This window comes from Mesoplodon bidens (assembly GCF_964165515.1).
Source record: "Mesoplodon bidens genome assembly, chromosome: 4".
Lineage (NCBI taxonomy): Eukaryota > Metazoa > Chordata > Mammalia > Artiodactyla > Ziphiidae > Mesoplodon > Mesoplodon bidens.
Window position 1 is genome coordinate 42,134,217 of NC_138160.1, and position 288,358 is coordinate 42,422,574.

At 38.6% G+C, this 288,358-nt stretch overlaps 2 protein-coding genes across 4 annotated transcripts; both read left to right on the forward strand.

Moving 5' to 3' along the window:
• Positions 1-22,092: 22,092 nt before the first annotated feature.
• Positions 22,093-28,706, forward strand: FST (follistatin). 3 transcript variants are annotated; one of them, XM_081230806.1, is made up of 6 exons: positions 22,093-22,596; positions 24,503-24,694; positions 25,121-25,339; positions 25,659-25,883; positions 26,572-26,799; positions 27,536-28,705. In XM_081230806.1, the coding sequence occupies exons 1-6, from the start codon at positions 22,512-22,514 to the stop codon at positions 27,616-27,618; spliced, it is 1,032 nt and encodes a 343-aa protein (XP_081086932.1). In that variant the 5' UTR covers positions 22,093-22,511; the 3' UTR covers positions 27,619-28,705. The 3 variants fall into 3 exon arrangements, with proteins under 3 accessions (XP_081086932.1, XP_081086933.1, XP_081086931.1); XM_081230807.1 differs by having other exon boundaries at positions 22,098-22,596; positions 26,569-26,799; positions 27,259-28,706; XM_081230805.1 differs by having other exon boundaries at positions 22,103-22,596; positions 26,569-26,799; positions 27,536-28,704.
• A 58,542-nt stretch (positions 28,707-87,248) lies between these two features.
• NDUFS4 (NADH:ubiquinone oxidoreductase subunit S4) lies at positions 87,249-211,690 on the forward strand. Its single transcript, XM_081232898.1, has 5 exons — positions 87,249-87,361; positions 142,709-142,787; positions 174,910-175,082; positions 185,894-185,967; positions 211,476-211,690. The coding sequence occupies exons 1-5, from the start codon at positions 87,264-87,266 to the stop codon at positions 211,577-211,579; spliced, it is 528 nt and encodes a 175-aa protein (XP_081089024.1). The 5' UTR covers positions 87,249-87,263; the 3' UTR covers positions 211,580-211,690.
• The last annotated feature ends 76,668 nt before the right edge of the window (positions 211,691-288,358 follow it).

Sequence of the window (288,358 nt, forward strand, 5' to 3'; positions counted from 1 at the left end):
TGGTTATCATTTTAAAACAATTTCTCAATAGAGTTCATTTCAAATAAATAAACTTGATATTCTAAGACCTACTCCTTACTTTTTAGAAAAGCTGTAAACATTAATAAAATGTACTCCTAGAACATTATTCTTTACAAATTCAGGGACTTACAGTTCTGCTTAGGGGAGCTGGAAGGAAGAGCAAAGACTCTCTGGGACATTTCTGTTCCCCCTTTCTACAGACTCCAGGGAGTTTGAATGAGCGCAAGTCTTAAAAGATGCTAAGATTCTCTAATAGTGTATTCATTTGAGAAAGGAAACCCTGTGTAGCCTCCACCTGTCAACAGAAAATCAAGAAATCTTTAATGTCTCCTTGAATTGAATCAGGGTTCATTCACTCATTCAACAAATACTTATTCATTACTTCCTATGTGCCAGAATGATGTAAAAGAATCCACAATGCATTAATCAAACAAAATTGACTCCATCCTCATCTTAAATTGGTTGAGAAAGAGTTTGGGACTGTGATCAAACTAATTCTGAAACTAAACGTTCATAGGTTAAAAAACATTGTACTTTTAAAATGTTTTGTCCTCTTGGTAGTACAATGAAATTCTATAACATGACTTTGGTTAGACACTGAAAGTTTAAACCATGACCCCACACTTTTTATCCCCAAGCTTTTTACTCCAAGGCAAAACCATTCATCTATCCTTGGAGATGTTATAAAAATGAACTGGGACAGGGATTCTAACATATTTGAAAGGAACTATAACGTATTATACAATTATTTCTCCCAATTCTCAGGGCCTAGCTCCAACTTCATCTCATTGTTGAAATCTTACACAAATTTCACTAAACTCTTACAAATAACCTTTACCTTTGGGAGCTCTAAAGCATTTACCACATGCTCCCTTAGATCATGATCCAGGTGTGCAGTTGTGCCTTTGTTTACCTTCTACTGAGTACCTAATATGTTAGAAGCAGTGCAGTGCAGTGGTTGAGAGTGAGGACTCTGACCCAGATTTCCAGAGTTGACTCCCTTTTCTGTGTGACCCTAGTCTTAGTTTTCTCATCTTTAAAAATAAATGATAGGGACTTCCCTGGTGGTCCACTGGCTAAGACTCCACGCTCCCAATGCAGGGGACCCAGGTTTGATCCCTGGTCAGGGAACTAGATCCCGCATGCCGCAACTAAGACCCAACACAGCTACATAAATAAATAAATAAATAAGTATCTTAAAAATAAATAAATAATAATAGTCCTACCACATGGAATTATTGTGATGAATAAGAACACTACTATAAACTGTCACAGGAAATAGGAGCCTAGTGGTAATATGGTATACTGGATGGATTCTAGAGCGAACAAACAAACAAAAATTAGGTAGAGACTAAGGAAATTCAAACCAAGTATAAACTTTCATTAATAATGAGGTTTAATATAGATTCATTAATTATGCAGATGTAATACTAATGTAAGCTGTTAATAATAGAAGAAATTGAGTGTGGGGTATATGGAACTTTCTATACTATCTTTGCAACTTTTCTATTAATCTAAATCTACTCTAAAATAAAGTTTTTAAAAAGTAAAAACGAGAATTAGAAAAAGTTTCAAATGTTACTATACGTAAAGCATTAAGAATAATATATAGACTTAATATGGTCAAAATGTCCATACTATTCGAAGCAATCTACAGATTCAATGCAATTCCTATCAAAATCCCAATGGCATGTTTTAAAGAAATGGAAAAATGTTCTACAATTCATATGGCACCACAAAAGATTACAAATAGCCAAATCAACCTTGAGAAAGAACAACAAAACTGGAAGTACCACACTTCCTGATTTCAAACTGTATTATAAAGTACAGTAATGGTAGTGGCATAAAGACAGACATGTAAACAAATAGAACAAAATAGAGAGAGCCCAGAAATAAATCCACACATGTATGGTCAACTGATATTCAATAAGGAAGTCAAGAACACACAGGGGCGAAAGAACAGTCTCTTCAACAAATGGTGTTGGGAAAACTGAATATCCACATGTAAAAGACTGAAATTGGATGCTTATCTTACACCATACACAAAAAATCAACTCAAAACAGATTAAAGACTTCAACATGAGACCCAAAACTATAAAACTCCTAAAACATAGGAGAAAAGCTTCATGACATTGGTCTTGGCAATGATTTGACAGCAAAAGCACAGGCAACAAAAATAAATAAATAAATAAATGCACAAGTGGGACTACATCAAACTAAAAAGGTTCTACACAGTAAACAAGCAACAGAGTGAAAAGGTAACCTACGGGATAGGAAAAAATATTTGCAAACCATCTATCTGATAAGGGGTTAATATCCAAATTATATAAGGAACTTCTACAGCTCAATAATTTAAAAAAATAATAATGCAATTAAAAATGGGCTAAGAAGGACTTCCCTGGCGGTCCAGTGGTTAAGACTCCGAGCTTCCACAGCAGGCGGCGTGGGTTCGTTCCCTAGTCCGGGAACTAAGATCTCACATGCCATGCGGCGTGGCCCAAAAAAAAAGGCCTAAGATCTTGCATAGATATTTCTCCAAAGTAGACATACAGATAGCCAACAGGTATATGAAATAATGTTCAACATCACTAAACTAATCATCTGGGAATTGCAAATCAAAACCATAAGGAGAGGGCTTCCCTGGTGGCGCAGTGGTTGAAAGTCCGCCTGCCGATGCAGGGGACACGGGTTCGTGCCCCGGACCGGGAAGATCCCACATGCGGCGGAGCAGCTGGGCCCGTGAGCCATGGCCGCTGAGCCTGCGCGTCCGGAGCCTGTGCTCCGCAAAGGGAGAGGCCACAACAGTGAGAGGCCCACGTACCGCAAAAAAAAAAAAAAAAAAAAAAAAAAAAAAAAAACCATAAGGAGATATCACTTCATACCTCTCAGGATGACTATTACATATACACATAAATAAATAGAAGTGTTGGTGAGGATGTGGAGAAACTGGAGCCCTTGCACACTATCGGTGGTAACATAAAACGGTGCAGCCGCTATGGAAAACAGTATAGAAGTTCCTCAAAAAATTAAAAATAAAACTACCATAGGATCCAACAATCCCACTTCTGGGTATTTTTCCAAAAGAACTGAAATCAGGATCTCAAAGAGATATTAGCACTCTTATGTTCACTGCAGCACTATTCACAATAGTCAAGATGTGAAAACAACCTAAATGTCCTCAAGACAGATGAATGGATAAAGAAACTGTGGTATGGAATACTATTCAGCCTTAATGAAAGAAAGAAATTCCACAGTATGCAACAACATGAATGAACCTTAAGGACATGACACTAAGTATAGTAAACCAGCCACAAAAGGACAAATACGACGTGATCCCACTTACATAAGGTATCTAAAATAGTCAAATTCATAAAATCAAAGAGCAGAACAGTGGTTGCCAGGGGCAAGGGCGAGGGGGAAATTGGGAGTTAACTAATCAACGGGCATAAAGTTTCAGTCAGGCAGGATGAATGAAGCCATAGAGATCTACTGTACAACACTGTACCTATAGTCAGCAATAATATACACTTTAAAATTCGTTAAAAGGGTAAATCTCATGTTAAGTGTTCTTTCCAGAATAAAAAATTTCTTAAAAACCTCTGAAACAGAACAAAATAATCTGGCCCATAGCAGGCACTCAATAAAAGGTAAGTAGCAATTGTGTGTAGCAGCAGTAATAATAGTAGTGGGAAGCCAACAAAAGCTTTTAAGTAAAACTGTGAATTTCTTATTCCTTATGCTTTTTGCTTTGTTTTTTGTTACTGCTTTGGGGGTTTTCTTTTTCATACAACATTTACCAAAAAGCTATAACTGTAAAGAAAATTATTATTTAATTTTTCTATTTTATTGTTTTAGCACTGTATAGGAAACGGTTTAGTGTGCCAAAGACTGTATACATTATAATGTCTTTTGGTCATAATCATATGTTGTGTGACTAAATAGACAGGCCTGAAATGTCAACAGCACCTGCTTGAGAAGCTATGAACTTATTTCATAGGCTTGCCATCTGAACTGTTGGGGTTTTTTGTTTGTTTGTTTTTATTGTCTGATTCCATTTACATGAAATGTCTAGAACAGGCAAATGGAGACAGGAAGTAGATTAGTGGTTGCCCAGGGCTAAGGAGAAGGGGGAATAGGAAGTACCTGCTAAAAGTCACAGGGCTTCCTTTTAAGATGATGGAAATGTTCTGGAATTAGATAGTGGTGATAGTTGCACAACACTGTGAATACTCAAAAACCCACTGAATTAGGCCCTTTAAAATGATGCATTTGTTATATGAATTTTATCTCAATTTAAAAATTGCTTAAAAGAAAAAAAACGCACGTAAAATGCTTAGAACAGGGCCTGGCCTTGAGTAAGCACTCAATAAATGTTAGGTATGATTAATACTAAAACTTCCAGCACAGTTATTATTTTCTTCATTGTAATAAAATGACTCTTTTTTTTTTAATGTCTGACTACTGATAGCTTTTAAGCCTGGCCCTCCCTCTTCCCCACCCACCCACATCTGGGCAAGCTGGTAAGAAAGCCTGGGTGTTCCCTGCTTTGGTGCCTGTGGAAGATTCAAACTATGTGAGGCCCTGGCCCATGTGCTGGAACCCTCACCTCAGCCCCAGCCCTCAATCACAATAAAAACCAGACCGGGGGCTTCCCTGGTGGCGCAGTGGTTGAGAGTCCGCCTGCCGATGCAGGGGATGCGGGTTCGTGCCCCGGTCCGGGAAGATCCCACATGCCGCGGAGCGGCTGGGCCTGTGAGCCATGGCCGCTGAGCCTGCGCGTCCGGAGCCTGTGCTCCACAACGGGAGGGGCCACAACAGTGAGAGGCCCGCGTACCGAAAAAAAAAAAAAAAAAAACCGGGTTCCTTCCCTGTTCTCTCAAGGCATTTCAGAACTGCTCTCCCCAGAGACCTCAATTTTGCGAGCAATAAATATTTCACACCCTCTTGTTCTGTGTTTGAAATCATCGGTCTTTACATCCAAACCAAATTGGGGGTGGGATGGGGGTCCATCCTATCTCTGCAGGGTGGCTACAACGATCATCATCATCCATTATCAACCAGCCACACTGGGGCCTGCACTCCAACACGACAACAGTAGCTGGAACTGAAGAAGCGTGCCCTCCTTACACAGGGCACATGCTCTCCACCACTCCCAATGGCCCACTCTCAGACTCCAGCACTCAGTTATTCTACCTGCCTGGCCCCTGTAGGTGGGTAGGTTTGCAGTCCAGAGTCTAAGAGGTTGCCTAGAGGCGGGTCTGCAACTGGGATATGGCTTTCATTCCCATTCTCAGAAAGGGGTCCCCCTCCCCTTGCCCCGGCTCAAAGACGGCCCCGCCCAGCCCAGCCCCTGCAACACTTGCGAACAGTGTACCTTCAGAGAATGCCCTGGTCATCCCCGGTCCGGAGGAATCCCAGCTTCCAGTGCTGCCCACTTTTGTGTGTCAGCACCGTCCCTGTGGGCAAGGCCTCAGGCGTGGCGATTACCGGGCTCCACTTTAGCGTCTGAGGGCTTCACCTGGTTGTATGCAGGCCGCTTGGAACGGTTGGAGTCTGCACCAGGTTCCTTTGAGTCTCTCATTGGGACTGGAGGTGTTTTCAGACCCAGAACTGTCACGGTCTGAGAAGGTGGTTAACGGGGGAGAGGAGACAGAGCTGGCCCATTTCACTTTCTTGCAAGAGGTTTTTAGAACCGGCATTCGGCTCTCTCCCTGAGCCTCAGAAGCATGCTTCCAGCGGTCTGACACAAAGGTCTGGGACGCCTCACGCTCCCCTGTAGGCAAAGGTTCTCCACAGTCGGGGCAGAATTTGAACGCTTCGATATTTCTGCCATGGTCTGGACAGAGAGTATCATGCTTTACAGGGCCGCACTCCGGCCCTCAGATCCTCCGAGCTGGTAACTCCATCTTAGCGTCCTCCCCAGCTGCCCCGCAAATACATCCGCTGAGGGCGGAAGTGGGGAATTACTGCGCGCGCATCCTCTGCCTTGAGGCAAGACTGCACCTGCGCAGGCGCAACTTGTTTAATTTCTGAATTATATCTTTTTAGGTATGTCACAGTAACAATTACAGATCTAGTCATGACATACGGCCTTTAATGGCTCTACACTGTTTACAGGATCAAGTTTAAATGCCTTAATATGTCATTCTAGGACCCGCACAATTTAATCTTTCCAGACTCATCAGCTACAGTACCTGCCTCACAATCCTAGACGGCTCATAAATTTGTGCTATTTCTTCTGCTTTTGCCTGGAATATCCATGTCTCCATTCTTCTCGTAATAAAATAATTCTCTTTTGGGTCTTTCCCATATATTATGACCACTTCTCTGACGTCTTCAGAAATTTTAATTACTGATTCCTCCTTCCTTCAGTAGCATTTTATCTATAAAATTTATAAAAATTATTATCTCGGCTTCCCTGGTGGCGCAGTGGTTCAGAGTCCGCCTGCCGATGCAGGAGACGCGGTTTCGTGCCCCGGTCCAGGAAGATCCCACATGCCGCGGAGCGGCTGGGCCCGTGAGCCATGGCCGCTGAGTCTGTGCGTCCGGAGCCCGTGCTCCGCAACGGGAGAGGCCACAACAGTGAGGGGCCTGCGTACCGCAAAAAAAAAAAAAAAAAAAGAAAAGAAAAAAAATTATTAGCTTCTGGGGAACACTAAGTATGATTTATTAATCTTTATATTTATTTTTTGAATTGGATTTGTTCATTTCAAATGATCCTTTCCTGGAAACATAATGATTGTTATCGGCTAAACAGATCCACACAAAATATTTTCCTATCTTGAATTCCTTTAGAAATTATGTATACCATGTGTACCGCATGGTCATTAACTTGCTTTTAGGTTGCTTTGGGATTAGTCCATTGCTGATCAGGTCTTCACTCTCTACCTTAATTAGACAATCTTTAAGAAATGAGATCACATCTATCTTTTCTTTTGTTCCCTTGTTTGTCAAAAGCATCAGTCATAGTAGCTGTGTATAATAAAGTGAATAGCTCCATATTTATGGGTACAGGCAACTTTCATTCGTTATCCAAATAATTTAACTCAGTGTTTATTCTCTTCAATTTTATCTCTGAGGATTGCTGAACCCCAATACTCAGAGTTCTCACATCTGACCAAGAGTCTGCCTGCATATATCTTTTATCATAAGGCACCTAGGTATCCATAAAAATGCTGCTTCACTTTAGAGAGGGCTGGGGTTCTCCTCAAAGTAACCAGAGTTGACCGATAAGTATATGTATTTTTTTCTTTGCAAAATTAATATATTGATTACAAAAATTTAAATACCTAAAAGTAAAAAGGCAAATCCTTCCTTAATCCCCCAATATTTCAATTTATTTCATAATGTATAAAACACTCATTCCTATCTCCACTAAATGCCTTGTATGTTAAATGTATACTTTCTCTAATTTTTACACCCATAAATCATTTTATATCAACCGCTCTACTTAATAAATAATAGAAATCTTCCTATATCTATATAGGAAGTATATATCTATACCTCATCTCTTTTATTTTTATTTTGACCAAGCCATATAAACCTATTTTAAAAAGAGTAGTTTCAGGGCTTCCCTGGTGGCGCAGTGATTAAGAGTCCGCCTGCCGATGCAGGGGACACGGGTTCGTGTCCCGGTCTGGGAAGATCCCACATGCCGCGGAGCGGCTGGGCCCATGAGCCGTGGCCGCTGAGTCTGTGTGTCTGGAGCCTGTGCTCCGCAACGGGAGAGGCCACAACAGTGCGAGGCCCGCGTACCGCAAAAAAAAAAAAAGAGTAGTTTCGATAAGAATCAAAATATAGAATATGGAAATGAAAACAAGTGTCCAAATGTCACACCTGTATACAGAGAGGCTTTTTTCATCAGTGAAGCAAGAGAGTCAAGTTCTGTGGTATCAGAGATGATCCTCAAAAAGCACAGAACTTAATTCCTGAATTTGAACTTAATCCTGACCCACTTCATTTCCACATCTTTGATATATTGGTTCAATGTATTTGTGAGCCTAACTTGGACTCTTACACCAGAGTCTTAACAAGTAGGTATCTTGACAAGAAGATTTCCATGAACTCCTAAAATAATGATGAAGCCAGCATGTTAGATTTGGTGGCAGACTTTACTAAAGCTATGAAATCTGCTCTTCACCACCAGTTGAATTTGGGTACATCTATTTGTGCAGTGTGCTAGACAAAACCGTGATTCTAAAAGCCAGAATCAGACTATGCCCAGCATCCTCTTAAAAATCAAGCCAGCACAGAAGGCAGGATCATGCAACATTGGTGTAATCATTCAGGAGCTTCTCTATATTCATTGACTGTACTTCTAAGCCCAAAGCACAAAAAAATACATGTGATTCCACGGAATTCTGTCCTAGATGATGCAAAATCATATCAATGCAAAAATGTAATCCAAAGCCTGAGGTGGTGTTGCCATCCTCACAGAGGAAACTTCTAGAAATTCATTGGGGAGAACTAAATGCAAATGCCATCTCCTAGGCAACTTGTTGTTCAGAGATGCAAGGGCAGCCTTAAAAAAAAAAATCAGGGGCTTCCCTTGTGGCGCAGTGGTTAAGAATCTGCCTGCCAATGCAGGGGACACGGGTTCGAGCCCTGGTCCGGGAAGATCCCACATGCCACGGAGCAACTAAGCCCATGCAGCACAACTACTGAGCCTGTGCTCTAGAGCCCACGTGCCACAACTACTGAAGCCCATGCGCCTAGAGCCTGAGCTCCACAACAAGAGAAGCCACCGCAGTGAGAAGCCCACGCAGTGCAATGAAGAGTAGCCCCCGCTCGCCGCAACTAGAGAAAGCCTGCATGCAGCAACAAAGACCCAACGCAGCCAAAATAAATAAATAAACTAATTTTTTTTTTTTTTAAATCAGGATGCTTGTTCAAAAAAGCTCTCTTCTGGTGGACATCTCCCCAAAAGACAAAGACATGGCGTCAGGCAATCAGCCAAAGTAAACCTCTGCACTGTATATATCTCTCCAGAGGAAGAACGACAGTAACTTGGATTCCCACCTGCTTCCTCCAGCAGTCTCCACAGCATCACCCATGGGCCATAATTAACATCAGTGGAAACTCAAGAGTGCCGAAAACAAAGATCCAAAGTATAGTCACTCCATCAGCATCTTAGCTCTGCTCACTGAATCTCTGCCTCTGGACATGTGCACTAAACCACAGCAGCTGCACCCACCACAAGCCAAAGGGGCTTGATTAGAAGCAGGGTCAACAGAAGAAAAGTGGGAAGAATGTGTAGAAGCTCAACAGTTAGCCATGCAGCATATCCTCTGACTCTGGGAAACCATAGCAGTCAGCAGATCGGTGCTGCTTTCTTCAAACCTGGAGAAGCTCTTTGTTAACTGAGACTTCATGCAGCCCCAGAGGTGAAGAGGGAAAGCCACCAAGGGTGACAGACAGCCTGTCTACATGTGTACTCAGACAGGATTGAACTGTGCATCATTAATTGGTCAGTTTTGAGCCCCACTCACACACATGAATAGTAATGCTGTCAGTGGCAGTATCTCCTAATACCAAGGACAAAAATAAATACTTAATGTGAAGTATAGGCACAGGCCAAGAGAAGCCTCTCTTGAGTTTTGAATTCTCATCATAGACTAAAGATGATTGATGGTGATGGTGCTGTGGTTAATGGACGTATTACTGTATTTCCCATCACTTTTCCAGTATATGGTTCTGATCCCCTTGATTATATTCAGACTTCACAAATGTTATCCTTCCTGAAATCCGCACTCTGCATTCTCATTGCCTCTGCTAACCAGTGGTTTCACTGAGCCATCTGTGTTCTCCCTTTCCTTTCTGTCCGTGTAGCATATAAGCTTTCATTGTTCAGCTACCTGGGCATTTCTCCTTTCCCCAGCACCCTCCCCTACCATTTCACCCAGACTGTACTAGTCTATCAAGATGAAAACAACACTATGACACTCAGAACAAACTTCTCCTGTCAGATGCACACAGGGACCCTCTGTTGCACAATCTGCACTCGTCCCTCATGCAATAGAGATTCAGCTCACAGATACGAGATCCAGACTGCAGATCAGAGGGGAAACTGACTTCTGCCCCTCATTTGGGCCAAAGAATACTTATCTCCTTATTTCCAGCTTCTTCTCAAGTTGCAGCTAGACCTGGGGAGATGTAAATATGTAAGTAAAACCCAAGACCATACTCACAGGTTATCCTTTTCAAAAATGCCAGCGCTTCTCAGTTGCCTTATCACAGGCTGATTCAACTCCTTATTCATAAAGGGCCAATAGCAAGAAAAGGCATCTCAGTGTGCTGGGAGGACCGCAGAAGTTACCACCATATACTGATCTTTTTGTTCTGACACATTGGTGTGTAGGATTGGGCTGTGGGCAAAGTTTCTAAGTCTCTCTTTCTTGCAGCCCCAGACTATCCTTAAACTGTAGCTCTACTGAAGAAGTCCTTTCAGGGATGGACATAACACAGGAAACTTCACAGTTGTTGTTAGTGTTTAATATTTATGAAAATGCACGATTGAACCAAGCACTCTACTGATGTATAGCTTGTATCTTATTAAAACTTTCTAGGGAAAAAAAAAAAACTTTGGCTGAAAGCTAAAAGCTGTCTAGCTATTGTAAGGGCAACAAGAATACACATTCCTCGAATATCCCTAATTGCTTTCCATAACGCAATACAATTTTCTGCTTCTTCCATTAAAATTTTCATTAACGTAATATAGTCTATGATCAAGCTCTATGATACTTTTTTTTTTTTTTTTTTTTTTTTTTTTTTTTTTTTTTGCGGTATGCGGGCCTCTCACTGCTGTGGCCTCTCCCGTTGCGGAGCACAGGCTCCGGACGCGCAGGCTCAGCGGCCATGGCTCACGGGCCCAGCCGCTCCGCGGCATATGGGATCCTCCCGGACCGGGGCACGAACCCGTATCCCCTGCATCGGCAGGCGGACTCTCAACCACTGCGCCACCAGGGAGGCCCTCTATGATACTTTTAAATATTCAACTAAGCCCACTGGTAGCTTGAGCCAAGAAAAAAGATACCATACTAAAACATATTTTTAAAGATTTCTTCTTTCAGAAAATGTGTATTATAATTAGAAATAAGACTCATTTTCAACCTGCACAATGTTAGTCTTTGCCTTGGTTGCCTGCCTTTGTCTTCCTCAGAACCCAAGGTGTCAGAGCCTCTGATGAGCTCCTTCAATAGAGGCCAAGTCTATCCCCTTTCCTGAGATAGTCCTAACAGGAAAAAGAGGTACAGAGTAGCCATAACCCTACCATTCTTAAAGAGCTTGGCAACAGGTCAGTTTCCCTGGACCCAGGAGCCTTGCATCCAGTCCCCTGTATCTTCTTCCTTGGCAAAGAGATCTGGAACCTTGCTTGAATCTCAATCTGCAAGCTGAGAACCCTGAACCCTGTCTACATCCTACCAGTCTTCCTTCCCAGAGATAGACTCTGCATGTTGGCAGGAATCCTGAAAAGTAAGAAATATTTCCAGAATACCTACATCTTTGTTGGCGAGGTTCTGCTTGCCCAAATGGACTGGTATTGGTGCTCCTCTGAATCGTTGCTTTTATACATAGAAAAAAATCTGGATGAATATACACCAAAGCATTAATAATCATTATCTGGATGGTAAGGAAACACATGATTTCAATTTTCTCCTTTACTGTATTTTCCAAATGTTCTTTATTACTTTTGTACTCAGGGAAAAAAAGAAGTTTTGTGTTTTGCTAAGTTACCAAGACATACCATTACCCTTCCCTTGTGTTTCTGCTTCAGTAAATTCTCTCTTCTTTTTTCCAAATGCAGCCTGATGAAAAAGAACTTTCTCTCCACAAAGAAGGCCAAAATCTAAAGAACAAATTCTGAGAGAAAACATTTTTTAAAAAGGTTTTAAAATCTTTTATAACATTAAAAAGCAAGGTTTTGAAACCATACCCTTTAAAACATAGAAAAAGGAAGATAAGTGATTTATTAATGATATAAGAAATCAAGATTTTCATGGCACCATGAAAATTATAAAATTTAAGTTAAAAATCACAGAATAGGGCTTCCCCGGTGGCACAGTGGTTGAGAGTCCGCCTGCCGATGCAGGGGACACAGGTTCGTGCCCCGGTCCGGGAAGATCCCACATGCCACGGAGTGGCTGGGCTCGTGAGCCATGGCCGCTGAGCCTGCACGTCCGGAGCCTGTGCTCCGCAACAGGAGAGGCCACAACACTGAGAGGCCCGCGTACCGCAAAAAAAAAAAAAAAAAAAAAAATCACAAAATAAAAAATTAAATTAATGTAATGTTAAAACTGAATTGGAAAATGTGACTCAAAGCCACAAAGAGAGGGAAGCAGGACATGAGGAATTATGCCTTAGATGCAAAATCAAATGACCTTCAGCTTTGGGAATTTACTCTTCCCCTCTCTCCCCCCATTCCATCCAGTGCTTTAGTAGCAAGACTTAGATCTTTCTGTGTTGATGCGGAGCTGCCTTCTTGTAATCTCACAGTTTTTCACTCTACCTGGGAAATGCGTTCTCTTCCTTAATTGATCATTTATGTTGTGCTGCAGGTTCTATAAGCTACTTTCCTCAGTTGCATGCATGAGTACAAAAGTTCTCTGTTGTGCGTTTGAATTTCTTTACTTGAAATGTACAGGCTTCTGTCATTTGTTTCCTCATTACAAAATCTCTTTATATGACTTTAGCTTCAAGTAGAATTTATTATTTTTGAAAAAAAAAAACATGAGCTACCACTTCACATCTATTAAGATGGCTATAATCAAAAAGACAGTTAATAACAAGTATTGGCAAAAATGTGGAGAAATTAGAACACTCATACTTTGCTGGCGAAATATAAAATGATATGAACAGTCTCCAAAGTACTGTTTGGAAAACAATTTGGTAGTATCTCAAAAAGTTTAATATGCAGTTATCTTATGATCCAGTAATTTCACTTCTATGTATACATTTTGTTTGTTTTGTTTTGTTTTGGCCACACCAGTGCCTCCTGCAGTGGAAGCATGGATTCTTAAACCCTGGACCTCCAGGGAAGTCCCACTTCTAAGTATATTTATATGTGATATTCCTAGGTACTCAAGGTAAATGAAAACATATGACACATAAAAACGTGTATGAGTACGTTCACAGCAGTATTATTCATAATAGCTAAAGACTGGAGACAACCCAAATATTGGTGAGGATGTACACATATTGACATAAATGTCAATTCCCCATCAGTCATTCATCTAATGGTTTTGCTATCAATTGTTACTCAGTTGTACTCAATTAATTCTGTTTACGAAATAAATATTGTTTGATGTATGAATAAATGTCCAAGGTAGCTGAAGATGGATTGCTCATCTTCTACTCATTCTTTCCCCTCTCCAGGAACTAGATCCTGAATGGCAATGCCTTCTAGAGACTGGAATTGGTTTACACAAGACAAAGATTCCCACATGGTTGTATATCTTAAGAGAGTGCTTGGGCCCCTTTCATCCTATCCTCATGTAAGTTTTATATATTGAGTTGCTGCTATACTTTAAAGTTAGTGCTTAGAAAGTACATAGGGGAATATTTTCTTGGAACTGGTTTATGAAACAACCACCCATTCTCATTCATTTGTTTGGTTAGTTCAACCCAAAGTGTTTTGTGTTCTTGGTTGTAACTGGTCATATCTAGGTAGATGTGCCTGTTTCCAGAGTCAGAAAAGAAGACTGTCTTGTGTTAACTGTAATAGATTTATTCATAAAGATGACCCTGGCAATTCAAGGCATTCAAAATTTCTTGAATTCCCACAGGCTCCTTAAAGACAAGTCCCAAACAGAAACCTGCTCTTCCTCTGTTATTGTTTACCTCAGGAAATGATACCACCACCCACTCACTTATTCATACCAGAAACCCAAGAGTCATCCTCATCTCCTCCTTTTCCCTCATCCCCCTCATTCAATAAATCAACAGAACCTATCAATTCTACCTCTTGTCTCTTGAATCTATCCTCCTCTTTAACCCAAGTGTCACCCCCTGATAGAGTTCTGCTACTGGGATGGCATCCTAAAAGATAGCCTTTCACCAATGCTAGCACCTTGCAAATCTATCTCCACAGTTCAGGCAAAGAGAGCATTTCTAAGTGAAAAATGGCTCATGCCCCCCCCAATTATAATATTCCCATGGATTTCCTCTGGAAAACCAATGAACCCATGGTTTTTATAAGAGCTTATATAATCTGCACCATCAACTTCTCCCATTACTCAGTTTCCACTTTTCCTCTCAAAGTAAGTGCTTTGGTCATTACTAAACATCTTTTGGTTCCTCAAATGATTTCTCTTTTGCCTCCTGGGTTTCACAAATACTCTTCCACCATCTCTCCAAGCACCACCTTCTCCTGGCTAACTCTCAAACGTAAGGTCTCAGGTAAATGTCACTTCATTAGGAAGACCTTACCTGGACATCCTCATCACAGTTTATTATATGGACTTATTTAATATCTGCTTTCTCTGTTATCTCAAAAGTTCTAAGAAAGCTGCAACTAGATTTGCCTTGTTTCCTTCTCTATCTCTATCACAGAGTCTGGAGAATATCATAGATATTTAATAAATATGTATTGAAATTACATTGAAAATTAAGCCACAGAAAGTCTACGGGCTATTTATGCTAGCGTGCCTCAAAACTGCAGATTTTATGCATAACAGTAGAAAAACATTATCAGTAAAAGTATGTTATATTGTTTAGAATATAGTAGTAATTACAGAGCTGTTTCTTTTGCTCATTACCCCCTGGAATGCCTAAAGTACAATTCCTTCCTAAATGCTAGGCTATAACGTTTTCCTGGCTCAGCTTTTTCCAATTTTGTGGAGAGATCTAGGAAATGGTGATAATAATGTCTATCTGGAAAGGAAGCTAAGAAGATAGAGATGATGTATTTCATGTTCCTGGCATGGAATAGGTACTCAATACATGGTAGCTATTATTAAAGGACAAAATAATAGATAGATGCATATCAGTGTGTGTGTGTGTATGTGTGTGGGTGGGTGGGTGTGTTTTGAACGCTCTCAAGACAATTGCTCTATTGGTGACATTGGTTAATTTTGTAAAACACACTAATATATGGAATTATTCCAGGGAGGACACTCTAACTGAGATCTGAATGGTTCTTACAAAGCAAGTAGACAGATTGGAGTGTATTGGCAGAATAATCAGAACACCTAGCAATTGTATCTTTCAGAATCAGGGGTCTTGACCTGGGTTCCATGGAACCCTGTAAGGATCCATACATGGATTTCAAAATGCTTAGGACCTTCCTAAAAATGAATGCAAAACTTTGTGCAGGTGTATATGTATTTGTATCTGTGCACTATTCTGGGGAGATGGTTCATATCTTTCAACAACTTCTCAGATGGACTGCAAATAAGAAAAAATTAGGAATCACTGCCTAAAGGTTTCTTCAGGAAATCTGGTGCTCTGGCAAAGATGAAAATGTTGACAGTGTGATGGTTGTGTCATTTGGCTGGCCAAAGCAATGTTTTCTATTAAAGCAAAGATTAGAAGTCTTGGGGCCAAAATGATCTCAACTAAATAGTTCTTCTCCACTATGTTTCCATCTGCCCAGCATGTGAGCCATTAACACATGGTTCCTGTTGATGATTTTCATATCCTTATTTGCGAGGAAATCACACTGAGGCCAGCTCAGAAGAATCATTTAACGAATGTATTGGAAAACCAAATAAATGAGCCTCCTATACATACTAACAATTTTATATTGCTAAAAGAATGACTATTTATTGGAGATTAAGCACACACTGACCAAAACTACCTCTAAGTCATTCATCTACTAGTCTTCATAATATACATATTCCTATTCTAGTCCAAAAAAAAAGCAAGGCTCGCCATGTGTTGAAATAATTTATTTCAACACTTAATGCATCATCTGTTCTGTATTTCCACATGTTGTGTCATCATCATTTGACCTCAACCCATTGTTAAATATTTAATAGTACTGTTGGATAAACAATACAAAGTATAGTTTACTTTTGAATGTAGCATTTACATGAAAAAAATAAGCCAATATATGTTGCAAAAGGTACAGTTTTGGGTTATAGTGCTAATCCTTCTGGTGGATGGAAAATGAGATATAAGAGGAAAGGAAACCACAGGGAGGATGAATGAATCAGGGAGAGCAATGACAAACGAAAAGATGACATAACTCTCCAATAAAGGACACAAGCAGAAAGTAACTACCACCTACATGTTGGCACAATGGGAACTGCATATTTCCACCTCTCAAAACTTAAGCATGATGATGGATTGTTTTGAGTAGGAATCTAGTCACGTGAAAATTATGAAATACTACTCAACAAAACACTAACCAATAAAGGATAATTTTAAACTCTCACTGGGTATAAATTTCATGGTGACAGAAATTATTCATTCAAAGAACTATCTGTGGTCTGAAAGAAACAACAAAAGAATGCATGCAAGAGATTTTGATGAGTTAGCACACCACTCCTGAAAAGTGTGCTCAATACATTCTTTTTGACTGACCATAGATAATCAGCCTTAGGAAGTATGAAAACATAATCCTGCACCAGGAAATCTCTATAACTCATCGAGTTCCTCTGAGATAAAGAGTTGGAAACTGCATTTATTATCCTACTTCAGCATGTTTTTCAATGACAGTTAAAATACAAAATGGGTCTACAAACCACAGTTGAGAAAAATTAAAGAAAACCTAAGTAAATGGAAAGATATACCATGTTCATGGTTTTGAAGACTCAATATCCTTAAAATTTCAATTATCCCAAAATTGATTTATCCCAATCATAATCCCGTCAAGCTTTTTGTGTGTATTTATAGAATTCAACAAGTGGATTCTAAAATTTAAATGGAAATGCAACTAGAATATCCAAAGCAATCTTGAAAAAGAATAAAGTTGGAGGAATTGCACTACCTGACTTCATTACTTACTATAAAGTCCCAGTAGTCAAGATAATGTGAGACTGACATAGGATCAACAAATAGATCAGTGGAACAAAGCAGAGAACCCAGAAATAGATCCACACTTATAAAGTGCAAAGGCAAAGTGCAAATTAGATTTGGAATGAATTCCCTTTTCAGGAAAGATGATTAATTAAAAATCTATATGGGGCCTCCCTGGTGGCGCAGTGGTTGAGAGTCCGCCTGCCGATGCAGGGGATACGGGTTCGTGCCCCGGTCTGGGAGGATCCCATGTGCCGCGGAGCGGCTGGGCCCGTGAGCCATGGCCTCTGGGCCTGCGCGTCCGGAGCCTGTGCTCCGCAACGGGAGAGGCCACAACAGTGAGAGGCCCGCATACCGCAAAAAAAAAAAAAAAAAAAAAAAAAAAATCTATATGGACTTCCCTGGTGGCGCAGTAGTTAAGAAGAGCCTGCCAATGCAGGGGACACGGGTTTGATCCCTGGTCCAGGAGGATCCCACATGCCGCGGAGCAACTAAGCCCATGTGCCACAACTACTGAAGCCCATGTGCCTAGAGCCCGTGCTCCGCAACAAGAGAAGATACCACAAAGAGAAGCCTGCGCACCTCAACTAAGAGTAGCCCCCGCTTGCTGCAACTAGAGAAAGCCCGCGCACAGCAACAAAGACCCAATACAGCCAAAAACAAATAAATAAATTTTAAAAAAAGAAAAAGAAAAAGGCTGTCCATGATTGACTGACTCTATATAACATAAAAGCACCACTGAAACGAGAAAAGTTCAGGTAATCAATTGATTGTTTTCTTAGTACTATATTTTAAAAAGACATATATTCTAATGACATTTTTAAAAACTTAATCACCTGATGGTTTGGACCTCTTGGATAAACATTGCTTTTATGTACTCACATTTCTTAACTTTTTAGTTCTGCAACAATTCAGCCAATACAGAACTATTACCCCCCACCCAATCCTCATCTAGCCCATGAAGTTACACAACACCAAAGACTATGACGCATTAAGTAACCGGTTTTGTACCTAGAAGAAAAAAATCTGATTTTAAAAACACTTCAGCGTATTTCTCCAGTGCTTAAATTCTGTTGCTTAATCAAGATTGATTGTTTGCATTTGAAATCTTAGTATCATTTTGGAAAATACCTAACTTCAAAAAAGTTTGACATTTAATTTTAAGGCAAAAAAGTAAAAGCTACTCACGTCCTGACTTCCAAATTGTCCATATGTAACCTCACCCACCCTTTCCATATTCTTTTTTTAGGGACTAAAATTTAACCAGGTCAGTTCTGGTTCAAACAACAATTTCATATGATTTCAAATAGGTATCTTGGGAGCTAGATTGAATCATTTGCTAAACTCTAATATTTTAAATTTATAAACTTTAGAAGGAAGATAGCTTTTGAAGCTGACAAAAAAACAATCAGAGAACAGCAGTCTTTTTGTGTGCTGCCCAGAAAGTCAGTTACAAAGTGGTCCTATTGTGTTTCTCATAATTTACATTTACTTTTTTGGCAGAGCAGAAAGGAAAAAAATAAGAAGTCCAACTTGGAAGCATACAGCAAAAATGAAAGAAGGCATTTTTATTTTAAAATGTCCCCTTGACATTTAGACATCTACAAACCCAATATTTAACATTTACAGGAGATAAAACAGTAAAAGAAATAGCAGCTGTTTTTCTGTGATGTCACTGAACAGGTGTGATACCATTTCATACCCCAGAAATTGGATGGATCTCTTGCTGATGCTCAGAGGAGGCCCATATGAGACCAATATTGATCTGTGTCTCATTTCCTCCAATTGGCCAGAAAACAACCCAGGCCAACAAGAATCCTGATGACTGATCTGTGCCGATTCAGGGCAGACATTTTCCCAAACAGATCAATACTATCCAAGGTGCAGCTGAAAAACAGGATGAGCTTGTATCACTAAACAAACACCAAACTGCTTATTCACAAAGGCAAAAGCAACACAGCACTTATGTTTTCCACATTGTGTTTGCCTGTGACCTCAACCCTGACCCCTCAGAGCCACCCTCTCTGCAGAGAAAAGTAATCCTGTATTGGGTCTGCCTCTGGTACTCCTCTGGTACTCTGGGTCATTCCTGTGAGTGGTGGCATTTTTACAATAAGAGCTACTGTGTCTGCTTTGGCCTAGCCTAGACAATCACATGATGCCAAAGCAACTAGTCAATGCAGTCAATTTAGTCAGTTGACTGGTCTGAGCACTTGGCATTATGTAGACAGATAATAAAGTAGCAACAGAATTTTTACTTTTTACCCATCATATTGGAATTGTGTGGTCATACCTTGGATTAAGTTAATTCTGAAAGTTCTGTGACATGAGTTGTTTCTATATACACAAACTAAAATAACTATCTGAATAAACCAAAAACTCAAAAGTCCAGATAAAATATTCTTTTGATTAAACCCTCAAAATTGCCTTTATTCTAATTTTCATTTAGCCACATGGACCACAACCCCCACCCCCCGCAAAGTCATATCGGGTATGCTCTTTTTATATCAATATATTCTAGGTGCACATGCAAATGAATAAGTTAAATCATAATGAGAACATGCAGTTTACATCACTATTTTCATTGCTATATGGTTATAAAATATGAGGATTTTATGGTCTTTAAAACAATCTTCCCAAAAGTATTGAGAAAATAAACTGTGCATTAATATATGACCCCATGTTCCTCTAGGCAAGATGACTTCATATACAATCAGGCATGAGCAAAATTTAAATGTTTTGTATGGTCCTAAAGTGAGAAATTTCAGCTTCCAGAGGCTACAGAAGACTCAGGACCAATAAATGTGTCTAAACTGGGGACAATATAAAATAATATAATCACATTTGGGTCTTAAAATGTTTAATGGCTATTGGTAACACTGCCATGAAATCCAACCACCTACCATCTAAGATAATTTGTGTATTTAGAATATTGAATTTATTTTCCAACCCTAGATACACGTTTAATAAACTTTGATAAAACAGAAGCTGTGTCTCTTGCTGCTATTAAAAGAAAAATCTATACCGCCCCCCCCAAAAAAATGATCGAGTAACAATAATTGTTAGCTTTCCCCTTTCCTTCAACTAAGTTTTCCCTGGGAAAGAGGATTTGAAAGGGAGAAAACAAACTTTCCCTCAGCACATTACTATATAAGCACTATATCCATCTGCCTGAATAAAGAAGAAATAAATTCAACTTTGGAACTCTGCCATGGAGTGTCGGCTCCTGCAAAGGGGACAGTTTGCTATTAATTGTTAATGTCGTCGGCCATTAGAGGGCACTAAACAACTCTACATTAATGCTGCATTGGAGGGAAGACTGGAAAAGCTAGAGGGGAGGGAGAAGGGGGGAGATACGAGCAGAGTCGGGGAAAAGGGAGGCAAAGAGAAAAGAGGAGAAGGGTTGGGCGGACGGGAGGGAAAGAGAGAAGAGGGAAGACACAGAGAGAGAGAGGAAGAATAAATCCGAAAGATAAAGAAGGATGTGGAGCCCCCAGAGCCGTCTGAAGTGAGCAAAAAGCCAGCGCCACCCCGCCCCGACCGCCCGCGCCCCTCCCCTCCCGTCCTCAGGACGGTAATTATAAAGCGAAAAGCAGCGGCGAGGTCACCCGTTTTTACCAGCCTGCTGCACCGAATGCGCGCGGTGCAGGTGCGGCGGCCGCGGGGCTTTGTGATTCATGCCCACTTTCAAGGGGGGCTTGGGCCCGTCTGAGAGGCACCCAAACAACTGTCTTCTAATATTAGCACGGCTGTATTTCGGGATCTATTATAGTCTGTCCAGACAGATCCCATTGTAATGGGATCTTTTATTAAAAGATTAGCACTATCTCCTGCAGTTGGTGGAAAAAAATCTGTTATCACTGAGTTATTTGCAGTTGTGGAGGGGGTGGGAGGGGTGGTGGAAGATGGGGGGTGGGAGGACGAGAGGAGGCGTGGGGGGCGGCGATCTGGCGGGGGGAGGTTGGGGGCGTGAAGAGGGGCGGATTTGAAATCCGTAGGAGAACAAATCCCAGTGACCTGCGAATGTCCAAGAATTTTGTCTGCATACTTCGCTGTCTGTTGTCCTTCGGGCTCCAGAAGCGAAAAGAATAGAAATTTAAAAGGCAGCTTTGGAATAAACAATATAGCATTTTCCGTGAAGTAATCGTTTTATATAAAAGGAAATATCGCCTCCTCAGTTTCATTCAGCGGTGCCAAAAATGTTATAAATGAGAGACCCGCCAACTTTCAGCGAAGAATGCCAGGCACTGTGCTTAATAAACTGAGGCTACAGAAGTTCATTATCGATGTTGCAATCTTTTTTATTCCGCGAACGGAGAGAGAGGGAGAGGGAAAGAGGGAAAGAGGGAGAGAGAGAGAGAGACAGAGACAGAGAGAGAGAGAGATGCTGAGAAGGAGACTGGGAGAGACGGAGACACACAGGACGGAAACTGGGGAGCCTCCGAGCCGGGGAAGGGGGGTAGACCGCCTGCGTCGGCGCCCCCGCTCCGGGTTCCGACTCCAGAAGCGGCGAAGTGAAAGGGGAGAAAAGAAAACGAGAGGGTCGAGACTGACGGGGGGGAGAGGCCGGGGCTGAGGTGTTCAACATTTTTGTTCGCCTCTGACTCGTCGAGACCCAGGGCCGCGTTTCGGCCCGGCTCAGCCGGGGTGGAAGGTGCCGGGGCCGGGGTTCCCAGCCACACCTCTGGGCTCCGGGTGGCCGCAGCGCTCAGCACGCGCAGACCCAGACACAAAACGTCTCGGGGTCCCGCGCCCAGACTGCGGGGGCCTAAAAAGGCAGCGACCCGACCTCAAGCGGGATATTTCTGCAGCTCGGGCTCTCCGGGCGTTTTGCAAAGTCTTCCTGGAGCGGAGGAGCGCCGGTGCGGAGACCAACTCCCGCCCAGCCGCCCAGCTCCGCTCCGCCCGCCGCCGCCTCCAGAGCCCCCAGCGCGCCCCCCCCCGACACACACACACACGCACGCTCTCACACACACACGCACGCACACACACACACACACACGCCACCCCCGGCGCGCCGGCGCTACCAGCGAGCGGCGGCGTGCAGGACTTGAAGTGGGTGTTCTTCCCCACTCCCCCGCCCCGGTCGCCTGCCCCCTCCCTCTCGCTCCTACGCAAATAAGAACTCGGCGATTCCCCTCCTGCAGCTTTGATTTCGGGCACCTCCACCAGATAATTGGGAAGGGTTTCCAGAAGGTGGGAAATGTCACCTGATTCACACTGAACTTTTAGAAGCTCCCCACCCCCAAGGAGCCGCGCACACCCTCGCTCGCGGCCGCCCTCCCACTGCCCCACACACTGGGAGACCGCCCACCGCAAACCGCGGAGACCCCCGTCTAGATTTAAAGCGCGGCTGCGCCCGGCTTCTGACGTCCATTGAATCGCGCGGGCGGCCGGCGGCGAGCGCGGGGCTGCGCCGGGATCGCTGCGCCCTCCGCCGCTCGCCTCTGCGACGCGCGCCGCTTGCCCGAGCCACCCGCCGCCGCGCCCGCTCCCCGCGCCGCCGCGCTCCTCGCCCCGCGCCTGCCCCCAGGATGGTCCGTCCCAGGCACCAGCCCGGCGGGCTCTGCCTCCTGCTGCTGCTGCTCTGCCAGTTCATGGAGGACCGCAGTGCCCAGGGTAAGCGAGGGGGGATGCGCTGGGAGGTTCGGCAGAGGGCAGGGGTTTGTACTTTTCGGTCGTCTCCACTGGGTCTGTTCTGAGCAACGCTGCTCTCGGAAGATGTTGGACCAACTTGGCGAGTCCAGGATGGAGAGGAGTGGGAAAACTAAAGGCAGTGACACTTTAGGACCTAAAGCCGAGTTTGGAGCGCGGTTATCCTTTAAAAGGAAAGGGGGTGAGCTGGGTCTCTCTCAGTAGGTAGGGTTAGATGCTCCAAGTTCTGGACATAATGAGTTCAGATGTTATCTCCCCTGTTTGGCTCTGAGGAAGGGGACAAGCATCAGTAGCCTGGAGATTTCAGTCGACCCATTTGCAGTCTAACCTCCCTCCCTCCTACGTCTTTTGGACACCTTAAAAAAATGACTGGGTGGGGAGGGGGGGATACTGAAATTTCTTCGGTGGCTGGGGGATGTGGTTTCAGAAACTTTGCCCAAACTTGGAAATGTGGGTGCCGAAAATTTCAGAGGGAAGTAGCTTTCTGCCTAGTGGATGCTTCTTCCAACCTCCTCCCCCCAACCCCGCAAAAAAAAAAAAAAAAAAATTATTGCCCCGGACTCTTGAGTAGTTTACAGTTTTTTCCCCTTTGCCTCATTCCTCTGTTAACTTTCTGTAGAACAGTGAGGAGCCCACAATTGATTTAAATTCTGAGATGCAAATTTCTAAAGTTTTTTAAAATTAGATTTATTTCTATTAGTCTTTGGGCAGAATTTTTTAAAAATAATAATAGCAGCTTGCGATCCAATTATTGTTAAAGTTATATGGATGATTAATGAGAAATCTTCCTGACCAAAATCCGAACATTAAAAAGGAAGAAGGGGGGGAATTTACTTGCAAAGATTTCTTGGTAGGTATGAGATAGGGGTGTGTGTATACACACATACATGTATATAAAACCATGAAACAGTAGGAAGTCCCCCCCCTTTTGTTCCCCCCCCCCACTCTTTTCTAGAGGCAGACTTGTAACTTTCCTGGCTTTAGCGTTAACATTTTGTGTGTGTTGTAAACTGTCCCCCGGGCACTGCCCCTAGCCGTCTGCGACGCACTACTCTGAGTTGCCCGCCTTTCGGGACGAGGCGCTGCCGGGGTGCCGGGGAAAGCAGCCCTGGGAGATTTCGAAAGATCGCGGTGGCCGCGGGCGTCCTCTGGGTCTGGCGGATTGCAAAACGGCCCGTCGGGCGGGCTGCGCCTCGAGGCCGCGCGGGGCAGCGCCGGGCAGGGCCCGGTTGCTTTTTTGCTTTCATTTTTCACAAGTGCCTTTTGCCTGATCTGTTCTTGTGTGTGTGTGTGTCTGTCTGTCTGTCTGTCTGTCTGTCTGTCTGTCTGTCTCGGTCTCTCTCTGTCTCCCCCTTTCTTTTTCTTTCTCTCTCTCTCAAGTTCTCCTACTTTCTTAACCCCTGTCACAAATAATACTCGTACCGCCTACATGAATGCAACATGTAAAAACACCCGTCGCATCCTGTTTTTGTCAGGTTCTTTAATCTGCTCTTCGAGTCGCTGCAGGTTATGAAATGGGACGAATAAAAGTAAACAGTCTAGTAAAAGTCAATGCAAGCTGCACGTGTTGTGTCTGGGTCACTGGTAACTGACATTGATATGGCTGGGGCGCTCTGGCTTCTCGCTCTCGCCTTCCCTCCCCCTCGCCCACCTCCCACCTCTTCAATCTGGTTTTTTCCCCCTCTTTCTCCACCCCTTCACTCCCTCCGATTTGTTTCCTGCTTTTCTGCTTTTCTCTCCCGTCTCTCCTCCTCCATGCTCACTCCCTCCCCATCCCCGCCGGGTCTCCTTCCCTTGCCGGCTCGCCGCCTCTCTCCCCCTACCCCGCCACTGCTCACTCGCCCATCTCCCCGCCCCTGTCTCCCCGCAGCTGGGAACTGCTGGCTCCGCCAAGCAAAGAACGGCCGCTGCCAGGTCCTGTACAAGACAGAATTGACCAAGGAGGAGTGCTGCAGCACCGGCCGCCTGAGCACCTCATGGACCGAAGAGGACGTAAATGACAACACGCTCTTCAAGTGGATGATTTTCAATGGGGGCGCCCCCAACTGCATCCCCTGTAAAGGTAGGGCTCTTCCTCCCCAATTTGTAGGCCCTCAGTAGAGGGCGTCTTACCCTCCCAGTGCCCAGCTGGGGTGTGGGACTGGGAGAGCTTTGTTCGTGGGATCCACTTAACTACCCCCAGCCCTGGTAAGCCATTCGGGTTGAATCTTGGGTGTCACATACTACAGGCAAAACAAGGTCGACAGAGGTTCTCGGACTTCTTAGCCAAATGTAGTAGTGAAGCCAGCCAACCCGTGCACTTTGAGAGAGATCTGGGTATGGGATGCAGCCCACTGTCCCCCACACCTGCCCCTCCTCAACTTCTGGGTGAGAGCCCCTTGGGCTCGGACTGCTGGCAGCACGATTGCGCGAGGCACCCGCAGCCCTCCTGGCTGACCTGCATGGTGCCTGGCCCCGGGTTTAATCCCTGCATCTTTCCAACTGCTAGAAACGTGCGAGAACGTGGACTGTGGGCCCGGGAAAAAATGCCGAATGAACAAGAAGAACAAACCCCGCTGCGTCTGTGCCCCAGATTGTTCTAACATCACCTGGAAAGGCCCAGTCTGTGGGCTGGACGGAAAAACCTACCGCAACGAATGTGCACTCCTCAAGGCCAGATGTAAAGAGCAGCCGGAACTGGAAGTCCAGTACCAGGGCAAATGTAAAAGTAGGTCCTACCCGGCCCCTCCCCCAGCTTTCTACCTGAGATAGACCCACTGCAAGACCCCCAGGGGATGGTGTAGTCTGAAGTAATAGCCTAATAATAATAATGATGATACCAAGTAAAGGAACCCTTTCTAACTCCTAAAGACTCCTTAAAACACTGAAGGACCAACCTAGAGTCATAGTTTTCTTTTGAAAACCACAGGGCTCCCAGAGTATGTTTCTGAAAGCTGGATGCTTCATGATTTCCTTGATACTATCAAATGCTCAGTCCCTAAGGACCAGAAGGTGCCTATTAATCTGTGTTTCCCTCTTTGTTTCAGAGACCTGTCGGGATGTTTTCTGTCCAGGCAGCTCCACATGCGTGGTGGACCAGACTAATAATGCCTACTGTGTGACATGTAACCGCATTTGCCCAGAGCCCACCTCCTCTGAACAGTATCTCTGTGGGAATGATGGAGTAACCTATTCCAGTGCCTGTCACCTGAGAAAGGCTACCTGCCTACTGGGCAGGTCTATTGGATTGGCCTATGAGGGAAAGTGTATCAGTAGGTATTCTGGATTGAGGAAGGAAAAGAAAAAATACGAAAAGAGAAAGAGGCTAGAAATGGTGTTAAAACTATGAGGTTAACTAATAAATAAGGCCAAAGCCTCCCCAAACACATAGCTTCACCAAAGAGAGAAATACTCTCCAGTTTGAGTAAATTGTCATGACCACAGCATTCCTTAAGAAAACCATTGTCTTCCGGAAGCATTGGGATATATATTGAAATGCCAGCAAGACACAGGAAACAATTTTCCTCCTTAGAAACCAAAGAACTCACTCAATTTTACACATTTTTTTAAGTGCTAGACTTGCTGGAAGCAAGAAATAATTAACAGTTCCTAAAATCTGTTATCAGATTCTGATAACTGATAGAATTCTTTCTTTTTTTTAAAAGATCCCACTTGTGGGAAATAATCAAATACATATTTAACTCAAGGATACTGTGAAATTCTGTTCCCAAAAAACGCTACAGTATTTTCATGTACTAATATAGTATGTAGAAAACTGGGGTGTGTGTGTGTGTGTGTGTGTTTTGGTTTTATTATAGAGCATTTTTGCACAATGTCTCCATTACCCCCATGAGTGAGTAATAAGATATGTTATATGTTTACATTTAATGATAGGAGACTAGAGAAAGGGGGCGAGGGGGAAATGGATTTACTCATCACAGGTGTATTATATCCTAGAAGCAAAGTCCTGTGAGGATATCCAGTGCACTGGTGGAAAAAAGTGTTTATGGGATTTCAAGGTTGGCAGAGGCCGGTGTTCCCTCTGCGATGAGCTGTGCCCTGAGAGTAAGTCTGAGGAGCCTGTCTGTGCCAGTGACAATGCCACCTACGCCAGTGAGTGTGCCATGAAGGAAGCGGCCTGCTCTTCAGGCGTGCTGCTGGAAGTGAAGCACTCCGGATCTTGCAACTGTAAGTGCAATTTCTAACCTTGCTGCAATTTAAGGCTTTCCCAGGCAAGCCCTAGGGAATGGAGACGTAAAAAGCACGAAAACCTCCCCATATAAGCCCACTTCTGTTAGGTAGCTGCTAAATTTTACCAGCAGTTCCGCGATCCACAGAAAAATTGCCTAGAATGTTTCTGGGCTTTTAGGATTTGTCTGATGATCATCAAGGGGGTTGCCTCTAAAAACCTATTTCCAGTCATTTGCCCCTAATTTCTTTTGCTTTAGTAGTGTGCTTTGCTGTTTGCTTTATTAACACTTGAATCTAAACTAACTGCCTCAAAGGTTGTTTTTTTTTCTTTTTCAAAGACAGCTTTCTATTATCACACATGGGCTGCTGCTTTGCGCAGCTGCCTCTACTAACTCTGAATTAAGGACCCAAAGCAGTTATACCTAGAACACAAGAGCGCTTTTTATCTAATTTCAGGAATCTGCCCGTAAAACCTGAGCCATTGATTCTTCAGAACTTTCTGCAGTTTTTGACTTCATAGATAATGGTGTTTTTTTTAAGTTTTTTTTTTAAACTTATTGCATAACAGCAGATGCCAAAAACAAAACAAAAAAAAGCATCTTACTGCAAGTCACATAAAAATGCAACGCTGTAATATGGCTGTTTCAGAGGGCTTTGAAAACGTACACTGAGCTGCTTCTGCGCTGTTGTTGTCCATATTTAAACAGCAGCTCCCCTGTATTCCCCCATCTAGCCATTTCGGAAGACACCGAGGAAGAGGAGGAAGATGAAGACCAGGACTACAGCTTTCCTATATCTTCCATTCTAGAGTGGTAAACCCTCCACCAATGTTCAGTGTTGACATAGCCTTTGGGCAAAAAAAAAAAAAGAAAGAAAAAGAAAAAGAAAAAATATATTGTCCATACTGTAAATAAGTGTATGCTTATTTATTTGGGGGGAAAACTATACATAAAGGACCTTTGTCCTAAAGCTCTCTCCCAGGCCACCTTGTTACTCACTGGACCCGGAGAGGCAGTCATTGTGAGGTCTACTGGATGAGGCCCATAGTTGAGACTTGTAGACATTTATTTATACTGTGTCATGTTTTATAATTTATACATAAAATGTCTGGTTGACTGTACACCTTGTTTTTGAAGAAATTTATTCGTGAAAGGAAGAGCAGTTGTTATTTATTGTGAGGTCTCTTGCTTGTAAAGTAAAAGCTTTTTTTTTTCCTTGTAAACCATTTAAGTCCATTCCTTACTATTCACTCACTCATCTGTCTCCCTTCATTTCACTGTTGTTAGACTCTTTTCCATTATAACAAACTTGCATGTCAGTTTCTGTCATGTTTATTTATTGGATTCTCTGCTGCCTGTTCTGTACATACATGATCCCTCGGGTTTTGTTTACAAGGAATCTTGACTGACCAAAAGGCATTATAACTCTGACTCAGATAGAAGGTACACAGGATACATCTTTGAGGAAATTCCTACTTCCGTTCTCTTGTTGTGATGAAGACATTTGTGAGAGGGGCTGATAGCAATGTTGGGTTTCTAATAATGTACTTTTAAGATGTTACAGATCCAAAGAAATTGAATGATATGGGTGTCAGGAGCCTGAAGGAAGGGGAATGCTACACATTCGACCTTTTGTTAGGTGTTTCCTTTAAGCTAGTCTGCTGTACCTTTTAAATTAGTCCTTTTCACCCAATGTGTCATGAAAAGTTATATCAAAGCTTTATCAGTTCAAGTTTCTTGCTTTTCATAATACTTTTTTCTGATGCAATTTTATATTTTCAAACATGGCAAGTTAAATATAAATTCATTTAAATATATAGTTTTGTACTTTTCTACCATGTAAATGTGCAATGTATATAAAAGTTATAATGTGTATTTGTAAATAAATGATGAGTGAAAAAATAAAAAAATTTTAAAAAGCCAATGGTCTCAATTGCTGATGACGTAAAAGAAGTTATGTGGGCTTTTGAGTAAAAATGTATATGATACATTTGCTGAGAAATAGAGTTATCACTGAAATGAAGTGGCCAGGGCAGTAGGAACTCCAAGGTAAATTACAGATCACCTCAGTGGAGCTCAAAAGATAAAGGAATCTGAGGTCCAGCCACCCCTTTGTAGGAGTGATAGCGTACCTACCACACAACCCTGGAGGACACTGTAGCTGTTCTTCCTTGCAATGGACCAGGCCTAAAGTTTCCTCTTTAAAAACACCATCTTCTTAGCTATCCTTGTTCCAAACTCATCTCCATAGCCAGACGTGCCCTTGATCTTTCCTCATCTAAAGACAGTGGATCTTAGATCCTTAAAAAACAAAGCACAGGGCTTCCCTAGTGGCGTAGTGGTTGAGACTCCGCCTGCTGATGCAGGGGACATGGGTTCGTGCCCCGGTCTGGGAGGATCCCGCATGCCGCGGAGCGGCTGGGCCCGTGAGCTATGGCCGCTGAGCCTGCGCGTCCGGAGCCTGCGCTCCGCGGCGGGAGAGGCCGCAGCGGTGAGAGGCCCGCGTACCGCAAAAAAAACAAAACAAAACAAAAAAAAAAACAAAGCACATCACAAGGAAATGTGAAAATAATATGACAGCACATCCTAGAAGTCAGAATATCAACTACAGAAATAAAGCCAGTATAGTGTTGGAATTCTAGAGACTTGGTGAAGTAAGGGTGGGGCAGGGGTGGAGTTCCACAATGATGTCCATGGTTCATGGAGAGTAAATAATGACAGTTTCAAGGTAAGAGGACATGTATTAATATTTTGCAGTTTACATTAGACAGCCAAGTCACACTATCAGAGTCTCAGATTGGCATCTGGGGCATCAATTGGTTGTCCCTGTAATACATTGTACTACATAGTGATACGTAACTATATAATCACAAGTATGATTAGGAGCCTGTCGGGTTCATTAGCCCTCTGCCCCCGGTTCCCAGAGAAAGGGGGAAAAGAGGTGCAGAAGACAAACAGGCCACCATTAACCGAGGAAAGACAAGGATTGTAACTTCTGTAGTGCCCAGGAGCTGCTGGCTTGCCACTAGGGTTGGGCTCTTGGGTAAGGAAACAGCAGGCAGACATGGTTTCACATCCCTTCCTGGAACAGATTTATTACCTCATCCTGGGATGCTACTGATGCTTTAAAGCTGCCATTGACATCAGAGTAAAAACGTCAAATTTAACAGGCACCAATGTGTGTCTTGGCAAGGGGGAGTGATAAAATCAACAGCTTGCCTTTTAAACAACATCCGGATTATTTATTTATAATTTTTATTTCATACTTGTCAGCATCAATCATTCCTCTCAAACACCAGACAGTATCTCATTTTCCTTCTTGGGGTTTCTGACTTTTCCAGTAATCCTGCATTAGGCTAATTAGTACCAAAAAATAGAAGTCTCTTTTAAAATTAAAATTAGATTAATACCATTAGGCTACTGTTAGAATTTCAGCTATGACTCAAAAGAATCTAATTCGTTTAGGTATATAAAGTAATTAATAGAAACAGTTGCTAGTAACTAGCTTTAATTAGTATGAGTTCATCCTAATCATCATTAGGAATTTCAAAATATCAAGTAATAATGAAAAATCTATCAGGGGTCTAATTTTCATCAGAGGTCCACTTCAATTAAGATTTTTACATGCTGTATGGGTATAGCAAAAATAAAATCTGGCATAATTAGAATCATTCTCAAACAATGCAGCTCAATATAGTACCTGGCCTTAGACTGGATCCTGTACCCAAGGTGGAAAGCCCTGTATATAACATTATTGTCCAACTAACAAAATGAGAATACTGTCCATAGATTAAAGCATTGTATCAAATCAAATTTACTGAAATTGATTACTGAAATATACACGTAAGAGAATATGCCTATACTTAGGAAAGACACACTGAAGTATTTAGGGGGAAAGACCAAGATGTATGTAATTTACCCTTAAGTGATTTAGAAAGAAAAAATGTAGCTTTATATAGTTTTTTCCCCCCATATGTAATCATAGAGAGCACACAAATGATAAAAGAAGTAAAATGTTAATTAACAATAAGTGAATTTGCGTAAAAGGTGTATGGGTATCTTTAATACTATCTTTATTTTTGCAACTTTTCTGTAAGTTTGGAATAATATCCAAATAAAAAGTTTAAAGATTTAAAAAGTCATTCTCAAGGAGAGGTGCACAGTAGACTGCTTTTCCCAATCTCTAGGAAAGCAACTGAAATAGAGTCATTTAAAAAATCATTTTGTATGACCAAAAGACTGGAAAATAATTCCGGTGACTTTGCAAGGGCTAAAGAATCAAAACTGGCAATGGGAGAATTTCTGACATCTAAACCATACCTGAACTGAGAAACAGCCTTTTCTTTTCCATAACCATCTTAAAATTTAGAGTAATTCGTAGCTTTGATAAAACACTTCAAACACCAAAACCCCAGTTCTCCCCACTGCTTGCTATATATTAATTAGACAAGGAATTTAACCTCTCTAGGCCTCAGTTTTCCCATGTATGTAACCAGGATAGTGAAAGTGTCTCTCTCATAACAATGTTCTGAAGATTAAAAGAAATAAAATGTGTAAAGAGCTTAGATCTGTGCCTTGCACATGAAAAACAGCCAGTGAATAAGTGTCCTCTAGGACTGTAATAATTGTTATTAATTAAAGAAAAAAGAGGGACTTACCTGGTGGTCAAGTGGTTAAGACTCTGCTCTTCCACTGCAGGCTGCATGGCCTGGACAAAAAAAAATAAAAAAGAAAGAAAGAAAAAGAAAGAGTGGGATTGTAGCTCATCAACCAGCCTCTACTTTGAAAATGCAATGAATAAGGAGTGGCACCAATCAGGACCAGAAGCACAAGTGTAAACAATTTATTTAAAATTTTAAACTATTTTAGCCACGTTAATATTTAACAGAGTTTCAGGAAGTTCTAGGTGCTATAGCAAAAGTTCACAGTTCAAATAACAAATTGAGATACATCATTTTTCATGGAAATTTAGAAAAAAATCAGTCAACATTTCCAAAGCCACAAGACATGCATTTTGTCTTTTCATTCACACACCCAACACAATCCCTGGTAGTAAACTAAATTAAATCTGTCTTTAATTTTGATAGGATTTCCTACATGAGGGCCATAGGTTTCTAAAGATAGTAATAAATTATTTCCAAACTAGCAAAAATCTTAATGTAAATTGTACAATTACCAGATACAAAAAGGTGATATATTATTTAATTTATAAACTCATTTATTAAAAAACATTTTTCAAAACCTGCATCCTAAGACAGACACATTTCTCTTCTTCCCATTCCACTTTCCATTCAGATCAACAAACAATCATTCTTCAGCCAAAAGTTGTCATGTAAATAGACTCCAGGCATGCCTGCCCTGAGTATTCAGCAGACCTGCCCGGACATGTCCAAATCCCAGCTTCTATTTAGCTGGAATCCCCCCATGAGTACTGGATGGTCCCTGGGTTTTGCCACCCTTGGACCTCAGATATCTTGGCTGGTACCATCAAGATTCCTGTGGCTGATTCCTTCAGACACTTAAACACATATTCTCTGGATTATACCAAACGTAGTCCTGGCAGAGCTATAATTTATTTTTCTATTTTAAGAATATGGCCCAGGAACCAGCTGGTACAGTCGGGAGCCAGATATACTACCACCAAAAGTCTGTTGTATTAATTCCCTAAGGACTCAGGTCTCTGGCTAAAGAACAAGTATAAGCTTTTCTCAGGGATTTTGGGCAAGCAAGAAATCAGAAGCAAAGTCACAGTCCTGGTGAATCAGAGGAGCTGTACATCTATTAGAGTTCTAAGAGATCTTCATAGATCTCTATCTTTTCTGGCACACACAAAAAATTGATGGGATGATTTCCTGGTCATGATGCATCCCATAAACAGTGGTGGCAGTGAAAGACCAAGGCACTGGCCAATCTCTATAGTTTCTTAAGACTGCTGTGGACTTATGGGCCAATGACAAGGGAAGAATTGGATTACTCAAAAGGCTACCAATACTTGAAACTCCTAGAGTCTTTTGTAGACCCAGTGACCCAGGAAAAGTTATCAAAATAGATTGAGGGCACTTTATTTATTAGCTATGCAGAATCAGGACCCAGTCAATAAAATTCCCAAATATAAACAGTGCTATTCAGGGTGTAGTGCCTGGACCAGCAGCATCAGAATTACCTGGGAGCTTGTTAGAAATACAACTTTTTGAGCACTACCCCAGAACCACTGAACAAAATTCACCTGCGGTCCAAGAATCTATGGTTTAACAAGCTTTCCAGGTGATTCTTGTGCACGCTAAATTTTGAGAACTACTGCCCTAGAATCAATTTAAGCTCTGAGTGAGCCCTGGCTCCCTGATGTTCGAAAGGCAGCCAGAATACCCATACGTGGGTCTCTGGTAGGGCTACAGAGAAACCGTATTCAATTCTGTTCTGCCAGCCTGACCTGGCCAGAATTCCCACGCATAATTGGCCTTATTTGCAGGAGTGTACCTGCTGGTAGTAAAGATACTTGGCCATAGACATCACAAGGCACATTTTTCCTAAGAATATTCTCAGCCTTCACTATCTTAAGGGAGATCTTCCCAATGAGACTTAAGCTGGACTGGCTAGGAGTTGTGGACTTGCTTTTACCATCCCTTCCAGGCATATGTATTGAGTGGTAAGTTTATCAAGAAGAGACATGAATTTTAAATGAAGAGTAGTGACATTCCAACCCTGGACCTCCCTTAAATTGACATTTGTTCCACTTCCCTTCCCTAGCACTTGCCTACAACTTCTTCCAGGTGTTCTACATCATCTTCTTAGAGAGTAGAACTTCCAGCTTCATCCACTGGTCAGGAAGCCAAAACTGCTACTCATCTGATCCACCTCTTCTAAGAACAGGGAGATCTAAGCAACCAGATGGAATAGACGTGCGGGCTCAAAACTATAATAAGTGATATCCTCCTAGGAATGCATCCAGAGACAACCACATCCCAAGGTCCATAGGCTGAACCAAGAGTGAAAGGGCCTCTCTCACAATTTTTTGACATTCTATTCTTCCTGGCCTCATATCTTCTCCTACCTCAATCATCTCAATGATTCTCTCACTAGAACCTCGGTTCTATGAATTCCTGTCCATTTCCCCACACTCTCTGGTCAAAATCCTAACTATGGATCAGTGAAATCCACCTTCTCTACAACTATACCTATGCTGCTGAGCAAAGATGAAATCCTCAAAAAGTACCACTGGGTGCCCTTACACAAGTAAGGAATCTAATCTCAGTTGGGTTCTTTAAGAGCAATATTTTATACATCTGTCTTTTCCCATTTCCCTCTCTGGCACTTCCAAACCACTCCCACTCTCCTCACTTTCAGTGAACTTTATCTCATCTACTCAACTAGATAATTGCTGCCATCAGGAAAGAATTATGTCAGCTTCCTCCACTGCCCTAAGTTTGCCCTATTCCATACAATTTGTAACAACCTTCCCTCCAACCTCAAAGAATCTCATTTTCATTTCTGTGTTTTCTACCACACCCCCTCCCGTCTCTTCCAGAAATTCACTCTATGAACAGAGCTTTCCCTCCATCATTTAAAATTTTTCCCTCTATGGTGGTTTTATTAACCTGAGCCTATAAATATGTTTCATAAAAATGTTTTTAGGGCTTCCCTGGTGGTGCAGTGGTTGAGAGTCCGCCCGCCGATGCAGAGGACACGGGTTCGTGCCCTGGTCCGGGAAGATCCCACATGCCGCGGAGCGGCTGGGCCCGTGAGCCATGGCCGCTGAGCCTGCACGTCAGGAGCCTGTGCTCCGCAACGGGAGAGGCCACAATAGTGAGAGGCCCGCGTAACGTTAAAAAAAAAAAATGTTTTTAAATAAAGATAGGAAAATTGAAATAATTAGTAAAGTTTGCCTAATTAAAGACACACACACACACATACACACACACACATAAATGCTTCAGACTTGGCTAGCCCTTTAAAAAAAAAAAACCTTCTTGTGTGTTCCTCTAGACACAACCTGTGGCGTAATCTCCATTCTGTCTCCACTAGCTCACCTCTCCCTCATTCCTCAACCTTCTGCAATGTGGTCTTTCCTCCTATTCTTCATCTAAACACGTTTGGCAAACATTATCAATGACTTCCAAGCTCCCAGTACAATGGACAAAATGGATGACTCCGTCCTTACCTAATGAATCACTCTTTGGTTTGTACATTGTCAGCCGGACTCTGCTCTTCTCAATTCCCCTGGTTTTTAAATTTCCCCCACCCATTATCACACCATTCTTATGGGACTTCCTTATGCACCGTGTTCTTCTCACCAGTAAAGTAGGATCAAAAGCTGGCAACGTATGGACTGTATCCAATTTATATTTTATTTGATCACCCACACCTGTAAAATAATTTTGAATTGGTTGACAATATTTTAAAATTAGGAAATCCCACCCCAAAATCTGGATTTCTACTTTCTCTTGAAAAATCTGAGAACCAGATATCACTGGGCTTGTGATTCCACACAGTCACCAGGAGCAGAACGGACATCAGCAGCTCTTTCTTTAGATGGGTACATGCCTCCTAGTTCACTGCACCTCCCACGTCGCCTGTTGTCCTTCACCTGGTTTGTTTCACTCATCTACCTGATGTGACTGCCCTTTGTTGGCCAAGAGTTCCATCCTCCACTCCCTCGCTTTTCAGTCCATACAGTCTTCTATGTATTCCACAATATTCCACTATCATCAGATTGTCCTGGTTTTCACTGCAATCCAAATGCTGTTGACTGAAGATTGCTATGACCTGACATTTGATTGAGCTTCAGATCATACCTTTTCTTCTACAATCAGGAAATTGCCCCTTTACCTACTGCCCCTAACAAAGGGATGCCCCTCACTCTGCTTGTTTCCTCACACAGATTCCTTCCACGTCAGAATTTTTTTTTTTTTTTTTTTTTTTTTTGCGGTACACGGGCCTCTCACTGCTGTGGCCTCTCCCGTTGCGGAGCGCAGGCTCAGCGGCCATGGCTCACGGGCCCAGCCGCTCCGCGGCATGTGGGATCTTCCCGGACGGGGCACAAACCCGTGTCCCCTGCATCGGCAGGCGGACTCTCAACCACTGCGCCACCAGGGAAGCCCCTTTATACGATCTTGATCTTTTGTAAAATCCTCCAATCTTAACTCAGGTTCTTATTCTTGAGTTAAAGTTAGGTGTGTGCTTTTTTTTTAAAGATTTTAATTTGATCATTCGATTCCTTTGGGGAGAGGGATTTGAGAATTTATGCAAACACTTTCTTGTTTATCTAGAATATTAATTATATATCTCAAAATATGATATACAACATACTATGGCAATGATGCATATGCATATATAATGAGAGAATCTTCCCTTAAAACTCTACTTCAATTCACATAGGGTTCCCATAATCACCCAAAGCTAGTTGGGGTTGGGACTGACAAAGGTTACTGATGGCTTACCTGTCACGAGAAACACTTACACCTTTTGCTCTATCTTGGAATTTGCCCCGAGGATTTTAAGGCAGGAAACACTAAGTATGCTGATTATCCTTTTTGCACTTCCACTCCCACCCAGTCTCCATCCTTTTCTCTCCTGCTCTGTGTCTTCGAAGGCTGAGCCCTACAGAATGCCCCCGTGGGGGCTGGTTTACCTCTAGGTCTGGCCAGGTCAATGAGAAGAAAGCAGAGGATGGGAGGAAAGAGATGTGGGGTCCGGGTTCCTTGCTCGCTCCCCGTTTCAGCACCAGCTCTCTGGTAGTCGCTGCTTCCCTCCGTGACCCTCCAGGAGAAGCAGGGCAGCCCAATCTATACATTTCCAGTTCCCTTTGAGTCCAGAAACTCTATTTCTTGCCCTCATTCTTCTCTAAGGAAAGTAAGGTCTTCCTATTTTTACTTGTCTAGGTGCCATTGCTTGCTTATTCCCTTACCCCTGCACCACCACTGTGACGAGTCCTATCCTGTGTGAAGGTTCTGATCAAACTCTCGGGCCAGGGACCAGGCATGGATTCTCTCTTCCTGCCTCAACCTGACAGACACAGGAGTCTTCTAAGACTTCCTATTCAGACCTGATTTTTGGTTGATCAATCCTGAATTCATATAGGAAAAGGGGGGAAGAAAACACTCAGGAAGAGAAGAGTTTCTCTACCACAGCCTGATATGACTGCTTCTCAGTTTGATCTGCCTCGCTTCATTGAAAAACACTGCTTTTGCTAACACTGCTTCTAAACTTCGGATCCTTTACCCAATACACGTGAACGTGTGCATTTTTAGGGTACATAATTCAGTGAATACAGCAGTTTGACACTCTCAAATTGGAATAGCAGCAAAGACAGGCAACTTCCACTGAAAACCGAAAGAGGTTTCTTGAGTCCCCTTCACTTGTTATATCAGCACACTCCAGTTTTAGGGCTAAAGCAATCTATTCCACCACCCTCTGTTCAGACTTGTGTCCAGGACCATGGCACCAATCTGTTTGAAAGCACAAGTTTTTCAATTGTGTTTCTGATAATGAGCCTGCTGTAAGCACTGCTTTATTTCCTTGCTCAACTGAGGAGAAAATCCTAGACTCAGAATCTGCTACATTTTTGGATTAACAAAGGAGCTTATCTTATTTAAATAATGGAAAGAATCATTATAATAAAACCAGTGAGGTCATAGTCAATGTAGTAATTACCACAAGTAGGTTAAATAAATTCAAATTACTAAGACAAACGTATTTATTACTTTAAGTGAATAAATGTAATTTTGTACAACAAATATTCTAACACATACAGTTTCTTAAACGTGCCTGGAGATGAACATAACCTGAAGTTTATAGGTTACAATTGTTAACCGAAAATCTTTTATATTTAGAAGCTGCATATCACAGAAGATTTCCTTATAAATGTTAATGACATTTATAAAAAAATATAATTGTGTTTAAAAGAGACAAAATGGGTACAAATTTAAAGTGGAAGAGCTTTGCTTCTCCTCCCACCCACCTTAGGTTGAAGGTTATTTGTACATCATGTTCTTAAAACCACTTAAGCACTTTTTAAAAAAAAAAGTCATGTGTGTTTGATTCAAATAAGAAGTGCATACACGTGTTAGTAAATTCAAAGGGAACAAAAGGATATCTAGGGAATAGAATGTTTCTCTCCCACCCGTATATCCTGGTCACCAAGTTCCCCTCCTCTGAAGCAATGAATGGTACCAGTTTCCTGTATATTTTTCAGAAATACTCAGTGCATAAGCAAGCATGTACCTGTATTTTTGTTTTGTTTTGTTCTGCATAAAAGGTGCCATACTGAAATTTTTTGTGCAGTTTACTTTGTCCACTTTTTATATCTTAAGATATAGATTGTTCCATATCAGTATAGAGCTGGCTTAGTTTTTAAAAAAAGAAGAAAAAGTGTTCAAAGACAGATGTACCACAACTTAGGCTATTTTTTAGGACCTTCCTTGTTTTGGGTACCCTGTGCTAGCTACTCATCAACACTTTATTTTTCCTTCGCCTTTTATTTACTATTCCCCTTCTTGATTGATTTGTTTGTTTTCACTTCTATAGCGGAAAAGGTAAGAACAAACGTGGTGATGATGATGACATAAGGATATAGGAGGGTGAAGAGACAATTTGCTTTCATGAGGATTTTTCAGTGGTGTACTGGGAAGTGTGATTTAACAATAAGTTTTCCAGGGAGAAAAAGCCCTGCTTGGTGGCATTTGCTGATCATTGTATCATAGTCAGTTTCAAGCTACCAATGTGATGCCACTGAACCCAGAGGTGGGAAGAGATATGTACCATTCTATAGTATTTTTACTGAACAGATACAAGAGAATTAACCTCATCATTTTAGATAATAGTAAAATGATTAGGAAGTGATGGGTTTTAAAATATGTATTACTTTTGTTTTGGTATAATTTAACTAATACACCTATACGTACATAGCTTAATTTTGAATAACAGCTTGTTAACTTCTAACAATTGGCTTAGAAAATTCCTGAAAATATTACAATCAGCTCTAGCATGCCTCTAATTGTGTTTACCCTCATTGAACAGGGACCCACATTAGCATATGTCTAAAGATATCTTCTCTTGACTCATAATCATCTCAAATTTAATATGTCCAAAAGGAAAATCCTGACTACCCCCTGTGCTCAAACCCCTTTCTTCCAATTGCTCCAGTCAGAAACCTTGGAATCATCCTTGACTCTTTTCTTTCGTACACACTACATCTAATCTGTCTGTAAATCCTGTTGGCTCTACTTTCACAATATGTCCAATATCCAACCACTTCTCATCGCCTCCACTGACACCACCTTGGTCCCTCTTGTATGCCAGCACCTAGGATGTTGTCTAGCACATAACTAGAACTGAACAAATATTAATTGAATGAATAAAGGTATGAATGCAAGGCAGAATATTTTGAAAAAAAAGTAATCTCATTTTTATGTGTTTTAACTTTCCTTTGTCATTACCCAATCAAAAATCTGCAATGGGCCCTTATTTTCTAGAAAACTGCTTGCAATTTGTAAGCCACTGACTTTTCACAAATCCACATACGCACCGAACATTATAATATGTCTGGTAACAGATGAACATCCTTTTTTTCCCTATGTCTGTAGATGCTTTGGTGGTAAGTAGAACACAAATTTATTTTAAAATGCTATTAAATTTATCGTAGCTTTTTTGTCATTATACAGTTTTTCAGAAAAATCCCAAAAGTATGATTACAAAGGAGTCCTTGTACTGGAAAAAAAAAAAAAGAAAGAAAAAGAAAAAGCTAACCTAGGGGAAGAAGTCCAAAATCAATTGCATTTAATTTTAAAACTCACTAATTAAAATTGTGCTGGGTGATACTTATAGTACAAAGAGGTGTGCCTGACTTTGTGAATGATAACATGAATAGGACATATCCTTGGTCCTATAAGAATTTTAATCTACTTGGGAGATAGACACAATTCAAAATAATTCTACCATGAGTTCTACTGTGAAAAGAATACAAAGTACTATGAGACTATCTGAAAAAGAGATCAATTCTACCTAGAGGAAAAAGGCTTATCATCAGAAGAGGAGGAGACAGTCTGAGCTGGGCCTTAAAGGATGGCTAGCTAGAAGGTAGAAACACATTCCAGGCAAAGGGAAAAGGTTAAGTTAAAGAATGGGCATGAAAGTGAAGAGTGTACTCAGAGAAGCCCTGTAGAATGGTTTTTATGGCTAAAGGTATATGGCTGTAAGGCGTGGAATGGTAGGATAAGCTAGAAAGATAAGTTGCAGTCAAATTGCTGTGGGCTAGGCTGATGAAACTGATCTTTGTTCTGCAAGTGAAAAGCAGCCATTAAAGTTTTTCAATTGCATTCATCAAATATCTATAAGTACCTAATATGTAACTAGCCATGAGCCAGGTACTAGAGATGCAGTGACCACCAAGAGAGATAAGATATTGTCTACCCTCAGCCTTTGAGCAAGAGAATGATGTCACCTGATCTATATTTTTGGAAGATAAATCCACAGAAAAGATTGACTAATTTCTTAGTTTTTCAGTCACTTGTAAGGGAAATTATTTTGGACAGATAAAATATATTCACTATAAACAATTCCCCTCACCTGTAATTCCCTCCAACCCCTTTTATAGGGAAGATAGAGTCAAAAAAGAGTTTTTTCTTATAGAGAGGGATGAGGAGCAGGAGGCTTGTTATGAGTTGAATTGTGTCCGCTGAAAATTAATATGTAGAAGTTCTACTCTCAGTACCTCAGAATGTGACCTTATTTAGAAATAGGGTCACTGCAAATGTAATTAGTTAAGATGAGTCCATTTAGGGTGGACCCTAATTCAATATGACTTGTGTCCTCATAAAAAGGGAAATTTGGGGCTTCCCTGGGGGCGCAGTGGTTGAGAGTCCACCTGCCGATGTAGGGGACACGGGTTCGTGCCCTGGTCCAGGAAGATCCCACATGCCACGGAGCGGCTGGGCCCATGAGCCACAGCCGCTGAGCCTGCAAGTCCAGAGCCTGTGCTCCGCAACGGGAGAGGCCACAACAGTGAGAGGCCTGTGTACCACAAAAAAAATATAAATAAATAAAAGGGAAATTTGGATGGAGATGCACACCGGGAGAACGCCATGTGAAGGTGAAAGCTGAGACTAGGGTAATGCTTCTACAAGACAAGGAATGTCAAAGATTGCCAGCAAACCACCAGAAGCTAAATCCATGGAACAGATTCCCCACCACAGCCCTGAGAAGGAACCAGTCCTACCCATACCTTGATCTTGGAGTTCTAGCCTCTAGAACTGTGAGACAATAAATTTCTGTTCTTTAAACTACCAAGTTTGTGGCATTTATGTCAGTTCTTGCAAGCTTATAGAAGGATGAAGGCTATAATGTTCCACATTAGAAAAGGAATAGAGAAATATCTCTGTTGGCTTGGTGAAATCAGAGTGGTGAAGGCTGAGTCTGTAAAGCTGGACACGGTTCTTGAAAAGTAAAGAGGAATAAAGCAGAAACTAATAAAAAAAAATGTTATTATCCAGACAAAACACACAGAAGGCACAGAATAAATTTTGCTGTTTCTTCCTAAAAAAAAAAAAAAAAAAAAGTAAAGAGGAAGACAACACACTAAAAAGGAACTTTGAGGGGAAGAATAGAAAAGGCTAATAGGAATGTTCAATAAAACTTTGCTGTGTGGTATGTGATGTCATTCTCTTCTTCAGCTCCCCCGAAAGCATTCAGTAAAATCTACATTACTCACGTTCTTAGGTGATTTAGATTTGAACTTTTAGATGAAGCAAAAACCATGTTCACCTGGTTCAAGGTGAACAGTCAATGACAAGGTTTCCCACTGAGCCCTCTCATAACTACAACAGAGCCTCATTCATTTCAGAGATACTGATAAAGCACCAACTCTGAGTCAGGCACAGTGCAGGTACGTAGAATTCAGTAATAAACAAGATAGGCACAATCCCTGCCCTCATGGAGCTTAAAATCTAGTGAGAAAGAGACAATAGGGACTTTCCTAGCAGTCCGGTGGTTAAGACTCTGTGCTTCCAATGCAGGGGGCACAGGTTCAATCCCTGGTTGGGAAACTAAGATCCCACATGCTGTACTGTGTGGCCAAACATTAAAAAAAAAAAAAAAGACAATAAATAATTCATCATGTTTCTATTAAAATTACTATTGGTTTGAGTAGTTTCACTTATACAAGTAGTATGTGTAAAGGCAAAGTATAGGGTACTGTAATAATATGTAGCCTAGGGACTTCCCTTGTGGTCCATTGGTTAAGAATCCATCTTGCAATGCAGGGGACGACAATTCGATCCCTGGTCTTGGAACTAAGATCCCACATGCTGTGGGGCAAGTAAGCCCACGCACCACAACTACAGAGCCCACGCGCTCTGGAGCCCGTGCACCACAACTAGAGAGAAGCCTGTGCACCACAATGAAGAGCCTGTGCCCCGCAATGAAAGATCCTGTGTGCCGCAACTAAGACCCCATGCAGCCAAAAATAAATAAATTAATTAAAATAATAATAATATGTAGTCTAACCTAGGCTGGCGAGCCTCTAAAGCTGAGACTTGAAGGTTGAGGAGGAACTAGCTGGCAGTGGTAGCCTGGGGAGGGCTGCGGGTGGTAATGAAGATTTTCCCACACAGACGGAAACAGTGATACTCTGAAGGATGACAGAGCTTGGTTTATTTGACAAAGAGCAAGCAGGTCATTGAGTTTGAATCTCAGTGGGGAAGGCAGAGAAAGGTAGAAAATGAAGCTGGAGAGGTGAGTGCCAGATCATGCAGAAATTTGTAGGATTTTAAATTTTATCTGAAGAGCAATCGCAAACCATTAAGGAATTCAAGCAGGTCAAGGATACCATCAAATTTCAATTTTAAAAATTCTATTGTCCACAGAATTGGGGAAGAGGGATTGAGGAAGAGGGAAGAGAAATAGGGGAGAGGAGGGACATGACCACTGTTGGCTTCTGCTTTAGGTTATTTGAGGAAACCCCACAGCCTCCTTGTGTTCTGCCTACATGAGGGTTGCTGCTTCCCATGCCAGCCATACTCTAAGATGCTGAAGAAACTCCTTGGTTGTTCTCTTTGGAGAAAGTAGAAACAAGGAAAATATATTAAAGAGTGAGATCTTTCTTGTAAAGTCTCCTTATTCTCCTTTGTGTTTTCTTTCCACACCTAGGTCATGATTTATGCCATTTCATTTTCATTGACTGGAGAGCATTGCTTATTAGACTCAGATCCAGTTGCCTTTGGTAAGGAGAAACAGTTGACGTTCATTTATTTTTTATTATACCCTTACTGATGTTCCTTCCATTTGCCTTCTTATTTTTTTCAAGATTTGATTCTAGGGGCTTCCCTGGTGGCGCAGTGGTTAAGAATCCACCTGCCAATGCAGGGGACACGTGCTCGAGCCCTGGTCCAGGAAGATCCCACATGCCGTGGAGCAACTAAGCCCGTGCGCCACAACTACTGAGCCTGTGCTCTAGAGCCTGCGAGCCACAACTACTGAGCCCGCGTGCCACAACTACTGAAGCCCACGTGCCTAGAGCCCGTGCTCCACAGCAAGAGAAGCCACCACAGGTAGAAGCCCACGCACCACGACAAAGAGTAGCCCCCACTTGATGCAACTAAAGAATGCCCGAGTGCAGCAAGGAAGACCCAATGCAGTCAAAAATAAATAAATCAATACATTTTTTTAAAAAAGGAAAAAAAAAGACTTGATTCTACATAGAGCATTATTTAAAAACAAAAAAACTTCAAAGCAGTAACTTTTGCAAACGTGGAAATTTTTCTTTAAAAAATTCTAAATGTTTATATTTGTTCTCTGTGCTGACTTGCAACATGCTTCAGATTCAAATGAAGGTCATATCCACGGTTTATCTGGACTATAAAGAAGATTATAAAACTAGCAACATTCTTAAGAGATACTTGTTATCTACTTGCTGTATGGACATAACATGCTCCCTCAACCTCATATTTGATCCTAGTCAATATTTTAGTTGTCCGAGGGTTTCAAAGAATCAAGACTTAAAGAAAAAAAATCTCATGTTTTCTTAATACTTAAAAGTTTATCTAATGTTTCTAGGAATGTGTGAAGGATGAGATATGAGAAGGAGTATGCACTTTCCCCAAGCCTAATTTTGACAGTTTAAAAAAAGAGAAGTGTCTCTTATAAAGCATTATTTAGACTGAAAAGGAATCCAAACAAACCTTCAAGCCATCAGTCTGCACTTTAAACCCCTAAACTACCCAAGGACTTGAGATTTTATGCTTCCTTTGTTGTGAAGCTAAATATTATGGGATGTAATATTATGGGATGTAATGTACCTGACTCAAACCTTCATTTCCATTTACATGGAATTTGAAAAAGGAAACTAAATTAATGTTTTATTTGCCGCACTCTAAGGAACATTGCATGTACCAGCAAACCGCCGGTCACCTAAGATAAGAGTAAGAACTTTATTTCTCCATTCAGTTATCAATATATTAGTATCTGCTAAATTCTCAACTCTCAACTTTAGGAACAATGTCTGTCTTTTTCTCTTTTTTTAGTCTTGCCACGCAGCATGTGGAGATCTTGGTTCCCTGACCAGGGATCCAACCCCTGCCCCCTGCAGTGGAAACACAGAGTCCTAACCACTGGACCACCAGGTAATTCTGTAGGAACAATGTCTGTCTTGTTCGTCACAGCTCACCTACCATTTAAGAAACTGCTGGCACATAATAAACCCTCAAGAGATATTTGTGAAATGAATAGCTGCATAACATAACATAATTAACTATTATGTTAATAGTTTTAGCATACTCCATTATTATATATATTTTTTGTATATAGTTCTTCACTCCAAAACATTGCCATTTACCTGCCTAATCTACCAGCCCATATTATTCCCCATTGTTGAACCCACATAAAGAAATCATTCAGCTTTTAGGGACTTCTCTAGTGGCCCAGTGAGTAAGACTCCACACTCCCATTGCAGGGGGCCCGGGTTTGATCCCTGGTCAGGGAACTAGATCCTGCATGCATGCCGCAACTAAGAAGTCCGAATGCTGCAACTAAGAAGTCTGAATGCCACAACTAAGACCCAGCGCAGTCAAAATAAAGAAATAAATATTTTTAAAAACACATTTAAAAGAAATTACTCAGCTTTGAAATAACTCCTTGAAGCCTCTAAGAAGTTCTAACTCTGTGGATCTATAGATATCACAATTACTAAAGTGTCTATTTCTTTGACCAAGCACAGTTCCCTTTGAACTGAATTCCCCATCTAAAGTGTACAAGCCTTTCTAGTCAAAGAATTATTATTTCAGCACACACACAAAAATAAACAGCATAAAGATGATTTTAAATGACAGAATATCAACATCAAAATTCTCAAGATGAAACGAGAAAAAGCCATGTGCCTGACAAATGTTAAAGGACTATGATTAAAAACAAATGATAAACTCAAGGTTTTGTGAAGTCATCCAAAATCAGAACTGAGGCTATAAACTTATTTAGATATCTTTATTATCTTACAATGTGCCAGAAGGACTTAAACGACTCCCCAGAGTATTAGACGCATACTTCCTTGAGCACTGCTTTGAGTAGCACTGATGTATTATAGCACTGTTGTCTCTGAAGTATTTCATATTAAAATGTGTGTGTGTATGTGTGTGTGTGTGTGTGTAAAACACATGGAATATTGCTTTGGTAGGCATATTTCTCCTGATGAGTCAATTGTAATACATCATCATATGCCCTACTTACTTTGCCTCCATTTGCGTGGGCACGCCAAACTCTTTTCTTGAGCATGGTAAAAGTGAAGACAGGAATTCCCTGGCGGTCCAGTGGTTAGGACTTGGTGCTTTCACTGCGTTGGCCCGGGTTCAATCCCTGGTTGGGGAATTAAGATCTTGCAAGCTGTGTGGTGTGGCCAAAAGAAAAGTGAAGCCAAAAATTGGGAGTGAGCCTTTATTTCATATCATGGTGAACGGTTTCAGCCCATTGTCATTGATAAAAGATGTGCACATTGTAGTACTGGAAGTGATCCCATTAGACTCATCAGGAGAAATATACCTACCAGAGCTGTACTCATTTGGATATTAAAATACTTGAGGAGGAAGAGCACATTTTAGGAACTAGTGGAAGAAATAAATGACAAATAGCAGAACCATTTACGGATGGTGATCATTGTTTTTTCTCACTGCAGCTAAGAAGAAATGATCAACAGTTTTATGAACAATGATTGGAAGAATGTAAGTCAAGAGCTTTTCTCAACTCAGGATATTCAAAGAAGATAGAATCAAAATTGTCTCCGCAATGGCCAGAATATTAATTCCATATAATTATCTGTTTGCAGTTAGCACTCCCCATTCTGTAAATGCATCTCTATGCTAAGAGAGTATGACTACACTTGGCTACTTTAATTTTCAAATTGAATCATCACAGACTATTTAGCTGATTTAATTCAAGTAACAAGTATATTTTGAGGATTAATCTCAAGCCCAGCACTTTTTGAATGCATCAGATATATAAAAGAAAGAAAAGTTTCTTCCCATAGTAGATCAAGAATTCAATGGTGAGATGAGAAATTCACAAAGAAAACAACTAGAAAATAATACAAAAGAGTATATAATTAAGAGCTAAGCCACTTAATGTGAGCCACACAATAAATTTTATTTACATTGAACAAGTTCCAGCATGATTCATGGCAAGGAGAGAACATACATTGGTTTGTGAAGTGTGGATAGAATCAGGTGTCAGAACGGAGGGTAGAGGTATTTTAGACAGGGAACATGGAAAGTAAAGGCAGAGAAGAGAGAGCCAGCCTGGTGGGTACAACACTGTAGTAAAAACAGCTTAAAGAAGAGCTTTTCTAAAGCATTGCATTAGTGCTGTTTGAAATCATATTAGCTATGAAACTTCTGTCCCGCAAGGAACCCCTTCCCAAAGATCATGACTTGCTTGTAATGACCAGTGTTACGTAGTCTTGGCTATAGGTTACAAGCATCTGGAGGGTTCAAGCAATACTGCCTTACTTGCTGTAGAACCATGCCTAAATCCAGTGAGATGAATAGTGACTTACTTTTTCAACATGCTTAATAAGGTCTAGGTTCCCAGACAGCAAAACAAATTCTCCAAACTTTTGTAATATGGGTTGAAATGTACCCAATACTACTTAGATGTACAGCAGATTATACATTTCTTTATTTCAAATAATCTCATCTTGTCCTTGAGTCCCCACTGCCACTGATAATTGAAGAAAAACTTAGTCTCTAGATAAAATTAGAAAACCATAATTCAAAAAGACACATGCACTCCAATGTTCACTGCAGCACTATTTACAACAGCCAGGTTATGGAAGCAACCTAAATGTCCACCAACAGAAGAATAGATAAAGAAGATGTGGTACATATACCACATCTTCTTTTTTTTCAAAATGAGCATTTATTTCACAGAAGCCTTAGCACAAAGAGACTGGGGTGAATGTGGTTTTAGTGATTGTTCTTGGTTGCCTCCTTTACTGCTGCAATCAGTGGAGGGAGACTGGAGAGGGGCTTGGCAATCTTCAGGAACTGATGCTGCAGCATCTCTTTAGCTAAACTTCTCTTCTCCACATCCATTTCAAGACAGCGGTTCAGAAAGTCTCGGAAGATAGCTGACAGCTTCTCTGGGTTTTGAAGCTCCGGGGTCCCATTGGTGGCGATGGGGTACAAGGCTCTCAGAGGACTTTCACTGAGGTATGGGGGCTCCACTTCAATCATTTCTATGGCCATGATGCCCAGGGACCAATGTCAACCTTAGGCCCATAGACCTTCCGTGTCACAACCTCTGGTGCCATCCAGTATGGTGTTCCCACCATGGTGCTCCGTTTGCTCTGCTCTGGGGTGATCTGGGTACAGAATCCAAAATCAGTTAACTTGACAGAGCCATCCATTCCCAACAGGATGTTGTCACTCTTGATGTCTCTATGAATAACTTGGTTCGAATGCAGAAACTCCAAAGCCTGCAGGCACTCACAGCACACAGCTGCAATCTGGCCTTCATCCATGCAGGTTTCTGTTACCACGTCTGTCAAAGGACAATGGAATATTACTCAGCCATAAAAAGGAATGAAATTGGGTCATTTGTAGGGATGTGGATGGACCTCGAGAGGGTCATACAGAGTGAAGTAAGTCAGAAAGAGAAAAACAAATATCGTATATTAACACATATATGTGGAATCTAGAAAAATGGTACAGATGAACTGGTTTGCAGGGCAGAAATAGAGACACAGATGGAGAGAACAAATGTATGGACACCAAGGAGGGAAACCGGGGGTGGGGGGAGAGGAGTTGGGATGAATTAGGAGATTGGGATTGACATATATACACCAATATGTATAAAATAGATAACTAATAAGAGCCTGCTGTACACTTCACTGTACAGTAGAAACTAACACAATATTGTAAAACAACTATACCCCAGTTAAAAAAAAAAAAGAGACCCCAGAGAGCTCCCTACTCCTTTCACCATGTGAGGACACAGCAAAGAGATGGTCGTCTATGAACCAGGCAGTGGGCTTGCACCAGACACTGGATTTGTCAGGGCCTTAATCTTGGATTTCTCATCCTCTAGAACTGTGAGAAATAAAATTCTCTTGTTTATAAAAAAAAAATTAACTGTTACCTCCAGTTAAAATTCTCTTAATCAATCCATAATTTTAACTTCCTATCAAAGACATTTCTTACAGCCAGAGGGGTCTCCTCTCCCCACTCTTCCTTGCTAAGATTGTTGCTGAGTAGAGAAGGAAGCTTCTATGTATTAATGATGGTGGGAAGAAGGGCCTTTAGTCTACCTCCTATTCTCTTGATCTGTGCCATCCAATACAATAGTCACTAGCCATGGGTGGCTACTGAGCACTGGAAATGTGGATGGGCCACATGGAGCTGTGCAGTAAATGTAAAATACATACTGGCTTTCCAAGGTGTAGTACCCAAAAGTACATACATAAACTATCTCCTTAATATTTTATATAGATTTCAAGTTAAAATGAAAATATTTTGGCTTGTATTGGGTTAAATAAATGTTAACTATTCAAATTAATTTCACCTATTTTTAACTTTTTTAATGTGGCTGCTCGAAAACTGTAAATTGTATGTGTAGCTTGCTGCTCTGGGTCTTCTCCTACCTCCAGTGTAGTGTGTCCTCAGTCATCAGCCCTGGCATCTGCTGAGGACTGTCTGGTCCTGCATGGTAACTACTAATGATGGCTACTGTGCCCATTGCGGGGACAATCCTCCAGGTGTAAGTTCTTCACCAACTACAGCTTTCTTTTCCCAGCCCAAGCCACTTTGATCTTTCAGTCTGTGATACTGTGATTTATAATAAGAAATACATATTTGTTCTTTGTCCTGTTTCTGGCACAGAGCTCCTAAAACCCTTGGCATTTCCTCTGACAAGAGCAGATACAGGTGTGTCTTGTTATGTTAATGAGGTGACTTTGTGAAAGCACTGAAGGGTGGGGCTGGTTGCCAGGGAACCAACCTTGTGAGTAGAGGGTTGGAATTCTCAGTCCCACCCCCGTGACCTTCCCCTGGAGGCTGGAAGTTGAATCAATCGCCAATGACTAATGATTGAATCAATCATGCCTGTGTAATGAAGCATCCACTAAAACCCCAAAGGACAGGGTTTAAAAACCCTTCTGGGTTGGTAAACAGGTGGAGATTTGGGAAGCGTAGTGGGCTCAGAGAGGGCATGGACCCTCCGAGCCATTTCCCCATAACTTTCCCTATGCATTTCTTCCATCTGGTTATTCTTAAATTACATCATTTTATAATAAACCAGTAATCTAGTAAGTAAAATGCTTCTCCGAGTTTCATGTGCTGCTCTAGCAAATTAATTGAACATGAGGGGGGTGGGTCATGGGAACCTCTGATTTATGGTCAGAAGTACAGATGACAATCTGGACTTGCGACTGGCATCTTAAGTTAGGCAGAGAGTTGGTGTGAGGGACAGTCTCGTAGAAATGAACCCTTAACCTGTGGAATCTGACACTGTCTCCAGGTAGATAGTGTCAGAATGGAGCTGAATTGTAGGACATGCAGCTGGGGTCCAAGAATTGTTTGCTTGGTGGTGTGGTAAACTCCCCCCAACACATGCCCACATTCGAATTGGGTGTAGAATGTTTACAGTCCTTGCAGCATCTCTGCTTTCTACCATTTAGTAGCATATAGGACTTCCCTGGTGGTCCAGTGGGTAAGACTCCATTTGCGGGTTCCATCCCTGGTTGGGGAACTAAGATCCTGTATGCCTCATGATGCAGCCAAAAAAAAAAAAAAAAAAGTAGCATATGAAGGCCATAGGCTTTGAATAATACTGTATCTCAGGCCCATTGCTCTAGAGTCCTCCCAGTGCCCTTGTTAATTTATCATTCCAGAGCTATGATAGATAAAGCCATGAGGCTGATTACAAGCCTGGATGTTCTCAAATTCTCCCTCAAGCTATCTGGGTTTACTATCATCTTGCTACACCCTCCTTTGCCCAAGGCCGAGAATGATGGCTCATCAAATTCCTATTCCAGGATTCAATTATGCTTATCTTCTCTCAGGTTGCAGCCCTCCTAATCTGTCTCGTTTTCTCTTATCACGTAAAACTTTCTCTTTCCTCTTCCTGTCTGAAAGGTCTTTCCTATCCATCATGTTCTGCATGCTTCTTACACTATGCGTGATGGTAAAACTCTATAATCTGAGTTCATGAGATCGGCTCTTGATATTCAAAGGGGAGCGTTTAGAAGACAGACTATAGAGCCACTGAGCTCTATTGGAGATCATCACTAACTTCGGGGACATAAATGCATGAGTTCCAGTTTTACCTGCACTGTCAAGGATTTGCTGAAATCCTGTAATTCTCTATATAACAATTGCTTCTAACCTTCACATAAACTATTTCATTTCTTCCTTTATAATATGTTTTTAAAAAGTTGTACTTTAAGTAATTACTATACTTACAGGTATCTGCAAAATATATGTATTTTGTAAAAGTACACATATTCACTTTAAAAATTCAAAAATAAAATAAAATTAATTAAAATAGAAATTAAAAATTCATACAGCACAGAAAAAGCCAAATAAGAATAAAAGTACCCAAAATACCCCAAAAATGATAACTGCTGCTAACAATTTTGTGACTATCTTTCCAGATACTGTGATTCCAGATTATTATGCTTAGTAACCAATTTTAACTCAATGGGATTATTCTATACATGCTATCTTTTTCACTGATAGATCTTGTGCATATATTTCCACATGAATTAATATAGAAACATATATTAATTTTAATGGCCACAGAGTATTCCACCGTAGGATTGTATCTTAATTTTTCTGTCTAGTACCATATTAGTGGATTGGGAGGGGGCTAAAATAAAGCCAGAAAGGGACATCCTAACAGATAAAACATTTTGCATTTGTGCAATTACTCCTTACAATAAATTCTAGAATTGGGATTGGTGGGTCAAAAGCTGTATACATTTTATATTTTGATACAGTGTCTCAAATTGCCTTGTAGAAAAGTTGTATTGATTTATATACCCACAGTAAATTAGCGGGTCTGTTTTCCTTCACTTCCTACAACAATGGGTCATATCAATCTTTTTTTTTCTTTTTCTTTTTTTCTTTTTTTTTTTTGCGGTACACGGGCCTCTCACCACTGTGGCCTCTCCCATTGTGGAGCACAGGCTCCGGACGCACAGACCCAGCGGCCATGGCTCACGGGCCCAGCCGCTCCGCGGCACGTGGGATCCTCCCGGACCGGGGCACGAACCCACGTCCCCTGCATCGGCAGGCAGACTCCCAACCACTGTGCCACCAGGGAAGCCCCATTTCAATCTTTCACAACTTTATAGATATGGAAATTATATTTCACAGTTGTGTTTGGGTTTTTTTTAGTAGATTTTTTTTTTTTAATTTTTTGGCCACACAGCATGAGGGATCCTAGTTCCCCAACCAGGGATAGAGCTTGCGCTAGCTGCAGTGGAAGCACGGAGTCTTAACCACTGGACCGCCAGGGAAGTCCCTTTCACAGTTGTTTTTAGTTCATGTCTTTGATTATTAATAAAGCCAGAAGTATTTTTATATTTATTTACCAATATGTTTCTTCAGGGATCATTGGCCTGTTAAAATCTATCACAGATTTTTTCCTATTGAATTGTTAATTTTTTTATAGATTTATTCATTTGTACATTATGGCTATTAATTTTTTGACATGTGTTATGAATTTTTCCTAATTTTTTAATGAATCTTTTAGCTCGTTTATGGTATTCTTTGCCCTAAAGATGTTTTAAATTATAATGTAGTTTCCAGTTCCTGTGATAATTTCGAAACAACAAAATATAAATATATACACTTAGATTCCCTTCAAGTTCTTTTACATTTAAATCGTTGATTTATCTTAAAGTTTACAGGTATCTAAAAGTAGGGATTTAACTTATCTTTTCTAAATCACTAGCCAGCTGTTCAAAAATATTATTTGATGAATAATTCATCTTTTGTGCCACTAGTTTGAATACACCTTTACCATATAATGAATGCCATATTTAACTTGGTCCTATTTTTAGACTCACCAGCTTTTTCTATAACCTATTTCTGAGCCAATAATGCACTGTTTTTCTTTTTTGGTAGCTTTATGGTACATTTTTACATGTGGTAAGGCATATTATAATCCTCCAAATTCATTCTTCCCCACCCTACTCTATTCCTTTGCTCTCTGGCTTTTGGTTGGGTTTGGCCAACAAAGAAAAGGGAAGGATTAGGGATTGTGAGGTCTAAGTATTTATCCTCCCAGCTCCCCACCTGTGGGTCTCTATGAATGGAGGTGTCTCTCATTCTATCAAAAGTCCCTGTTCCTAGAAGCCAGCCTCTTCCACTCAGCTTTCTCAGTTTCTAAGTTACTGAGTTCCAGTAACTTTCCTCTTTTTCCTACTTCGGTCCTGGGAGTGGTAACAGTGTCCTGGGTTACTAATCCTGAGGTGTTGCACTAGATCTTTCAATTTCCCTTATATGCTGCCAAAACTTCATCAATAGCCCCTCTCCTCTCGGTACCCCGACTTGATTGTGTCATCTGTCTCTGGCTGGGAACCGTACTGATACAAGTGGTAATAGTGAATATCTCTATCTAATCCTGGCTTAAACTGGAATGCTTCCAGTGTTTCACCATTAACCATCCTTCACTACAGTTAACATCAAACCATCTCTACTGTCCTTGGACATGCTCTATCACCTCTTCCTTCCCTCTCAGCACATGGTCTCACCTGCTACTATATCTGCAAACTTATATGCAGTCCTTTCTTCCTTCCCTCCTCTCACAGTGGGAGAGAGATTTCTCCTTTTGTCTCAGCTGAATTCCTCTGGCTATTAAGCTCAGGATTCCATCCTTTCATTTTTCTCAGGGATCTTGGGCTATCACCCCTTCCACTCACTCAAGTTACCAGATCGAAATATTTCATGACTGTCAATTCTTTTTTTTTTTTTTTTGGTCACACTGCACAGCATACAGGCTCTTAGTTCCCCAACCAGGGATCAAACCTGGGCCCCCTGCAGTGGAAGCTCAGAGTCCTAACCATTGGACCACCAGGGAAGTCCCCATGCCTGTCTATTATTAAAGTGAAGTCCCCAATGACTCGAGTCCCACTCGTTTCTTCCCTCGCTCTTCCTCTTCACCACTGAGTTTCAAACTTTACTGGGCATTTATTCCTTAACTTCCTCTAATTCCATGGAAACGTCTCCTGCAAGATCACTGTGTCAGAAGTGGACACAGTGAACAGTGTAAGAGGTTTCTTTGGGAATAGCACCTGTGAAATATGAAAGGGGAGGAAGCAGGATTGGAACATAGAAGGCCTTCAGATGGTGATGCAAATCTGAGAAATTCTTGGTCAATCCAACAAGAAGTCCTGGGGCAAAAATTGCTCCTTAAAGGAGCCCTGGGCTGGGCAGAAGTGTCCTTACTTACTCAATGTTCTTGATAAGCTCCATCGTTTGCTGTGGGCTGTCCAGGAAGAGCTTGGCCTCAGTCTGAAAGCTGAGGCAGATTTGGGAGGTACTAAAATCTGGAATCTGTCAGCTCCAGGACATGGATCATTCTGTCCTTAAAAAACATCCTCTGATTCTTCCCTGTTACTCTCTCAGCTTCTTCTCAATCACATTTGAAAGACTCTTTCTCTGACCATCCACTTACGCTGTTCCTCAGGGTTTGGTCCCAGGTCTTGTTTGTTTTGTACCCTGAATACTCTATCTAGAAAAGACTCACACATGTCAATAGCTTCAAAATGCTGGTGGCTTACAAATGCACGGCTCTAGCCACGATCTCTGTCCTAAGCTCTAGGCCTGTGTAGCCAACAGCCCAGGAGACATTTTCACCCGCATGTCTCACAGGCACCTTAAGTCTTCCTAACTGAATTCTTTACTTTTCCTCCAAACCTGCTTCTTCCCCTCCAGCATTTTGTATCTCAGTCACCTTCCTGGTTGTCCGTTATCCTCATCTCCTCCCTCTCTACAATCTTACGCAATCCAATCGATAAGTCTTGTCTTTTTAAAACTTTAACCGCCTCTCCAATCTGTGCTGTTCATTATCACTCCACTATCTTATCTCAAGCCAGGGTATTTTTCTCTTCTAAAATATTGCAGCAGCCTCCAAACTGGTTTTTTTTTTTTTTTTTTTTTTTTTTGCGGTACACGGGCCTCGCACTGTTGTGGCCTCTCCCGTTGCAGAGCACAGGCTCCGGACGCGCAGGCTCAGCGGCCACGGTTCACGGGCCCAGCCGCTCCACGGCATGTGGGATCTTCCCGGACCGGGGCACGAACCTGTGTCCCCTTCATTGGCAGGTGGACTCTCAACCACTGCGCCACCAGGGAGGCCCCCAAACTGGTTTTTTTACCTTTCTGCTTTCTGTCCTAGCTTCATCCAACCTTATTATTCATTAAATAAATAAAAATTTTAAATAACCATGTGTCTGGTGAGGGAAATGCTGGTTAAAGCAACACTGGAATATAATTTTGACCAGTTGTATTCACTTCTTGTACTTTTCTCTCTAAGAAATCACCAAAACTTGGTGGCTTAAAACAACAGCAATTTATTCTCTCGCAGTTCTAGAGCCCCAAAATCTGAAAGCAAGGTATTGGCAGGACCACATTCCCTCTGCAGACTCCAGGGAAAATCTGTTCTTTACCTCTTCCCTCTTCTGGGGACTGCCGGCATGGCATCCCTGGCTTGTGTCCCCACCCTCCCATCTCTGCCTCTGTCTTCACATTGTCTTCTTCTCTGAGGGTCTGCCTCAAAACTTCCTCTGCCTCTCTCTTTTAAAAATACACATGATTGGGACTTCCCTGGTTGCACAGTGGTTAAGAATCTGCCTGCCAATGCAGGGGACACAGGTTTGATCCCTGGTCCAGGAAGATCCCACATGCTGTGGAGCAACTAAGCCCATGCACCACAACTACTGAGCCCACGTGCCACAACTACTAAAGCCCACGTGCCTAGAGCCCGTGCTCCACAACAAGAGAAGCCACTGCAATGAGAAGCCCTTGCACCACAACGAAGAGTAGCCCCCGCTCACCACAACTAGAGAAATCCCGCACACAGCAACAAAGACCCAATGCAGCCAAAAAAAAAAACCCCAAAAAACATATGATTGCATTTAGGGCCCCCTGTATAATCCAGGATAAAACCTCCTCTCAAAATCTTTAACTTAATCACATCTTTTGTCATGTAAGGTAATACTCAGACTGTGAATATTAGGACGTAGACTTATCTTTTGGGGAGTCTACCATTCAGTCTCACTACACCTATCAAATTAGCAAAGCTTTAAATAGAATGAACATTCAGTGCAAGCAAAAGTGACAAAAAACAGTATGCATACACATCCGCAGCTGGTGAGGCTACAAATTGGTATAAATCTGTTCAAAACAATGTAATAGTATGAATTAAAGCCATTAAAAATATTGATACTCTTGGACTTCCCTGGTGGTCCAGTGACTAAGACTCCATTGCTCGCAATGCAGGGGGCCCGGGTTCCATCCCTGGTCAGGGAACTAGACCCACGTGCTGCAACTAAAGTGTTCGCATGCTGCAACTAAATGTCCGGCACACGGCAACAAAGATCCTACCTGCTGCAGCTAAGACCCCACACAGCCAAATAAATAAATAAATATTTTAAAAAATATTCATACTCTTATCTAGTAATCTCACATCTAAGAATTTGTCTTAGACAAATATATTTAAATATGGACAAACAGAAGATTCAAATTTATATATCTATATACATTTATATACATATGGAGAAAAGACTAGAAAAAATGCATGAAATGCCTGTCATAGTTATCTCTGGATAGTAACATTATGGACATTCTTATTTAAATTTGCCTAGGATTTTAAAATATTTTAGGATGAGCATGCATTACTTTAATAATCATTTAAGTCGATTTTCAAGTTTAATCATATGAAATGTGGATTGTAGTTTGATTCACCATGAAGGAATATATGACCAGCCATAGAAGACTTGTGAATTACTTTCCAAAATATTTAAAAGCCTATTTGGGGAAAAAAAAAAAAAAAAAGAAAGCCTATATGGCTATACCTCAGGAGCCAAAGCAAGGCAATAAAAAGTGGATTCTGGAAGTCAAACTTTTGAGATTTGTGATTATACACCCAAATATTCCAGGGTTCATTTATCTCTGGAGAAATTTTAAAATAAGAGAGAGATAAGTGAAGCTGGGATGGCACCTATTATGAGGCTAAAGGGGACCCAAGAAGTCACCTTGTTTATTTTATCACCTGAAGGCAGGCAGCTGCTCTAGGGAAATGTAAATGTCTCTTGTTTTAAAAAAACGTATTCTAAAAAAAAAAAAGTATTCTATGTCCTGGCTATTGTAAATAGTGCTGCAATGAACATTGTGGTACATGTCTCTTTTTGGATTATGGTTTTCTCAGGGTATATGCCCAGTAGTGGGATTGCTGGGTCATTTAAAAATTTTAAACTAAATTTTTAGTTTATTAAGGAACCTCCATTCTCCATAGTGGTTGTATCAATTTACTTTCCCACCAACAATGCAGGAGGGTTCCTTTTTCACCACACTCTTTCCAGCATTTATTGTTTGTAGATTTTTTGATAATGGTCATTCTGACCGGTGTGAGGTGATGATAACTCATTATAGTTTTGATTTGCATTTCTCTAATAATTAGTGATGTTGAACATCTTTTCATGTGTCTCTTGGCCATCTGTATGTCTTCCTTGGTGAAATGTCTTCCGTCCATTTTTTAACTGAATTGTTTGTTTTTTTGATATTGAGCTCCATGAGCTGTTTGTATATTTTGGAGATTAATCCTTTGTCCATTGTTTCATTTGCAAATATTTTCTCCCATTCTAAGCATCGTCTTTTTGTCGTGTTTATGGCTTCCTTTGCTGTGCAAAAGCTTTTAAGTTTCATTAGGTCCCATTTGTTTATTTTTGTTTTTATTTCTGTTACTCTAGGAGGTGGGTCAAAAAAGATCTTGCTGTGGTTTATGTCAAAGAGTGTTTTTCCTGTGTATTCCTCTAAGAGTTTTATAGTGTCTGGTGTTACATTTAGGTCTTTAATCCATTTTGAGTTTATTTTTATGTATGGTGTTAGGGAGTGTTCTAATTTCATTCTTTTACGTGCAGCTGTCCAGTTTGACAGATGAATGGATAAAGAAGATGTGGCACATATATACAATGGAATATTACTCAGCCATAAAAAGAAACAAAATTCAGTTATTTTTAGTGATGTGGATGGACCTAGAGTCTGTCATACAGGCAAAGTAAGTCAGAAAGAGAAAAACAAATACTGTATGCTAACACATACATATGGAATGTAAAAAAAAAAATGGTCCTGATGAACCTGGTGGCAGGGCAGGAATAAAGGCATAGACATAGAGAATGGACTTGAGGACCGGGGGGAGGGGGCTGGGGGGAGGGGAAGCTAAGGTGAAGTGAGAGTAGCATCGACATATATACACGACCGAATGTAAAATAGTTAGCTAGGGGGAAGCAGCAGCATAGCACAGGGAGATCAGCTCCGTGTTTTGTGATGACCTAGAGATGTGGGATAGGGAGGGTGAGAGGGAGGCTCAAGAGGGAGGGGATATGGGGATATATGTATGCATATGACAGAAACTAACACAGTATTGTGAAGCAATTATATTGCAATAAAGATCTATTTAAAAAATTTTTTAAAATAAAATAAGTCTTCATGTGGGGAAAAAAAAATATTCTAGAAAGAGAAATCCTGTATCTCCATTGGGCTTCCATGTTCTTAAATATATCAATTATATTTGACAAAGTTCTGCAGGTTAAGTAAATGGAGGAGAGATGTGAGTCTAAGAATTTTCTTTTGGGAACAATGAAAGAAACAAAGGAGAGACTGTTCCTTTGATTCTATGCTAAATCTAGCTACATACGACACAAAATTATTTTATGATTTTTTTAAATAACAGTTTCCTGTATGAATTATGATTTAAGATCCAGATATTGATAACAAAATAATTATTAAGCAAAAGGTTATGTATATGTAAAATATCATGAAAAAAATTCCCCCTATAATAAAAAAATTTTTAATGTGCCAAATCCAGCTAGAAGTAAGGTATTCAACCCTCCTCACCAACTGAAGAAATCACTTACTTCAACAAGACAAATGCCTTTTTCATTATGAAATGTTATCACATACCATTAGATATAACCTGAGGGCACCAAATAACCTTAAAATATAGTTACAGAGAACTTATTTAACATACGGTTATTTAGTAATAATTAACTTTGTCTATTCAATGCATTACTCAATAAAAGCACCGAGAGGCAAATATCTTGCAGATACTGTCTCAGGAAGCCTTAGAAGAAATGATGGCTTCCCATTCAGGACACACAAAACATCTTAAGGATTAAGACAATTGTAGTAAAAGGACTGTCCTCTTCCATTATGTACAAAGATCCTCAAAGCTTTTAACCTCAAGAGATTATGCAGAAAATGTGCATACAGTTTCCCCAGAGGAAATTTAGTTTGGGTGACTAACTCCATGAGAAGATGAAGCACATGGAAAAGGACAAGAAAAACCAAGAAATACTTGCCGAAGTTGTGCAAATATACTGAGAATTAAGATCCAGTTAGGTGTATTCATTCTCAGGATAGTGGTTACAGTTCTGAAAGACATCCTTCAAAGGAAATGACTATGTTATCAGCAGGGAACTTACGTAGGCTTGATTTGCAAATAAACTATTATTTGATGAAATTGGTAGATATGTGCATTTTCTTATAACCTGTGAAGGAAATAATTTTAAATGCAGAGACAAAAATAAATAAGGCAAAAATAAATTCATGTCAAGCCTACATAAGTATTTCAAACAGACATACATATGAGAATATATAAACTCATAAACATGTACAAGGACTGTCTTTTGCATTCTTCAGTTGAAAAATCATTAAATGACAGAAATATTCATTTTTGGAGTAAACTTGAGAACATTTCAGTCTCAAGAATTGGTGTAGGGATGAGAACTGAGAAAGACCATAACAATGGTCAAGTAACTAGCACTGCATAGAGAAATACTAGACAACTATTAAAAATGGTGATATAGATATTTGTTGTCTGTGATGTATTTTTTATTATAAAGAAGCAAGTAATAGAATAGCATGTATGGTATGTCCCTATTTACGTAAAATTGTGTGTGTGTGTGTGTGTGTGTGTGTAGAAAGATGTCTCTGTCATACAGTGAGCATCGAATACATATTTTGTTAAATGAACAGGGTTAATCTCAGGGCGATAAGACCTGAGGTGAATTTTAGTTCCTTCTTTTTCTTTTTCTATTTATATTTTGAGACAAATATAGTTAGAAGTAGACAAATATTTTCACTTTTTTAAAAAAAGGAAATAAACAGAGAAGAAAACCCGTAATTACTTCCCTACGTGTGACTCAGTAAGGCAACTATCCTTGAAATACCATTCATCCCTCAATTTGGATTTCAATAGAATTCATGCTGCTGTTCCAGGTCTTCTCTAGTTCAAAAGTCCTGACTTCAGAGCCCGGGGGTTTTCAGAGATTGAAGACTTTGGATGAGGAAAACTCATTGAAGATAATGGTGTATATATGCACTACCATAAAGTTAGGAAAAGAAAAAAAAAGATTGCCCATTTTTGTGTGTTAATTCAGTGTTTTTCATACTTCTCTACGTGGGCACCCTAACTGTGGAGAAAAGAATCTGGAAGGCCTTCATAATCTTGAAATTTCTTTAAAGTCTTACATTTGATCCAAAAAATCATGAGAATTTTGCATTGTATCCATAATATATCTGTAATATTAGTGCAAAATGAGGTTTAAATTATTTAGCCTAGAGTAAAAATGATACTCCATGAGAAAGCTGGTCACGTTTTTTCTTGCGGTTTTAGTGCCTGGTGGGCTGAGTGTGCGGGGGAGGAGTAACATCCCAGCAGAGAGGAATTCAGTCTAGAAAGCGCTCAGTTCCTAAAATCAGTATCACTGACAGACCAGCTGCTCTTGCGAAATAAGCCTCCAACTTTGCGCAGGGTGTCTCAGCACTTGATGGAAATCACAGAACGCTGAAGAAAACACGTGATGCAAATGTCATAGGACGCATTGGATCGTACTGTTACTTTAAAAAACGTTGTTCATTTTACCAGTTCTCTTTAACTTTCAAGTCCTAAAAACTAAAATAATATTTAAAAAAGTAAACTATGGACTGGTAATAAAGTAAGACATATTTACTAAGTATTCATATCAGCACATCAAAAAATCGGATAAAGCTAAAGTTTTTATTTCAAAAGGTTTTTTTGTGTGTAATAATCTTATTAGTATTCTGACAATATTATACCTTTACTACATATGTTTTGTAAAATTTAAAATGTTTACAGATGCTTATTAGAAAATGAATAAGCCCCAGATGTTCAGAAGCCACTCAGAATGTCAAATTTAATTTTAAAATAAACTGTTTTCTTCTCCTCTTCCAGGACAACAAAAGAAAATTTATAGTACATATCTATCCTCTGGATAATAATGTTATCGTTTAAAATGTGGTATTTTTCTCTCTTAAGAAAACTGTTCTGACAATCCTTGAACTTAAGAAAAACTGTTGATAAGCATTTAATAACTCAAAATTTATTTATCATTCTTCTTGTTTACAAAGGAAAAATATAATTACCCAGTGTATCTCAATAAGAGGGAGGCATGGAGTAATAAAGATACCAACTGATGAAATTAAAACCATGTGGAAGCTTGGCAAGAAGATCAGGACAACCAAATTACAATTTAAAAATTAATCTTTTTTGAATTTTTGGTAATTGAGCAATCAAGAAAAATAAATTCTATGTTGTTATAAACCAGTTGCTGTTCAAAACTTTAAAATAATGTCTTTTTGCAAGAGAATGTTGCTGGAGCTGACAAGGTCTGGGACGGTTTTCAGTGTTAAATGAAACTTAAAAGGCTTCTTTTTCTTTTGCAATTATTCATTTCTTGGGTTCAGTGAAACGTGTTGGGTCACAAAGAATGATCTTATTTTATTTTCCTTTTACCCCCAAAACATAGGGTTATAAAATAAAAGTTACAGAAAAAAAAAATCTACTTCTAACAAAAAGGGGCATTTTAAAAAGAGCTACAAGTAGTTTTTTACATTAAAAAGAAACTCAATGTAGTAAATTACTGTATCTGAATATCTTATTTTTGCACCACATTTAAATCATTGGAGCCAGGAAAAGTAAATGCCAACGCTTGATTCAAAGAGATATTTATCACATTCTCTAAACTGATGGGAAGAATACACAGACACAATAGGGATTACAACTCTCTTTGATGAAGTCTCCCTGATTTGAACCTGTTTTTTCCTCTTTCATGGAACAAGAGACAATCTCCCTGAAATAAATATTTTCCCCTTTGAAAAATGATTCAAACAAAAGATAACTGGGCAAAATAAGGTGCCGAACACATAGTTAAGGTGGGAAATAATAAATAAATATAAACAGATGAAACACTAAGATTACATCTCTCTACCGTATTTTCTAAAGAAAAAATGTAATGAGCAGACAACCACTTGTAATTTACAAGCTGAAGTCTTCCTTTGACAGCCCACGGATCAATTAAATCCTCTTCAAATTAGTTTTGATGTGTTAATGTGTGAGTTCCCCACCTCCCCAAGATTCCATGGACCATTACTGGGGTTTTATGCTGGCTTTCCTTTGAATTGTTTCTAGTGTTTTGTTGCATGTTAATACGAGGTCATTTAAAGCTATGTAAATACAGAGAAAAATAACTCTAAAGCAGATTATTCTCTACTTTGCTTTATTTTCTCACACTACCTTATGTCTTCTAGCTAAGAAAAGATAGAAAACATTTGAGCCTTGCTTAGTTTTTCTCTTTGATAGCTGCATGTGTAATCTTTAGCAATACTTAGATTATCAAGATACAGCAGGTGGCCATATCCCAATTTCCACAACCTGTTCAAAAACACCTAGATTCTCAAAATTGTTAACCTTAACCTGTCACAGATACTTAACTCTAATACAGAGTGACTAACAGGTAAAGAAAGAAAATTTTAAATTTATGACTGGGTAATTCCTTTCACATATGATGGGATCCAAAACAATACCTCAGTTTTATCTGACAGGGAATTACTGTCACGTTTGCCTCCCCAATGCTTCCTGTTGGGGGTGAGTGGTCTATTCTTCAGCATGACAAAGTCTGATTTCTGAATGGCTGGTAGTGTCAAAGGGCCATTAGTATGCTAAGCCTTTTAGTGGCATGGGATAGCTCCATCCTGCTTTCCTCAATTGTTGCAATTGGGCCACATGACTAACTGATGATTTCAAGGCAAGCTTTGGAATCTTGCTGTCTTCCAGAAATTAATATTCCTTCTGGTAATATAATCTATTGACTCCTCTTGCCCAATTCTTTAATGCCTGAATGGAGGTACAGTCCTAGTGAAACTCCGGAGCAATGAGAAAAAAGAAGACTCAGCAAATAAAATCGCTAGATTCGCTCATGATTAGATTTTAAGAGTTTAAAAAGACAAGTCTAATCTGTTTGGAAAACTGTTGACAGCTTTTATCATCTCCATTTTAAAAATTCTACAAATAATGGTGACAGAATTTGAAAGCAATTTTTCAAAACTGAATTAACTACAAAAATGTTTATAGATCTTATTTTATTTTGTTTAGTCAACTCTCTATTGCCCAGCACTGAAATTTCTTTTGCATTTCTTGAAAATATTCTTTTCATGCTTATTAACTGCCAGCACCCACAGAAAGGATGGTAAAATAAACACAAAATAATCATCTGAAAATTAAACAAAGTGGACCAGATGATTTCTGATTCTATACTGACTAGTTACCTATTTTATTATGTCTTATTCTTACTCAACAGTTAGCCTGCAAACCAATAAGGAAGTTTATTGAAATACCACATTTAGCTCCAAAGAAGATTTGAAAGATGGTACGCTGTAGATTTGTCTTTCAATAGTTCCAGAGGAAGAGCCGAGCAGGGGAGACTAGATAACAAAACTGATCAGTTTCTTGGCCTTGCAAGAATGAAATCTTTATAGCCCATGTTATTTGGTTAGAGGGGCATTCCAAGAATATCAGCCACATACATAGTCAAATGCAGAGAGAAAATAAACTACCGAAGTCCAATGCACAACATGTTTTAGATTATCGACCTACACATTATCCACAAATTTGCCTTTATTTCTAAAGGGTGAAAAACTGAAAACTATGAATATCTTGTCACTCTGTGAACTGGTATAGCAGAGACAGCCTGGCTTTTCAAAAAACTTTTTTTTCCCTGGGGCACAAAGCTAGGCCATACATCCCTGCCTCCCTTGCAGTTAGGTGTAATTATTTGACTGTGTTTCAGCTGTAGGATGTATTTAGCTAATAGGATGTGCTTCACTGCCAGGCCTGGCCCATGAAAGTCTCCCACGAATGATCTTTTATACCCTTTCTCCACCTGCCAGCCTGACTCAGACCATGGTGACATTGAAAACTTATGATGAGGAGGGCAGACCCACAAGATAGAACTAGCCTCCATTCTAGAAACACTGCTTACAGGAAAACTCCACACCAATCAAGAATACTTTTATTGGACTTTACATGAGTTAGAAGTAAATATATGAAGAAATATTTATTGTTTTTAATAAAGAAATAAATATTTTTTTTAATCCATTGCATTTTTCATACTGGAAGTGGAGTACGGCTGAAAATGACAACTCTACATTTGTGACATGGGTTTAGTGGTTGAGCATCAAGCAGTAAGGAAACTGATATTGGAGGCTGGAAAGATAGAGGATCATAATGCCTAGAAGCAAAACATATGATAAAACTGTCTTCAATGATAGTTTAAAGTGTTACCGCTCCCCACATGTCAGGCCAGTACATCGAGAGATGAGTTGTTAGGGCAAGGAATAACAACTTTATTCGGAAAGCCAGCAAACCAAAAAGATGATGGACTCGTGCCACAAAGAAACATCTTGCCTGAGTTAGAATTCAGCCTTCTTTTATACTAAAAGGGAAGGTGTAAAGTCAAACATTTCCTGGTTCTGGTCAGCCTCCGGAGGGTATACGTTAATTTCTTCCTCCCTGTAGTCATTCACAGGTGGGTTTGGTCAAGATGTTTCCTGTGAAATAAACAAAGGTATTTTAGCTTAATGTTCATTACCTGGGAGGCAGGCAGGGTTCCCAGAGATGGGCCATTATGTATAAGTTAAGCTTATAGGCAACATCCATTTAGTGATTAACTTGTAATAGAATACAAAAAGTTCTTCCCTGTTACAAGAGGAAGACCATATAACCTCTGAACCTGTAGCACTAGTGGAAATGACTGGAAAAAGTAGGGGTAACTGCTTTCAGCAAGCTATCACAGAAACTGATGTACTCGGGAAAAAAATCACAGTTTCCAAACAGAGATGAAAGGGAATAAAGACAGTCCAGAAACTTAGTTCCTCAAAGGATTGGAAAAGTCAACTGCTTCTAAATCCTATGGAATAGGAAAAAAGACTGAAAAAAAAGTTTTCAGCAAAAAAGGGCTACACAGCAACTGTATGTTCCAGTTTTCCCAGGATAATCATGGTTTATGTCTCTTGTTTCTGCCTAAATACTGATAGTATTATTATGACTCATTTTGGCAAAAATCAGATTACAGATGTAGTCTTCCTAACCAAAGTTCAGGTGCCCTGAAGGTAGCTGGCTAGATAAGAGAAAAAAAAGGCATTGAATTATGTAGTTATCTACTACTGTGTAACAATCCCAAAATCAGTAGATTAAAACACAACCATTTACCTACTCATTATTGTGCAATTGTGAAATAGCTCAGAGGGATGGATGTATTATCTCTGCCCCACAAGGAACTAGGTTGGGTCACTCAGTAGCTGCATTTAACTGAAACAGTATTTATCATAAAAGGCAAGGAGGCAAAAAATAAATGAGGTTTGAGAGTTATATCTATAGGTGTGGTTACTGACATATGGAACTAAAAATACATCAATCAGAAATCTACTCTGATTTTGAAGGAATTGAACTATCAAACACAATTAAAAGCCCAAACTTGCATGTTGAGAGCAAGCAGTAAAAACTGGGCAGTTCCCAAGAAGGGCATACTTCATATGTATCTATGGAGAAAAGATATTTGGTGATCAGAAGAGCAGACTGGGGGGCTTCCCTGGTGGCGCAGTGGTTCAGAATCCACCTGCCAATGCAGGGGACACAGGTTCGATCCCTGGTCTGGGTAGATCTCACATGCTGCGGAGCAACACAGCCCGTGTGCCACAACTACTGAGCCTGCAATGTTGTAACTAGTGAAGCCGGTGTGCCTAGAGCCCGTGCTCCGCAACAAGAGGAGCCACCGCAGTGAGAAGCCTGCACACCTCAACGAACAGTAGCCCCTGCTCACCACAACTAGAGAAACTCAGCAAATAAATAAATAAATAAATAAAAAGAAAAAACCTACAGGGAACTCTGGCAAATTAAAAAAAAAAAAAAAAAAAAAAGCAGACTGGGCTAGAGACATTTATGTGTTAACCAAAGTCCATTTCCGTTTCCTTCAAAGTACATAGATATGATACTATTCCCAGAATCCCCCTTTCAGTTAAGTGTAACTGTATGACTGAATTATGACCAATGGAATGTGGGAAAAGTGATGTATGCCACTTCCAAGTCTGATCCATTAAAAACTTTCCACATTATCTGCATGGTATCTTTTCTCATCCACCTATTGAAGGCAAAGTTCCCTACGGATCTTGAGAAGAGTGGAGCCTGGGTCCCTTGTCTGACTGGGAACACCTTATTTTACTGATATGTGAGAAATAAACTTTTATTTTGACGAGCTTCTGAGAACTTAGGGTTTATTTGTTAAAGCAGTCAGCATTATTTTAACTAACACAAGGAAATTAAATGTACCAGAAATAAATGTTATTTGATTCACAAATTACTATACAGTCAGCCTTATTTATGATCAAGAAAATGAATTGTATTTATTGTAAAAACATATTTTAAGTTTTTATTTTCTTTTATGGGTTCAGGAGGAAAATAAAGCCTATATTTCTTAGGCAAAAGTTGGGATTTCTACCTGGCTCACACACTTTCCTTCAGAATTTGGCTCTTCTGAAGGGATGGGCAAAGGCAGCCATCTCTAGTCCATGTAACATGGCCACCCAGTCCAGCTGATTGGCAGAGGTGGAGATCTGACCCAAGATGGACCAATCTGATTCTTCTTTCATAGGAATTTGGTACTAGGAAAATACTAAGTAGGAATTGAGCATAACTGAATAATTTTAATGGTGGGATTGTAGTGTGAACTTTATAAATTTCTGTTGATTAATAAGTAAAATATATGATGGGATGTCCAAGATTTGTTTTAAAATACTCCAGAAAAAAAAATTGAGTAGGATGTGTGTTTATGGGTTTTAATGTTTTTACAATATCAGGGTAGTATAATAAATTCCCATGTAATCACTAGCCAGTTTCAACAATTATCAACATTTTGCCACTCTTGGTTCTATGTGAACACTTTTTAAAAGCAGTATATCTCTTGTATGGTTAAAAATTTAGATTCTGAGAGAGATCTTCAAGATGGTGGAGGAGTAAGATATGGAGATCACCTTCCTCTCCCAAATACATCAAAAATACATCTACATGTGGAACAACTCCTACAGAACACCTACTGAAAGCTGGCAGAAGACCTCAGACTTCCCAAAAGTCAAGAAACTCCCCATGTACCCAGCCGTGTGGCTGACAAGGTCTTGGTGCTCCAGCCGGGTATCAGGCCTGAGCCTCTGAGGTGGGAGAGCCAAGTTCAGGACACTGGTCCACAAGAGACCTCTCGGCCACATGTAATATTAGACAGTGAAAGCTCTCCCAGAGATCTCCATCTCAATGCAAAGACCTAGCTCCACTCAACGACCAGCAAGCTACAATGCTGGACACCCTATGCCAAACAACTAGGAAGACAGGAACACAACCCTACCCATTAGCAGAGAGGCTGCCTAAAATCATAATAAGTTTACAGACACCCCAAAACACATCGGTGGACGTGGTCCAGCCCACCAGAAAGACAAGATCCAACCTCATCCACCAGAACACAAGCACCAGTCCCCTCTACCACGAAGCCTACACAACCCACTGAACCAACCTTACCCACTGGGGGCAGACACCAAAAACAACGGGAACTACAAACTTGCAGCCTTAGAAAAGGAGACCCCAGTAAGTTAAGCAAAATGAGAAGACAGAGAAATATAGCAGATGAAGGAGCAAAGTGAAAACCCACCAGAAAAAACAAATGAAGAGGAAATAGGCAGGCCACCTCAAAAAGAATTCAGAATAACAATAGTAAAGATAATCCAAAATCTTGGAAATAGAATGGAGAAAATACAAGAAATGTTTAACAAGGACCTAGAAGAACTAAAGGCAAACAAACAATGATGAACTAAAGAACTAAAAGAGCAAACAGGGCCTCCCTGGTGGCGCAGTGGTTGAGAGTCCGCCTGCCGATGCAGGGGATACGGGTTCGTGCCCCGGTCTGGGAGGATCCCATATGCCGCGGAGCGGCTGGGCCCGTGAGCCGTGGCCGCTGGGCCTGCGCGTCCGGAGCCTGTGCTCCGCAACGGGAGAGGCCACAACAGTGAGAGGCCCGCATACCACAAAAAGAAAAAAAAAAAAATAATAAAATAAAAGAGCAAACAAACAATGATGAACAACACAAAAAAATGAAAATTAGAAATTCTCTAGAAGGAATCAATAGCAGAATAACTGAGGCAGAAGAACGGATAAGTGACCTGGAAGACAAAATAGTGGAAATAACTACCACAGAGCAGAATAAAGAAAAAAGAATGAAAAGAATTGATGACAGTCTCAGAGACCTCTGGGACAACATTAAATGCACCAACGTTTGAATTATAGGTGTCCAGGAAGAAGAAGAGAAAAGAAAGGGACTGAGAAAGTATTTGAAGAGATTATAGTTGAAAACTTCCCTAATATGGGAAAAGAAATAGTCAATCAAGTCCAGGAAGTGCAGAGAGTCCCATACAGGATAAATCCAAGGAGAAAGACCCCAAGACACATATTATTCAAACTATCAAAAATTAAATACAAAGAAAAAATATTAAAAGCAGCAAGGGAAAAGCAACAAATAACATATAAAGGAATCCCCATAAGGTTAACAACCAATCTTTCAGCAGAAACTCTGCAAGCCTGAAGGGAGTGGCAGGACATATTTAAAGTGATGAAAGGGAAAAACCTACAACCAAGATCACTCTACCCAGCAAGGATCTCATTCAGATTTGATGGAGAAATTAAAACCTTTACAGACAAGCAAAAGCAAAGAGAATTCAACACCACCAAACCAGCTCTACAAAAAATGCTGAAGGAAATTCTCTAGGCAGGAAACACAAGAGAAGGAAAAGGCCTACAAAAACAAACCCAAAACAATTAAGTAAATGGTAATAGGAGCATACATATTGATAGCTACCTTAAATGTAAATGGGTTAAATGCTCCAACCAAAAGACATAGACTGGCTTAATGGATACAAAAACAAAACCCGTATATATGCTGTCTACAAGAGACCCACTTCAGACCTAGGGATGCATACAGACTGAAAGTGAGGGGATGGAAAAAGATATTCCATGAAAATAGAAATCAAAAGAAAGCTGGAGTAGCAATTCTCATATCAGACAAAACAGACTTTAAAATAAAGACTATTGGGGCTTCCCTGGTGGCGCAGTGGTTGAGAGTCCAACTGTCAATGCAGGGGACATGGGTTCATGCCCTGGTCTGGGAAGATCCCACATGCCGTGGACCGGCTAGGCCCGTAGGCCATGGCTGCTGGGCCTGTGCGTCCGGAGCCTGTGCTCCGTAATGGGAGAGGCCACAGCAGTGAGAGGCCCATATACCACAAAAAATATATATATAATAATAATAATAATAATAAAGACTATTACAAGAGACAAAGAAGGACACTACATAATGATCAAGGGTTCAATCCAAGAAGATGATATAAAAATTGTTAATATTTATGCACCCAAAATAGGAGCACCCCAATACATAAGGCAAATGTTAACAGCCATAAAACGGGAAATTGACAGTAACACAATAATAATAGGGGACTTTAACACCTCACTTTCACCAATGGACAGATGAAAATGAAAATATATAAGGAAACACAAGCTTTAAATGATACATTAAACAAGATGGAATTAATTGATATTTATAGGACATTCGATCCAAAAACAACAGAATACACTTTCTTCTCAAGTGGTCATGGAACATTCTCCAGGATAGATCATAGCTTGGGTCACAAATCAAGCCTTGGTAAATTTAAGAAAATTGAAATTGTATCAAGTATATTTTCCGACCACAACACTATGAGACGAGATACCAATTACAGGAAAAAATGTGTAAAAATACAAACACATGGAGGCCAAACCATACACAACTCAATAACCAAGTGATCACTGAAGAAATCAAAGAGGAAATAAAAAAATACCTAGAAACAAATGACAATGAAAACCCAACGACCCAAAACCTATGGGTTGCAGCAAAAGCAGTTCAAAGAGGGAAGTTTATAGCAATACAATCCTACCTCAAAGAACAAGAAACATCTCAAATAAGCAACCTAACTTTACACCTAAAGCAATTAGAGAAAGAAGAACAAAAAAAACCCCTAAAGTTAGCAGAAGGAAAGAATCATAAAGATCAGATCAGAAATAAATGGAAAAGAAATGAAGGAAACAATAGCAAAGATCAATAAAACTAAAAACTAGTTCTTTGAGAAGATAAACAAAATTGATAAACCATTAACCAGACTCATCAAGGAGAAAAAGGGAAAAGACTCAAGTCCATAGAATTAGAAATGAAAAACGAGAAGTAACAACTGACACTGCAGAAATACAAAGGATCATGAGAGATAACTACAAGCAACTATATGCCAATAAAATGGACAACCTGGAAGAAATGGACACATTCTTAGAAAAGCACAACCTTCCAAGACTGAACCAGAAAGAAATAGAAAATATAAACAGACCAATCACAAGCACTGAAATTGAGACTGTGATTAAAAATCTTCCAACAAAGAAAAGCCCAGGACCAGATGGCTTCACAGACAAATTCTATAAAACATTTAGAGAAGAGCTAACACCTATCATTCTCAAACTCTTCCAAAATATAGCAGAGGGAGGAATACTCCCCAACTCATTCTTCGAGACCACCATCACCCTGATACCAAAACCAGACAAAGATGTCACAAAGAAAGAAAACCACAGACCAATATCACTGATGAACTAGATGCAAAAATCATCAATAAAATACTAGCAAACGGATTCCAACAGCACATTAAAAGGATCATACACCATGATCAAGTGGGTTTTATCCCAGGAATGCAAGTATTCTTCAATATACACAATTCAATTAATGTGATAAACCATACTAACAAATTGAAGGAGAAAAACCATATGATCATCTCAATAGATGCAGCAAAAGCTTTTGACAAAACTCCACATCCATTTATGATAAAAACCCTCCAGAAAGTAGGCATAGAGGAAATCTACCTCAGCATAATAAAGGCCATATAACACAAATGCACAGCCAACATCATTCTCAATGGTGAAAAACTGAAACCATTTCCACTAAGATCAGGAACAAGACAAGGTTGCCCACTCTCACCACTATTATTCAAAATAGTTTTGGAAGTTTTAGCCAAAGCAATCAGAGAAGAAAAAGAAATTAAGGGAATCCAAATTGGAAAAGAAGTAAAACTGTCACTGTTTGCAGATGACATGATACTATAAGAGAATCCTAAAGATGTCACCAGAAAACTACTAGAGCTAATCAATGAATTTGGTAAAGTTTCAGGATACAAAATTAATGCACACAAATCTCTTGCATATACTAATATACTAATGATGAAAAATATGAAAGAGAAATTAAGGAAACACTCCCATTTCCCATTGTAACAGAAAGAATAAAATACCTAGGAATAAACCTATCTAAGGAGACAAAAGACCTGTATGCAGAAAACTATAAGACACTGATGAAAGAAATTAAAAATGATACAAATAGATGGAGAGATATACTATGTTCTTGGATTGGAAGAATCAATGTTGTGAAAATGATTATACTACCCAAAACAGTCTACAGATTCAATGCAATCCCTATCAAATAACCAATGTCATTTTTCACAGAACTACAATAAAAAATTTCACAATTTGTTTGGAAACACAAAAGACCCCGAATAGCCAAAACAATCTTTATAAAGAAAAATGGAGCTGGAGGAATCAGGTTGCCTGACTTCAGACTATACTACAAAGAAAAAACACAAAAACAGAAACAGAGATCAGTGGAACAGGATAGAGAGCCCAGAGATAACCCCATGCACATATGGTCACTTTATCTTTGAGAAAGGAGGCAAGAATATACAATAGAGAAAAGACAGCCTCTTCAATAAGTGGTGCTGGGAAAACGGGACAGCTACATGTAAAAGAATGAAATTAGAACACTCCCTAACACCATACACAAAAATAAACTCAAAATGGATTAAAGACCTAAATGTAAGGCCAGACACTATAAAACTCTTAGAGGAACTCATAGGCAGAGCACTCTTTGACATAAATCACAGCAAGATCCTTTTTTACCCACCTCCTAGAGAAATGGAAATAAAAATAAAAATAAACAAATGGGACCTAATGAAATTTAAAAGCTTTTGCACAGCGAAGGAAAACATGAGACAAAAAAACATTTCTCCTCAGAATGGGAGAAAATACTTGCAAATGAAGCAACTGACAAAGGATTGATCTCCAAAATATACAAGCAATTCATGCAGCTCAATATAAAAAAAACAAACAACCCAATCCAAAAATGGGCAGAAGACCCAAATAGACATTTCTCCAAAGAAAATATACAGATTGCCAACAAATACATGAAAGGATGCTCAACATCACTAATCATTAAAGAAATGCAAATCAAAACTACAATGAGGTATTACCTTACACTGGTCAGAATGCCCATCATCAAAAAATCTACATACAAGAAGTGCTGGAGAGGGTGTGGAGAAAAGGGAATCCTCTTGCACTGTTGGTGGGAATGTAAATTGATACAGCCACTATGGAGAACAGTATGGAGGCTCCTTAAAAAACTAAAAATAGAACTACTATACAACCCAGCAATCCCACTACTGGGCACACACCGTGAGAAAACCATAATTCAAAAAGAGTCATGTACCACAATGTTCATTGCAGCACTATTTACAATAACCAGGACATGGAAGCAACCTAAGTGTTCATTGACAGATGAATGGATAAAGAAGATATGGCACATATATACAATGGAACATTACTCAGTCATAAAAAGAAATGAAATTGAGTTATTTGTAGTGAGGTGGATGGACCTAGAGACTGTCATACAGAGTGAAGTAAGTCAGAAAGAGAAAAACAAATACCATATGTTAACACGTATATATGGAATCTAAAAAAACCCTCATGGTTCTGAAGAACCTAGCGACAGGACAGGAATAAAGACACAGATGTAGAGAATGGACTTAAGGACACAGGGAGGAGGAGGGTAAGCTGGGATGAAGTGAGAGAGTGGCATGGACATATATACACTACCAAATGTAAAATAGATAGCTAGTGGGAAGCAGCCACATAACACAGGGAGATCAGCTTGGTCCTTTGTATCCACCTAGAAGAGTGGGAAAGGGAGGGTGTGAGGGAGACGCAAGATGGAGGAGATATGGGGATATATATATGCGTATAGTTGATTCACTTGGTTATATAGCAGCAAATAACACAACATTGTAAAGCAATTATACTCCAATAAAGATGTTAAAAAAAAAAGAATTTAGATTCTGGAATGTGATGGACTAGGCTTCATATGTTGTTTTTGTCACTTTCTAGTAGTATCCAGGTTGTGCAAATTACTTTGTCCTCTGTAAAGTGCAATATTCTTACATGCAACAGAAAGAAAATGTAGTACTTCATAGGGCTGATTAAGATTAAATGAAACATGTAAAGCACTTAGCACATTATCCAGTACAGAGTAGGTTCGTAAGATTTACTTTTTAATTTTTAGTAGTGCCATAGCAGAAATTTGTACAAGGTAGAGTGGTGGCATAAAGAAAGACTGATATCTACCCTTTGCATGGTGGGGGGAGGGGTGACTTCAAATGAAAAAGAAACTGAGTTGGATCTTGAAGGTTGCACTAGACACTTGTAAAGGGATAAGATGGTATAAAGGGTATCCAAGAGAGAAAATTCACAGTAGTTTTGGATACATACAAAGATACAATGAATGCTTATAATTTTTTTTGGCTGCCCAGGCTGTAAATCTCCTTTGTATGTTTGGGAAATTACTACCTTCTGAATATTGATAAAAGGTGGAGACTGCCTTTCACCAAGAAATCTGAAAATAACACATACCCTTTCCCAGCCCTCTGTGCAGCTAGGATATAAGCATGTGACTCAGATTCAGGCATTCAGACACATTTGCCCTGGATTTTAGAGAGGAAGTCATTGAGACCAAGAGCCCAGGGCAGTGGAGAATCCATTACGGAGACAGGTGGCAGTACTAATGGCAGTGATACCCAGTTTTCATGAACAGCAGTGGCCATGCTTCCAGCAGTGGGATCTAGTCTCCAGTGATATACAAAACAGCTGTGCATCTGTATCTATCATGGCCATGGTAGGGTCCTCAGTGGGCTAGTTTCTGGGGCATGTTCTGTTTTGGTCCTGCTTTCTGCCTAGTTTTCTGTGCTACTGGCCGTTTTTAATTGAGCTCAGTTCTCCAGGCCTCCTGTGATTCTATCTGCTACCCCACATATTTTCAACAATTTCCTCTTCTAAAGTCACAATAGGTTTCTGTTCCTTCCAACTAGGAATCCTGATAGACAAGACCATAGAGCAGGGTAAGAGGGAGTGTGTGGTAGATGTGGGGTTTGGGACCTTGAAATTGTAGAAGTGTGGTATGCTGAACTTTTTCCAGCTTCTCTTAGATTTCTTCCTTGACTTCCCTGCTCTGCCATTTCATAAGGAACAACCTCTCCCAGGTTCTCTTGACTTCGAGCTTCCAGGTGGGTTCAGTTAATGGGAGGTACTGGCAGACTGGAGGGCAAGTTGGATATTTATCTGCCTCCCCTCTCCAGCTTGGGGGTTGATGTCTGGCACTTTTTCCATCATTCTGTTCCAGTTCCTGTTGGATTATCTCTCCCTCCCTGGTCCCAGCTCCTACTCAGCCTCCCTTGCTATGGTTTCAAAGCCCATGGGTCACCCCAGCTTTGGAGCTCTGGTCACACCACTTATTCCCTGTGGTCCTTAGCCCTAGGGGTGACAGCTGCTCCTGCTGATTCTGATATCTGAGTTGTCTCATAATCTCCCTTGTTGGGCTCCTCAGCAATTCCATCACCTGTGTAAACAATTCCCTGAATTAAATTTCCTCTGTTTGAAACAGTGGTTTCTGTTTTCCTGGCAGGACATTGACTGATATGTATGTCAAGGAAAGCCTCCTTGAAAGGTGACATTTGATCAAAGACTTATAAGAGGAGGGAGTTAGCCATGTTGTTACATGGGGGGGAGTGAATTCCAGGCAGAAGGAACAATCAATGCAAAGGTCCTATGGTGAGAAAATGCCTGGTATGTTGAAGAAAAGAGCAGAGTGAAAGAGAGAATACTAGTAGGTGAGGTAGGAGAGCTCATGGAGCCCGATCATCTCTGATGGAGGGTTTTGATCAAGGGCATATCATGAATTGCCTGATATTTTAAAAGGACCATTGTGGCAACTGTGTTGAGAATATACTATAGGGGACAGAGACAAAAGGAAGTCATGCTCAAAGACTCTAGCAGCATTCTAGGCAAGAGATGATGGTAGCTTGGACCTGTGAGCTAGCAATAGAGGTAGTGAGAAGTGATTATATTATAGTCATACTTTGAAGGCAGAGCCAAAGGAATTTATTAGGGTGAGAGAGAAAGAGAGGAGTGAAGGAGGACTGTAATGATGTTGCAATGTCTAGCTAGGGATATACAAAGTGACCAGAAGTCTTCTGGCATGGCAGTGAGAAGTTATCTGCCTGTGTTTCTCTAACAGCTACACAAATTTATTTTCCTTAGGTTCTTCTGGACCTCTTCCAATGTCAATGGACATTGAACAGTTGTTCAACTGTTCTTGAATCTCATGTAGAGGGACTTTGTGGCCACTCTGTAATGTGGAACCATCTTCCAGAAATATTCCAAGATGTTTCAGAACTAGTGTTCCAAAGAGAGAGAAGGGAGTTAAGGATAACTCCATAGTTTTTAGCTTGAACAACTAAAAGGATAAGGCTGCTATTAGTTAGGATGGGGAAGGCTATCAGATTTGGGGGGGAGATCAAGAATTCAGTTTTGGACATTTTTAGCTGGTGATATCTATTAAACACCTAAGTGAGAAAATCAAGTAAATAAGTGGAAATACAAATCTTTAATTCATGATAAAAGACAAAGCTGGAGATAAAGGTTTGGGAGCTATTGGTAAATAGATGACATTTAAAAGCTATGGGGCTGAATGAGGTTGTCAAGGGAGAAGAAGAGAAGACCGAGGATTGAGTCCTAGAACACCCCAACATTAACAAGTTTGGGAGAGAAGGAGGAATCAGGAACTGGAGTCTGAGAAAGAACATATAAATGAAGTGGGAGGAAAACCAGGACAGTATGGTGTCCTGGAAAGCAAGTGAAGCAAGTGTATTGAGAGATGAGAAATCAATGTGTCAAATGACATGAAGTCTGAGAATTGATAATTGGCCTTAACAACATGGAGGATACTGGTGATTTTGAAAGAACAGTTTTAGTGGAACCAAAGCATTGAGAGAATAGGAGAATTGCAGACAGTGTATAGAGACAACTATTTAGAAAATTGTTTCAGAGATGTGGCAATAGTTTGTGGGATAAATTGAGTCAAGATAAGTGTTGTTTTTGAAAATGGGAGAAATGGCGACATGCTTGGGAACTGAGAAGGATGTTCCAGGATATAGTGAAATATTTATGGTGTAGAAGAGAAGAGACAGAATTACTGGGGCAATGTCCTCAGGTAGGTAATTCAGGATGGATCCAGTGCACAGGTCGAGGATCACCTTTAGATAGGGGCAGGGATAGTTCATCTATGATAACCAAGGGAAGGCAGAGTATGTAGGTGCAGCTGCTGATAAGTGATATGTTGATGGGTATCTGGAGAATGGCTCTTCTGATTAATGAAATTTCTCAGTGAAGCAGGAAAGTTACCAGCAAGAAGTGAGGATAGGAGAAGAGGTAACAGAGGTTTGAGGAGAAAGAAGAAGGTGTAAAAGAGTAAATGGGTTAAAAATACATGAATATAGAACATAGGAAAGTTTAATATGATTGGCAGGTAACATTAAGAGCCAACTTGAGGTTTGTGATAAAGTGAGACAAATCAGTATAGGTTGGTGCTTTTCCCCAGTTGTGTTCAGTTGTGTGCAGGGACAGGATAGAAAGACAGGTGAATTTAACTTAGGTGGCAGTTTTGCTGAGTATAAGAAATAGAGAGAGGGGCAAGGGAGTTGTGAGTGTAAGCAAGAAAATATTCATAATAATTGGCCGTGGAACTTAATCTGGATAAGGGGGGAGAGCCACCATCAAGGGAGTGGTGATAGGATCAATGGGTCGGCAGTTCTTATGGAATCAAAGGATGGTTGGAGTATCCAGGCTCCTTCCACCTCATTATTTGCTCATCACAGGGCTCTTGTTTTCATGGTCTGAGTCTTCACATTTGCATCTACATAGCAGGGTGATAGAAGAAATAAAGAAAAAGGGGGAGGGAGGGGCAAAGCGGTGCAACTACTATCTATGTTTAAAGGAGGTTTCCCAAAAATTGTCACATGATACTTTTTTCTTACGCTTCTTTGGTCAGAACTTGTTACATGGTTATTCCTAGCAATAAAATAAAATCTTTATTCTAGAGACCAATAAATAACGGCTTCTATTACTAATGAAAAAGAGGAGGAAATAGGTTAGGCAATTAGTATATTTCTTTGCTTCTAAAATGTGCATTTCCCTATATTTTACCTCTCTGAAATCAGGATATATAATATAGTTGGTATTGTGTCATGGTTTAATTGTTGCATTTTTTTGTACTTAATAGTACAGAAAATAACGATGTATTTTACAGTTGATGACATCCTATATTGGAAGAAAGATAGGAGTATTTTGTCAAGACAGAGAATACTGGATGGGACAGACAGATTTGCTCTGGGTGAAAGAAAGGGAAGAAATATAATTTGTTTGGTTTTCTTCATGTTAAGTTTGAGAATGACCCATAAACAGCTGAAAATTTCGGATTGGAGCTCTAGATTTTGATGGGGCATGTGATCAAATTTATGTGGGAAAATTCCTCCAAATTTTTTGAATTTTGATTGTTTGTATCCTTTGATTTCCAAAAATAATTTCAAGTGGTATTTCTTCACTATAGGTAGAAATTATTTCATTTGTTGCCAAAGCCTCAGCAACCCTGCCAGATGTCATAATAATTTTATAAGGTAATAAGGTATTAATTCAAGATTTTCAATTAAATTAGCAGTGAGAAATAAAATGTGATTTAAAATATTAGTTTGTAGCCAATAAATGATGGTGGAATTTTTTCATGTCTATAGTGATTGCATGTGAAACTTCTGATAGAAATGTCTGGTTTTAATTTATTTTCTTCTGGATGCTTTACTGAAGACCCATGTGTAAAGGGAAAAAATTAAAACCAGACAACTTCAGATCCACTGTAAATTTCACATGGCCTCAGAAAGACTAAACTAAATGTTTCTTTTGGCCACCATGCTTGAAATGCAAGCAAAAAGTAAAATCAATTCATATTTTAACACTCCTATTTGAAGTAATAAAATAGTATTTGGACCTAGATATTTATTAAGCCTAGTGGTAGAACCTATGGTTTGGGTGAAATTGTTAAAAAAATAAATGCACACAGCAAATTATTTGTATTCCAAGCTCAGGCCTATATCCTGTATTTGAAATGTGAGAAATAAGGAAATGAAAGGGGTTATTAAAATTCTTTTTTTAAATGCAAGCCTAATAAATGGTAGATTTATGGTTTCAGGTCTTTTGCCAGCAACACTGGGCCCCTACCCCTAACATCCCAGGAAGGTCTTCAGGAAATGGCGCTTGATGAAAGATGAAATATTAGAAACCAATAAGATCTGTAGACCTGAGTGAAAAATCCCTTAAAAGCAATTTGTACAAGCTTTTTATGAGCAAAAATAGCAAAAAGAAAAGGCTCTCTCTCCTGATTTTTGATACATATTTTTAAAATTTATTATTTATTTATTAGATTTTTGATACTTTTATAGTTCCGATTATCTTCATTCATTCATTCATTCATTCATGTATTCTATGCTTTCTTTGGGTCCTACTGTGTGTCAGGAACTAGGCTAGGTACTGGCAAAATGATTAGGAAAAACAGATATGACCCTTGTCCTCAGAGAACTTACTTTATATTCTAGAGAAAGAGATGATTACATTGCATTAAAATCACAGCATGCAATCCAATCCAAAAATGGGCAGAAGACCTGAACAGACATTTCTCCAAAGAAGATATACAGATTGTCAACAAACACATGAAAGGATACTCAACATCACTAATCATTAGAGAAATGCAAATCAAAACTACAATGAGGTATCACTTCACACCAGTCAGAATGGCCATCATCAAAAAGTCTACAAACAATAAATGCTGGAGAGGGTGTGGAGAAAAGGGAATCCTCTTGCACTGTTGGTGGGAATGTAAATTGATACAACCACTATGGAGAACAGTATGGAAGTTCCTTAAAAAACTAAAAATAGAAAAACCATATGACTCAGCAATCCCACTACTGGGCATATACCCTGAGAAAACCACAATTCAAAAAGAATCATGTACCACAATGTTCATTGCAGCTCTACTTACAATAGTCAGGACATGGAAGCAACCTAAGTGTCCATCAACAGATGAATGGATAAAGAAGATGTGGCACATATATACAATGGAATATTACTCAGTCATAAAAAGAAACGAAATTGAGTTATTTGTAGTGAGGTGGATGGAACTAGAGACTCTCTTAGAGAGTGAAGTAAGTCAGAAAGAGAAAAACAAATACTGTATGCTAACACAGATATATGGAAAAAAAGAAAAGGTTCTGAAGAACCTAGCAACAGGACAGGAATAAAGACGCAGACGTAGAGAATGGACTTGAGGACACGGGGAGGGGGAAGGATAAGCTGGGACGAAGTGAGAGAGTGGCATGGACATATATACACTACCAAATGTAAAATAGATAGCTAGTGGGAAGCAGCCACATAGCACAGGGAGATCAGCTTGGTGCTTTGTGTCCACCTAGAGGGGTGGGATAGGGAAGGTGGGAGGGAGACGCAAGAGGGAGGAGAAATGGGGATATATGTATATGTATAGCTGATTCACTTTGTTATAAAGCAGAAACTAACACACCATTGTAAAGCAATTATACTCCAGTAAAGATGTTTAAAAAAATGCATTAGATAGAAAAAGAAAAAAAAAATCACAGCATGGGAGGTGCTCTGAAGGAGAAAGATATGGTGCTAGGTGGGTCTATAAAAAGAGGAATTGACATGGTCAGGGAAGTCAGAGAAGTAATTCTTGTGTAAGGGCATCAGTGACAATATTTTTGGTTGTAGGATATCTAATAGATGTAGGGTTAAACAATTTTTTCCCTTTCTCTGCTCTTCCATCCTTTCTTGTTGACTAGGCTCTTCTCTGTCTCCTTTTGCTGAGATTCCACAGCTCTAGGCATTATGTCCTCATTCAACTGCATCCAAATGCAGGATAAGAGACCTTTTCCATTGTGTGTCTCTTTTTTTCATAAGTCTTCTTTTCCCAGAAGGAATTTCAGGTCCCTTGGCCTTGGACATGTCCATGTGCTAGCTTCAAGTTGATGGGAAAGCAAGTATACAACATTTTTTAGTCTCTATAGTAGGAATCAGGCTCTGTCATCAAGGAAGGGGGAGGTGGGAAATACTTATAAGATACCTACATTTTCAACCACAGGGAGTGACTCTCAGGCTGTGATCTGAAGGGCAAGGAGGATGACTAGAGAAGAGGCAAGGAAGAGCACTCTAGTAGATGATCATTTGTGAAAGGCTCTGGGGCATTACAGAAAGCCAGTCAGTGGGCTAGAGAGGAAGGAAGGTGGGAGACGGACCATGTGGAGCCTGTCAGATCAGGTGAAGGGATTTTGTCTTTATCCTGAGGACAATGGTGAGCCACTGGAGGGATTTATACAGGGGACATGACATGTGTTCACTTCCAGAGTGGATATAAATTGGAGGCCAGAATGAATGTGGTAACCCAGTAGGGGTCATTGCAGATCTCCAGGTACAAGGGAGAGTAACATTATATAGTTCACTAATTATTGCAAGCTAAGTAAAAATATCTTCATTTGATTAATTGCAGAAATAGAATAATTGTTCCCAGAAACAGTACTGTGAAGGTAAGAAAAAGTTTGCGACCATAAGTGGAAGGAGATTGACCTTATTTACTGGAGGATTTTCTCCCGTATTTTATAATTCATATTTATCATAAGAAGTTCATAAAGTGCTGAAACTTACAAAAACGCTAAGGAGGAAAAATAAAGTGGGGAAGATGTATAGAAAGCGTTGGAGTGGGGTGAAAAGTTTAGACAGGGTGCTCAGGAAGGACCTCACTGAGAAGGTGACATGTGAGCAAAAATGTGAAGAAGGGGAGAGAGAGAGATAGAAAGAGAGAGATAAGATTATTCCAGATACAGGGAACAGCATTCTAGCCACAGAGAACGGCAAGCACAAAGGCCTTGAGATAGAAGTGGGCCTGGTGTATTCTGAGAATATCAAGGAGGCCAGTGGGTCTAGAATGCAGTGAGTGAAGGGACAGCAGTAAGAAGTGAGGTCAGGGGCTTCCCTGATGGCGCAGTGGTTGAGAATCTGCCTGCTAATGCAGGGGACACGGGTTCGAGCCCTGGTCTGGGAGGATCCCACATGCCGCGGAGTGGCTGGGCCCGTGAGCCACAACTACTGAGCCTGCACGTCTGGAGCCTGTGCTCCACAACAAGAGAGGCCGCCATAGTGAGAGGCCCGTGCACCGCGGTGAAGAGTGGCCCCTGCTTGCCACAACTAGAGAAAGCCCTCACATAGAAACGAAGATGCAACACAGCAAAAATAAACAAATTAGTTAATAAACTCCTACCCCCAACATCTTAAAAAAAATTAAAAAAAAAAAAAAAGAAGTGAGGTCAGAAAGACTTTAGGGTTCCTAGTATACAGGGCTTTATATGTTATAATAAGGCCTTGGCTTTTACTCTAATTGAGATAAGAAGTCCCTGGAGGGTTCTGAACAGAAGAATGGCATGATCTGACTTTTGTTTTAATAGCTTTGATTGCTATGTGGAAGCAATTAGAAGCCTTGTGCAAGGATCCATGAAAGAGGTGATGGTGGCTTGGATCAGAGTATTAATAGTAGAGGAATGAAAAATAGTCCTATTCTGGATACATTTTAAAGACTGAGGGACTTCCCTGGTGGCACAGTGGTTAAGAATCTGCCTGCCAATGCAGGGGACACGGGTTCGAGCCCTTAGTTGCCGCAAAGCAGCTAAGCCCGTGCACAACAACTACTGAGCCTGCGCTCTAGAGCCCGCGTGCCACAACTACTGAGCCTGCGCGCCCTAGGAGCCCGTAATCTGCAACAAGAGAAGCCACCACGATGAGAAGCCCGTGCACTGCAACGAAGAGTAGCCCCCACTTGCCGCAACTAGAGAAAGCCCAGGCCCAGCAGCAAAGACCCGATGCGGCCAAAAATAAATTAAAAAAAAAAAAAAAGATTGAGCTGAAAGGTAAAAGAAAGAGAGGAATTAAGAATGCCTCCAATGTTACCATGTGATCCAGCAATTCCACTTCTGGGCTATATCTGAAGCAAATGAAATCACTATATTGGAGAGATATCTGCACCCTCATATCTATTGCAGAATTATTTATAATAGCAATGACATGGAAGCAACCTAAGTGTTCACCAATGAATTAACGGATAAAGAAAATGTGATACACACACACACACACATACACAATGGAATATTATTCAGCCATAAAAAGATGGAAATTTTAAAATTTATTGCCATTTGTGACAACATGGATGAAACTTGAGGGCATTATGCTATGTGAAATAAGTCAAACCGAGTAAGATAAATATTGTATGAAACCACTTATATGTGGAATCTAAAAAAACCAAGGGACTTCCTTGGTGGCTCAGTGGTTAAGACTCCACGTTCTCAACGCAGGGGGCAGGGGTCAGATCCCTGGTCAGGAACTAAGATCCCACACAGTGCAGAAAAAAAAAAAAAGATAAAAATCAAAAAAATAACAAAAAACAAAAAAACGAACTCAGAAACAGAGTAGATAGGTGGTTTCCAGGGCAAGGTGGTGCTGGTGAGAATGGGGGTGAGGGTGGGAATGGATGAAGGTATTCAAAGGGCAAAAAGTAAACTTCCAGTTATAAAGTGATTAAGTTCTGGGGATGTAATGTACAGCTTTGTGACCATAATGAATGATACTGTATTATATACTTGAAAGTTGCTAAGAGAGACGATCTTAAAAGTTCTCAGCACACACACATACACAAAGGTAACTGTGTGAAGTTATACATGTATTCACTATTGTGGTAACTGTTTTGCAATATATGTGTATATCGAATCGTCCCAACGTATACCTTGAACTTATACAATGTTGTACGCCAGTCATGTCTCAATAAAGCCGGAGGATAAAAGTGACTCCAAAGATATTATGAATATCCAAGTCTGGAATCTTAATAGCATGGGATCAATTTTTAGGAGCATCTGTTAAAGTCTTCCACAATTAGTGTTCTCCCCAGAATATCATTTGGTAAGTGAAGTAAAAGACATTGAGTTAAAAGCTATGCCAAACTATTGAGGAGTCAGATAAGGTTGGATAGTGAGTACTAGCTGGTATTAAAACAAGTGTTTTAGGTTGCTATTTTGTTTAGCAATGATGAGCAGCTCGGGAGAATTCTGGTCACTATGCATGAGATGCCAGCAAAAGTTACCATCAATTCATATTTTAATACTCCTATTGCAATAATAAGATGGTATTTGGACCTAGACATTCTATTAAGCTTAGTGGTAGTCTATAGTTTAGGTGAAATTGTTTTAAAGAAATGCACACAGCCAGTTATTTCTGTTCCATTCTCAGACTTATATCCTGTATGTGAGGTCAGAAAGAACTCATGTATGGGCAGATGAGGGAATCCAGGGAATCAGTAAAACCAGAGATTCTATAGGAGTGTATTATTGGCAATGCTGGTTTTGGATCATGGGCTGAGTAAAAAGGCAAAAAACGCAGACAGTTGGGTTTTGCTGAGGACTGCAAGCTCATAGAAGGAAGGGAGTGGAGTAGGTGGTAGGTGGAGAGGTTGGCTTTCGATCAATAGGACTAGAAGCAGGGCTATAGTAAGTTGTCCTTGTGAACATTCGGATGGATCGTAAGTTTCTCCTTAAAAAAGAAAACATATTTATAAAAATTTAATCTAAAATCAAAGCCACCTTGGCCTTAAAATCCCCCCAAATAGAGAACCCAGAAATAGCCACACATAAGCTCCGCCAACTGATTTTTTGACAAAGGTACAAAAGCAATTCGATGAGAGAAGAACAGTCTTTTCAAAATATATTGCTGAAACAATTCGATAACCACAGGTAAAAAACTGAACTTTGACCTACAATTCACACCTTATTAACTAAAAACTTAAAAACGAACTCAGAGAGGATCATAGACTTAAATGTAAAAGGTGAAGCTAAAAACCTTTAGAAGAAAACACAGGAGAAAATCTTCAGGACCTAGGGTTGGTGAACAATACCTAGACAAGACACCAAAAGCACAATCCATACAAAAGAACAAGAAACAACGTGTTGGCATGGGTACGAAGAAAAGGTAATCTTTGTGCACTGCTGGTGGGAGTGTAAATTAGAAAGCCACGGAAAACAGTATGGAGGTTCCTCAAGAAACTAAAAATAGAACTACCATATGATCCAGCAATTCAACTTCTGGGTATTTATCCAAAGAAAATGAAAGTGCTAATTTGAAAGGATACATGCACCCCATGTTCACTGCAGCAAGATTTACAATAAGCAAGACATGAAAGCAACCTATGTGGCCATCCATAGATGAATGGATAAAGAAGATGTGGTCTATATATACACAATAGAATATTACTCAGCCATAAACAATAATGAAATCTTGCCATTTGCAATAACATGGATGGACCTTGAGGGTATTATGCTAAGTGAAGTAAGTCAGACAGAGAAAAACAAATACTATGTGATTTCACTTACATGTGTAATCTAAAATACAAAACAAATGCACAAACAAAACAAAACAAAAACAGACTCATAGATACAGAGAACAAACTGGTGCTTGCCAAAAGGGAGTGGGGAGGGGGAACAGACAAAATAGGTGAAGGGGATTAAGAGGTACAAACTTCCAGCTATAAAATAACTAAGTCAGGATATAATGTACACATAGGGAATTTGGTCAATAATATTCTAACAACTTTGTACAGTGACAGATGTTAAGCGGTCTTCTTGCTATAATCATTTCATAATGTACAAAAGTATCGAATTACTATGTTACACACTTGAAACTAACATAATATTATATGTTAATTATAATGCAACAAAAATACATAAGTAAAAAACATGGAAGCAAAAGAAAACATAATCCATAAGTTTAAAAATGACTAAACTGGACTTCATCAACATTAAAAACATTTACTTAGCAACACACCCTGTAAAGAGGATGAAAAGACAAGCTACAGATAGGAAAAAATATTTATGAACCACATATCCGATGAAAGAGTCCTATCTGGAATATATAAAGACAAAATGTAACAGTAAAAAACAAATAATGCAACTAGAAAATGGGCAAAATGAGACATTTAACTGAATAGAATATTCATAAAGGCAAATAAGCACATGAAAAGATATTCAACATCATTAGCCATTAGAGGAATACAAATTAAGACCATGATGACATATCACTACACACCTATTATTTATGTTAGGTGAACTGAAATTAAAAATAGTGACAATACCAAATGCCGGCAGGGATACAGAGAAACTGGATCTCATACATTGCTGGTGGGGATGAAAACTGGTACAGCTTTTCTGGAAAATAGTTTAGCAGTTTTCTTAAAAAACTAAATATACATTGCACTTTTGAGCATTTATCCCAGAGAAATGAAAATTTATGTCCACATAAAAACCTGTACATGATTGCTCATAGCAGTTTTATTTGTAATAGCCCCAAATGGGAAACAACCAAAATATCCTGCAACAGGTGAATGGTTAATCAAATTGTGGTAGTCCAGATATATATACTACTAGTTTTGTTTTTTGGCAGCATCTGGACTAATACACCATGGAACACTACTCAGCAATAAAAAGGGATGAACTATTGTTAAATGCAATAACTTGGATGGATCTCAATGGCATTATGCTGAGTGAAAGAAGCCAATTTCAAAGTCATATACTGCAAGATTCCATTATATAACATTCTTGAAATACAAAATTATAAAAATGGGAACAGTAGTGGTGGCCAGGGATTGGGAGGTGGATACGACTGTGAAAGAGTAGCACCAGGGGAAATTTTTGTGGTGATGGAATAGGTCTGTATCTCGATTGTGTTCGTGGTTTCATGAATTGACACATGTGATAGAATGACATAGGACCATATAAACACTTTATATCAATGTCGGTTTCCTAGCTTAGATACTGTACAGCAATTATATAAGATGTAATCAATGGGGGAAACTGGGTGAAGGGCACACAAGATCTCTCTGTACTGTTTTTGCAACTTCCTGTGAAATCTATTTCAAAATTAAAAGTTTAAAAGAAAATTCCCTCTGAGACATCTCTTCTTTCATCTTTCTGTGCATTTCCTCTTTTCCTGGACATGGCTTTCTCCCTCTTTGGTGCCAGGTGCTATGGTGCTCAATCTCTTTCTTTTCCCCTTTTCCCTATGTATTGAGTTTTCTTGTAATTGGCCTTAATGCAAAACCAAGGCATTCCCCATCCTCCTGTTAATCCTATTCTTTTAATAAAGGTTATGTTTTAACTTGCTTAATTTTAAAAGCAGCAACGTTCTAACTCTTAAAAAAAATCTTTTAAATAACAAATCCCACAAAGTAGTCTGCTTTTCATTTCATAATCCACAGTTAATCATTGTTCTTAAGGTCAGTAGCCCACAATACAAACATGTTTCCAACAATCGCCTCAGAAGATAATTTTTGTTTTATATGTCTGGTATCTATGGATTATGATCACACATTCAGGATTTACTGGGAAAAGAGTGATATAAAATATTATTTTCCGTTAGTTTTTCATATAAATACACAAGTCAAAAAAATAATCCTTTGCCAGGCCATGTGTCTAGATTTTTCATTTGGAAAATATGATCATTATAGCTATCAACTACAGAACACCAAACTGAATACAGCCCTTTCCTGAGGTCTTGCAAACTTAATCTGGCAACACTTTGGAAAAGTACTACTTAAGGTTCTCAAGAACCCAACGAGCCCTCTGGCTCTTCCAGTGGGCTCAGCCCTAAATATTGAGTCCTTTGAAAAAATTATGAGTTGCAGGTGTTTAAACTTTCAAGTGTTTTCTTTTGGTCTCTTGATTAACTGCTAAGTAACCAGTCCTAAACAACAAAAAAGGATTTTACTTTATGAGGATAATCTTTACACTTAATGCACTTCTGCATTTTTCTTCCGTCCACTTTCCTTCTTATCTCTTTCAACCAAACGTTTCACCTCTTTTCTAAACTCCATTATTTAACAAAACACCAAACAAGGATAAAATTAACCAACCCAAAAAACCCACTCCGTTGCATTGCGGTTCCATTCACTTGAAAACGAAGGAAGTTTGTCCCTTGCGGTGATCCGTCCTAGTGTTTGCCTGAAGCAAGATGGCGGCGGTCTCAATGTCAGCGGCGCTGAGGCAAGCGTTGCGTGGGAGAAGGGCAGCGGCTGTAGCTGCCGTTTCCGTTTCCAAGGTTCCTACCAGGTAACAGCATTGTGAGGCTTCTTCAAGCTTCTCGGGTCTCTCCACTTTTGCGGAGGTCTCTGCTGCTGGGTCCCGGAGAAGGCCTCGGGAAAACGTCCTCTGCTGACCCTTTCCACGGGAGAGGGCGGGCGGATCTGGGACTAGCTGCGACCTGGGGAAGCTTGGCCAGGCCAGCGGGGGCGTGAATGCGGGGAGGGGGGAGGAGTACCTCTGGTTTCTTGGAAACTTGGACTGCTGCTGTGAGGGGTCTGTGGAGTGGGGCTGTCTCCGGAGCTAAGAGCCGAGCCCCCAGAGAGAGGGGGCGGAGTCTCACTCATTTTTCTCCCCTCTTTCCTCACCCCTCCATTTTTTACCTGTTTGCCCATCACTCCAGTCTTTACTGGAGGGTTAAATCACTCCCTCCCTTTCCACGGCTTTAGGTGATATTGATTGGGTTTCTGCACTGAAAGATTGTTTTATTTATCAGGCTGCTTGGGAGGAAAACTTGGTTGGAAATCAACGTTAGTAAAAATATCACTGCTAGTAGTACTGGAAAGTAATTTTTAAAAGACTGGTGGTAATGCCGGGAGTTTTCCCAACCAGAATTTTATTAAAGCCTCACAGTAATACAGTAATTCAGAGATTGTTGTCGTTCATTGTTTTGCCTTGAAGCATTTTTATGATGGTGATTTCTTTTTCGACTGCGTTACTTAACCCTCCATTTCCCTATTTTTCTGAATTTTCCCGACTTTATCATAGTACTGACACAACAGCATGCGCGCGCCCGCGTGCGCACACACACATTCTAGCATTTTTGTCTGCGAAGAATTATTTTGTTTCATTGCTATTTTCACAGCTTGTTAGTATAAATACTAACCAGGGCTTATGTTCAGTATCTTCTACATGAGTGCTTAGAACAGCGATGGAAAGACTGGATGGACAGATGTGAATGGGTGGGGGGAATGGGAGTGGTTAAAAATTGAAAAGAGGGTCTAGTGAAACGCTAATTAGTGTTATATTAAACATAAAGGGAATACAGAGAGTTAGAACTAGAGTTAATTAGAAAGGATTTTTGGAGGTGAGTTTTATTAAGGTTTTAAATAGTGGATGATGGATGGGAAAGATGATGTCAGTGGCTTATGAAAAGTCTTGAAGGCAATAATAGAGCGATGTATACATAATATAGTGTCATTGAAAAATAAGAATGCTAAGATTGGGGAAAGGTAAGTTTGTACAACAGTTAACTGTTCTACACATGAGTATTTCTCTAAGGTAAGATACTCCACTGGTTGACTTAGGTCTAGAATAGAGGTGGCCACGGTTAGTTCTTATTCTCCTAGATACTATGGGCATTAATTTTGCATTCCCGAGAAGTTCACGGTATTCCTAGAACTGAGAACAAATTTGAAGGGTCCATGGCTAATCAAAACACGGATGTATGTCTAAGTCACAGCCATTTTGTTAGCAATTTATAGTTGTCGAAGTTAAGATACTAGATTTTGGAAACTTTGCTAATTAGTACTACTTATCCACATTTAAAGAGTTTCTGCTTGCAAATGTGTTAAAAGAAATTTGAAAATAAAATTTTAAATCATGTAAGATGAACTTTAAAAAACTTAAAAGCCAAGGAAAACAAATTTTAAGCTCAAGTGAAATGATACATTTATTTGCTTTCTTTACCACCTTTTTTACCCGAAGAGCTTATGTTGTTCACTTCACCTTGAGAGAAATTTATGGCACTTCTCTCTTAGGTATTATTTGCTTTTCGTCCTTAAGCAGTCTCTTCACATTATGTTTTGAGAGTAATGAGGATCTGAAAAGGTAGAGCGTGGAAAGAGAACCAATTAATGGGGACATCTGCATCTAAAATTCATTTTATTGTATTGCTTAGAAAATATTTGCAAATGATGTGACATTTCAGATCACTTGAGTGAAATGAGGGAGGATAGAATCAGTAAGGCCCTTGATAAAGAAGGGAGTAGTGAACAAATATAAATATTGAAGAAAAGGAACTATCCGCAGAAGGAAAGAAGCCGTTAACTGCTACATTAACTTATATGAATTTAACTTTAGTATGTCTGTAAAAAACCAAAGAGCAAACCAAAAAAACCCAACAATGTGTACACACAAGAAAGAAGAAAAATTGTTTAAACAGTGTAGTTGATTCAGCTGATCTAGTTGCTGAGATCCTGCTTTAGAGTGAGTCTGTTTCCACGTGCTTCTTACTTGCCTGGGCTGAAGAGAGAGGGGACAACCCCGGATATATGGCCTACATTTATTCTTACTTTCCCTGACTTTCCTAAGGGATTGTCCAGGGTAAGTTTAACTATTTAGTATATTAATCTAAAATCAGATAAAATGGCAGTCTATTTCAAAATAGCAATACTTGGGTCTCAGGACATTTGATACAGTGTTTTTGTTTTTATTTTCTTTAACCTATTCATGCATACTTATCTCACCTAGCCCTGTTCTATCACTTCTCAATTGGACTGAGTCTTGTGTTTACCTCAAATATAGCTCCTTAGGGTCTTCAGAGGGTGTTAATTAATACTGGTGGGGACTGAGTGTATGGGACCTTTTTGTGAGGCCTATTTTGTGCTCCAGTCTCTGGCTGTATTTTGTTGCTATGTTTCCTTTTTCAGCGTTAGATAAGCCAGTATGAATATGAGTCTGCAGGAACCTTCAATGAGTAAGAGGCACTAAGTTTGATAAGAGTTCTGTGTGTATTACATCTTGCTAAGAAACTGTCTCAGCCCTAATTTGAAAAACACTTAGGACATTTAAAATCAGTAGGTTAGCTTCTGCTTCAGATAAGCTGGATAAACAAATTCCTCTGAAGGGCAACTACTTTTTGCTGTCTGAACCATATCAAAGCCAAGTTTTGTGAGCTTCCAATGTTTCTAATGTGTTTTCTAATAGATTTCATTGTTTTGCTTATTTTCCTCATTAAAAAACACCCATAATTAGTTGGTCTGTTTTCATCAGTAGCAGACATCTTTGTTGATTTAAATATTTTAACATTAATAAATATTAGAATAATGTCTTGGCACATAGTAAACCTTGCCTAAATAAATGCTGATTTTATTATTGGTTTGAATAGCCTGAATATTTTTCTTTTCTTTAGTCTTGATGGTGGATATCGTGGTAGATGGTATTATTATTTATAATATTAATTTCCATTCCCTGTGACAGGATTATACATCACCACCCCATTGGCCAAGTGACTTGTTTTGACCAATGAATTTTTTTTTCCAAGGGGACCATCTCCTCTCCCCACCATTCTTTTTTTTTAAAAGTTATTTATTTATTTATTTTTGGCTGCATCGGGTCTTAGTTGTGGCACGGGGGATCTTTCATTGCAGCGCGTGGGCTCGCTGCTCTCTAGTTGTGGTGCATGGGCTCCAGAGAGCATGGGCTCTGTAGTTGTAGCACATGGGCTCTCTAGTTGTGGCACACGGGCTCAGTGGTTGCCACACGTGGGATTAGTTGCCCCATGGCATGTGGGATCTTAGTTCCGGACCAGGGATCGAACCCGTGTAATCTGCATTGGAAGGCAGATTCTTAACCACTGGATCACCAGGAAAGTCCCTTGACCAATGAAATGTTAACCAGGAATGTTATACCATGTCAAGCAGAAGCTCCAAGAGTTATCCCATGTTTTGCCATGTCATTTTTTCCTCTGCTGTCCCTGGTGGGGTCTTTTCTTTCAGCCTAGATCCTGGAATAAAGATAACATGGAGGAAAGCAGAAGCTGATTCTTATAGGTTATATAAAATGTAAAGTGACAGAAACAAACTTTGTTATAAGCCACAAAGTTGTTTGGATTGTTGGCTGCCTCAGCATAACAACCTATACTGACTCTTCTACACACAAGTGAGCGTGCACACACACACTTGAAAATGAGCAGGTTTTTTTTTTCTTTAATAAATTTATGTATTTATTTATTTTTGGCTGTGTTGGGTTTTCGTTGCTGCGCGTGGGCTTTTCTCTGGTTGTGGCGAGTGGAGGCTACTCTTCGTTGTGGTGCACGAGCTTCTCATTGTGGTGCCTTCTCTTGTTGTGGAGCACAGGCTCTAGGTGCACGGGCTTCAGTAGTTGTGGCATGTGGGCTCAGTAGTTGTGGCTCATGGGCTCTAGAGCACAGGCTCAGAAGTTGTGACACACGGGCTTAGTTGCTCTGCGGCATGTGGGATCTTCCTGGACCAGGGATTGAACCTGTGTCCCCTGCGTTGGCAGGGAGATTCTTAACCACTGCGCCACCAGGGAAGTCCCTAAATAGATTTTTTTTTTTGTACTCAAGCACTTTTTGACAAGTGTCCTGATTCCTCTTTTGTTTTCAAATTTAAAACAGAGGTGGAAATGAATTTAATTTGAGAAAGGGTACTCAGAACATGAGAGCTCTTTAGGAATAATAGTAACTAAATGTGATTATTAGACTTGCTGTGTACAAGCTACTTTACATGAAGTTTTTAAAAGTTGATAATACATGGGACTTAATGAAGAAAGATGGGGCAACTTGATTCCTGTATAATACATTTTAGAGAGGTCTCTGGGTGTGGGGTGAATGCAGAATAAGACCATTTCAAATGGAAAAGCTTCTAAAATATATCCTTTGGTGAACATTGAGAATCATTTTTTTTTTTTTGCGGTACGCGGGCCTCTCACTGTTGTGGCCTCTCCCGTTGCGGAGCACAGGCTCCAGACGCGCAGGCTCAGCGGCCATGGCTCACGGACCCAGCCACTCCGCGGCATGTGGGATCTTCCCAGACGGGGGCACGAACCCATGTCCCCTGCATCGGCAGGCGGACTCTCAACCACTGCGCCACCAGGGAAGCCCGAGAATCATTTTTATGATGTTTATTCTGAGTACAAATTAATAATGGCAGCTAACATTTATTTCTCACTGTTTATTAGCCACTGTGCCAAGGACGTTACCTTTGTTATCCCATTTCTCACAGTAATCCTACAACTCACGTGTTTTTATTCTCATTTTTCAGACAAAGAAACATTTTAAGTTTACATTACTAGGAAATGGTCTGACTCAGCAATTTAAAGGAATATGTTGACTTGCAGAGAGAAATATTATGTCTGGTAATAGTAAATTACAACCTCAGTGTCTTCTCTGTTTTCTTTTCCTTTTAGCAAGGTGTATATATATATATATATATATATATATATATATATATATATATATTTATTTATTTATTTATTTTATGTTGGAGTATAGTTGTTTAACAATGTTCTATTAGTTTCAGGTGTATAGCAAAGTGATTCAGTTATACATATACATATAATCTATTCTTTTTCAAATTCTTTTCCCATTTAGGTTATTACAGAATATTGGGCAGAGTTCCCTGTGCTATACAGTAGGTCCTTGTTAGTTATCTATTTTAAATATAGCAGTGTGTATATGTCAGTCCCCAACTCCCAGTCTGTCCCTCCCCTCAAGGTGTATTCTTTATTTAAAGACTATCTGATGCTCTTTACTTTCATTCCATTGTTCCTTTTATACAGCTAGAGTCTCCAATTGAGGAATTAGGGGGTTTTGTGGGTTTTTTTGTTTTGTTTTTTTTCCCTTGTGGTACGTGGGCCTCTCACTGTTGTGGCCTCTCCCGTTGCGGAGCACAGGCTCCGGACGCGCAGGCTCAGCGGCCATAGCTCACGCGCCCATCCGCTCCGCGGCATGTGGGATCCTCGCAGACCGGGGCACGAACCCGTGTCCCCTGCATTGGCAGGCGGACTCTCAACCACTGCGCCACCAGGGAAGCCCTGTGGTTATTTTTGTGGTAAGGATTTTTTCCCCTAAATTTTGTAATTATTTTTGATGAAAGACTTTGTATAGGTAACTTGATTATTATACTTTCTTACCCTCTTAAACAAAATACATGTAAGGTATGTATTAAACAAGGTATACTGAACATATTTTTCTTTTTCTTTACTCTAGTGATCATTAGGAAATAGAGTTACCGTATTCTGCTGCCTTTAAAAACTATCAAGTGTCTGCTGTGCTTTCTGAGTTCTTGTGTCTACTTTTTAATAGTGTTTTTGTATCTTTCCTTGACTGGTCTGCTCCCCTTTAGCAGTTCCACTGCCAGTTTTCGTTTATCATGGATTTGAATACCAACCAAGTAAAACCTGGTAGAATTTTGTGTAAAATGAAGTAGGCTTAATAAAGCTTTGATAATGGCTGAAGTTTACTTTGTTGTGATTAAAGCCTTGAACTTTTTAAAGGTTGACAGATAATACATATAATACATGAGCTCTTATTATAACTTTTCTTTTTTTCAGTTTGTAGTATCCAGAGACCCTGATGGAACCTTTGCAGTGATCACATTCTTCATAACAACTTTCATCTAAATATTTGGATATTTTAGCAAACTATTCTAAGACTTTTGTCCTTTAAGTAATGGCATGAGAACAATTCAGAATTTCTGTTTCAAATTCTCTTTCTGTTTGTTACTGAGTATTTTAGTAGGTGTATGTATACAACCTTAGGTTCTTTAGAACTAGTTAGTTGCTCAAATGTGACCTTTCCTTCTTGTCTTTACTCACTAGACTTTAATTTTTCCTCTATGGGATCATGCTCCAGTTCAGTTGTTTTTAAACCCTTGCTGTGCATCAAAATCACTTGCTGTGTGCATAAATAATTCAGGTGCCTTGGTCCCAATATATATTGGTTCAGTAAATTTAGGTTGAGACCTAGCTCTATAGTGATTCTGAAGGGAAGCTAGGGCTGAAAACTACTGTTTTTGTTTTTTTTTGTTTAATAGTTTCCATGCTATGTCTTGAAGGACTTCAAAATGCATTTTGCCTTAGGCGGAGGAGATTTCCAGAAACAAATGCTTCTATTTTTGCATGTTTTCCTAATCTAAGTTTTGTTTTTCACCCATGTATTGTATAGAGGCTGTTTCTTGGAGAAACTTTCCTTTGAGGCAAAGCAGGCATTTTGATAATTTTGGAGAAAGCAGGCCATGTTACTCGCTCTCCAGAGACTCTTGTTCTTCCTTTTGGAAGGGCTCAGGTTTAATATAGCGCAGCTGTTGAACTCTGCCCTTCAGAGTTTTGAGAAGAAAGTGTTTTATCCTTTAAAATGGAAATGCCTTTTTTAGGGAGGTGGTCTTTGGCTGGATATAGTTCTCTAAGAAAGCTTTTCTAGAGTTCTTTTGTTTCAGTGATTTCTTAGAATTGTTTCAGATGTTGAGAGCACTGTCTCTGAGAGTAAAGATCCGCTGCTTTTCTAATGTGTTTTGCTGTATCCTTAACAAAGCTAGATGAAGAGTTTATTTCTTTGTGTTTTCTAGGACTTAAAAATATGTTCTTTTCTTTATTCAGCCACTCCATACATTAGTAAATGGTCCTTGAATAGGGTTTACTAGACGAAAGATCCTGTTCTAGATGACTGTTCAGCAAGCCATATGCTTCTCCTAAAAATGTCAGTCTGTCTTGATGAGCTTTAAAGTGAATACAGATGTTTTGGCTCTTTTGAGGACTACCACCCTTTGTGTGGAAAGAGTACTTCTTTTTCAAGACATTTCTTCAATATACTTTTAGAAGTTTGCATGAAATTTATATTTATAACTTTTGTCTTTTAAGTCTAATGAAATTAGATTTAATTAGACATTAGTAATTTGAATTTAATCTTAATATCCTTAGTACAAATGAGATTTGGAGAAATAAATGGGTCTTAATAAGGCGTTTGTTAAGATTTTGAATTTATTTGGTCTTTTAAAAAATTTGGAACTTAGAATGCTATTTAATATTTTTATGCAATGAAAGGTGATATTTTGGCAGGAAGGGATACCTTTTTAGATGTTCGGTGTCTTCTACTTTGGTAGGTTAACTGTAGAAGTTATAGTTCATATAATGTTTGAGGTGGAAGAAAACTCTTGGATCATCCCGTCTGACCCTTTGTTTAATGCAAGAATCTCCAGAACTTCCTGCTTCTTGATTATCTAGCAGTTGAGGAATATATGGTGAATTACTGGTAGCCCTAGAAAACCTTCTATATTTTTAGGCTCACTGGTAAATGAAGTTTCTCTTTAATATTATATGGAAAAATTCTAACTCTCGTGCACATGTCAGCTCTTCAGATAATTGAAGACATTTGTCATCAGTCATTCTCCTTCTGAGTCTGTGCTCCAGGCTTAGCATGTCTAGTTTATTTACCCCTAATTAATGACCAGATTTATTACCTCTTGGTACTCCTTAGGATGAATTTCATTTTTTCCATATCTTTCTTTGAACTATATACTGTATTTTAAACTAAATGAGATGATCAGAAGTGGTAGTCTAGTGAATTTAAACCAAATTAAAGAAAAGCTATTGACTCTCAATATTGACTACTGACTCTCAATATTGACTACTGACTCTCAATATTGACTACTGACTCTCAATTGGATTGAACATTTTTTAATTTTTTTTTTTTTTTTTTTTTTGCGGTATGTGGGCCTCTCACTGCTGTGGCCTCTCCCATTGCGGAGCACAGGCTCCAGATGCGCAGGCTCAGCGGCCATGGCTCACGGGCCCAGCCGCTCCGCGGCATGTGGGATCTTCCCGGACCAGGGCACGAACCTGTGTCCCCTGCATCGGCAGGCGGACTCTCAACCACTGCGCCACCAGGGGAGCCCACATTTTTTAATTTTGAAAATTATAAAGAAAAATCCACTATTTTCCTTTTGGTGAACAGTTTTTAGAATTTTAACAAACGTATAGATTTGTGTAACCATCTCAATAATCAGCGTACCGAATACCAAAGGACTTCACCCCAAAAGACTCCACCCCAAAGGGGTCCCTCCCTACCCCTGTAATCTCTGGCAACAAATAATCTTTTCTTCATCTCCATAGTTTTGTAATTTTGAGACAGTAATATAAATGGAACCATATGGTATACCACCTTGTGAAGATTGGTTTCTTTCACTTAGCATAATGCCTTTGAGATTCTTCTAAGTTGTGTGTATCAATAGTTCATTCTCTTTATTGCTAAATCATATTCCATTCTTTGGATATACCACAGTTTATTTATCCATTTACCCCTTGAAGAACATTTAAATTTTTTCCAGTTTTTTTTAAAAAATTAATTAATTATTTATTTTTGGTTGCATTGGGTCGGTTGCTGTGTGCAGGCTTTCTCTAGTTGTGGTAAGCAGGGGCTACTCTTCTTTGTGGTGTGTGGGCCCCTTATTGTGGTGGCTGCTCCCGTTGCGGAGCATGGGCTCTAGGCGTGCAGGCTTCAGCAGTTGTGGCTCGTGGGCTCTAGAGTGCAGACTCAGTAGTTGTGGCTCATGGGCTTAGTTGCTCTGTGGCATGTGGGATCTTCCCAGACCAGGGCTCGAACCTGTGTCCCCTGCATTGGCAGGCGGGTTCTTAACCACTGCGCCACCAGGGAAGCCCTTTTCCCAGTTTTTGACAGTGGTAAATAGAGCTACTTTAAACATCTGTGTACAGGATTTTATGTAAACATAATTTCATTTCTCTAGAGTAGATACCCAGGAGGGAGATTTCTGGGCTGTAGGTAATATACTTCAACTTTATAAGGTACTGCAAAACTATTTTTCAGAGTAGTCATACCATTTTGCTTTTCCAGCAGCAATGTTTGGAAATTTAATTGCTCTGCATCCTTATTAACATTGGTATTGTCAGTATTTTTAAATTTAGCCATTTTCATTGGTGTCTAATGATAATTCATTGTGTTTTTTATAACAACTTTATTGAGATATAATTACCATATAATTCATTCATATAAAATGTATGATTTGATGGTTTTTAGTATATTCACAGAGTTGTGCAACCATTCACAGTCAATTTTAGAACATTTCCATCACTCCAAGAAAGAATCCTGTGCTCATTAGCTGTCACTCCCTGTTTCTCCCTTCCCCTAGCCCTAGGCAACCACCAACCTGCTTTCTGTCTTTTAGGTTTGCCTACTCTGGACATTTCATACAAAGAGAATCTAATGTGGTCTTTTGTGACTGGCTTCTCTTAATGTTTTCAAGGTTTAACCAAGTTGTAGCATGTATCAATACTTGATTCCTTTTTATTGATGAATAATGTTCTGTTGAATGGACATATCACACTTTATCCACAAGTTGATGGACAGTGGGTCTGTTTTCACCTTTTGGCTAGTATGAATAACGTTCTGTGAACATTTGTGTACAAGTTTTTGTGTGACACAGGTTTCCACTCTTTTGGGTATATACGGAGGAGTTGAATTGCTGGACAATATGATAACTCTGTGTTTAGCCCTCTGAGTAACTGCCAGACTCTTTCCAAAGTGTCTGCACCACTTTACATTCCCACCAGCAGTGAATGAGGGTTCCATTGGCTTCACAATCTTGCCAACACTCGTTATTACCATCTTTATTATAACCATCCTAGTGAGTATGAAGTGGTATCTGGTGGTTTTGATTTGCATTTCCATCATGGATAACTCATGTGGTTTTAATATGTATTTCCCTAATGGCTAATAATATTGAGGTGAAGTGTCTGTTATGTCTTTTGCCAGTTTTTAAGTTGGGTTGTTTATTTTCTTATTGTTGAGCTTTGAGAGTTCTTAAAATATTCTGGATATAAGACCTTTGTTAGATATGTAGTTTGCAAATATTTTCTCCCCATCTGTAGCTTTTCTTTTCATTCTTTTAACAGTATCTTTCAGAGAGTAAAAGTTTTTAATATTGATAAAGTTCACCAGTTTTTTTCTCTTATGGATTGTACTTTTGTTGTCATATCAGAGAACTCTTTGCCTAACCCCAGGACATGAAGATTTTTTTCCTCTATTTTCTTCTTGAAGTTTTGAAATCTTTTTATTCAGATCTATGATCCATATTGAGTGAATTTTTATATAAAGTGTGAGATTTAAGTTGAGCTTAATTTTTTTTTGCAAATGGACATATATTTGTTCCAACACCATTTATTGTAAAGACTATTCTTTTACCACTGAATTGCTTTTGGACCTTTGTCAGTAATCAGTTGACTATATATATATATATATATATATATTTTTTTTTTTTTTTTTTTTTTTGCGGTACACGGGCCTCTCACTGTTGTGGCCTCTCCTGTTGTGGAGCACAGGCTCCGGACGCGCAGCGGCCATGGCTCACGGGCCCAGCTGCTCCGCGGCATGTGGGATCTTCCTGGACCGGGGCACGAACCCGCGTCCCCTGCATCGGCAGGCAGACTCCCAACCACTGCGCCACCAGGGAAGCCCAATCAGTTGGCTATATTTGTCTGGGTCTGTTCCATTGATCTAAATCCGTTTGCCAATACCACATAGTCTTGATTACTATAGCTTTATAGTTAATGTATTGTAATTGAGGAGTTGTGATTCTTCCAATTTCATTCTTGTTTTTCAAAATTTTTTTAGCTATTCTAGTTCCTTTGCCTTTTTGTCTAAATTTTAGAATCATTTTTATCCATATCTCTGAAAAATCCACCTGAGGTTTTTTTTTTTTTTTTTTTTGCTGTATGCGGGCCTCTCACTGTTGTGGCCTCTCCCGTTGCGGAGCACAGGCTCCGGACGCGCAGGCCCAACGGCCATGGCTCACGGGCCCAGCCGCTCCGCGGCATGTGGGATCTTCCCGGACCGGGGCACGAACCCGTGTCCCCTGCATCGGCAGGCGGACTCTCAACCACTGCGCCACCAGGGAAGCCCAATCAGTTGGCTATATTTGTCTGGGTCTGTTCCATTGATCTAAATCCGTTTGCCAATACCACATAGTCTTGATTACTATAGCTTTATAGTTAATGTATTGTAATTGAGGAGTTGTGATTCTTCCAATTTCATTCTTGTTTTTCAAAATTTTTTTAGCTATTCTAGTTCCTTTGCCTTTTTGTCTAAATTTTAGAATCATTTTTATCCATATCTCTGAAAAATCCACCTGAGGTTTTGATTGGTGTTTTTTTTAGATCTATAGATTAATTTGAGGAGAGTTGTCATTTTTACTATGCTGAACCTTCCAGTCCATATATATGGACATCTCTTCATTTATTTATTGATTTCTTTCATCAGTGTTTCATAGTTTTGAATCTGCAGATCCTGTATGTTCTGTTAGATTTATGCCTACATATCTCAATTTGGGGGAGCCGTGGTAAATAGCCTTGTTTTTAAAATTTCAGTTTGTAATTGTACATTGCCATATATAGAAGTAGAACTGATTTTTGTGTGTTTGACTTTGCAGGCAAGCTTGCTATATTCATTTGTTAGTTCTTTATGTATTTTGTAGATTCTTGGGGATTTTTTAAGTAGGTAATCATGTAGTATGTGAATAGGGACAGTTTATTTATTCTGTCCAATCTCTATACCTTTGTTTCTTTTTGGTTTCCAGAAGTGTTAAACAAGGGTGGTGACAGTAGACATTCTTGCCATTTACTGATCTTAAGGGAAAGCTTTCAGTTTTCCACCATTAAATATAATGTTAGCTAAAGATTTTTTTGGTAGAAATGCCTTTTATCAGATTGAGGAAGTTTCTACTTCTAGATTGCTAATAGGTTTTAATCATGAATGGATGTTATATTTTATCTAATGCCTTTTCTGTATCAGTTGATATATCATTATGGTTTTTCTTCTTTAGCCTGTCAATATGTTGAATTATGTTGATTTTTCAAATACTGAAGCAGCCTTGCATTCTCAGGATAAATCCTACTTGGTTGTATTATTTAATTCTTTTTATATACTTCTGTGTCTGATTTGCTAATACTTTGTTGAGGATTTTTACATCTATATTTATGAAGGATATTGGTTGTAGTTTTCTTTTTTTGTTCTATTTTTGTTTTGATATCAGGGTATAGTACTGGACTCATAAAATGAGCTAGGAAGGACTTCTTCATCTTCTGTTTTCTTTTGAATTGCTTTAGTTCCATCCCACAAATTTTGATACGTTGTATTTTATTATCTTTTGGTTCAAAATATCTTATTTCCCTCCAGACTTCCTTTTTGATGCATGGATTATTTAGAAATGTTTTAATTTCCAAGAATTTGGAGATTTTTCCTCTCATCTTTCTGTTTCTGATTTCTAGTTTAATTCCATTATGTTCTGAAGACCCAATTCCATGGGGTTTCCCTTTTAGTTTCCATCTAGGAACTTGTGGCTCTTGCTACCTTGTTTTGTAGTGCAGTCCTACAGTTACATTTGCCTCAGGGGCTAAGGGATGGGAGGACAGAGAGAGAAAAAACCCAAAAAAGCAGTAGGTGTTGGTCCTACCTTCTTAAAATCACAACTTCAGTGAATGGAGAAGAAGGTTTCCTTCCCTCTAGTTTTTGGCTCTTGCAGGTTTCCATGTGTGGAAGCTGTAGGATTGCCTACCACTTGGTGCATGAGAAAACAAAGAAAAGAGAAAAAAATGGGTGATTTCCCACTCAAACATTTCTGTTAGTTCCCTTTCTAGCTTCTTGGGACAGAATGCTTCTCCTCCAGAAGTGCTCGTTTCTAGGTTTTCAGTTGCATTAAGTTCAGGCAAGGGCTACTGGAGGGAAAAAATGTGGTAAACTTGTCTCTGGTTGAGTGATACTTTGAATTCTGGTAATCTTCCCTGATCTGCTTGCTATTTACCTTTCAGTGTTCAAATAGCTTTTCCAAGCATCGTGTCCAGTATTTATGGTTGTATTCAGTGGGAGAGACAGGATAGAGTGTGCTTACTACATCTTACCAGGGCCAGCCAGCCTAGGATGAATTATTTAAAAGCTAAATTCTAATATTTCTTGCATTTTAGCACATCTGAATAGATTTAAAAGATCTAAAAGGTGACCCCCAAAAAGTTCTTCATAGAATCAGATTCTAAACCATTGATTCTCAACTGTGGTAGGAGGAAGAATCTTAGAAATGGGCCAGAGAAAGGGTTTCAAAGAAAATACATGTGCCCTTGGTTGAAAATTATGACATTTAATAGAAGATGGAAATTTGTTGCCCATGTAAATGGGCAGAAAAATACATTGAGTCACTGTTTTAGACCACCAACCAATAAATCTTAATTTCTTTGAGAGGATGTAGGAGTCAGAGATTTATTTTGAGTAACTGATGGAAGTTTTGGTGACTTCCTTCTAGAGATGTATACACTCATATATAAAATCAAGAGTTACATTTCCAGGGGATTCATGGATCCCAGGCTTTGTAGCCCTTCCATAGAGAGCATTAGATCTTATACGACGTTTTGTTTATACTAGCTCTTGTGTTAGACCGTTCTCAGTTGCAAGCGACAGAAACCTAGAAACTCAAACGACTAGCATAGACAAGAAGATGGAATTGGTTTATATTGGTATTATCAAGCAATGAAAAGGGCAAGGATACTGCTAACTGGTCCCAGGGATCAGAGCTAGAAATCTACTAGGTTCTCTCTCTAATTTGTCTCTGCCATTTGTCAGCTACTACTTCAACTTGTTTTTTCTGATGTGGCAGATATCATAGCTGATGGAACACAATAGTGTTCAGCTATTTAACACTGAAAAACTGAAGTTTTTTTCAGGCTTATATCTCATAGCTTTATCATGAGGGAGGGACTGAAAATCCCTTTCTTTGGTACCAAGTTTTAAAAATCTTGGGGGAGGGTTTCCCTGGTAGCGCAGTGGTTAAGAACCTGCCTGCCAATGCAGGGGACACGGGTTCGAGCCCTGGTTGGGGAGAATCCCACATGCTGTGGAGCAACTAAGCCCATATGCCACAACTACTAAGCCTGCACTCTAGAGCCCATGAGCCACAACTACTGACCCTGCATGCCACAACCACTGAAGCCCACACACCTAGAGCCCATGTGCTCCACAACAAGAGAAGCCACCACAATGAGAAGCCCGCACACCACAACGAAGAGTAGCCCCCAACTCGCCGCAACTAGAGAAAGTCTGCACGCAGCAATGAAGACCCAATGCAGCCAAAAATAAAAAAATAAAATAATTTATTAAAAAAAAATCTTGGGAGAATACTCAATTGAGTCAGATTAAACAGACTAAGGGTTTACTATGATATAGTCATTGTTTGTAATTGTACTTATGTTGTTGTATCATATACATGTAGGTTATAGAAACTCTGGAAGTTGGTTGTAATGAAAACTGGGCCCCTTGAACAAAAATTAAGAACCAGGAATATTTTATTTATTCATTTATTTTTTGGCTGCGTTGAGTCTTCGTTGCTGTGCGCGGGCTTTCTGTAGTTGCTGCGAGAGGGGGCTACTCTTCGTTGCTGTGCGAGGGCTTCCCACTGCAGTGGCTTCTCTTTTGCAGAGCACAAACTGTAGGCGCGTGGGCTCTAGATAGAGCGCAGGCTCAGTAGTTGTGGCGCGTGGGCTTAGTTGCTCTGCAGCATGTGAGATCTTCCTGGACCAGGGATCGAACCTGTGTCCCCTGCATTGGCAGGCGGATTCTTAACCACTGTGCTACCAGGGAAGTCCCAAGAACCAGGAATATTTTATATTGCAATATCTGTAGGGAACAAATAATGTTTGCATATATTGTATAGACTGATCTCTTACCTGTTTCTTAAAGAACTCTGGGATTTTGCTTGCCTAGTTTGCTCACTCATTCAATAAATGCTTGTAGTTCTTTTCTAGTCTCCAAGACTGCAGTTCTACACTTTAATAGGATGTATGCCCTTGGAACATCTGCTTTGAGGATGAATGTGTTAGGGTAAAAGTGTTCAATCCAAGGATAGGTGATCATTTCTTAGGATCTTGTGCATGGGCTTTGTCTTAGATTGACATTTCCCAAAGAAGAGTATGAGACCAAGACATGGGTATAGGTGGTTTATTTGAGAGTTGACATAGGAACTAGAAGTAAGGAGCTCTGGAGTGAGACTGGGAAGGAAGGAAGAAGGGTGATAATTGAGATTGCTGCAGTGAGCAAGCAGTAAGAGGATAAGTTCCACTGGAATCTCCTAAGCATACAGAATGCCTTTCAGTATTATCCATTTGAAAGCTGGAAGGCTTGAACATTTATCTACTGGTTCTCATTTCCCTTTGGTTGAAGGTGTTAGCTCTTCTGTACTCTGAGCTATACTAGTGCTCCTGAAGACCCTCAGGCATAATGGGTTCACTTCAGGTGGGATACTGGATGATGACCCGAGTCTGAGCTTCTATAGCTGTGGCTGAAAAGAAAAATGGGCCAAAGGAATGTAATGTGAGCACCAAAGGTATCAGTTATAGGCTTCCTTATAACTCAAGAGTCTCTGCAACCTTTTTTGGGGGGAGGGGAGTTGCTAATAAGAATTCTTTTTATTTTTTTTTTAAAGTTTTATTTTTTAACATTTTAATTTATTTATTTATTTTTGGCTATACTGGGTCTTCGTTGCGGTGCGTGGGCTTCTCTGGTTGCGGCTTGTGGGCTCAGTAGTTGCAGCGTGCAGACTTAGTTGCAGTTTGTGGGATTTTAGTTCCCCGACCAGGGATCGGACCTGGGCCCCCTGCATTGGGAGTGCAGAGTCTTAACCACTGGACCACCAGGGATGTCCCAAGAATTCTAATATCTATAATTTATTGAACACTTAGGCACTGTGGTAATTGCTTTATGTGTGTTATTTCATTTCATGAAAGTGAATGATCTCATTTTAGATGGTCTATTGATAATTATATTATAGTTTAATCTATTCCTAGGGTTGTAAATAACTCATATTTATTAGAATTTGCTTTATTCACCAGTATTCTGAAGGACGTGACAAAGGATCAGGACACTGAGGTCTTACAACTCATTTAACTGTAAATAATAATAGAAGTTCTCTAGGGAAGAGAACAATTCCATGTTTAAAGAATTCATGATGGCATAATACTCCCGTATTGTGTACCAGTTGACCAGTGACTGTAACATCCCAGCAGACAAAGGTCAACCTACAGAGTTTTCTTTGAATTTGAGAATGTAACAGGTACTAGTGGCCAGTAACCTAGTTGATCTCATTCTCTGGGTGAGCATATATTTTCCTTTCACTGACACTGTCTAAATGATTTAATGGTAGTTAGGAGAACTTTTTTCTACTGCTATCTTTTAGGCTCTTGCTCCTGTCCCCCTGTCTTCTCTGATTACCTTGGTGGTAGCCTTGTTGTCCATCTTATTAATGTGTTTCAGCATACCATGTTAGTGCATAGTTAGTAGTGGTATGGATACAATGTGCATCTGGGGTTATTTCACAAATTTCAGTTTTCTTTTCCTTTAGTTGAGAGTTAAAACATTGGTATTCTGCTGCTGCTGAAGTTAATGGTTTAAGTACATCTTAGTTACTGCTTGTAAATGGCCCTTCTTTAGGGCTCAAGTTTTTATTTTGGTCCCCAATTTAATCTTTTGGTTTTGAGTTCAAACTGTTGATGTGGCCTACTCCCTTAAAATCTCTTTACTTAGTGTCCTTGACTCTAGCTTTGGGAAGAACTGCTTTCCAGAGATTTTCTGTTAACTCCTGATATTAGCCATGCTGCCAGGCTAATTCTTAGTTTCTTAGGTAATTAGCTTCTGGCTAATTCTGCCATTCTTAGCTTTTTCATACTTGAAATACACTATTGGAGCCATCACATCAGTTAATACAGTAGTTAGGAGCACATGTTTGAGAGTCACCTTTACTGACATTTGAGTGCCACCTCTGACATTTCTTGCTCTGTGTCTACTTTGTGCCTGTTTTCTGTTCTGTAAATTGGACATAATAATCTGTTTCATAAGTATATAAAGTGCTTGGGGCAGTGTGCAGCATATGCTAATGCCTAATAAATTGTAACAACAAAATTATCATCGTCATTAACATCACCATTATTATTCTTTCTTTTGTGGCTTCTTTCTTTTAGTTTTTATTCCTTTCTTTCTTCCCCACCTCTTTTCCTCCCTCCTTTCATAAATCTTACCTATATTCTAGTTCCTCTTCCTGGATTATTAGAGGATCTTAGATTTTGTCTGTTTATTTACAGTGTTTTATTCACTAGTATGTGAAAGATTTATCTGCACCTGGCTTTTTCCAGATCGTGACCTCCCATGCACTCCTCAGCTCAGTGTAATCTATTTTTGTATCCACCATTCCACTGAAATAGCTTTCATCAAGGTCGACAGTGAACCTGTTACTAAATGAATAGACTCTTCTCAGTCCTTATCTTACATGACCGTTGCAATCCAAAAGGATGACTTTTTCATTCTTGAAAGATTCTTCCTTTCACTTCTATTTTGGCTTTCCTCCTCAGTTCCCTTTGAATGCCCATCTTCTTTTGTCCATTCCTTGAACTGCTAGTGTTTCTCAGAGTTTGATTTATAGTTCTTTACTTTTTAAAGTGTTTTACATTATATAATATTTTATATACACGTAAATGTATGTAACATATGTATGTTAGGAAGCATAATGGCAAAATGAATTGATGTGGACTCACCATTCAATTTAAGAACTACCAGTACCTTTATTCTTTGCATACTCTCTGTGATAGGCTGAATGATACCCATTCGGCCTAAAATCTCCATGTCTTTTTTTTTTTTAATATTTATTTATTTAGGTTGCACTGGGTCTTAGTTGCAGCTTGCTGGGTCCTTAGTTGTGGCACGTGGCCTTCTTAGTTGCAGCTTGCTGGCTCCTTAGTTGTGGCACATGGGCTCCTTAGTTGTGGCACGTGGGCTCCTTAGTTGTGGCATGCGAACTCTTAGTTGCGGCATGCATGTGGGATCTAGTTCCCTGACAAGGGATCGAACCCAGGCCCCCTGCATTGGGAGCATGGAGTCTTAACCATTGCGCCACCAGGGAAGTCCCCAAAATGTCCACGTCTTAATCCCCAGAACATGTGAATATTACTATTACCTTGGATGCAAAAGTGACTTTCTAGGTATGATTAAATTGAGGCTCTTGAGATGGGAAGTTATCCTTTTGGGCCTGATGTAATCAAAATGGTTCACATAAGAAAGACACAGGAGGAGTCAGAGGAGAAGGAAATATTACCATGGAGGCAGAGACCAGAGTGATTTGACCACATGGTAAGGCAGCCTGTAAGAGCTGGAAAAGACAAGGAACAGATTCTCCCCTGGCACCTTTGGAAGGAACCAGCCTTGCTGACACATTGATATTAGCCCTGTGAGACTCATTTTGGACTTCTGACCTCCAAAACTGTAAGAGAGTAAATTTGTGTTGTTTTAATCCACCAACTTTGTGGTAATTTGTTACAGCAGCAATAGGAAACTAGTACACTCTTCCTGTATCTCATTATCTACTGTGACTTCAGTTACCATCTATTTATACGAAAGCTTAAATGTATCTAGTTCATTTGTATCATATACACTCTTCACAGAAGAAAGGCAACCCATATACATGGCAAATAAGAGTAGAAAATGTTTTAAAAGCATTTAAAAATTCAAGTTGGATCTTTCATGGTCTACTTAGTGATCATTTAGTACTCAACCAAAGAAACAGCAGTTTGTCCCAGTGCTAGAGGACTGGCTTATTAAGAGATGGTATGTGGGTCTCCACTGTGGGGTGAGAGGGCTTCCTAACGAATTTCCAAAGATAATTTTTACTGTTTGCAGTTTTTGCCTAACACACTGACTTTAGGACCTACTTTCCATCTAAGATATAACTCTGCATCTTCTTCTTGAATTCTAGACCCTTAGAACTAACCACTTGGTTTTCCACAGGCATCTTAATCACAGCATACCTGAAACAATTTGATAATGATCATCTCTTCCGCCACTTCATTCGTTCTCCCTCTTAGTTACTGTCACCAACACCCAGCCAGATCTGAGCCAGAAACCTATGTATCATTCTTGTCTCCTCCCTCTCTTAGGCCTCCTAGCAATGTCATTCAATGGATTCAATTCCTAACCCTCATTCAATTCCATCCTTACTGCAACTGCAGTTACTATCATCCAGCCTCCTAACTGGTCTGCTTGCCATTGGTATTAATTTGTTCTCCATGTTGCCTGGAGGATAAAGTCCAAACTTCTCAACATGCCACAGAGGCCTTCATATTCCCTGCTCACATCTTCTGTTCATTTTTTGGCATTCATCCTCTCCTCAGTTCCCTTCTGGCCCAATCTCCAGCCATATACAAATTATATTTTGGTGTTTCTGAACTACTTGCTATCCCTGACTCCTGGCATTTGTGTGCTCTCTTACTCTCTCCTATGTGATTACGGTTCTGTCTGCTTAGACTGTTTCTTCTGCTTTCCCCTCTGTCTTTCCCTTCCCTTACTCCACCTCAACACCCTTTGCCTATTTAAGGTCTGTTTATCCTTCAGGTGGCACTTTAACCATCACTTTCTCTAAGGAGCATTATTTGAATTCACAAGCTTAGGTTAAATACCAATTCTGTGTGGTCTTAGAGTGCCTTGTTCTTATGTCTTACCTCTTTCTAGTAATAGTTATGCTTCATTATGATTGCCTGTTTCCTTGTCTGTGTTTCCCAATAGTCAAGTTCTTTGAGAGAAGGAACTATTTTCTCCACCTTTTTCCTTTCACAGTGTAACACAGAACTTAGATTCTCACTAAACATCTGTGGGATCATTTGATTATGCAATAGTATAGAAAATTTAAAATATTTCATAGCAGCATCTCCTTAAGCAGGATAGCATTTTAGATTTTTGTTTTCCTTATGAAATAACTATTTGGGTTTTAAATGTAAGCATCATGGGCAATGATGTTATAGATTACTGGAAAATGATGACTTTTTTTTCATTTTATGATGTGTCCTGTTTCTTCGTTATATTGAACAATAGTATTGCATATTGCAGACTTTATCTTTTTTTAATCCTTTTTTAAAAATTGAAGTATAGTTATTTACAGTGTTTCAGATGTACAGCAGTGATTCAGTTATACATATATATCGATTCTTTTTCATTATATGTTATTACAAGGTAATGAATATAGTTCCCTGTGCTATACAGTAGGTCCTTGTTGTTTATCTGTTTTATATATAGTAGTATGTATCTGTTGATCCCAAATTCCTAATTTATCCCTCCCTCCCTTTCCCCTTTGGTAACCATAAGTTTGTTTTCTATGTCTGTGAGTTTATTTCTGTTTTGTAAATAAGCTCATTTGTATCATTTTCTTAGATTCCACATATAAGTGATGTCATATGGTATTTGTTTTTCTCTGAGTTACTCAGTATGATAATCTCTGGGTCCATCCGTGTTGCTGCAAATGACATTATTGCGTTCTTTTTTATGGCTGAGTAATATTCCATTGTGTATATATATGTGTGTGTGTGTGTGTGCATGCGCACGCCACATCTTCTTTATCCATTCATCAGTGGACTTTCAGGTTGATTCCATGTCTTGGCTGTGGTAAATAATGCTGTTACGAACATTGGGGTGCATGTATCTTTTTGAATTAGCATTTTCTTCAGATATGTGCCCAGGAGTGGGCTTGCTGGATCATATGTTAACACTATTTTCAGTTTTTTAAGCAACCTCCATAATGGCTGCACCAATTTACATTCCCACCAACAGTGTAGGAGGGTTCCCTTTTCTTCACACCCTCTCCAGCATTTATTATTTGTAGACTTTTTAATGATGGCCATTCTGACTGGTGTGAGATGATACCTCATTGTAGTTTTGATTTTGCATTTCTCTAATAATTAGTGATGTTGAGCATCATTTCCTGTGCATGTTGGCCATCTGTATGTCTCCTTTGGAGAAATGTCTATTTAGGTCTTCTGCCCTTTTTTTTTTTTTTTTTTTTTTTGCGGTACGCGGGCCTCTCACTGTTGTGGCCTCTCCCGTTGCAGAGCACAGGCTCTGGATGCGCAGGCTCAGTGGCCATGGCTCACGGGCCTAGCCGCTCCGTGGCATGTGGGATCTTCCCGGGCCGGGGCACAAACCCGTGTCCCCTGCATTGGCAGGTGGACTCTCAACCACTGCGCCACCAGGGAAGCCCTCTGCCCATTTTTTGATTGGGTTGTTTGTTTTTTTGATATTGAGCTGCACGAGCCGTTTATATATTTTGGAAATTAATCCCTTTTCGTTGCATTGTTTGCAAATATTTTCTCCCATTCTGTAGGCTGTCTTTTTGTTTTGATTTTGTTTGCTGTGCAAAAGCGTTTAAGTTCAACTAGGTTTCATTTTTTATTTTTGCTTTTGTTCCCATTACTGTAGGAGACAGATCCCCAAAAAATATTGCTGTAGTTTATGTCAAAGAGAGTTCTGCCTGTGTTTTGCATTTCCACTACGAGTTTTATAGTATCCAGTCTTACATGTAGGTTTTTAATCCATTTTGAGTTTTATTTTTGTATTTGGTGTTAGAGAATGTTCTAATTTCATTCTTTTGCAAATAGCTGTCTAGTTTTCCCAGCACCACTTATTGAAAGACTGTCTTTTCTCCTTTGTATATTCTTGCCTCCTTCGTCATGGATTAATTGACCATAAGTGTGTGGGTTTATTTCTGGGCTTTGTGCCTTGTTCCATTGATCTATGTGTCTGTTTTTGTGCCAGTACCATATTGTTCTGATTACTGTAGCTTTGTAGTATAGTCTGAAGTCAGGAAGCATGATCCCTTCAGCTCCATTCTTCTTTCTTAAGATTGTTTTGGCTATTCAGGGTCTTTTGTGTTTCCATACAAATTAAAAAATTTTTTTGTTTCAGTTCTGTGAAAAATGCCATTGGTAAACTGATAGGATTGCATTGAATCTGTAGACTGCCTTGGGTAGAATGGTCATTTTAATAATATTGAGTCTTCCAATCCAAGAACACAGGTATATCTTCCCATCTGTTTGTGTCATCTTCAATTTCTTTCAGCAGTATCTTACAGGTTTTGGAGTACAAGGCTTTTGCCTCCTTAGGTAGGTTTATTCCTAGATTTTTATTTTTCCTGATGCAATGGTAGATGGGATTGTTTCCTTAATTTCTCTTTCTGATATTTCGTTGGTTACTATATACAAATGCAAAAGATTTATGTATTTTAATTTTGTGTTCTGCAATTTTACTGAATTCACTGATGAGTTCTAGTAGAGTTTTCTGGTGGCGTCTTTAGGATTTTCTATGTATAGTATCATGTCATCTGCAAACAGTGGCAGTTTTACTTTTTTCTTTACAATTTGGATTCCTTTTGTTTGTTTTTCTTCTCTGATTGCTGTAGCTAGGACTTCCAAACTATGTTGAATAAAAGTGGCAAGAGTGGACATCGTTGTCTTGTTCCTGATCTTAGAGGAAATGCTTTCAGCTTTTCACCGTTGAGTATGATGTTAGCTGTGGGTTTGTCATATATGGGCTTTATTATATTGAGGTAGGTTCCCTCTAGGTCTGGAGAGTTTTTATCATAAATGGATGTTGAATTTTATCAAAAGCTTTTTCTGCAACTATTGAGATGACCATAGGGTTTTATTCTTCAGTTTGCTGATGTGGTGTATCACTGATTGCCACTGATTGATTGGTGGATATTGAAAAATCCTTGCATCTCTGAGATGAATCCCATTTCATCATGGTGTATGATCCTTTTAATGTATTGTTGGATTCAGCTTGCTAGTATTTTGTTGAGGATTTTTGCATCTATGTTCATCAGTGATATTGACCTGTAATTTTGTTTTTTTATGATATCCTTGTTTCAAACTTTATCTTATGGAAATATTTACTAAAACGTGTAAGTGGAATTCTGTCAGAAAGGCACCTTTTTGGTGAATTGGGTCTTCACTATGACTCCAAAGTTTTCCATCAAAGACAGAATGGAAAAGATGGAAATGTACTGTGAATTTAAATAATTGCCAGTAGTAATTTTTTTCTGTATGAATAGCTCTGTAGCTATTATACTATAGATTTTGGAGTGGCACAGTACACAATATACAGAATAAATCCTGACTTGAGACTGAGAATAACTTTCTTCTGTTATAGTCCACATTAAGCAAACCACATGATTTTACTTAGTTAAATTTGTTCAGTTCTATTTATTTTAGAAATAAAAGCAAGTATGGAATCTATTAGTGTTTAAAGCAGCGGTCCCCAACCTTTTTAGCACCAGGGACTGGTTTTATGGAAGACAGTTTTTCCATGGATGGGGAAGGAGGGATGGTTCAGGTGGTAACACGAGTGATAGTTCAGGTGCTAATGCGAGCTGTGGGGAGTGGCAGATGAAGCTTCACTTGCTTGCCTGCTGCTCACCTCCTGCTGTGTGGCCCGGTTCCTAACAGGCCACAGACCGGTGTTGGTCTGTGGCCCAGGGGTTGGGGACCCCCGGTTTAAAGGATTTTTGAATACTTTAGATATGATTAAATGTTACCATTTCATTTAATTTACTGGAAAGGAGTTGGGAGGAGGTAAAATAAGAAGTACTGGTGGAAAAATAAGCATTTTTGGAAAAATAAAGTATAGATGATTTTTCAGCCACTATTTAAATTACTGGCTTTGTGGGACTATACCTAATTTAGAAATAAACTATGAACGTATTTGCCAAGACTGTACCACACACCATAGGCACTAATTGTGTGAATGAATCAAAGTAATATTCTAAACCTTTTGTAATTCCCTTCTCAAGCCTATAACATTGGATGCTCAATGAAAACAAAAGTATCTGGACAGCATGGGAAACATCGTTAAGGAAGTTTTTCCTGAAAACCCTGCCATATCCCACTACATCTCCCACTCCCCAATGGACAGTTTTTCCTTTATCCGTAGAAAAGCACCTTGATATACCTTTATCATAGTAATTACCACTAGCATTCAAAGCAGTGACATTGAAATTACTATTTATATGTTTGCCTTCCTACCAGTAAAATCTTTAAAACCAGCTACTGGGTCTAGCATTGTGCATAAGATCTAGTAGACGTTTCAGTAGATATTTGATGAATTGAGAATAGGATTTAGAATCTTGGTATACATTCTTAAGTATATATGGTCAATAGAGTTCAGCTAGGCATTTTGAAAACAGATACACTGTTTTGTAGTTGATAAGTACTCTCTCTCGTGTGATGTTTCAAACTTCTCGTCAGAGTATTTTATTGTCTGGGTATATGTCAGCATCACCAAAAATATTTATTTTATTTTGTTTTATTTTTTTTTGTGCAGTACGTGGGCCTCTCACTGTTGTGGCCTCTCCCGTTGCGGAGCACAGGCTCCAGACGCGCAGGCTCAGCGGCCATGGCTCACGGGCCCAGCCACTCCGCGGCATGTGGAATCTTCCCAGACCGGGGCACGAACCCGTGTCCTCTGCATCGGCAGGTGGACTCTCAACCACTGCGCCACCAGGGAAGCCCTTAGAATATTTTAAAGTTAAAACCTCTTTGGGAATTCCCTGGCTGTCCCATGGTTAGGACTCAGTGCTTTCACTGCTTGAGGCCCAGGTTTAATCCCTGGTCGGCGAACTAAGATCCTGCAAGCCTTGGGCCAGGTATGGCATTGTGACTGTTGTTAACACTATATTGCATATTTGAAAGTTGCTAAGAGAGTAAAACTTAAAAGTTCTTATCGTAAGAAAAAGGATTTGTAACTATGGTGGTGATGTTAACTCGACTTATTTCTGCTGATCATTTCACAGTATATGCAAGTATCAAATCATTATGTTGTACATCTGGAACTAATACACTGTTCACTTCAATTAAAAAAATCTTTAGGTGAATATTTTTAAAAGATAGAATGTTATTATGAAAAGTCTATGGAAATTTCATTCATGTCTCATTTCTTTTTTTTTAAAAAAATAGATCTTTATTGGAGTATAATTGCTTCACAATACTGTGTTAGTTTCTGTTGTATACTAAAGTGAATCAACCATATGCATATATATGTCCCCATATCCCCTCCCTTTTGAGCCTGCCTCCCACCCTCCCTATCCCACCCCTCTAGGTCATCACAAAGCACTGAGCTGATCTCCCTGCCCTATGCGGCTGCTTCCCACTAGCTATCTATTTTACATCCGGTCGTGTATACATGTCGATGCTACTCTCACTTCACCCCAGCTTTCCGTTCCCACCCTGTATCATCAAGTCTGTTCTGTATGTCTACATCTTTATTCCTGCCCTGCAACTAGGTTGGTTCATCAGTACCTTTTTTTTTTATTCCATATATATGCATTAGAATACAGTATTTGTTTTTCTCTTTCTGACTTACTTCACTCTGTGTGACAGACTCTAGGTCCATCCACCTCACTACAAATAACCCAATTTCATTTCTTTTTATGGCTGAGTAATATTCCATTGTATATATGTGCCACATCTTCTTTACCCATTCATCTGTTGATAGACATTTAGGTTGGTTCCATGTCCTGCCTATTGTAAATAGTGCTGCAGTGAACATTGTGGTACATGACTTTTGGAATTATGGTTTTCTCAGGGTAAATACCTAGTAGTGGGATTGCTCGGTAATATGGTAGTTCTATTTTTAGCTTTTTAAGGAACCTCCATAGTGTTTTCCATACTGGCTGTATCAATTTACATTCCCACGAACAGTGAGGGAGGGTTCCCTTTTCACCACACCCTTTCCAGCATTTATTGTTTCTACATTTTCTGATGATGGCCATTCTGACCAGTGTGAGGTGATACCTCATTGTAGTTTTGATTTGCATTTCTCTAATGATTAGTGATGTTGAGCATCTTTTCATGTGTTTGTTGGCAATCTTTTATCTTCTTTGGAGAAATATCTATTTAGGTCTTCTACCCATTTTTAGATTGGGTTGTTCTGAGGATTGTCTTTTCATCTTACATATGGTTTCCTTTGCTGTGCAAAAGCTTTCAAGTTTCATTAGGTTCCATTTGTTTATTTTTGTTTTTATTTCCATTTCTCTAGGAGGTGGGTAGAAAAGGATCTTGCTGTGATTTATGTCAAAGAGTATTCTGCCTATGATTTCCTCTAAGAATTTTATAGTGTCTGGCCTTGCATTTAGGTCTTTAATCCATTTTGAGTTTATTTTTGTGTATGGTGTTAGGGAGTGTTCTAATTTCATTCTTTTACATGTAGCTGTCCCGTTTTCCCAGCACCACTTATTGAAGAGGCTGTCTTTTCTGCATTGTATATTCTTGCCTCCTTTCTGAAAGATAAGGTGACCATATGTGCGTGGGTTTATCTCTGGGCTTTCTATCCTGTTCCAGTAATCTATATTTCTGTTTTTGTGCCAGTACCATACTGTCGTGATTACTGTAGCTTTGTGGTATAGTTTGAAGTCAGGGAGCCTGATGCCTCCAACTCCGTTTTTCTTTCTCAAGATTGCTTTGAGTATTTGGTGCCTTTTGTGTTTCCATATGAATTGTAAAACTTTTTGTTCTAATTCTGTGAAGAATGCCATTGGTAGTTTGATAGGGATTACGTTGAATTGTAGATTGCTTTGGGTAGTATAGTCATTTTCACAATATTGATTCTTCCAATCCAATAACATGGTATATTTGTCCATCTGTTTATGTCATCTTTGATTTCTTTCATCAGTGTTTTATAATAAGTTTTCTGAGTACAAGTCTTTCACCTCTTTATGCAGGTTTATTCCGAGGTATTTTATTCTTTTTATTGTGATGGTAAATGGGATTGTTTCCTTAATTTCTCTTTCTCATTTTTGGTTGTTGGTGTGTAAGAATGCCAGAGATTTCTGTGCATTAATTTTGTATCCTGCAACCTTACCAAATTCATTGGTTAGTTCTAGTAGTTTTCTGGTGGCATCTTTAGGATTTTCTATGTATAGTACCATGTCATTTGCAAACAGTGACAGTTTTACATCTTTTCCAATTTGTATTCCTTTTCTTTTTCTCCTCTGATTGTCGTGGTTAGGACTTCCAAAGCTATGTTGAATAACAGTGGTGAGAGTGGACATCCTTGTCTTGTTCCTGATCTTAGTCGAAATGCTTTCAGTTTTTCTCCATTGAGTATGATGTTTGCTGTGGGTTTGTCATATATGGCCTTTATTATGTTGAGGTAGTTTCCCTCTATGCCCATTTTCTGGAGAGTTTTTATCATAAGTGGGTGTTGAATTTTGTCAGTAGCTTTTTATGCATCTGTTGAGATGCTCATATGGTTTTTTTTTTTTTTTTTTTTTTTTTTTTGTGGTACGCGGGCCTCTCACTGTTGTGGCCTCTCCCGTTGCGGAGCACAGGCTCCGGACGCGCAGGCTCAGTGGCCATGGCTCACGGGCCCAGCCGCTCTGTGGCATGTGGGATCTTCCTGGACAGGGACACAAACCCGCATCTCCTGCATCGGCAGGTGGACTCTCAACCACTGCGCCACCAGGGAAGCCCACTCATATGGTTTTTATTACTTAATTTGTTAATGTGGTGTATCACAATGATCGATTTGCGTATATTGAAAAATCCTTGCATACCTGGGATAAATTCCACTTGATTGTGGTGTGTGATCCTTTTGATGTGTTGTTGGATTCTGTTTGCTAGTATTTTGTGGAGGATTTTTGCATCTATGTTCATTAGTGATATTGGTGTATAATTTTCTTTTTTTTGCGATATGTTTTGATGTCAGTGTGATGGTGGCTTCACAGAATGAATTTGGGAGTGTTTCTCCCTCTGCAATTTTTTGGAAGATTTTGAGAAGGATCGGTGTTAGCTGTTCTCTAAATGTTTCATAGAATTTACCTCTGAAGCCATCTGGTCCTGGACTTCTGTTTGTTGGAAGATTTTAAATTATGGTTTCAGTTTCATTACTGGAGTTTGTAGGCTGTTGGGTAGAGCTGGGTCTTTGTGCTGATATGAGGACCTCTGTGAGACACTCTGATGAATATTCCCTGGGGTCTGAGATTCTCTGTTAGTCCAGTGGTTCTGACACGGAGCTCCCACCGCAGGAGCCTTGGGCCAACCCCTGGCTCGTGAACTAAGATCCCACAAGCTGTGTGGGGTGGGGAAAAAAAAATAGAGAACAAAAACAAAATAAAAAATAAAATTAGACTAGGCATCTAACAGATATGTTAGAAAGAATATAAAAATAAAAATATACATGAATCAACAACTGGAATGTACAACAGTACCACAGTAGTAAAAAAGAGGAGGGAGAAGAGAAAAAAAAAGGAAAAAAAAGGGAGGGGGGAAGGCCTTGGCTGTGGAGGGTGGGGCCTAAACAAGGGCAAGGTTTGGGCAGTCAGTGAGGCCTATGCTTAGGACCCACAGGGCTGGAAAAGGCCCTGGGGGCTGTGAGGGGTGGGGCTTAGGCTGAAATAATGGAAGGGGCCCAGGCACGCCCACCACCCCTGGCCTCAGAGGGTGAGGGACCTCACCTTGGAGCCCAGCAGGTTTCCTGTGCTTGAGTGGTGGGGCAAATGCCCTCCTCTCCCCTCCTGCTTCTCTGTCCCGGAGGGCCCCTCCCACCTGCCTCTCCTGAACTCCTCTCAGCCTCCTTCCTATTCCCACAGGACCAGTGTGGCCAGTGAAGGGGGGCCTTGGAGGGCAGGGGATCGGCCTGGGAATTAGCAGGCTCCCCGGCCCAAGTGGGCAGGGCAAATGCCCTCCACTCCTCTGCTACTCCTCCCGGATGGCTCCTCCCACCTGCCTCTCCTGATCTGCACGGCCTCCCTCCTATGCTCCTAAGGACCCACAGAGCCTGGAGGGGGCTTTGGAGGTCAGGGGACCGTCCTGGGAGCTCAGCAGACTCCCCGTGCTCAAGTGGCTGGGGTAAATGCCCTTCGCTCCTCTCCTGCTCCTCCTGGATGGCTTCTCCTGCCTGCCTCTCCTGATAATCCCTGCACTCCCTCCTGTGCCCCCAGGACCAATGTGACTGGGGTGAGGGGGGCCTTGGAGGGCAGGGGACCGGCCTGGGAACTCAGCAGCCTCCCCAGGCCGGATGGGCGGGGCAAATGCTTGCGCTCCTCTCCTGCTTCTCCCGGAGGGCCTCTCCCAGCCACCCATCCTGATCTCCCTGGCCTCGGGGGCCCCAATCCTGTCTGGCTTCCACTTCTACCCTCCCTGTCCCACCATGTTCTACCAGTTCACTTGGGGGTTCCTTCCATCTCCTTGGGCATCAGGGTCCCCCACCAGCAGCTGACAGGTGCCCTAGTTGTGGGGAGATGCTAACTCGGTGTCTTCCCACACCACCATCTTGACTCCACCCCCGTATCTCATTTTCTTATTGATTATGTCAGTTTTGTGATTGGAATGAAATTGCATATACAGACCTGAAAACACTTCTTGTGTAAAAGTCATAGACTTAAGCATTTAGTTAAGTAATTTCTTTAGGGAAATCATTGAGAGTTCTAAGTACTCTGTTCAGGTTTAGTAGTCTATTATTTCATTGGATTTGGATAAATTAAGAAAAAAAATTTTCTTTTTTTGTTGAAGTCTAATTGATTTGTTATATTAGTTTCAGCTGTACAACATAGTGATTCGATATTTTTATACATTACAAAATGATTAGTACAGTAAGTCTAGTTATCATCTGTCACCATACAAAGCTATTACAGTATTACCGACTATACCCCCTAAACTGTACATTACATCTGTATGACTTACTTATTTTATAACTGGTCATTTGTACCACTTAAATATTTCTTAGCTGTTTGTCTCATCCTCCTCATCCCCTCCCCCCTAAGAACTACTGGTTTGTTCTCTGCATCTATGAATCTGTTTCTGTTTTGTCATGTTTGTTCGTTTGTTTTGTTTTTTTAGATTCCACATATAAGTGAAATCATACAGTATTTGTCCTTCTCTGCCTGACTTATTTCACTAAGTATACTATCCTCTAGATTCATCTGTATTGTCTCAAATGGCAAGATTTCATTCTTGTTTATGGTTGAGTAATAGTCCATTGTTTATATACACTATATCTTCTTTATTCATTCATCTATGGATGGATACTTAGTTTGCTTCCTTATCTTGGCTATTGTACATAGTGCTATGGTGAACATAGGGGTGCAAATATCTTTTTGAATTAGTTTTTGTTTTCTTCAGAAAAATACCCAGATGCAGAATTGCTGGACCATATGATAGTTCTGTTTTTAAATTTGGCGGGGGGAACTTCCATACTGTTTTCCATGGCGAGTGTACCAATTTACATTCCCGCTGATAGTGCACAAGTGTTCCCTTTTCTCAACATCCTCCCTAACACTTGTTATTTGTTATCTTTTTGATAATAGCTATTCTGAAATTTGTGAGGTGATATCTCATTGTGGTTTGATTTGCATTTCCCTGATTAGTGATACTGAGCATCTTTTCATGTGTCTTTTGGCCATCTGTGTATCTTTGGAAAAATGTCTATGCAGGCCCTCTATCCATCTTTTAATTGGGTTGTTTGTTTGATGTTGAGTTGTTTGAGTTCTTTGTACATATTTGGATATTAACCTCTTATCAGATATTTTGTAAGCAAATATCTTCTCCCGTTCATTAGGTTGCCTTCTCATTTTGTTGACAGCGTCCTTTGCTGTGCAAAAGCTTTTTAGTATATTGCTAACACCAGTGTTAAACAGTGTACTGCCTATGTTTTCTTCTAGGATTTTTATGCTGTCTGGTCTTACATTTAACTCTTTAATCCATTTTGAGTTTATTTTTGTATACGGTGTTAGAATGTAGTCTAGTTTGATTCTTTTGCATGTGGCTGTCCAGTTTTCCCAACATCATTTATTTAAGAGGCTGTCTTTCCTCCATTGTATATTCTTGCCTCCTTTTTTGTAGAATAATTTACCAAAGTGTTGGTTTCTTTCTGGGCTCTCTATTCTGTTCCACTGATCTGTTTTTGTGCCAGTACCATACTGTTTGATTAGTGTAACTTTGTAATATAGTTTGAAATCAGGGAACATGATTCCTCCAACTTTGTTCTTAAGATTGTTTTGGCCAGTTGGGGTCTTTTGTGTTTCCCTATGAATTTTAGAATTATTTGTTCTAGTTCTGTGAAAAATGCCATTGGTATTTTGATAGAGATCTCATTGACTCTGTATTAGATTGCCATGAGTAGTATGGTCATTTTAACAATATTAATTCTTCCAACCCATGAACACAGTATATCTTTTCATTTATTTGTGTTATCTTCAGTTTCTTTCATCACCACCTTATTTTTTTTTAAGTATTGGTCTTTTACCTACTTGGTTAGATTTATTCCTAGGTCTTTTATTCTTTTTGCCATAATTGTGAATGGAATTTTTAAAAATATCTCTGATAGTTTGTTTTTAGTGTATAGAAACACAAGAGATTACTATATATTAATTTTTTGTCCTGCAGCTTTACTAATTCATTTATTAGTTCTAATAGCTTTTTGGTGGCATCTTTAGGATTTTCAATTTATAGTATCATGTCATCCTCAAGCAGTGGCAGTTTTACATTTCCTTTCCAATTTGGATTCCTTTTATTTCTTTTTCTTGCCTGATTGATATGGCTAGGACTTACAGTACTATGTTGAATAAAAGTGGTGAGAGTTGGCATCCTTTTCTTGTTCCTGATCTTAGAGGAAATGCTTTCAACTTTTCACTGTTGAGTATGAGGTGGGCTGTAGGTTTGTCATATATGGCTTTTATTATGTTGAGGTATTTTCCCTCTACACCCACTTTGTTGAGAATTTTTATCATAAATGAATATTGATTTTGTCAAATGCTCTTTTCTGTAATTTTTCTTCTTCAATTTGTTAATATGGTGTATCACGCTGATTGACTGGCAGATACTGAACTATTCTTGCATTCCTGGGATAAAGCCCACTTGGTCATGGTGTATGATACTTTTAATGTATCATTGAATTCTGTTTGCTAATATTTTGCTGAGGATTTTTTCTTTTATTTCATCAGTGATTTCGGCCTGTAGTTTCCTTTTTTGTGATGTCTTTGTTGGTTTTGATATTGGGGTGATGCTTGCCTCATAGAATGAGTTTGGGTGTATTCTTCCCTTTTCAATTACTGAAATAGTTTGAGAAGGATGGATGTTAACTTTGCTTTAAATATCTAGTAGGATTCACCTGTGAAGCTGTCTGGTCATGGACTTTCATTCGTTGGGAGGTTTTTTTTTTACTTATTCAATTCCATTACCATTATTTGGTCTGTTCATATTTTCTGTTTTTCTCATTCAGTCTTGTAAGATTGTACGTTTCTAGGAATTTATTCATTTCTTCCAGGTTATTCATTTTATTGGAGTATAATTGTTCATAGTCTCTTATGATCCTTTTTAATTTCTTTGGTGTCAGTTGTAACTTTCTGGTTTTCTTTATTTGTGCCACCTCTTTTTTTTTTTTTTTTTTGATGTGTCTGGCTACAGCTTTATCAATTTTGCTTATCTTTTCAAAGAACCAGCTCTTAGTTTCATTGATCTTTTCTACTGGGCTTTTTTTTTTTTTTGTCTTTATTTCATTTATTTCTGCCCTGATTTTTATTGTATCTTTCCTTCTACTAACTTTGAGTTTTGTTTGTTCTGTTTTTTCTAGTTCATTTAGGTGTAAAGTTAGATTGTTTATTTGAGATTTTTCTTCTTTCCTGAGGTAGGCTTGTATTGCTATAAATTTCTCTCTTAGAATTGCTTTTACTGCATCCCATAGATTTTGGATCATTGTGTTTCCTTTTTCATATCTTTCTTGATTACATCTTTGATTTTTCCATGACCCTTTGGTTGTTTAGTAACATATTTAGTATCCATGTGTTTCTGTGTTTTTGCAGTTTTTTTCTTATAGTTTTCTGACCACAATAGCATTGTGGTCGGAAATGATACTTGATATGAGTTAAGTCTTCTTAAATTTATTGAGACTTGTTTTGTGGCCTAGTATGTGATCCATCCTGGGAATGTTCCATGTGCACTTGACAAGAATGTGTATTCTGCTGGTTTTTTGGATGGAGTGTTCTATATGTATATCTGTATTAAGTCAATATGGTCTCACAGGTTGTTTAAGGCCAGTGTTTCTTTATTGATTTTCTATCTGGATGATATGTCCACTGACATAAGTGGCGTGTTAAAGTCCCCTACTATTTTTGCATTACTGTCAATTTCTTTATGTTTGTTAATATTTGCTTTATGTATTTATGTGTACCTGTCTCAGGGGCATATATATTTACAATTGTTTTTTTTCTTGTTGCATTGATTCCTTGATCATTATACAATGTCCTTCTTTGTCTCTTGTTACAGTCTTTGTTTTAAAGTCTATTTTGTCTGATGCAAGTACTGATACCCCAGCTTTCTTTTCATTTTTGTTTACATAGAATACCTCTTCCATCTCCTTTTACATCCTTTAACACTTACTATGAAGCCTGTTTGGTGGTGCTGAAACCTTTAGCTTTCCTTGTCTTTGTCTCTCTTTCATATCTGAATGGCAGCCTTGCCGGGTAGAGTATTCTTGGTCGTAGGTTTTTTCCTTTCATCATTTTGAATGTATCGTGCTACTCCCTTCTAGCCTGCAAAGTTTGTGCTGAAAAGTCAGCTCATAGTCTTATGGGAATTCTGTTATACTTACCTAGTTGCTTTTGTCTTGCTGCTTTTTTTTTTTTTTTCTTTTTGCGGTATGCGGGCCTCTCACTGTTGTGGCCTCTCCCGTTGCGGAGCACAGGCTCCGGATGCGCAGGCCCAGTGGCCATGGCTCACGGGCCCAGCCGCTCCGCGGCATATGGGATCCTCCCAGACCGGGGCACGAACCCGTATCCCCTGCATCGGCAGGCGGACTCTCAACCACTGCGCCACCAGGGAGGCCCTCTTGCTGCTTTTTAAGATTCTCTGTTTTTAGTTTTTGCCATTTAATTATAATGTGTCTTGGTGTGGATCTTTTTGGGTTCATCTTGTTTGGAACTTTTTGTGCTTCCTGGACCTGCATGTCTGTTTCCTTCCCCAGTTTAGAGAAGTTTTTAGCTTTTATTTTTTCAAATAAATTCTCAGCCCCTTTTTCTCTTCTTGTTCTGGGACCTCTATACTGTGAGTATTAGTATGCTTGATATTGAGATCTCTTAAACTATCTCTTTTTTTTTTTTTTTTTTGCGGTACGCGGGCCTCTCACTGCTGTGGCCTCTCCCACTGCGGAGCACAGGCTCTGGATGCTCAGGCTCAGCGGCCATGGCTCATGGGCCCAGCCACTCCACGGCATGTGGGATCTTCCCGGACCGGGGCACAAACCCATGTCCCCTGCATTGGCAGGCGGACTCCCAACCACTGCGCCACCAGGGAAGCCCCTGTCTCATTTTTTAAAAATTCTTTTTTCTGGTCAGCTTGGGTTAATTCTACTTCTCTTCCAGGTCCATGCTCTGTTCTTCTGTATCATTGTTGATTCCTTCTAGTTTATTTTTAATTTCAGTTATTGTATTCTTTGGTTCTGTTTGGTTTTCCTTTATATTTTCTATGTCTTTGTTAAACTTCTCACTTCATTCATTCTTCTCAGAAGTTTGTTGAGCATCTTTATGATCATTACCTTGAACTCTTTATCAGGTAGATTGCTGATCTCTACCTCACTTAGTTGTTCTTCTGGGGTTTTGTTCTTGTTCCTTCGTTTGGAACATATTCCTCTTTCTCCTCATTTTGCCTAAATTTCTGTGTCTATTCCTATGTGTTAGATAGGTTGATTACATTTCCTGAGCCTGGAGAACTAAGCGTATAGGTTACATCCTGTGGGGCCCAGCAGCACACTCCACTCTGGTCACCAGACCTATAAGCTCTAGGGCTGCCCCCTGTGTGGACTGCATGGGCCCTTCTGTTGTGGGACTAACTACTGGGGGTGCACTGGTAAGCAGGGCTAGCTCCCAACCTGGTTGGCTGTGAGGACCTGCCTTTTGTGGTGGCTGCTGGCCTGCTTGTGGGCCAGGTCGGGTCCTGGTACAGCTGGCTGTACCACTAACTGGGGGCTTCCAGGGTTGGTGCCAGCCTGCTGGTGGACAGGGCCAGGGACTAGGGTGGCTGGGTGTGAGGCCCAAGGCGACCTCAAGCTGGTGCTGGCCCATGTGTGGGCCAGTAAACCCCCAGCACTAATCAGCTAGCAGGAGGACTCCAAAATGTTACTTGACAACACCAGTGTCCTCATGGTAGGATGAGCTCCCCAGAATGGCTGCTGCCAGCCTCTGTGTCCCCAGGGGGAGTCTCAGTTGCCTACTGCCTCTCTGGGAGTCTTTCCAAAATCAATAAGTAGGTCTGACCCACGCTCCATTCAAATTACTGCCTCTGCAGTGGGACTTGGAATGTGTGAGATTTTATATGCACCACTTAAGAGCAGAATCTCTGTTTCCTAGAGCCCTCTGGCTGTCTTGTACTCAAGCCCTCTTGGCCTTCACAGCCAGCTGTTCTCTTCCTGGTGCAGGACCACTGGGCTGGGGAGCCCCATATGGGGCTTGGACCTCTTGCTCCTTGGGGAGAACCTCTGCAATTGTGATTGTTCTCCCATTTGTGGGTTGCCTATCTGCTAGTATAGGTCTTGACTATACCACATCTCTGCCCCTCTTACCCATCTCATCCTGTTTCCTTCCTAATGTCTTTAGCTGTGGAAAGTCTTTTCTGCTAGTCTTCAGGTTGTTCTCATAGATGGTGTGCTCGTGGGAGGAGGTAAGTTCAGGGTCATCCTACTATGCCATCTTGACCACACCAAGATTTATACCAGATCTCCTGCATAAATCTTGTAGTGAATGCTAAGTTTTTCTTTCTTTTTAAAAAATTAATTAATTAATTAATTAATTAACTTATTTTTAGCTGCATTGAGTCTTCATTGCTGCACATGGGCTTTCTCTAGTTGCTGCGAGCAGGGGCTACTCTTCGTTGCGGTGCGTGGGCTTCTCATTGTGTGGCTTCTTTTGTTGCAGAGCAGGGCTCTAGGCACACAGGCTTCAGTAGTTGCAGCATGCAGGCTCAGTAGTTGTAGCTCATGGGCTCTAGAGCGCAGGCTCTGTGGTTGTGGCACACGGCCTTAGTTGCTCCGCAGCACGTGGGATCTTTCTGGACCAGAGCTTGAACCTGTGTCCCTTGCATTGGCAAGCAGATTCTTAACCACTGCACCACCAGGGAAGTCCCTGAGTTTTTCTTAAATGGTATGAAGACCTATAAAACTGTTAATTGAGTAACAGACAGGTTATTTATTTTCATTAAGCTAACCACTATGAAGTTTATTGTTTGTCTGTATCTTGATTTCTATGTGGCCTTTTGTGCTTTTATGCATATATATTTTGTTTTGTTAATGTTTATGAGGTGATAAAGTCTAGATTGTATTTCATATTACTTAAAAAAATTCTATTTGAATTTATTTAAACAAGTTAATACATCTGTTAAATTTACAGACATGCATTATTTTAAAAATGTACTTATTTTAAACTAGTATGGCATTGCTAACTAGTACGAGATATTTTCAGTTTTTCTTTTATTAACAACTCACCTCTTGTTACAGTAATTTATTACTAAATTTTCCCTTGGTTTGTGCCTGATTTCAAAAAATGATTGTTCTGAAACAGGTCATGGGTAGCAAACATATACCGTAGCAGTTTAGGATAGTGAATTGTTGGTCTAGTTAATTTTTTTTTTTTTTGCGATATGCGGGCCTCTCACTGTTGTGGCCTCTCCCGTTGTGGAGCACAGGCTCCGGACGCGCAGGCTTAGTGGCCATGGCTCACGGGCCCAGCCACTTCGCGGCATGTGGGATCTTCCCGGACCGGGGCATGAACCCGTGTCCCCTGCATCGGCAGGTGGACTCCCAACCACCACACCACCAGGGAAGCCCTGTCTAGTTAATTTTAAATCTGAACTTTTTTTGGTAGTTGAATCTATATCTTAGAATTAGCTGTGCTAAGCATTTATCATTTATATCTCATTTAATCTTCTCAGTATTTCTATGAAGTTATACCTTGGTTGACTAAAGGTAGACGATAACAAATTCTTAGGATAGGAATGGTCTGCTGTCCAGTCAGGTTAGGTAGTAGGGTTCACTATGAAGAGGTAGTTCACAGGCCTTATGATGAGAATCTTGGTTCACTAAAGATAAACAATAGCAGTAATCTGATGGCAAGACTGTCAAGTCAGGCAACAGTGGGAGATCCTAGGTGCAAATGGAGCTTTAGACCTTGAGTGTTGTTCTAAAAGTCTAGGCTACTGACCTTGCTAAATTTTAAATCTTGTTCAGTGGTGCACACGCAGTTTTTGTAGACAGTCATAAATTTCAAGTACCACCATTTCATTAAGGAAAAAAATTTCAGTCTTGATTTATGCCAATCAAAAAAATTCCTTTGTTATAAATTTTGATAATCATTTTTGAAATTCGTGTCTGTAAGTAGCCACTTCTGGAGTGTATAACTAACCATCCCTAGGGTGTAGATTAAAATTAAGTTGTATACATTAGATGGTATTATTAATACTGAAGTTTTCTTTTCTTTTTTTTTGGCTGTGCCACACGGCTTACAGGATTTTAGTTCCCCAACCAGGAATTGAACCTGGGCCCTTGGCAATGAGAGTACAGGGTCCTAACCACTGGACCGCCAGGGAATTGCCAAGATATTTTTTTCTTACTTCAACAGCTAGACTTAGCTAAAACATTTATTGATCCTTGACCAAGTGCCAAGCGCTTACTAAGGCTTTATATATGTTGTCTCATTTAATCCTCACAGTAACCATATGCATTGAGTAAAAATATGGTCAACAATACTTTCCAATGTAATATTTTGAATTGATAATACAGTCATAGAGTTCTGTGTTTATAAAATAAATAGCATGTAAGGGTCTTCCTCTCATCTCCGTTCCCCATTTACCACTGCTCTCCCCACCCCCACCCCCAAGAAATCATTGTTATCAGTTTCTTTCTTATGCTTGGAATTTGTCTATGCATATTTAAGCAAATACATTCTTATTTCTTTTCGATTTTTCCATAGATGAAGCATGCTAATTGTAATATTCTAATATTTTCCATTTTGTTTTCAATTTTACAACTTTTTATAAAAATCTTCACACATGCAAGAGAGTATAATGAATCCATAAACCCACCACATAAATTTAACATTGTAAATATTTTGCTGATTTTTGCTCATTTTGCATTTATGTATTATATGTATATAGATAAGAAAAATACATATATGATTATATATGCATATATATGTATATGAGCAAAATGCACATACACATATAGTCTTTATTATCTAATCTATTTGAAAGTAAATTATAAATATCGTGGTACTCCATCGTTAAATACTTCCATTTTTAAAAGTAAACTACTACCAGTCAATGAAGGATTTTAAGCAAAGGAGTGGCATGATAGGATGTAATTCACTGATGATGTGGAAGACGCCTTTATGGAAGATAAGACTAGAGTCAGGGAGGCCAGTTAAGTGTTGGATGTATTAGTCCAGCTGAGAGGGAATAAGGACAGAAATAGAGTAATGGATTTTGTAGTATTTTGTGGTTAATTAGACAGAAAAAGAAGTTAGCTGTTTACATTTCTTAGAGAAAATCTGAGAGATACGTGTTTCTTAATCCTTTGTAGGGTTCCTTTTTCTCTCTTGCCACTAAATGAACTGGTTTTATTTGTTATTGGAGGGAAAGGAAAGAACATTTATTTCTTTCTACACCAGGCCCTCCATGTCAATTATTTAACATGTTATTTAATTATGACAGTCATCCAGTGAGGTATTATTATCCTTATTTTTGCAGATGAGGAAATTGAAGTGCAGAGTTGTGAAGTAATTTGTTCAGGATTGTTTTGCTCTTAAGTGGCAGATACGGAATTTTAACTTGGCTCTGACCAACTCTGAAGTCACTATGTGACCATTTTCCACTTAAAAAAATGAAACGAATATGAATGTTAGTGATTTTTTCTTCTCAATGTATTTGTAATTATTCTTAATCATGTAATCATCAGCCTCTTTGTGCCTAAGTGTACCAGATTTCCTGATGGACATACACTCCATCTTTAAATTGAAGAGTAAGCAATACCTACCAACTAGCTTTCTCTTTGGTGTAACATTGCTAGATAATGAATGCTGTGCTGTTCAACTATCATGTGTTATAATTTCTACATACGATTCAAACCAATCGCCGATCGTTTTATAGTAGTTAAAAGTTTTAAAGATTCTTAAATTGAAGCAAATAAGTAACAAGTTCGAATAGTTCAAAGTGGAAATAAATGAAGATAAAATACATAGCCTTTAAAAAAAAATTAGATGAGCTGTCTATAATGAAGCAGTAGCATTAAAGGTGGTGTGAAGCAAATCATATAATGACTTTTTGACCCCTTCTGAGCTTTGGAGGCACAAGAAAATAAATCATGTTGACCTTAAAGACCAAAAATGGGGGCTTCCCTGGTGGCGCAGTGGTTGAGAGTCTGCCTGCCAGTGCAGGGGACACGGGTTTGTGCCCCGGTCTGGGAGGATCCCACATGCCGTGGAGCCTGCACGTCCGGAGCCTGTGCTCCGCAACGGGAGAGGCCACAACAGTGAGAGGCCCGCGTACCACAAAAAAAAAAAAGAAAAAAAGAAGACCAAAAATGTATATATATATATTTTTTGCCTCTCACTGTTGTGGCCTCTCCCGTTGCGGAGCACAGGCTCTGGACGTGCAGGCTCAGTGGCCATGGCTCACGGGCCTAGCTGCTCCGCAGCATGTGGGATCTTCCCGGACCGGGGCACGAACCTGTGTCCCCTGCATCGGCAGGCGGACTCTCAACCACTGTGCCACCAGGGAAGCCCCAAAAATGTAGTTTTTAAAGTGACATCTTGATTCACTTGAAAATAGTAACTCTCCATCTATAACACTTTTTTTTTTTAACTACTCTTTTTTTAAAATTAATTTATTTATTTTTTGGCTGCATTGGGTCTTATTGCTGTGCGTGGGCCTTCTCTAGATGTGGTGAGCGGGGGCTACTGTTTGTTGCATGCGCGGGCTTCTCACTGCAGTGGCTTCTCTTGTTGCAGAGCACGGGCTCTAGAGCACAGGCTCAGTAGTTGTGGCGCATGGGCTTAGTTGCTCCATGGCATATGGGATCTTCCCGGACCAGGGCTCAAACCCGTGTCCCCTGCATTGGCAGGCGGATTCATAACCACTATGCCACCAGGGAAGCCCCATCTATAACACTTCTAACTTCAAGCGATGTAAAACAGATACCACATAACTTACGTTCTCATATGGCATTCCTTAGAAAATTACTTGAATAGAGAATTTTTTATCAAGCTGCCAGGATACTAAACCCCCAAATTTCTGTGGCTTAAGATGACAAAGATTCATTTCTTGTTCATGCTGCATGTCCCTGTGGGACAGCTGGGACCTCTACTCCTCTGTTTGTCCTCACTTGGGTACCCAGACTAACCATCTTTCTGACAGAGAAAAAGAGGTAATTACACACTGATTTTTAAAGCTTCTGCTGGTTACTGTAACTTTCACTCCATTGGCTAAAGTAAGTCACATGCCCACACCAACTTCAGAGATGGCAGTGAAGTGTACGCTCACCATAAGTTTGGAAGGAGAACTGGAATATTGGTGCACTGCTGTGATAACTAACAAACAGGCGTTATGAGGAACATAGAGAATTATTCATGGTTGATTCATAGAATCTGTTTTTTTTTCCCAAAAGGATGCTAAGTACCTTTGAAGAATACTATTGTGATTAAATTAAGGATCTAGATGCTAAAAGGTGAACTAGTTAAATAACTGAGAATGTTCAGTAGTTACTTATTTTACTGGAGGAGTCAAGTATTTCATCTGGGCTTGCTTTTTCTTGTATTTGTCCATTAAATTTTTATAAATATATTTAAAAATATTTATTGTTATTTGCTTATTTGTAACAAATCTATGAGTGAAATAATTCAAAATTATCGACTATTTTTATGCAAAACAGTGGTGATAATGCAATGGTCTGAAAAATCACAAAGGTGGTAATCGGTATTAAGTATGGTAGCAAAGTATTACTTAATTTTTTTTCCATAGACACACACTAGAAGTTTATAAAAAGTGTATAATTAAAAAAATATGCTACATGAGGCAATACAAATGAATAATCATATTGAAGTTTAACAGCTTCAATTTAGTCTTTTAAAAATTTGTAGAGATATGAGTGATTAATATACAGAGAGTACTTTTGCATGCATACATGGAGAGGCTTTCTCTAGGCAAAGCTATAAATCTTTGGCTTTGAGAAACTTTTGTTTGTATGTTTCTCTTTATTGGTAGTGTAAACCAGGGTTCAGCAGTTTCTTCTCAAGGCATAGTCTTTTTTTTTTAATTGTAAAATATACATAACACAAAATTTACCATTTGAACCATTTTAAAGTGTAGTTCAGTGACATTAAGTACATTCATATTATTGTGAAACCGTCACCACCATATAGCCCTGGAACTTTTTGTCATCTTCCAAAACTGAAACTCTGTACCGGTTAAACAATAACTCGCCATTATCCTCTCCCACTAGCCCCTGGCACCCACCGTTCTACTTTCTGTCTATGAATTTGACTACTTTCGGTACTTCATGTGAGTAGAAATCATGCAGTTTGTCCTTCTCTGACTGGCTTATTTCACTTAGCATTTCTTCAAGTTTCATCCCTGTTGTAGCATATGTCAGAGTTTTCTTGCTTTTCAAGGCTGAATAAAATTTCATTGTACATATATACCACATTGTTTTTAATCCATTTATCCACCAGTGGACACTTGATTTTTTTCACTTTTTGGCTACCGTCAATAATGCTGCTATTAACATTTGGTGAACAAATACCTAGTTGAGTCCCTGCTTTCAATTATTTTGGATAAATAGCCAAAGTAGAATTGCCTGATGATATGGTAATTCTATTTTTAATTTTTTGAGGAATTGTCATACTGTTTTCCATAACACCTACACCATTTTACATTCTAACTGGTGGTTTCAGTTTCTCCATATCCTTGCCAATACTTGCACCTTTCTGCTCTCTCCCTCCCTTGCCCCTTTTGCCATCCTAATGAGTAAGATGTAGTATCTCTTGGTTTTGATTTACATTTCCTTCATAATTAGCGATGTTGAAGATCTTTTCGTGTGCTTATTGGTCATTTGTATACCTCCTTTGGAGAGATGTCTATTTAAGTCCTTTGTTCATTTTTGAATTGAGTTGGTTGTTGTTTTGTTGTTGAGTTTAACTAGTTCTCTATATATTCTGCATATACCTTGTCACATAAGTGATTTGCAAATATTTTCTCCAGACCATTTCTTTTCCTTACTAAATTACATTCCATTGTATGGTTCTACCACAGTTCACCAGTTTACCTATTGAAGATGACATCTTGGTGGTTTCCAGTTTTTGGCAATTATGAATAAAGCTGTGATAAACATTCTTGTGCAGATTTTGTGTGGACATATGATTTCAGTTCAATTGGGTAAACCCTAGTAACACAGTTGCTGGATTGTATGTTGAGACTGTTTAGCTTGGTACAAAGCTGCCAAACTGTCTTCTAAAGTGGCTCTACATACCATTTTGCATTCCTACCAGCGTGAATGAGATGTCTTCTTGCTCCACATGCTTATCAGTATTTGGTGTCAGTTTTTTGGATTTTAGTTATTCTAATTACTATGTAGTGGCATCTCATTTTTGTCTTAATTTTCAATTCCCTGATGACATATGATGTTGAGGCACTTTCATATGCTTCTTTGCCATCTATATATCTTCTTTGGTGAGGTGTCTGTTCAGGTCTTTTGCTCCCTTTTGATTGGGTTTTCTTACTGTTGGAATTTTAAGAGTTCTTTATATATTGTAAATAAAACTTATTTATCAGATATGTGTTTTGCAAATGTTTTCTCCCACTCTGTGCTTGTCTTTTCATTCCTTAAAGTGTCTTTCATGGCTTTCCTGGTGGTGCAGTGGTTAAGAATCCGCCTGTCAATGCAGGGGATATGGGTTCAAGCCCTGGTCCGGGAAGATCCCACATGCCGTGGAGCAACTAAGCCGGTGCGCCACAACTACTGAGTCCACATGCTGCAACTACTGAGGCCCATGTGCCTAGAGCCCGTGCTCTGCAACAAGAGAAGCCACTGCAATGAGAAGCCTGCGCACCACAACGAAGAGTGGCCCCCACTTACTGCAACTAGAGAAAGCCCGCATGTAGCAACGAAGACGCAATGCAGCCAAAAATAAATAAATAAAATAAGTAAATTTATTTTTTTATTTTATTTTATTTTATTTTTGCGGTACACGGACCTCTCATTGTTGTGGCTTCTCCCGTTGCGGAGCACAGGCTCCGGACGCACAGGCTCAGCGGCCATGGCTCACGGGCCCAGCCGCTCCGCGGCATGTGGCATCTTCCTGGACCGGGGCATGAACCCATGACCCTTGCATCGGCAGGCAGACTCTTAACCACTGCACCACCAGGGAAGCCCAAGCAGAAGCTTTTAATTTTAATGAAGTATAAGTCATCTATTTTTTCTTTCATGGATTGTGCTTTTGGTATTGTATATAAAAACTCAGCACCAAACCAAGGTCACCTAGACTTTTCTCTTATGTTCTAGAAGTTTGATAATTTTGTTTCCTACATTTAGATCTCTGATCTGTTTTTGAGTTAATTTTTGTAAAAGGTGTAAGGTCGGCGTGTAGATTCATTTTTTTTGCATGTGGCAGTGTTCCAGTTCCACTTATTAAAAAGATTGTCTTTTTTCCATTGGATTGCCTTTGCTTCTTTCCCAAAGATCAGTTGACTGTATTTGAGTAGTCTATTTCTGTGCTGTCAGTTGTGTTTCATTGATCTATTTGTCTGTTCTTTTGCCAGTGCTACATTGTTTTGATTACTGATGTGTGTAGTGAATCTGAGGTCAGTGTCAGTCCTCTGACTTTGTTATTCTTTTACAGTATCATGCTGACTATTTTGGGTCTTTTGTCCTTCTATATGAATTTAGAATCAGCTTTGTGATATCCTCAAAATAACATTTTGGATTCTTGATTTGGATGTGCTGGTCTGTAGATCAACTTGGGGAGGACTGACATCTTAACAATATTGAGTCTTCCTATCCATAAACATGGAATAGCCCTTCATTTATTAGATGTTTTGTGATTTCTTTCCTCAGAGTTTTTTAGTATTCTTCATATAGATGTTTTGTTAGACTTACCCCTATATGTTATGTATTTTTCGGTGCTAATGTAAATGATACTGTGTTTTTTGCTGGTTATATAGGAAAGCAGTTGACTTTTGTATGTTAACATTGTATCCTGCAAATTGCTATTACAATTACTTTTTAGTTCCAGGTGTTTTTTTGTCCATTCTTTTGGATTTTTCTATATAGACAATGATGTCATCTGCAAACTAGGACAGTTTAATGTGTTTCTTCCTAATAGGCATACTTTTCATTTCATTTTCTTGTTCTGTTGCTTTAGCTAGAACTTCTATACAATGTTTTTGTTTGTTTGTTCATTTGTTTGTTTTTTGCGGTACGCGGGCCTCTCACAGTTGTGGCCGCTCCGGATGCGCGGGCCCAGCGGCCAAGGCTCACGGGCCCAGCTGCTTGGCAGCATGTTGGACCCTCCTGGACTGGGGCATGAACCAGTGTCCCCTGCATCGGCAGGCAGACTCCCAACCACTGTGCCACCAGGGAAGCTCCCTGCAGTAAGATTTGATTGCTGTTAGCATGGTATCAATATATCTTCTTCCATCTCTTTATGTTTAATCTGTCTGTGTCTTTATATTTAAAATGGGTTTCTTTCCAGAAGCATATAGTTCGGTCCTGGGTTTTTTTCATCACTGTGACATATTTTCTCTTCTAGTTGGTGTTTAGACCATTCTCATTAAAGGTGATTAGCAACATAGTTGGTATTAATGTCTACTATATTCATATCCTGTGCTTTACTCCTCCATTTTTGGGGGTTATTTTTGTCTTGATTCCTAAGAATCCTTTATTCTAGATATTAGTCTTTTATTTACTCTGTGTATTATACTTATTATCTCTGATATTTCCTTTAATTTAGTGTGTAGTGCCTTCTGTTGTTCAAAAGTTATTTTTCTTTCACAGTTTGTGGATATTGTGTCTTGATTAAAAAACTCTTGTGTTTTATCCAGTAATTACACACACAACACAATGTGTGTGTGTGTATTAATCCATCTGGAATTCCTTGGTGTATGCTGTAACTATTTTATCAGAGTATTGAAACATTTTTCTTCCGTGAAAGGATAGCCAGTTGTCTCAGTATCATTTATTGAATATTCTAGCTTTTCACCACTGATAAGTGAAATTGCACTTATATAGTAAATTTACAGATCTACGTAATTTGTTTTTGTACTCTGATCTGAACTATTTATTTGATCTATGTGTCTTTGCCTGTGCTAATACCATGATATTTTAATTATTGTAGCATATTAATTGGCAAGGCAAATCCTGCCTTATACAGGCATACCTTGTTTTATTGTGCTTCACTTTATTGTGCTTTGCAGGTACTGCATTTTTTTTTTGGACAAATTGAAGGTTTGTGGGAACCCTGTATTGAGTCTGTCAGCACCATTTTTCCAACAGCATTTGCTCATTTTGTGTCTCTGTGTCACTTCTGGTAATTCTCACAATATTTCAAACTCTTTTATTATTACATTTTTTATGGTGATCAGTGATCTTTGATTTACTATTGCAAAAAGATTATGATTTGCTGAAGGCTCAGATGATGGTTGCACCTTTTAGCAATAAAGTTATTTTAAAATAAAGGTATGTACTTTTTAAAAAAAAGGTACAGTGCTTGCACACTTAATAGATCAGTGTAGTATAAATATAACTATTATATGCTCTGGGAAACCAAAACATTTGTGACTTGCTTTATTGCTATATTTGCTTTATTGCAGTAGTCTGGAACTGAACCTGTAATATCTCTGAGGTATGCCTGTAGTTGGTTTTCAAAATTTTCTTGGTTATTTTTGTGAATTTTTTCTTCCTGATAAGGATCATCTAATTTTATAAAAATTCTGCTAGGGTGTTTATTATTAATATATTTAATCTGTTGATTAACAACTGACATCTTTATGGTAAATTAGCTTCCAGTTATTTACAAGACATGACAAAGTACAGCAACTCAATTCCTTCCTTTAAGGCGTTCCAAACCAGTAGAGTTATTCTTTAATGGCCAGTGTAGCTCAATGATTTGACCTTCCTAAATATGAACTTTTTTAAAAAAAATTTAAATTTATTTATTTATTTATTTATTTATTTTTGGCTGTGTTGGGTCTTCGTTTCTGTGCAAGGGCTTTCTCTAGTTGCGGAGAGCGGGGTCCACTCTTCATCGCGGTGCGCAGGCCTCTCACTGTCGCGGCCTTCTCTTGTTGCGGAGCACAGGCTCCAGACGCGCAGGCTCAGTAGCTGTGGCGCACGGGCTTAGTTGCTCCGTGGCATGTGGGATCTTCCCAGACCAGGGCTCGAACCCGTGTCCCCTGCATTGGCAGGCAGATTCTCAACAACTGCGCCACCAGGGAAGCCCCTAAATATGAACTTTTCACATATATTTGTTGTGTTTTGTAATATAATTATCATCACCATGACATCTATATCTCTTATTCTCTTTGTTTTAAGCTCATGTATATTTATTTTGATATCCTGTTGGTATAAACTTGGGTATATTTCTTTCTCCTTTACATTTTCCATCATGGCCTCCAGTTTCTTTGTTACCACCCTGTGAAACCTTGCCCACATTCTCCTCCTTATTACTCTTCAGTTCCATTCCAAAGTCTGGTATGTGAGCATAATTCCTCTTATCCCTCTTGCACAAATCTCCTTAGTCTGTTGGCTGACTCTCAAAGGATTACTTTAAGGTTTTGGCTTGAGCTGTGTCCAGAGGCACAACAGCTATAAGATCCTGCTACAAGTTCTACCTGGCTCAGAAGAAAGGGAAAATATCTATGAGCAGGATATTATAATTTTTACTGACTTGACCAGTTGAACATTTTAAGATAATATTAGGTACTTAGGTAAAGATAAGAAGTTATTGCAATAAATCTGATTTAGAATTAAATAACTAATTTGTGAATAGATTATAAACTGTCATCACTGTTATTTCCACTGCATTAACTAAATTTATAGGATCTTTGCCTTTCCTTTTACTCTATATATTTTCCCAGAATATTAAGATGGTCTCCTGACCTCCCATTTCTTTTCTTTTTAAAATATTTATTTATTTATTTATTTATTTATTTATTTATTTATTTATTTATTTAGGCTGCATTGGGTCTTCATTGCTGCGCATGGGCTTTCTCTAGTTGCAGCAAGCGGGGGCTACTCTTTTTTGCAGAGCGAGGGCTTCTCATTACAGTAGCTTCTCTCGTGGAGCACGGGCTCTAGGTACATGGGCTTCAGTAGTTGTGGCATGTGGGCTCAGTAGTTGTGACACATGGCCTTAGCTGCTCCGCGGCATGTGGGATCTTCCCGGACCAGGGCTCGAACTCGTGTTCCTTGCATTGGCAGGTGGATTCTTAACCACTGCTCCACCAGGGAAGCCCTTGACCTCCCATCTTTATTTTTTCTGTTAACAATTAGTTCTTTCTTGCTTCTGTCTAGTCAGTACAGTGTGATGAAGACAGTTTAAATTTTCTATATAGATTCAAGATTTTGAAGAGCTTTAAGATCATCAACTTGAAGGTGACTGACCCAAATATCAACGTATTTTAAGCCTGAGATAGTTATTGTGGTACAAAGTATATGGATATATTATTATCTTATTATTTCTGCTAGAACTTCTAGTAATATTTCCTTATGTATTAGTATGGAACTGAACACTTTCTGATTTAATGTGAATTTGGGTTAATTCAGTTTGCGGTAAATTGACAACAAGCATAATTGGTTTTAGTCAAAAGGCTGAGGATTCATTGATTCATTAATAATTTTTATAGGATTAGGAATTTTACTTTGTAAGTCCAGCAGATCATTTCTGGTCCCTAGAAGTTACTGGTTTAATTTTAATGTTTATAAAACCATATTCAGTTATTTGTAGGGATGTTTTTGTTATCTGTAGTTGAACACAAACTACCCCAATATTCAGTTGCTTGAAACAGCAACAGTCATTTGTTTTACTCAGAAATCTGAAATTTGGGCAGGGCTTGGCAGGGAAGTTTATCTCTGCTGCAGGTAGTGTCTGCTGGGATGGCTCTACTTGGGCTAGAGGATTCATGTCTAATAGCTCACCCACTTGGCTAGCAAAGTGGTATTGGCTGTTGATTCCTCTTCACATGGGTCTTTGTGGGGCAGGCTAGACTTCCTCACAACATGGTGGCTGGGTTCCAAGAGACAGTATCCCAAGAAACAATGTTCTAAGAGACAAGAAGCGGAAACCATTAGTTTTGTAAGGTCTGAGCCTGGAAACACGCATAGCCTCACTTCTGTATTATATTGATCAACGTGTCACAGGACTACATTCTAGGAATAGGGCACATAGACCTCCAGCCCCTCATGGGAAGGAGGAGTGTCAAAGGAATTTGGAGCCATGTTTTAAAACTGCTACAATAATATGGGAGTTTTACTATTCTTAGTTGATAAAGTTAATTTGCTTCAAGAGGAGAGTAGTGTTAGTACTTGGAGTCAGCAATATGATTCTTATTCAGATACTATTTTCTAGTGCAAATGATTTCTTTTTATCTTTTCACCATTAAGACTTTTTGAAGAGTATATTTTGAAGTATTAAAAACAGTATTTGCAAGACATCTATGTAGAAAACCACAAAACTTTGATGAAAAAAATCAAAGAAGATCCTAATAAATATACATGGATAGGAAGATTCAATATTGTTAAAATGTCATTTCCTCCCAACTTGATGTATAGATTCAGCACAGTTCCAATCAAAACCCCAGCAAGCTCCTTTGTGGATGTCAAGAAACTGATTATATACTGGAAGGCAAAAGACCCAAAATATTCACTATAATAGTGAAGAAGAATAACAAAGAGGACTGACACTAACTGACTTCAAGATTTAGTATACAGCTGCAATAATCAAGACAGTGATCAGCAAATAAATCAATGGATAGAATTGATAGTCCAGAAATAGATTAGTCAAAGATAGGTAACTGATCTTGGAGGAAGGAGCAAGGGCAATCAGTGGAGAAAAGATAATCTTTTTAATAAGTGGAACTGGAACATAACCACATGCCCAAAAAAAAAAAAAAAAAAAAAGAATCTACACATTGACCTTACACCTTTCACAAAAATTAACTCAGAATGGATCATGGATCTAAATGTAAGACGCAAAACTATCAAACCTCTAGAACATAATAACATAAGAGAAAATCTAGGTACCTTGGTTTGGTGCTGAGTTTTTAGATACAACATCAAAAACACCATCCATGAAAGAAAAATATAGATGAGTTGGACTTCATTAAAATTAAAAGCGTCTGCTCTTTGAAAGACACTTTAAGAGAAAGAAAAGCACAGAGTTGGAGACAATATTTGCAAAACACATCTGATAAATAATTTTTATCTACAATATACAAAGAATTCAAAATTCAACAATAAGGAAAAAAAATTCAATTTAAAAATAGGCAAAAGATCTGAACAGATACCTCACCAAAGAAGATATGTAAATGGAAAATAAGCATATGAAAAGGTGCCTCAACATCATATGTCATTAGGGAATTGAAAATTAAAACAACAATGAGATGCCACTACACACCTATTAAAATAGGTAAAATCCAAGAAACTGACAACACCAAACACTTGTGAGAATGAAGAGAACAGGAAGACTCATTTGTTGCTGGTGGGAATGCAAAATGGAACACCCACTTTGGGAGACAGTGTGGCAGTTTTTTACAAAGCTAAGCATAGTCTTAACATATAAGCCATGAGTTGTGTTCCTAGGTATTTACCCAAAGAGTTGCAAACTTATGTCCTCACAAAAACTGCATGTGAATATCTTTAGCAGAAACAATCCAAATGTTCATCATGAAATTAATGGATAAACAAATGTGTATATGCTTTTGAAAATTGTAACTCCTTAGATTTTTAAAGAAAATCAGATTATGAGTTGAGTAGTTATTCCATAGCATTTTCATAGGGGATTATTAAAACAAACTAGAACTATAATCAGTTCCACTTATTAGAATCACATAGACTCTTCAGTAGAAAAAAAGAGGAACAAGTCCTCATTTTACACATTTACAAAAATGAAATCGAGATGCAGAGACGTTAAGTGATTTGCTCATAGACACAACAGTAAGTAGTAAAATTCAGAGTTAGAAATAAGATCTCTTAATATCCATTTCCAGGATACCTCATTGTCTTACAGGAAACATACAAAAAAACTAAATAGAATAAATTGTTTGTATACTCTAATAATAATTGATTAGTAACAGTCACAGCCCTCATAGTTTATCCTTTGGGCTCAGAATTAAGATTGACACTTAAGAAACTTGGAAGTGTGAACAGACCAGTTAAAACAAATGGGTGGATAGCAAGGCAAGTTCATGAAGCAAACAAAATTTCTAAGTTTCTCAAAAATGGGTACTAGGGACTTCCCTGGTGGTCCAGTGGTAAAGAATCCACTTTCCAATGCAAGGGACATGAGTTTGATCCCTGGTCTGGGAATTAAGATCCCACATGCTGCAGGGCAACTAAGCTCGTGCACCACAACTACTGAGCTCATGAGCCTCAATGAGAGAGCCCACCTGCTACAAGCTACAGAGCCCATGCACCCTGGAGCCTGCACACTGCAACTAGAGAAGAGAAAACCCGCACGCCACAACTAGAGAGAAGACTGTGCGCCATAACGAAGAGCCTGTGCGTGGAGACAAAAGATCCTGCAGGCCTCAATGAAGATCCCGTGTGCTACAACTAAGACCCAATGTAGCCAAAAAAAAAAGGGAAATAAATAGCAAAATAAAATTAGTATTTATTTACTAATCATTACATATTAGTCATTTCTGTATGTACACTTAACTTCCTAGTATTATGATACATGACCCAATAAAATGTGATTATTAATATTTGACTGTTGGCTGTTGCTAATAATGCTGCTATGAATATTACAAATATCTGTTTGAGTCCCTCCTTTCAGTTATTTTGGGTATATACCCATAAGTGGAATTGCTGGATCACATGTTAATTGTTTAGTTTTTTTTAGGAATTGCCATACTGTTTTCCACAGCAACTGCATTTTACATTCCCACCAGCAATGCAGAAGGGTTCCAATTTCTCCATATGTCACCAATGCTTATTTTTTTGTAACCATCCTAATGGGTATGAAGTGATATCTCATTGTGGGTTTGACTTGCATTTCCCTAGTGATTAGTAATGTTGAGCATCTTTTCATGTGCTTATTGGTTATTTGTAGATCTTTAGATAAATGTGGCTTCAAATTCTTTTCCCATTTGTAATTGGGTTGTTTGTTTTTTTCTTGTTTGACTCCCTCCTTTGAAACCCATTATTCCTATGTACCAATTTATAGGAGCTCTTTTACCTTTTTTTTTTTTTTTTTTTTTTGGCCCTGTTGCACAGCTTGTGGGATAAAACCTGGGACCCCAGCCGTGAAAGCACTGAATCCTAACCACTGGACCGCCAGAGAATTCCCTACCTATTTTGAATATTGATCCTTTACTGTTTTGTGTTGTAAAGATTTCTTGTTTGTTACCTGTCTTATTCTTAATTTATCGTATTTTGGTTTAGAAGTTTTTTTGTAGTAGCTTTTGTCATTTTTTACTTTATGCTTTCTAGGTTTTATATTTTGTTTAGTAACGTTTTTATACTCTAATATGACTAAAAATATTTTCTTTACTTCTTCCACCTCACTGTTGTGGTGTTCTGCACAGGCTAATAAACAAAAAGATATTTGCTATATAGTTCACATTTAATCTAAAATTAACTGTAGATTATATTTTGTAGGTATAATTAATTAAATGCTGCGTTCGTAATTGACTCTAGATCTCTGTTGCTACCTTAACTATCTAGAATTGGAGGAAAATTTTTCTCCACATCTGAGGGTTTTTTTTTCTGGCGGTATGCGGGCCTCTCACTGTTGTGGCCTCTCCCGTTACGGAGCACAGGCTCCGTACGCGCAGGCTCAGCGGCCATGGCTCACAGGCCCAGCCGCTCCACGTCATGTGGGATCCTCCCGGACCAGGGCATGAACCCATGTCCCCTGAGTTGGCAGGCTGACTCTCAACCACTGCGCCACCACGGAAGCCCATGAGGTTTGTTTTTTAAGAATTGCTGTCTCTGTGTTTCAGGAGTAACTACTTAGCACATGACTTAATATATATAACCCATATGCACATATATATACATATACCTATATACATTGTGTGTTTTTTACTTAGGCAAATTTTTCTGAAATAAATTATATGTGAATATATTGTTTCAAATACTAAATAAGAATTTCTACTTATAATTTCTTTGCATTCTAGCCTATCTTTTTCTTAACAAAATATTTTTATTTTTAACTTTTCTGGTTATATTATTTTACTTAACATCTTTGTCTTTTATTGTGTTGCATTTTACATACAGGCTGATAAAAATATAAGCATAATTTTGCATCTGTGTATTTGTTTATAATAGTTATCTGTTTACACAAAATGACATACAGCTTCATTCTTATGATTAGTTGGAGATCAATCTAAAATTATTAAAATATTTCTACCATTAAAGTATATATACTTTAACATTTTAAAAAATTTACTTTGGGGGCTTCCCTGGTGGTGCAGTGGTTGAGAGTCCGCCTGCCGATGCAGGGAATACGGGTTTGTGTCCCGGTCCGGGAAGATCCCACATGCCACGGAGTGGCTGGGCCTGTGAGCCATGGCCGTTGAGCCTGCGCGTCCGGAGCCTGTGCTTCGCAACGGGAGAGGCCACAGCAGTGAGAGGCCCGCGTACCGCCCAAAAAAAAAAAGAAATTTACTTTGGGTTACAACTAATGCACAATAAGATTTTAACATACAATTTAAAAGAAAATTGTTTAAATCAATCAAACCTACTGTATAATTTTAAATTATACAGTTCGTGAATTACAGAGTTTTAATCTAATTTCCACTATTTTGATCTAACACTTCTATTCATTAGAGGAATTAGGTAGTTCCATTTTCTTGAAATATAGCTATATTTTCTTTTCCTTTTAAAATATTTATTTATTTATTTAATTTATTTGGCTGTGTCGGGTTTTAGTTGTGGCATGAGGGATCTTTCGTTGCAGTGTGTGGGCTTTGTGTGCAGAGTGGGGCTCTAGAGCACGCGGGCTCAGTAGTTGTGGTGCGTGGGCTCTCTAGTTGTGGTGTGTGAACTCAGTAGTTGTGGCCCACTGGCTCTAGAGCACGTGGGCTCAGTGGTTGTGGTGTGTGGGCTTAGTTGCCCTGCGGTATGTGGGATCTTAGTTCCCCGACCAGGGATCGAAGCCGCGTCCCCTGCATTGGAAGGCAGATTCTTACCCACTGGACCGCGAGGGAAGTCCCTACATTTTCTAATACTTCTAATATTTCAAGTTTTCCTGAGTTCCCTTATCATTGCCTCACTTTTTTCTTGCAATATATGGATTTAGTTATAAATACTCAAAATGTTCTTATTGTCATATTATTGCTCTTAGTGATTTCCAGAGTAAATAGATTTTAAAAGGTACTTAATTATACTTCTTTAGTATTATAACAACTAGAACATATATTTTAACTGTTTGTATAAATAATTTAAAATAATATCCATGTAGGTGTATTTTGTGTGGATATATTTCTGAGCAAGGTATTTATAGTGATAATGAATTGTATTAATTAGGGGAAATAATTGACATTTAAAAAATATATATGTTCATGAAACAAAGCCTTTTGTATTATGAGTTATCTTTATGTTATTAGTAGGTAGATTTTCTATAAAGCTGTGTACAGTATAGCTATTGAAAGTTGAACATTTGGCATGAAGTTTTGCATGAATTATTGGTGATTATATTGCATTAAATAAAAGAATTGAATACTCTATATTCAGTTGGTTTGGAAACTCAAGTCAATTGTGTATACTAACTTACTTTCTAAAGAGAAATCTACATAGGATGGTTTAATATTTTGGAAAATTCTAAAATGCTAAATTGTCACAATCATCGATGGCTATTGCATTCATTAGTATAAACTACAGTGTGTACATGAAATAAAAAAAATCTGTTAGCTTTTCATAATTTCCTTGGGGTGAGAGTGGGACCATGCTAATACAAAAGAGTTAGATTCTGTGCTGATTTTATTTCTGACTTAATATTTCTATTTCAGCTATTCAGACTTTATTCAATTCTGTGAATGGGTCACAGGATTAAACCAATAACATTGGTTTAAATGATCATGCAAATCATTCTTATTTAAACTTTTGTTTTGAAATTAGAGTGAAGGAACTTTTTGTTAACATTATATAATTAAATTCTACAACTTTTACTTTAGTCCATTAAGAATATGATAGAGATTTTTCTTTTTCTTTCTGATGCCATCATTTAGGAATCAGCATTCCAGAAGTGTTGATATAGCTTTGCATTTTTCTTCCTTGTAATGACAGACTAGCCAGTGTGCATTCATAGAGAGCAGAACAGTTCTTGTCACTGGCGGCCCTTCTATGACAGAGAGCCTATAGACTGCCATAAAGTACAGCCTGTTGTGAACTGTCAAGTGAGAGTCTGCCAAAAACTCAGCAGACAGAACTAATTGGGGAGAAAAAGGATTTTTGTGCCCTCTTCTATTTCTTTCTATTCTTTTTGTTTTATAAGACAGATAACTGTTAAAGTAGCTGGTTTCTGTAAGATTTGTCTGCCTCTCTTTTCTCATTGCATGGATCACTTTTTAACTTAAAGTCTTTCACTGCAGGTCGCTGAGCACTTCCACATGGAGGTTGGCACAGGACCAAACTCGAGACACGCAACTCATAACGGTTGATGAAAAATTGGTAAGAATTCTCTACTATACACTGCTAGGATTCTGCCTTCAGGGTTATTTTTGTACAACAGATTTTTCAGATGGTGTTCTGGGTTCTTCTAGGAAAAGTGTATATAAATTTTAAGAAGAAATAATCATTACAAAAAGATAATTTGTGTTAAGCATTTTACACAAATATTATATACAAACATTAAAATTACAAAAGGCTTCCATTTTTGTGGCATTTATAAGTAGAAATCAATATTTTAATTTTTGGAATGAATATATTATTTTTAATTTTCTCAGTTACACTCCTATTTAAGTTGTAAGAACTTACCAGTACTATCTAAAATTAAGTATATTGGGTTTTTCTGGAACCAATTATTGTAATTGTTACTGTGTATATATAGGTATGTGTACACACACACATCCTATTTCTTCATAATGCATGAGAGATTACAACTACCAATACATGAATAAGGTTCTTCTGTTAATCAGCAGCAGATAGAATTTTGGTAATCGTCACTTACAGAATTTTTCAGTGTGTGGTGTTACTTTAGGTGCAACTTGTTATTTATGCTTATATTGTACAATGGCATAAATTTTGTAAAGTTTCTAAGACTTCTAGTAAAAATGTGTAATCATATAAACATGGTTTTCATTTTATATCTGGTTTACAATTATCAGATATACAGGTATGTTTCTTAACTACTCCCTTTCTAACTGTACATTCTTTTGTCACTTAATTTTGAACCTGTAAACATAATTTAAATAATGGGTCACACTTAAGTTTCTTTTTGCATCATTAAAGACACAAACAGCTAAATAAATAGATAAGTACAGACAATTTGTAAGGCTGGTTATGCCTCAGACTGCTTGGTTTTGTCTTTAAATTATCTCTTAGATCTGCCTCCCGACCTTGCCATCATCCTAGTCAAGGCTACCATCATTTTTCACCTAGATTGCTGTAGTGTTTCTTAATTGATCTCCATAGATACTTTAATCTTCCTCTAATTCATCTTCCACAGATAACCAGAATAGTCTTTTAAAAATGCTGGTTGTGTCATCCTTTTGTGTAAAATCCTTTGCTGTTTTTTACTGACCTGAGAGTAAACATTAAAATCCTATCATGGCCTTTGAGGTCTTGTGTGATTTAACTCCTACCTTTCTAAGTTTATCTTGTGCCTCTGTCTTTTACACTCTGTGCTTCAGCCACACCAAGCCTGGAACTTGCTGTTCTTCTTTCCTGCTTCAGGGCATTCAGATTTCAGTTAATTATGCCCAGCTGCTTTTAACCAATTCCCTAGCTCTTCATCCAGGTACCATCTACCTGTTCATCAAGTGTTAATCAAATGTCACTTGCTGGGAATTCCCTGATGGTCCAGTGGTTAGGACTCCATGCTTCCACTGCAGAGGGCCCAGGTTCTGTCCCTGGTTGGGGAACTAAGATCTTGCATGCCACGTGGTTTAGCCAAAAAAAAACCCCCAAAAAACAAACAGAAAAACCAAATGTCACTTGCTTAGTCAAGTAGAAGAAAAATGAGACAGGTGTGTGTGTGAGAGGAGGAGGAATTACACATGCAACATGTTCATTAATTAATGAGGGTACTATTATTTTACCTTTTCCAATGACCATCTCTTTTAAGCCCCAAGAGATTACTTTCTTGTTCCAGTATTATGAGGTTTACTCTCTATAATAAAGTTTCAAATTTTAGAGAGTTTGTTAGTAGCACTTCTGAGTTCTTTTCTTACTATTCCGTTTGCAAAATGAATAAGTCAGACAGCAATCTATTGCTCTAAAAAGATGCTATGAGGCATACCAGAGAGGTATACAGACTGCTTTGAATTTTGTGTTTTTAATGATATCCCCTAAAATCAGTTGTATAGTTTTAATGAATTTTGTTGCCCTTTTTAGATTTCCCTAGCTTTGTTATGTCTTTCTTGAAGTATAGTAGTCAAAATGTCAGTGTGATATTCCAGTTGAAATCAGTTGAAGTCTTATGTATAATTATTCATAGTTCTTGAAATGATACTTAACATGGAAACCCATAGGTAATTTTCAAACCTAAGTTTTTGCCATTCATTTAGTTTTATATTAAAATGAAAGTATTAAATAATCAGATAGGTAACATAATGCCAGTAGGGGTTTCATGTCTTCTTGTTCCTACACACTGTTGGATGGAGAGTTTAATAAGTAGCATAATGACAAGACCAGGGGCTGAATGGTACTTCCAGAAATATTGAACAATTGGAGTTGATTATGCTTGCATTTTGAACAAAAAATGATTCTAAAAATGTATATATCAATATTAATGATAAAAATATTTCAAAATGTGAAGTAAATCCTCATGAGTGTTCCTCATGAGATGTGGAAACAGCATTTTAATGTCACTATTGTATAAGGTAAACCCATTTGTTAACTTAGTATACCATTTTTATTAATTAACACTACTGTTATAGACTACTGTTATATTTGTATCTGAAATTGGATAGAAGCTTGAATCTTATTTGGAAGGTAAGGGAACTAGCTATTATGATTTCTATTGAACACTGTTATATATTTTTAAAATTAATACAGGTATGCCTATTAAAGCCCAGTGATTAAGCATATGGACTAAACTTAGTTGGGGACCAATTTCAGTGGTTATTCTAGTTTTAGAAAATGGATCTTAGGAATTTAAAACCAAAGGATAACTTTAGATGTTACCTAGTTATATTACTGCGTCAGGTTGTTTTTCATCTAAAAAATTGTTTAACCTTTTATTCAAGAGAAATCTTATGTGGGAATTCAGTTAGTCATAAACTAGATAAAAGCTGAACTGCTGGAGGGTGAGGGTTGAGAACATGAGGGAAGAAGACCTGTAAGTCTTCCCTAAGACATGCCCCTCTGGGGACTGCATAGAGTGAGAGTTGGAAGGATAATTTAATGTTCTGCCCTTTTTTTATTGGACTGAACAACTGGTTCTTAAACTTCTGTTTTAAAAATTTCCAGCTGATTCTCATTTCTTTTGAGGCTGCTCTTTATGTTACTGATCAGTCATAATTATTAGAAGCGTGTTTCTTATGTAGAAAGAATAGTCTTTAAAACAAATGAAGGGGCTTCCCTGGTGGTGCAGTGGTTGAGAATCTGCCTGCCAATGCAGGGGATACGGGTTTGAGCCCTGGTCTGGGAAGATCCCACATGCCGCGGAGAAACTGGGCCCGTGAGCCACAACTACTGAGCCTGTGCATCTGGAGCCTGTGCTCCGCAACAAGAGAGACTGTGATAGAGGCCCGCGCACCACGATGAAGAGTGGCCCCCACTCACCGCAACTAGAGAAAGCCCTTGCACAGAAACGAAGACCCAACACAGCCAAAAATAAATAAATAATTTCTTTTAAAGACCAAAAAAAAAAAGGAAGATGGAATAATTGTATATCCAAATGCAAAAAACCAAAAAACAACAAAAAACTTCATTCATACCTTGCACCATACTTAAGAATTAACTCAAAGTCCTAGATATAAACTCATAGTCTGAAATATAAAACTGAAAGTTGTAAAACTTCTAGAAGAAAATGTAGGAGAAAATCTTTGTAACTTTGGTTTGGGTAAATATTTTTTAGCTATAACACCAAAGCATAATTTATTTTTAAAAAAATTATGAAGTTGGACTTCCTCACAAATAAAATTTTCTTTCAAATTGCTTTGAAAGACATTGTTAAAAGAATGAAAAGACAAGCCATAGATTGGGAGAAAATATTTGCAAAACATGTATCTGATAAAGGAATTGTATCTGAAAATAAATCACCACTTATAACTAAATAGTAAGATATTAACTCAAATAAAAATGAGCAGACACTTTACCCAGAAGATACTCAGATGGGAAATAAATGCATGAAAATATGCTTAACATCATTAGTGATTATGAAATTGCATATTAAAACTACAATGAGCTCCCACTACACACTTATTTGAATGGCTTAAAAAAACTGACCATACCAAATGCTAGCAAGTATGCAGAGCTACTAGAACTCTCATAGGAATGCAAAATGGTACAACTATTTTGGAAAATAGTGTGGCAGTTTTTTATAAACATATGCTTACCATATAATCCAGTAGTCTCACTTCTGAATATTTACCGAAGTGAAATGAAATCTATGTTTACACAAAATCCTGCATGTAAATGTTTTTAATAGCTTTATTAATAATTCCAGTAACTGGAAACACTCTGTCAGTGGATTTCTGCACACTGATTAGGAACAAACATGCTTCTTATTAGCATGCTTATTAGCATGCTTTATGCTAATAAGAAGCCAGACTCCAAGGCTACGTACATACTGTGTGATTTCATTCATTTGACATTTTAGAACAGGCAAAATTCTAGGGACAAAAAACTGATGAGTGGTTTTCAGGATTGGATGTGGGAGGAGGAATTAACTATAAAGGGCATTAGAAAATTTTAGGGGGTGATGGAACTGTTCTATATCTTGATTGTGGTGTTGATTTTTTTGTCAAAACCGGTATTTTTTGTGATGCATTTGTTAGAAAAAACAGAACTGTACAGTATAAAGGATGGATTTTACTGTTCATCAATTTTTTTTAAAGGGAAAAGGTTTCTTAATTTGGTGCTAAGCTGTTTCTTTATAAATAATGTCCATTGGTTCAAGATCTGCCCTTGGGCTTCTCTGGTGGCACAGTGGTTAAGAACCTGCCTGCCAATGCGGGGTACACGGATTCGATCCCTGGCCTGGGAAGATCCCACATGCCACCAAGCAACTAAGTTTGTGCTCCACAACTACTGAGCCTGCGCTCTAGAGCCCGAGAGCCACAACTACTGAGCCCGCATGCCACAACTACTGAGCCCACATGCCTAGAGCCTGTGCTCCGCAGCAAGAGAAGCCACTGCAGTGACAGGCCTGTGCACCACAATGAAGAGTAGCCCCTGCTCACCACAACCAGAGAAAAGCCTGCACGCAGCAACGAAGACCCAATGCAGCCAAAAATAAAATAAAATAAATAAATTTATTTAAAAAAAAAAAGATCTGCCCTAATAATACACGGGGCATGCCATTTTCTACATGATAGCTTTCTGTATATTTGAAAACAGCTCTTTGGTCCTAAATCAGTGGTTCTCAAAGAGTGGTGGGGCGCTGAGGGAGCAAGACCCTTGTAGAAGGTCCACAGAGTCAAACTATTTTCATAATTATTCAAAGACTTTATTTGCCCTTTTCACTGTGTTGACTTTGACACATATGTTACAAAAGCAACTGTGGCAAAACTATTAGCACCTTAGTGTAAATCAAGGCAGTGGCCCTAACTGTGCACCTGTCATTGTATCCTTCACTTCCCTGCATTTGAGGTTTCTTAAAAAAGAAGCTAGTTTCACTTAATGTCTTTGATGAAGCAGTGAAAATTATTAATTTTTAAAAATCTCAATTCTGCATGTACATCTTTTTTATGTTCCATGTAGCAAAACAGAAGTATGCGTAAAACTCTTCGGCATACCGAAGTACCGTTGTATCAAGGAAAAACACTTATATGGTTGAGTTGCTGTTGCAAACTGAACCTAGTCCTTTTCTTCATGGAACACCTTTTAGGTGAAAAAACAATAACAGACGACAGACACATTATGGTTATTCAGCATTCAGCACGTGGCAGACATCTTTTCAGAAATAAACCTGTCACTTACAGGAAGTGTTGCCCATGATAAACTTCAAGCTTTCGAGTGAAAGTTAGAATTTTTGTAGAACTTGATTCTGCCACTGATCTGAATGAGTTCGACAACTTCCCAGTACTTAAGAACTGTTCTAATGGGATTGGTAGTGATATTAATGAATGTGACTTTTAAAATACTGTGTAATGAAATATGTTAACATTTGGAAGATCTGCATACTTCTGTGAACCAGTATTTTCCGTAACTAACATATGATGGTTATAAAATCATGAATGGGTAAAACTTTCTTTTTCTTCTTTTTTTTTTTTTTTAAGTAAATTTATTTACTTATTTTGGCTGCATAGGGTCTTCGTTGCTGTGCATGGGCTTTCTCTAGTTATGGCAAGCGGGGGCTACTCTTCATTGCGGTGTGTGGGCTTCTCATTGCGGTGGCTTCTCATTGTGGAGCACGGGCTCTAGGCACGTGGGCTTCAGTAGCTGTGGCTCGCAGGCTCTAGAACGTAAGCTCAGTAGTTGTGGCGCACGGGCTTAGTCACTCTGTGGCATGTGGGATCTTCCCGGGCCAGGATTGAACCCATGTCCCCTGCATTGGCAGATGGATTCTTAACCACTGCGCCACCAGGGAAGTCCTGGTAAAATTTTCAATTAAAGTGCAAGAACCAAGCATGGATTTAATGAGAGAATGAAAATATTAAGGTTATTAAAATATTGCTCCCTCCTCTAATTACATATCTGTGCAGGGATGAGTTCTCTTCATATATAGTAAGCAAGACAACTTAGCCAACAGTTTGAATGTAAGAACAGAAGTTAGAATTCAGGTGTCTTCTATTAAGCTAGACATTAGAGATTTCAAAAGTGCTACTCTTCTCAAATTTTTAGTTTTTGAAATATATTTTTATAATGTTATTTATAGTAGTATATAATCGGTTTATTATTATTTTAAACTAAGTTTATGTTTAAATTTCTCTCCATTTTAATTTCTTGTATGATAAATACCTGTAGGTATATCTCATATAAGCAAAATCTCATTGAGGTCCCAATAATATTTAAGAGTGTAAAGGAGTCTTGAGACCAAAATGTTTGAGAATCATTTTCCTAAGTCTTCTCTTTTCTGGCTTAAATATCCCCAGGGCTTTGGTTCATTTTACATGAGCTTCAGTTAATTCATCATCTTGATTACCTTCCAGTTTGACTGAATCCCTTTTAAAATGTTGTTGCCAGGATTTCTCATGATACTCCAGGTGTATGGTGCAGGATATGGTGGGGATTATTACCTCTGTTCTCTCTCTTTTTTTTTTTTTTTTTTGCAGTGCGCAGGCCTCTCACTGTTGTGGCCTCTCCGTTGCGGAGCACAGGCTCAGCGGCCATGGCTCACGGGCCCAGCCGCTCCGCAGTATATGGGATCTTCCCAGACCGGGGCACGAACCCGCCTCCCCTGCATCGGCAGGTGGACTCTCAACCACTGCGCCACCAGGGAAGCCCCACCTCTGTTCTTTTTAATCTTAGCAGTCTAGTAAGGCAACTTAAAACTTAGGTCCTCATATTTCTTCCTTATGTGGATTTCATGGGGAGCTAGAACCTCAGACCCTTTTTTATTTGTCCTGTCATGTTTCATTTCTTTCATCTTAAGTATATACTGCTTATTATTATTTTAAAAAATATTTATTTTTGGCTGTGTCAGGTCTTAGTTGTGGCACACAGGATCTTTCGTTGTGGTGCACGGGCTCAGTAGTTGCGGCATGTGGGCTTAGTTGCCCTGTGGCATTTGGGATCTTAGTTCCCCAACCAGGGATCAAATCCATGTCCCCTGCGTTGAAAGGTGGATTCTCAACCACTGGACCACCAGGGAACTCCCTATAATGCTTATTATTTTAAACTGTTATTAGATTAGCTCTAGGGGCATGTCACCAAGTAAACTTTAATTTTCTTTCTTTTTTTTTTTTACTGTTATATCTGACAGGCAGAATTTAATATATATATAACGTAACAAATATAGGAATTTTTATAGTGTTTTGTGGATGTCGATACCATACAAAGAAAAAAACATTTTATTCTGCGCATCAGTTGTATATTGACAACTTGTATCCTATCCTTTTTTTTAGGAATAGAATGTAGAGGGGTAAAGTCTGCTTAGCATTTTCTAGTGTAAAGAATTCTATTCTGTCATTTTAGAACTATACATAATGTTCACATTGCTAGAAAACAAATCTTCAGAGAATAAAATTGTAGTAATTCCTGGATAACTGCTAATAATGAATTTTATATCAGAGCACATGGTAAATTTTTAATCAGTCATTCTTAATATCTTCTCTCTTGTTTGTTGTGTATAAATTGCTAACTATCCTTTTCATTTATTCTTGCAACTAATAAAATGTTAAATATCAGAAGAGGTGATGACAGTGTCTTAAAATAATCTTGTTGATTTATGTAGAAGCACAGTGTTTAAAAAAAAACTTTTGTGTGGCAACTTTCGTGGGTTGCACCATTATTATTTTCAAATATGTGATACTTCCTACAGATAACAAGGAAAGCCAACGAATGGTTGTTTGCTAGGCCCTTGTTTTTTGTGGCAGGAGCTGCTGTGCCTTGGAGGTTGGGTGAAGAATGTTTTTGCCTTTGTGCTTATTAAGAGAGTAACTTTTTTTTCTTTATGCCACCCCACCCCAGTCTCCTTTCAGTACATTTGATGAATACGCAAGTCCAATGAACACATTGTCTTTTTATATTCACTTGTATTATACAAAAGAGAGAAGTTAAATTTTCAGTACTCTTTGAAGAGTTTGAGTAAAGGCTCCCCCACAAAGCAACTAAAGCATAACTTAGACCTGCATAGGTACATTTTTGATTTGCTTTTTAATCATTTGTATTAAGTATTTAAAAAATACTAATTCCTGTTTTTCACAATTACCTTATATTAGCTATCAACTGCTATAGTTAATCTTTTAACACACAAAAATAAAAAACTACCCTGATAAAATAAGAATTGATTTCAGTTTATTAATAAAAATAATGTGAAATAAGCCTTAATAGTTTGACATTAGTATATTACTTCCATAAAATTATGTTACATGCCATCTTTCCTTCATTCTTCATTTATTTATTCAGTAAATACTTACTGAGCACTTAAGTGTGCCAGGCACTATCCATCAGTGTTTATATTGATACATTCAGTGGTTTGTTTTCATTTAGGTACTTGGTTATTTTATCTAAAAACTATTACGTACCACCTGTTTTAAATCTTATAAAGGTGTTACACTTAGTTACACATGCAATCTCAACATACATGCATGTGAGAAAGGAAACTTTTTTTTTAGCTATCTGTAAGTCTCAAATCTGTGGTGTGGGGTGTGAAGGATGGCTACCATTTCGAAACTTTTTTTTTTTTTTTGAAAAATTACATGATAGTACACACTATTAATGTAAAATCCTAATATTTTGGATATTTAAGTAGTCTGTATTAATACCTTTATTTAAAAATTAGGTGTGCATGTAAAATAAATAGTCAGTGTTTTGAATGTTGCCAATTTTTTGTTTCGCCCTTTGACAGTTACTTCCAAATAGCAATAACACAGCAGTTAAAGGTTTGTTACTTGTTGATACTTGCAATAAGTAATTGCTACTTGATTAAGCACATGTTATTAACACATTCAGCCAACAAATATTGCTGTTTTAGAATGTCTGCAAGCAGCAAGTTATTTAATATAAATTTATTGCCACTTTAATAGGTTTTAAATTTTTCATTGCTTGTATTACTGTAAGAAATTTTAAAAATGAAAGGTTTTTGCAAGTCTTTCAAAATAAAACCATATTTGCAGCAACAGTATTTGTTTTATGTTATTTTTGCCTCCTACAATACTAAAAGTTTATAGATGAAAACTTTTTATAAGTCTGGAAACTTGAATTAAAATTCGGTCATTAAGAGGTGAACTGCACAAAAAGATAAACCTAAGTTAAAGGCTTATATTTGCTTTGACTGCTTGCTTTTTTTTTTTTTTTTTAAGGGGTCAGTTTTCTTTTGGCGAGATTACTTTCTTTTGGTGTATGGCAGCGCTATCTCTGCTAGATTATTGGAAGGAGTAGTGTCTGCGATTGGGGTTATACAGCCTTCTAGCATCTCAAGTGTCTGTTTTGTCTGGACTTTCCTCACGCAGCATTCTTGTGCAAAAATTTCAAGGCTTTAGTCTGGAGTACCGGGTCAAAGGATATGTCTCTTTGAAGGGTAGACAGGAGTTTTTTATGTTTTATTCACTAAGTAGTATTTCATTTTACATCAAAGAATAGCAGCCTTTGAGAACCTTCCATGGTGGCAGTTTAGCATGAAAGTTTTTTTCTTTAAGACTTGCACTAAATATGGAATAATGTTTTTTCATGTTTTTTACTTTGCAGATGCTTATTTATATTCTTGTATTTAGATGAGACTATTAAAAAGAGAAAAGCGTTGACTAAATATAAATGTTAGTTTGCAATATAGTTTTAGGTTTTAAAAACAGCAGTAGTTTTTTACAATGTACTGCTCTCTGTTGGTTTTACGTTACCCACGAACTACTGAAGAAAATTGGTGAATAGCTTTTAAGATTGTAGCAATACTATTGCTTAAAATTCTAAGGAAGAAGTAATGACTAATGATTTTCATAGTGTAAATTTTACAGTGAAATGGCCATTCTTTAATTGGCCTTTTTTCAAGTACTGGTGTGTGTGTGTGTGTGTGTGGAGGGTGGGAGGGCATTGATTTTGGAAAATATAAAAAATTCAAGTAATGAAAAATGTTAAGACTTAGTATAGCTAGAAATAAATGTGTTTCCTTCTGCACATTTGGTATAGGTTACTCAGTAAATGTATTATGTACCAGTAGCATTAATCCCCATAGTAAGTGGTTGCTTACATGTTTAGAAGATTATTAAATTGTATATAATATTCCTGTTACATGACATAATATACCTCAGTATTTGAACTTATATTAAAATAGCTTGTTTTATGATTATGGGTAAAACATGCTCTTAAATTACCGAATTCTGTTAAATTAATAGAATTAATCGATCATTTAAATAGAAATATTTCTACTCTTATTAATGACATGTCATTAGTTTTAAAACAACTTCGGTTAACTCTTACATTTAACACTGATTAAAACAAGTCAGATCAATTATTATATACAGTTATTTTAAATAAAATTATATTGGTAAATACAGAACTTTGTGTTCTAAAATATACTCCCAATTAAAATAAGTTATTTTTACATACTGTCAAGCTATATAAAAGTTGTACTAACTAAATACAGAGGAAATGAATGTTATAATAGTTTTAATATGCAGACAGGAACCATTTAAACTTAAATAGAGAATGATCTTTCTTTATTAAAATTGTTTAAGGAACAAAAGACCTTTCCTCTGAAGTATTCAACCATCTCTATTATCTGTGATTCTTCAGCAATTAAAGCAGATTTATTTTCCTCTTTGTTCCTACTTGGAATACTTGAACAATGCTGGAGAATTGAACTGACTGGAATGTTTTATCTTTCAAAAGCTTTAAAGTTCTATGTACCAATTAGTAAAATACAGTAAAGGTTTAAACTGTTAATAGCCACAACATCTTTAATGCATAGATCTGTAGTATGCTAGCGCTGTATAACAGTTCTCTATTGTATGTCTCTTTTAAGGAGAGTAACTGTGTCAGTTCTTTTCTTGCTTTGCTACCTGCTGTGTATGGAAATTGTGTATAGTACTTGACACTTGCTTTCAAGAATTTAAAATTCTTGCATGTTATTATGTAGGAGCTTTGGCCCTCAATAAAGTAGAATTGATAATATTTTACTTGTTTGGATTTTACATTAAGATTTTTTTAGCCATTTTTTAGAAATTATACAATTTATATGTGAAAATACATTACCTTTTTAAAAAAATGAATTCAAAGTCATAAGCTGTATATTATCCTCTTGAAAATTGGTTGTCTAATTTTATTTATTTAACTGAATATAAACTAATCATCAAGGTTTATATCAGAGTATGTAGATATATGATGCTTTATTTTATACTGTATTTGAGTGTAGGCAGGATTTTGTTGTTGTTGTTTGTTTCTTTGGTAGTAGAAAGAGAATATTTTGTTTTTAGAGTTACAGCTTTTTTCATTGGCCAGCTTGCCAGATAATTTCAAAAATTAATTCCAAATACCCACATTAAACTTGTTAAAAGCCTCATGTCCATCATCTTATAGTAAATTCTTAATGAAGGCAGGAGTGAGAAGAAATGAAGAAAATAGGAGTAACATCTTGTAGTGACAATTATTTTTTCTCTTTATATCATGTATCTCCAGGAATAGAATTCGAGCAAAGGAAAGGAAAATGCAGACCTTGGAAATTGAGACTAGCAAACATCGAATCTGTTTCTGTCTTCAGGCTTTCTAATCTTATATGACTTAATCTGTGCTCTGATTTTACTCTTTAGGATGCCACTTGAAAGCTTGCAAATATCATTCATGTTTTACAAGATGAGGAGGCTTAAAATGTAGGGTAGTGATATGGAAGCTTTACTGCTTGCAGTGTACTATGTGTCCACAAAACTGTCTCTTTATTAGGCATAATTTTCAAGATATGTGTGAATAGGCATTTTGTTCAGTTCCTATTTCATGTTTAATATTTTATTTGTTTCAACTTTGAGTTTATTGCATGTTAGTTAATGAGGGTCTTTTTTAATTTTAGTACTTCCAATAAAATAGGTATAAAAAATGATCTTGGCTTTCTCTAAGCAACATATAGGACACAAATATACCAAAATGTTGGGCTGAGAATGCTAATTTAAATTCAAGAATTGAGGATCTGATTAGTGTACTGATTTGCATCTATTACAATGACTACTGAATATGTATTGTTATAATTAAAATCTATCAATTAAAAAGATTTTTAAGCCTAATTCAGTAGTTAGAAATTTGACATCCAAAAAATTAAAATAAGGTTCCTGTTTTAGTAAGCTTTATAATGTATAAAACATTCATACCATGGCTGGTATGGCATGTGCCTGGAGTGTTTGGAGACTAAAATTTCTCTAGGGCTGGGAGTTTTCAACTATGACAGTCTGTAGCTGTTTGTGAAGATCCTTCAAGGGATTTTTTTTTTTTACTCATCCTTTATTTATAATATAAAATCATATTGTACTTTTTCATTTGTTCATTCAATTATTTGAGCACCTGCTATGTACCATATTCTAGGCCCTGGGGATATAACAGTAAATAAGGAACAGCATCATTCCCCTTAGAGCTTATATCAATATTTTCATGTGTAAGCATATGCCAACTTTATTTCTAAATGATTAAAATACTTGCATAGATTGATGAATGTTATAGAAAAATAAAAAGCAAGGTGATAGGATAGAGACTACCTGGGGGTTTGGGTAGAATAAGGGTTATTTATAGGGCAATCAAGGAAAGACACTTTGAGAAGATATGAAATATGAACTAAGATTTGAATGATGAGAAGGAGCCAGCCATGTGAGAAGCCAGCGTTAGAGCATACCAGGTAGAGGAAAAGGGTAATGCCTTCAAGTGTTAACTAGCTGATGGTAGTAGTCAAAGAAGAGAAGGAAAGCTATGTGACATAGTGAGAAATGGGGAGAGTGATAGGAAGTGAGGTCAGAGAGGTAGGAAGGAGCTGGATTAGGTAAGATTTTAGGTCCATGGTAACAAGTATGAATATTATCCTAATTTTAATGGGAAGCCATTATAGGCTTTTTGTTTGTTTGTTTGTTTGCGGTACGCGGGCCTCTCACTGTTATGGCCTCTCCCATTGTGGAGCACAGGCTCCGGACGCGCAGGCTTAGTGGCCATGGCTCGCCGCTCCGCGGCATGTGGGATCTTCCCGGACCGGGGCACGACCCCGTATCCCCTGCATCGGCAGGTGGACTCCCAACCACTGCACCACCAGGGAAGCCCCATTATATAGGGTTTTAAGTAGGAAAGTGATTTGATCTGATTTACTGCTAAAAAAAGCTTGAGAATTACTTAGCTATTACAGTTAAAGGTCACTTCAAAGAAGCTTAAAGGAAGTGATTTGTTTGTTGCTATTTTTATTTACTCATATGCCTTTTTTGGACATTCATGAAATTTTTATAGTTTTCACAAAGTTTTCTACAAGCAATTGAGTTTTTTTTTTTTTTTTTTTTTTTGCAATACGCGGACCTCTCACTGTTGTGGCCTCTCCCATCGCGGAGCACAGGCTCCGGACGCGCAGGTTCAGCGGCCACGGCTCACGGGCCCAGCCGCTCCACGGAATGTGGGATCTTCCCTGACCGGGGCACAAACCTGTGTCCCCTGCATCGGCAGGCGGACTCTCAACCACTGCGCCACCAGGGAAGCCCAGCAATTGAGTTTTTAACAACTACTTTTTAAAAAGGACCACAGTTTTTGTCTGTGCATTTTAGATTTTACATATGGTATAACAATTCACTGATTTGTCTGTTAAAGAATCTTCTGAATTTGAAATTGCTTTTTTATAAAGGTCGTATTGTGACCTGGAGTAATAAATTCATCTTCTTCCTCTAATTTTCCACTCTCCATGGCCCTCCTACACTGACTCCCCTCCACCCCCACCCCCAAAAGGGGCGGGGAAATAGTGGTGATTTGTCATCAGGGTGAAGAAAGATAAATTGTCTGAGCTGCTGTCCACTAGATTAGGTGCTGACAAAGCCCCAGATATGTTTGTATTACCCACTGTTTATATGGCTTTTTCCGTCTGTCTCTGTGACTCTCTGTTCTTCTTTTGCTGACTATGTAGCTGATAGTCATCTGTCTCTCTCTTTCTGGCTGCTTGTGTTTCCTCCTACCCCCGTACTGTCCCCCCCTTTCAATGGCTATTTCTTTCTCCTCCTCTGCACTTTCCACCTCTGTCTCTGTCTGGCTTTGACTCTCTGGCCAATTCTTTGGCTATCATTATTCTTTTCTTTTTTCACTCTTATGTGTCTCTTCTGTTCCCCTTGTTGTTCTTCCTCTCTTGCTCTTCTTTCTCCACACTTATGTGCCTTTTGCCCTTTTTCTTCTTTGTTTCTTTTTTTCCTCTCCTTCTTCCAAAATGATGGAAGAGCTACATCAGATATAGAGAGGAGAGACAGAGATGACTCTACCCTCTAACTGCATTTTTCTTTCACTGTCTTATTTCCCCCTTTGGTAATATACAGGACTTTTGAAGACATTTACTAACTGTAAGAAGAAATACCAGGACTTGTACATTATATTACTTGAAATTTTCAATCTAGTGAGAAACTTGGGATACTAGAAAGACCATGGACTTATTATAGACATAGCATTAGATTTTTTTTTTGCGGTATGCGGGGCTCTCACTGTTGTGGCCTCTCCCATCGTGGAGCACAGGCTCCAGATGCGCAGGCTCAGCAGCCGTGGCTCACGGGCCCAGCTGCTCTGCGGCGTGTGGGATCCTCCCGGACTGGAGCACGAACCCATGTCCCCTGCATCAGCAGGCAGACTCTCAACCACTGCGCCACTAGGGAAGCCCAGCATTAGATCTTTAAATCCCTTCTTTTAGCCGTGTGACCTTGAGCATGTTATTTAAACTCTGTGAGTGTCCTCATAAAGTGAAAACACTTAGAGGTATTTTTTTTGTTTTAATTAATTAATTAATTAATTAATTTTTGGCTGCCTTGGGTCTTCGTTGCTGCTCATGGGCTTTCTTTAGTTGTGGTGAGAGGGGGTTTCTCTTCGTTGCGGTGCGCAGGCTTCTCATTGCGGTGACTTCTCTTGTTGTGGAGCATGGACTCTAGGCATGCGGGCTTCAGTAGTTGTGGCTCACGGGCTCTAGAGCACAGACTTAGTAGTTGTGGTGCATGGGCTTAGCTGCTGCGTGGCATGTGGTGTCTTCCCGGACCAGGGCTCGAACCTGTGTCCCCTGCATTGGCAGGCAGATTCTTAACCACCGCACCACCAGGCAAGTCCTTAGAGTTGTTTCGAAAGTTAATTGAGAATACCTACATTAAACAGTAGGAGAAGACAACATCTTGTTTATTTCATCATTCAGTAAAAGTCCCCCCCCCCTTTTTTTTTCCTGTTTGGAGTTATTAGTCTGAAAAGAAAAGCAAACTGAAATTATAACCCTTATCCTTAATTGAATCTGAATTAATTGAGGAGACTACTGTCCTAAGTCAATTTGCTATTCAGGTATTGAGTTCTTGGGGATCTTGGAGCAAAATACTGGTCTCGATTACAGTGGTCTTATATTAGTGAAGTGTGTTCATTTGTGTATGTCAATGTATGTCGAGTTGGTATTTAATGATTTTTGTCATATAACTTGCCTTTTCTTACAGCCTATGGCATTTTACTAAATCATCTGTGATATTACTATTTTTCTTTACATAGTTTCTGCCGGGCAGTTGTGTAGATATATTGCTGTATGATTATCATTCCCATGAGAAATTTCTTTAGTCATTTATAACCTATTTTTAACGGTGCGAATTTTAAACTGTATTACTCCAAAGGAGTTTTTGAAGGCATTATTCATGGTATTAAACTTCATATTTGGTCATTAAACTGTATGTAATTAAAATTTTTTTTTACTGATTTTAATAAACATGTACATTGTAGAAACATTAACTTGGAAATATTAACATAAAAAAATTAAAATCGCCTTTAATGTCATAGTCTTGGTGAATTTACTTCTTTTTTTTTTTTTTTTAATGAGGAGTTAGGGGCTCTGGTTTAATTCTGTTCTGCTCTGTTGTTCCTCCAACACCTGTATTTTATTAGGTATAGTTTTTTCTCTTGTATGCTTTTTTTTTAGATGTTGGGGGTAGGAGTTTATTAATTTATTTTATTTATTTTTGCTGTGTTGGGTCTTCGTTTCTGTGGGAGGGCTTTCTCTAGTTGTGGCAAGCAGGGGCCACTCTTCATCACAGTGCGCGGGCCTCTCACTATCGCGGCCTCTCGTTGCGGAGCACAGGCTCCAGACGCGCAGGCTCAGTAGTTGTAACTCACGGGCCTAGTTGCTCCGCGGCATGTGGGATCCTCCCAGCCCAGGGCCCGAACCCGTGTCCCCTGCATTAGCAGGCAGACTCTCAACCACTGCGCCACCAGGGAAGCCCCCTAAGTCTAATCTTTGATAACATCTTTATTTTAGGATTGATTCTTTGAAGTGGGATTACTAAATCAAAGGGCTTATTTAGTATTAATATTTTAAATATTTTTGATACCTAAAGATAATTAATAACCTTCTTGAGAGGTTTTTACTAATTAACTATATATAATTTTAGAGATATGGCTCTTCATGGGCTATATTTTTTTCTAGTATACATTATCCAGTTCTATAGATGCCTTTCCAACTCTGACACATGGGGTTTAACAAGTTCTGTACAATAGATAAATACTATACATCTAAGAATTAGAAAACAATAAAAACGCATAGTATTTAAATGATGTACCATTGAATTAGAAAGTACTTCAAAGCTTAATACATCCTGAGGATCAGCATTATGAACTTAGCTATCACCGTACTATCAATTTGTGGGTGTGCAGGTTGATAAATTTATATCATAAATAAATGTAAAATATTAGGCCACTGCATAGCAATTAGTATTACTGCTATTCTATTTTTTATAATGCATTGTAACAGGGTTTGTTATATAAAGAATGTATCTGAGAAATATCCTCCAGATCTTATGTGTCAGTCTATATTTTCTTATTACAAAGCCTTCCAGAACAATGCAAGGTGATCATCCACTAATATATCTACAGTATTATCTTCATCATTTATTTGGTGAACTACATTATTTTTGATTTCTAATTTAATTTTATTGTAGTCAATAACACACTCTTTATGATTTCAATTATGAAATTCTTTTAGACTTTTTATTTTTACGGCTCAGAATATGGTCTTTTCTGATTAATGTTTCACGTACATTTGGAAAGAATGCGTATTTTTTTAGTTTTACGGTTTGGTGATCTATAAATTTCAGTTAAGTTTAGGTTGGTTAATAGCATTGTTCAAGTTTTCTTTATCCTTACTGATATTTTTGTCTTTGTCTTCTGTCAGTTACTGAGAGAGAAGTGTTAACATCTCAAAATATAATTTGTTTCTTCTGTTAGTTGGATCACTTTTTTGCTTCAGTGATTTTGAAGCTCTCCTATTAGGTACATAAACATTGAAGATTGTTATGTATTCTTGATGAAATGATGTTTTTATCCTTATGTAACATCCCTCTTTATCCTGGTGCTAATCCTTGTTCTGAAGTCTACTCTGATGACATTAATATAGCTGCTTCCATTTTCTTATTCTTAGTTTTGCATGGTGCATCTTATTCCACCTTTTTACTTTTAACCTATTTGTGAGCTTATATTTAAAGTTTGTTTTTTTAATTTATCTTTTTCTTTTTTTAATTAAAAAAACCATATATATATATATATATATATATATATATACATATATATATATATATATATATATCCCCGTATCTCCTCCCTCTTGCGTCTCCCTCCCATCCTCCCTATCCCACCCCTCTAGGTGGACACAAAGCACCGAGCTGATCTCCCTGTGCCATGTGGCTGCTTCCCACTAGCTATCTATTTTACATTTGGTAGTGTATATATGTCCATGCCACTCTCACTGCGTCCCAGCTTACCCTTCCCATGCCCCGTGTCCTCGAGTCCGTTCTCTACATCTGCGTCTTTATTCCTGTCCTGCCCCTAGGTTCTTCAGAGCCTTTTTTTTTTTCAGATTCCATATATATATATGTGTTAGCATACGGTATTTGTTTTTCTCTTTCTGACTTACCTCACTCTCTATGACAGACAGACTCTAGTTCCATCCACCTCGCTACATATAACTCAATTTCATTTCTTTTTATGGCTGAGTAATATTCCATTGTATATATGTGCCACATCTTCTTTATTCATTCATCTGTCGATGGACACTTAGGTTGCTTCCATGTCCTGGCTATTGTACATAGAGCTGCAATGAACATTGTGGTACATGCCTCTTTTTGAATTATATTTTTCTCAGGGTATATGGGATTGCTGGGTCATATGGTAGTTCTATTTTTAGTTTCTTAAGGAACCTCCATACTGTTTTCCCTAGTGGTTGTATCAATTTACATTCCTACCAACAGTGCAAGAGGCTTCCCTTTTTTCCACATCCTCTCTAGCATTTCTTGTTTATAGATTTTTTGATCATGGCCATTCTGACCAGTGTGAGGTGATACCTCATTGTAGTTTTGATTTGCATTTCTCTAATGATTAGTGATGTTGAGCATCCTTTCATGTGTTTGTTGGCAATCTGTATATCTTCTTTGGAGAAATGTCTATTTAGGTCTTCTGCCCAGTTTTGGATTGGGTTGTTTTTTGATAGAGCTGCTTGAGTTGCTTGTAAATTTTGGAGATTAATCCTTTGTCAGTTGTTTCATTTGCAAATACTTTCTCCCATTGTGAGGGTTGTCTTTTCGTCTTGTTTATGTTTTCCTTTGCTGTGCAAAAGCTTTTGTTTCATTAGGTCCCATTTGTTTATTTTTGTTTTCTTTTCATTGCTCTAGGAGGTGGGTCAAAAAGGATCTTGCTGTGATTTATGTCAAAGAGTGTTCTGCCTGTGTTTTCCTCTAAGAGTTTTGTAGTGTCTGGCGTTACATTTAGGTCTTTAATCCAAGGTAAAGCTAAAGTTTGTACCTTGCACGTATTTATGAGTTGAAAAAATGTGCCATTTTGCATTTTCATCTACTCATTTAAAGTATTTTATACTTAGATATCTGAACTCTTTGCACTACATGATGTCAGTAGTGCCTTTATTTCAGGCTTGATGATACATAGGTATGATTGTAAAATCATGAAATGGGTAAAGGAGGGGGAAGCTCCCAAACTGCTATGGGGACATTTTATAATCTCTATGCTGCACCCACTTACTCTTCTGTGGTGTTTTGTTTATTGGTTTTGGATAATTTCAGCTTCTATATATTATGTGTATATATTTTTGTAAAATCTATTTTGGGAAAAAACATGTACAATGTGTCTTTCTCTTTTTTTTTTTTTTTTTTTTTTGCGGTTCGTGGGCCTCTCACTGTTGTGGCCTCTCCCATTGTGGAGCACAGGCTCCGGACACGCAGGTTCAGTGGCCATGGCTCACGGGACCAGCCGCTCCGTGGCATGCAGGATCTTCCCGGACCAGGGCACGAACCCGTGTCCCCTGCATCGGCAGGTGGACTCTCAACCACTGCGCCACCAGGGAAGCCCTGTCTTTCTCTTTTTTAAAAAAATTAATTTATTTATGTTTTGGCTGCGTTGGGTCTTTGTTGCTGTGCGCAGGCTATCTCTAGTTGCGGTGAGCAGGGGCTACTCTTTGTTGTGGTGTGTGGGCTTCTCATTGTGGTGGCTTCTCTTTGTTGCGGAGCACAGGCTCTAGGCACGCGGGCTTCAGTAGTTGTGGCATGTGGTCTCAGTAGTTGTGGCTCACGGGCTCTAGAGTGCAGGCTCAGTAGTTGTGGCACACGGGCTTAGTTGCTCCGCGGCATGTGGGATCTTCCCGGACCAGGGCTCAACCCCGTGTCCCCTGCATTGGCAGGCAGATTCGTAACCACTGCGCCACCAGGGAAGTCCCTACAATGTGTCTTTCTTTTCAGATTTTTACCTTTATGAAAAAGAAAACACTTTAAATGTCCATCACGACCTAATGGACTAGGCCAGAAATAGCATCATGTGGCTTTGCAGCTCTTTGTTCTTTGTGTTTTCATTTTATTTGTTTATCAGATATAAATAAATGGGAGAATTTTCTCCAGATTGTTTTTCTTCCTTCTCCAGCAGATATCCCCAGCAGTCAGTTAATTAGATAATAAGCCACTATAAAACACCTAAATTAACCAATCTACAATCTTTACAGGTTTTTTTTTACTGTGTTTTTAGATGAATGTACAGTGAGAAATTCAACATTAATAATTTTAGATTTTCTTATCACAAAAAATAAAATGAAGGACCTCAACCACAAGAAGTTTATCAAGCAGTCTGAATATAAAAAGTAATAAATAAATGTATCTTCCATGAGACATGTATAAAAAGAACTTCTATAATTGTATAAATTCCTTTGATGTATTTTCCTCTCAAGATTATCAACTATGTGTTTGACAAGTGAAAAATAAATCTGTAATCAGTTGAAATTTGGGTTTATAAACATATTATAATAGGCACTGTTCCACAAACACAGTATGTAAAGCAGTATTAAAATCTGAGGAAACAAGTGTTCTGTATCTACTTTAATAAATGGTTATTCTTTTTTGCCAGTGTAAAAAAAAAAAAAGCTCTTGCTTTTATTTCATCTAGTTTGACAATCTCTGCCTTTTAATTCCCATTTGATTTCTTTTCTCCTCCTGCCTACCTTTCTCATCTTCATTTTGGATTGAGTACATTTTTGGAAACCCATTTTATATTCTCTGTTGATGTTTTAGCTGTATCTCTTTTTTTTTAAGTGGTTGCTTTAGGGAATACAACCTGCATTCTTAACTTTGTACAGTCTCCCATGAACTAATAATATATCACTTTACATGTAACATAAGAATCTTGAATCAGTGCTTCCATCTGTCTCTCTAGTCCTTTGTGTTAATGTTGACATAGATTTCACTTCCACATATTTTATAAACCTCATAGTAAATTATTAATATTGCTTTAGATAATCAGTTATCTTTTAAAGAAATTAAAGAAACAAGAAGAAAAATATTTTATATTTACTTAAAAATTTACCATTTCTGGTATTCTTCATTCTTCTTTATAGATACAGATTTCCATCTGGTGTCTCTTTCCTTCAGCCTGAAGAACTTCATTTAACATTGTTTGTAGTGCAGATCTATTGGGACAAAAACTCTTAGCTTTTGTTTATCTGGAAATGCCTTTATTTTGCCTCTGCTTTTGAAATACTTTGTCTTAGCTCAGGCTACCATAACAAAATACCATAGACTGAATGGATTAAACAGCAGAAATTAATTTTCTCATAATTCTGGAGGCTAGATGTCCAAGATCGAGGTGTCTGCGTGGTTGGTTTTTGGTTAGGACTGTCTCCCTGGATTGTAGATGGCTGCCTTCTCACTGAATCTTCACATGGCAGGGAAGAGAGAGAAAGAGGATTCACCCTGGTGTCTCTTCTTATAAAGGCACTAATCCCATCATAAGGACCCCACATCATGACCCATCTAACCCTAATTACCTCCCGAAGGCCTTGTCTCCAAATACCATGATATTTGGGGTTAACGGTTCAGTGTATGAATTGAAGGGCAGGGGGATGCTGAATGTTATGGACATTCAGTCCATAACAACCTTTTCATTGGATATAGAATTCTAGATTGATGGTTTTTATTTTAGCACTTTAAAGATGTCATTCCATTTTCTTAAAAAAAAAAATTGTAGTAAATATACCTAACACAAAATTCACCATTTTAACCACTTTTAAGTGTACAATTCAGTGGCATTAAGCACATTCACGGTATTGTGCAACCATCACCATTTTCCATTTCCAGAACGTTTTCATGACCCCAAACAGAAACTCCGAACCCGTTAAACAATAACTCCCCATTACCTCCTCCTCCTAGTCCCTGGTAACCTTTATTATACCTTCTGTCTCTATGAATTTGCCAAATCATGTATGATATAAGCAGAATCGTACAATATTTGTCCTTTTGTGACTGGATTATTTCATCTAGCATAATGTTTTCAAGGCTCATCCATGTTGTAGCATGTGTCAGAATTTCATTCCTTATTAAGGTTATGTTGTATATATGTGCCATATTTTGTTTATCCATTCATCCACTGATGGACATTTGGGTTGTTTCCACCTCTGCATGTTGTGAATAATGCTGCTATATACCTGGATGTACAAATATCTGTTGTAGTCCCTGCTTTCAGTTCTTTTGGGTATATACGTGGAAGTGGAATTGTTTGGATTATGTGGTAATTCTATGTTTAACATTTTGAAGAACTACCATACTGTTTTCCACAGTGGCTGTACCATTTTCATATTCTCACCAGCAATACACAAGGGTTCCAATTTCTCTACATCCCCACCAGCACTTACTTTCCATGTTTTAGATAATAGCCGTCCTAATGGATGTGAAATGGTATCTCATTGTGGTTTTGATTTGCATTTTCTTAATGACTAGTGATATTGAGCATTTTTTTATGCATTCATTGGCCATTTGCATATCTTCTTTGGAGAAATGTCTGTTCAAGTACTTTGCACATTTTCTTGTTGAGTTGTAGGAGTTCTTTATATAGTCTGGATATTAATCCTTTATCAGATATATGTCCTTTGGTGCCCAAAACTTAGGAGTTTTATAGTTTTAAGCTTTTACATTTAGGTCTTTGGTCCATTCTGAGCTAACTTTTGTATATGGTATAAAGTAAAGGATCCAATTTTATTCTTTGGCATTTGGGTATGCAGCTTTTCCAGCACCATTTGTTGGTGCTTTCCCCATTGAAATGGTCTTGGCACGTTTTCCCCCACCTTATTTTTTTTACTACGATAAATCCAGTTACTATCTGTTACCATACAGTTATAGTAGTATTATTGAGTATATCCCGTATGGTGTACATTACGTCCCCCTGACTTATTTATTTTATATCTGGAAGTTTGTACCTCTTAATCCCCTTCACCTATTTTGTCCACCTTCCAACCACTCCTCCCTCTGGTAACCACCAGTTTACTTCCTGTATCTATGAGTCTGTTTCTGATTTGTTTTTTAGATTCTACATATAAATGAAATCATATAATATTTGTCTCTGTCTGACTTATTTCACTTAGCCTAACACCCTCTAGGTCCATCCATGTTGTTGCAAATGGCAAGATTTCATTCTTTTTTAGGGCCAAGTAATATCCCTTTGTATTTATACATACATCTTCTTTATCCTTTCATCTATCAGTAGATGCTTAGGTTATTTTTGTATCTTGGGTATTGTAAATAATGCTGCAGCGAACATAGGGGTGCATATACCTTTTAAATTGGAATTATTTTCTTTGTTTCATTTTCATATTGTTCATTGTTAGTGTATAGAAACACAACTGATATTTGTTGTGTGTTGATTTTTTTTTTTATCCTGCCACTTTGCTGGCTTGTTCATTAGCTCTAGCAGGTTTTGTGATTGTGTGTAGAATCCTACAAATCTGTGAACAAAGATAATTTTACTTCTTTCTTTCCAATTTGGATGCCTTAAATTTATTTTTCTTGCCTAATTGTTCCTCTTCTGAACTCTGCCTCACAAATGTTAGTAGCCCTGAACTCTAATCCCTACCTTCTCTGATCAGTGAGACTCCACGTTGTTTTGCTTGGGCTCCATCATGGTCTGGAATGTGCCTCCAGGCATAAAGCTGGGACATTTGTAGGACTACAACATGAATTTTCCTTCTTTCAGGGATGACAGTATGATGCTGCCTATTATCTAGTTGTCTAATATCTGAAAAAAGTTGCTTAACTTTCCCAGTTTTATGGTTTTACATGGCAACAGTGGTAGTCTGGTATGTGTTGCTCCATCATGGATCCCAGTGAAAATCCATATACTACCCTGTGACAATCTTTTACAATAATGGCTTTGATGAATCTTTAATTTTTTAAACCAACCTTTAACAGTTTGCTCTGTTATTGATGCTCTCAGTTCTTTCTATAAAACATCCTTACCAACACACTACATACTATCGCTTAATTTAGGTTTCATTTTAGTATACTACCAGACTTCAGCTCTCAGTAATGAGTCATGTTTACCAAGACTCAGCTGTGCTTGTTTCCACACCTTTCTATGCCAGTTTTACTTGCCATTGTAATTACATAATTTAATTGGATACTACAGTCTGAATGTTGCTATATGGGGGACAAAGAGTTCTTTATATGACAGTCTTTTGAATACTTTGAAAAGACAATAAAGGTGAATTTCTAACACAGTCTTTGTCAAATTAGGTGGAGGTGAAACAATTATATTAAAGGTTGTGATGTAAAAGCAAATCTAGACAGATTTTGGACTCAGGTTTCACAAGTGTCTTTGTATTCTCACTTTGCATTTAAAAAACGAAAACTATAAATTGTAGATATGCAGTTTCTTGGTAGTTTATGGAAGAAACAACACTTGGAATTCTTACCACTGGACTTACACTCAAAGGAAAGGTACTGGCCCTATATCAGAAGATTATTGAAAGAATGTACATGTATGCTTTTTAAGTTATAATACAGTGTTTAAAGTGTGGCTGTGTATGCGCGCATGTGTGTATTTACTTAATGATCCTCTATTTTCACTAATATTTTCAGTTAACTGAACAACTATCAGTTCCTAAGTCAGAAAGGAGACTTCTATTGCATAGCTTAACTTCTATTCTTATGCTAAATTAACGAGGGATTGTCTTATACATTTTGTGTCTCCTTGAAATCTAGTTTGACTTTCACAGCATTGCCTCTTGAGTATTGCTTTATTAAGCTAGAAACATTCAGCTTTAGATTCATTATTTTCAGCTTCCTTTCCAGATTTAACTAATTTCATTTATTGCTTAAACCATCACTTGATTTCCAGATGTTTATTTACCTTCTTTTCCTTTGCCCTGATGTATATTCAACAGTTATTTCGTATTTAGTTCTCTGCTGTTGTGGCTTTTGTTCTCATAATTCTTAATTTATGTTGTGTGTATGTCAACTTTTTAATTTATTACCAGGGTATGAGGAAGACTATTTGATTAAGAAATAACAGATTGGCTCTTTTAAAAATATAATATGCTATATAAGTTCCAAGTGTTTTGTGTCCAAAATTTTTTTCCCTTTATTTCAGCTTCTGAAAAAGCTATTATGTGACCTAATATAGCTACATGAGTTAGTGATTTAAAAATCAAAAAAATTCTGGAACATTGGATTAAAAAGCAAAAGGGGAGAGGGGTTTATGTATTAAAAAGTTGATCATTATTAATATGTTATATCTTTCTCTTAAGTTTAAAAAATTATTAGCTTAATAACTTTCAGAATGCTTCAGTGAAGCATACTGGTTTTCAATGAGGCAGTATTGACTGTTCATTTATTTATTAAGCATTTTTTTAAAAGTAACTTTCAGTTGTTTCAAAGTTAGTAGAAAATGAAGATTGTTTCAAGTGTTTGCTTATAAAAATGAAGGAAGTCTTCCAATGGAAGACTTTTCCTGATTTGGGGGAAAAAGTTTATTTCTGTATAATCTTTTTTTTTTTTTTTAATTTCAGTTTTTCCTAATTTTTTAAAAATTCTTTTTTTTTTTAAACCCCACATTTGTTTATTTATTTATTTTTTTGGCTGTCTTGGGTCTTCGTTTCTGTGCGAGGGCTTTCTCTAGTTGTGGCAAGCCGGGGCCCCTCTTCATCACGGTGCGCAGGCCTCTCACTATCGCGGCCTCTCTTGTTGCGGAGCACAGGCTCCAGATGCGCAGACTCAGTAGTTGTGGCTCACGGGCCTAGTTGCTCTGCGGCATGTGGCATCTTCCCAGACCAGGGCACGAACCCGTGTCCCCTGCATTGGCAGGCAGATTCTCAACCACTGTGCCACCAGGGAAGCCCTGTATAATCTTTTTTAAATTATAGAATTCCAGGGGCGTTCCCTGGTTGCCTAGTGGTTAGGATTCCAGGCTTTTACTGCCGTGGGCCGGGTTCAATCCCTAGTTGGGGACTGAGATCCTGCAAGCCACGTGGCATAGCCAAAAAAAAAAAAATTATAGTATTCTGTCTTAAAATAGTTGCTTAGTAGACTTGATTTGGCTATGCCATATGTCAAATCATATACTATAACTATGTACAGTATTTCAGAATATGAAAATATTCACCATCCTTACACCATTACAAAAAGATTATACATCTCTCTGATGTTCCAGAGTTATATTTTGAACAGTTAATTAGATTTTAGGTGTTACCTTTTCCCACCTGTTTCCACTGGTATCAACTCCTATAAAGTAATATCATTAGGGTCAATTTTGAGGATAATGTTTTTACAAGTCAAAAATCAAACTCATCTCCTTTATAGTTCTATATGGAAGAATACACAATAAATAAATTCAATCCAATTAATATGTACCTGTTTCTCTGTGCCTTTAGAGCATAAATGGAAATTGGCCCACATGTGGTTGGCAATATAAAAATTTACCACCCCTTTGGAAAGCAATTTGATAACATCAGGAACCATGGAAATTATTATAACCTTTGATCCAGTTAGTATTACCCTCAGTGACTAACCTTAAAGAATTAGGCTACTGAGATTTTCATTGCAGTAATCTGTACTTTAAAAGAAATAACAACAAAACAATTTGATTTTTCAATAATGAATTAGCTAAGAAATTGTGGCATATCAACTTTATAGATTATCAATAAGGCCATTCATTAAAACAAGAAATATGAAAACTGGGTAACTACATGGAGAAAAAAGTAAGTGATGTGATACTTAACAATAATGCAAAATAATTTTAGTATAACTATACACAGTGGATATGTATATAGATAATTATTGGTAGGTAATATGCATAAGAAAAGCAGTTACTAGGGTTTTAAACATATGGATATATTTTTTAAATTTTTCTTTAATTTTTTTATAATGTTTTAACTGTATCTTCTTAAAATCATAAGTATCCTGAAAGAATCATCTTCTGTCTCCCTCTTTAGTCAGAAAAAGTATTTTCTGATACTTTTGCACCTTTAAAACCAAACGCAATCTTTCTTTTATTTGACCCCCATGGCATTTATCACATTTTACTTCATATCCTGACTTAATCCTTCCAAACATTGCTATGAGGTAGGTTTTGTAGTGCTTTTTTTTGGGGGGCCGAGCTGCAGGGCTTGCGGGGTCTTAGTTTCTCCACCAGGGATTGAATCCGCGCCCTCAGCAGTGAAAGCGCGGAGTCCTAAACACTGGACTGCCAGGGAATTCCTTGTAGTGCATTTTTTTAAAGGAGGAAACTGACAGAGTTTAAGCAACTTATCAATACCGCATAGGTTGCAAACGGTGGAGCTTGGGTTCTTCGAGATTTATCTGAATCTTAACTAATACTGTATTTTACAGTAATGATTACTTCGTTATCCGCCCCCCTCCTTATGGGTACACAGATTATAAACTTTTAAAATTCAGGACTAACGTCTTATTTTTATATTCTCTTCAGTCCCTGGTATAGATAACTTGGCATAGTAGGATCTGTCCATTTGAATTGAAATGAACAAAGGTAAATTATACCTTGTTCCTTTTGTTGTATTTTATTTACTAACTCATATTCTTCAAAGAAGATGGGAATTTTTTCATCTTAACAACAGCCTCTCGTTACTTGTTCACTGTCCTTTTTGAAAAGTCAAATAGTACTTTTCATGAGAATGGAGATCATGTCTATACTATTGAGCATTGTGTCCATTGTCTAATACATAGTAGACATTAAATATACATGGGACATCTCTTTATTGCCCAAGCACTTTACATACATTATTTAGTCCTCATTTTACTTTGTTTAATTGATCCTTATAGATGATGATTTAGGAGAAGTCTATTAATTTACCCAACATAAGTTGCGATTCTAACCCAGTTTTGACTCAGCCCTTTGCTTTTAGCCATTGTTCTACCCTATCCTGCTCAGAAGGATCTAGGAGTAATGAAAATAGTTTGAGATTGAGACACATGTCTCTAATTCTTAGTGTTTTTTTGCTCTTTATATGATTAGCTGCATCATTTGCTTGATCCATTGTTAATATCTTGACAACATTCCATTTAAAACTTAACTTTTGGTTTCATGGTAACTTTGCCCAATATGCAAGATATAATGGATATCATATTTCAACACTTGTTTCATTACCTGGTTAGACTCCTACATCAATATGTTGCTTTAACAAACAAACAAAAATTGGCTCTGCTGGCACACTTCTAATGTATTTTTACAGTTTTGATTGTATCTTGAATCGCTGTGGCCACTAACTTTTTAGAAATGTTTAAAGTTCTTCCATGGTAAGTAAATACATATGGTTATGCTATCTGCCAACTCTTTGTTAATTTTCAAACTGTAAAATTTATTTTGTAAAATGTCCTTCATTACTTATAAGACCACTTAATGAGTTTCTTATGTTAAGTTTCTGTAGGGCACTTGAAAGGAAGTTTTTATTACAGATTCAGGATTGTTTTTCTTTTAACATCTTTCATGGTTGAAGTAGAATATAAACACGATCATCAAATTTAGATCAGTTTTAGCCCTAAAATAAATTTAAACACATAATTGGTAACTAATAGCCTGCAATAGAACAAGTTTCTATGAGCAATATTTGTACTTAATGTTCCAATATGTACTCTATTAAAACTTTTCAACATTGATCCATAATAACATGCAATTTAGTCAACTTATTACCAAAAAGCCTGGTAAAAATTTTGGCTGTTCTGGGTGTACTGAGAGATCTATCAAAAATTCATCCAAAGTGGTGAAAACCTTTTTCATTAATTTCTCTTTATGACAAGTGTAAAGTATTAAGGTTAAGTGGGTGGGGCAACCGGAAGTAATTACTAAGGCCAGTGGCATTTTTGTGGTTTAATAAAGGCAGAAGCTAATTATTCAGTTTTTATTTAAGTGAAATGGTGCCAAAAAGGAGGTTCCTGCAGAGCAGCTGCACTCCTTCAGTGTTACCCTAATTTACCAAAGACACAACTGTCACAAACAAAACTTTTAAACTTGATATATAGCCACAAAAGTAAGGAGGCTTTTGTTTGGAATGCATGCAGAAGAACTCCTTTATACAAATCAACTGGCAGATGACGGACAATGATGAAAATTTGATTCTTTGAAGTCATAATAGTCATTGAAATGTGTGAAATTCTGGTATTGAAAAGAGAGCGGCCAGCAAGACTCTAAATCCTGGGTGGTTGCAAGAAGCTTGCTGGGAGGTTTTTCTGCATTTTGACACCAACTTCCCATTGCTTGTTCCCTGCTTCCTTTGTTTAAAAAAAAAAAAAAAAAGTTGAATTCACACAAGATAAAGGGGGACAGTTGATAACCGAGTCATACAGTTTTTGTATGGAAACCTAATATTTTATAATGGAAATTGGTGTTTGAAACACTAAAGTTCATGTACATATAGTGGCATATACTTTCTTGATGGTTTTTCAAATTCCTCTTCCATTTAACTAGACTAGACTTGTGGAGTGGTAGCTCTGCCGTCAGCTCTTCTAGAATTTAAATTGTGGCAGAGATGGTACTGAAAGAGTAGAACTTTGGAACTATGATATGCTGCTTTTCAGTAGCAAATTTTTAAATTTGAATGCCCTTTAATCTATGCATCATGATGAGCTAATTAGTTAGTTTCTTAAAAGAGCATATTGTACATAAGATTGTGCTTCCCAAACTTTATTAAGATAGTGACATTCTTTAATAATATAAATATAGGTTTCAGGCTTGACCCAACTGTTGAAAATTAAGTTTTAAAATCCAGTAAGTCTGTATATATTATCTATAGGGTTACTTGTTTTATTGGAATTTATAGATCATGATTAACTGGTGAGTCTTGAGGTTCTTCAGGTGCCAACTTGAAGGCTTCTCGTATCTTATGTGAGTTAACTTTTTTGTAGTCATAGAAAATTTATGAATTATTATTTATAAATTGCCTATTTTACCAATCAAATGGGAAATCTGTAGAAGGCAACATGGGCATCTTCAGAGCACTTCTGTCTTTTGTAAATGGGTTTTTAAAATAATCACAGATGATCCATATTGCAATAGAGAAGTAGAAATCTAGAGAGAATATCATTAGTTCAATATAGTTTAAGTAGTTTGCAGACTATTTATTTATTTATTTGTTTTCAAAAGTTGAGTCACAGGTAGGTGAGTGACAACTTTGAGGAAAGCAAAGCATTGAAGACACAAGTAAAAAGTTCAACATAGTGCCTCATAGTTCTTTTCAAGTATTACATTGTTTTAATGGAATCTTGGAATGGGAGCTTTAGCCCATTGAAATGTCGCTTAAAGGACATGTTCTTCTGTCACTAGCTGAAGCTGTGTGGATGAAATGATAACAATAGAGTGTTGTGATGCATTTAAAAAGTGTGAGAAATCAGTTTGTCTAGACTGAGAGTGTGCCTAGAGGGACTAGGAATTTTAGAGCTTCTGTGCCCTTTAGGTGTCAAGTATGTGAGAGATGCCAAGCCTTTTTATTCTGTCTTTGGCAGCAGTTCAACTCGGCTGCAGTACCTTACATGTCTTCTGCAGGCAAAGACAGGGATTCTATGTCAGAACAACTTGGGCTTCAAAATTTGGAAACTCATTTGTTCGAATGCCAGCTTTATTGGGGGGAGATATCAGTAAATAACTGCCGTAATTTGAGGGGGCATGGAAGCACTGGCAGCTAGGAGCTTAGCAATATTTTATAGCCACTGATTTTAAAGAGGTTTTCCATCGTTAAAAAATCATTCTATCCCTTTCTGCTTTGATAGTACAAATCAAGAGATACTCTTTCCATTTTATTAAAGCTTTATTGGTTTTCAAATTACTTTGGCATATGCACACAATATAGACATTTATTAAGAAAAAGTAAGTGTGTTTCTTATGATCTCATCTTTCTGAGGTAACTGGTATTAAGAGATTAATATATTTCCTTTTCTATAAGTCTTAATTAAAAGAATAGCTAACTTACAGCTCCAGTTTTTATGATCTCAGCTCAGAATGGAGGGGTTGCTATGGAGTTTGACAAGGATGCCTCACCCCATAATTTTGTAATGCACTTATTACATTGTTTATTTATACTTTGCTTCGACTATAACTGAAGAAATAGGACATATTACTATGAAGATATATAGTATTAAATAATAAGTTAATATGAAAGATTACAAATACTGTGGTGAATTCAAAGGGGGCATCAAGGACTTCCCAGGAGCTGAGTCTCTTTCAAGCTCTTGAGTAGAAGAATATGCTTTAGAAAGTCATTAAATATAATAATACCTGAAATTACTTTTCTCTAGATTTGACATCTATTTGATATCATTTTCTCTTCAATAGGTTTCACCAAAGGGAGATAAATCAAAATGCGAGTTAAAGTTGTTAATTGATTTTAATTGTTTACAAACAGGGTCAGGCCTTCCTCTGAAGGGAATGCCTTGTTGTAAGCAGTTTGACATAGAAACCATTGGTAATAGATTTTTTTTTCTATTTAAAATTTAGTCACTTTTTATATTTCATTATTTTTAATATCCCTTTACATTTCTCTCTGCTAACTAATTAGCAGGTAATTACTTGCTTATGAAATAACAGTCTATTGTATACAGGCTTTTCTACCAGCAAAATCTTCAGAAATTACCAGTGCTTTGTTGTACAGAAGGGACCTAATTTTTTTTTATGAACCCTTCCCCACTGTACCCTAACACTCCCCCAATATATCTTTTCCAAATATCAGAATGGCAGTTTACATGGTAAAATAACAAAGTAGTGAATTAAGTCAGAAAGCTTAAAAAAATTTATAAATAAGTATGAATAGAATTGCAAGATACAAAAAGCAACAAAAACACTTTAGAGTGTATGTGGGCTGTTAGAAACACGTTTGCTTGTTTTTCTGTAGGATATTACTGCTTTAACTGGTGTTCCAGAAGAGCATATCAAAACTAGAAAAGTCAGGATCTTTGTTCCTGCTCGCAATAACATGCAGTCTGGAGTAAACAACACGAAGAAATGGAAGATGGAGTTTGATACCAGAGAGAGATGGGAAAATCCTTTGATGGGTTGGGCATCAACGTGAGTACTTTGGTTTATTTGAATATTATTTTCAGCTCTGTTTTTCTGTGTAGATTTTCCTTTTAAGTACACTGATTTTCAGACTCTTCTGTGTACAGAATGCTTTTTTTTTTTTAAATTTATTCATTTTTGGCTGTGTTGGGTCCTCGTTGCTACACGCAGGTTTTCTCTAGTTGCAGCGAGCAGGGGCTACTCTTCGTTGCGGTGCGCATGCTGCTTATTGGGGTGGCTTCTCTTGCTGTGGAGCATGGGCTCTAGGCGCATGGGCTTCAGTAGTTGCAGCACGTGGGCTCCGTAGTTGTGGCTCATGGGCTCTAGAGCACAGGCTCAGTAGTTGTGGCACACGGGCTTAGTTGCTCCGCGGCATGTGGGATCTTCCCGGACTAAGGCTCAAACCCGTGTCCCCTGCATTGGCAGGCAGATTCTTAACCACTCTGCCACCAGGGAAGTCCCCAGAATGCTTTATGACAATACCTTTTGAGATAATTTGTGTAGATATCACTATGTTCGATGATATAGATATATATATTACATATATATAATATATATATAATGTTCATATAAGTGTGGCCCAGCAAAATAAACCATAAAAACAGTCTTTTTCAGAGTACTATTTATTGGATAAAAATGGCTGACATTGTGAGCACTCTTAGCATGGTCCCCAAGCTATATATATTAGTTTAAGATACACTGTATGAATAGTGTTAATAATTTAGTGACACTTTTACTTGTTTATAAAATAAAACTTATAAAGTATTTTTTTGTTATTTATAAGAAGAGATTAGATAAGTTTAGAAATTGGCTATTTTGAGGGAAACTTGTAAGTTCCTGAGATCATGTGATTAATAAATTCACAGGCATTGGAATAAAGTAGTCATAAATTCTGTGGCACTAATGAAATCAGTGACCTGAATCTCTATGGTGGATAAGGCCCAAATGTTAAAGAGCAGGACTGCCTCTAGTTGAATGAAAGAAGCTGCTACCAGAGAAAATAGCTAGATATTCAAGAATATTATCTTTCTTACTGAGACTACTGGAACATTATATGTGTTTAGTCTCCAGTTGAAGGTAGTTATCAGTTTAAATTATGTCTCATTTTAGAAAAGTATGACACTTAACATCTTTTCCTGATGATGTACCTGGGAGAATTTTTGTTTAAAATATCTGCCATGTTGCAGTTTAAATAGAATTATATTTTATTTGGCAGAATGATACATAGGCACAGTTTTTCAGGTGTTTTGGTATCTTTAGATTTTATGTTTCATGTAATATATGGAGTGTTGTTGTAAATCACACACTCATAGAGACTAAAGAAATATATAAGGAATAACTTCGTCTATACCCAATGGTTGAAATGTTAAGATTACTCATTTTTTAAGTCACATGATCTTTTAATGTGTTCATCTATACACAAGGTTCATCCATTGCACTATCTATTGATGGCATCGGGTAGTTTTCATTTGGCATTATTATGCATAATACTAAAATGAAAATTCTTATACATATCTTTTGGTGAATGTATGACTTCATACTAATAAGATGCTAATTAATCCCTGAAACATTAATTATCAGTTAATAAACCAATTTATATTAAGAAATATCAATAATCTATTAATTTCCATCCCTTATGCTTATATAGTTAATGACAGTTAAATTACTGATAGAAAACTGTGAACTTGTGGAAGATATATTTTATGCTTTATTAGGGTAGGTCTGTTGCAGTTTTACCCCTCTTCTTAATCCTGGAACATAATCTGGAAAAATAAAAAGGCATGGCCTTTCTGAGGTTTTGATGGAAAGCACAAGGTGTTTACTAACTCCTTCTAACTCTGTGGAACTCCAAACTCAGTCTCCACTGTAGCAAGTGGACAGCTGCTGAAATCTCTGTTGGGTTCTCTCAGCCTTCTCAGCTATTGTTTTAAAGCCTTGTCCATTCATGTGCAATTCAAAAGTTCTCTGTTCTGGGGATTCCTCCTTTTTAATGTTTTTGCTCCTAAATTTCCAGCTTCTCTGGGAATATACTAAATTCCATCTCCAGACTTCTTGTGCTTACAAGACTATGGCTTTCTTCTGCTTGAGTGCTTGATGCTCCTAGCTGTCTGAACTAGAGAGCACCTTTAGGGGAAAAATTGTAGAAATTTGGATCAAATCCACTGTGGTTCCATTTTTTCAAAGTTTTTGAGTTGGACAGTGAATTTGGGAGTTGAATTTAGGAAGATTAATCTGGCATATAGGGATCTTACGGGAGTCCCAGAATAGTAACCATTTTGTACAACTTGTGAATCTTCACTTCAGTGAGTGCTATTTCCCATGTATTCTCTTCTGTGTATATCTCATATCTTTACACTATCCAAATTACTTCCTGAACCTTCTTTTCTATATTTTTTATTCCATGTATCTAAACGATGTTTCACAGAATGCTATACTTGGCTTAGAGATTCAAAATAAATATTTGTAGCAAAACAGTCTTTTAATAAACATGCTAATAAAAGTGACATTTCTGAAATTATATGGTTATTTTGTAAAGAGTCTATGTAGATTTGTAAACATTACCACTATCCTAGTTTGAAGAACTCAATTAGATGTCAGATCTTAGAGCATTATTTTTTTAAAGTGGCCGAAAGCTGAAAATAGTATTGTAAGTATGATGTATTCTAAAGAGTATTCTCCATAATGATGAAGGTTCATTAGGAAGAGTAGGTGTTGTTGCCATCTATTTGGGGCAGGGAGGCAGTAATGATAGTAGCAGTAACGGTTATACTCAGCAATTTTCTTGATACTAAATTTTTTAAATTGAGGTATAGTTGATGTACAATATTATATTAGTTTCAGGTGTACAGCATAGTGATTCAAAATTTTACAGCTTATACTCCATTTAAAGTTATTATAAAATATTGGCTATATATCCTGTGCTCTACAGTATATCCTTTTTTAAAATTTTTTATTTATATATGTATGTATTTATTTACTTATGGCTGCGCTAGGTCTTCGTACCTGCATGGGTGCTCTCTCTAGTTGTGGCGAGTGGGGGCTGTTCTTCCTTGCAGTGTGCAGGCTTCTCATTGCTGTGGCTTCTCTTGCTGCAGAGCACGGACTCTAGGCACGTGGGCTTCAGTAGTTGCAGCATGCAGGCTCAGTAGTTGCAGCACGTGGGCTCTAGAGCTTGTGGGCTTCAGCAGTTGTGGCGCACGGGCTCAGTAGTTGCAGCTCGTGGGCTCTAGAGCAACAGGCTCAGTAGTTGTGGTGCACAGGCTTAGTTGCTCTGAGGCCTGTGGGATCTTCCTGGACCAGGGATCCAACCTGTGTCCCCTGCATTGGCAGGTGGATTCTTAACCACTGGAACACCAGGGAAGTCCCTACAATATATCCTTGCAGCTTATATATTTAGTACATAGTAGCTTGTACCTCTTACTCCTCTACCTCTATCTTACCCCCTCTTCCCTCTCCGCACTGGGAACCACTAGTTCGTTGTCTATGAGTCTGTTTCTGTTTTGTTATATTTATTCATTTGTTTTATTTTTTTAGATTCCACATATAAGGGATAACATAAATATGTATTTTGTAAATATGTAAATATATATTTGTCTTTCTCTGTCTGATTTATTTCACTAAGCATAATACCCTCTGGGTCTATCCATGTTGTTATAAATGGCAAAATTTCATTCTTTTTTTGTGGCTGAGTAGTATTCCATTGTATATGAATACCACATCATCTTTATCCATTCGTCTGTTGATGGACATTTAGGTTGCTTCCATATCTTGGCAACTGTAAATAATGCTGCTGTGGACTTTGGGGTGCATGTATCTTTTCAAATTAGTGTTTTCATTTTTTTCTGGATATATGCTCAGGAGTGGAATTGCTGGGTCATATGGTAGTTCTGTTTTTAGTTTTTTTGAAGAACCTCCATACTGTTTTCAATAGTGACTGCACCAATTTACAATCCCACCATCAGTGCACAAGGGTTCCCTTTTCTCCACATCCCTGCTAACGTTTGTTATTGTGGCCTTTTGATGACAGCCATTCTGACAGGTATGAGGTGATATCGCACTGTGGTGTTGATTTACATTTCTATAATAATTAGGGATATTTAACATCTTTTCATGTGGCTATTGGCCATCTGTATGTATGTCTTTGGAAAAATATCTATTGAGGTCTTCTGTATATTTTTGATAGGTTGGTTTTTTTTTGATATTGAGTTGTATGAGCTGTTTATTTTAGATAGATCAGTCATATCATTTGCAAATATTTTCTTCTATTCAGTAGGTTATCTTTTCATTTTGTCAGGGTTTTTTTTTTTTTTTTTTTTTTTGTTTTTTTGCTGTGCAAAAGCTTTTAATCTGATTAGGTACCATTGGTTTACTTTTGCTTTCGTTTTCTTTACCCTAGGAGACAGATGTAAAAGAATATTGCTATGAATTATGTCAAAGAGTGTTCTGCCTATGTTTTCTTCTAGTTTTATGATTCCTTGTCTTACATTCAGGTCTTTAATCTATTTTGAGTTTATTTTTGTATATGGTGTGAGGAAATGTTCTAATCCCATTCTTTTACATGTAGCTGTCCAGTTTTCCCGGCACCATTTGTTGAAAAGACTGTTTTTTCTCCATTGTATACTCTTACCTCATTTGTCATAGATTGATTGGCCATTAGTGCATGGGGTTTACTTCAGGGTTCTGTAGTCTGTCCCATTGATCTATGTGTCTGTTTTTATGTCAGTACCATACTGTTTTGATTACTGTAGCTTTGTAGAAAAATCTGAAGTCAGAGAGCATGATACCTCCAGCTCTGTTCTTTCTCAAGATTGCTTTGGCTATTTAGGATCTTTTGTGTTTCCATACAGATTTTAGAATTATCTGTTCTAGTTTTGTGAAAATGCCATTGGTATTTTAATAGCGATTACATTGAGTCTGTACATTGCCTTGAGTAGTATGATCATTTTAACAATATTAATTCTTTCAGTCCATAAACATGGTATATCTTTCCATCTGTCTATCTTTCCATCTGTTTGTGTCGTCTTCAGTTTCTTTCATCAGAGTCTTAGTTTTTCAAGTCCAGGTTTTTTACCTCTTTTGTTAGATTTATTCCTAGATATTTTATTCTTTTTGATGCAATGGTAAATGGGGTTTTTTCTTAATTTCCCTTTCTGATAATTAGTGTACAGAAATGCAACAGATTTCTGTATATTAATTTTGTATCCTGCAACTTTAACAAATTCATTAATGAGCTCTTGTAGTTTTTTGGTGGTGTCTTTAGGATCTTCTGTATATGTTATCATGTCATCTGCAAAACAGTGAAAGTTTTACTTCTTTTTTCACTTTGAATTCCTTTTATTCCTTCTTGTCTTGATTGCTATAGCTAGGAGTTTCAGTACTATATTGAATACAGGTGGTGAGAGGGGGCATCCTTGACTTGTTGCTGATCTTAGAGGGAATACTTTCAGCTTTTCACCATTGACTGTAATGTTAGCTCTGGGCTTATCATATGTGGCCTTTACTATGTTGAGGTACGTTCCCTCTGAACCCACTTTGTGGAGAGTTTTTAACATAAATGGATGTTGGATTTTATCAGAAGCTTTTTCTGCATCTATTGAGATGATCATATGTTTCTTATTCTTCAGTTTGTTAATGTGGTGTATTACATTGATTTGCAGATATTACATCATCCTTGCATCACTGGGAAAAATCCCATTTGATCATGGTAGATGAACCTTTTAATGTGTTGTTGAATTTGGTTTGCCAGTGTTTTGTCGAAGATTTTTACATCTATGTTCATCAGTGATATTGGCCTGTAGTTTCCTTTTTTGTGTGATATCTTTGTCTAGTTTTGGTATCAGGAAGATGCTGACCTTGTAGAATGAGTTCAGAAGTGCTCTTCCCTCTGCAATTTTTTGAAATAGTTTGACAAGGGTAAGCGTTAACTTCTCTAAATGTTTGGTAGAATTAAAGAATTAAACTATGAAGCCATCTGGTCCTGGGCTTCCTTTTGTTGGGAGTTTTTAAATTACTGATTCAATTTCATCACTGGTAATTGGTCTGTTTATATTTTCTATATCTTTCTGGTTCAGTCTTAGGAGAGTGTACATTTCTAGGAATTTGTCCGTTTCTTCTAGATTGTCCATTTTATTGGCATATAGTTGTTCATAGTAATCTCTTATGATTCCTTGTGTTTCTCTGGTGCAGCCTGTAACTTCTCCTTTTTCATTTCTAATTTTGTTGATTTGGGCCCTCTTTGTTTCTTGCTGAGTCTGGCTAAAGGTTTATCAGTTCTGTTTATCTTTTCAAAGAATCAGCTCTTAGTTTTGTTGATCTTCTCTATTGTTTTTTTAGTTTCTGTCATTTATTTCTGCTATCATCTTTATGATTTCTTTCCTTCTACTAACGTTGGGTTTTATTTGTTCTTTTTCTAGTTCCTTTACATATAAGGTGAGGTTGTTGAGGTTGTTGACTTGTATCACCTTAAACTTATCTCCTGGAGTGGCTTTTGCTGCATCCTATAGATTTTGGATCATTGTTGTTTAGTAGCATATTGTTTAACCTCCATGTGTTTGTTTTTTTTTGCAGCTTTTCTCTTGTAGTCAATTTCTAGTCTCATAGTGTTTTGGTTGGAAAAGATGACTGATATGATTTCAGTTTTCTGAAGTTTACGGAGACTTGTTTTGTGGCCTAGCATGTGATCTATTCTGGAGAATGTTCCATGTGCACTTGAGAAGAATTTGTATTCTGTTGCTTGTGTTTGGAATGTTGTTGGATATATATATAGTTCTATACAAATGTATAACTTTTAAGGCCGTTTGTTTTGTCATTTAAGGCCAGTGTTTCCTTATTGATTTTCTGTCTGGATGATCTGTTCATTGATAGAAGGAGTATTAAAGTCCCCTTTTATTATTGTGTTACTGTCAATTTCTTTTTTTTCCTCTCTCTCTTTTTTTTTTTTTTTTTTTTTTTTTGTGGTACGCAGGCCTCTCACTGTTGTGGCCTCTCCCGTTGCGGAGCACAGGCTCTGGACGCACAGGCCTAGCGGCTGTGGCTCACGGGCCTAGCGGCTCTGCGGCACGTGGGATCTTCCCAGACCGGGGCACGAACCCGTGTCCCCTGCATCGGCAGGCAGACTCTCAACCACTGCGCCACCAGGGAAGCCCCGTCAATTTCTTCTTTTATGTCTGTTAATTTTGCTTATGTATTTAGGTGCTCCTATGTTGGTGCATATATATTTACAATTGTTATATTTCCTTCTTAGATTGATGCCTTGATCATTATGTAATGTCCTTCTCTGTCTCTTGTTGCAGTCTTTGTTTTAAAGTCTGTTTTGTTGTTGTTTTAATATAAGTATTGCTACCCCAGCTTTCTTTTCACTTCCATTTTCAAAGAATACCTTTTTCCATCACCTTACTTTCAGTGTGTCTTTAGGTACAAAGTGAGTCTCCTGTAGGTAACGTATATATGAGGCTTGTTTTTATATCCATTCAGCTACTCTGTGTCTTTTGATTGGAGCATTTACATTTAAAGTAATTATTGACAGGTATATACTTATTGCCATTTTGTTAATTGTTTTGGGTTGTTTTATAGTTTTTGTTCCTTTCTTTTTATTTTGTTCTCTTCCCTTGGGATTTGATGACTATCTTTAGTGTTATATTTGGATTACTTTCTCTTTTTTGTGTGTTATTATAGATTTTTGGTTTGTGGTTACCATTAGGTTTGTATATAGCAATTTATATGTGTGTGTGTGTGTGATTATTTTAAGTTGCTTTCTTAATTTCAAACTCATTACCCCGCATTTTTACTCCCCTCCCCCTAAGAATACAGTTTTTGACAGCATATTTTACATCTTTGTTATGTGTATCTTTTAACTGCTTATGAGGACATATATGATTTTCCTACTTTTGTCTTTTAATCTTCCTAGTAGCTTTCTACATGGTTGATTTACTACCTTTAACATTTCCTGTAAAGCTGATTTGGTGATGCTAATCTCTTAGCCTTTGCTTGTCTGTAAAACTTTTGATTTCTCTACCAAATCTGAATGAAAGCCTTGCTGGGTAGAGTATTTTTGTTTGTAGGTTTTTTTACTTGTATTATTTAAAATATATTATACCATTCCCTTCTGGCCTGCAAAGTTACCACTGAAAAGTCAGCTGGTAGCCTTATGGGGAGTTTCCTTGTAAGTAACTTGTTGCTTTTCCCTCTTAATTTTTAATATTCGCTATCTTTAATTTTTGCCATTTTAATTACAATATGTCTTGCTCTGGTCCTCTTTGGAGTGATCTTATTTGGGACTTGCTGTGCTTCCTGGACCTGGATGTCTGTTTCTTTTTCCCAGGTTAGAGATTTCAACTATTATGTTTTCAAATATGTTCTCTACCCCTTTTTTTCTCCTTTCTTCTTCTGGGACCCCTATAATGCAAATGTTAGTATGCTTGATGTTGTCCCGGAGGTCTCTTAATCTGTCCTCATTTCTTTTTATTCTTTTCTTTTTTTTTTTTAGCTTCAGTGACTTCCAGTACTCCGACTTCCAGCTCACTGATTCATTCCTCTGCATCATCTGTTGATTCCTTCTAGTGTACTTTTTATTTCAATTACTGTATTCTTCAACTCTGTTTGGTACTTCTTTACATCTTCTTTTTGTTAAACTTCTCACTGTGTCATCCATTTTTATCCTGATTTTTTTGATCTTTACAATCATTACTTTTAACACTTTATCGGGTATCTCCACTTCACTTAGTTCTTCTGGTGTTTGATCTTGTTCCCTCGTTTGGAACTGATTCTCTTGCCTCATTTTGCCTGATTTGCTCTTTTTATTTCTATGTATCTTGCAGGTTAGTTTTGTTTCCCAACATTCAAGAAGTGGCCTTTTGTAGATGTCCTATGTGTCCTAGCAGCACACTCCCCTCTTGTCACCAAAGCTATATGTACTAGGGGTGCCGCTTGTGTGGGCTGCATGGGTCCTTCTGTTGTGGCAGGTTGACTACTGTGGGCAGTCAGATAGATGTGGCTGGCCCCTGGTCCAGTTGTTTGCTAGGCCTTACCTTGTGTGGAGGAGGCTGGCTGAGGAAACCCAGGGTGTCACAGGGCTAGTGCTGGCTCACTAGTTGGCAGAGCTGGGTTCCTGGATCTAGTGTCAGCCTACTGGTCGGTGGGGTCATTTCCTGACATGGCTGGCTGTGGGTTCTATGGTGTCCCAACACTAGTGCTGGCCTCATGGTGAGTGGGGCTGGACTCCAGGTCAGCTGGTTTAGTAGTCCAAGATGTCTCAGTTCTGGTGTCAACCTCCTGGTGTGTTGGCTGGATCCTGGATAAAGCAGGCTGTGGGGCTGCAGTGGTCCTGGGATTGGGACCACCTGCTGGTGGGCAGGGTCTGGTTCTGGGGCTAATGTCCTCCCACTGTTGCATGAATTTAAGTCCTGTGGTCTCTTGCTGCAGGGCCCAGGGGTCCTACAGCTGGTGTCGAACGAATAGTGAGTGGGGCCAAGGCCAAGGGGTTCTGGGGCTAGTCCTGGCTCACTGGTAGGCAGAGCTGGGTCCTGGGATCTCTGGCTACAGAATCCTGGGGGCTCCTGCTGAACTGCTGTTGTCCACTGCTGGGTGGTACCAGGACAGCTGAGGGAGGTGAGGGATTGTGAGGGATCCACGATCCACGGTGTCTCAGAGCTGGTGTCGTCCTGATGGTCCACAGAGCCAGGGCCTATGCGGTCCCAGGGCTGGTACTGCCTGTTGGTGGGTAGGCTGGGTCCTCTATGGCAGGCTGAGGGTGTGCTGTGGTCCTGGGGTCTCTGGCTGCAGGGCCCTCTGGTGGAGAGTGTTGTGTCCCAGGGCGACTATGGGCTCAGAAGTTTTTAAGGCAGCCTGCCTGCTGGTGAGTAGAGCTGTGTTCCCACCCTGTTAATTGCTTGGCCTGAGGCACCTCACGATTGGTGCCTACAGCCTTGTGGGTTCCAGTGGTAATAAGGTATTGGGAGTGTTCCAGAATGGCACTTGCCACTGTCCTCGTAGTAGAATGAGCTCCCCAAAATGGCTGTTGCCAGTTTTCTACATCCCCAGGCTACAGTTGCCTCCTGCCTCTTCTGGAGACTCTCAAAGATAAGCAGGTGAGTCTGACCCAGGCTGCCTTCAAATTACTCTTCTGCCCTGGGTCCCAAAGTATGTGAGATTTTGTGTGAACCTTTTAAGAGTTAGTCTCTACTTCCCACAGCCCTCTGGGTCTCCTGAGAGTAAGGCCCATTGGCTAAACAGGGGCTCGTCTTCCCAGTGCAGGATCCCTGGGCTTGGGAGCCCGATGTGGGGCTTAGACCCATTGCTCCTTGGGCAGAACCTCTACAATTGTAATTATCCTTCTCTTTGTGGGTAGCCCACCATGGGTAGGGGTCTCCCTCTCCCACCTGTCTCATTGTGGTTCCTTCTTTATATCTTTAGTTATAGAAGATCTTTTCCACTAGATTCCAGTTTGTCTCAATAATTGCTGTGTAAATAGTTGTAATTTTGGTGTGTCTGTGAGAGAGGTGAGCTCAGGGTCTTCGTAGTACACCATTTTGGCCACGTTCCTTCTCATTTTGACGAATTTGTAAGTTTTAAAGAAAAACCCAAGAGGATTCTCATTCTCTCTAGTTTTTTTTAAGTTTAATAAATGATTTTATTTGAGATTAAAGATTGCTGAATATCTCTGCAATTTTAATTTTTTTAATTTGGCAATACATGTTAGAAAAGTCAAATTTAACACAGAAAAACATATTCAAACATTTAACAGTTTTAAAGAAATGATTTAAAATAAGTAATTTTCAGCCAGAGGCTAATGTTAAATCCTGGAAAAAAATTGTTTCTTACAGGGCTGATCCATTGTCCAACATGGTTCTAGCTTTCAGTACTAAAGACGACGCAATTGCCTTTGCAGAAAAAAATGGTAAGTTTGGTTTGTTTTTGTTTTGCTTTGACAAATAAAATCAAGATATGACCTTATGTTCTTAACCTTAATCAGATTCTATATCCCTAACTGGCATTAAGTTGAATGAAATCTCTCAATGTATCTAATCCAGTGGTTTTTAGATTTTTTGTTTTTTACAACCTGAGAACATACCCCTCCAAAAAAAAATATAAAAGTAAATGCACATGTAACGTAAGTCAAACTGCTTTAAATTTGAAGTAGAGACAGGGAATAAAACTACTTGTCTAATTCCTATCTTGCTTATGAATTCCTCTGCAAAATCATTAACATTAGGTCTCTAAACTCCAATTAAACATCTCATAAGGCAACCTATTCCAGTTTTGACATCTGGTTATTATTTTCTTACTTTCTTACTTTGAGCCAAAATCTCATGTCTGTTACTTTACCTAATAGCTTTTCAATTATTTGAAAATAGTTATCATTATCATACTTCCTCTAAAATTTCATGTAAGCCTAAATGTCTACATTTGCCACTTTTATTGATATGTTGGGCCTAGTACCAAGCATAATCTCATGTCTACAATTATATTAATACAGCCTCAGAGTATATTATACCTCAAAACTACTGTAGCCACCTAAAACTATTGGCCTATGTTGGTCTTGCTTTCAACAAAAATACAGAATGTCTTTTTTTCTCATTTCCTGCTGTTAAGCCATGCAACACAGTAGTGAAAGGAGGCTTTGGAGGCAGACCATTCTGAATTCTAATCCTTATTATGCCACTTGAAGCTACATGATTTTGGATTAATTTCATCATGGACTTAATGTTTCTTCGTTGTTGAAATAATGGTACTTATCTTAAGGTGTACTTAGTCCAGCACTTGATACATAATAGACGTTTGGTAACTATTAGTCCTGTTCCTTACCTCCCTCTCCATCTGTTATTTCTGCTGTTTCTCTCGGATTTTAATGCAGTACTGTGCATTTGTATCTAATGCATTCTGTTGTTCTAGTCGGTCAAATTGAATTTGAATCTAATTTAGCTATTGAATGACATACTGTCCATTTAAGTATGTTATTACTATAAGGCAATATATAAGTGTAAAAGATTATTAGCATTATCTAACATTTGATATAAACGTGAAAGCACTGTAAAGATTATTATTATCTGAAATATTTTCTTTTCATCCTAAGTTCATATATACCTTACGATTAAGAGTCTAAAGCCAAACTGCCTGGGTTTGAATCCATGTCGGATCGCTGTTTGACTCTGTACAGGAGGAAATGGAAGTACAATGGAAATTGTTGTGAGGATTGAATGGGTTAATTAAAGTGCTTAGAACATAGTTAAGTAAGTATGTAATAGTATATCAGTTTATTTTATTAGTAGTAGACTTCTGAAATTAAAAAGATTTAAGTGTAATTCCTTATTAATACTTTCTTGGCAATTTCCAAATTTCTGAATTACATATTGTTCTCAAAGTGGTTATAGTCTTTAAAATATTATTATGATCTAACATTTACATTGCTCTTTTTAAAATTAAACTGTAATATAGCTTATCAGCAACAGTTCTGTTAATGTTTTGCAGCCTACCGTATTTCATGTCTGACACTTCAAAAATGTCTGTACTGTGAGTTTAATGACAGGAAATCTAATTAAACTCATTGCTGACTAGTCTCTGAGTGGGCACAAGGACTGCCTGACTATAGTTGCCATGTGATTTGCAGGTGTGACCTAACCACTGCTGCTGTTAAAATCAAGTGCCTTTCCATTCTGATTTCTACCCTCAACACCAGAATGAAAATTGAGGAACATTATCAAGTCAATAGACAGTAAAACTTGAAAAAGTTTAGAGGATATTACCTTATAAAACTATAAGCTACCAGTGGATCAGGCGAGTTCCCTGGTGGTTGAGTGATTAGGACTTGGCACTTTCACTGCTGTGGCTCGGGTTCAGTCTCTGGTTGGGGAACTGAGATCCCGCAAGCCATGTGGCATAGCCAACATAAAATAAAAAAAACAAAAACAGAAAAACAGTGGATCAGGAATTCTAACCTACAATGTAGCAAGAGTTAGGTACATACTGGAAACAAAGCAACATAACACAAAACGTATATAATGGACACTTGCTTATGTGGTGAAATTATTGACTTTCTAAAATATTTTCCTCTACTCAAGAATTTGAAGCCACTTTCATCTCCTGGCGAAGTCCTCAATGATTATTCCTCATTCCTCATTTATTTAACATTTAGCATTATATGTCTGTCTTTAAATAGATAAGTCCTGTTTCTACAGCTATCGTGGCAGCAAGTCTAAACAAACACCATTGAAATGGTACAGAATCATGGGGTGGAGGATCTTTTCCAAATTGTCCAGCATGTCCTCTATTCTGATTTTGCTCTCTTGGGTAGGTGCATAGTGGTGGGGGGCATACAAACGGATGCCCGCTTCCCCTCCACACCAAACATCATTTTGTTGTAAGCTAGTGCTATTGAAGGTTACGTGAACCAGTGTTCTGGTAGGTTAAGACAATAAAAAGAAATGGTTCAGAAGCACTAACATGAAAGACTATTGGATTAAGAGGCTAGAAACTAGGATTCTCGTTCTGTAATTGCCCCACAGGAGAGCTTGAGCAAGTCATGTTTCACTATAGCCATTGATGATAAACATGTTTCTTCATCTTTAAAATAAGTTGGATTGAGTAATGATCAAAAACTATAGACTTAAGGATGTCAAGCCCATGAACCAGCTCATATATATCTTTATTTCTTTACTGCCTAACCCAGTGCCTTATTCATCATATGCTCTAGAAGGAAACATTTGTTTTTGTTGATATAGATAATTCTGTGTTGATAGTAAAATCTGGCAATCCAGTTATGAGCATTAGTTTGCCTTTCAATAGTGTCTAGAAATAGGAGGTTAGAGTAAAACTACCACACACACAAAAAAGATAATTTGTACACTAAGGGAACTGTTCTGAAAATAAACAATCTACCTTTCATCTCCTCCTTAGTTTTCTAATTTCCCTTACTTTTAAATGGTTTTCTAAAAAAGTCATGACCATCATTTCCCTTGACACAAAAGATTGTACTGTAGAGAATCAGTACAATGAAGAACAAGATTTACAGATTCCGTTGCTTTCTAGAAAACATTTTTAATGCCTATATATCAGACTCAGTTAATGGGTATCATCATAACATAAAGCTAACATTCATAAACACCAAGTCATGAGCTAGTCACTATGCTAAGTGCTTTTCATTCTAATTTACATTCTCACTACAACTCTATGAAGCAAGAACAGTTATTCTCATTTTACAGTTCAAGGAAGTTGAGGTTTTAGAGATATTATAACATTAACAAGGCCACATACTTATAAGGGGGTAAGTTTTATTTGAACACAGGTATGTTCATTCATGTAGTGTCTATGACCTCTTTTCAGCTATAATAGTAGAATTAAATAGTTGTAATAGAGACCTTATGGCCCCCAAAGTCTAAAAATATTTTCTACTTGGCCACTTACAGAAAATATTTCCTGACCCCTCGTCTAAACAATTATATGTATTCCCTCAATACTGAGACCCTTTCTTCCCTGACATTTTTATAAATCCAAAATACTCTTTATTCAGACACTTCAAAAGGCCTGTGCTTAATAGATACACTTTTCTCAATTGATAAGTTAGTGCTTATATTGTGAAGAACTTGAATTATCACTCAAGTACTAACCTAACTTTATCATACCATGCCTCAGCTCTTCTTCCTGCCCTTATCCCCAAGCCTGCTTTAGTTTCTTCCTCCTATAACCTCTTCCTCATTCTGTTCCCTTTCTCTTCTTTTTTCCTGCCTGTGAGCTCCAACCTAGTCTTCAAAATACATTTTAAGTGTTATCTCCTTCCTGATCCCTTTTCTTATTATTTCCCTTTCCCACCTCCAAATAGATGTGCTCTCTCTTCCTTTTAACTTCCACAGTGATTTGTTCCTTTCTTACAGCTCTTATAGTATGGTATTGTATTTTACTTCTTTTGTATTGCATTCAGTCATACATATGTTGAGTACCCTGTCATATGCCAGCAGTGGTGGCTAGGTTCTGGGGATCATTAGTTAATAAGGCATAGTCCTCTTACTCAAACTGTAATACTTTACCCTGCTTACTGAATTATAAGCACCTACCAGGGAAAACACCCAGTCTCATTCATCTTCATCTTTTAATGTGCTCAATAAAAACTGGTAAATTCAACAGTATATTTAGTGATGTTATAAATTATTCTCCAGATCATGTTTTAAACTTTTCCTTAAATCACTTTAAATTAATTTGGCTACTTGTTCTATCTTTTAGAAGAACTGTTAATTCCCTCTAAGGAGAAACCTGAAGAAACAAAATTATAGTAGAATGATTAGCAATTTCTTATATTTTAGTGTGTTTGTAAAATGCAACCAGTAAACGTTTTTCTGTGAAGTTAATTTGAAGCTTATCCTTAGTTTAAGAGTTAGTACCCTAAAGTATATTCCAGGGTACTTAAGATGATTATTTCATAACTTTAGAGTTATTTCCAAGCTGTATGCTATTTGTTCTAAACTTTTCTTTTTAAAGGATGCTGAGACCTAGAGAAGTTAATAAAACAAGACCAGTATCCATCACATAGCTCCCAGCTGATAGGGCCCAAGTTTCTAGGTTCCAAGTCCAGTGTTTCTTCTATGATACTATGCTGCTGGTAGATCTTAAAAAATCAGTCATCTAGATGTGCACTGTCCAGTATGGTAGGCACACGTGGCTGTGTAGCACTTGAAATGTGTTTAGTTGGAATTGAGGTGTGCTGTTAAGTGTAAAATATACATTGGATTTCAGCGACTTAGTATAAAAAAGCATTAAATATCTTTTTGTACTGATTACATATTTAAATGATAATATTTCACGTATGTATTGAGCTAGGGAAAAAATGATTAAAGGCTTACCTGTTTCTTTTTAGTCATTTTTTTAAATGTTGCTCCTAGAAAATTTAAAATCATATGTATGGTTCACATTCTGTTTATTTTGGACAGCACTAATCTAGAATACTTCAAGCTATACAAGACATTCATTATACACATATTCTAAGTATTTCATTAATATATATTCTATGGTGAATATAAAAAAACAGGAAAACTTACCCAATTTTTAAAAGTTCACATTTTATTACTTAAGAAATGCAGGAAATTCCCTGGTAGTCCAGTGGTTAGGACTCAGCACTTTCACTGCCAAGGGCCTGGGTTCAATCCCTGGTTGGGGAACTAAGATCCCACAAGTTGCACGGCTTGACTAAAAAATAAAATTTTTTAAAAAAATTTAAAAAAAGAAATGCAGTTCTGTTCTTCAGACACTCTTACCCAATATCAATCAAGGATAAGTGTAGACTCTTACATTATATATAATAGTGAAATAAAATAGCTAAAAGAGACCTATATTACATCATAAAACCCATATTAATCACCTATTTTCAATTTCTTAATCAAATAAAGCATTGTGTAAGTCCGTCTTTTTTACTAAGAATGCCCTCATCTCTAAGACTAAAAGTTTTCTTCTTCCTGCTATTGATAATTCCAGCAACTACCTCTCTGCTCCTCTTTTTTGCCTAGGTCTCCCTTCTCACCATAGCTCACTTCCTGTGGAAGGCTGGTTCTGTGAACTGAGGATTTGGATAGAAGAAAAGACGGAATGCTTTCCCATGGCTTCTTTTTCCCCCTGCTTCCCACCTCTTACTTCTCCCTCCCCCAACATACACAAAGTAAATTACAAATACCCCTATGTCTTTGGGTTGTAACTCCAGAGCCTCATCCTCCTCATCCTAAAGGTCCCCCTTTGAACGCAGCATATATTCCAGAGGAACTCTTCAAAGAGCATATATTCCAGAGGAACTCTTCAAACTTTTCTGTTTACAAAGAAAGGTTATCTGAGGTTTCCTCTGAAATGTAGATGAACCTTATTTTAGTTCTTTGTGTACAGAAAAGACCCACCTTTCTCACCCATGTGGCTTTTGTCTTTTCTTGTTTCATGTTGGAGTCAAAGGGTGGGGGAGGAGAAGGAAGCTGCATCCTTGAGAGAGGAGGTGGAAGCTGTGGAAAATTTCCATAGCAAGCTGGGATCTACTACCATTTACATGCTAATGGACCAGAATGGCTCCCCTCCCCCACCCCCATTTGATCTGATTTGAAACTTTGTGAGTTTCCTCTGGTATGTCATTTTACCCCCTGTGTTTTTCTCATTGCTGTTAGCTGTAAAAACTCTTTGAAATTCTCAAAATAGAGGAGGGGTTCCTTCAGGAATAGGACCATAGTGAATAAGCATTGAAACTGCTATAGTGGTCTCTTGGGGAGGAAAACCCACCTCTGAAGTAATAGAAGGTGGAAGCAACTAAGGAAGCAGACAGGTTAGGCCCTGGATTCAGGAAAATAAAGAGATAATTGGAGTTGCAGCCCAGAACGTAGAATTACCCCAGAAGTGGACACCATCAGCAAGGTCTGGATTTCCACCTAATGTAAACCTTGTAATGAGGGTCTCAACCTCACATCCATATATCTATTATTAAAAAAAAACAACTTTCAAAAAAATAAAACGAACAAGACAACTTTCAAAACAAAAGTAAGAATTATCACTCTCATATAGATATAAAATGCTTGTTAAAGGATTTATTTTACTCTGTAGGGGAGAATTTGCCACCCCAAAATACGTTTCTTTGGCATATTATTTTAAGCTGATTATTTTCTAAGAAACTGCATACTTGGAGGAAAGTAGGAGTTACCCTTGTGTAATAAGCATTTACATTTATAAGGGAAATATCGATTTGTAAGGGTATCTCCCTGGATGTACCTGAAAGAGGGGGATGACCTTATCTCCGGAAACTCTTATCAGTGGAGAAGGCAATGACTTAAATCTGCATAACAGTCTCACCCTTGTTTACTGTTTTTTTCCTGGTGATCTCACAGAATTGACTTTCCCTATCCTCAGTGTTCTCTTTTGTCTTTAGCTGAGGATGGTATTTAAGGAGAGGGCTTTGGCAGTTTTTAATTACTTACTTCTGCTGGGTCTCTCCCATGTCTATTTGTTATTAAACTTTTGTTTGATTTTCTCCTGTTCATCTATCTCATGTCAATTTAATTCTTAGTCCTTAAATACGGTCTTCAGTTAAAGACGAGAGATATTGTGGGTGGGGAGTGAGTTATGGGAGGTTATCAGGCAAAGTATAAACAAGGGTATGGTTGTTATGCAGATTTAAGTTAAAGCCTTCTCCATTGATAAGTTTCTAGAGTTTCAGTCATCCTTTCTCCTCCTGCTACAGAGAAGGGGACAGCTTACAAATGGAAATTTCCCTTATAAATGTAAATGCCCCTCAGAAAAGGGCAACTTCTCTGTTTTCAGAGATTTCCTGTGTTTACTGTTTCTTAAAAATAACCAGCTCAAGACAATCCTTATTGCCAAAGAGGCATATTTTGGAATGGCATATTCTACTCCTCTTTACCACATAAGTTTTCTTACATTTGCTTTGCTGAAAATTTCATAAGGAATCTCAAATTGGATTTTTCAAACCCTTTTAAGACTAGGAAGCCAAGCCAATAACTTGCCACCAGATTTCTCCTGCCAGTACCTATTAAATTGGGCAAATTCCTCCCTTCTCAAGGTCCCAAAAATATCCTAAGGTTCCTTAATACCTTAGGGAACTTTGTAAGCCCTAGTGCCATGGAAGGACTTTGGAAGCATTGGCTCCATAAAATCAACTTTAGTTCCTTACAAATGTCTGGTCATACCTGAGTAAATGAGCATCATTCTCAAATATGTCATTCCAGGTAAGGCCTTGGTTGCATAACCATTGTTTCTGTTAAATTGTAATGAGTTATAGATACCTCAAGAGGAGAGGGGAAGAACTTCCTGATATGTCCAGAAAATAGAACGTTAAAACAATATGAAAAATATTCTCCCCCAAACCATAGAATTATCTCTCATCAAATTTTTCAGTCCTGTATAACTAATTCTTGTTTCACTGGATCATAAATGTACCTGCTTCTTAACTAGAGTTCTGGAAATTTTGACTGAGTCCACTGATACGGTCTTATAATTGTTTAAGTGATGCCATCAGAAGCCTATACATATTCTTCACAGGGCTTTGAGACAGTCTTTCATTGTTGAAGATAAAGCTCTCTGCCTGTAGCTGTTTGCAAGAGCTCTTAGGAAAGCAGTAGAGTAAAATTTAACAATCTTTTCATAAATGATTAAAGACTTAAAATGGATGTAGTTAACATTACAGATAAAATTTCAAAAGTGAAATATATGATAGGAGTTAATAACAAGAATAATGCAATTTGAAGGCATTCCAAAAAATGTTACAAACAAAATATCTGTACACAATTAGGTAAGCCTGTTTTCAAAGAAGACAGTGACTGTTCATCTAATTTATGAAAATAGATGAACATACTCTTTACAGAGAAAAAAATCTTAAGACAAAGTAATCCTGAGACATAATATACCATGACTATACCAAACATAGTAAGAATATGTCAAAAAATATATCAAGTAAAAATATCCAATAAGTCTAGGGTAGGTCCTAAACATCTGTATATTAATAAAACTCCATAGATATGCAGTATGGATTCCTAGTTGACATATAGTGGCCTAGAACATAAAAGTTCTAAACTAAAGAAGATGTAACCAAGTTAATGTTTTTAAAATTAACTGAAATTGTGACTGATAACCTATACCGTTTTCTGATATCAGGCAAAGCAGCACCAGAGATCAGATAAATAAAACCTATCATAGACAGTGAGGGTACTGACAAATCTCTATACTTAGCATATAGCATACAATTTGTGAAATACTTACATTAGTAACATTTTAGCCATACAGATTTAACCTCAGGATGGTTAGGCATCTCTTCTGACTTGACAGCTCTTCCAATGTAGCTCATCAATAGTAACATATCAACTAAATCTCACTGTGTCTAGCACATCGCTTTTTACAAAGTTGAAAGCACACATCTTTGAGATTCCCCAGAGGGCCTGTGGAAAATCACAAAGATGGTTTTAGATGCAAAGATACGCTGAATATTTTATCTTACATTTAGGATTTGATTTGTGGCGGGCAAAAATAAAACATTTTCAATAGATTTGAACATTTAGGAAACAGAATCACAGGTGCCTGAGAAACAGTATTTGACTGCTCATGTCAAAGTGACAAACTTATAAACATCGAAGTTAGCATAACTGTGAAGAACCTGAGCTCTTACAATAAGTCATCAAGTACTTAAAGTCAACATAAAGCATATAAAATTATTCTGTTAAGCCACAGAATCTTTGCAATCTAGGCAGATTAGACAAAAAGAATAACCCTTCATTTTGTAGGTGAAAGCAATAAACAGTAAACTAATGAAACAAGCCCATCAAAATGGAGCAGACTTTGCAAGGATTTTAACACAGATCATAGCTTTTCAGACTTGTTTTCCAGACATACTGTACTCTAAGGCAAATAAAATTTACTTTTTCCAAATCTTACATAACTTTCTGTACCCATTCAGGTTTTGTCCTTCATAGTTCTCTTTCTCATTCTGGAACAGCCATTTTACTAACTATTCCCTTTTCCCCTTGGTAAACAAAAACACATCTCATAACCTTGCATACAAAGTTTTTCCCTTTGCCACCATCACTCCCAGTGGAGTTTCATTTGTGTGTATTAATTCTATCTTTTGACAAAAGTTACTTTGATTTCATAGAGAAAACAGACATAAGTTGAAAACTCTTACACACCAGCATTTTAGTAGACAAGCAAAGGTCACTAATACACATAACACAACTTTCTACAACTGTGTGCATTCTTTTCTTTTTTTTAACATCTTTATTGGAGTATAATTGCTTTACAGTGTTGTGTTAGTGTCTGCTGTATAACAAAGTGAATCAGCTATATGCATACATACATCCCCATATCCCCTTCCTCTTGCATCTCTCTCCCACCCTCCCTATCTCACCCCTCTAGGTGGTCACAAAGCACCAAGCTGATCTCCCTGTGCTATGCAGCTGCTTCCCACTAGCTATGTATTTTACATTTGGTAGTGTCTATATGTCCATGCCACTCTCTCACTTTGTCCCAGCTTACCCATTCCCCTCCCCGTGTCCTCAAGTCCATTCTCTACGTCTGTGTCTTTATTCCTGTCCTGCCCCTAGGTTCATCAGAACCATTTTTTTTTTAAGACTCCATATATATGTATTAGCATATGGTATTTGTTTTTCTCTTTCTGGCTTACTTCACTCTGTATAACAGACTCTAGGTCCATCCACCTCACTATAAATAACTCAATTTCATTTCTTTTTATGGCTGAATAATATTCCATTTATATATGTGCCACATCTTCTTTATCCATGCATCTGTCGATGGACACTTAGGTTGCTTCCATATCCTGGCTATTGTAAATAGTGCTGCAGTGAACATTGTGGTACATGACTCTTTTGGAATTATGGTACTCTCAGGGTATATGCCCGGTAGTGGGATTGCTGGGTCATATGGTAGTTCTATTTGTAGTTTTTTAAGGAACTTCCATACTGTTCTCCATAGTGGCTGTATCAATTTAAATTCCCACCAACAGTGCAAGAGGGTTCCCTTTTCTCCACACCCTCTCCAGCATTTATTGTTTGTAAATTTTTTGATGGCCATTCTGACTGGTGTGGGGTGATACCTCATTGTAGTTTTGATTTGCATTTCTCTAATGATTAGTGATTTTGAGCATCTTTTCATGTGTTTGTTGCAAGCTGTATATCTTTGGGAAAATATCTATTTAGGTCTTCTGCCCATTTTTGGATTGGGTGGTTTGTTTTGTTGATATTGAGCTACATGAGCTGCCTGTATATTTTGGAGATCAATCCTTTGTCAGTTGCTTCATTTGAAATATTTTCTCCCATTCTGAGGGTTGTCTTTTCATCTTGATTATGGTTTCCTTTGCTGTGCAAAAGCTTTTAAGTTTCATTAGGTCCCAGTTGTTTATTTTTGTTTTTATTTCCATTTCTCTAGGAGGTGGGTGAAAAAGGATCTTGCTGTGATTTATGTCATGGAGTGTTCTGCCTGTGTTTTCCTCTAAGAGTTTTAGAGTGTCTGGCCTTACATTTAGGTCTTTAATCCATTTTGAGTTTATTTTTGTGTATGGTGTTACAAGTATTCTAATTTAATTCTTTTACATGTAGCTGTCCAATTTTCGCAGCACCACTTATTGAAGAGGCTGTCTTTTCTCCATCGTATATTCCTGCCTCCTTTATCAAAGATAAGGTGCCCATATGTGCATGGGTTTGTCTCTGGGCTTTCTATCCTGTTCCATTGATCTGTATTTCTGCTTTTGTGCCAGTACCATACTGTCTTGATTACTGTAGCTTTATAGTATAGTCTGAAGTCCGGAAGCCTGATTGCTCCAGCTCAATTTTTCTTTCTTAAGATTGTTTTGGCTATTCGGGGTCTTCTGTGTTTCCATACAAACTGTGAAATTTTTAGTTCTAGTTCTGTGAAAAATGCCATTGGTAGTTTGATAGGGATTACACTGAATCTGTAGATTGCTTTAGGTAGTATAGTCATTTTCACAATATTAATTCCTCCAATCTAAGAATATAGTATATATCTCTCCATCTGTTTGTATCATCTTTAATTTCTTTCATCAGAACCGTATAGTTTTCCGCATACAGGTCTTTTGTCTTGTTAGGTAGGATTATTTCTAGGTATTTTATTCTTTTTGTTGTAATGGTAAATGGGAGTGTTTCCTTAATTTCTCATCATTAGTGTATAGGAATGCAAGAGATTTCTGTGGATTAATTTTGTATCCTGCTACTTTACCAAATTCACTGATTAGCTCTAGTAGGTTTCTGGTAGCATCTTTAGTAGTTTTCTGGTAGCATCTTTAGGATTCTCTATGTATAGTATCATATCATCTGCAAACAGTGACAGTTTTACTTCTTCTTTTCCGACTTGGATTATTTTGTTTCTTTTTCTTCTCTGATTGCTGTGGCTAAAACTTCCAAAACTATGTTGAATAATAGTGGTGAGAGAGGGCAACCTTGTCTTGTTCCTGATCTTAGTGTAAATGGTTTCAGTTTTTCACCATTGAGAATGATGTTGGCTGTAGGTTTATCATATATGGCCTTTATTATGTCAAGGTAGGTTCCCTGTATGCCTACTTTCTGAAGAGTTTTTTTTTATCATAAATGGGTGTTGAATTTTGTCAAAAGCTTTTTCTCCATCTATTGAGATGATCATATGGTTTTTATACTCAATTTGTTAATATGGTGTATCACATTGGTTGATTTGCATATATTGAAGAATCCTTGCATTCCTGGGATACACCCCACTTGATCATGGTGTATGATCCTTTTAATGTGCTGTTGGATTCTGTTTGCTAGTATTTTGTTGAGCATTTTTGCATATCATCAGTGATACTGGCCTGTAGTTTTCTCTGTTTGTGACATCTTTGTCTGGTTTTGGTATCAGGGTGATGGTGGCCTCGTAGAATGAGTTGGGGAGTGTTCCTCCCTCTGCTATATTTTGGAAGAGTTTGAGAAGGATAGGTGTTAGCTCTTCTCTAAATGTTTGATAGAATTGGCCAGTGAAGCCATCTGGTCCTGGGCTTTTGTTTGTTGGAAGATTTTTAATCACAGTTTCAATTTCAGTGCTTGTGATTGGTCTGTTTATATTTTCTATTTCTTCCTGGTTCGGTCTCGGAAGGTTGTGCTTTTCTAAGAATTTCTCCATTTCTTCCAGATTGTCCATTTTCTTGGCATATAGTCTCGGAAGGTTGTGCTCTTCTAAGAATTTGTCCATTTCTTCCAGATTGTCCATTTTCTTGGCATATAGTTGCTTATAGTAATCTCTAATGATCCTTTGTAGTTCTGCAGTGTCAGTTGTTACTTCTCCTTTTTCATTTCTAATTTTGTTGATTTGAGTCTTCTTCCTTTTTTCCTTGGTGAATCTGGCTAATGGTTTTTCAATTTTGTTTATTTTCTCAAAGGACCAGCTTTTAGTTTTATTGATCTTTGCTATTGTTTCCTTCATTTCTTTTTCATTTATTTCTGATCTGATCTTTATGATTTCTTTCCTTCTGCTAACTTTGGGGATTTTTTGTTCTTCTTTCTCTAATTGCTTTAGGTGTAAGGTTAGGATGTTTATTTGAGATGTTTCTTGTTTCTTGAGGTAGGATTGTATCGCTATAAAATTCCCTCTTAGAACTGCCATTGCTGCATCCCATAGGTTTTGGGTTATCATGTTTTCATTGTCATTTGTTTCTTGGTATTTTTTGATTTCCTCTTTAATTTCTTCAGTGATCTCTTGGTTATTTAGTAGTGTGTTGTTTAGCCTCCATGTGTTTGTATTTTTTACAGTTTTTTTCCTGTATTTGATATCAAGTCTCATAGTGTTGTAGTCGGAAGAGGTACTTGATTTCAAGTTTCTTAAATTTACCAAGGCTTGATTTGTGACCCAAGCTATGATCTATCCTGGAGAATGTTCCATGAGCACTTGAGAAGAAAGTGTATTCTGTTGGTTTTGGATGGAATGTCGTATAAATATCAGTTAAGTCCATCTTGTTTAATGTGTCATTTAAAGCTTGTGTTTCCTTATTTATTTTCATTTTGGATTATCTGTCCATTGATGAAAGTGGGGTGTTACAGTCCCCTACTATTGTGTTACTGTCTATTTCCCCGTTTATGGCTGTTAGCATTTGCATTATGTATTGAGGTGCTCCTATGTTGGGTGCATAAATATTTACATTTGTTATATCTTCTTTTGGGATTGATCCCTTGATCATTATGTAGTGTCCTTCTTAGCCTCTTGTAATAGTCTTTATTTTAAAGTCTATTCTGTCTGATATGAGAATTGCTACTCCAGCTTTCTTTTGATTTCCATTTTCATTGAATATCTCTTTCCATCCCCTCACTTTCAGTCTGTATTGGTTCCTCGGTCTGAAGTGGGTGTCTTGTCGACAGCATATATACAGGTCTTGTTTTTGTATCCATTCAGCCAGTCTGTATCTTTTAGTTGGAGTATTTAATCCATTTACATTTAAGGTAATTATCCATATGTATGTTCCTATTACCATTTTCTTAATTGTTTTGCGTGTTTTATTGTAGGTCTTTTCCTTCTGTTGTGTTTCCTGCCTAGAGAAGTTCCTTTAGCATTTGTTGTAGAACTGGTTTGGTGGTGCTGAATTCTCTTAACTTTTGCTTATCTGTAAAGGTTTTAATTTCTCCATCGAATCTGAATAAGACCTTTGCTGGGTAGAGTAATCTTGGTTGTAGGTTTTTCCCTTTCATCACTTTAAATATGTCCTGCGACTCCCTTCTGTCTTGCAGAGTTTCTGCTGAAAAATCTGTTGTTAACCTTATGGGGATTCCATTGTATGTCATTTGTTGTTTTTCCCTTGCTGCTTTTAGTACCTTTTCTTTGTATTTAATTTTTGATAGTTTGATTAATATGCGTCTTGACGTGTTTCTCCTTGGTTTTATACTGTATGGGACTCTGTGCTTCCTGGACTTGATTGGCTATTTCCTTTCCCATATTAGGGAAGTTTTCAACTATAATCTCTTCAAATATTTTCTCAGTCCCTTTCTTTTTCTCTCTTCTTCTGGGAACCCTACAATTCAAATGTTGGTGTGTTTACTGCTGTCCTAGAGGTCTCTGAGATTGTGTTCAATTCTTTTTTCTTTATTCTGCTCCCTGGCAGTTATTTCCACCATTTTATCTATCAGCTCACTTATCCATTCTTCTGACTCAGTTATTCTGTTATTGATTCCTTCTAGAGTATTCTTAATTTCCGTAATTGTGTTGTTCATCACTGTTTGTTTGCTCTTTAGTTCTTTTAAATCCTTGTTAAATGTTTCTTGTATTTTCTCCATTCTGTTTCTGAGATTTTGGATCATCTTTACTGTCATTACTCTGAATTCTTTTTCAAATAGGTTACCTATTTCGTCTTCATTTATTATTTGGTCTTGGAGGTTTTTACCTTGCTCATTCGTCTCTAACATATTTTTTTTGTCATTTCTTTTTTGTTTGTTTGTTTTGATTGGTGGTGCTGTATTCTTCTCTTACTGGTTGTTTGGCCTGAGACGTCCAGCACTGGAGTTTGCAGGTAGTTAGATAGATAGAGCTCGTTCTTAGTGCTGAGATGAGGACCTCCAGGAGGCCTCACTCCGACTGATATTCCCTGGCGTCTGAGATTGTCTGTTAGTCCAGTGGTTTCGACTTGGAGCTCCCACCAAAGGAGCTCAAGCCCGACCTCCGGCCTGGGAACCAAGATCCCACAAGCTTCATGGCAAAATAAAAAAAAAAAAAACGGGAAGGAAGGAGGGAGGGAGGGAGGGAAGGAAACAAGGAGCAGTACAATATCAAAGAATAAAAAAGAAAATAAAATTAGAAAGATAAAAAATATATTAGGAAAAATAAAACTATAATTGAAACAACTGCAACAAGGTAAAATAAAACCACAGCAGAAAAAAGAAAACAACAAAAAGGGGGGGGGCATGGGGAACAAGCCAAAAGGAGAGATCATTAACAAAGTATAAAGAATAAAATAAAATTAGAAAAATAAAAGATTAGGAAAAATAAAGATATAAAAGAATGGACAACAATGAATCAACAAGGTAAAACAGACCTCCAATCTAATAGAGAAAAAAGAAAAGAAAACATCCTTGGCTATGAGGGCAGAGCTTAGGCAGGGGGTGGTACTTAGGCAGGGGCAGGGTTTAGGCTGGGGCAGGGCCTAGGCTCAGTACCCACATAGCTGGGAAAGGTCCCTTGGGCATGGCCTAGGTGGGGCGATTTTTAAGCATGGGGCAAGGGCCTCTGCTTAGGACCTGTTGAGAAGGGGAGAGGCAGTAAGTGGAAAGGAAGGGCCTCTGGAGTGTGGAGTTCTGGAGTTAGGAGGTAAGGCCCTGGGTGAGGGCGTGTGGGTGGGGTTTATGCCCAGCGCATTGGAGGGGTTCTCCGAGTGTAGAGGTAGGGCCCTGGGTGGGGGTGTAGGGGTGGGCTTGGGCTCTGTGCAGCAGGAAGGAGGCTCTGAGGGCAGTGGATTAGGCCCAGGAACCCAACAGGCTTCCTGATGCCTACCTACGTGGCCAGGGAAAGCACTGGCTGTGTTTCCTTCCATTACTTCGCACCCCTCCCCCACCATCTCCCCCAGGGTCTCCCCTGTCGCCACTGGACCTCTAACTGTGGGTGGATCCCACTGGGTGTAGGAACTCCTTCTCTCCCCCAGCCACCACTCAAGGGTGCCGGTCCCAGAGGTCCGGCCTTTACTTTTGCACCGCCTTACCTCCCTCCCATTCCCTCAGGACCCAGGCAGCTGTAGGGGGCCTAGGTGGGCAGAGAATTCGGCCCAGGATCTCAACAGGTTCCTGGGGATCCAGGTGGGCAGGGGAAACCTGGCCACACTCCCTTTTGGTCCTCTGCCCTCCTAATGGTTCACCAATTTCCCCCTTCAGGTGTAGGATCCCTTTCCCTCCCCCAGCCGCTCCTCAGGGGCGCCAGTCCCATCCCCCCTCCACTTCTCCTCCCCCTTCACTCCCCACATCCTACCCAGTCACTGGGAGTTTCTCCCGTCCCCTTAGATGACCGTGGTCCCCTACCGGTGCCTGGTAGGTGCCCTAGTTGTGAGGAGATGCAAATTCCGCGTCCTCCTAGTAAGCCATCTTCCGTGTGCATTCCTTACAGTCCAACTTATCCAAGTGGCAAAAATGAACGTGTCCATTAACAAACCAAAGATACAGCCTCCCTGTGGCATATAAAAGAAGCAAAAGTACATAAATTAAAATTTTTGCTTAGTAACCAGTATTTTATTGTAGAAATTATCTAGGTATCTAATAAATATTCATTAATATCATTTAAGGTTGTAGGTTACCTAAAGATCCTGGAAATTAATTTTAAAGATGACATATTGCAAAATGTAATTAGTGTTGAAATAAAATTGTTAGAATAACTAATCATTGTAGATAAACACAAATTTACATTTTGCAGGATTGTAAAACATTGAACAGAAGTAATGTTAGCTTATTTGATTAGAAAACTTGTATAAGTTTAGAAAGAACGTATTCAGGTAGAATAAAAATCTATGCTTGTGTTATATTTAACACTGATATATTAGAGAAAACATAGCTGTTTTTATTAAACAAAAATTAAATTTGCCGTTTGCCAAAATTTACCTATATTACTTGAATTTGAATTCTTAAATGTTAGGTCCTATAAGAATACTTTTTAAACCTAGCACATTCGAGGTATTAGAAATTCAGTTTCCTCATTTTAGGAATATTCCACTTATACAAGCACGTATTTTCTCTATACCCAGTCATAACAGAGCCCCTTAAAGATATTTTATAATCTAATTCATTAATTCCATCGGGAGGTAGAAAAACATTAGCCACACACATAATGAGAAGTAAAGGCATTTCTAAATTAATAGGTTATGTAGACAGACACACAGTCACAAAAGAACTTATAATTTCAATTCTGAAATTTCAGCCATGGGCTAATAGTAAACATAGAATTTTAATATTCACTGGTCCACACTAAAGAGCTGTTCTCTACTCAGTGATTACAACTTCTTCATTTATTTGACCTCAAATAGAAAGGACTAACAAACCAGACTTTGTCTTTTCTCATCTGAGAATGGATTTCTAAAGCCATCAATCCATTTTGTGTTTTTTAAATTAATTTTTTAAAATTTTATTATTATAATTTTTTAAAATTTATTTTTGGCTGCGTTGGGTCTTTGTTGCTGTGTGTGGGCTTTCTCTAGTTGCAGTGAGCGGGGGCTACTCTTCGTTGTGGTGCGTGGGCTTCTCATTGTGGTGGCTTCTCTTGTTGCGGAGCATGGGCTCTAGGCACGCGGGCTTCAGTAGTTGCAGCACAAGGGCTCAGTAGTTGCCGTGCACGGGCTTAAGTTGCTCCACGGCATGTGGGATCTTCCCTGACCAGGGATCAAATCTGTGTCCCCTGCATTGGCAGGCAGATTCCTAACCACTGAGCCACCAGGGAAGTCCCCATTAATCCATTTTAAGGGAATCATTAAATGATCAGACCTTAAAATCAGTTCCCCAAATTAGTAGAGAACAACATTGAAATTTGAAAAACGAGAATCAGCAAAGTTCTCTTTCTTTCAGAAGCCAAGAAAAGATATGCCTGAGCTTAAAATAAGGTACACAACTTCTGGTGAAGAAGTTTACTTGGTTTTCGTTGGTGAACCTATTGGGCATCTCAGTAGGACCTCCAAAATTGTTAAAAGAATATCCTGAAAAAGATGAGATTATGATTTAATATAGATATAAGTGAACATGTGTTGAAGAATTTATTTTACTCATGAAATAAGGGAGCCAGGCAGACGTTATAACCAGTTCAAAGGAAAAGTCTGTACAGCACAAATTTATATAGAGTGAAAGAATGAGATGAATTGCAAATAGAGACAAAACTGGTTTTTGCAAGGCCTAGGGAGTCACCAGGCAGGACAGAATTTATATATCCATCAAGTACAGTTGATTCACATTATTCATGGTAGTTATGTTTTATAAAGTCACCACAAACACTAAATTAGTGAATACTGAAATATTGCTCCTAGGGAAAATGATTCCTGTGAGACTCTGATCACAAAATTTTGTCAGCCAGTCAATACACCATCTTGTTTTCATGTGTTTCTGTTTAAAAGTACCTTATTTAATGTATTTTGTCTCTTCATGAACATTGAACTCATGGCCAACAGCATTATACCTTATGCCTGAATGACGCTTATCTAACACAAGTTGGCACATCACAGCCTTCTTGCACTTAGAAACACTAAACAGCACTAAACCACTACCCTTGGGGGTCATTTTAAACAGTGAAATTACCAACAAGAAGCGCAAAAATGCAAAAAACGTGGCTGTGAATAGACTACAAAAAGGATACTTGTTTACAGTGTGAGAGCTGAAACAAGAAGGCAGAGCATTACCTCGTTTGATCTCAGCTGGAGCATGTGTGTTGGGTGACTCAAAATTTTCATTGCTCTGTGCATGTCATGAATGACCATGGGAAGCATCACAAGTATTCATTTTGGGTTTACAAATGAATTTTAGTGAGTAGGGGAATTTGAAAATACAGTATCTGAGAATAATGAAGATTACAACATTTGGAATTGCAAAGTAACTCAAAGAAGATTAACAGAGCTATGATCGTTGTTCTATAAACACTGCGTAGTCTCTACTGAAGCACCAAATTTTTTTTCTACATAATTCTTTCTTCCCAATCCCCAGTCCCAGTGCTGACTGTCTTGCGGCTAGGGAAATGTTCAGTTTGGCTGCTAAGGAGAAAGACAGACAGACAGACAGACGTGAGTTCCTTAGATTCCCTGTTGGAAGTCTGAAATAATTTTTCTCATAGAGATAGTGTTATACATGGTGGCTTAGTGAGGTTCTAGTATATTTTGGGTTATATAGGATTCTGGAAATCTACAGGATTCTGGAGATCCCTACACACAGACCACACCCAGATCAATTATGTCAAAATCTGAGTGATTTTTTTTTTGAGGTACACAGGCCTCTCACTGTTGTGGCCTCTCCCGTCGCGGAGCACAGGCTCCGGACGCGCAGGCTCAGAGGCCATGGCTCACGGGCCCAGCCGCTCTGCGGCATGTGGGATCTTCCTGGACCAGGGCACGAACCCGTGTCCCCTGCATCAGCAGGCAGACTCTCAACCACTGTGCCACCAGGGAAGCCCCTGAGTGATTTTTGAACAATCTACCTTTGTTGTGTAGTTTCGTTCTCTAGACAAATGTGTTGTAAATTTCTAATGACTGATTTTCAAATGTACTTTTGGAACACAAACCAGTTTGTTTTGTGGCAAATTCTGAATAATGTGGCTCCAAAATAATAATACGGTATAGCAAATATATTATTTGAACAGATAAAATTTAAGGGAGCATTAACTATCATATCAAAGGTTTTTTTTTTTTTGGTCTTGCAGCTGTGGCAGGTGTAGGGTGTTGCTAATCCATCTTATATAATTTTCATAGAAAGAATTGCTTTGCCAGTGTATCCAAAATACATTTCTCCTCTATAATATTTTCTAAAAGAAGATCTAAGATATTTTAAAATTATGCTGAACCTCTTCCTCTCCCCCAAAATATTAGATACGTGAGAATTTCAAATAGAGGTACTTTTTTGGGGGCCACATTACGCGGCATTCAGGATCTTATTTATTTCCCCGACTAGGGATCAAACCGGCGCTCCCTGCAGTGGAAGCGCAGAGGCTTATCCACTGGACCACCAGGGAAGTCCCGAGGTACTTTTGAGCGCCTGTAAAGCTACTTTTCTTCCTTCTCCCCTTCCTTCCTTAAATTATATTTTAAGTTTATGCTTTGCTTTTACCTAGACGCATAGTATGGGTCCATGGCCTGGTGGGGAATCTTGAAACTTTCTAAGTATCAACATACCTCTCAAAGTCTTTGCTATTCTGATCCCATGCCTCTGTTAGCAGTGACTGCCAGGTATGTCAGTTTGTGCCAAATTATGTGATCGTTCTTACTTTGTACACAAATGGACAGTAGGAAAAATCATTAAACCGTTCACTTCCAAATATTATCAGAGTTTCCGATTAGGTTATTGGAGGAGAAAGACCTTTAACAGGACTTGAACCAAGGTTACTAGAGGTTAACATATTTCACAAGCAGTAAAAACACTGATGAATGTTTCTCTGTATTTCTGCATTACTGAACCATAAATAAAATGGTTCTGTAAATTTAAATGAATGGGATTTTCTTTTGTCTTATACATGGAATTCATAAATTATTGGGGTCTCGTTTCGTTCAGAGGCTTTTCTGTTTTTGTTTTTTGGTAGTATTTGAAAAGGTTACACCAGACATTCATATCTAGGAAGTAGAATATCCCAGCCACAATCTGGAGGTCAACAAAATAAATGGGCATATTTCTGAAAAAGAAATTGAGCATGGGATATCACAGATCACATTTTAAGTTTATTGGAGCATTTGCCAGAGGTATTTCTCTGATACTAGGGCTTAAAGTTCAAAATATCTTTGTGAAAGCATTCCAGTGTGTGAAACAGCAAAGGGAGTCAGCTTCTCATCATTTGGGTGCTGTTGGTTGGATTTGTGGTTAATCCATGCCATATGGCTGCTCTCCTCAGTGGGAAGTGACGGCAGCCCTAGGAGCTTTACCCCATCCCTGGGCAGCTGCCTTAGACTCAGTTGCTTTGATCTTCTTCTGTTGCACAGCTGGGAGGAGCAAGGGCTGGTTTTCAGAACAACCAGAACAACAGAACAATACATGAAACCACTGTCATAGACTACACCTTGATTTTATACCAGCATTCTTCAGAGTGCAAGCGTTTTCACTTTCATAATCTCATTCAAAAACTCAAGTTTGAGTTATTTCTTTAAAAAAATTTTTTCAGGTTGAAAAAAATTCCTGTGGAAATTTAAGCATTTCACAAATAAGATTCCATTCTTAAAGGTCTATGTTTTATTTCCCGCAGGTTATATTATCTTCTATCCTTCTAAGAACAAGTTTCAAATAGGAAGTAGAAAAGATGAGTACAATTCGTGTAACATACTCATTAAGTACAAATGTTCAATGTCCTTTCAAGTGCTTTTACTCTTGTAGTTATCTTGTCTTTTTAGTTAAAGCTACAGCTTGCTCCAGTAGCCTTTGTTTTGCTACAATATTACAAAAAATAATTTGGGAAAGATTGTGGTATGAAGTTTTTAGTGGGACCAGTAAATTTGTTCATCCAGGCACTGTAAGGTAAACACTTTGTAGAGGGATGCTTGGAAATGTGGTCAGATTCTTAACAGGGTTCCAGAAAAGGGCAAATTTTCATTGTAACGTCAGTCCTACATAGTAGAAAACTGCTGAAAAATCCAAAGGGAGATTTTACGTAGACTCTGACTTGAGTTTCAGTCTCTATTGTGAATTGTCATTAGACTTCCTCATACCCTTCTTTGCTTTTACTTAATCAGAGAAACACAGTTGCTTGTATCGCTTTGGGAACAGAGTTTTCCGCAGAAAAATCACTGGTGGCTGTGATAAAGTGGAAAGTAATAGCATAGAGACGGATGCCGTTAGCAAACGCACGTTTCTTCCATGGGTGTTTCTGTTTGTTTCACAGGGTGCTTTGCCCATCCACATTCCAATCCCTATAATGATACTTCTATTTATTGTTGTTATCACTATCAACAGCAACTATAATCTGGCTCACAATTCCCAAGAGTCAGCTCACTCCTTAGTTACCAGGAGAAAACCCAAACCAGTTGTTCTTTTATGTGTACAAAACCCCAGTCTTCTCACATTGCAGTGACCCTGACAGCGTTTTCAGACTCCATGGACAGAACAGATAATAGAGCTATGTCTGCATTCTGATGCAGTAAAAAAAAAAAAAATTCTTTTTCTCCCTCATGCTTGAAGGATTAACTGTAAATGGGAGTGATTATCAAGTATGTGTGTGTGGGTATAGTACCAATTACTAAATATTTCTAAGTGCTTTCTCATTTATTCTTCAGTTCCTCTTAGTGTCTTTATTGGGCTGGAGAGTGTGTGTAGGGAGGCAGAGGGGGAGGGAACGTACGTCGTCTCACCCATCATTTGGCAAGAAAAGATCACAGAGTCTTGGGTAACTTACCAGTAATCATTACAATAACCAGACATAGAATCCACACTAGAAACGATTTCCTTTCTTCACAACTATGGGGGGACATATGGAGGACGTAGCCTTACTTTCCAGGGATTCTTAAAACAGTCTTTTCAACTCATTTACAAAAATAAACAGAAAAAAAAAGTTAGGAAATCACACAGGTTGAAAGGAGATGGGGGAAATAGATAAAAATTGCAGTTACAGGGAAATGCCATTTTATTTTGAGGGGGTTGGGTGCATAGACTTAACCTGAATTAAAATCCAGGCTTTGCCACTTATTAGCCACGTGGCTTTAGGCTGCTTATGTTCTCTATTTTTCCTCATAATTAGATATAAAATCAGGGTATTTATAATGCCTACCTTATAAGCCAGGCAACCTATGAACTCAATTTTAAAACTCAGTGCAGGACCTAGAACACAGAATACCAGGCGCATTCCTGAATGGAGGTCTTTGTACTTGTGTTCTTTTTGCCTTCAAGCTCTCTTTCCAGACATCCACATGACTAACTCTCTGATGTCTTTGCTCAAATGTGATCTTCTCAGGGACGGAAGGTGCCCCTATCTGCCCTCTCTAAAATGTTTTCTCTTTAGTACTCATTAGTGTATAATATATATTTTTAATTGTACATTTTACTATATTAGCACGTAATATACTATGCATTTACCTATTAACTTCTCCTCCCCTACTGACTTGAAGAAGTTTGGGAATTTTTTGTTTACTGCTTTACCTCTGGTGTCTAAACAGTTCCTGACACAGAAAGAAGGCAATTGATAATATTTGTTAAATGTATAACAAATGCTCAGTAAATATTATTGTTATACCTGCTTTACTCAATTAAGGATTTTATAATTATCAGCACCACTTGCTGATTAATGTAGGAAATGCTTGAGAAGTTTATAATGTTAAAATTATGCTTAGTTCACAGTATTAATTTGCTTACCAAAACCACTTTCTGTAGTTAATAACTAGGCTAAATTATGCCTAACTAGATTCAAAGCATCATAAGTTCAAAATTAATGGATTCCAATATGACAGATTTTATTCACATTAATACTTCATATAGAAGATAAGTTGCTAGGAAGTTGCAAATCAAACTTGAGGGAGGAATAATAGCTTTACGTTTATCAAGTGCTTACTATAAACCACAAGAAACAACAGAGTATAGTTAAGGCACAGGCTCCAGAATCAGACTGTGTTCAAATCGTGTTTCTGCCCTTTCCTAGCTGAGTGACCTTGTGCTAGTTACCTAACCATTCTGTGCCTCAGTTTCCTCAGTTATATAAAAGAACTAATATTAATTCATATAAAGGTTTTAGAAAAATACCTTTCTCATAGAACTTAATAAATGCCAGGACTTTACATGAATTAGCTTGTTTAATCCTCATGACAACCTATAAAGTAGGTACTATTCTTATGCTCTTTAGTAAATTTTTTGAAATTCAAACAACCACTTGTTAATATACCAGTATTTTGGGTTCTGTGAAAGTAAGATGTATTTTAAACCATTTGTTTCATTTGCATTCCTCCTCCATTTCCTTATAGCAGATGGGCTCTCTTTGAAGATAGTGTTCTAGCAGTGGACTTATTAATTATTTCCCCTTTTTGGGCGCTGAAATAGGCATACTAGCAGTATACTTTGATGATTTGAGTTTCATAGGCTTCACTTTTATGGCAAAATTGAATTCTAAAAGGCTTGTTGAAACGTAAGCTTTGTGGTAGCAAATACTATACTCACCTAGAGGCACTAGAATTCATAACAACTCACAAGATCAAGAAGCTTACTTAATTAGACTACAGTATTCAGTTTGGACATTTTATATATGACTGCATGATTCAGCCATGAATCAGATGTTTCAAGATGAGTTATTTGAAGAAAGTTCTAGAAGAGAATGACAAATTACAGAGATGGAAAATGGATCTAATGAAGAAAAGTGAGTTATATAGATAGGTTGCTTGGACTAGGGAATAAAAGTATGACTTACTTAATTATATTTTCAAGGAGGAGTGTGTTTATTTGGTTTTTCTCCATGTCTTAGAAGAACTGAACTATACTTAAAGCAGAAGATATAGACATATATGAATCTAGTTTTCAAAATTGTAAAACACTGAGAAGGGCTTTGGAGAGAAGGTATAAACTCTCAGAAGGGAATAGACAGTTTAGACCAGTGGTACTCAAATTTCTATGCATAAAAATCTCCTGGGATCAATTAAGTACAGATTCCCAGGTCCCCACAAGAGATTCTGATCCAATGGATCTCTGGTCGGGCCTAAGAATTTTCACTGTTATCAGATACTTCAATGGGATTCTAACGTAGACAACCCTTAAAACAAATGTTGAAAAATGTTTTGAGTTTAATCAGCCTGTCAAACTCCAGGGAGCTCAACCAAGTAATCTCTTATGGTCTCCTCTAACTCTGATTTATATAGATAGTTCTGTACATGTTTCTCTGTATCACTTCAAGTGAGCTCCAAACTGTTATAAAGGCACCAGCTCTTAGAAAGCAGTGAGATGGGTTATATTGTTCAGTGTTGCTCATTACAGCTAAAGAAATCACATATTAAACCACAAAGAGGAATGGAAATTTTTACATAATACATAACTAATGGATATTTGAACAAGTAATATTCAGCAAGGAGAAATTAAATCATGGCTTACACCTTTAAGATATGGTAAATCATCTTCAGGCAATACTTTAGACCCTCTTGTCACACAGGATTACAAGGGAACGCAATACTAAGTATTTATAGTTCAAATGTGTTGACACATTCTCGTGATAAATGAACATTAAATTTATGAAAGTTAGCCTCTGCTCGCTGTGTTCTTCAGGTATCCTCTTTAATTCTGTTCTTGTGTGTTTATTGTTTTTGTTTTCTAGGATGGAGCTATGATGTTGAAGAGAGAAGGGTTCCGAAACCAAAGTCAAAGTCTTATGGCGCAAACTTTTCTTGGAACAAAAGAACAAGAGTATCCACAAAATAGGTTGGCACGGATTATATCTCTGCTTGACTGTGAATAAAGTCAGCTGTTCAATATTTATAGTCCGTGTATATTACACCTCAATCTCCTAATAAATTTGAACTTTAAACTACAGATACATTTTGTGGTGTAATTTTAAATGTTTTTTGATGTCTCAAATTAAACTTGTTATAATTTCCTTTATAGAGAGACTTTTTCAGGTGATCATACCTCTAGGAAATTTCGGCACTTAAAAATCTATTAAAAGGAATACTTGAAATCTGCAATATTGAAGTTTTATACTTGCTTTTTATGACCATTCTCAAGTTAATAATATTTATAAACTACCAGCCATCATTATCAAAATGCTGTCTTAGAAATTTTCCTTTTATCATAGGTAAAGAAATTCATGATTACATTGCAATCTGATAAACCTAAACCCAAATCTCCTTATTATTGAAATTCTCTTCTTTAATTAGAAATATTCTCTAAGTTTCTTTGAGCCTGAATGAATTGTGTTCCATACTAAACGCTGCCCACAAATCAACACTTCATGATTGTGAGGTTCAGGTAAAGATTTTATATTCTTGTGAATTAAAAGACTCAGAAAATAAAAACCAGTTCTTTTGTTTGTTAGAGATGATTAGTATTCACTGTTATTTTTAGAAAATATAGATATATGCTTTTGTTATGTGCTAATCATTTAGGTCATACAGTATGAGTTACCAAGCACACACTCTTGTCGGTTACCTCAATAAACATTCTATACTAATCTTCATAATAATTCATAATAATTCACTATTTTCCCCATTTTGCAAAGACATAAATCAAGGCTTAAAGTGGCTAAATAACATGCTCAAAATCACACAAGTGAAAGCTGGCACTTGAACCCAAGTCTGTCTGTCTTCAAAGCCCATACTGTTAATTACTTTAGTTACAGAGAAATAGGATTGATTAATAGCAGATGATTTCTTTGGATTGCTAATACATTCTTCAATGTTTCAAAAATTATGTACTAAATATACAGTCTCTCACAATCACATTCCATAAAAACACCAATAGCACATTGACCTAGCCCAACAAAGAAAACACGTCAGAGTAAAAATTTGTACGATATTGTTTTTGGAGAGCGTATTAGTAGTGTCTTTTCAAAATGTTAACTGCACATTCCATTTAATTTTAAAAATCCTCTTCTAGGCAAATAGCCTATGGATGTACACAGAAGTGAATGTACAAGGATATTACAGAACTGTTTCTAATAGCTAATAAGTTGAAACAATCTAAATGTCTATTAAAAGGGGAATGAAGTTAAATGGAGTGTTATACAGCTATTATAAAGAACAAGAAATAATCTGTATGAGCTGTTTGAAATGATATTCAAGATATAGTGCTAAGTGAAAAAACATAGTAGTAGATAATATCTGGTGTAAGGTGGGGCAGCAGGAGCTAACATACATGCATCTAGAATATTTTGGGAAAAATATATGAGAAACTACTAACATGATTTTACTGGTTGCCACTGGTTGTGGGAGAAAGGAGTCTTGGGTCTTTCACATTTATTTAACTTTCAATATGCTTTTTGAATATATTACTGTAAAGATATATTGTTTTATAAGTAAATATACATAATTATAAATATATATTTTTACACTACAATTCATATCTTGCCATCTTAAGCTTTACTTGAAAAATTATACATTTTAATTACTGCTATTTTAGAATTTTAAGTAAATGGTAAACTACAAAATGATAAAATATAGCTGTTAAGAAGTTCCATAGATATTTCAGTGAGTATGAGTTTAAATTTCAGTTAAAACAAAATAAAACCTACTTACATCCCATACAGTAAGGCAATACAAGCAAGTTTTCTTCAAAAAATTATTTAGCATTCCACCTTACTTTGGTTTTTAGCATAAAATATAACACTTTTTATTTCTGTTGTTACTCTGGTAGAACTAACTTCATGGGCCACCTCATGCATCTGTTGAAAATTCAGTATTCTTTTCTTTTGTAATATCTGGTCCTTATTTACACAATAAGTCAATGCCCAACTGTTTCTGGGTTGTTTCCATCTCTCATCATTCTATAGGAGCTGCTGATACAGTGACTTTTATGTTCATATTTCATGTAAATTATAACTTAATTTCTAGAAGACTAGCATAAAGGAGACCCCCCCCTTTTTTAAATAGTGTTTTGCCTTTTGGGGTAAGTATGACAGATCCAAAAACAAAGAAAATAACCTAGACGGCTCTCATTTTTATAGTATCTGTCTTATGCTAAAGGATCCCGTGATGTAAATTTTCTAAGTCAAAAACCAAGTACTTCGCCAATAGTCCTGAAATAGAGTGTCAATAACAAACATGTTTTAATGACTTTTAACATCATTTATCTTACTCCTTTACACAATTTTAATTTAAAGTTTTTAGTACCATCATTTTGATTGTGGGTATAAAGTTATTACCTTTATTGACTGAATCTGAACCCCAGGTTTAAGTTATCCAGTCCTTGGTTGTGAACCATAGTGACAAGACTGACAAGGTTGCCCTGCTCTTGTGTTACAGACCTACAGAGGAAGCTTATATTCTGCCAGCAATTGCTAATTATTTAGTATGAGTAAAGATTGAGTTAGACTACTTGGACTTGAATTCTGGTTCAGTCATTTACTAGCTTGGTGATCTTTATAAAGTTAATTAAATTTCTCTCTCAGTTTCCTCATCTCCAAAATGGGGGTACCTACCTAATGGGGTAGGTGAAAATTAATATAATCAGAGTGACTTTATTAAGCCCTTACTCTGTCATGCACAGGGCACTGTGTTACACATCGTGTGGGCTAGGAGGATACCCTGGAGCACTCCAGCCATATGAAGTTGGTGTTGTAGAACTAACTTTCAGGGCAGTTTGGTGCTTAAAGTGTATACTGCTTTGTATTTTTAATGATGTCTTTAAATTATTTCTTTAAAATATTTGTGCTTTGGTTATAAAAGTGTTGCAATAATATTTGATATAGAAATCATAAAGAATATAATCACAAATTCCACCACTCCAAGATAACCATTGTTATACAATTGGTGTGTATGTTTCTGGTATTTGTTTTCTTCATACACATATGTTGCTTTTATAAAACAAAACTGCAATAACATTATATGTTTTTTAGAAAAACAAAATGGCATTGGTATCAAACCCTTTTTTTCACTGACTATATCGTGTTTTCCCAAGACATTTTTTATATTGTGGCATGTAATACACAATTTAAACCTCTGTTTTTCTACGTTTTGATTTTCCCAGTTTTTTGCTTTTATATTTAAAAACATATAACTCTTACCTCCCTAGCCAGACTGCAAATGACTAAAACTGTAAGTATTGAAATTTCTTTCTCAATGTCTTCTACAAAGGCTCACTCGTGGGAAAGCACAATAAACAATGGTCAGTTTGACTGTTTCAGTGATTCTGAATACAAACCAAACCTGGTTTGTCTCATTCTCTTCTAGTTTTCAGTTGATATGTCTTTGAAACTGTTAGTGGATATTTACTGGGACTCTATTCAATAGCTGTTCAAAAGTTGATGTTATTTACACTCATCTAAGAATTATACTGACCACTCAAGTGTTAATTTTAAATGGATTTTTAAAATTTTAGAACTCAGACTTTTTTTAAATTTTATAAAACAATCTTGTTTTATCTTAAATATTGTTAAAATAATCTCCCATATATTCTCAAAAACTGAGGAAAAGTTAATTAAAGTGGATTTTTTGGAAGATAAATATTAAACCTACATGGGTAATGAAGATTAAATCACGAAATTGGAAAAAAACAGATTTTCAAATTGTGATTTAATTGATTACCCATAGATGTAGACATGATTACGCCTGTGCTTTGGATCCTGGTTAGGGGTAGATCTAGGTTGAGGAAACTGAATGCTGGAATATATGGCAACTCTGGGAACCTAATGAGAAGTTCCAGTGTCTCTCCAGTTGTCAATTTAACAAGAATAAGTCCAGGAAATGTCATTATTTATGGTAGGAAGCTCATGATGATGATTTTGTGACCAAAGCCTGCCAACAATGGTATGGGATCATAATAATATATTATACTGTAATAGATTTTCTCCTAATCTAAAGATCACTGATTATATTTTTAATTTTTTTTCCTTTTCAGTGGGATTTTCCATAAATTTTTATTATAAGAAAAAAAAGGTTAAAAATGAACACTCATATACCCTTCACTTAAATTTACTAGTTAATATTTTGTCACATGTATTCTCCCTCCCTTCCTCCCCACAATCTTCATTTAAAAGTAAGGTGCAGGCATCATACCATCTCTAAATACTTAGGGAAATATCTCTTTAGAAAAAAGACATTATTCTATATTACCACAATATTGTCACAATTTTTAAAAATGTGACTGTTTTGATAGTTTAAAAATTGTCCATATTCAGGCTTTGGTTGCCCCAATATTGTTCTTTACACTGATTTATTTCAGTCCAGGATCCAATCAATAATTATATATTAAATTTAGTCTCCTTGATCTTGAACAGTTCACCTGCTTTTTTGTTTCTTCCATGACATTGGGTGTTTTCAAAGAATTCAGGCTAGTCCTCAAAAAATGTTCCATAATTTAGCTTTCTCTCATTGTTTCCTCATGATGAGATTAAAGTTAAACATTCTTGGTAATAATCCAAAGAATGTTAAAACAATGGTGAAATTTTGTTGGGAAGCAGATTTATGCAATCTCAAAGTGTCAACCGGGCTTCCCTGGTGGCGCAGTGGTTGAGAGTCCACCTGCCGATGCAGGAGACACGGGTTCGTGCCCCGGTCTGGGAAGATCCCACATGCCGCGGAGCAGCTGGGCCCGTGAGCCATGGCCACTGGGCCTGCGCATCCGGAGCCTGTGCTCTGCAACGGGAGAGGCCACAACAGTGAGAGGCCCGCGTACCACAAAAAAAAAAAAAAAAAAAAGTGTCAACCCATACATTATGTACTAACTAAAAGAGATAAAAGTACTTTATGAAGGAGAAATCTGGCACGTACCACCTCAACCAAGTGATCAAACTTAATATCACCAATAATTAGTAATTTTTTGTTGTTCTCAAGGAATCAGTCCTGGAGGCACATAAAATCACTGTCCAATTATTGGTGATGTTAGTGTAATCACTTGGTTAAGGTGGTACATGCCAGAGTCTCCATCACAAAGTACTTTTATCTCTTAATTAGTACATAATCTATGGGTTGATGCTTTGAGGTTGCATAAATCCTGTTTCCCAAGAAAACTTTACCAAACTGTGTAAGCATTTTTGGACTGTCCTTACCTGAATCAGGTATTACACCAGAGACTGCAAATGGTAATTTTCTAGTTCTGTCAATTCTCCCTTTACTAGCTAGCCCTACTGGTTTGCTGTTGTTATTAATTACTATTGTTGATTTATGGATTCTTTTTTATTTAGTATTCATTATTCTCATTATATTTAATGTCCCAGATTTCACCTTTGGGAGCTCCCTCAAGCTGGCGCCTCTGTCCCTTTTGGCATATCTTTACCCCCTTTTTAACACTTCCTGGATTTCTGGAACAATATATTTTAGGTTTACGTTGTACATTCCCCCCTCAGACCTGGAATCAGTCATTTCTCCAAGGAGCCCTGTTTCCTTTTAGCGGAAAGTAATATTTAGAAATCAAGGTTAGGGTATCACCCCTATGTTCATAGCAGCACTATTTACAATAGGCAAGACATGAAACAACCTAAATGTCCATCAACAGATGAATGGATAAAGAAGATGTGGTATATAAATACAGTGGAATATTACTCAGCCATAAAAAAAGAATGAAATAATGCCGTTTGTAGCAACATGGATGGACCCAGAGATTATCATACATGCAAATTAGGTCAGAAAGAAAGACAAATACCATATATCACATATGTGGAATCTAAAATACAACACAAATGAACATATCTATGAAACAGAAAGAGACTCAGAACTAGAGAACAGATTTTTGGTTGCCAAGGGGGAGGGGGGGTGGGGGAGGGAAGGATTGGGAGTTTGGGATTAGTAGATGCAAACTAGTATATATAGAATGGATAAACAACAAGGTCCTACTGAATGGCACAGGGAACTATATTCAATATCCTGTAACTGAGTCACTTTGCTGTACAGCAAAAATTAACACAAATTTATAAATTCTACTTCAAAAAAAAAATTTAGGGTACTATATAGACCCATGTAAGTGAGCAGAGTTTACACACATGCTTATATTTTATATCTTGATAACCTCCAATTCCAGTCCAGTAGCTCAGAGTTCTTTCTCTGCATCTCCCTCCTCTACTCTCCCTCACCCCCACTGAATATTTTATCACCCTTCTCTCACAGTGAGAATCCTGGTTCCTAACATCAGTGCATTACTCTTACTCTATCCTACAATACACACAAAATGGTTTTGAAATCATTAATACCACCAGTAACAAACTACAAGGTAAAGTTCAAGATTTCTTCACAATTCTTCTTCAGAAAAAAGAAGAAAGAAGAGAGGGCACTGTTTCCCAAGTTCCTTGAATTAACTCTTTATATTATCTATTTTCATATACAGTTAGGTTCATTTGTTCCTTTGTATTCATGTATAGCATTTTTTCTTTCTTACTGATTAATTTTTAAACATGTAAAATTTTAACCTGGTTCAAAAATCAAAATTGTACTAAGAAGTTGAAGGAGTTCCATTCTTACCCACCCTCTGTGGTAACCAATTTTATTACTTTCTGATTTATCTTAGCTATGTTTCATTTTGGAAATTAAGCAAATGTACATATTCATATTTCTCCTTTCTTACACAAAAGGAAGCATACTATATGTACTCTTTTGTACCCTGCTGTGTTTTTTTTCTTAGTATACCTTAGGACATACTCCATATCAGTTCTATATTTAAAATTTGGTAGATCTTAGTGAATGTAAATTATACCTCAATAAAAATTGATTTAAACATAAAGACAAACCTCAGTGTGATGTCAGAGCAGCACTTACAACGTGCATGGTCCATGAGCATTCGATATGGCTTATAATGGTTAAACAGGAAAACAACTATATATAAAGTTTTTGATGACTGAGAAGATCAATGTGTTAAAATTCATATACAGAATAAAAGTCAGATTTTCCATTCCTGCAGCATTTGCACCACGACTAGGATGGTCCATGTGGAACAAGGCAAAGTGAAGAAATATTGGAAGAAATATTACTCAAAATTGACATCTGCAAAAACCAAAAAATTAGATACTTCTCTAGTTTTCCATTATTGTGTAAAACAAAACAAAACAAAATTCTTAACATACCTTATTTGATGAAACATTCATTTCTGGTGTTATTTGGTTTTCTGTTTATAAATCTGTGTGTGGGAAGATGAATTCAATTTTAGTTATAGTGAATGCAGGATGCCAGTGAGCTATAAAAGATAGCTATCAAAGATTCACAGCCCACCATTGGAAATGTGAGTCTGGAGCTTAGCAGATGGGCCAAGAGCATTGGCTGGACTGTAACAATGATAGCTCTGGCAATGAATAGAGTAGTGAGTATAAAATTATGAAGAACAGAGAGGAGGGTCACGGACAATTCCTTAGGGAAAGTATTTTCAGTAAACAAAAAGGAAGAGGTGATAAGGAATTGAGGAGGCCAATAAAGGATTTTTTAAATGAAAAGAATTGTCTCTAAGCTCAACAGCTACATACCTCCTTAGACGTTGCGATGTGCTTAGCACCAAAATTACTACAATATCAGAAATGGAAATTGAATAAAATTAGATGCAATTTCATCAAGAAAGTGTGGTTCTAGTAGGAAATAAAAGGTTGTTTAGTCTTTGTATTAGTTTCTTATGGTTTCTGTGACAAATTATTACAAATTTGGTGGTTTAAAACAACACACACTAATACTACAATTTTTGAGATCAGAAGATCAAAATCAGTTTCCCTGGGCCATAATTAAGGTGATGTCAGGGCACTCCTTCCAGAGGATCTAGGAGAGAATCCATTTCCTTGCCTTTTCGAGATTCCAGAGCTACATTCCTTGCCTTGCTTGACTTGCAGCCCCTTCTTCATTTTCAAAACCAGTAACATTTTTTTTTCTTTTTGGTCACTCCATGCAGCATGTGAGATCTTGGTTCCCCCCCAACCAGGAATCAAACCCACACCCCCAGCATTGGAAATGCGTCATCTTAACCACTGAGCCACCAGGGAAGTCCTGCCAGTAACATCTTGCATTAGGTTTTACCTTCTTCCCCTCAGGTCAAATTTCCCTCTGCCGTTCTCCTATAAGGACACTAGTGATTACATTTAGGACTCACCCAGATAATCCAAAACATGGGATAATAAAGCCATGAAAAATATCCCAGAGCCACCTCACTCTTTAAACTGTCAATCTGTCAAGTTTGTTTAGCAGTACACAGTTACTGGTATTTACAAGAAAGATTAGTTTAGAAGGGCCTTCAGAGATAATAGTAGATATAATTTAAAGTTGTGGAAGAGGGAGTCCTTATACAAGTTGACAAAAATCAGTCTTTTAATCACAATGAGGTTTCATAACTGTCTCCTTTTGAATGGTCCCCTAGAACAATCACATGCCCATTATGACCTATGATGAAGTTAGGCCTGCTTGAGCCAAGAAAAGTTTAAAATAAGTAAATTAATTAAATTTATTGGATTTAATATCCCCTTTGGAAGAGAAACTAAAGCGCAGTATTCTTTAGTACGACAACCCTTAGATCAAGTGTCAGATGTGCCACTTGTACTTGACCTCTCTAATACCTCAGTGTCCTTATCAAGTGTGATTGAATAAATAAGCACTTAGTATATACTTGATAAATGTTGGGCACTCTGCTTCATGAAAATTCACATCATTCATTAAATATTATTTGTGGCCAGGCATATGACTAAATTTATGTGTGCCTGCTAGGATCTCTATTTGAGTAATTTTTTTTTTAACTTTAATCATAATGTGAGAAAGATAAAGCAGGATGCCTACAGATATAAATAGAACTTAGATAAAATAATGAACAGACGGACTTCCCTGGTGGCTCAGTGGTTAAGAATCTGCCTGCCACTGCAGGGGACATGGGTTCAACCCCTGGTCCGGGAAGACCCCACAGGCCACAGAGCAACTAAGCCTGTGTGCCACAACTATTGAGCCTGCACTCTGGAGCCCGTTGAGCCACAACTACTGAGCCTGCATGCCACGACTACTGAAGCCCGCATGCCTAGAGCCTGTGCTCTGCAACAAGAGAAGCCACCGCAATGGGAAGCCCTCACACTGCAACAAAGAGTAGCCCCCACTTGCCACAGCTAGAGAAAGCCCGTGCACAGCAACAAAGATACAATGCAGCCAAAAATAAATAAATTTTTTAAAAAATGAACAGTTTCTTTTAAAGTTGTACTTACAATGGAGAATAAACAGGACTTAGCAGACTTGTGAATACTTGAACTAATTATGGTTTTATGGGTAAGAAATAGAAACAATGTATGAATACAAAGTGATAAAGCATAGTTAATTTTTTTGTTAACATCTAACTCAAATTTACTCTTTAATGAATATCCATATCTAGAGAAAATCACCAACAATAGTAGATTACAATGTAATATCTGCTGACATTTTTCATTATGAATACACACACCTTGATCCTTATCAGCAACCCTGCCCTTGAACCACTGCTATAAAACTCCTCACCAAATCCTCTCGGGTTGGGACACACAGTTTTTGAGGCACAAGCCCATGGTGTCCCCCTTTGCCTTGCAAAGCAATAAAGTTATTCTTTTCTACTTCACCCAAAACTCTTGTCTCCGAGATTCAATTTAGCATCAGTGTACAGAGGCCAAGTTTTGGGGATCAATATAGATTTATAATTCTTAAAATGGAGGAAATATTTTGGACATGTAACAATCATATGATTTTTACAAAGGGATTTCCATGTGAGTCTAAAGTAATATATATCACAATTAAAGCATGCTTTAGTCTTTTAAAGGTGGCAATTCACCTAAGAGGACACAGTGCAGTGCACTTGGGAAATATAAATTATAAATTTGCAAGACAGGGGATGATTGATCTTTACATAAGAAAGAAGAAAATTGCTAACAATGAGAAGGAGATGAAGGATCATAGAGAACCATAAGATGAATAGGAATTAAGTAAGTATGTAACAGTGTGGAAGGACCCTGGGGAGTACCTAATGCAATTTCACTGTATATTAAACAAAGGATAAATTGAGGTAAGTGAAGAATTGCTTCAGTTAAATTTCCAAAGGATCAAATACACATTGCATTTTGCTTTAGGTTATACCACTCAAAGGAATATATGGAGAGAATTCCAAAGAAGAAAACAACAATATCCAAATGCCAAAATGTAAATCATATAAAAAAATAAGTCTTGGCACATGTCAACTACTGGGAGCCATTCAAAATAAAATAGGCTACTTGGACAACCACAAAGGTTTGACAGACAACAAAGAGCTAAGGCAAGGTTAAACAATGAGATTAATCTCCTACACAAGGCCACTTCCTTCAAGACTAGGAGAGGTGGCTATTTTATTTAATGCAAAGAAACCAACATAGAAAATGAAGAAACAGAGGATATGTTGCAAGCAAAAGAACAAAATTAAACCTTTGAAAAAGTCCTTAATGAAACAGAGATAAGTGATTTACCAGATAAAGAGTTCAAAATAATGGCCTTAAAGATAAAGAGCAAACTTGGGAGAAGAACAGATGAACACAGTAAGAACTTCTACAAAGAAATAGATAATATTAACAAGTGCCAATAGAAGTTACCAATATGAAAATACAATAACTGAACTGAAAATTACAGTAGAGGGGTTCAACAGCAGACTACATGAAACAAAAGAAAGGATCAATGACCTCCAAGCCAGGGTAGAGGAATTCACCCAATCAGTGCAGCAAAAAGAGAAAAAGAATTTTAAAAAGTAACGACAGCTTAAGGGACTTATAGGACAACATCAAGCAAAATAGTATTCACATTATACAGGTCCTAGAAGGAGAAAATTGAGATTAAAAGGCAGAAAGCTTATTTGAAAAAATAATGGCTAAAAATTTCCCTAACGTGGGGAAGAAAACAGACATCCAGATCCAGGAAGCCTGGAGAGTTACAAATAAGATGAACCCAGAGAGACTCACACCAAGACACATTGAAATTAAAATGTCAAAAGTTAAAGACAGAGAAAGCAGCAAGAGAATAACAATGCATTACATACAAGGGAACCCCCATAAGATTAGAAGCAGGTTTTTCAGCAGAAATTTTGCAAGCGAGAAGGGAGTGGCATGATATATTCATAGTGCTGAGAGGAAAACAAACAAAAATTTCCAACCAAGAATACTCTACTCAACAAAGTTGTCATTCAGAATTGAAAGAGGGTTAAAGAGTTTTCCAGACAAGAAAAAGCTCAGGGAGTTTATCACTACTAAATCGGCCTCAAAAGAAATGATAAAAGGACTTCTTTAGGCTGAAATAAAGGGTGCTAATTAGTAATAGGAAAAGATATAAAAGTTTAAATCCCCCTGGTAAAGGTAAATGTATAGTAAAGGAGATGGATTAATCACTTATGAAGCTAGTATGAAAGTTAAAAGACAAAAGTAGTAAAAAAATAACTATAACTATAATAATTAGTTAAGGACTATAAAAGATAAAAAGATGTAAAATGTGACATCAAAAATATATAAAATGAGGGAGGAAGAGTGAAAAGGTACAGATTTAGAATGTGATCAAACTTAAGTTGTTATCAACTTAAAATAGACTGTTATAAGTTATTATATATAGATCCTATGGTAACCACAAAGCAAAAACCCATAGGAGATGCACAAAAAGAGAAAGGAATCTAAGCATGCCACTTAAGAAAGTGATTAAACCATAAAGGAAGAGGCAACAGAAAAGAACAAAGTAAATACAAAACAGCGAGAAAATAAATAAAATGGCAATTAAGTTCATACCTGTCAATAATTACTTTCAATATGAATGGAATAAACTCTCCAATCAAAAGACAGTGGCTGGGGCTTCCCTGGTGGCGCAGGGGTTAAGAATCTGCCTGCCAGTGCAGGGGACACAGGTTCGAGCCCTGGTCCGGGAAGGTCCCACATGCCGCGGAGTAACTAAGCCTGTGCGCCACAGCTACTGAGCCTGCGCTCTGGAGCCCGTGCTCCACAACAAGAGAAGCCACCACAATGAAGAGTAGACCCCGCTCACCGCAACTAGAGAAAGCCCGCCAGCAGCAACAAAGACCCAACGCAGCCATAAATAAATGAATAAATGAATAAATAAATAAATAAAAAGACAGTGGCTGAATGTAAAAAAAAAAAAAAAACCAAAACCAAAACAAACGAGTTAACCTAGCTTTAAATAAATGGGCTTGTGTTTGGGAAAAAAAAAAAAGAAAAAGAACAAGACCCGTATATATGTTTCCTATTGGAGACTCACTTCAGAGGTAAGGACACACACGGACTGAATATGAAGGGATAGAAAAAGATGCAAATGGAAACCAAAAGAAAGCTGAAATTGCTATGCTTATATTAGACAAAATAGACTTTATTTATTTATTTATTTATTTTTTTATGTTGGGGGTAAGAGTATATTAATTAATTTATTTTTTGCTGTGTTGCATCTTCGTTTCTGTGTGAGGGCTTTCCCTAGTTGTGGCAAGCGGGGGCCACTCTTCATCGCGCTGCGTGGGCCTCTCACTATTGCGGCCTCTCTTGTTGCGGAGCACAGGCTCCAGATGCGCAGCCTCAGTAGTTGTGGCTCATGGGCCTAGTTGCTCCGCGGCATGTGGGATCCTCCCAGGCCAGGGCTCGAACCCGTGTCCCCTGCATTAGCAGGCAGATTCTCAACCACTGCACCACCAGGGAAGCCCAAAATAGACTTTAAAATGAACACTGTAGGGCTTCCCTGGTGGTGCGGTGGTTGAGAGTCCGCCTGCCGATGCAGGGGACACGGGTTCGTGCCCCGGTCTGGGAGGATCCCACATGCCGCGGAGCGGCTGGGCCCGTGAGCCATGGCCGCTGAGCCTGCGCGTCCGGAGCCTGTGCTCTGCAACGGGAGAGGCCACAACAGTGAGAGACCTACGTACCGCAAAAAAAAAAAAAAAAATGAACACTGTAATGAGACAAAGAAGGGCATTTCATAACGATAAAGGGGTCAGTTCAACAACAGGATATAACATTTGTAAATATTTGCACACCCAACATAGGAGCGCCTAAATACATAAAGCAAATATTAACAGATGTAAAGGAAAAAACAGACAGCAACACAATAATAGTAGGGGATTTTAATACCCCACTGACATCAATGGATAGATCATCCAGACAGAAAACCCATGAAAAAACACGTTGGCCTTAAACAACACATTAGACCAGATGGATTTAACATTTCATGAAAAGGCAACAGAATATATATTCATCTCAAGTGCACATGGACTGCTCTTTGGGATAGGTCATATGTTAGGCCATAAAACAAGTTTTAATAAATTTAAGGTATCAGATACCTTTTCTGAACACAATGGTATGAAAATAGAAATTAATTACAAGAAGAAAACTAGAAAATTCACCAATACGTGGAGATTAAACAACATTCTACTAAAAACAAATGGGTCAAAATGAAATCAAGTGAGAAATTAAAAAATAAAGACAAGTGAAAATGGAAATATACCAAAACTTATGGGGTACAGCAAAAGCAGCTCTAAGAAGGAAGTTCATAGTGATAAATGTCTACATCAAGAAACAAGAAGGAATCTCAAAAAAGCCAACCTAATTTTATACCTCAAGGAACTAGAAGAAGAAAAAAAATGAATCCCACAGTTAGTAGAATGAAAAGAAATAACAAAGATCAGAGTGGAAATGAATGAAATAGAGACCAAAAGCACAATAGAAAAGAACAACAAAACTAATAGCTGGTCTTTGAAAAGATAAAGAAAATTGACAAACCTTTAGCTAGACTCACCAACAAAAAGAGGGGACTCAAATAATAAAATTAGAAATAAAGGGAGATGTTACAACTGATGCCACAGAAATGCAAAGGGTCATAAGAGACTACTATGAACAATTGTTTAAAGTTAATTTTTATTGGAGTATAGTTGGTTTACAGTGTTGTGTTAGTTTCTGCTGTGCAGCAAGGTGAATTAGTTATACATATACATATATCCTCTCTTTTTTAGATTTATTTCCCATATAGGTCATTACAGAGTATTGAATAGAGTTTCCTGTGCTGTACAGTAGGTTCTTATTAGTTATCTATTTTACATATAGTAGTGTGTATATGTCAGTCCCAATCTCCCAATTTATCCCTCCCCCCATTCCCCTTTGGTAACCATAAGTTTGTTTTCTACAATTTATAAAACATTCCTGAAAGACAGAAAAATACACTTAAACAAATGAGAAGATATCCCCTTTGTTCTATGATAGGACATCTCAACATCATGAAGATGTCCGTTTTACTTAATTTATGCATTTAATGTAATCCTAGTATAAATTCCAATAAATTTGTATGTGGATCTAAGTAATTTCATCCTAATGTTTGTATGTAAATACAAACACAAAAGAATAGCTAGGGGAACACTGAAAATAAAATAAAACAAAACTCTGAGTGGGGTCTACCCCTTCTAGATATTTAAACATATGAGAAAGTCTGTATTAAAACAATTTGGTACTGAACACGAATCAACATGACAATGGGATAGAATAAAAAGTCCAGAAATAGATCAACTACATATAGAAGTTTTGTATATGATAAAGGTGATATCTCACATCAGTTGGGACAAAGATGATGTTTTTAATAAATGGTATTGGGATAACTGAAGAAAAGAAAACCATCCATTCCTCAAGCCATACATAAGAATAAACTCCAAATGAATCAGAGATCTGGAAGGAAGGGAGGGAGGGAATAGTTCTAGAAGAAAACATGAGTGAATTTCTCTTTTTTCTCTCTTCAGTAGAAAAAAGTTTTTTAGCTATGATTCAATTCTTATTAATTATAACTCAAAATCCAGATGCAATACAAGAAATGTTTGATAAATTTGACTATATAAAAAATACAAATTTTGGGGATGATAAGAAACCATAAGCAGTGTTTAAGACAAATAAATTGGGAGAAGATATTTGCAAACATATCACAGTTAACAGCTACTCCCAACTATACTAAGGACTTTTAAGAATTGAAGGGGAAAAGGACTAAAAATCCTATGGAAAAATGTGCAAAAGTCATGAACAGACAATTCACAGAGACAAAAATGACCCTGAAACATATGTAAAAATGTAATTTCAAGCATAATAAGGGGAAATGCTAATTAAAAGCACCCTGTGATAGTCTGTTTCACCCATCTGATAGGCAAAAGCCAAAGCTTGCTAACTTACTTTGTTGAAGCTATGGAGAAACAGGCACTCTTACACTGCTGAAGGGAATATTAAATGGTACAACCCCTATGGGGAGGAATTCAGCAATATCTAACAAACTATATAAGTATTCATGGACCCAGTAATCACATTTCTGAAAATTTACCTTGAAGATATGCTGCAACAAATATAAAAATACATATGCCCAAGGTTATTAATCCCAGCCTTATCTGTAATTTTAAAATATTAGAAACTACATAAATATCTAGGTATAGGAAATTGAATGAATGACATATGGAACATTCACACAATTGGGTATAATACAGCTGTTAAGAAGAGTGAGGAAGATTTGTATGAACTGATATGAAGTGATTTCTAGGAGATATTGTTTAGTAAAACAATAAGTACAAAATAATATCTTTAATAATTAAGGCTGTGATTAATAACCTATATATGTATGTGTATATATATATTTCCATATACATGTATACACGTACACACACATCCTTTTGTACAAAAAGGAGAGAAAACTGGAAAACAATGAAGTACTTTACCTACAAGGGGTAAATGAATACCATAACTACACTAAAAGGGAAAAAAATAAAGAACTTATCTAAGTTACTTTGAACATAGTATTTGACGATATACCCACATTCTTGGATGGGGTGGAATGGTGGGAACAAATTGCAAACAAACATCTTTTTTTGATATTGTTGTTTTACATAGTGGTATGGTCAATGAAATTTTGAAACAAATTTGGATGTATTAGAATAGTGAGCAAATGAATAAGCATACTTATGTTGTTTTCATTGAAGAAGAAAGGACATACAAATATAGAATGAGGAAAGGCAAGAAATAACTTTGTGGGAGGAATAAGAGATATCAATGCAAACATGATTTCTAAAATATGTATGTTCGTGCATGTATATGTATGCATACATATATGTGTGTATATTTACACTTAGCATCAAGATTTTGGTCTATAATAACATTTCTTAATGAAATATACTAGGGCTTCTCAGAAAAATGACTGAGTCCAGCACTGGGACAGGGTAAGTACAAGATGAATCTAGAACATCTTGCTATCCCAGAAAGTGAGAAAACATTACAACCAAATGATGCCCAAAATACAGAATCCAGCTTGAAGGGGTGCCCCCCACTGATCAAAACTGGACAAACTGAGCAGAAAAATTACTAAGTACAGTAATAAAGTATAAACCATTAGGAAAAAAAAATAGTAACTCATGAATCCATACTGATAATAAATAGATAAATAATGGAGGAGAAGGAAGAGCTCTTGCTTATAGTAGAATGCCAAGTGCTGAGTTGTAAATTTGGAGAGAACGCTGCTGGAGTTGGAAGATCAGCAGTTTGCAACCATCATACTCAAGTAGTCAAGATTTGATTAGGCAGTGGGACTTCTGAAATGTCTACATGAAAAGCTTGATAGATTGTCTCCTCAGAGAAACAGTGATAAAACTGGATAAATACATAAATTAATTAATATTTTCTAAATGTCTCTGGAATTTGACCAAAGGGCATATAATCAATTGAGAAGAATTTGCTTAAGAAAATCTATGCATCTCTGTAAGAAATGTGGGAGTCTATGTCATTTCAGCCAGGGGATGCTCCCATCCTCTTCATCTCTATGTTTTAGAAATTCTACACTGTGAAGGTAGGGCAGCCCATGAGAACTGATAGCTCCCATCCTCCCTCACCAGCTCCCAATTTGGGACGCAGATTCCACTTCAGGAAAGGATGGGGTAGCTTGGGAGGACCAGTGGCTCCTATCCGCACCCCCAGGGCTCTGGCCTTGTGTTGTGGAGGTTCTGCTCAGAGTGGGCATAGCATGTCACGGGGACTGGTAGCTGCTTGGCCCTGCCTGAAGAGGCTTACTTTACTTGGAGATGAACATGGAAAAAGCCATATCCAGGAACACTGTCAAAAACAGTAGATATCAGTGCCAAACAATCAAGGAAGGTTAGTGTCTCTGTACTACTAGTAATGGTAAACAAAATGGCATCACAGTAAGTCCCCTACATATGAACCTGCAAGTTTCAAACGTTCCAAGATGCAAACATGCGTTTGCCTGTCTAATCACATAAGTTAGTTCACATGTCTGGCGTACATTGTCACATGCGTGCATCCTCTACATAGTGGTTGTGCTTTTGTGTACTTTACCATACAGTACTGTATAGAGTACAGTAGTACAGTATCTTTATTTCAAGCCCAGGATGTCTGGAAGCACGTGTAAAAGTAGCGGTGATGTAGCTGGTACTGCTGAGAAGCGCCAAACGATAATGATGGAAACAAAAGTGAAAATAATTGAGAAAGTGAGTGATAAGAGGAAGAAGAAGTAACTGACGAACCGAAGAGATTCACAGCACAGGAAATGGCAAGGGAATTTTCTTCATTTGAGGAGGCACTGTTAGTTTTCGAGGCACAGGACCCAAACATAGAACCGTACCCGAAGGACTGCAGCAGCCATTCAGAATGCAATCCAGTGCTAACGTGTCATCTATGACGAGAAAAAAAGAGCTACTACCCAGACATCATTGGATCATTTTTTCAAGAGGGTAGATAGAATTGTATCCAGTAAGGAACCAGAACCTGTGCCATCAACGTCAGGCATGAGTGAAATTGCAGCTTGCCCTCCGTCTCCTATTGCTAATGATCCTTCAGCTCTACCATCTCCCACCTCCTCTCCCTCCTCCAGTCAATAAGTCTTCTTGCCTGTTCACTCGATGCCAGCCCCTGTGTGCCAGCTGTTGTACTGTACTACTGTACTGTTCAAGGTACTGTACTACTGTACTGTTCAAGGTACTGTACTGTAAGATTAACAATGTCTTTTTTTTGTGTTTGCTTTTTATGTATTATTTGTGTGAAAAGTGTTATAAACCTATTACAGTACAGTACTATATAGCCGATTGTGTTAGTTGGGTACCTAGGCTAATTTTGTTGGACTTATGAACAAATTGGACTAATGAACGTGCTATCAGAACAGAACTTGTTCATATGTAGGGGACTTACTGTATCAGAAATTTAAGAGGGAGATCCAGGGAAAGAGATAGCCAAAAAAAAAAAGGCCTTGCTAAGACCACAGGCATCCCTGGTCATTTGAAAAGCTGTATATATGAGCAAGACTGCATCTAAGTAACAAGAGAAGTTGCTAGTTCCTGACTGAACATGGGGAAGACTTGTAACTTTGACTCCTGAACTTTGAAAGCATTCCCAACACTATACACAGATCCACCAACAAAAAGTGGAGGCATTAAAGGCTCAGGGGGCTTAAAACAACCTCTGATCAATCATTGAACACTGAGCTATGCTGACTCAGGGGTGACGCCTAGGAAGCCTAAAAATAAAGAAGGAAAACAAACGAGTAGTGACATACATCAGAGACTGCACACTGCAGAGGAAACAGACTTCACAAAGTTTGTTCAATGAAATCACTAAAGAAAGAAACAAAAAATGGCAACAAGCCTGGAGTGCAGACACAGAATAAGAACTGAGATTTGCTATATTATCTGAAATATCCAGTTAAACAACAACAAAAATTATGAGACATGAAAAGAAACAGGGAAGTGTGCCCCACACACAGGGGAAAAAATCAGTCAATAAACATTACTTTTGGGTGCACCTCAAAGCAACTACCACAAATATGCTCCAAAAATAAAAGGAATCCACATTTAATCCATTAAATGAAAGTATGATAACAATGACTCACCAAATAGAGAATATTAATAGAGATAGAATTATTTTTTAAAAATCAAGCAGAAATACTAGAATTAAAAAGTACAATAACTAAAATGAAAAACTCACTAGAGGGGCTCAAAACTAGATTTTAGCTGGCAGAAGAGATCAGGGAACTTGAAGATAGATTAATAGAGATTATCCAGTTTGAAGAGCAGAAATTAAAAAGAATGAAAAAAAATCAGAGATCTGTGAGACACCATTAAGCATATCAATATATACATAATGGAAGTACCAGAAGAAGAGAAAGGAGCAATATTGGTTTACTATTGGTGCCACAACAAATTATCACAAACTTAGTGGCTTAAAACAACACTTGTCACTCACTTTCTCAATTATTCATTCATTCATTCACTCACTCATTCACTGACTCATTATTTTATAATTCTGTAGGTTAGAGTCTAACATGGCTCTCAATGGGCTAATCAAGGTGTTGGCAGGGCTGCATTCCTTTCTGGAGACTCTAGGGGAAAAATCTGTTTCCTTTCCTTTCCCAGCGTCTACGGATGCTCACATTTCTCAACTGATGGCCCCCATCCTCTTGAAAGCCAGCAATATTGCATCTCTTTGATCATCTTTTGTAGTCACATCTCATTCCAACATTGACCTCAGCCAGGAAAGGTTCTTTTTAGCACTTGTTATTAGGTTGGGCCCATCTGAATAATCTAAAATAATCTCCTCATCTCAAGGTCTTTAATTTTGATCACATCGGCAAAGTCTCCTTTTCCATGTGAGGTAATATATTCATAGGTTCCATAGATTATGACATGGATATCTGTGGGGTAGTAGTGGTTGGGGGGTGCATTATTTTACCTACCACAATAGCAGAGAAAAATATTCAAAATAATAATGGCTGATCATGTCTCAAATTTGATTAAAAAACCAATCTAAACAACAAGAAGCTCAACAAAATCCAAGTAGGATAGAAAAGGAAAAACAAAAACAAAATCAAACTTAGACACATCATAGGCCATTGTTGAAAGACAAAAAGAGAAACCATGAGAGCAAGAGACAATACATCAGATACAAAGAGACCATAATAAGATTAACAGCTGATTTCCTATTAAAAAAAATAAAACAACTTATGGAGGCCATAATACAGTGGAATGACATATTTAATGTGCTGAGAGAAAAAAAAAATCCTACATACATCAAAACCATCTTTCAAATATGAAAACAAAGATATTCCCAGATAAACAAAGACACAGAATCCATTGCTATCAGATGTGCTTTAAAAGAAATATTAGAGGAAGTAATGTCACAATGATGGGAGCATAGGTTATTCTTGACTTTGCTCCGTTTCACAGGGAAAACAACTAACAAATATTCATGAACAAGACACCACTGAGAAATCCTAGAACCCAGGGGTGAGGCTGAAGCACCCCATGAATCACAGAGAAAAAGATGGACAGCATTAGAAAGGTAATAGGAGAGTTACATGCTGACCACACTGCTCCTTTCCCAGGCTGGTGCAGAACCATGCTGAGAGGTCTCCCCTCAACCTATGGTTCCTCCAGTGGGATAAGAGAGCGTAGGGTTGACATCCAGCTCCCCTAGCACTGTGGATCACTTCTTGGGAGCCCTCACTCCAGTACTGTCTCATAAAGATTACAGGGGAATCTGTGGGTCTTGACCACTGGGAATCTGATGGTGATGGAGAAGTGGGGAGGGGCTTATAACAAGCAGCACTTGGATCTTGGCAGAACAAGTTTCTACCTATAGCACCCAGGTAGTGGTCCCAGCTAGTGGCTTTGTTCATCTGTAGAACCAAGTCAGTGACACAGTCTGACCAGGGAACTCAGCAGGGTTCTTGTCTGCCTGATTTGGGTCCCCAAATGAAGAGATTTGCTAGCCCTGGAGCTTGCTCTGCTCCCACCCAGCCAGTGGAGCTAAGTCATAACCCCGCTAACTGCTGAGTGTAGCTCCTGGCTCCATCTGACTAGAAAGGCTGGCAAGAACACCTGGAAGCTACATAACCCAGTAACGCTCAAGCAGAGAGTCTGGCAGGCAGAGCTGATTGCCTGCAGAGCAAAGCCAGTGCTGGGCTTACAGGGTTCACTTAATCCACCCAGGCAGGGAAGCTAATTCATAGGCCTACACACTGCTGAGTGAAGCTCCTAGACCTGGCCAACCTGTCTCTTCAGAACAGCTGGAAAACTGTAAAGCCCAGCAATGCTCAAGCAGGGAGTTCAGCAGGCAGAACTGATAGTCTGCAGAGCCAAACCAGTGCCCTCGTTTGGCCAGATTACTTGGGGCATTGGTCAGCTTGAGTCAAGACCACAAACAAAAAACCTTTCTGACTTGGAGCTGTTTCCCCTGCTGTGCCTGGCTAGGAAACTAATGTGTAGCCCCACCCATTGCTGAATATAGTTTTCAGCTTGCTCAAGCAGGGAACCTAACCAGGGTACTTGGGAAGCTATATAGCCCATCTAATAGCCCTGCTTATAGTGACACTTTAACAAGAGAACATAGCCCATGGATTTCCCTGTCTGCACAGCAAAACTGGTGGCCCTCTTTGGCCAGAGAACTCAGTGCACAGTTTTGCCTAATTTGGGTCCCTGAACAATGGGCTGGATAGGACCTGGGGCCTGTCCTGCTATCCCATCAGGACAGAGAAACTAATTCATAGTACTTTACTGCTGAATGTAGTACCCAGTCCTGACCATCTAGCAAGCCTGACCAAAGAACCCAGGCAACTGCAGAGACCATCCTACAGCCTTGCTTAGCCAAGGAAATAAACCAGGAGTCCTATCCAACTGTTCTCAGCCAGTGGCACCTCCTTCCTAACCTCAGAGCTTGGGCAGTGATCTCACCCTAAAATAGACCCTGATAGCAAGCCCCCTCCTGCCAAGGACTTTACCAGCAGATACATCCAGAAACCCAAACTGAACTGACTGGTGAAGAACTGTCTTTGCCAAAGGAAACCTATAAAGTCTGGAAGAGGAGACCTCCTCACTGAAATGTGAAATACAATGTAAGGAATCAAGGATCATGAAAAAATCTGGTAAACATCACACCACCAAAGAAATCAAATAAAACTCCAATAACTGACCCTAAAGAAATGGAAATCTATGAACTGTCAGACAAAGAACTGAGGATAATCCTCTTGAAGAAGTTTAGTGAACTACAACAACACAGAGACAACAAAATAAAATTAGGAAAACAATGCATGAACAAAATGAGTTCAAAAAGAAATAGAAACCATTAAAGCAAAAACAAACAAATCTCAGAGCTGGAAAATATGATGACTGAACCAAAGAATTCAATAAAGTGCTTCAAAATCAGACTCAGCCATGCAGAAGAAAAAATTAATGATCTAGAGAAAGGACATTGGAAATTATCCAGTCAGAGGACCACACAGAAAAAAGAATGAAAAAGAGTGAAGAAAGCCTGTAGGACTTACAGGACACAATCAAAAGAAATAATATCCATATTATGGGAATTCCAGAAGGAGAAGAGAAACAGAACAGGACAGCAAGTATACTTAAAGCAAAAATGGATGAAAATATCTCAAACCTGGGAAGAGAAATGGACACCAAGATCCATGAGGACCAAAGAATTCCAAATAAGTTCAACACAAATAGGATTACATTGAGATACATTATAATTAAATTATCAAAAGTAAAAAGACAAAGAAAGAATTTTGAAAGCAGCAAAAGAGAGAAAATTAGTATAATAGGACACCCATAAGACTATGGGTAGCTTTCTCAAGAGAAATGTTTCAGGCCATGAGAGAACAGGATGACATATTCAAAATATTGGGGGGGAAAATGTCAACCAAGAATTCTGTTCTCAGCAAAGATGTCCTCTGGAAATAAAGGAGGGAAAGACTTTCCAAAAAAACTAAAACTGAGGGAGTTCATCACCACTAGACCTGCCTTACAAGAAATGCTACAGGGTGTTGTGTGGAAGTAAAAGGACACTAATTAACATCATAAAAACATAAAAAGGTAGCATAAAACTCACTGGTAATAGTAAATATATAGTCAAAGTTAGATTCTATAATATAGTAATGGTGGTGCATAATTCACTTACAACTAAAGTTTAGAAGTTAAAAAGAAACATAACCATAAATACAAAAATCTGATATTAGTTACACAATATAAAAAATATGTAAACTCTAACATCAATAACCTAAAATGTGAGGGGGAGAAGTTAGTATAGTTTAGGAATCTTACTGAAGTCAAAGATTGTTATCAGTTAAAAATAGGGTGCTATAATTTTAAAATATTTTATGTAAACCTCATGATAATCATACAGGAAAAATCTGTAGTAATTACAGAAGAGAACATGATAAAGAATTCAAGCATAGTGATAGCAAAATATATCAAAACACAAAAAAGAGATAGAGAGATAAGAAACAAGGAATAATGAATCTATAAAATGGCCAGAAAACAATTATGAAATGGCAAAAGTAAGTCCCTATCAATAATTACATTAAGCATAAATGGATTAAATTCTCCAATCAAAGGACATAAAATGGCTGAAGGGATTAAACAGAAAGATCTTATGATATGCTGCCTACAAGAGACTTACTTTAGCTTTAAAGATACAGTATTTTGAGACTAAGAGTGAAGGGATGGAAAAATATTTCAAGAAATAGTAACCTAAAAAAAGCAAGAGTAGCTATACTTTGACAAATAGACTTTAAAAATGGCAAAAAGGGACAAAGAGGGTCGCTATATAATGATAAAGGGGCCATCTATCAAAAATATATGACAGCTTTAAATATTTATGTGTCCAACTTGGAACATTTAAATATACATTTGGTCCTTGAACTACATAGGGATTAGACCCGCCATGCAGTTGAAAATCCATGTACAATTTATAGATGGCCCTCCATATAAGTAGTTCCTCTGTATCCATGATTCCTCCATATCAACAGTTCCACATCCATGTATTCAACCAACTGCAGATACTGTAGTACTGTAGTATTTACTATTGAAAAAAATCTGCGTGTAAATTGACCCTCACAGTTCAAACCCATGTTGTTCAAGGGTCAGCTGTATAAAGCAAAAACTAACATAGCTAAAAGGAGAAATAAACAGCAATACAATAATAGTTTGGGACTTTAATAACCCACTCTCAACAATGAATAGATCATCCAAAGAGATATGCAATCAATTAGGAAAAAGCAAATATGAACACTATAGATTACATGGACCTAAAGGATATATACACACCTAAAGGATATATACAGAATATTCCATCCAACAACAGCAGAATACACATTCTTTTCAACTACACAAGGAACATTTTCTAGGATAGACCATATGTCAAGCCACAAAACAAGTCTTAGTAAATTCAGGAAGATTGAAATCATACCAAGTATGTTCTCAGACCATAATGGTATGAAACAAGAAATCAATAATAAAAGGAAAATGGGAACATTTAAGAATACATGGAAATTAAACAAGACTCTCCTGAACAAACAACAAATTTTTTTAAAAAATTAAAGGGGAATAAAAAAGTATCTTGAGACTAATGGAAATGGAAACTCAACATACCAAAACTTTGGGGATGCAGTAAAAGCAGTTCTAAGAGGGAAGTCCATAGCAATAAATGCCTCCATTAAGGAACAAGAAAGATCTCAAATAAACAACCTAACTCTGGCTTGGGAACTAGAAGAATAAGAACAAACTGAACCCAAGGTTAGTAGAAGAAAGGAAATAATAAATTTTAGGGCAGAAATAAATGAAATAGAGAACAGGAAAACAACAGAAAATACTAACAAGACTAAGAGTTGGTTCTTTGAAAAGATAAAATTGACAAACTTTTAGCTAGGCTAACCAACGGAAAAAGAGAGAGGACCCAAATCAACAAAATTATAAATGAAGAAGGAGGCATTACAACTGATACCACAGTTATACAAAAGAGGCAACTATGAACAGCTATATGCCAACAAACTAGACAACCTGGAAGAAATGGAAAAATTCTTAGAAACATACAAGCTACCAAAACTAAATCAGGAAGAAATAGAAAATCTGGACAGGCCAATTATTAGTAAGGAGGTTGAATCAGTAATCAAAAATCTCCCAAGGAAAAAAAGCCCAGGATCAGAACATTCCATTGGTGAATTTTATAAAAGATTTAGAGAAGAATTAATGCCAATCCTTCTCAAACTCTTCCAAAAAATCAAAGAGGAGGGAACACTCCCAAACTCATGAGGCCAGCATTACCCTGATACCAAAAGCCAGATAAGGATACTATCAAAAAAGAAAACTACAGGCCAATATCCTTGATGAATATAGGTGAAAAAATTCTCTATAAAATTCTAACAAACCAAATTCAGCAGCAGATTAAAAGGGTCATTCACCATGATCAAATGGAATTTACCCCTGGGATGCAAGGATGGTTCAACATACACAAATCAATCAATGTGATACATCACATTAATACAATGAAAGAAAAAATTATATGGTCACTCCAATAGACACAGAAAAAGCATTTGACAAAATTCAACATTCGTTCATGATAAAACAAAAACCTCTTACCAAACTAGGAATGGAAGGAATATAATTCAACATAAGTAAGGGCCACATGTGACAAGCTCACAGCTAACATCATACTCAATGGCAAAAGGTTGAAGGCATTTTCCTCTAAGATCAGGAACAAGAAAAGGGTGCCCTCTCTCATCACGTTTAACATAGTACTGGAAGTCTTAGCTAGAGCAATCAGCAAGAAAAAGAAAAAAAAGATATCAGAATTGAAAAGGAAATAGTAATATTGTCTCTATTTCCAGAGGACATGATTATATATATATATAAAACCCTAAAAACACCACCAGAAAACTATGAATTCAGTAAAGTTACAGGATACAAAATTAACATGCAAAAATTGTAGCATTTCTATATGCTAACAACAAATTATCTGAAAAAGAAGTAAAATTAACTCTTTTACAATAGCATCAAAAAAATAAAATACTTAGAAATAAATTTAACCGAGGAGGTGAAAGATCTGTACGCTGAAAACTACAAGATGTTGATGAAATAAATTAAAGTAGATGAAAATAAATGGAAAGGTATCCTGTGTTCATGGACTGGAAGAATTAATATTATTAAAATGTTAATACTACCAAAAGCCATCTATAGATTCAATACAATCTCTATCAAGATCCCTATGGCATTTTTTTACAGAAGTAGAAAAACAATCCTAAAATGTATATGGAATCACAAAGGACCCTCAATAGTCAAAGCAATCCTGAGAAAGAAAACAAAGAGGGAGGCATCACAGTTTCTGGTTTCATTCTAGCTGTATTATAAAGCTAGAGTAATCAAAACACTATGATACTGGCATAAAAACAGACAAACCAATGGAACAGAATTTAGAGACCATAAATAAACCCAGGCCTGTATGGTCAACCAATATTTGACAAGGGATCCAAGAATATTCAGTGGAGAAAAGACAGTCTATTCAATAAATGGTGCCGGGAAAATTGGATAGTCACGTATAAAAGAATAAAACTATACACTTGTCTTACACCACTCACAAAATCATAAACCATAAACCATAAAACTCCCAGAAGAAAACATAGGGGAAAAGCTCCTTGACATAGGTCTTGGCAACAAATTTTTGGATATGATACCTAAAGCACAAGTGACAAAATCTAAAATAAACAAGTGGGACTATATCAAACTGAAAAGCTTCTGCACAGCAGAAATGATCAGAAAAATGAAAAGATGACCTAAGGAATGGGAAAATAATATATTTGTAAACTATATGTCTGAAGGGTTAATATCCAAAATATATAAAGAACTCATACAACTCAATAGCAACAAAACAACCACCCCCCAATAATCCAATTAAAAAATGGGCAAAGGCCCTGAATAGACATTTTCCCAAAGATATATGAATGGACAATGAGTACATAAAAATATCCCCAGGGCTTCCCTGGTGGCAGAGTGGTTGAGAGTCTGCCTGCCGATGCAGGGGACACGGGTTTGTGCCCCAGTCCGGGAAGATCCCACATGCCGTGGAGCAGCTGGGCCCGTGAGCCATGGCCGCTGAGCCTGCGCAGCTGGAGCCTGTGCTCCGCAGCGGGAGAGGCCACAACAGTGAGAGGCCCGCGTACCGCAAAAAAAAATAATAATAAAAATAAAAAAATAAAAAGATGCCCAACATCACTGGACATGAGGGAAATGCAAATCAAAACCACAATGAGGTAACAACTCATGCTTGTTGGAATACTTAGCATCAAAAATGCATGAGATAGGGCTTCCCTGGTGGCGCAGTGGTTGAGAGTCCGCCTGCCGATGCAGGGGACACAAGTTCGTGCCCCGGTCCGGGAAGATCCCACATGCCGCGGAGCGGCTAGGCCCGTGAGCCATGGCCGCTGAGCCTGCGTGTCCGGAGCCTGTGCTCTGCAACGGGAAAGGCCACAACAGAGAGAGGCCTGCGTACCACAAAAAAAAAAAAAAAAAAAAAAATGCATGAGATAAATTCTGGCAAGAATGTGGAGAAAAGCAAACCCTTGTGCACTGTTGGTGGGATTGTAATTGGTGCAGCCACTATGGAGAATAGTATGGAGGCTCCTCAAAACATTAAAAATAAGAGTTTCCATATGATCCTCCAATCCCACTCCTGGGCATATATCCAGAGAAGACTCTAATTTGAAAATATACATGCACCCCAATGTTCATAGCAGCACTATTTATAATAGCCAAGACATGGAAGCAACCGAAGTGTCCATAGATGGATGAATGGATAAAGAACTGGTGGGATATATACACAATGGAATATTATTCAGCCATAAAAAGGGGGGAAAATCCTGCCATTTGTGCCAAGGATTAACCTTGAGGGCATTATGCTAAGTGAAATGAGTCAGACAGAGAAAGACATATACTTTATGATCTCACTTAAATGTGGAATCTTAGAAAAAGAAAGACAAACAGACAAACCAAACTCATAGAAAGAAAGATCAGACTTTCTGGTTACCAGAGGCACAGTGTAGAAGGAATTGCTGAAGGTGGTCAAAAGGTACAAACTTCCAGTTATAAGTAAATAAGTACTATGGATGTAATATATAACATTATGACTATAGTTAACACTCCTATGTGATACACATGTAAGTTGTTAAGAGAGTTAATCCTGAGTCCTCATCACAAGGAAAAAATACTTTTTTCCTCCTTTTTTGGTATCTATATGAGATGATGAATGTTAGCTAAACTTACTGTAGTAATCATTTCACAATATGTGTAAGTCAAATCATTATGCTATATGCCTTACAGTTATAGAGTGCCATATATCAATTAAATCTCCATAAAACTGGAAAAACACCAGAAAACAAAACTAAACTCAATTCTGAAGTTAATAAACATATTTTGCCTCAAAAAAAAAGAAAGAAATATTAAAGACAGTTCCCCAGGTTGAAAGGAAGTGATGCCAGATAGTAGTTCAAATCTACACAAAGTAACAAAGAGCACCAGTAAAGGTAATTTTGAAAGTAATTACAAAAAGCAGTATAATATGTTTCTCCCTTTTTATCTTAACTGATTTTTAATATGAAGACAAAAATTATAAAACTGTATTTTGGGCATTGTATAAAGATGTAATATATATGACAAAATAGAACAAAGGAGGGGGCAGAGAATGAAGTTACACTGGAGCAAGGAAATGACACTGGTCAGTAACTTGAATCTATGAAAAGAAGTGAGGAGTACCAGAATGATAAATAAGTCAAGTATTTTGTAAGTAAAATATATGGCAGAGCCATAGAGCAACCATTAACAAAACGAGTCAGAATATGGTTTTAAAATGAATAAATGAATTAAAATGGTACACTAGAAAATAACCACATAATATAAAAGAAAGCAATAAAGGAGGGATAGAGGAAAAAAAAGACATGAGAACTACAGAAAACAAATAGCAAAATGGCATACATAAATCCAACTATGTCAATAATAGCATTAAATGTGAATGAGTTAGTAAAACAACTATATCCCAATTTAAAAAAATGTAAATGAGTTAACCACTCCAAAAAAAAGGCAGAGATTATCAGACAATAAAAAAACAGGTTCCAACTATATGATGTTATAAAAGACACACTTCAGCTTTAAAAATACATGCAGTTTGAAACCAAAGAAATGAAAAAAGAAATACTAAGTAAACAGTAGGTATAAGTGAACTGAATTGGCTATCCAACTCTCAGACAAAGTAGACTTTAAGGTGAAAACTGTTACTAGAGAAAAAGAAAAACATTTTATAAAGGATCAATTAATTGTGAAGATATAACAACAAATATATATTATTTGTCTGACAACAAAGATCTAAAATACATGAAACAAAAGCTGACAGAATTGAAGAGAAAAATAGATAATTCAACAATATTTGGAGACTTCAATACTTTAATCTTGATAATGGGTAGAACAAGACAGAGAATTAGCAAGGATATAAAAGACGTGAACAACATTATCAACCAACCAGAGCTAACTAACATCTGTATAACACGTTACCAACAACAATAGAATGCAAATTCTAGTCAAGTGCACATGGAGTATCTTCCAAGATAGACCATATGTTAGGCCATAAAACAAGACTCAATTTAAAAGGACTGAAACCATACCAAGAATGTTCTTTGACCACAGTGGAATTAAATTACAAATCAACAACACAAGAAAATTTGGGAAATCCACAAATATGTGGAAATTAAACAACACACATTTAAATAACCCATAGATCAAAAACAGAAATAACAATGGAAATTAGAAAACATTTGGAGCTGAATAAAAATAAAAACACAGTGTGCCAAATGTATGGGATGCAGCTAACACAGAGTTCAAAGGGAAATTTATAGCTATAAATGCCTACATTACAAAAGTATAAATATCTCAAATCAATAACCTAACTTTCTATCTTAAAGAACTAAAAAAATGTGAAAAAATGTTATAAAGGGTATTATTATCAATCTGATAGAACTGGAATACAGATAGATTAGGTAAAAATATTTTAATTAAGGTTAAATTTACTAATGTTGACATATGTACTATGGTAGTGAAAGAGAATATCCGTATTTGTGGGGAATACAGACTGAACTACTTAGGAATGAAGGTTCAGAAACAATCAACCAATCTCTTTCTTCCTCCCTTGCCATCCCTTACACATACACAACCATATGCCTCTGTGTGTGTGTGTGTGTGTGTGTGTGTGTACAGGGAAGGAGAAAGTGATAAACCAAATGGGATAAAATGTTAATCAGTTGAATTTACATAATGAATATATGGATATCCTTTGTATTAATGTTATTCTTGCAGCTTCTGTGTAAGTTTAAAATTATTTAAAAATTTTTAAAAAGCAATATAAAAGATCAATGAAACTAAAAGCTAGTTCTTTGAAAAGATAAATAAAACTGATAAACCTTTAGCCAGAATCATTAAGAAAAAAAGGGAGAGGGCTGAAATCAATAAAATCAGAAATGAAAAATGAAGTTATAACCAACACCACAGAAATGCAAAGGATCATAAGAGACTACTGCAAGCAACTATATGCCCATAAAATGGACAACCAAGAAGAAATGGACAAATTCTTAGAAAGGTACAATCTCCCAAGACTGAACCAGGAAGAAATAGAAAATATGAACAGAGCAATTACCAGTACTGAAATTGAAGCAGTAATTAAAAGCTCCCAAAAAACAAAAGTCCAGGACCAGATGGCTTCACAGGTGAATACTACCAAACATTTGGAGAAGAGCTAACACTTGTCCTTCTGAAACTATTCCAAAAAATTGCAGAGGAAAGAACACTTCTGAACTCATTCTATGAAGTCACAATCATCCTGATACCAAAACCAGACAAAGATATCACAAAAAAAGAAAATTACAGGCCAATATCACTGATGAACATAGATGCAAAAATCCTCAACAAAATACTAGCAAACAGAATTCAACAATACATTAAAAGGATTATATATCGTGAACGAGTGAGATTTATCCCAGGGATGCAAGTATTTTTCAGTACCCATAAATCAACCAACGTGATATACCACATTAACAAATTGAAGAATAAAAACCATATGATCATCTCAATAGATGCAGAAAATACCTTTTGATAAAATTCAATATCCATTTATGATTAAAAACTCTCCAGAAAGCAGGCATAGATAGAACCTACCTCAACATAATAAAGGCCATATGTGACCAACCCACAGCTAACATCATGCTCAATAGTGAAAGGCTGAAAGCATTTCCTCTAAGATCAGGGACAAGACAAGGATGTCCACACTTGTCACTTTTATTCAACATAGTTTTGGAAGTCCGAGCCACAGCAATCAGAAAAACAAATAAAGGAATCCAAATTGGAAAGGAAAAAGTAAAACTGTCACTGTTTGCAGATGATATGGTACTGTAATAGAAAATCCTAAAGACACTACCAGAAAATTACTAGAGCTCATCAATGAATTTGGTAAAGTTGAAGGATACAAGATTAATATACAGAAATCTGTTGCATTTCTATACACTAACAACGAAATATCAGAAAGAGAAATAAAGAAAACAATCCTGTTTATCATCACATCAAAAAGAATAAAATACATAGGAATAAACCTACCTAAGGAGGCAAAAGACCTGTACTCCGAAAAGTATGAGACACTGATGAAAGAAATTGAAGATGACACAAACAGGTGGAAAGACAAATATATGATATCTCTTACATGTGGAATATAAAAAAATTACAAATGAACTTATTTACAAAACAGAAATAGACTCACATAGAAAATAAACTTATGGTTACCAAGAGGGAAAGGGAGTGGAGGGATAAATTGGGAATTTGGGATTAACAGATACATTCTACTATATATAAAATAGATAACCAACAAGGACCTACTGTATAGCACAGGGCCTCGCAGCCAAAAAAAAAAAAACCAGAACATAAAACAGAAACAATATTGCAACAAATTCAATAAAGACTTTAAAAATGGTCCCTATCAAAAAAAAAGCATAGGGCTTCCCTGGTGGCGCAGTGGTTGAGAGTCCGCCTGCCGATGCAGGGGACACGGGTTCGTGCCCCGGTCTGGGAGGATCCCACATGCCGCGGAGCGGTTGGGCCCGTGAGCCATGGCCGTTGGGCCTGCGCGTCCGGAGCCTGTGCTCCGCAACGGGAGAGGCCACAACAGTGAGAGGCCCGCATACAGCAAAAAAAAAAAAAAAAAAAAAAAAAAAAAAAAAAAAAAAAAAAAAAAAGCATAAAAAGGAATTAAAAAGTAGCATATTTTAAATTAAAGTAACTCTATAAAATTGTTAGAAATAATGGTAAAACTGAACTTTTGACCTTCAGCAAATAGAATATAATCTTATAAAGTAAAACACTTAATAGGCAAAAAAAAAGAAAAGAAAAGATATGTAGCCCCATGTTCACTGCAACATTATTCACAATAGCCAAGGTATGGAAAACCCTAAGTATCCATTAATGGATGAATAAAGAAACTGTGATACACACACACACACACACACACACACACACACACACACACACACACAGAGGAATACTACTCAGCCATCAAAAAGAAAGAAATCTTGCCATTGACAACATGGTTGGATTTCAAGGGTGTTATGCTAAGTAAAATAAGTCAGAGAAAAACAAAAACTGTATGATCTCTCTTATATATGGAAGCTGAAAACAAAACCCAAAGATACAGAAAAAAAATTGGTGGTTGCAAGAGGTTGGGGGAAAGGGGTAGGAGAAATGGGTGAACTGTTTTTCTTTTTTTAGTTTAAATAAATTGAGTAAAAATTTTAAAGAAAAACCATAAATAAACTGACATTCTTTGAAGCATAATTAGACTAATTCCTTTGCCAATCATTCTATCTTTTCTTGAAAAAAATGGAAGTTGCAGTACAAATTGATTTTATAATTTTCTTTTGCTTATCACTGTGAATCTGAGTCAGTTTTTAGAGAATTTAGTCTAACAGATGATTTCTTTTCTATGTTATTTTTTGTAATTTTAAGAATACATGCTTACTTTAAAAATGGAAAAGAAAATATATAATTTTATTTACAGATGGTACAAAAAGTATTTTCCTGTGTTTAAAAAAATTGCTAATTGTGACAATGTTTGAATATGCTTCACTATATGGGAAGTCTATTTTAACACTTTGTCAAACAGCAATTTCCCTCCATTGTTTTTGTACCATCAGTGCAAATAACAACACAGTGAAAAAGGCAAATAATATTTTTATTATGAAAAGAGTTTGACTTAATAGATTTCCTGAAAGGGTCTCAAGGAAACCACTTGTTTCCAGAACCACAAATTATAATGGTACTTGTTCTGTATCTACATAGGAAGCAGAATAAAATGTAATGAGCATAAAATTTATGTTATGTGCATTATGAATTATTAAAAAGTCCAGGTCAGTTTTCAAATAGACTGTCCACATTCTGGATTTGTGTCATTGCTTCCAAATGGTGATGTTTATTCCTTCCTTGGTTTTCCATATTTCTTATAAACTGAGATTTGACCTTAGCTTGGGTAATATTCAGGTTCAACATTTTTAGCAAGAATACATCATGGTGGTACCACCATAAAGACTTTCACAAAAGAAGGGAAACATCTACTATAAGTAGGATTACAGATTTTCTTCTTCAGGATCTATACAGCCCAATCCTAGAGGTAGAAAGATATAAAAGAGTACCATAGCTCCATGGTAACCTGTTAGAACTGGAAAACACCTTCACGATAGAAATCTAAGGTAATTGGCTTACCCAAAGTCATGCAATTGTTGAGAGGAATTTCATGAGCAGATTTGCCCAGCTGTGGCCATTAAAAAAAAAAAAAGCAAAGAATGATTTTCAAAATCAGAGTTACCGGTTTTTTGTTTTTAAATCACTACCCCACCCAAGTATCCTAAAAAATGGTAATTTGATGATTTTTCCACTTCACTAGGAAATATCCTTCAGTGATGGATAAATTGAGGAACTTCAAAGTTTTAAAATTTATTTATAGAGCATTTTATTATCACTGAATGAAAGATTCTTTACCTATGTTGTGACTGTGGTTTTTTGTGAGTGGGTGCTCACAAGGTTCTGATTTAACGATCTCGGTTAAAATAAATATAAACCAAAACCAACAAAGTGACAAATAGAAAGCAGGATCAAAGACTATTATGGCATTTCCTGGTAGTGTCAGTATAATTAAGATTCTATTAGTTTTCTCAGAGGTTAATAATTTCACAGTGAAAATATGCTCAAGGCTGAAACTTGGCATGCAAATATTTAGCCCAGAGCAATTCTTTTTAAGGAAAATCTAATTAAGTTAGTCAGTGAAGGAGAGTTAAGAATGGCTGCTCTGAAACCACAGAAAGAATTTTTTCCATTTTAGAAGTCTTGTCATGTCTGGCAGTGGTGAGAAGGTAAGTGAGTTCTCTGGAATTTACTACTAAAAAGAAAAGAAAACTGCCATTTCAGTCTCCCCTTCCTATACCAATCCTCATTCCCTGATAGTATACAACCATTCACGAATAATACTTTTCACGATAAATTTGAAAGACTCCAGCAAATGTTAACTGGGACCTAGGTGGCAGAAGCATTAGATCGTGCTGTAAACATCTGACACTGGTGGTTACAAATAATTTAACTTGAGAATTGCATTTCTGTCATGTAAGTATCAAATTGAAAAGAAACACCGCCTCAATGAGACAAAAATTATCGAACGTTTCTGTGCCACTCATAGTTTAGCTTTGCTTGTAGCTTCTACTTAGAGTGGTGGCTTGAAGCTGAGTTATGCTGCTTCTGCAGAGTTTCAATTCTAGAACCAGTGATTTGCTTCCATGGCCCCAGAGAATCATAGCCCAGTTTACGATCAGGAGGAAGGCAAACCTCTGGCCAGCAATCTTTCAATATCACAAGCAGAATTTCCTGGACTGTGGGGAAGGTGAGTGAGTGAGTTCATGGAAACTGTTTCTGTTTCGTTCTAGAATTGTTGAATCTGGATTCACTCGCAACAGACACATACTTTAAGTACAAAGGGAGGTCCCCCCAGGCCCCTGCTTTGCTTACCTCTACTTAGTAACCCATATAGGCTAAAATTAGTGGCAAAATAAGCTTACCTTTCAGGAAAATAATAAGAATCCCTTTTCTGAAAAATTCAATTTGCTTTTATTTACGCAATTTTATCAGCAGGTAGAATGACTTTCCTAGTTTTACAGAGGGAGAGATTCAAGCACAGAGACAATAGCTCTACAATAGCTCCAGGGGCAGCCATTCTCATCATAGGTTCTTTGTGACCCGGGCACCTGCTGTTGTGAAGTGCCCAGCCTGTGCAGCCCTACGCCGTGGCCCTGCACATCAGCAGACATACTCCCCTTCAGGAATGTCAACCAGGCAGACCCAGTCCTGCACAGGGCATCAGCCAGGGAGGGCCAGGGAAAATAAGTTCAGCTCTGATGAACTTATCCAGAATGTTGCAACCAGGATATATAGAAACAGTAATTTTCTAGAAAATATATAGAAATATTTATAGAAATGTATAGACATTTTAATTTCAGCATACATATGTTTGTGTTTTACAGTCAAATGTTGTTTTTACTTTTATTTCCAGTGCTTAAGACTCTGAAAGATCATAATCTAGCCCTGGTGACAACCTTTCATCTTCTCTTTTATCAGCCTTCCCTTCTCTTTAACACTTGCCTACCCACCTACATACTATCTCCCCAAACTAACCTTATTCCAACCCCTCTCACCAGGAAAAAAAAAAACAAAAAACATCTGCTCAGCCACTTTCTGGTCAATCTTGACAGTCCAAAATACCCCAGCCCGGGCTGGCTTCTGACAGTCCAGTCTGTTTCCTAAGCTAATAACTCATGGTGGAATTTCAGGCACTGGGGTAAGTGGAGCAGCATGTTTAGGGGTTTAGGCAATTTGTTTAAGCAGATTTTTAAAACACTTCGCAAATCATACCACACATCTGTCTCCTTATTCATGAATGTTGATGGAAAATCTAGTTTCTACTTATTATATAGAACTAGTTATCTGTGTTTATTTAGAACGTGTGTTCAAACTCACCCCCCGCCATAGGCGGTGTGTCACAAAGCAAAATAAAAGACCTTTCTCTGAGGAAAGGGTGGCCACCTCCAAGCTAGATTTGGTGATATTGCATTGTGAACAAATTACAGAGGCAAGAGGCAGACCGTGTCATTGGACTGGTCAGTCCCCTGGAGAGTTGAAACACTCCAAAAGGTCAGAAATGTCATTTTTTTCCCAATTGGCTCAGGCCTTGGAGACCATTAGGTGTAACCCATCCGCCCTTGGAGTCAAGGATTATATCAGTTAGTCTTGTGAATTATTATTATTATTTTTTTTTGCGGTACACGGGCCTCTCACTGCTGTGGCCTCTCCCACTGCGGAGCACAGGCTCCAGACGCGCAGGCTCAGTGGCCATGGCTCACGGGCCCAGCCGCTCCGCGGCATGTGGGATCTTCCCAGACCAGGCCACGAACCCACGTCCCCTGCATCGGCAGGCGGACTCTCAACCACTGCGCCACCAGGGAAGCCCCCCTTGTGAATTCTTGATCCAGGAGCATCTTGTAGGTGTCTCAGAAGCAATAAAGAGAACTATGACAGAGTTACTGAGAGCCATCCCTCAAGGAGAAGCCAAGGCACAACCAGGGGGATCAGGAGGTAGAGTGCAAATGAGGAGAAGGAGGAGCACGGCTGGGACACACTGTAGCTCCCGCCACAGGGCACTAAGCAGCGCAGAGAGCTGATGGGAAAAAGCAACCCCAAGCTGAAGACAATTTCTGATTAAGATGGAATCTTCCTATTCTTTACAAAAAGGAAGGCATTTCCTCCTTCATGCAAATGTCGTGTTCCCACATGGAAGTACATCTACCCCACAGATAATTTACTAAGAATGAGTTATCGGCAAGTACTCAATTCTAGCTACACAGAACCAGCACCAAGTCCCATTCTGGTCTTAGAACAAAGAAAGTAGAGTTTTTATTTTCCTGGCTATACTTAATGAAAAGCAAATCACATTCCCTGGGGCAGGGGTGGGGAGTGGGAATAGTTCAACATTCTGAAGAATAGGCAAGTGTTGACCTATGGTGAAAAAAGTTCCTTAGTGATAAACTGACTGGACAGAATCTAAATGCCTCCGATTCAGGGAGGGGAAATATAAATGTCTATACATATGTTAGGTCTGATGTCCATGACCAAGGACAAGTTAGAAATCGGGTTCTTGCTCAAAAAGTTACTATTCAAATATATGCACTTAAAAGCAGCTTTCCTCACTGGTACACTGGACCAGTCTCTACATGAAGAAAAGAATACCCACCTGTTTTTATAAAATTTTAGGACTTCCCTAGTGGTGCAGTGGTTAAGAATCCGCCTGCCAATGCGGGGGACACAGGTTCGAGCCCTGGTCTGGGAAGATCCCACATGCTGTGGAGCAACTAAGCCCCTGTGCCACAACTACTGAGCCTGCACTCTAGAGCCCACAAGCCACAACTACTGAAGAAGCCTGTGTGCCTAGAGTCCGTGCTCCACAAGAGAAGCCACCGCAATGAGAAGCCCGCGCACCACAACGAAGAGTAGCCCCGCTCACCGCAACTAGAGAAAGCCCACGCACAGCAACGAAGACCCAACACAGCCAAAAATAAATAAAAATAAAATTTAAAAAAATTTTAAATTTGTTAAACGATTCTCAGTGACTTATTTTAATTTCTACAAATGTTGAAAATTGTTTAAATTTATCATTTTAACCCTTTATAGAATAATACTTGCTCAGTGAAGAAGGCTTTCCATGTGATTTTTAAAATAGAGGAATAACTGAAGTGCTTTTAAGCATATCTGGCTACATTGTTGATACATTTGTCACAAAAGCAAATCTGCGGTATGTATAGTTCAGGCTGATTGGTGGAGCAGTTCCTTTTCAGTGTTTACTTGCTTGAATTGTATTTTGCTTATTTAGGTAAAATGTTATACATTAATTGATACAATACTTTGGGATAAAAAGGAAAGGGGCTTGTATTAGTCAGCTAGGGGTCCTATAACAAAATACCACAGACTGGGTGGCATGGCAGAAATTTATTTTCTATCGGTTCTAGAGGCTGGAAGTCCAAGATCAAGGTGACTGTGGGGTTGGTTTCTGGTGAGATCTCTCTCCTTGGCTTGCAGATGGCTGCTTTCTCACCATGTCCTCACATGGCCTTTTCCCTGTGCATGGGCTCATGGAGTCTTTTTCTATTCTTAGAAGGACATCAGTCCTGTTGGATCACGGCCCCATCCTTATGACCTCATCTTATCCGTAATTACCTCCTTAAAGACCGTATCTCTAAATGCAGTCACACTGAGAGTTAGAGCTTCAACATATGAATTTAGGGGGTGGGAACACAATTCAGTTCACAACAGAGCTACAATAACAAGAGTATTTAGGTTTGAGATGCTTATTAAATGCTTAAAGCCCTGCCTGCTATGTTTTTATGAAAGTAAATCTTGATCTTATTTCCAATGTCTTAGAAATAGACTTAAACCAAAGACAAAAGAATTATGTCTATTTTCCAGGGAAAAGAAAAGTTTCCTTAGTAATGGGAGAGGAAAATACCCATGATGTTGAAAAGAATAAGTAGTGTTTATTCTCTCAAAGCCATAGTAATATTTTTGTGTTATGTCACGTGCCACATGTTCTCATCACCACAGGCTGCTACACACAGAAAGTTTTCTTGTTTTCTATTGTCCATGCACACTGCTAATTTAGACTGAATCTCACAAAGTGGACAGCTACACATGCTTCATTTAGTTCCCCAAAACATCCCATATGAATGGCCCAAATTAGGAAGCTACTGAATAAAAAGAGAGCTTAGAATCTAGTTGATAGGCGGCATGATTATTAATACATAAAAAATAATTTCCGAATTATTTCCCCATAAACCTACTGTTTCCCAAGATTTTCTAAGCTGCCTTCTCTGTTGTGCCTAAACACTTACTGGGAAGAAGTGCTTAAAAAAAGGCATACACTCTCTGAAGTTTCTTCTACTCTCATCTTCATCTTCAACCCCACCCATAAGGAGTATCCAACTTTGCTTAGAACTTTCAGGGCAGATGTGGCTTAAATAAGAACTTCAACTTCAACCCACTTCATTTATCTCCTCAATGGGCTTGGAGTGTTGCTCAGCCCTAGTTATCAAGCTCTCAGGAGTGCAGAACTTTCCCAGCTTTTTCCTGTCATCCCAGCACCTCATAAGTTTACAATCCAAGAAGCAAAACAGAAAAGAAAAGAAAAAAGGCAATCACACTAAGGACAAGTGGGAAGAATTTTAAGTGAGCAAGTAGATGGATGATAAACTACAATATAGAGTGTCCGAGTCGGAAAGAACGTTAAGGATCATCTCTAATTTTCTCATTTTTATCAAAGAGAAAAAAAGCAAACACAAAAGCACACTAGGAATCTCCTCTGTGGAGATCATGGAGTGGAGCAATGACCACAGGGGATCGTAGGAGCATAGAGTAGAGCGAGGGTGAGTTGGCTGAGAGAAGGGAGAAAAGCTATGGCCAGTCTAACAAGGCACAGACAGGGCACCAGGCAACAAAGCCCCGTGGCTAAGATCAGAAGCTCTAGCATCACACTGACCTGGATTTGAATACCAGCCGCCGTCACTCAGTAGCTGTGCGACCCTGGAAAAGTTGTCTGTCCTCCCATTGACTCACTGTCTTCATCTGAAAAACAGGATAATAACAGTATGAATTAAGAGAAGTTTTAATTCTCTGGTAGAATTTTTTTACATGGACTATGTATAGTGCTTAGACTAGGGCCTGGTCCATAATGCTCACTAAATATTAGTGACTTATTATGTCCCCTTTGAACAACCTAGAAATACTTCATAGAGATTTAGGAATTTCAGGAATAGTTTGAATAATAGGTATGAGGAAGAGGTAAGACTCATACAAACTCAATTTGGAATTTTCAGTTTCCACAACATATGGATTGAGGTAATATAAACTCCTCTTCAACTATAAACATATAATCAAACCAAAAAAAAAAAACACCAGAAAATAAAAATATTAACTACATAGTTGAGTGAAGAGGAGCAAAGTAAATTCTGAGCCAGAAATGAAAGAGGAACGAAGCTAGAGTTGATGGCCATGGCTGGGATGAGGAGGTGTTAATGCCCATGTGGGAATACCTGGGACCATGAACTTGCAAATGATAGAGGTCTAGAACTGAAACCCTTCAACCCTGGAAAGGCTGCCTTCTCTGGCAAAGAATGATCGGAAGAGGTCTATCCACTAACCTAGAGAAGTAGCAAGAAATTTGCCTAAGGATCTAGGGGAGAGCTTCCATAAGAAGTTATTGTTAAAAGGAGTCCTGGAAACTGAAACTCCTGTTATAGCAATATTTCTACAACCTAGGCATGGTGAATTTCTACACACACACACACACACACACACACACACACCACAGATCACTGATATGGATGTGCTCATAATGAAAAGACAGGAGATAAGGTAATAATATCTTTAAAATGCTGATTAAATATATTAATCTAAAAATTCTGACTGAAGTGAAATGAATACACTTTCATTCAAGACTGAAGTGAAATGAATACACTTTCAGGCAATGTTTGAGAACTGTTTTCCAAAAGAACCACTAATGCATGTCTTTCTCTAAGAAGGAAATTGAACCAAGGAGGAAGGAGCAGGTAGTAATGATGAACAAATTTATAAACCTAAGTATATGTGAACAAGCATTGGTCGTTAAACACAAACAAACTACAACAACAATTCCTTTCTCTCCTGCAGGAAGAAGTGCGTGGGGAAAACAACAGGAGTGGATTTTGCTGGTCCTAGGGCCATAACTTATATTAGTTCCAATAAGAACATCACATCTATCACTGGACAGGCAGTGCAGCCAAACTATAATAAAAGAAACTGCAAAAACATAATTTCAGGTGAACATAAACAGCCAAAGTAACCCAGAGGTCAACATTGTCCAGAGCAAGGAAGTTGGAGATGGACAACTAAAATACTTCAGGGTATCTGGCTTTAGAAAACAATTCTACCAGCACATATTTATACAACCATGTTAAGTGAAGACAATATGTCTGGAGCTCTTCACTGGAAAGAAAATGCTCATATACATCTGCTGTTTCATAGCATCATTTATTTCACTTAAGAACATCAAGAGAGGTCCATTTACATGTTTTCATCCCTTTAGAGAAGGGAAAATGTATTCAGGTAGACTTGAAGCTCAGCGGGCAAACCCTTATGAGCTGGTACGTTCCCATCGTTTGGTGAAGATTACTCCATCCGTACTCCACACAACCCCACATCTTCTCTTTTATTTGACAGGCTGCCTCTTTGGAAGTGCCCAAGAACTTCATGTGGCTTTTTAGGAATGCAAAACCAACCCCGATCCTTACTGATGACCAAGGAAGTATATAGGGGGGCCTTCTTTTTCCACCAGTCAAACTCCCTCTTGTGAGGCAGAGATCTCCCACAAAGGAGCACTGACAGTGCCAGCAACAGCTATGCCTCTTGATACCCTCTATTTGGACAAATTACTTCCATTTCCTTATCTGTAAAATGGGGATAGCCAACGTACCTATCTCAGGGTTATTGTGTGGGTTAAATAAGAAAATTTATCTCAATTATCACAGGGAGAAAGGTCCAGGCACAGTGCCTGGCACATAAAGTGCTTAATATTTATTTAATGAGTAGATGAATGGATGAAGGGATGAACGGATTCATCTACCCTCCTCTAGAAAAGCCATAAGTCCCTGTCATGCTCTCCCTAAAGCCTGGGCCACCTCTTCTAAATACGGGAGGGCTGAATATGTAGCTAGAGGATTCATTCAAGTTATTGGGTAGCCAAGCGCCTACCCCTAGTCTAAAACCAAACTCCCAAATGTAGCTCAGCCTTCAGGCTGTGCCATAATTTGAGCCAGTTCCCAATTCAACAAAACCTTGCCTCTTTTGCTCCCAACTATGCCAGAGAACTTCCCTGACTTTTAACCCCAACTGGAATTTAATACCTTTGGAGAAATGTCTAATTCATTTGCCTCCCTGGGAGTCATCTGGCACTATTAGATTGTTTAGGTCCCAAGGTGTGCACACAGGCAGCTCTGGACTGAAGGGGGGTTGGGAAGATTCTCTCAGTGGAGAAGTGCATGACTTCTGCTTTAATGTGCTAAACCCCAGTCACCAATTTTTTTTTTTTTTTTTGCGTTACACGGGCCTCTCACTGCTGTGGCCTCTCCCGTTGCGGAGCACAGGCTCCAGACGCGCAGGCTCAGCGGCCATGGCTCACGGGCCCAGCCGCTCCGCGGAGTGTGGGATCTTCCTGAACCGGGGCACGAACCCGTGTCCCCGGTATCGGCAGGCGGACTCTCAACCACTGCGCCACCAGGGAAGCCCTCCCCCCCCACCCCAGTCACCAATTTTAATCCCTTAAGTTGGGGGAAGAAGAGGATATGTTCTTTTATAGAGTTTTGCCTTTCTCCACTAGGGTGAAGGATTTTAACACATTTCTTTCTTCATCTAGAGAAGTGGTCTGCTTTCCTCTGTTAACCCAGGGTTGGCCCATTCAACCAATGTGGGCCTCCTGAGGGTAATCCCTCACCCCCTACCTCCCGAAAATGACAGTCAGGAACTTGCCCCCCAGCCACGCCCACGCCCCCAACTTCCTCAAGCCCTCCCTGGGTTGGATTCTGAGCAGTCCTGCCACTTTCTTGTTCTCCGACCAGACCATGTGTCCCCGCCTCCACCCAGGCTTCTGCTTCACCCCTCTCTCTTTCCCTTCAAACAGACCAGGCTGGACCTCAGAGCCGGGATGTGCCCATCAAGAGCCCGATGTTGTAAATCAGAATTTGATTCAAACTGTTGTGTATGTGAGGTGAGGAGTGCTGGTGTCACCTCACCTGAAGCCTCACTTTGCAAGCGACAGGAACTATGGCTGACTTAAGCAGAAAAGGAACTGTTTTCAAAGGATACGAGGGAACTGACAAACGCGTCAAGAACGCTAGGCTCAGAGCAGGCAGGAGCGTCAACTGGGTCCACCAAGACCCTCCTGCCACCCCCATGGAACATAGAAAGTGGATGCTGGCGCTATTGCTACCACCATCACCAAATGGTGTCTCTCCTGCTTCTGCTTCTTTGTGACTCCGGTTTTCTGTTCAAAAGGTGGCATGATGCATCTGAGGAACCTACCCTAGGTCACATACCCAAACTCTAGCTGCAAAGAGGGCTAGCAAATGGGGTTTTCCAACCTTTAGAAAGCCAATTTCTCAAACACAGAAAGGTGGTTCATGTCCTACAATAGCCAAAAAATGACAAACGTCAATGACATGTATCTCACCATTCCCTGTTCTGTTCCTCATTCCTGTCTTCTGCAAACAAGGACCACCAAGATGCCTTCTCTGCCTCTCACCTGCAGGAAGTCCTGGGATTACAGGCTCTGAACTCCTACTCCAGCCCAGGATCTGTGACGTAGCTTCCCGTTTCCCCTCTAAAATTTTCCTTGTGCCAGTTTTGTAAAGAAAGGAATGTCATCACCCTCAGTTCATCCTGACAGACAGGCTAGGAAAGCTCAAGTCGCCATCTTTCTTCTCTGCTATCCACATTCCTTACTCTGAAGCTTGACACGTGCCTCAAACTGTCTGCTTCGTCGGTATCAGCTTCTTTGCTTTCTTAGTTCTATAATCACTGTTTTTGGACTATCTAGGGTCTGGATCCAGGTTGCCAGGAGCCACAGGCTTGTAGGGCTAGTAAGAACATTCTGAGTCTGCAAACAACAGACTCTTGGAGAAAACATGTGCCTTTAGAGGACACCGTCACACAAGGTTCCCTGATGGCAAAGCACTTACAGAGACTGAGAATTAAAAGGTCATCCATGGAGGGAGACGCTCCTATCACCCTTCCTTGATGGTCACTAGTGAAGGGCTCTGTGTCGATGCCATCCTGCTGCCAACATTCAGTTCCCAAGCTCGCTCTCTTGTATCAGTCTACCCAGGTCCTGGAATGCAGCCAGCCTACCGACACTGAAAGGACGGATGCTCACTGCAAAGAGATTGCTTGTCTGGCTGTGTACGCCGGGGAGGACAGCAGGACACCAGAGCAGCGGCTGGAGGGGAGAGGAAGCAGGGTGGTCAGAAGAACCGCCTCAGAGATGCCCTGAGATGCAAGAAATCACAAAGCCCTACATCTTTCAACAGTTGAGCAGGCAGAGCAGCCTGTTGGGAAGCAAGCAGGAATAAGGGATTCCTTTCTGTACAGAACTCTGGGTCAGGAAGTGAGTCAGAGAAGCAGAATTGCCAAAGGAGGTAAGGCCCATCATTGGCTGGCAGCAGTTCCAGGACTAAACCAAAGGCCCTCCTGTGTGGGCCTCCTGTGGAAGGTTGTCTGGGTCATCTAATGCACACAGGACGGGGTCACGTTGTCTTAGATTTTTTGGGGGGGGGGATTAAAGCAAAAGATGTGGTTTCAACATGTTTCCATTTTCAACCAAATACTTCCTGTACATTCACTCCACTTACATGAGAGACAGCATGATGTCCATTGGTAAGGTCACTTCAAGCACTGGAACAAATATGTCAGTACCTGGGCATGACTTCGGAGCCCATGACAAAGATGATATCAAGCAACTTCACATAATTTTTAAATTCACCTACTTCCTGAAAGGATTTGAGATTGCTGAGGATAAACGCTTACGTGCAGTAAAACCAAAAACTATAAACACAGGAAAAAAACAAATAGCAAGTTTAAAGGGGAAAAAAAATCAAACCAAGAAGCTCTGGCCAAAAAAAAAAAGAAAACAGTAATGAAGCCCAGATCTTGGTCTTGGATGTTAATGGGCTCAAATCTAAGGGAAAATCCAGTGGGTTACAGAATTCTTGCTAGCTAGAAGGAACATAGCAATCGGCTTACGAGACTAAACAAACCTTTTCTTGCCCCTGAACTAAACCTGAAATTTATCACTAGTCTGTGTATGACAGATGTAGAAGCGATATGATCACAGAAGTTCTGAATACATACACACATTAAAATATAAAGGGAGAGAGGGTGATGGCTTTCTTGTATTGCCTCCCTTCCATGCCAGCAGCCTATCTGAGGTTTTTTTTTTTTTTTTAACATCTTTATTGGAGTATAATTGCTTTACAATGGTGTGTTAGTTTCTGCTGTATAACAAAGTGAATCAGCTATACATATACATATATCCCCATATCTCCTCCCTCTTGCGTCTCCCTCCCACTCCCCCATCCCACCCCTCTAGGTGGTCACAAAGCACTGAGCTGATCTCCATGTGCTACGGGGCTGCTTCCCACTAGCTGTCTATTTTACGTTTGGTAGTGTATATATGTCCATGCCACTCTCTCACTTCACCCCAGCTTGCCCTTCCCCCTCCCCACATCCTCAAGTCCATTCCCTACATCTGCATCTTTATTCTTGTCCTGCCCCTAGGTTCTTCAGAACCTTACTATTATTTTTTTTTTAGTTTCCATATATATGTGTCAGCATACAGTATTTGTTTTTCTCTTTCTGACTTACTTCACTCTGTATGACAGTCTCTAGGTCCACCCACCTCACTGCAAATAGCTCAATTTCATTTCTTATTATTGCTGAGTAATATTCCATTGCATATATATGTCACATCTTCTTTATCCATTCCTCTGTCAGTGGACACTTAGGTTGCTTCCATGACCTGGCTATTGTAAATAGAGCTGCAATGAACATTGTGGTACATAATTCTTTTTGAATTATTGTTTTCTCAGGGTATATGCCCAGTAGTGGGATTGCTGGGTCGTATGGTAGTTCTATTTTTAGTTTTTTAAGGAACCTCCATACTGTTCTCCATAGTGGTTGTATCAATTTACTTTCCCACCAACAGTACAAGAGGGTTCCCTTTTCTACACACCCTCTCCAGCATTTGTTTGTAGATTTTTTGATGGTGTCCATTCTGACCAGTGTGAGCTGATACCTCATTGTACTTTTGATTTGCATTTCTCTAATGATTAGTGATGTTGAGCATCCTTTCATGTGTTTGTTGGCAATCTGTATATCTTCTTTGGAGAAATGTCTGTTTAGGTCTTCTGACCATTTTTGGACTGGGTTGTTTGTTTTTTTGATACTGAGCTGCATGTGATGCTTGTATATTTTAGAGATTAATCCTTTGTCAGTTGCTTCATTTGCAAATATTTTCTCCCAATCTGAGGGTTGTCCTTTCGTCTTGTTTATGTTTTCCTTTGCTGTGCAAAAGCTTTTAAGTTTCATTAGGCCCCAGTTGTTTATTTTTTATTTTATTTCCATTTCTCTAGGAGGTGGGTCAAAAAGGATCTTGCTGTGATTTACGTCATGGAGTGATATGCCTATTTTCCTCTAAGAGTCTGATAGTGTCTGGCCTTACATTTAGGTCTTTAATCCATTTTGGGTTTATTTTTATGTATGGTGTTAGGAAGTGTTCTTATTTAATTCTTTAACATGAAGCTGTCCAGTTTTCCCAGCACCACTTATTGAAGAGGCTGTCTTTTCTCCACTGTATATTCCTGCCTCCTTTCTCAAAGATAAGGTGACCATAGGTGGGTGTGTTTATCTCTGGGCTTTTGATCCTGTCCCATTGAACTATATTTCTCTTTCTGGGCCAGTACCTTACTGTCTTGATTACTGTAGCTTTGTAGTATAGTCTGAAGTCAGGGAGCCTGATTCCTCCAGCTCCGTTTTTTTTTCTCAAGATTGCTTTGACTCTTCAGGGTCTTTTGTATTTCCATACAAATTGTGAAATTTTTTGTTCTAGTTCTGTGAAAAATGACTTTGGTAGTTTGATAGAGATTACACTGAATCTGTAGTTTGCTTTGGGTAGTACAGTCATTTTCTCAATGTTGATTCTTCGAATCCAAGACCATGGTATATCTCTCCATCTGTTTGTATCATCTTTAATTTCTTTCATCAGTGTCTTATAGTCTTCTGCAAACAGGTCTGTTGTCTCCTTAGGTAGGTTTATTCCTAGGTATTTTAGTCTTTCTGTTGCAATGGTAAATGGGAGTGTTCCCTTAATTTCGCTTTTAGATTTTTCATCATTAGTGTATAGGAATGCAAGAGATTTCTGTGCATTAATTTTGTATTCTGCTACTTAACCAAATTCATTGATTAGCTCCAGTGGTTTTCTGGTAGCATCTTTATGGTTCTCTATTTATAGTATCATGTCATCTACAATGAGTGACAATTTTACTTCTTCTTTTGTGATTTGGATTCCTTTTGTTTCCTTCTCTCCTCTGATTGCTGTGGCTAAAACTTCCAAAACTATGTTTAATAATATTGGTGAGACTGGACAACCTTGTCTTGTTCCTGATCTTAGTGGAAATGGTTTGTTTTTCACTATTGAGAATGATGTTGGCAGTGGGTTTGTCATATATGGCCTTTATTATGTTGAGGTAAGTTCCCTCTGTGTCTACTTTCTGGAGGGTTTTTGTCACAAATGGTTTTTATCACAAATGTTGAATTTTGTTGAAAGCTTTTTCTGCATCTATTGAGATGATCATATGGTTTTTATACTCAATTTGTTAATATGGTTTATCACATTGATTGATTTGCATATATTGAAGAATCCTTGCATTCCTGGGATACACCCCACTTCATCATGGTGTATGATCCTTTTAATGTGCTGCTGGATTCTGTTTGTTAGTATTTTGTTGAGGATTTTTACATCTATGTTCATCAGTGATACTGGCCTGAAGTTTTTTTTGTGTGTGACAACTTTGTCTGGTTCTGGTATCAGGGTGATGGTGGCTTCATAGAATGAGTTTGGGAGTGTTCCTCCCTCTGCTATATTTTGGAAGAGTTGAGTAGTTTTAGCTTTTCTCTAAATGTTTTATATAATTCACCTGTGAAGCCATCTGCTCCTGGGTTTGTTTGTTGGAAGATATTTAATCACAGTCTCAATTTCAGTGCTTGTGATTGGTCTGTTTATGTTTTCTATATCTTCCTGGTTCAGTTTCAGAAGGTTGTGCTTTTCTAAGAATTTGTCCATTTCTTCCAGGTTGTCAGTTTATTGGCATATAGTTGCTTGTAGTAATCTCTCATGATCCTTTGTATTTCTGCAGTGTCAGTTGTTACTTCTCCTTTTTCATTTCTAATTCTATTGATTTGAGTCTTGTCCCTTTTTTTCTTAAGGACTCTGGCTAATGGTTTATCCGTTTTGTTTATCTTCTCAAAGAATCAGCTTTTAGTTTTATTCATCTTGGCTACTGTTTCCTTCATTTCTTTTTCATTTATTTCTGATATGATCTTTATTTCTTTCCTTCTGCTAACTTTGGGTTTTTAAAATTATCTTTCTATAATTGCTTTAGGTGTAAGTTAGGTTGTTTATTTGAAATGTTTCTTGTTTCTTGAGGTGGGATTATATTGCTATAAACTTCCCTCTTCGAACTGCTTTTGCTGCATCCCATAGGTGTTGGGTCATCGTGTTTTCATTGTCATTTGTTTCTAAGTATTTTTTGATTTCCTCTTTGATTTCTTCAGTGATCCCTTGGTTATTTAATAGGGTATGGTTTAGCCTCCATGTGTTTGTATTTTTTACATTTTTTCCTGTAATTGATATCTAGTCTCAAAGCATTGTAGTCGGAAAAGATACTTGATATGATTTCAATTTTCTTAAATTTACTAAGGCTTGATTTGTGACCCAAGATATGATCTATCCTGGAGAATGTTCCATGAGCACTTGAGAAAAATGTGTATTCTGTTCTTTTTGGATGGAATGTCCTATAAATATCAATTAAGTCCATCTTGTTTAATGTATCATTTAAAGCTTGTGTTTCCTTATTGATTTTCATTTTGGATGATCTGTCCATTGGTGAATGTGGCATGTTAATATCCCCTACTATAATTGTGTTACTGTCAATTTCCCTTTTTATGGCTGTTAGCATTTGCCTTATATATTGAGGTGCTCCTATGTTGGGTGCATAAATATTTACAATTGTTACATCTTCTTTTGGGATTGATCCCTTGATCATTATGTAGTGTCCTTCTTTGTCTCTTCTAATAGTCTTTATTTTAAAGTCTATTTTTTCTGATATGAGAATTACTACTCCAGCTCTCTTTTGATTTTCATTTGCATGGAATATCTTTTTCCATCCCCTCACTTTCAGTCTGTATGTGTCTCTAGGTCTGAAGGGGATCTCTTGTAGACAGCATATATATGGGTCTTGTTTTTGTATCCATTCAGCCAGTCTATGTCTTTTGGAGCACTTAATTCATTTACATTTAAGGTAATTATACATATGTATGTTCCCATTACCATTTTCTTAATTGTTTTGGGTTTGTTATTGTAGGTCTTTTCCTTCTCTTGCATTTCCTGCCTAGAGAAATTCCTTTAGCATTTGCTGTAAAGCTGGTTTGGTAGTGCTGAATTCTCTTAGCTTTTGCTTGTCTGTAAAGCTTTTGATTTCTCCATCAAATCTGAATGAGATCCTTGCTAGGTAGAGTAATGTTGGTTGTAGGTTTTTCCTTTTCATCACTTTAAATATGTCCTGCCACACTCTTCTGGCTTGCAGAGTTTCCACTGAGAAATCCACTATTAACTTTATGGAGATTCCCTTGTATGTTATTTGTTGCTTTTACCTTGCTGCTTTTAATATTTTTTCTTTGTACTTGATTTTTGATAGTTTGATTAATATGTGTCTTGGCATGTTTCTCCTTGGATTTATCCTGTATGGGACTCTCTGCACTTCCTGGACTTGATTGGCTATTTCCTTTCCCATATTAGGGAAGTTTTCAACTATAATCTCTTCAAATATTTTCTCAGTGCCTTTCTTTTTCTCTTCTTCTGGGACCCCTATAACTCGAATGTTGGTGCGCTTAATGTTGTCCCAGAGGTCTCTGAGACTGTCCTCAATTCTTTTCATTCTTTTTTCTTTATTCTGCTCTGTGGTAGTTATTTCCACTATTTTATCTTCCATGTCACTTATCCATTCTGTTGCCTTTGTTATTCTGCCATTGATTCCTTCTAGAGAATTTTTAATTTCATTTATTGTGTTGTTCATCATTGTTTGTTTGCTGTTCAGTTCTTCTAGGCCCTTGTTAAACGTTTCTTGTATTTTCTCCATTCTATTTCCAAGATTTTGGATCATCTTTACTATCATTACTCTGAATTCTTTTTCAGGTAGACTGTCTATTTCCTCTTCATTTGTTTGGTCTGGTGGGTTTTTACCTTGTTCCTTCATCTGCTGTATTTCTCTGTCTTCTCATTTTGCTTAACTTACTGTGTTTGGGGTCTCCTTTCTGCTGGCTGCAGGTGTGTAGTTACCATTGTTTTTGGTGTCTTCCCCCAGTGGGTAAGGTTGTTTCAGTGGGTTGTGTAGGCTTCCTGGTTGAGGGGACTGGTGCCTCCGTTCTGTTGGATGAGGCTGGACCTTGTCTTTCTGGTGGTCAGGTCCATGTCTAGTGGTGTGTTTCAGGGTGTTTGTGAACTTATTATTGTTTTAGGCAACCTCTCTGCTAACGGGTGGGGTTGTGCTCCTGTCTTGCTAGTTGTTCAGCATGGCATGTCCAGCACTGTAGCTTGCTGGTCATTGAGTAGAGCTTGGTCTTAGTATTGAGATGGAGATCTCTGGGAGAGCTTTCACCATTTGATATTACATGGGGCCAGGAGGTCTCTGGCGGACCAATGTCCTGAGCTCGGCTCTCCCACCTGAGAGGCTCAGGCCTAACACCCGGCTGGAGCACCAAGACCCTGCTAGTGTTAGAGGGTCTCCTACAGAGGTGTCGGGTGGCTGTGGCTCACTGCAGGGACCTGATCGCCCAAATGACAGTTTTCAGTGGTGGGGTGAGGTCCTGCATGGACACGTCACACTGGCATCCTTTGTCATAATACACATCATCAGTGCCAAGAGCTGTGTCAACTACTGGTATTGGAGGGTCTCCTCCAGAGGCTGCGGGCAACTGTGGCTCACGTGTGTGCTGGCTCTTCCGAGGTTCCCCCTTGAGGTCCTAATTCAGCCAGAAATGATGGCTCCTGTGCTCCCGAGCAGGTTTTGCTTCCCCTCTCAGGAAAAGAAGTGAAACTTCAGGTACAGATTAGGGACGAAAAGACCCACCTTTGTTATGAAGACTCAGTGGAGCCAGAGGCTCCTCAACAAGGGCTGGGAGTGATGGGGAAGATGGGAGTTAGCTCCAAGGGGCCACTTCATTCCAGGTCCTTGTTTTTGTTTTTCTCCCTTTTTGCTCAGTCTGTTGTTGTTAGAAAATGTCCACTGGAGGCATTTCCTGGCTGGTAGAGTCTGTTACTCCTTATCACTTCAATGTTTTAGTGGAAGCACCACTGCAGTGGGGACCCAAGGGGCTCACAGGGAACAGGAGACAATGTCACTGCTCGGTCTCTGGCACCTGAATGCCAACCTGGAGTGCTCCAGGGAACTGCCAAGGGCCTGAAGTTTTTTAAAGCCTGATTCTGTAAAGGTGACTCTCTGGGAGAAATATAATCCAAGAATATAGTCTTCTGGTGATCTAGGTGCTTAATACAGGGATGGCGCTTGCAGACTCATAGTCAGCCTGTGTTTCAGATTGGGCCTCTCAAGCTATTCACCACTCACAACGCTTTTATTACCTTTTCCAGATCCCAAGTGAGTCAGTTATTTTGAAAGGTTTCTGAAAATTAAATAAATATACTTTTATTGAGTAATGGCCGAAGCAGCCTTATCACAAATGTTTCATTTCCAACACACTTTATGGAATGTTGAAAACAGCCTTCATTGCCTTAAAGCATCTCTCAAAAATATCCGTTCCTCATCCTGATTTTTGGCAGAAGCCCTTTTGGCAGACATGTAAATTTGAGGTATCTAACAAACACCAGAACGAACTTGGGTTCTTAACTGAAGATCCACTATTGCAAACACTGGTGTGTAGGCTACAAAGGTGATGTTTCATGTGATCCATGAAGAATCTAAGTGCTATAATTGCCCTCACAGAGGACCCCAGACCTAGCCCCCAGCCTCCAGAGCCTTTTTTCTGGAAGCCTTGCCTAATCTGTTCCTGTTCCAACAAGTCATCAGTTGAAACTCTTGACTTGTATATGATAAATCATGGAAGTCAGGGCTTCCCTGGTGGCGCAGTGGTTGAGAGTCCGCCTGCCGATGCAGGGGATACAGGTTTGTGCCCCGGTCCGGGAAGATCCCACATGCCGTGGAGCAGCTGGGCCCGTGGGCTGTGGCCACTGGACCTGTGCGTCTGGAGCCTGTGCTCCGCAGCAGGAGAGGCTGCAGCAGTGGGAGGCCCGCATACCGCAAAAAAAAATAATAATAATAAATTAAAAATAAATAAATCATGGAAGTCAAAGCCTGGTCTGGAAGATGCTGAGGGCAGGGATGGTTTCCTAATGCCCTGAACACATTTTATTTTAAATGGCACTATTTACCTGATGAGCCCACCAGGAAAGATGAGTGCAAAATAACTCCACTCATAGTAGAGATTCATTGAGTATTATCCAACCAGATGTTATTGAATGTTTCAATGTAATTAAATCTTAGGTGCTCTTCCTGACAATGATAGCCCTGTGACTACAATTAGGAGAAGGTGGAAAGGGTAGCTAGGTAGTGACACACATTTGAGATAACATAAAGAATGAAGACAGCAAATAAAGTAAAGGATTAAGGTGACTCTGGAACTGGCAAAATGGGTCTCTACTCATACAAGATAGACTATAGGAAGGGTGTAAGGTGTAATGAGAAAGAAAGAAAAATTAGAAAACTATCCCATTTATAATTGCTTCAAAAAGAATGAAATGTCTGAGAATTAATTTAACCAAGGAGGTGAAAGACTTATACATTGAAAATGATGAGACACTGATGAAAGAACTTGAAGACACAAACAATTGGAAAGATATTCCATGCTTATGGGTTGGAATAATTAGTATTGTTAAAGTGTCCATATTGTCCAAAGCAATCTACAGATTCAGTGCAATCTTTCAACATTCCAATGGCATTTTTCATAGAACTAGAATGAACAATGCTGAAACTTGTATGGAATCACAAAAAACCCTGAAGAGCCAAAGCAATCTTGAGAAAGAAGAACTGGAATCATCATGCTTCCTGATTTCAAACTATATTACAAAGCTATAGTAACCAAAACAGAATGGTATTGGCATAAAAACAAATAGGTCAATGACACAGAATAGAGGTCCTAGAAATAAACCCACACATATATAGACAATTAATTTACAACAAAGAAGCCAAGAACACACAATGGGGAAACTATAGGTGTTAGGAAAATTGGACAGTCACATGCAAAAAAATGAAACTGGGCTACAGTATTACACCATGCAAAAACTTTAACCGAAAATGGATTAAAGACTTGAATGTAAGACCTGAAACCATAAAAACCCTAGAAGAAAACATAGGCGTTAAGCTCCTTGACATCAGTCTTTGTGATGATTTTTTGGATCTGACACCCAAAGCAAAGTCAAAAAAAGGGAAAATAAACAAGTAGAGCTTCATCCAACTAAAAATGCTTCTGCACAGCAAAAGAAACCATCAACAAAATGAAAAGGCAGCCTATCAAATGGAAGAAAATATTTGCAATCATATATCTGATAAGGGGTTAATATCCAAAAACTATAAAGAACATATACAACTCAATAGCAAAAAAAAAAAAAAAATCTGATTAAAAAATGGCCAGAGGAAAAAAGTCTGGACCTGCCGAAGAGGGAAGAGAATTTTTCTCCCCTCTGTTTCCTGGTGCGTGAGGAGACGGGATTAAGAGCGCTGCTTAAAGGAGCTCCAGAGATGGGCGTGAGCCGTGGCTAACAGCGCGGACCCCAGAGATGGGCATGAGAGGCTAAGGCTGCTGCTGCCACCACCAAGAAGCCTGTGTACAAGCACAGGGCACTATCCACACTGCCCCTCCCAGGAGCCTGTGCAGCCCGCCACTGCCAGGGTCCTGGGATCCAGGGACAACATTCCTGGGAGAACGCCCGGCACACCTCAGGCTGGTGCAACATCACACCGGCCTCTGCTGCTGCAGGCTCGCCCCGCACTCCATACCCCTCCCTCCCCTGGGCCTGAGTGAGCCAGAGACCCTGAATCAGAGGCTCCTTTAACCCCATCCTGTCTGAGCGAAGAACAGACACCCTCTGGTGACCTACACGCAGAGGCAGGGCCAAATCCAAAGCTGAACCCTGGGAGCCGGGCGAACAAAGAAGAGAAAGGGAAATCTCTCCCAGAAGCCTCAGGAGCATCAGATTAAATCTCCACAATCAACTTGATGTACCCTGCATCTGTGGAATACCTGAATAGACAACGAATCATCCCAAATTGAGGAGGTGGAATTTGAGAGCAAGATTTATTGTTTTTTCCCCTTTTCCTCTTTTTGTGAGTGTGTATGTGTATGCTTCTGTGGGAGATTTTGTCTGTATAGCTTTGCTTTCACCATTTGTCCTAGGGTTCTATCCATCTGTTTTTTTTTTTTTTTTTACTTTAAAAAATTTTTTCCTTAAGAATTATTTTTTTATTTTAATAACTTTATTTTACCTTACTTTATTTTATTTACTTTTATCTTCTTTCTTCCTCTCTCTCTCTCTTTCTACTTTTTCTCCCTTTTATTCCGAGCTGTGTGGATGAAAGGCTCTTGGTGCTGCAGCCAGGAATCAGTGCTGTGCCTCTGACGTGGGAAGCCAACTTCAGGACACTGGTCCACAAGAGACCTCCCAGCTCCACATAATATCAAATGGCGAAAATCTCCCAGAGATCTCCATCTCAACACCAACACCCAGCTCCACTCAATGACCAGCAAGGTAGGTACAGTGCTGGACACGCCATGCCAAACAACTAGCCAGACAGAAACACAACCCCACCCATTAGCAGAGAGGCTACTTAAAATTATAATAAGTCCACAGATGCCCCAAAACACACCACCAGATGTGGACCTGCCCACCAGAAAGACAAGATCCAGACTCATCCACCAGAACACAGGCACTAGTCCCCTCTACCAGGAAGCCTACATAACCGACTAAACCAACTTTAGCCACTGGGGACAGACACCAAAAACAACGGGAACTATGAACCTGCAGCCTGCAAAAAGGAGACCCCAAACACAGTAAGATAAGCAAAATGAGAAGACAGAAAAACACACAGCAGATGAACGAGCAAGATAAAAACCCACCAGACCTAACAAATGAAGAGGAAATAGGCAGTCTACCTGAAAAAGAATTCAGAATAATGATAGTAATGATGATCCAAAACCTTGGAAATAGAATAGAGTAAATGCAAGAAACATTTAACAAGGACTTAGAAGAATTAAAGATGAAACAAGCAATGATAAACAACACAATAAATGAAATTAAAAATACTCTAGAAGGGATCAATAGCAGAATAACTGAGGCAGAAGAACGGATAAGTGACCTGGAAGATAAAATAGTGGAAATAACTACTGCAGAGCAGAATAAAGAAAAAAGAATGAAAAGAACAGAGGACAGTCTCAGAAACCTCTGGGACAACATTAAATGCACCAACATTCGAATTATAGGGGTTCCAGAAGAAGAAGAGAAAAAGAAAGGGACTGAGAAAATATTTGAAGACATTATAGTTGAAAACTTCCCTAATATGGGAAAGGAAATAGTTAATCAAGTCTGGGAAGCACAGAGAGTCCCATACAGGATAAATCCAAGGAGAAAAACGCCAAGACACATATTAATCAAACTGTCAAAAATTAAATACAAAGAAAACATATTAAAAGCAGCAAGGGAAAAACAACAAATAACACACAAGGGAATCCCCATAAGGTTAACAGCAGATTTTTCAGCAGAAACTCTGCAAGCCAGAAGGGACTGGCAGGACATATTTAAAGTGGTGAAGGAGAAAAACCTACAACCAAGATTATTCTACCCAGCAAGGATCTCATTCAGATTTGATGGAGAAATTAAAACGTTTACAGACAAGCAAAAGCTGAGAGGGTTCAGCACCACCAAACCAGCTTTACAACAAATGCTAAAGGAACTTCTCTAGGCAAGAAACACAAGAGAAGGAAAAGACCTATAACAAACCCAAAACAATTAAGAAAATGGGAATAGGAACATACATATTGATGATTACCTTAAATGTAAATGGATTAAATGTTCCCACCTAAAGACATAGACTGGCTGAATGGATACAAAAACAAGACCCATATATATGCTGTCTACAAGAGACCCCCTTCAGACCTAGAAACACATACAGACTGAAAGTGAGGGGATGGAAAAAGATATTCCATGAAAATGGAAACCAAAAGAAAGCTGGAATAGCAATTCTCATATCAGAAAAAATAGACTTTAAAATAAATACTATTAGAAGAGACAAAGAAGGACACTACATAATGATCAAGGGATCGATCCAAGAAGAAGATATAAAAATTGTAAATATTTATGCACCTAACATAGGAGCACCTCAATACATAAGGCAAATACTAACAGCCATAAAAGGGGAAATCGACAGTAACACAATCATAGTAGGGGACTTTAACACCCCACTTTCACCAATGGACAGATCATCCAAAATGAAAATAAAAAAGGAAACACAAGCTTTAAATGATACATTAAACAAGATGGACTTAATTGATATTTATAGGACATTCTATCCCAAAACAACAGAATACACATTTTTCTCAAGTGCTCAGGGAACATTCTCCAGGATAGATCATACCTTGGGTCACAAATCAAGCCTTGGTAAATTTAAGAAAATTGAAATTGTATCAAGTATCTTTTTCGACCACAATGCTATGAGACTAGGTATCAATTACAGGAAAAGATCTTAAAAAATACAAACACATGGAGGCGAAACAATACACTACTTAATAACGAAGTGATCACTGAAGAAATCAAAGAGGAAATAAAAAAATACCTAGAAACAAATAACAATGGAGACATGATGACCCAAAACCTATGGGATGCAGCAAAACCAGTTCTAAGAAGGAAGTTTATAGCAATACAATCCTACCTTAAGAAACAGGAAACATCTCGAATAAACAACCTAATCTTGCACCTAAAGCAATTAGAGAAAGAAGAACAAGATAACCCCAAAGTTAGCAGAAGGTAAGAAATCATAAAGGTCAGATCAGAAATAAATGAAAAAGAAATGAAGGAAATGACAGCAAAGATCAATAAAACTAAAAGCTGGTTCTTTGAGAAGATAAACATGGTTGATAAACCATTAGCCAGACTCCTTAAGAAAAAAGAGAGAAGACTCAAATCAACAGAATTAGAAATGAAAAAGGAAAAGTAACAACTGACACTGCAGAAATACAAAAGATCATGACAGATTACTACAAGCAACTATATGCCAATAAAATGGACAACCTGGAAGAAATGGACAAATTCTTAGAAATGCACAACCTGCCAAGACTGACTCAGGAAGAAATAGAAAATTAGAAAATATGAATAGACCAATCACAAGCACTGAAATTGAAACTGTGATTAAAAATCTTCCGTCCAACAAACAAAAGCCCAGGACCAGATGGCTTCACAAGCGAATTCTATCAAACATTTAGAGAAGAGCTAACACCTATCCTCAAACTCTTCAAAAATATAGCAGAAGGAGGAACACTCCCAAACTCATTCTACGAGGCCACTATCACCCTGATACCACAACCAGACAAGGATGTCACAAAGAAAGAAAACTACAGGCCAATATCACTGATGAACATAGATGCAAAAATCCTCAACAAAATACTGGCAAACAGAATCCAACAGCACATTAAAAGGATCATACACCATGATGAAGTGGGGTGTATCCCAGGAATGCAAGGATTCTTCAATATATGCAAATCAATCAACGTGATACACCATATTAACAAATTGAAGGATAAAAAACATAGTATAATCTCAATAGATGCAGAAAAAGCTTTCATCAAAATTCAACACCCATTTATGATAAAAACCCTACAGAAAGTAGGCATAGAGGGAACTTTCCTCAACATAATAAAGGCCATATATGACAAACCCACAGCCAACATTGTTCTCAATCGTGAAAAACTCAAAGCATTTCCGCTAAGATCAGGAACAAGACAAGTTTGCCCACTCTCACCACTCTTATTCAACATAGTTTTGGAAGTTTTAGCCACAGCAATCAGAGAAGAAAAGGAAATAAAAGGAATCCAAATGGGAAAAGAAGAAGTAAAGCTGTCACTGTTTGCAGATGACATGATACTATACATAGAGAATCCTAAAGATGCTACCAGAAAACTACTAGAGCTAATCAATGAATTTGGTAATGTAGCAGGATACAAAATTAATGCACAGAAATCTCTTGCATTCCTATACACTAATGATGAAAAATCTGAAAATGAAATCAAGAAAACACTCCCATTTACCACTGCAACAAAAAGAATAAAATATCTAGGAATAAAAGTACTTAAGGACACAAAAGACCTATATGCAGAAAATTATAAGATACTGATGAAAGAAATTAAGGATGATACAAATAGATGGAGAGATATACCATGTTCTTGGATTGGAAGAATCAACATTGTGAAAATGACTCTATTACCCAAAGCAATCTACAGATTCAATGCAATCCCTATCATACTACCACTGGCATTTTTCACAGATCTAGAACAAAAAATTTCACAATTGTATGGAAACACAAAGACCCTGAATAGCCAAAGCAATCTTGAGAATGAAAAACGGAGCTGGAGGAATCAGGCTCCCTGACTTCAGACTATACTACAAAGCTACAGTAATCAAGACAGCATGGCACTGGCACAAAAACAGAAAGACAGATGAATGGAACAGGGTAGAAAGCCCAGAGATAAACCCATGCACATATGGTCACCTTATCTTTGATAAAGAAGGCAGGAATGTACAGTGGAGAAAGGACAGCCTCTTCAATAAGTGGTGCTGGGAAAACTGGACAGGGACATGTAAAAGTATGAGATTAGATCACTCCCTAATACCATACACAAAAATAAGCTCAAAATGGATTAAAGACCTAAATGTAAGGCCAGAAACTATCAAACTCTTAGAGGAAAACATAGGCAGAAGACTCTATGACATAAATCACAGCAAGATCCTTTTTGACCCACCTCCTAGAGAAATGGAAATAAAAACAAAAATAAACAGATGGGACCTAATGAAACTTCAAAGCTTTTGCACAGCAAAGGAAACCATAATCAAGACCAAAAGACAACCCTCAGAATGGGAGAAAATATTTGCAAATGAAGCAACTGACAAAGGATTAATCTCCAAAATTTACAAGCAGCTCATGTAGCTCAATAACCAAGAAACAAAAACCGAATCCAAAAATGGGCAGAAGACCTAAATAGACATTTCTCCAAAGAAGATATACAGATTGCCAACAAACACATGAAAGAATGCTCAACATCATTAATCATTAGAGAAATGCAAATCAAAACTACAATGAGATATCATCTCACACTAGTCAGAAGGTTCATCATCAAAAAATCTAGAAACAATAAATGCTGCACAGGGTGTGGAGAAAAGGGAACCCTCTTGCACTGCTGGTGGGAATGTGAATTGGTACAGCCACTATGGAGAACAGTATGGAGGTTCCTTAAAAAACTAAAAATAGAACTACCATATGACCCAGCAATCCCACTACTGGGCATATACCCTGAGAAAACCATAATTCAAAAAGAGTCATGTACCAAAATGTTCCTTGCAGCTCTATTTACAATAGCCAGGAGATGGAAACAGCCTAAGTGTCCTTCATCGGATAAATGGATAAAGAAGATGTGGCACATATATACAATGGAATATTACTCAGCCATAAAAAGAAATGAAATTGAGCTACTTATAATGAGGTGGATGGACCTAGAGTCTGTCATACAGAGTGAAGTAAGTCAGAAAGAGAAAGACAAATACCGTATGCTAACACATATATATGGAATTTAAGAAAAAAAAAATGTCATGAAGAACCTAGGGGTAAGACAGGAATAAAGACACAGACCTACTAGAGAATGGACTTGAGGATATGGGGAGGGGGAAGGGTAAGCTGTGACAAAGTGAGAGAGTGGCATGGACATATATACACTACCAAATGTAAAATAGATAGCTAGTGGGAAGCAGCCGCATAGCACAGGGAAATCAGCTTGGTGCTTTGTGACCACGTAGAGGGGTGGGATAGGTAGGGTGGGAGAGAGGGAGACGCAAGAGGGAAGAGATATGGCAACATATTTATATGTATAACTGATTGACTTTGTTATAAAGCAGAAACTAACACACCCTTGTAAAGCAATTATACTCCAGTAAAGATGTAAAAAAAAAAAAAAAAATGGCCAGAGTGGATTTTCCTGGTGGTGTAGTGGTTAGGAATCTGCCTGCCAATGCAGGAGACAGAAGTTTGATCCCTGGTCTGGGAAGATCCCACATGCCGCGGAGGAACTAAGCCCATGTGCTGCAACTACTGAGCCTGTGCTCTAGATCCCATAAGCCACAACTGTGGAGCCCTCGTGCCACAGCTAGTGAAGCCTGTGTGCCTAGAACCCATGCTCTGCAACAAGAGAAGCCACCACAATGAGAAGCACGTGCACCACAACGAAGAGTAGCCCCTGCTTGCCACAGCTAGAGAAAGCCTGTGTGCAGCAATGAAGACCCAATGCAGCCAAATAAGTAAATAAATAAATAAAATTTATGAAAAAAAAATATGGCCAGAGGGTCTGAATAGACATCTTCCCAAAGAAGACAAACAGATGGCCAACAGGAACACAAAAGGTGCTCAACATCACTAATCATCAGGGAAATGCAAATCAAAACCACAATGAGATACCACCTCAGACCTAGTAGAATGGCTATTACTGAAACAACAGGAAGATATGGAGAAAAGGGAACTCTCATGCACCATTAGTGGGAATGCAAATTGGTACAGCCACTGTGGAAAACAGTATGTAGGTACCTCAAAAAATTAAAAACAAAACCACTATATGATCCAGCAATTCCATTTCTGGGTATTTATCCAAAGAAAACAAAAACACTAACTCAAAAAGATATATGCATCCCTATGTTCATTGCAGCATTATTTACAATAGCCAAGATATATGGAAACAATCTAAGTGTCCATCAAGAGATGAATGGATAAAGAAGATGTGGAATATACACAAAATGGAATATTATTTAGCTATAAAAAGGAGATCTTGCCATTTGTGACAACATGGATGGACTTTGAGGGCATTCCACTAAGTGAAATAAGTCAGAGAGAGAAAGATAAATATTGTATCATCTCACTTATAGGTGGAATCTAAGAAAAAGAAGAACTGATAGATGCAGAGAACAGACTGGTGGTTGCCAGAGGCAGGAAGTGGGGGTGGGCAAAATAGGTGAAGGGGGTCAAAAGGTACAAACTTCCGTTATAAAATAAATAAGTCCTGGGGATGTAATGGACAGCATGGAGGCTGTAGTTATTGTATACTATATTGCATATTTGAAAGTTGCTAGGTGTTTATCTTAAAAGTTCTCATTACAAGAAAAAGAAAAAATGGTAACTATGTATGGTGATGGACATTAACTAGACTTATTGTGGAGATCATCTTGCAATATGTACAAATATCGAATCATCATGTTGTACACCTGAAACGAACATGTTATATATCAATGATACTCAGTTGAAAAAAGGAAAGAAAGAATAAAACAAGATAGGATGGAGAGTAGGGAGTTAGGTTTCAAAAAAGTCCAGGTTCTTTACAATCATAGAAAGAGTTTTAAACAAGTGACGCCAGGCTGCTGAATTTTCCACTTTATTTCCAAGCCTAAATTTCTTACAACTTTTTTCTCTTCCATGATATAAAGTTAAATTATAAATTTGTGATTCACTGAGAAATCTACAACACTGATTTACTGATTTTAAATCCCCATGAGTCCAGACAATGTACAAATTCTATATTGAGTGATCAAGGAACAGTAATAAGAATTTCTTATCTTTTTAAAGTATAACTGCACTTCTTATGTTCAGTTATGGTTTTGCTCCAGAAGACTCTATGGAAAAGAAGGGAGGAGGTGCTAGAGTTCCAAGGTGAGAATTGTTTCCATCTGTCAAAGAAAATCTACCTTTTGATGAAATGAAGACGCGGTGTGTTTTTTAAAATTTACTTATTTATTCATTTATTTATTTATTGTTGGCTGCGTTGGGTCTTTGTTGCTGCGCACAGGCTTTCTCTAGTTGTGGTGAGCGGGGGCTACTCTTTGTTGCAGCGCGCGGGCTTCTCAGTGCAGTGGCTTCTCTTGTTGCGGAGCACGGGCTCAAGGCGCACAGGCTTAGTTACTCTAGGGCATGTGGGATCTTCCCGGATCAGGGCTCAAACCCGTGTCCCCTGCATTGGCAGGTGGATTCCTAACCACTGCACCACCAGGGAAGTCCCCACAGTGTGTCTTTACCTAGACCTAGTTAGTCCTAATAGCAGATTTAAAATAATAATAATAATAATAAAGAAACAGCAGCTAAACTGTCCATGACAGTAAGGTTCCAAGGCAAAGCATCGTATTCTTCCAGTTTCCATCCTAAGGGCCTGACAATGTTCACGGGGCCTGTGGTGGATGGTGTGTGGGAGACCCACACACCAACAGCTACTCCAAGGGCTCCAAGTCTGAGTGACACCTCAGCCTTTCCAGGTGGGCCTGTGACGAGGCAGGGGACTGTAGAAGGGAATTGCTGGGCTCTCTCTTTCCTCTGTACAGTTAGGACACAATTGTCCTCACTGCACGATGTGCGAGGGGGCCCTGGGCTGGGAGTTCTGTACAAGGCAGACTTCAGGCCCCGTAGCTGCCCCAAGGACGAGCAGCCAAAGAGTCCTCTCCAATTCCTCTCTCCATAGTGCTCACCCAATTCATTCTGCAGGAGTGCAAAGATGTGCTGACAGGTTTTTTGTTTAAGTATATATAATTTTTAATTTGTCAACCACTCCTCAGTGAAGCTGGAAAATTTTTTTAATGTTTTAAAAAATTGGTAATAGAATATGCCATTCTCAGTCTGGGCTTAAAATTCTGTGCAAAGACTCTGTGGTCAGTTCCTCTTTTATTTTAGAATATATTTTGCATTTATATAACAAAACATAGAAGACAATAAAAATAAGTGAGCATTGCTACAAGCAACAACAGAAATAAAACTCATGAGCAATATTTGTGCTGACAGTTTTAAAGGAAGCAGAAAGCACCGGAGGCTGCTCCAAAGCACCTATCATGCTGGCCATCCGTGGCCGGAAGCCACCACCTTCCCAGACTCTCATGCAATTCATCACCAGTTCCCTATTCGGGACCTCCTCATCCTCAGAGTTCAGCAGGTGCTAAGGAGGGGTGGCGAGAAGCATGAGTTGCTGGCCCAGCTACCCAGGCTGGACCCTGGACGGACAGGGTGATTACAATCTTGAGTGCTGGCCCTTCCTTGAGAGACTCTGATCACACAAAGCCTCTGTTTGTTAAATTCCTAGACAAAACACCTGCCCTCAGGGGCTTAAGTTCCCTTCATGGGAGTCCTTATCTTTTTCTTAACTGTAATATTAGAGGTTGGATCATGCTGGTGCTAGGGATTTGCATTCGATACAAATACCTAAGTGCTTTGTATACCAGATGCATTAGTTAGAACACGCACATAATAAATTTACAAATTACTGAGCGCCAGCCCCATGCATGGTCCTATGCTGGGCACTCTTTCTGGTGGGTGTTTCTTTGTCAAATTATTTAATCACAGTCAATTAGGATAAACGTATTTGCATGCTACTGACAAAGGTAGTGTTCAAAACGCATGCTATTCTGCGTAGATATAATTACACCCATGGTTTGTTTCCTTGGGGGAGGTTAATATCCCTTTGAGATGAGATATTAATATACACAACAATGGCACATCTGTTCTCTCCAGTTGCGGTGAGACTGATAACACAAGTCTACCTTAGCATAGTTTTATGCTCATTAACATTTTAATCTAATTAAGAAGTGCTATTAACTCTGGGTGACAGCCTGGTTGGCCAGGACTGATGCAGGGGGTGACTTCTTTGTTGTAACAAAAGTTATTTAAACGCTGAGTGGGAAGTTGCCCTAAAGCAAGTCATCCAGAGGTCTTGTTTCTAATCCCCGCACACGGGAACAAGGCTGAGCCCTTGCTGCCAGCAGCCACCTGGGGCAGGGTGGGAGCTGGGGGAAGCATATACTTACTAATGGGAACAAGATAACCCATCCTCAGCATGAGCTACACTGCTCAAGAAAGGGGTTTTCGCAACCGAGACTGCATGTGTGTTAAAACAATTGGGTTGGCCAAAACGGCCACGGAAAAACCCAAGCGAACTTTTTGGCTAACCCAATGTGTGAGCTGTGAAAGATCTCAGAGGTGGCCCGAGTTTCGTCTCTGAGACAGATCAGTCTACACCTGCTGGCGTAAATCACCCCCAGCTGAAGGAGCTGGGCCCACAGCTTTCTCAGACACCTATTGTTGCTGGGGGCACACTGGGGCTGACGGTGAGATAAACACCACAGAAAAGGCGCTGTGATAACCTATGTGAGAGAGGAATCTGAAAAAGCATGAATATACATCTATGTGTAACCGAATCACTTTGTTCTACACCTGAAGCTAACAACATTGTAAATCAACTCTACTTCAATTAAAAAAAAAAAAAAAGACCCTGGCCCCCTGCAGCCAGCAGTTCTCAGAGTTCCATCTCCCAAGGCAAGGGAGGGTCTCTGGAAGCCAGAGGCAAGGCCCACCCCATCGTGCTCAGGGATCCCTTCCCGGGTCTGGGTCTCCTGCCTCGTGGCCTCTGCACAGCAGCCGGCCCTCCCCAGCGGCCAGCTCTGGGAACCCCAAATCAGCTTGTGCTTCAGGGTGGTAGGCGGTTCCCTTTGCTCCTTGCTAGTGGCCTCTTGCCCAGGTCATCACCTGCCTCCAAAGGGATTTGAAGTGTGGTGTGGGAAGGGAGCGTTACGGATGCAGACCTCACTTCCCTGTATTTCCACTGTCTTCCTTCTTCTTTCCTCTCATCTTTCCCTGCGTTCGGTCCCTCTGCTTCCTCTCTTCACCTTCCACCACCTTCGTGCCCAGTAGGCCAAGCCTCCAGACTACTGAGGGGACACCCATTTCCTCAGTCCTACTGCAGTGGCCCCGAGCCCCATCTCCTCTGGGGACAGCACAGACCGTGTGTCATAGCCACACAGCTGAGCACACGGAAGGAAGGAGGACTCCACCATCGCTTCCAGATCCCCGCAGTGCTGGAGGAGATGGAGCTGGGGAGGATCCCTTCCCGACCCGGAAGAGAAAACCCTAAGTCCTGAGAGACCCGTTCAGCAGTGAAGGGGTTACTCTTCTGGGTGCCGGGGGTCGGGGTGTAGAAAGTTGCCGGACACTCTTCCCAGCTTGTCTGATGGAGATGCGACCTGGCACCACTGAAAAGTTTCCAGATTAATGGAGAGAAGGAGAAATCTGACAGCTTTTCCGCTGGCTTCAGTCCTCCCGGGTGGGCCGACTGGTCTTGAATGTCACTAGCTACTTAATCTTGTGTATCTGAAACGGACTGGCATGTTTGAGGAGCCCTGCTTGCTCTGTGTAGACATCAATTGGAGGGGCAGATAAAAGGAAACTGCATTGAATTTCCCCTTTAAGCCTTTCACCGGGAACTCTGTGGCTGCAAAATAATCAGTGGCTGGTCCCACCACACCCAGGGCGGCTATGACTTCCTGGCCAGGCTGCCGTGTTCTGTTCTGCTCGGTGCAGCCATGCACCACCTTCACGCTCTTCAGGATTTTTCTCCTACATGGTCTTGCTTACTAATTGTAAACCATGGGTGCCTGCTTGATCTGATGGCCAAGCTAATGGATCTCCAGAGACATAGTTCTATGAGCAGACATGTGCACAGGGAAAAGCAAGGGGGCTAATAATCCCTAAAGGCACCAAATAACCTGCTTACATGTCCCAAACAAATAGGGCTTAACTGTTGTTCTAGATCTGAAGTCTCTAGCCAGGAAAAGAGATTTAAGATCAAATGATGCTTTCTACTTCCTGTTTTGTCAAACGGAATGCATGTGCAAAAACAAAAAGCCACTCAGGTTAAGTGCAAGCATCAAAGGAGAATGATAAGTAAAACGACTGAGGAGGTTACAATAGGTTGGCTTCTTATATTTAAAGGATAGGAATGTTTTTGTGGTTACTGTGTGAAATAACTGTGTCTGGTCTGGTTGGGTCTGGTGCAAGAAGCCTCTGATGAGACTTACACACATTAAACTGTAAACATAATGGTTTACGAAGAGCTTGTCGTAAACCTAAACAATAGCTCCAATCAGAGCTGGGCTTCTGTTGGTATATTTCAGATATTTGCCCTTACCCTTTCATCATGTTCTGAGTTTTCTAAACCCATGAGCGTGGCTGAGTGTATTGTCAAGAGTAAGTGATGAATAGCCCAGGGTTGACTGAAGCCAACAGACTATATATTTATTGTCCTCAGCCTGGCATCTGGGAACAAACGAAACTTCCATGTCTGACACTTGCCACATTACAAGCACACACAGGTCTATGCAGAGTGTCTTCCCTGCAATGTGCATTTGGCTAGGGTGAAAGGTCTCTTTAAAGCAGAACATTTTCCAATAAACATACACAAAACTCATCATAAACCAGACTAATTCTTCTGTCCGCCTGAGGAAGATGGAAGACATAAACTGAGCCCAACACCACAGCAATGTGTCATAGTCCTCCATTATGCCTTTGAAATATCACCAGATATCTGGCTATTTTTAAGTTACCAGCTTCTCTCTGGCCAAGGGTGTCTGCTTAAAAAAACGTTACAGGAAGTTACAGATGAGACCTAAAATGGAAAATGGAGTGGAAAATGTCTTCAGTATACCAAAGCAACCTCATTTCCACAATCATTTCAAAGATGAGGTTGCATTTTATTTGTGAGTTTCTTTCTTTCTCACATAGTGTCAAAGCATAAGGCGAAAGCTGACTGAAATGATCCTGGGATTGAAGGCCAGTCTGTGTGCCAAGGGAGGAGATGGGAAACCAGTGTTTCCTTATCTTTTCCAAGAATGGCTGTGCTCTCAGGGGACTGGGATGTAGTTGGCCAGAGAGGACAGAAGGGTATTGGGTGCAAGTTTCAAGAATATCAGGAAGTAAAAAGGAAGGAAGGAAATTCATGTATAAACACAAGGAACTGAAATGAGAGAGACGACTAGACAGAAAAGGTCATTTTTCTGGAGATGGGCGGTGGACATTTTTCAATCCTCTTGTTTGAGATCTCTGAAACAATGTCTTGTCTCTTCTGGGGGGAGGGTGGAAGCAGGTGTGCAGCTATGGACAAGAACAAGGTGAGCCTACAGAACAGGAAACCCAAGTTCTAAGGCACCTTTTGAATGAAAGGTGAAGGTCCCCACACTCAATGAAGAGTCAAGACATCCAAATGGAAAACACACTGAAGTCACTCCGTGGCAGTAATTGCTGGCAGACTTCATGAGGTTTCTCCACAGCAGTGTTTTTGCCACATCGTTTTATTGTCAATTGGCCCTACAGGTAGCAACTACAAAAGTAGTTTAAATTATGAGATCCCCCAGACCTTCTCAAGAGAATGAATCAGGAATCTTGAGACAAGTCTGAGAAATAAATATGATGGGACATATAACTGAGAAGAGATGGCTTCAAAATGTGTGGTTGGTGGCCTATAAGACTCTTAGTTTCCTAACATGATGTCATCTGGCAGGCTGAAAAAAGGCTCATGAAAAAGGCTCCCCTGCCTGTACATACCTTACCAGCTGGCCTACTTGGGTGCTTTGAAGTTAAGGCTCTGTGTTATCCAGAGTCCTCGTGCAAACACAAATAACCCTCAAAAGGGTGCCACATATATGTACTGATTCAACAAATAATTCTTAGCATCCACTGAGTGCCAGATACTGTATTGGGGATACAGCAATGATCATAACAAACATGGTTCCTGCCCTCATGGATCTTGAAACTTAGTGAGGGTGTCAGAGTTGGACTAGGAATTAAAGTCTGAAGAATGTTTGACAAGGGGTGCTACTGGGTGCAGTGGGAGAATGTGTCCCTGGATACAGCTGAGTGATGATGCTAGTGATGTTCCAGGAAGAAGGAAAAGAAGACCAAGAGGGAGGGAAGAGCATATCATGCATGAGGAACTAAAAGAAGACAAAATTCCTAGAACACAGAGAGCAAGGGAAGAGTGGTGAGGCACAGAGGAGTGGAAGGGTAGCAAGGCCTTGAGGGTACTGGTAAAAAGTTGGTCTCTATTGGAAGAGAATGGGAAGCCACTGAAGGACTTTAAAACGAGAGGGACATGATCATATTTGTATTTCAGAAAGATCCACTGTGACTGCTTTGTGAAGAAAACGTTGGACTGAATGAGAGACGATTCCAAGAAACGGGTAGGAAGCTGTTGCAAAAGTCCAAATGGGACACAGTGCAAGACTGGAACAAAGCAGTTGTGGTGAGATTGGAGAGAAGCCAGCATATCCTAACACCTGTAGACAAATTTACAGTGGAGATATTTAGGGCCCTGAGACAGGGCAGAGGCAGAAAGAGGGTTCTGTGAGGACCACATTTTATCCTTAGAAGATGGGGCTTGGCAAATCCATCTGAGACAGGTCTGACCAGTAGGGGCAGTGGAAGGGGAGGAGGGTAATTAGGAAGAAATGAACTGTACATAACTTTGGCCAACTTCGTGATTCTGCCTGTAATTAGTTCTAGGTATTTGCTTCAGAAAATCCGTATGTAAAAGTTCTTCTAGTTATGCAATGAGAAATTTAGTTACAGTAGAAAAGAATTCTGCAAAGCCTTCCTTTAAAAAGAGATCTTGTATATAGTTCAAATATAAAATGACTTGTGAATTTTAATTTACACGTACCCATTCAGAAACCTACTGATTACATAGCTCCGTAGAGTAGCTATACATATGCATAAAAGTCAAATCTCTGTATTTGACACCATATATATATGGAATATATATATTCCATTCCTTTTCTTAACTCCAGCAGCTAGTAGGCTTCTTTCTACTACATCTCTACTTCTGGGTGTACCAACTGAGCTGTAGGCTTACTAAAAGTCCATTTTTAGACTAGTTCTATGTCTTGTCCTTGTTATTGTAATAATATTATGCAAGTGAAATATCAGAGCAAGATGAGAGTTGTTTCAATGAAAATCAGGTTGGAAGCTTGGAAGTCTTTAACAAAAGTAGGTCTGTAAAGAAAAAATCACTTGGGAATTCCCTGGTGGTCCAGTGGTTAGGACTTGGCGCTTTCACTGCCAGAGTTTGATCCCTGACTGGGGAACTAGGATCCTGCAAGCTGAGTGGTGGGGAGAGGAAAAAAAAAAACTAGAAATATATTCTGTACTCGGATTCCAGAGCAACTACCTTCAAGTTCTGGTCTGTTTCAATAAAACAAAAATTGTAGGTGATACATTATGGGTGCAGCTAATGCAAGAAAAATGGTTTGGAACCCTGATCAGAAGACACATATTCAACTGAATACCTGTTTTGAGTTGTATCCTATGAAAACACGATTTTAAATGTCCAAAATAGTTGAATAGCAGCAATTTCATATCCTTATGTCAACTAAAGATAATCAGTATAATGTCAAAGAGATATCTTGAACCCATTTTAAAAAGTTATATGATTAGCCCTCATTCTAACTATTGGGTCAGAAGTCTTCCTGCATGGTATCAAAAGCCCTGATTGGAGGAAGCTACACTCCAAATGCAGATTAATGGGTTACAAGGACAGTGTGGGGACAATCCCGACTTGTCCAGAAAAGAGATTATTTCTCAGCCATGCTTGATAAGATTTCACCAGTAACTAGCAAGGAAGAATTGGAAACTCTTACCAGAACCCTCTGTATATCATTTATAGCCTATTATATAAACATACTGTACAAGTTTACTATATAGTAAACTGCACATAGGTCTTATTTCATACACTGTTTAGTCATTCTCATTTAATCCTTTTGTATCTTCACAAAGTCCTGAAAGAAAGAATCTCTGCAGCTGTCGTTAGTGATGGTGGTGTGTACCCAGTGAGCTTACTTGATTATTGCAGTTATACTATACTTGGAGTAGGTTCCCAGGAAAGCTGTCTCCTTATGGAATACTGATTTAATAGGGCCTATTTTGGTCAGAGTAACATGTACACAGGAAGGACAGCCCATTGCAGAGAAGTGCCATTTACCACATATTGTGTAATTCCATTTATATGAATATCCAGAATATACAAATACATAAAATCAGAAAGCAGATTAGTGGCTGCCAGGGACTAGGGAATGAGGAGAAAGGGAATGACTGTTGAAGTGTATGGAGTTTATTTTTGGGGTAATTAAAATGTTCTGGAATTAGTGGTGATGGCTCAAAACCTTGTAAATGTATTAAATTATCCATGGAATTATATGCTTTAAATATGTGAATTATATTGCATGTTTATTATATCTTAAAAAGCCAATCAATGTAATCTACCATACCAACTGTCTAAAGAAGAAGAATCATATTATCCTATCAATTGATGCAGAAAAAGCAAATCACAAAATCCAGTACCCATTCATGATAAAAACTCTCAAAAAACAAAGAATAGAGGGGAACTTCCTAATCTTGATAAAATCTACAAAAAACCTTTTAGCTAACATTATAATTAATGGTAAAAGACTGAATACTTTTCCCCTAAAATCAAGAACAAGGCGAAGATGTCCACTCTTACCACTCTTATTTGACATAGCACTAAGAGTTTTAACCGGAGGAGAAAAGCAAGAAGAAGAGAGAAAAGATATACAGATTGGAAAGGAAATATTTACTTACATGGAATTATCAAATATAAACAAAAAGCAGAATGCAATCTCAGTACGAAGTTTCAAGTTTCAAAATAAAAGGAGAAAAATCAGTAGAATTGATCCCCAAATTATATGGAACTGTTTCTAAAATGCTCAATATAAAAGAGTAGTTATCACAAAAAAGTACAGTCAAGAAAAGCAAGTAGAGGCACCCAAAAGTTGAGAAAGGTAGCAAACATTTTACATCTCAATTCTGCAATTATACCTTCAATGATCACATACTCTGTGTGGGCCACTTGTCTATCTACTGATTCCTTTTTCCACATTTTTTGTGTGTGTGTGTATATCCTCACACACGTGTGCATGAACCCTGGGACACATAGGGAGACTGCCAGATGCCAAGACTAATGAGACTCTCATATAATCAACTGTTTACACATTTCATACAACAGTAATCCCTTCCTGACGGCTTCAACTAGTTGTTGAAGTCTGGAGGAGACAACCTTTGTAAGAAATGTGGATGAAATTATATGCCATGGGTAATTTTACTTATTGAATATTTTCTTGGTTGTGAGTTTAGAAAAGAGAACAAGAAAACACAAATGAATGTTTGGGGAAGCCCCTACAGTGCTAGGCGGTGACTGATGCCAAGAGGCCATTGGCGGGTTTGCATTTGCAAATGCCCAACCCCCCTGCCGAGTGGAGCTTGGGTCTAGCTGAGGGTTGGCCCCCACTAGGGAGCTGGCGTGGGTGTAAATCAGATGCATACCATTGCTCATTCTTCAGGCTGTTTTGTCAGAAGTTTGCATTTAATTTGCGGGTATCTTTTTCTTTTCCCAAAGCAGAGTTTAGACCATAGAGGGAATTGACGGCTCCAGGATGCACTGCTGAGTTGTGACCTCCTCTGGGGCCTGTTCCCCTGCTTTAACTATTTTCATGGATAATTCTCATTATGTTCAAGACATTACCCATGTGTGTTTCCCTTGCCTCAGGAAGGGTTCAGACCCAGGTGCTTATTATCACTAATGAAAACAGGTTCTTTGCAGATTTCCCATGGTCAAAAAACTACAATAGAAAACTATTATGAAGAAGTGGCTAAAAGCCCAGGCTTTGAATTTCAATCTGGCTTTGAATCCTTACCTTCCTTTACTTTTCTTTTTATCACCAGATCACACAAGATAATTTATTACGTCTGTTGGTTACATCTGTCTTCCCCGGTTAGAATATAAGCTCCAGGAGGGCAGGCATCTGTTTTGTTTAATGATGTAACTCAAGCACCCAGAACAGTGCCAGGCCCTTCAAAGGCACTCAATAAATGTATGTCGAGTGAGTATATCTAGAATCCAGTATTTGCCATGGTTTCTATTTTCACCCCTAGGGTTTCACCTGGGGTGTGTTGGATCAGGTGGTTGACGGGGAGCAGATGCTGGTGTTAACCAGCATCTAAATTTTCTCTCTTCTCTCCACCCTCTCCCTACTTCTTCACCTGCCCCGAGAGGGGGTTTATCCTCTTTTGTGTAAACCAAACACCTGTACTTCAGTCAGCGTGCATTCTTCCCTACTCCAAGTTTGATGAATGCTACATGATCAGTTCTCTACCTTTGCTCTTCATATAAAAAGCTAGATTTTGGAATGCCAGCAGAAATAGTCCGAACAAAGGCTGCCTCTTGAGAATCAAACAGCAAAAGCACTTTGGCTTTTACACTACTATCTCCTCTGTAGACTTAAGAACTCTATTTTGAAACTCAGCACTGAGCAGTGACTCCTTTGTCTTAACTCTCTCTGCCCTCCCCCTGAAGAGGACAGATAAAAAGCTAATCACTGGGGCTTCCCTGGTGGCACAGTGGTTGAGAGTCTGCCTGCCGATGCGGGGGACGCGCGTTCGTGCCCCGGTCCGGGAGGATCCCACATGCCGCGGAGCGGCTGGGCCCGTGAGCCATGGCCGCTGGGCCTGTGCAAAAAGCTACTCACTGCTGCTCAGAAAGCAGTGACCTCTCAGGGCTGGCATCGCTCCCTACCATATCCACTTCCATAACTGACCAGCCGGCCTCTGAGGGACCCTTCTTTATTTTGCCTTGTAGAGCCTACACGTAATTACCTGGGGACTCTTTTTGCCTCTCTGGATGCCTTTACATACATGTCTTTGCTTGCTGCGTGATATGCTGACTCCATTCTTCATGTCTAGGTGGGCCATCTCCACCTGGAGGCTCAAAAAACCAACCCCACCACCAGAAGTGCTGCCACCCTCACGTTCAGATCCTGATACGTAACCCTGTTTCCTACCTGGTCTTCTGTTAGCTGTTATTCATCAACCAAGATTCACCTGGGAAGGCTAGTTTACTCTTATCCCATCTGCAACTCATAAATGACCCTGAAAAGCATAGTATATGGGGCTTCCCTGGTGGCGCAGTGGTTGAGAGTCCGCCTGCCGATGCAGGGCACGCGGGTTCGTGCCCCGGGTCGGGAGGATCCCACATGCCGCGGAGCGGCTGGGCCCGTGAGCCATGGCCGCTGAGCCTGCGCGCCCGGAGCCTGTGCTCAGCAACGGGAGAGGCCGTAACAGTGAGAGGTCCGCGTACCGCAAAAAAAAAAAAAAAAAAAAAAAAAAAAAAAGCATAGTATATGAAAGGAAGGCATGTAGAGGTAGTTAGAACTGCAAATAGAGGGTCTGAAACCACCAGATTCCTTTAGAGTAGCGATGAAAATTTTAAACACACTGAGACCAGTTTGAAGGAAGTTTGTCAGAGAGCAAAAGAAAAGAAGTAATTTTCCCCAAAGAGAGCTTCCTCTTGCAAGTAAAGTTGCTGCTGACAGTACAGGGCACAGAGTACCACGGTGGACCTGGGGTGGGGAGGGGGCTTCTCCGCCAGCCCCCTGAGTGCCCCCCCACACCTACCTGTCCTTCCCCTCCTTCCCACCCCACTGTGCGGAGAGCTGGGAGGACAGGTCTGTGGGAACCCAGACCACAGGCGCCGCTGGACGAGGAGGGAGTCCCCAACAGGTTGTGGCTCTAGAAGCCTGGGAGAAATTATGCTGAGACCAGGGCTTAAATCCACCTCAAAAGATTCCTCAGTCCCCCCACAAGAGAGTTAAAATTTGGCAGTGTTCACCTCACAGAGTTTAGGGAAAGGGACAGCTTGCTGGAGGACTCGGTTGTCTGGTCCCCAGGGGAAAACAGATGCTCAGACACGGGACTGTTTGCCATTTAAAGAATTCAATCGACTCACCGCACTTTGTGTCCTTGCGCCCTTGGCAACCTTCTGCTCAGAGTTGGCTTTCTCGTGTTTAGTTTTTTGGCTGTAATTAGTAAAAGACTTGACTGAAACTGGCTTCCATAATAAGGGTATTATTTTCTCAAAGGAGGCGCAGTCTGAGGAGTGGCAGGTGCAGGGTCGGTTAATCTAGTGGCTCCACACCGTCAGCAAGGATACCAGATTCTTTTCGTAATTCTGTTCTGCCGTCCTCGGGGTGTTGGCTCTGGTCCTCTAGCCCACCTCCTTATGGTTAAAAGATGGTGGCAACAGCCCTATCCATAACATCCTCACACAACAAAACGTGAAGACCACAGCGAGACCGACCCGGCTTTGTGAAAAAGAAAACTTTCTCAAGCCCCTCCCCACGCTTCTCAAAAACCTTTCCTTTGTATCTTATTGGCTATTGTTGTTACCATGCCCTTTTCTAAACCAATAGGCAAAGGGAATGGATTCACCATGATCGACTTAAACTAATCAAGACTGAGGGTGGGCCCAGCTTTCTTAAAGCACAGGGTCACACGTGAACATATTAGATGTCTAATTATAAGAGAAACCTGGGGCTGTTGCATACTCAATACAATCAGAAGTTTCTGCCACACCACGAACATTTCCTGCAGGGAAAGATGCATTGATAAAGAATTCAGTGGTCTGGTCCCTCTGGCAGTTATCTGTCTTGTTTTTAAAAAAATGATAGTCTTGCTTACTTGAATATTTTTATTCCTCTTCAGAAACAACAACAACAGAAAGTTGCTAGAAGGAAGAGGTGACCTATTAAACTTCAGAGTGTTGGTGACTTAACGAATCTGCTTCTGAATCGTGTGGATGGAGAGATGACTGACAATCCCGAGGGCTGTGTGAATGGACAGGAGAAACGGAAGAGCACCAGAGAGCTTAGTCAGTTAAAGGTTCAGCGAATCCCCATTAAGGGCTCTTGATGGGACAGGCGCTGCGTCAAGCAGGATACCGAGGGGATCGTCTCTGCCCCCGGGAATCCACCGTCAGCCTCCTGACTTTGCCTGGAGACACTGTTGTGAGCGGTAGACTCAGCCAGTCGTCAGGGAATCCAACCAAGGCTGTCCAGATGGTCTCGGCTTCTGGTTGCCGAGACACTGAGCATGGCCAGTCTCCCACCAGTGGAGCCAGAGACAGAAGGTTGTCTCATACCTGTCCCTTTAGCTGACCAGGCCCTGGGGGGTGCATGTACCTTGTTTCAATCCCTGGGTCTGTGGTTCTGGTCAGCAGACAAGGCCAGCAGTGCCTGACCTGTTCTACAACTATGGGTTGGGTCCAAATCTCTGCTCTCCAACAAAGCACTGGTAGCATTTCTTTGGGATAATCTCCATATAAGAAAGCCCTAGAAGAGGGCAAGAAATAAGCTGGGTAAGAGATTGAAGGGAGTGGGCAGAGATCCAGGAAGGAGTGAGCGCTGTTTTATGTGAGAAAGCACAGGATTGGGAGTGGGGCATGAGATGAAAAGGCTTGCACTGATCTCCCTTGTAAGGCAATGGTAACATATAAAGAATGAATTCCAAGACCTCAGACCCTTTGAGAAGAAATGTGCTGACGTCATGAATCCTTATTTAATAGACATTTTGGGCCTTGTGGGTGCATTAGATTCAGCAGACAGGGTAGAATTTTGTTATTGGCACTATGGTTAAAAGTAATTTGAGGGCTTCCCTGGTGGCGCAGTGGTTGAGAGTCCGCCTGCCGATGCAGGGGACACGGGTTCGTGACCCTATCCCGGAAGATCCCACATGCCGCGGAGCGGCTGGGCCCGCGAGCCATGGCCGCGGAGCCTGTGTGTCCGGAGCCTGTGCTCCGCAACGGGAGAGGCCACAGCAGTGAGAGGCCCGCGTACAGCAAAAAAAAAAAAAAAAAAGTAATTTGAATAAATCAAATACTAAAGGGAAAAATAAAGCAAATTTCCAGAAAAAAATAACCACATCTATTATTAGTGCCCGGTGGGTGAATTATTTCAGCAATTTACTGCTGCCCGTATAGATGTGGATATTTACCCACGCACTGATAAGTAATAGCATTGTCCAAAGAAATTTACCTCTCAGATGTAAACAATGGGAATTTACCAAGGCTTCCAGTCAGTCACAAATCACCATTTCTCCATATTCTTTTTTTTTTTTTTTTTTTTTTTTGCGGTACGCGGGCCTCTCACTGTTGTGGCCTCTCCCGTTGCGGAGCACAGGCTCCGGACACGCAGGCTCAGCAGCCATGGCTCACGGGCCCAGCCGATCCACGGCATGTGGGATCTTCCTGGACAGGGGCACGAACCCGTGTCCCCTGCATCGGCAGGCGGACTCTCAACCGTTGCGCCACCAGGGAAGCCCCATATTCTTTCTTGATAAAGAAAATGAACCAGACAAAGATTCTATCACACAAACCAATAATTATCCCAGTTCTTGTGGGAACTGCTATTGTCCTTTTTAACAAGCTAAAGAGTTTATGCAGTTGGGATGAAGTTATTATGTACCATATGAATAGTTTTAATATGTCTATGAAATGAGACCTCCAACCAAGAGAAGGTCCAAAGACTAAAGAGAACCACTTCTACTCCAAGAAAATGTCAGAGTTAAAATTTAAAAATCATAGAGGGTGAAGATTTGGAATGAAACACCTAGCAACAATTTCCATTTAAAATGATGGAGACAAGACAATAAATTCCTTGATATATTCCACCTTTCCTGGGTCTACGATCTGAAACAAATGCCGATCATAGTAGACTCCCACCCCACAGATCATGTGTGGTCTAATGATGCCAATGATGGTATTAGGGCCTCTGAATTTCCCAAGCTTCTGAAAAGATCAAAGCCTGTCAGGATC

Excerpts from the sequence above, each read along its gene's own strand:
- FST (XM_081230805.1), top strand. The coding sequence starts at position 22,512 with ATGGTCCGTCCCAGGCACCAGCCCGGCGGGCTCTGCCTCCTGCTGCTG. Across the intron at positions 22,597-24,502 it reads GGAGGACCGCAGTGCCCAGG|CTGGGAACTGCTGGCTCCGC; the intron begins GTAAGCGAGGGG and ends GTCTCCCCGCAG. Across the intron at positions 26,800-27,535 it reads GCACTCCGGATCTTGCAACT|CCATTTCGGAAGACACCGAG; the intron begins GTAAGTGCAATT and ends TCCCCCATCTAG.
- NDUFS4 (XM_081232898.1), top strand. The coding sequence starts at position 87,264 with ATGGCGGCGGTCTCAATGTCAGCGGCGCTGAGGCAAGCGTTGCGTGGG. Across the intron at positions 87,362-142,708 it reads GTTTCCAAGGTTCCTACCAG|GTCGCTGAGCACTTCCACAT; the intron begins GTAACAGCATTG and ends CTTTCACTGCAG. Across the intron at positions 185,968-211,475 it reads TGCCTTTGCAGAAAAAAATG|GATGGAGCTATGATGTTGAA; the intron begins GTAAGTTTGGTT and ends TTTGTTTTCTAG.